The sequence below is a fragment of the Miniopterus natalensis genome, chromosome 2 (assembly GCF_054644295.1).
Source record: "Miniopterus natalensis isolate mMinNat1 chromosome 2, mMinNat1.hap1, whole genome shotgun sequence".
In the NCBI taxonomy this organism is placed as follows: domain Eukaryota; kingdom Metazoa; phylum Chordata; class Mammalia; order Chiroptera; family Miniopteridae; genus Miniopterus; species Miniopterus natalensis.
The window spans coordinates 142,619,280-142,870,630 of NC_142082.1; the positions used below are offsets into that span (position 1 = coordinate 142,619,280).

General features: G+C 47.7%; 9 protein-coding genes, 1 long non-coding RNA gene and 3 pseudogenes across 14 annotated transcripts; 6 read left to right on the top strand and 7 right to left on the bottom strand.

Moving 5' to 3' along the window:
• Positions 1 to 866: 866 nt before the first annotated feature.
• On the top strand, positions 867 to 6,414 carry BCDIN3D (BCDIN3 domain containing RNA methyltransferase). Its single transcript, XM_016201077.2, has 2 exons — positions 867 to 1,126; positions 4,764 to 6,414. Exons 1-2 carry the CDS (start codon positions 893 to 895, stop codon positions 5,400 to 5,402), a joined length of 873 nt encoding a protein of 290 aa, XP_016056563.2. The 5' UTR covers positions 867 to 892; the 3' UTR covers positions 5,403 to 6,414.
• An 11,319-nt stretch (positions 6,415 to 17,733) lies between these two features.
• NCKAP5L (NCK associated protein 5 like) lies at positions 17,734 to 49,352 on the top strand. Of its 2 annotated transcripts, none has more exons than XM_087814679.1 (13): positions 17,734 to 17,819; positions 35,533 to 35,594; positions 36,622 to 36,780; positions 37,518 to 37,586; positions 37,702 to 37,740; positions 38,489 to 38,608; positions 42,241 to 42,354; positions 43,265 to 45,894; positions 46,789 to 46,948; positions 47,211 to 47,292; positions 47,610 to 47,915; positions 48,002 to 48,144; positions 48,462 to 49,352. In XM_087814679.1, the coding sequence occupies exons 3-13, from the start codon at positions 36,670 to 36,672 to the stop codon at positions 48,675 to 48,677; spliced, it is 3,990 nt and encodes a 1,329-aa protein (XP_087670805.1). In that variant the 5' UTR covers positions 17,734 to 17,819; positions 35,533 to 35,594; positions 36,622 to 36,669; the 3' UTR covers positions 48,678 to 49,352. The 2 variants fall into 2 exon arrangements, with proteins under 2 accessions (XP_087670805.1, XP_016056521.2); XM_016201035.2 differs by having other exon boundaries at positions 36,652 to 36,780.
• Positions 33,112 to 34,654, bottom strand: LOC148093861 (male-enhanced antigen 1 pseudogene; annotated as a pseudogene).
• A 21,922-nt stretch (positions 49,353 to 71,274) lies between the features above and the next one.
• Positions 71,275 to 90,854, bottom strand: TMBIM6 (transmembrane BAX inhibitor motif containing 6). Its single transcript, XM_016201257.2, has 10 exons — positions 90,768 to 90,854; positions 80,917 to 81,004; positions 80,405 to 80,513; positions 77,895 to 78,015; positions 76,134 to 76,182; positions 75,930 to 76,027; positions 75,648 to 75,727; positions 75,060 to 75,160; positions 74,377 to 74,452; positions 71,275 to 73,302 (listed from the first exon to the last, which is right to left on the bottom strand). The coding sequence occupies exons 2-10, from the start codon at positions 80,970 to 80,972 to the stop codon at positions 73,279 to 73,281; spliced, it is 714 nt and encodes a 237-aa protein (XP_016056743.1). The 5' UTR covers positions 80,973 to 81,004; positions 90,768 to 90,854; the 3' UTR covers positions 71,275 to 73,278.
• Positions 90,855 to 108,406: 17,552 nt separating this feature from the next.
• FMNL3 (formin like 3) lies at positions 108,407 to 165,222 on the top strand. 2 transcript variants are annotated; one of them, XM_016201253.2, is made up of 27 exons: positions 108,407 to 108,784; positions 137,641 to 137,724; positions 140,295 to 140,375; positions 140,630 to 140,706; positions 143,758 to 143,841; positions 146,520 to 146,672; positions 147,877 to 147,985; positions 148,163 to 148,239; positions 148,558 to 148,651; positions 149,721 to 149,795; positions 150,611 to 150,721; positions 151,035 to 151,184; positions 151,592 to 151,693; positions 152,629 to 152,908; positions 153,559 to 153,627; positions 153,717 to 153,841; positions 154,034 to 154,236; positions 154,969 to 155,203; positions 155,355 to 155,423; positions 155,532 to 155,612; positions 155,713 to 155,842; positions 156,503 to 156,663; positions 156,981 to 157,082; positions 157,430 to 157,522; positions 157,807 to 157,930; positions 158,057 to 158,173; positions 158,859 to 165,222. In XM_016201253.2, exons 1-26 carry the CDS (start codon positions 108,659 to 108,661, stop codon positions 158,146 to 158,148), a joined length of 3,087 nt encoding a protein of 1,028 aa, XP_016056739.1. In that variant the 5' UTR covers positions 108,407 to 108,658; the 3' UTR covers positions 158,149 to 158,173; positions 158,859 to 165,222. The 2 variants fall into 2 exon arrangements, with proteins under 2 accessions (XP_016056739.1, XP_016056740.1); XM_016201254.2 differs by having other exon boundaries at positions 151,038 to 151,184.
• Positions 160,037 to 174,418, bottom strand: PRPF40B (pre-mRNA processing factor 40B). The gene is made up of 25 exons (XM_087814680.1): positions 174,177 to 174,418; positions 173,276 to 173,419; positions 172,901 to 172,966; positions 172,214 to 172,241; positions 171,963 to 171,988; positions 171,718 to 171,828; positions 171,309 to 171,429; positions 171,201 to 171,225; positions 170,764 to 170,973; positions 170,396 to 170,525; positions 170,250 to 170,314; positions 169,566 to 169,730; positions 169,356 to 169,464; positions 168,860 to 169,010; positions 168,010 to 168,143; positions 167,238 to 167,352; positions 167,000 to 167,091; positions 162,657 to 162,773; positions 162,296 to 162,433; positions 161,995 to 162,090; positions 161,656 to 161,742; positions 161,268 to 161,445; positions 160,945 to 161,006; positions 160,690 to 160,833; positions 160,037 to 160,590 (listed from the first exon to the last, which is right to left on the bottom strand). Exons 1-25 carry the CDS (start codon positions 174,192 to 174,194, stop codon positions 160,498 to 160,500), a joined length of 2,625 nt encoding a protein of 874 aa, XP_087670806.1. The 5' UTR covers positions 174,195 to 174,418; the 3' UTR covers positions 160,037 to 160,497.
• On the bottom strand, positions 163,080 to 163,198 carry LOC148093862 (5S ribosomal RNA; annotated as a pseudogene).
• LOC107528257 (uncharacterized) lies at positions 168,074 to 178,745 on the top strand. Of its 2 annotated transcripts, none has more exons than XR_015714064.1 (4): positions 168,074 to 168,722; positions 169,374 to 169,486; positions 171,113 to 171,183; positions 178,269 to 178,745. It is a non-coding gene; the product is annotated as an uncharacterized LOC107528257 (long non-coding RNA). The 2 variants fall into 2 exon arrangements; XR_001602345.2 differs by having other exon boundaries at positions 169,374 to 169,449.
• Positions 178,746 to 185,947: 7,202 nt separating this feature from the next.
• LOC107528256 (NADH dehydrogenase [ubiquinone] 1 beta subcomplex subunit 3) lies at positions 185,948 to 186,407 on the bottom strand. Its single transcript, XM_087813924.1, has one exon. The coding sequence runs from the start codon at positions 186,376 to 186,378 to the stop codon at positions 186,088 to 186,090; it is 291 nt and encodes a 96-aa protein (XP_087670050.1). The 5' UTR covers positions 186,379 to 186,407; the 3' UTR covers positions 185,948 to 186,087.
• A 2,588-nt stretch (positions 186,408 to 188,995) lies between these two features.
• On the bottom strand, positions 188,996 to 191,254 carry LOC107528112 (jupiter microtubule associated homolog 2 pseudogene; annotated as a pseudogene).
• Positions 191,255 to 197,475: 6,221 nt separating this feature from the next.
• On the top strand, positions 197,476 to 212,581 carry FAM186B (family with sequence similarity 186 member B). Its single transcript, XM_016201256.2, has 8 exons — positions 197,476 to 197,571; positions 198,403 to 198,628; positions 201,927 to 202,109; positions 204,227 to 205,877; positions 206,349 to 206,541; positions 208,010 to 208,188; positions 208,906 to 209,091; positions 212,261 to 212,581. Exons 1-8 carry the CDS (start codon positions 197,476 to 197,478, stop codon positions 212,403 to 212,405), a joined length of 2,859 nt encoding a protein of 952 aa, XP_016056742.2. The 3' UTR covers positions 212,406 to 212,581.
• Positions 212,582 to 223,642: 11,061 nt separating this feature from the next.
• On the top strand, positions 223,643 to 232,844 carry MCRS1 (microspherule protein 1). 2 transcript variants are annotated; one of them, XM_016201250.2, is made up of 15 exons: positions 223,643 to 223,731; positions 224,932 to 225,051; positions 225,571 to 225,709; positions 226,074 to 226,212; positions 226,855 to 227,013; positions 227,160 to 227,269; positions 228,136 to 228,244; positions 228,537 to 228,675; positions 230,776 to 230,851; positions 231,179 to 231,207; positions 231,325 to 231,417; positions 231,600 to 231,682; positions 231,860 to 231,947; positions 232,181 to 232,308; positions 232,430 to 232,844. In XM_016201250.2, exons 2-15 carry the CDS (start codon positions 225,042 to 225,044, stop codon positions 232,514 to 232,516), a joined length of 1,389 nt encoding a protein of 462 aa, XP_016056736.2. In that variant the 5' UTR covers positions 223,643 to 223,731; positions 224,932 to 225,041; the 3' UTR covers positions 232,517 to 232,844. The 2 variants fall into 2 exon arrangements, with proteins under 2 accessions (XP_016056736.2, XP_016056737.2); XM_016201251.2 differs by lacking the exon at positions 223,643 to 223,731 and adding an exon at positions 224,358 to 224,446.
• A 96-nt stretch (positions 232,845 to 232,940) lies between these two features.
• Positions 232,941 to 248,556, bottom strand: KCNH3 (potassium voltage-gated channel subfamily H member 3). Its single transcript, XM_087813925.1, has 14 exons — positions 248,375 to 248,556; positions 247,524 to 247,658; positions 246,466 to 246,599; positions 245,777 to 246,020; positions 245,263 to 245,420; positions 244,972 to 245,179; positions 240,991 to 241,263; positions 240,480 to 240,679; positions 239,923 to 240,172; positions 236,473 to 236,690; positions 235,395 to 235,726; positions 234,659 to 234,765; positions 233,924 to 234,066; positions 232,941 to 233,824 (listed from the first exon to the last, which is right to left on the bottom strand). The coding sequence occupies exons 1-14, from the start codon at positions 248,502 to 248,504 to the stop codon at positions 233,234 to 233,236; spliced, it is 3,123 nt and encodes a 1,040-aa protein (XP_087670051.1). The 5' UTR covers positions 248,505 to 248,556; the 3' UTR covers positions 232,941 to 233,233.
• Positions 248,557 to 251,351: the final 2,795 nt, after the last annotated feature.

Genomic DNA, 251,351 nt, shown 5'->3' on the forward strand with positions numbered 1-251,351 from the left:
TGAGCATCTTTGGCCCAAGCATTATGATAGTAGGCATAGGAGATTCAAGATCTGAATAACATGTTTGCATGCACACCCTCTACAGCGAAACCGCCTAGGTTCAAATCCCGGTACTACCATTTCTAATTGTGTTACCTTGGGCTAGTGACTAACTTCCTTGTGCCCCAAAGTCCTTATCTACATAAAAGGGACAGTATTTATCCCTGACAGTTGGTGTGAAGATTAAGTTTAATACATGTAAAGAGCTTAGAAAAGTGTCTGACACCTGGTAAGCACTCTTAAGTGCTGGCTCTTAAGGCTTAGTCCTTACCTCTGGAGAGGGTCACAGTCTGCACTTGCTCTGTCCACCTGTCCCACCTGGCAGGCAGGGCCACTTGGGTCTTTTGACACCTCAAGTGACACATGGCTCCTGGCCACCCTTTCCTGACAACACGGGATAAACCGAATGCTGATTCCTGTGTCATAGTTTCACTGTGTGACCCTGGACACGTAATTTCTACTCTCTGGGTCTCACTTTATACATTTGTAAAGGAAGGAAGTTAGACCAAAATCGATTTACAAGATCCCAACGAACTCCTCGTTCCAGACAGTCCAAGTTGATGCTCGCTTCGGCAGCACATATACAGATAATCCAAGTTGAAACTATGTCGGCTTGGGGAAGTCACAACCACTCTGCTCGTTTCCTCACCTGTAAAATGGGGTAATACTACTAACCACCTCCCAGGTTAGGCGAGGCCTCTGTAACTTAAACCAAACGCCCGGTCAGCGCTCGCCCAGTGGGCGCCGCCCTCATACCCACGCGCCTTTGCCATTCAGCGCAGGCGCACTGGCGCCGCGGCCGCAGGTTCCCGACTTCCGGTTCCGCCGGGACAGAGACGCCGGACTGAGGCTAATGGCGGCGTCCACCGAACAGAACACCGGAGGCGTAGAAGAGGCCGCGGTGAAAGAGGGACCGCGAGTTCTGGAACCCGGCGCCGCCCCGTTCGGAAATTTCCCTCATTATTCCCGCTTCCACTCTCCAGAGGAACGGCTCCGCCTCCTGCCTCCGGAGCTGCTTAGCCGGCTCTTCCCTCAGGGTCCCGAGACGAAGCCGATTCTGGGGCTAGACGTGGGGTGTAACTCCGGGGTGAGTGAGAGGGGAGGGATCGGAGGTCAGGGAGTCCAGCGGTTGGCTGCCTCCATGTCCACTGGGGCTCTGGCCTGGGCGTAGCATCACACCTTTCCCAAAATTCGTTTAAAGGCGTAGCGTTGATGGACTCCGTGCTGCTACTATAGCTGCCCTTCAGGGTCCCGGCACCGTCTGTCTTAGGACTCTTGTGACGGAATTTTACTCAACTACGTGCGGAATTCCCGAGTCCCCGCCTCCGCGTTAGCCACCCCTAGGCCAAACCTTGGGTGGGAAGGGCCACCGTATCTGGGCTTCTGGCGCTTGCCTCATGTCCAGCGTGGCTGGCGACATGGCCGGGGAGCGGGGAGGGGGCGTGGGGTTGGGATTGGTTTACTGGAAGAGATGAGCCAGGGAACAGAATCGTGCCTGGAATTAAGATTCGTGTGCCATTCGGTGCAGGACGGGCCCAGGAGTCAGGCTGATATTTCAGCAATGAGTTTACTGAGTACGCTGTAGAGGATTGAGAAGCAGAAACACAGCATCCTACTGGAGGAAGGCATTGCCACGTTTTATTATCGAAAAGTATAATGGTTATAGTTAAACCACATGCAAAATAGCGAAATGTCTCTCTGACACCAAATGCTTCAAAAGTTAATGCCCTCGTTCTACCTCCAGGAGCAGGAGAGGGTGGGGAGAATTTTATTGTGTTGCTGGGCATCCTCAGAAGAGATTTTGGTGGAGGGTTGAAGGCTATAGAGACACAGCTGATAAAGGGGAGGGGGCACTTGAATATAGACTCAAAGGTAGAATGAGCAAATGGGTGGGTGTCAGGAAGCCCCCTGCAAACATTTCTGCACTATAATGATGTAGGAAGTCAGATGGGGAAAGCAATGGAAAAGAGACTAGGTTTAAGGCTTAGGAAACCACAGATTTTAAAGTTGGCAGGGGTGTATATATACACAGTAGAGGCAGTTAACAAGGGCAGTAGTTCCCAACCTGGTTGTACATTTAGGGAGCAAGTCTTTACTCACCCTAAATCATCCTTTTCCTCTCTGCACAGTGGCAACTACTATTTATAATTTCTTGGGTATGCATACTATATGTATACAAGCATTTATGTATGTATAAATATCTTCCCTCTTTTAGTTTTACAAATAGTAGACACTATTTTGCACCTTGCTTTTTTTGCTTTTTTATTGAATTTATTGGGGTGACATTGGTTAATCAGGTTTTATAGGATTCAGGTGTACAGTTCTATAATACATCATCTGTATATTGTATTGCACCTGGCTTTTCATTTAATAATTTGAAGGTCATTTATGTCACATCATTCTTTTAAGTAGCTTCATAATATTTTATTGTACAGATGTGCCATAATTTATGGGGTGCTTTGTTTAAATTTTAAAAATTCCTAGGCCCCATTCTAGACCTACTGAATTAGGATCTTGGGATATTAAGCCCTGAGTCTGTATTTTCTTTTTTAAACTTCCAAGGGACTCTAGGGCTGAGGAATTGAGGATGGAGAGGATGAAGAGATATGGTGGAGGAGGGACTGGTGTGACAAAATGGCTGGTCAAACATGGGGCACACCCAAGATCAGATAGGAGGAGGGAGACAGCAAAGAAGTAAATAGATAGTAAGGAAATTAAGCGGCATAGTGTACAACCTTCCTACTCAAAGTGTGGTCCTCGATCTACAGCATTGGCATGACTTGGAAGCTTATTAGAAATAATCTCAGCCCCCACCCCAGTTTGCTAAATCAGCCTTTATTTTAACAAGATCTCTAGGTGATATGTATGCCCATTGAAGAGTGAGTAGCCTGGTGTAGAAGAAAGAACTGAATGTAGCCTAACTCTTGCTGTGTACTAACCATGTGACATTGGACAAGTAGTCTCTAGCCTCTAAGCCATAGTTTTTAAAATACAGTTGTTTTGGTGAACTATACCACACATAGCGAAAAGTGCATAAAACATAAATCTACACTTATGAATTATTATAAAGCAGATGATTTTATGACTACTTTCTAGATCAGGAATAAAACATTTTCAGTAGCCCACAAGTCCCCTATATGCCTTTTCCTGTTCATAAACGGCGCCCCTTCCACCAAGAAGTAAGAACTAGCCTGACTTTTATTATTGTTTCTTTATAGTTCACTATTTTGATATCCCTAAACAATGAAGTTTAATTTTATCCATTTTTGAACTTCATATAAATGGAAGCTTATATATTTTCTTTTATGTCTTGCTCTTTTACTCAGCATTATAAATTTGTGAAAGTCATTCATACTGCTGCACTTCGCTGAATTCCTTCATTTTTAGCTGCTATTTAGTACTCCATCTTAATTACTACATCACATTTATTTATCCATGCCACTATTATAGAACATCTGGGTTGTTTCCAGCCACATTTCTTCACCTGCACAAAAGGCATAAATATTTCCTCACAGGATTGTTGAAAAGAGCAAATGAAGTAGTGAATAGGACAATGCCTTGGGAAAGATGTATAGAAGAACACAAGTTTGAGTTAGTAATAGTGGTTACAGAAGTCAAAGTTAGAGAAAGAGATAGTGACTTAAGAGTCAAAAAGTGCTAAGATGGTGAGAATCAGATCATTGAAGAAGGAGGTCAGCAGTGACTTGGGAGTGATGGGTGCAGAAGCAGAATAAGTCTCAGAGGGGGTGGTGAGGCATAGGATAGGTAGTAAAATTGAAGCTGTAGAATGAAGGCTGGGTGAGGACTTTTTGGAATGTATTTTCATAACCACCTGTCTGAGAAGCAGGTTTTTATAAGATGGTGCTTGCTCTATTCCTCACCTTCCTGGTAAGAACACTGGTGATGCCCCTGGAACCCTTCCCTCCTTACTGGAGCCTGAGATACCCAAAGAAAAAAACAAAAAGATAGCGAGTTTACCAGCATATTAAGCTGGAAAATACTGTTCTAGTTCCTTTCCTGCATCTCTTGGGCTGTAACTTTCAACCATACAACCCAATCTGCCATCAGAATCAGGAGAGCAAAGCTAGAAATGTTTCATTACAGCCTGTTACCCCTGGAGGGCGCTGAGAGCCTGCTTTGTGGAAAACTGTCCACCTTCCTTAGGTTATAGTTTTGGAGTCTCACATCCTCTAAAGCCAGGAGTAGGTGGCAGTGTAAGATAAGAGGCTAAAATAAAAATAAGAAAGAACTTTCGGCCTGGCAAGGTGTGGCTCAGCAGTTGAGCATTGACCTAGGATCCAGGAGATCGCTGTTCGATTCCTGGTCAGGGCACATGCCCGGGTTGCAGGCTCGATCCCCAGTGTGGGGCTTGCAGAAGGCAGCCGATTAATGACTCTCTCATCATTGATGTTTCTATCTCTCTCTCCCTCTCCCTTCCTCTCTCTGAAATCAATAAGGATATATTAAAAACAAACAAACAAACAAAAAACTCTTGGACACGGACAAGTATGGTGATTGTAGGGGTTGGGGAGGTGGAGGTGGAAGAAGGTATGTATACGGGGGATAAATGGTGATGGGGAAAAAATAAAGATAAAATAAAAAAGATAAGGGGATAGACATCTGTAATACTGTAAACAAATTTTTAAAAAGAGGATAAGAGATAAGCTTCTCTTCTATTCACTGGTTGAAAGCTGCAGTGACAAAGCTCTTTTGGATTCCTCTAGGATCTAAGTGTGGCTCTGTACAAACACTTCCTTTTCCTACGTGATGGGGAGACCTACTCAGATGCCTCAAGAGAACTCCGTCTCCTCTGCTGTGACATAGATCCAGTCCTGGTGGAGCGAGCTGAAAAAGAATGCCCATTTCCTGATGCCTTGACTTTTATTACCCTGGACTTCATGAATCAAAGGAGCCGGAAAGTTCTCTTGAGCTCTTTCTTAAGCCAATTCGGACGCTCGGTTTTTGACATTGGCTTCTGCATGTCAATAACCATGTGGATTCATCTGAACCATGGGGACCAGGGCCTGTGGGAGTTCCTGGCTCACCTCTCCTCCCTCTGCCACTACCTCCTTGTGGAGCCACAGCCCTGGAAATGTTACCGGGCAGCTGCAAGGCGTCTTCGAAAGCTGGGCCTCCATGATTTTGACCACTTCCACTCCCTTGCCATCCGAGGTGATATGGCCAATCAGATTGTGCAGATCTTGACCCAGGACCATGGCATGGAATTAGTATGCTGCTTTGGTAACACCAGCTGGGACCGTAGCCTTCTGCTCTTCAGGGCAAAACAAACCACAGAGACTCATCCAATCCCTGAATCACTGATAGAAGGAAAAGAAAGGAACAAGTTAAGATTCGGGAGATAGTGAGATGAGAGGGGGAGAAGACCAGGAAAGAGATATTGAAAGGGTTCTCTTCTGAGAATTAAGTTCATTCTCCTTAATTCCTTAACAGTCCACTTCAAAACCTGGCAGAAGCTTTTGGCAAAATGTCCCAGATGCAACTGAAAAAAAAATCAATATCTGTTCCCCATTGTTTGGGATGATCCTGAAGGAGAATGCATCTGTGGAGCAATGACCTGAGCTGTCTGGATTGAGATGGCCTAGAGAAAGTGATCCTGTTTCTGGGATATGGAAGGAGCTGCTTTTGGTGGTTATTTAGAAAAGACCAGGCTAGCCTTAGGATGTGTCATTTCCCTGGGCCCCTTGAATCTGATCTGGCTTCTTCAGGATTTAATTCATCATGCCTTTGGGCAAAACCTCACTATACTGTCTGAAAAAAGAATCACTGGCCTGGCTGAAGGTGAGGGTTAGTAGGAAAAACATCTTATCTTTCCAGGGCAAATCAAGTCTCTAACATGACCAGGCTCAGCACAGCAGTTACAGATACTAGGCAAGATGCATTGGCTGACATTTAAAAGATTTAAATTATTGGGGGGGTGGGGGAGTAAACAGAAGGAGACTTGACTTTGGGTGGTGAACATACAATATGTAGATGATGTATTACAGAATTGTACACCTGAAACCTAAATAATTAACCAATGTCACCCCAATAAATTCAATAATAAATATATAAATAAAAGATTTAAATTATGGACCCAAAATCCAACTGGTATAAATGAAATGAATGAAGTGGGATTATATATAATGTATATAATTGTATATAATAAAAGTGACGAGTATGGTTGAGAATGCCCTGTGAATCTGGGGTAGATAAGAAACTTCTGCTTTTACCCACTCTATCCAGGAAGGCTTCAGCTCAAGAAAAAAACCTCACCTAAGCTCAGAACAGAAAACAAGCCAGTGAATAAATTAATTCAGGACTTTTTGTTCAGCATCCTCTGCCAAAGCTCACCAGTATGGAGATGGGAGACACACACTAGTATGGGGGTGGGAATGTATGTGGAGAAGCATACATAAAACGTAGTCTATAATTGGATGAGTGCTGTGGGATAGTGTTGCTGATGCCTGTTAGGTTTTGATTTTTTTTTTTTTTTAATATATCGATTACAGAGGAAAAGAGAGGGAGAGAGAGAGATAGAAACATCAATGATGAGAGTCATTGATTTGCTGCCTCCTGCACGCCCCCAGCTGGGGATCGAGCCCGCAACCCGGGCATGTGCCCTGACCGGAAATCGAACCCTGATCACCTGGATCCTAGGTTGATGCTCAACCTCTGAGCCATGCCCGGCTGGGCAGGTTTTGATTTTTAAAACACCAATCAGTTGAATCCAAGGGAAAGTGGAAGATGGAGAAAGATGTTTGGTGAAGAGAAGATGGAAAAACAAAACATACCTAGGTAAGAAGGGAGATTGAGTTGATGAGCTTCAAAATCCCTAAGATCCTATTATTTTCTGAATTTAAGTTATAGAAGAAGGAGCAGGGAACAAGAGTCTGGACCATCAATTTCATGTTGCACCTCTTAACGGAGAAGTTACATTAAAGCTCCTGCTAAGGAATTTGAACTGTATGCATGGGAGAGCAGAAACCACTGCTGCCCTGCACAAAAGAGGGTGGGACTAAAACCTTCATTTAGAAAAAACAATTTTTCTATTTTGTGCTGGTTAATTGTGTTGGTTGGTGCCATTTCAAATCTCAATTAGATTCCAGTACTATTTTTCAGTCTTTATATTGCTGCTCCTGATCACTTTTATGCTAGTGACTCAGACTTTTACACTTCTACCCTTCTACCGGCTCTTGACTCTGCCCTGCTCCATTAATCTAAGCAAGTATCTTAACTACCAACTAATGTCATTCTTATTTGCTGTTGACAGGAAGTCTTTTCTTGCCCTCAGTCTTGAACTTCATCTTGCCTCCTTTTCACTTCTAAACCTACCCAGTGATCACCAAGTAATCTCTTCCTAAGTTCTTGATCCCAGCCTCTACTACTTCTCCCAAATTTTGCTTTATGGAGGATCCCTTTGGTGTCTCCTTGGCTTCATAAACTCCTTCCTGTGCACCTACCAGCATGTTCAATTCTCTCTCATCTTCAAAACCACCGATTTTTCCTGTGTCCTATCTTTTCCTCAAGCTTATGCAGTCTTTCCTTCCATATCTCCACCACCAAATGTGAGCAAATTCTTTGAAACAGTAGACCCCACAGCCTCTGCTCCCCAACTTCCCATTCATTAGTAACCTCCTGAATACCAAATCTGTGCCTCTTTTCAATCTTCCTCCTGGGCAGTGGCACCAGTCAACACTATTGACCCTTCTTGAACCTTTTGCTCTCCCTTGGTTTCTCCACCATACTTTCTTCCCTTTATTCTCTTCCTAGCTCTTAGTTTCTCACTACCCCATAAGCATTGGTTCAACTTTTAATTTGCATAAGTTACCTGGTAAGTCCTGGATTCATCTCCAAAAACAGTGATGGGACTTAGGAATGTTTGTTTTTTTGTATTTTATTGTGGTACAATATACATAACATTTTAACCTTTATATATATATTTTTATATATTTTAGATTATACATATTATATGTAATATATCAATTATATATTAATTGATTTTTAGGATGAAAGAGAGAAAGAGAGACAAACATTGATGTGAGAGCAGAACATCAATTGGCTGCCACCTGCACACCCCCTCTGGGAACCCAGGCATGTGCCCTGACTGGCAGTCAAACCAGCAACCTCTCGGTGTGCAGGGTGGTGCCCAGTCAACTAAGCCACACCTGCCAGGGCTCATTTCAACCATACTTAAGTGCACAATTCCATGGCATTAAATATATTCACAATGAGGAATATATATATATATATATTTTAGTAAGCATCCCAGATGATTCTGATGTAAGCAGGCATAGACCACACTTAGGGTTTCATTCAGTCCTCTTCTACATGTTTTTCCTGGGGCGAGTTCCTCCACTCCCATGCCTTTAACAACCACCTATATACTAATATCCCCTAAATATATTGGTAGCCCCACCTCCACAGTTCCAGATGAATGTCCTGTTTTGTAGTCATATCCCTCAGATATTAGACATTGCAAATTCAACATCCCAGATACAAACTCATTACCCTCATTCTAAACCTACTCATATCTCAATGGTGACATCCTCCCATTGCTCAAGCTACAAACCTCAGTTGACTATCTTCGCTTAATACTCCCCACATTGAAATAGTCACGAAGTGCAACAAATTCTGCCAATAATGTAAGTCCCATTTATTGCATCCAGGTGGCTGGCACCTAGCATGGGTTCCTGTCATCTACCTTCCAATCCATTCTCTGTCCTGCTGCTAGTGTTCTCTTTCTCTTAAAAACCTTCAGTGACCTAGAGTCTTGTCCTTTTTCAGTGCCTAAACCTATGTTGTTTAATACAGTAGGTGCTTGCTATTTAAGTACAACGAAATAAAATTTAAAATTCAGTTCCTCAGTCAAGTAGCCACATTTCAGGTGTTCAGTAGCCACATGTGACTAGTGATTACCCTATTAGCACAAATATAGAACATTCCCATTGTTGCAGAAAGTTTTGTTGGACAGTGCTGGTCTTCAAGGCCTTAATTATTTATGGTTTACAAGATCAAAACTGAATATAAAAATCTGGAAGTAATTCATATAGAATGATTAAGATTTAATGAGTAGTGCCCAGCTGACATGGCTCAGCAGTTGAGCATTGATCTATGATCCAGGAGATCAAGGTTCGATCCCCAGTCAGGGCACATGCCCAGGTTGGGAGCTCAATCACCCAGTAGGGGGCATGCAGGAGGCAGCTGATCAATGACTCATTATGATGTTTCTGTCTCTCTCCCTCTCCCTTCCTCTCTCTGAAATCAATAGAGATATTAAAAATAATAAGTATTTTATCAGATTCCTTCTTTATACCCAGCATGCTTTTAGCTGCTGAGGGGGTAGGGAAAAATAGATTAATCAAGCCTAGACTTCCAAAGGTTAGATTTGATTCAGCAAATATATTAACGTTGTGGAGAAAGGAAGAGGCTCATCCAAGATAGCATATGATCATGTGAGCTTCAGAGAAGGAGAATTTTCTGTGGGCTACAATAAGCATGGAAGACTTTCTGAAGGATATGAGATTTGAGCTGTCCCTGAAAGGAATATAGCTTGTTGCGTGACAGAGAAGAGGGGAAGCAGCATGCCCTGTTGCCTGGAGAAAGGACCCTCTTGGCAAGGGTACACAGGAACGGGTGTTTTGTACTTGAAAAATAGACAGGACTGAGTGGTCTAGAATGGAGATGTCATTCTGGGCAGACATGAGAAATACTAGTGGTCTTGGACATTTAAGTAAATCCTGGATGGAATATTTAAAAGTAAAAAGAAAACCATAAACATACTAGAGAAAAAAGGTAATTTTTTAAAATTGGAGTACTTTCTAAGCATAACAAAGAACCCAAAATATCAATAAATTTGACCACATAAGGCAATGAAAAAAATCTAATAAAGTCACAGAAAGAATGTGGGGGAAATAGGTATTCTAGTGTCCTGTTAGTGGGAATGTAAATTAGGATGACCATTTTGGAAGGTAATTTGTCAATATTTATCAAAATGTGTACTGCATACCCAGGAATCCCATTGCTAGGAATTTGTCTTGTGAATATACTCACATAAGTATGCAAGGATGTGTATACAACATTATCCATTACAGTCAGTGGACAAAAATGAAAAGCTAGAAGCAACCTAAACGCCCATCAGTAGGAAACAAAAAGTATGGTACAACCATTAATGGATTACTATGCAATCATTTAAAAGAACAAAATAGACCTATATATGCTAATATAGAAAGGTCTCCAAGATATTTCAAGAGCAAGAAGTAAGGTGCAGAACAGTGTGAGTGGTAAGATACCACTTTTGTACCTATTAAAAAGAATATACACATAGATGATAAAGTAAATTTGAAAGCAAAAAATCAAAGAATAGCAGATAAGCATATTTAGTCATATCAAAACATCAGCCAAAAGGTTAAAAAGTGGCTCATTGCTGGGAGTGGGAAATGAAGCAAATAAGTGCTTCTGTATTATTTGATATTTTTTAGCCTTATGCACACAATGCTTTTTAAAAGTAACATTTAAAATAATTTTTTAAATTAAGCAGTATCTTTCTAAATTCTCACTCCCCCTCCCATTACCCTACCTACCTGTCTAACCTTTACCTCACAGCATAGCCTAAATTATTGAAAGACTTTTAAATACTTCTTGTGTCCATTCCTTATATATCTTTCTCAACCCTTCAAAATCTGGTTTTGCTAATAACCAGTGACATGTGGCTGAAGTCAGTGGGTACATCTCAGTCCTGATCCAGCTTGACATCAGCAATATCAGGGAACTTTTTGATTCTTTTTTCTTTTCTTCTTTTTTAATCTCTTGGGCTCTGGTGGCAACACTCAGACAGTTTTCTTCCTCTGTCTGTGGAGACCCCTCTCCAATGTTGCTGTTCCTTGGGGTTCTGTTCCAATCCCTCTTCTCTCTTTGCATGATCTCCTCTACTCCATGGCTTCAGTTACCACCTATGTTCTGATGACCCACAAACCTCTTACCTGTAGTCCAGATCTCCCCTGAGCTGCAGAATTATTTATCCAACAGCATTATACATCAGTGCTTCCCAACCCTTCCACATCATAGCAGCCCAGCATAACTGAGACTACTGTCAGAGGGAGCCTATGCTGCCCTCAGAGTTGAGAAGATCAATATACAACACATCTGTAACCTCTTCCTGAGGCACAACAGTTGGGAAGCTCTCACCTCTTGCGGATAGACATTTCCACTTGGATGTCCCAGGCATTTCAATGTCAGCATGTTTGAAAGTGAGTATATCATCTCCCAAACCTGCTCTTCCTCTCGGGTTATAGTTTTTTAAGAGTTTAACATTTACAATCAATGAATGCACAAATAAGGGGAACAGCTGATTGATGTTTCACTATCTCCACCCCCCCCACCTTCCTCTCTCTCTCTAAAATCAATTAATAAAAAAAAGTTTAGCATTTATTATAATCCTATTCCTCGATGAAACCTCTGGTGTTTTTTATTTCAGTGAGTGGCCCTACCATCTGCAAGTTACCCAGTGTTGGCTTAGCTCTCTGTTTCCCTCCACTTCCAATCCCAAGACCTTCTCACTTCTCTACTGTTTATTATTATTTTATTATTTTATTAGCAATTTTAATTTATTATGCTTTAAAAGAGGAAGGGATGTCCGCTCAATAATAAAAACTGTGAGCAATATTCTAGAGGAGTCACAGGAAGTCAAAATGATGAGTTGCAAACAAGGCACCACAAACTTAAAGAGAAAGTGTTTTTAAGTAGGGATAGAATGAAGATATGGTTTAGCCAATTTTAACTTACGAAGTAAAGTCCCTGTAGTATTAGAAGGTGGTTCAAATAATCTAGAAATCACTGAAAGAATCATTTGAACTATGAGAATAATAAATGTCAAGGTTTTGAGGAAAAGATACCTTTAGGAACTTTTTACAATGTTTTATTCCAATAGGAATTAGCTTCTTTCTTTTTTAAAATATGTCTTTATTGATTTCAGAGAGAGGAAGGGAGAGGGAGAGAGAGAAATAGAAACATCAATGATGAGAGAGGCATCAATCACCTGCCTCCTGCACACCCCCTACTGGGGATCAAGCCTGCAGCCCATGACTGGGAATCAAACCGCAGTCTCCTGGATTATAGGTCGATGCTCAACCACTGAGCCATGCCGGCCTGGCAGGAATTAACTTCTTTTCATCTTGATGAAGTTCCTCCAACCTCTCTCTGGGTTTCTCCTGTAATGGGAACTCTGGGTCTTTTTTTCCAGTTTCCAGTTATGTTCCTCATTTCCACCTGAGGTCTCATCATAATTGGCCTTTATGTCCAAATATTTCCATCAACATTCTGTTCAGAATGACTTGGGTATTCTCTAAGATTAAGGCTTTCTCTATAGCTCCCCTATTTTCTTTCTGAGCTCTCACCAGAACCGCCCTTAACTGTCCATTCATGGCAATGTAGACTTCTTCTAGCATGAAATTCAGAAATTTTCCAGCTTCTACCCATTATCCAGTTCCAAAGCCACTCCCACATTTTTAGACATTTGTTAAAGCAGCACTCCACTTCTTAGTACCAGTTTCTGTCTGAGTCCACTCAGCCTGCTATAATAAAGTACAATGTACTGGGTGGCTTACAAGTATTTCTCACAGTTCTGGAGGCTGAGAAGGCCAAGATCAAGACACCAGCATGGTTGCATTCTAGAGAGAGCCCTCTTCGTGGTTCACAGCCAGCATGTTCTTGCTGTGTCCTCACATGGTGAAAGAGCTGCTTTCTTTCTTTTTTTTGTTTTGTTAATCCTCACCCAAGGATATTTTTCCCATTGATTTTTAGAGAGAGTAGGCGGGAGGGAGAGGAGGAGAGAGCGAGAAACTTCAATTAGTTGCCTCCTTCACACACCCTGACCAGGGCCAGGGATTAAAACTGCAACCAGGTATGTGCCCTTGACCAGGAATCAAACCGGAGACCCTTTGGTGCACGGGCTGATGCTCTAACCACTGAAGTTTTTTCCTGTTTATCACTACTATCACTTTCCTAGTCCAGAGCATATTTCTCCTTTTCCCCCTCAATTACCATAAAAACATTCTGTCTGGCCTCCCTGACTTCAATCTTACTCTCTCTATTCTCCGCACTGCAACCACAGTGATTTTCCTAAAATGGAATTCTGGTTATGCCACCTCCTGCTTAAAACCATTCAACCACTCCATCGCTCTTAGGATGAAGTGTGATCTTCTACTGCTTGCTTTTCCAATCTCATTACTTACCACACCTCACATGTTATCTAGTGCAAAGTGCCTAGCATATAGTATAGACTCAGTAAGAATCTCTGATTGATGAAAATGAGGGAAAAGGGGTTCAAAGAAGGACCTGAGCAGATCCATCATATCTGTGCCAGGTAAGTTTCAAAGCACATACTGGCAATGCTGTCAGAACCCAAGGAACTTAATTGTCCCACGTAGAATCAAATAGCACTAACAAAGGTCTATTTCTATTCAATAAATGACCAAACATTTACTTATACCACCTCCTTTCTTCCTCTTATTGAGCAGGAAAGACATCAAGAACACACTCAGAGTCAATCCAACCTGGAGAATAGACAGATAATTTAAATGTTTTGAGAGACCAGTTACCAGCCTGACCACCTCAAGAATTCTAAATTGGGCCCTAGCCAGTTTGGCTCAGTGGTTAGAGTGTGAGCCTGCAGACTGAAGGGTCCTGGGTTTGATTCTGGCCAAGGGCACATACCTCAGTTGCAGGCTCGATCCCTGGCCCCGGTCAGGGCACATGCAGGAGGCAACCAATAGATGTGTGTGTGTCTCTCTCATGTCAATGTTTCTCTTTCTCTCCCTCTCTCTCCCTCCATCTCCCTCTCTCTCTCTCTCTTCCTTCCACTCTCTCTGAAAAGCAATGGAAAAAATATCCTCAAGTGAGGATTAAAAAAAAAGACTTTGGGGTGAGTTTATCAACCAATGTAATACAGTGGCCAAAGGGCTACAATGCCAAACTGAGGAAAGAAGATGCTCCGACACTGAATTAATGACCATATAGTATTGAAGCAGAGGATCCCAAAGAACTGATGTGAGGGGTGAAGGGGGTGGGTCTCTGAGATGCCATCTACCAGTCAGTCATCAGCACTGTATGCACAGTTGGACCACACCACCAAACTGGTTTGTTTCCAACAGCTTGCAGCAACTAGAGACCTACAAAGCCTAGCTTGTTTTGTAACACAGACAATTCAAATAAAGAACAATATATGAACAACAACAAAAAGAAAATATGTGATCAGTGGTATATAACAGTGCAAAACCAACTTTGGAACTTATGTATATTTTTAATAATTTTCTTTTAGCCCTCACCTGAGGATATTTTTTCCATTGCTTTTCATAGAGAGTGGGAGGGAGGGAGGGAGGGAGAGAGAGAGAAACATGGATCGGTTGCCTCCTGGATATGACTTGTGGGGATCGAGTCTGCAACGGAGGTACGTGCCCTTGGCTGGAACGAAACCTGGGACCCTTCAGTCCGTGGGCCAACACTCTAACCACTGAGCCAAACCGGCTAGACAATTTTTAATAATTTAAGTGAATAAAACCATTGAGAATGAAAGTGTTTTAAGCCTCATCAAATACAGAAAGTGATTATAGAGCAGTGTTAGCTCTCCTTCTTTCACCTCCTGTCGGTGAAGATGAAGGTTTGTGAAGCATAGAGAATCTGTCAAAATCTGAAGACCTGAACTTTCAAGTGTGCAAGAGCTTTTTAAGTAAGGCGATACTTGCTCTGACAAGTGCAGATGTTCTGGCTGTGTTTACTAAACAACAGTAAACATCTGAATGAAAAGTAAAAAGTCATTTAGATGGTCTGCTTGCTTTCCAAAATTTAGTTATTTGGAAACATCCAAAAATAATCAGAAATGCCTGGCAGACTCTTAAGGTTTATCTACCCCATGGCTTTGGAATGCAACAGATACATGGAGTTTTATGGGATATTTAAGCCTTTTGAGAAAAGAATCGTGTCTAATTTTTATTGTAAACCAAGGACTCTCCCACAGATCCCTATTCAACAAATGTTGGATGACTGAATGAATAAGAATTAATTAATGCTGCAGGATTCCAAAGGTGCTACTGTCTATCATCAAGAAATAAGGTGCACCCTGGCCAGTTTGGCTCAGTGGTTAGAACGCTGGCCTGCGGACTGAAGGGTCCCAGGTTCAATTCCAGCGAAGGGCATGCATCTCTGTTGCAGGCTTGACCCCCTGCCCCAGTTGGGGTGCGTGCAGGAGGCAACCAATCAGTGTGTCTCTCTCACATCGATGTGTTTCTCTCCCCCGCCCTCTCTCTTTCTCTCTCTCCCTTTCCACTCTCTCTGAAAAGTAATGGAAAAAATATTTTCAGGTGAGGATTTAAAAAACAAAAGACATAAAGTGAGCCCTGGCCAGTGTGGCTTGGTTGGGTGTCATCCCACGCACCAAAATGTTGCTGGTTCAATTCCCAGTCAGGGCACATACCTGGGTTGCTCGCTGATTCCGGAGTGGTGGGGGTGTGGGCGTGCAGGAAGCAACCAATCGATGTTTCTTTCTCCCTCTCCCTTCCTCTCTCAAAAAAAAAATCAATAAAAACATTTTTTTAAAAGAAAATTTAAAAAAGAAGTAAGATGAGAGAAATGAAAACATGTTCACAAAAATATTTGAAAAAGAATGTTTATAGCACCCTTATTCATAATAGCCCAAACCTGAAATACCCAAATATCCATCAGCTGGAGAATGAGTAAACAAATTGTGATGTAATTCATACAATGGACCATTATTCAGCAATAAAAAGGAAGACACTACACATAGCTGGATCTCAAAAACATCACTGTGCTAAAGAATATAGTTGCAGCCCTGGCTGGTGCGGCTCAGTTGGCTGAGCATCGTCCCATGCACTGAAAGGTCACTGGTTCGATTCCCAGTCAGGGCACATACCCAGGTTTCGGGCTGTCACGTCCAGGAGGCAACTGATCAATGTTTTGCTCTCTCTCCCTTCCTCTTTCTCTAAAATCGATAAAAATATATTTAAATATATATAGTTGCAAAAGAGTATAGGTACTGTATGATTCCACTTATACAATATCCAAGAACAGATAAAACTATAGTGATAGAATTCAGGAAGTTGAAGTGGGTGGATGGTAGTCAGTGCAGGGTAATCAACTATAAAGGACCATGAGGGAACATTCTGGAGTAATGGTTCAGTACCTTATTTGGGGAGTTATTTAGATGTATATTATTGTTGAAATTCACCAAACAGAACATCTAAGATCTGTATATTTAATTGTATGTTAAGGATAAATCAATAAAAAAATTTTAAAGCAAAGGTGAAAGAGCAGATGTGGGTAACCATCATGACATACTTTAGGCTCCAATAATAACTGTCCTCAGGCATTCGAAAAAGTCAAGCTACCTCTTATGCTCAGGAATCCACAATGACGTATCACCTGTGTTGTCAAATCCATGTCTGGGTTCTGATCTCTATACAAAACCTCCTCCATGAACTTCTCCCACTTCCCACCCTACCATTTCCCGCATAGGTAATTTGCTCTTTCCTATCTGAGTCTCCTTATGTCCTTACCCTGAATGGATCTTACTCAATTTTTTTCTCTGCCCTTCAAATCCCATTTTAAATTAAGGAGCCTCCTTCACAGAGGAACTCTTGATTAATCCTAGCCAGTCTGAGCACCCTATGTTACTTCAGCTTTTATGTTCCTTTATTTGACTAATAATATGATGCTTTAATACATCCCGCAACAGAAGCAATTTTAATAAAATGGACAGTGTGGCTAGGGATCCCTTTTTATTTCCTTGCAGAACCCAGTTCAGAACCTGCATTTCCGGGCCAGTCAGTTCAAGGCAGATTATGAAGACTACATGGTCTCCAGCCGAGGGCAAATAAAAGTTTATACAAGGACCAGTAACAATGGGATTGAAGGGAGCTCTGAGGCCCTCAAGGGCCTATATGGGCAGCTTGCTTTTCCTCTTTTAAGCACACAGTTAGTTCAACAGGGAAGGAACTCATCCCCACTGAGCTAGCAAGTGACTGAGAACAAGGGTTAGGCTTTTTCCGCTCAGCCTTCCCTCCTCCTAAACCAGGGAGGAAAGGGGCCAGCACAGCTCTGAGAGGAGTGGAATCTGTTCCCAGGGCCCAATTTTCTGTATTACTGGGAGGACCCCATCCCGAAGGAATAAAACAGAGGCGGGAGTATTAAGGGCCAAGGAAACACTCAAGCCTCTTCCCTTAGATTTACTCCTAACACGTATTCAGGAAGGCAAATTACAAACACCGACGCTCACAACCACATATACACGTGCACGCCCAGCCCCACAGAGGCAGAGGCGCATGCCTGTGGGTCCGCGCGCACCCACTTAGTTTTCTATGCTATAGGTGCCCCCCATTTCACCCCACCTCGGCCCAGCCCGGCGTCCCGTACCCTGGCACTGAGGTTTTACCAGGCCGACCCAACCCAGCCTGGGGAGAGCGTTTCTCTATTGGGGGAGGGGCAGCCTTCCTTCTCGGGCGGAAGCAGCGCGCGCCGGCTGGGCAGACTTAGCTCTCGTCCTGGGAACATCTGGAGGAGCTGGGCGGGGCATGTATCCAGAGTGAATGCAGATTGGCTGTGCGGGAGGCGGGAGGCGGGATCTGGGAGAGGGGCGGAGCTCCCTGGCCCCTTTAAAGCCTTGACATCAAGAGGCGGCCCCAGCACCCCCTTTCTCTGCCCCTCGCCCCCTATCCGTGGCCATGGACCCGGCGTACCCGGCCTGCCCTGGCCCAGCTCAGCACCTGATTTCGGTGAGTTCTAGCCTACTTGGGGTTTAAAAAGCTGCAAGTGGTGGGTGGGGTCTGTAAGCCCGGGCCGGGGGTGAGGGGTGTGAAGGGTACGGCTCTCGTGGCAGCCTTGGTTCCGAGGGGGAGGCGCGGCTTCCTGGCGGGACCTCGCTGTCTGCCCCTCCCTCTTGCTGCACTGTCCCGCGGGGGTCGGGCTAGGACTCTGTCCACCCCCACCCCAACCCCTCCCGCCCCCCGCGCCATCCTCGCGCACACTCCGTGGCCCCGGAAGGGAAACTTTCAGGAGAGGGGGATGTTCCGGGGGCCGGTCTCCCTCCTTCTTTGAAAGCACTGACCTTGCCCCAGCTGCGCACCCCACCCCACCCGCATCCCACTGTCCGAGTGCCGCTTCGCGGTTCCCGGCTGCTGCGGTGGGGGAGGCTCTTCCCAAAGCGCAGGCGCGGAGATGAGTCCCTGGCTCCTCTGCGCTGAGCAGTTCCTGTGGCCTGGGGCGGCAGGGCGTGGAGGAGGTGGGGAGAGGCGGAGAGATCAGGGCCTGGGGGAACGACCCTTCGTGGCTTTGAGGGGATGCGGATAGGAGGAGGGCAGCCCGGCGGCCTGAACACTGAAGAGAGGCTGAGGGAGGGAGAAGGGCTGGGCAGGGAATGGGGCCAGCGCAGCAGCGCCTGCAGAAATGACTCCGGGTCCTGGCTGCGGTGCCAGAAGAATGCCGAGAATTTATTTGTCCCCGACACTCCCCTGACCTAACCTGAGCAGGAAAGTGGCTGTCCGAACCCCAGCCCCCATCTCCTTATCCGTTCCCACCTGGGCACAGGGTAAGGATACAGCCCTGGCACTGCCCCAAGGGCATAGAGGACCCTCACCTCCCCTAGGCCTGGTTTTCCAGGTGTGTCAGCGCTATCCACCCAGCCTGTCCAGCTGCTACTTTTTAGTGCTTGCCTTCCTAAGACCAGGGGTCTTAGGCTCATGAATTCCCTCCCTGGCTGTAAAGGCAATTCCTCTTATTCTCACCCTACTTCTGCTCTTTGTTTCCCATGGGTCCTCCTGCCTAAGCACAATTGTCTGCTAGAGGTAGTGATTAGAAGCAGGTGCTTGGGACAGAGATGGTCCTGAGGGATGGTAAAGAGGGGGGGTCAATGTCTAACCATTCTGTGGTCAGTACTTTTGGGGATAATGGACCTAGCCCAGTTGCCTTGGTGCAGACCCTCTCTTGCAAGACATTGAGACCCCTTGTCTGGCAAGAAGGGAGACACTAAATTCACTTTCATGTTGGCCCCTTGTCTCTCTAAGAACAACCTGGGTTATTGTACTTCCTACCTCAGAGAAACACAAGTATTCCTATCTAGGGAGATTCCCACATAGTTCAACTTTGTTTTCAAAGTCTATGGTCTGTTCCTTAGGTGGCATCTGCCCACATGCATGAGGTGGCTTGGGCCCTCCATCTTTCTCCAGCTCAGGCCTTTGGGAAAGAGTGAACCTGGAGAGGCAGGTGGCCTGTGCTGCAGGGAAGAAGGCTCTTCCACAATACGCAGGTGGAAACCAATATGCTTGAAGACCAAACTATTGTCACTGTAGACTGAGTCAGAATCTCTGGTCCCTGTGCTTCCTAGCTTGCTGTGTGACCTTGGCCAAGACAGTTTGCCTCTCTGGGCCGGTTTACCTCATCTGTAAAATTCAGCAGTTGGACTAGAAAGCTCTAACATTCCCTTCCACTTTTGACACTGTATGGTTCCACTGATAGTGAATCTGGGGGGAGAAAGGTCCTCTGGCAGGGTGGCTGTTTGGAGAGGTAGGTGTTTAGGTGATGTGGTTCTAAATCTCATGGTTACTTGGGATTAGAACCTTGGGTGGAGGGGAGTAGACTACCTTTTCCTGCCTAAGAATAGCCCTTGTTCTGCTCACCCCTGGTGCCTTGGGCTGCGAGCTTCTGCTGGGTGGGGTTTGGCCCACCCATCAAGGCCTCTGGTGAGACATCCTGGTGGGCCAGTCTTTGAGTTGGGCTTATGGGGAGGGGTTGAGAAAGGAGGAGGCAGCCAAAGGCCAGCACGGTAAGCAGATTCCCAGGAGACAGTATGCATCTCAGCTGTTGGGACTTGTTTCAGGATCTGGGCCAGAGAGCACAGCACACTCATCTGCCCTCTTATGGGAAGAGAACAAGGAGGGCCCACTGTTATTGACCATTCCACTCCCTGCCCTGCTCACCTCACCTCTGCACTCATACCCCCAACTCCCAGGCAAGGGGCTAAGGAATCTCCCCTGCTGCCCTCACCCAGCCCAGCCAGCCTCCCAGGCCCTGCCATACCAGCCCAGCAGCTGCCAAGAGGCTGCCCCTACCCCACCTTTCCCAGCCTCCTTCCCTCTGGGGTTAGGGCTTTCTTGGGAGTCAGGCTCCCCAGGTTGGGACTTGCTCTGTAGCTCAGGAGCCAAAGGCCTTCACGTTCTCCTTGTTTGTTTTCATCCTTGGTTTCCCAGGTGCTGAGTGAGATGTTGAAGGAGAGGTAGTAGTTAGAGAGGCCATGGGATTGGTTGGATGTGGGGCGCATTCCCCTGCATTGTTCTTCCCTCTGCTAGCCTCCCTGGGCTCTCCTGCCCATGGGAGTGAAGCTGCAGCAGGAGGTATTTAGGTTAGACCCCGAGGAAACCTTTCTCACTACTAGGAGCCCCTGGAAGGGAGAATGGAAGCTCCCAGGGAGGTCATTTTCCCAGAAAGTGGGTGGTTGGGGTCCCTGTCAGAGTGAAGGATGCAGCTGTTGCTAGGCAGAGGCTGCTGTTCCCTCTTGGGGTGCGGCTGACGCTGGTGAGCCAGAGACCTCTTTAGAAACAGAAGGAGAAAGGACCCTTGTATGGTAGCTGAAGTGGAGCCCCAGGCCCTCTTAGCCCTGGGTCACCAGAACTGCATCTCTCAGAACAAATGCTCCTTCTCACCCCTGCTTCCCCAGACTCCTCCTACAATTCACCACCACCACTGTCTGCAGTGACAATCCTCACCCTAACCTGGCAGGCTCCTCCAGCCCCAGTCTAGCTGCACTAAAGGACTGATTGGATTTTCTACACTCAGAGTATGGGATTTCTGATTGGACATGCAAATTTGTGTAAATTAAGCTGGTATTTTCCACCACATCAAAACAACATAGAATCATAGGCTGGAAGGAATCCTAGAGACAGTCTAGTCCAATGCCCTTATGTTAAAAATGGGGAAACTAGAGTCGAGAGGGGAAAGTGATTCATACAGTGATGAGTGACAGGCAGGGCTCCTGACTCTGGTCAAGTGTTTTCCATAGTACCATTCTTTTCTCGTGCGTGAGGTGTGACTGAATTTAAAGCAACAAGGGCAATTCTTGAAGATGAGATTATAGAGAGCTGGGCCCTAGGAGCAGCAGAGTATTATCTCAGGAAACTTCTAGGGGTTCTGGTCAGCTGTCTAATATGTGAAAGTAAAACAACTTCAAATCCCTTCGAACAACACACTTAATACTTTTCCCTAGGCCCTGCCCTGGAAGGTTAGAAGACAAGGTCATTGGTTGCTTGGCCCTTATGGTTTCCCAGGAGCTGAGATTGCATCTGTTCCTAGCATCTCTTGATGGACCAGGCACATATAGGCTGTGGATAGATCTATACAGTCAGTGTCTTTACCCCCTTAGATTCTCATTTGAGCCTCTGCTGCTTCCCTCCATGGCTACCACAGGAAAAGATTGTTGGTGTTCTGTGACTCCTTGCCCACCCTCCCCTGCCCTCTTGGAGGGCACAGGCCAGCTGGGCCTTCTCTGCAGTTTCCTGCAGCATGATCAGCCCAAACAGACCTTGCTGTAGGAAGGATCTCATATTTTAAGATCAATGCCAAAGATGGAAGGGGGCTGCAGAGATGGGCTTGGGTTCACAAGAAGCTGTCTCCCCACTTCTTGATGGATTCCTAATCTGATCCACCCAGCCAGCTGCAAGATGCCCCCGTTCCCACTTTATGGACTGTGCCTGTGGCATGGGGTTGTTTGGAGGGCTAAGCCCTCACTTGCCCTATGGTTTCTGTTCATGTTGAAGAGATGGCAGAGATGCTCAAAGCAGCCGTCCAGCTGCTTTGCAGAACTTTGGGAGAGTGGGTGTATGGGCTCAAGATCAGAGGCCCCCGTTCCCAGCTAAAACTACCACCAAGCCCCGGGGAGGGGGCAAGGGATACATATCTGGGGTCTTTCTTCACCTCCCCAAATCCAGATCTGGCTAACTCTGGAAGGAGTGCCCGTATCATCAGTATTCTCTCAAAATACAACAGATATAGAGCTGGCACCTTCATTTCTTTACTGCCCAGTGGCCCTGGTTCTTAGCTCTGTGTGAGGGGAAATCCTCCCTGGGCCTCAGTTTCCCAGCATGTGCTGATGGATTAATAACACATCATCACTGGGGTGTGGCACCTGCTCGATAATTACCGTTTTCCTAGCTCTGGGAGTTACACAGATGAAAGAGGACTGAGGAGACCAGGCTGTTATTAAGGTGAATTATCATTGCTATTATTACTGATTTCTAAAAATCCAGCAGCCACTGAGAAGAGCCCAGTCAGACACAGCTCCCTGAGTCTTATGCTGGTCCTTAAGCTCTGGGAATTCTCCAGTCCTCAATAAGCTTTAAAAAAAAAAAAAATATATAGATATTTTTAAAAGAGAGACAATTCCATTCTGCTGGTTATGCTCTACCTGCAGGGCTTGGTTGATGGGTGCTGCTTGGGGTATTGGCCTGCAGTTCTCAAATTGTCTCTCCCTGCAGACCCTCTGGGGAGAGGAATAATGAGACTTTTCCTAGACCTGACTGTGAGGGTCCCTGGAACTCCTAGGGTGTGGCCCTGGGGTTCTCAGCAGCTGTAGTTCCCAGGGACTGATTCACTTCACACATACACCAGCTAGCTTGATGTGGGGGCTGTAATTGGCCCTTTTGTGTGAGGATCTGTTGAGACACACTCAGAACCTGCCCGCAACAGCCCCAGGCCTGTCCAGGAGTCACTTACCCCGCTTTACCCCCACCTGCCCCAAACTCTCACCTTGCCCAGCCTCCCACCTCTGCCTCTACCCTTGGCCAGACCCTATTAGCTTCTTTCCCAAGAATCTAGAATGAACTCATATCCAGGCTGAAGAGGTCCCGATGAGCTTGTGAATAGCTTGGTGCTACCATGCCAAGCCATAGACTGGGGGTGGGAGGGCCTCTCTCCTAGCCCAAGGAGAAATTTCTGGGAAGAAAGGGAATGGAGACATTGGCGTCCCTTGGACAGAGCTCCTCGTCCCTTCTTGTTCCAGGGGCCTGGTTCATACTTCCTAGTAGGAGAAGAGAGTAGATGGCCCCAGCTGGGAGGGGTTTTAGAAATCACCTTGTCACATGGTTATTCCTTCTAACATTTTTTAAAACTTTTTAAAAATGTGTTTTTATTGATTTTTAGAGGGAGAGAGGAAGGGCAAGGGAGAGAGAAACATCAATGGTTAATGAGAGAGAGCCATCCATTGGCTGTCTCCTGCACGCCCCCTACTGGGATTGAGCCTGAAACCCAGGCATGTGCCTTGATCTGACCTGGAATCGAACCGGCGACCTCTCGGTGCATGGGACAACAGCCAACTGAGCCACACCTGCCAGGGCCCTTCTAACATTTTTTAAAGTTATATATTTTATTTTCTCACTAGATTTTTATTTTTACCTAGTCTAAAAATCAGATACAAAAAGCCATACATTGAGAAATCTTGCTCACATCTCCACTCCCTTCTCCCTCCATAGGTAATCACTTATTAGTTTCTTAAATATCCCTCAAGAGTTTCTTTACACAAAAACAAGTACAAATATGTATTCTTTTTTTCCCCCCTTACCCAAAAGATAGCATATAGCATACACTGTCACCTTACCTGTTAGCAATATCTGGTTGTGCATAGATTTCTTCTAGCACCTGTCAGTTTCTGACCTTTACCACTCACCTGAGGGTCCCCCAGTCGACCCTAGGCCATAAGCAATGTTCATCTTCGTAAAAGCCCGCATTAATTGATTAATTAAACAGTTATAGAATTTCAGCTCTGATGAGGGCTGCAAAGAAAGGACATATACTGTAAGAGTAATCACAGCTGGCCCACCTTGGGGGTGGGGGTTGTGGAGTAGGGCAGGAGTCTGGAGGCAGGACTGCAGATATACCATGTGACCTGGAGAGCTGGGTTTCTCAACCTGACTTCAGTGTTTTCTCCCCCCCACCGCAAGTCTGTGCCCTTTGAATTTTATTGTGTCCAAGACATGAAACCCCCTTCTCCACCAGATGGTGTTGATAATGCCTCCTCCCCACCCCCACCCCAGCTTTCTCTTTCCCCAGCCCTGGGCCTTCAGCTCCTGAAGCTCGAGCTTTCCTTTCCACTGCAGGCTGAGGGGAAGTTGGGGGGTGTTTGCTTCTTACTTCCTCTGTAGACAGCACCTCACTTCCTGTCCCTGGCACTAGAAGAAGGCTAAAGCTCTTGGCTTTGCTGTCCCTTCCTCTCCACCACCCCGCCCCCTGCTTTCCTGGGAAGCCTGTAAGCCCTGTAGGAGGAAGGCAACATCAAAGCCAATGGCTTCTCCCAGAAGGCCCTGCTGAGTGCCTTACTCCCAGCCCCCTACCCCCCACAAGGGGACCTGTCTTTTCAGCCGCAATTCCTTTCCAGACATGATCTCATCCTTTTCTTCTATGCCCTGCAGGGAGAGAGGAATCAGAGCTCACCCCATTTTACAGGCAGGAAAACTGAGTCCTAGAGGGTTTCTAGGCTTCAGCTGGGGTCATGCAGTATGGCCAAGCCAAAACTGGAATCCAGGAAGCCTGTTCCTTTTTGTGGGCACAAACAAGCAGAGCCCTGCGGAGGCTTGAGGGTAAACTAGAGCTACTTTCTTCCCCCAGAACAGAGCTAGCAGCTTCAGAGGTCACCTCTGGGCTCTGGCCAAATGGTGCCCTGGAGCTTCCTAGACACACAAGGTGCTTAGCCAGCCACAGCCTGTTCCCTTTGAAGAAAGAAACCAGAATATGAAGCTTGAGGGAGTGAGCACTGGGGGCTGGGCATGCGGGCTTGGGGGACATATGCCCAGCTTTCCTGGGCCTGCAGGTACAGCCTGAGAGCCCACAGGCTGTGCATCCTCCCAAGCCCTTTTTCTCTTGGATCTGAGAGACATAGCTGACGTTTCATAGCCAGTTCTGCGATTGCCTCCAGGAGCCTCTCTGCCTTGGGTCCTCCTGTGGGACTCAGTTTATGTCTCTGGTTACGCCCAGGATGTTGAAAAGATGCTGACTCTCCTATTCAATCAGAGGATGAGAGGAGTTGTAACTGGCATGAGCCAGGGGACCAGGAAACACTCACCTTCAAATGCCCTTCGATCCAGCTACACCGAGTCGTTCTGTTTCCTTATACACCCAGAGATTTCTGCCTCCTTATTTCTGTTTATGCCCTTCCTTCTGCCTGGAATGACCCCCTTCCCTTTTCCTTGTACCTAAATCCTACCGCATCTGTAAAGGCTCAGTTTCCTTGGTGCCTCAAATTCTGAAAAACTCTTCCAGCTTCAGCTTAACATTTCTCTCCTGATTTTTAAAGTTCTCCAGACTCCTCATGTGGAACTTCCTTCATAGTACAGCTATTTACCCTGCATGGCCTATGTTCCCTACGGACTGAAAGCGTCAAGAAGTCTAAGAGCTGACTCATCTCTGAACTGCCCCCTAGTACCCAGCATATGCCTCATACTAATTGATCATTCCAGAAATATCTCTAGATTGAATAAATCAGTCCCGTTTGCCAGAGGGAGTCACTGAGGCCTGAGAGCAGGTTGAGAGCTTGGAAAAGGTCATATCAATATCAAGGACAAATCTGAAAATGTCCCTTGTTCACTTTTCAGTGTGGTTTGTCAATAAGCCCTCAGAGCCATGTGGGTGGAGATAGTTGGGGGTCTTTTGGGGAACCCAGTGAGCCCATTGTACATTCTCATTTGTCCCTTCTTTCTGGTCTTTTTCTGTCTGGAGTGAAAGAGATCATCAGGGCCTCACTGACAGGAGTAGTATACTAAAAGAGAGCATGGGGGCGTCAGGGCTCCTTCTCAGGGAATCCTTCTAACAGTATGGCAAGTCCCTCCTTCCTCACAGGGAGTACTAGAGAACAGGATATATTACAGTTTTGTTTTGCTTCATTTTGTTTTTGATTTTAAGAGAGGAAGGGAGGGGGAGAGAGACAGAGATTTGTTGTTCCACTTATTTATGCATTCATTGGTTGATTCTTGTATGTGCCCTGATCAGGGATCAAACCCATAACCTTGATGTATCAGAGTGATGCTCCCACAAACTGAGCTACCCGGCCAGGGCCACATTACAGTTTGAAATACTGACCTGCAGGAGGCACTTTAAGAAGAAAAATCAATGTGGGCTGTATCAGTCCAGTTCAGCTTTTCAGAAAAATTATTCTGGGGCTAGACCGGACTAGGGCAGGGCTGTGGTCTGGACTCAACACAGTAGGAGGTCATGGGAAGATTTGAAGTGGGAGGGACACAATCAGATTTAGAAAGAAAATTGCTCTGGTAGAGCTCCTTGGAAAAGCGATTGTGGCAGGGGAAAGTACAAGATAAGCCTGGAACATCTTATGGTGCCAAAAAGTAAGCAAATGATAAAAAATAAATAAGTTTTTTAAGTGGAGGTGTGTTGAAAGGACATAGGAGCTAACCTGAAAGAATTCTCATTGGCCAAAGCTGAAATTTAAGGAATGAAATAAGTGATGATAACATTGGCTTATAATCCAAAGAATAAAATAAATATCCATGAGCCCATACTAATAAGATATGTAATTAAGTAAATAAATGGGAGTGAAGGGGCGGCTGTCCCTTACAGAAAACTTCCAATTAATAAATGTACAAGGAATGAGGGAAATCAAAATTATCATTAGAACACCATAGCAAGGTAAAATCCACTGAAAATTTAAGCAGAATCAGGATATTGGCATGCTCACAAAGTATTGTCCCCAAAATATTAATTACAAAAGGAAAAATAGTAATTTTACAGTAGACACCTCCTAACCAAGTGATCAAAGTTAACATCACCAATAATAAGCCATTTCAACATCATGTATAATCCCTGATATAATGCACTGAGAAGGGCGCATCTCCCCTATGGTATTCTTTTCAAACATCCATAACCCTAATCTAATTGGAGAAACCCAAGTTAAGGAACATTCTCCAAAATACTGACCAGTTCCTTTCCAAAGTGTCATGGTCATAAAAGATGGAACTGTCACGATTTGTTGGAGACTAAGAAGACATGGTGATGTAGTACCATGCGGGATCCTGGATGGGGTGTTGGGGTAGAACATCAGTGGGAAAACTGGTAAGATCTGAATAAAGTCTGTGGTTTTATTTTTAAAAATTGTTCTGCTAAAGAAAGATGTAGAACAGTGAGAACATGCTGCCATATCTGCTTAAAAAGATAAAACACACACAAATAGCACACATAGAAGTAGCTGTAGAAGATGGTAGACAAGGGGAAAGTCATCCAGGAAGAAGGGCAAAAACAACCTATGAATGGGAGAAAATATTTGCAAATCATATATATGATAAGGGACTTGTATTAAAAATATAGAAAGAATTCTTACAACTCCATAAAAAAAAGACACATAACCCAGTTTAAAAATGGGCAAAGGATCTGAATAGCCATTTCCCCAGTAAACATACAAATGGCCAATATGCTCATGAACAGATGCTCCGTATCAGGGGAATAGAAATCCAAACCATGATGAGATGTCACTTCCCACTTACTAGAGTGACTAGAATCAGAAAGTCAGACAGTAACAAGTGATGAGGAAGTGGGGAAAGTGGGACCTTCATATACTGCTGGTGGGATTGTAAAATGATGTGTCCACTTTGGAATACAGTTCGACAATTCCTCAAAAAGTTAAACCTAAAGTTACCATACGACCCAGCAATTCCACTCCTAGGTGCATATTCAGGAGAAGTGAAAACACACATCCACACAAAAACTTGTACGTGAAAGCTCAAAGCAGCGTTACCAGTAGTAGTCAAAAAGCCGAAACAGTCCAAATGGGTAAACAAATTGTGGCATATTCATATAATGGGATATCATTCAACCACGAAAGGGAGTGACATGAAAGGAGTCAGTCACAAAAGACCCCTTATTTTATGATTCCATTCATATGAAATGTCCAGAATAGGGAACTCTATAGACAGAAACCAGATTAGTGCCTGCCCCGGGTTGGGGGTGAGAGGATACTAACTAAAGCATAATGAAAATGTTCTAAAATTGACTGGTTATGATAGCACGTACCTGTGCATATACTGAACCACTGAATTGTTCACTTTAAATGGGTTAGTGTATGGGGTGTGAACTGTGTCTCAAAGATTAGAGAGCAAAAACCCCAGGAAGAAGTGGCCACCAGAGGCACTTGTGCCTGAGAAGGCAATGGGGACTGAAAAATATTGTTTGGGTTTAGCATTGTGGCAGTTACTGCTGAAGCTGGACCAGGCTGAGGAAGGAGTGAGAAGGGAGGATGGGTTTGTTTGGGTTTTTTTGGTTTTTATTTGAGAAATTTGGCTGTGAGAGACAGAAGAGGGCAGAATCTGGAGAAATGTCAGGGGAACATTTTTAAGATGAAAGACACCTGAGAGGTTTAAAAGTGGGTGGGAAAGACCCCTTCAGGAGGTAGATACTGAAGACACAAGTGGAATGGGGCTGGGGCAGGAAGGATGCCTTGCCTGGGAAGAGGGCAGCCCCTCTGCTGTAACAGGAGGAGATGCGGAGATTTTGATGACACAGGGAAGGCGGTGGCAGGAGAATTGAGGGGTTTCCCCTCTGCTGGCTTTCATCCTTTAGGGAAACAAGAGGTGATAGGCTAGAAGTTTGAGGAGAGTGGAGAGGGTGTGAAACAGTTGTGTTAGAACAAGAGAGCATCTCTAACAGTAAGCCTTGGTAGGAGTGCCAGGCAGGACTGACCATCTGGCTGTCATGGCTTCCCTTTGGTGAGTGAGAGAGAAATAGTGGGAGTAAAAGCTTGGGGACAGGAGTGCATATCAATTCCTGTCCCTACCCCCAGCCTCTGTGAAAAGAAACATTGACCTAGAATGTTAAAGTCAAGGAATCTTCTAGATTCCAGGGATCTTCTAGAACTGCACTGTTCAGCACACAATAGCCACCGACTGCATGTGTCTGTCAACATTTAAAATCCAGCCCGGCCGGGCGTGGCTCAGCGGTTGAACATCGACCTAGGATCCAGGTGATTGGGGTTCGATTCCCGGTCAGGGCACATGCCTGAGTTGCGGACTCGATCCCCAGTCGGGGGCCTGCAGGAGTCAGCTAATCAATGACTCTCTCATCATTGACGTTTCTATCTCTCTCTCCCTCTCCTTTCCTCTCTCTGAAATCAATAAAGATATATTTAAAAAAAACCAAAAAACATCTAAAATCCAGTTCCAGGGTGGGTGGGGAGAGATTAACCAAAGAATTTATATGCATATATGCATAACCCATTGACACAGACAATAGTAGGGTGAAGGCCTGGGGGGAGGGACACAGGTTGGAGGGGATCAATGGAGGGGAAAGGGGGACATTTGTAATACTTTCAGCAATAAAGATAATTTTTTTTAAAAAAAGTCCAGTTCCATCCTGGCCAGGTGGCTCAGTTGGTTGTGGCGTCATCTGTACACCAGAAGGTGCTGGGTTCGATCCCCGGTCGGGGCACATACGGGAGGCAGCCAATGTTTCTCTCTCACATTGATGTTTCTCTTTCTCTCTCTCTCTCTCTCTCTCTATTCCCTTCCTCTCTCTAAAAATCAATCAAAAAAACTTTTTTACTAAAATTCATTTCCTGAATAGGACTAGCCACATTTCAAATCCTTAATAGCCACATGTGATTAGTGGTTACCATATTGGACAGCACAGAATAAATATTTTCATCACAAACTGGACAACACTGAAAAGTAATTCTCAAACTATGTGGCCTGAGGACCCCCTACACCAGCGATTTTCAACATCTTTCATCTCATGGCGCACACAAACAAATTACTAAAATTCTGCGGCACACCAAAAATGTTTTTGCTGATCTGACAAAAAATATTAGGTATAATTTTGATTTATTCACACTGGAAGGCTACTGTTGTGCTGGCTGTTGTCATTTTTTTATTTGACAATCTAAGGGAAAAGAGATCAGTGCCTCTGACTAAATAATAGTCAGGTATTGCATGTTTTAAAAATTCTTGTGACACACTGGTTGAAAATCACTGCTCTCTACTCTTAAAAATTAACATGTTTAATAAAAATAATTATATATTTTCCAAAACAAATAAATAGTAAAAAGAATGGCATTGTTCTTCATCTTTGCAAACTTGCCATGTCTGACTTAATAGAAGTCAGCTGGATTCTCAATATCTGCTTCTGTATTCAGTCTTTTGTGATATCACATATCACATGGTCTCTGGAAAATGCTACTCTGTACTTATAAGAGAAAGAGTAAAAGAGGCAAGTAATGTCTTCATAGTATTATAAAAATAGTTTTGGCCCTGTGGACTCCTTGAAAGGGCTTCAGGGTCCCTGGACCATACTTTGAGAGCCACTGTTCTAGAGAAACCTCTACTTGGCATGAAGGAACTTGTCCCCAAGAGACCGTGATTTGCCTAAAGTCACACAGCAAGTAAATTGTGGTGTTAGGACTAGACTAAATCTGCTGCCTTCTGGACTGAGGCTTTTTCCAGTACCCTCAGCTGGGCTGGGATAGGCCCCACTGGGCTTTTGGGAGTGGGGCCTGGGCTTCTTGGCTGCAGAGCCCCTGGCATGTAGCCCTATAAATAAACCCATTGTGTCTGTGTCAGAGCCCCCACACTCCCCCCACCCCCAGCAGCTGCTTTTTTGTCGTGTTGGCTTATGTTGTGGACAGGGAACGTGAGGGATCCTGGGGAGGAGAGATAAGTCTTTGGGCTCCTAACATAACTGCCTGTCCTCCTGCCCTGCCTGGAAGGGCAGGTGACTGATCCCACTATCAGTTCAAAGAACCCACATCATAGTATGGAGGTTCTTGGAGTGGCTGTGAAGAGGAAGTTAGAGGGGGGATTCAGGGGGCCCCTTCCCCATGGACACATGCCTCTCAGAAGAGCTGTTGTGTCTTAGGGCCAGTTAAGAGGAGGGAAGGAAATTCTTGTCTGCCCTCTTTCTCTGAGAGGAGGGGAGGCCAGTTGGAATTCTTAGGGCTAAAAGATGCTTTGGGCCAGAGGTTAAGGTAGCCACTTTCAGGCCAGCAGTGCCCTGGGGCCTCTGTCCTTATATCCCTCCCCACACCCCAAGGCAGCCCTGGGCTGCTCCTGTCTGGGAAGGAGTGTTTGCTGTAGGTGCAGAAGTTGCTGTTTACAAGTGGACTCTTGGGTGTGACAGAGATTCCAGAAAGCAGCTGGGGGATGGGGGGAGCAGAGGGGGAAACCGTTGGTGTTACGGATGATTCTGTTATTAAAGTGAGCTTCTCCATCTCTGCCTTCCTGCAGCTGCCCACCCCTCCCCCACCTTCTGGTCCCTGGCTTCTCTCCCTAGAGGACTCTGGGAGAACAGCTGGTGAGTTAGGGGCCCACCAGGGCCCCAAGGCCTTGGCGAAGGGCCCAGCTTAGGGAGCTTGGAGGACAGGCTTGCTGCCACCTCTCAGGCCCCTTCCTCCCAGGCCTGGACTTGAGTGCAGCCTGTGCCCTGGCAGGGGAGGGAGTGGGAGCTGCAGACCCAATTCCTTTGATCTGGCTGCTGGAAAGGCTAGGATAGATCTCTTTTGAGGCCCTGGAAGCCCCCGTCCCCCTCTTGGCTTTAAAGGGGCAGTGAGTACTAGGCCCATGAATGACTCGGCTGAAGAGATAGTGGTCACCCAGATTCATTCTGTGATTGGGCTGAACCAGCCACGTCCCCAGGCCACGAACAACCTACCCCCGCCAAAGCAGCGGTTCCCCCTTTTCTGTCCCTGGCTGCTTGAAAACTGCCTCCCTCCCCCCAAGGACTGGCCAGAGAGGCTTTGCTCTTCCTCCTTTCTCTCCCTCCTCTCCCTCCTCTCAGCGCTGAGGTCACCGCCCTCTGAATCAGGCCTTTGTGGGAGGCGGGGCTGCCCGTTGGTTGGCAGTTCTGGCGGGAGAAGCCAACATTCAAGTTAGAGCTTCCACACCCTGCAGCTTCTTCCCTGCACAGCCCTCGCTGACCTCATGTGTTCCAGACCCAGCATCCAACATCCAGGATGCATTGTGGGGCCACCAGAGGAATGTTTGAGACCAGGGCCATCCTGAAAAACCCAGGCTGGGGGTTTTCCCAGGCCTCAGTCAGGCTGAACACAGGAGCCGTGAGTAGTTGTGGGCCTGGGGGAAGAAGGAGGGTGCTTGGCCCCCAGACCCCCAGTGACACTCAGCAGGGACAGCTACTGGGAAAACCAATTGGGTTGGGTTTTTCCTCTTATGAGATTTAGTCCGAAAACCCAGGCCGTGAAGGGCCTAATTAGGCTGATTGGAGCCAGAGGTGGCAGTATCTCTGAATCTTAATATTCCCCAGAGGAGTATAAAGATGCAGGAAGTTTTCCTAACACCATAGAAATCTTGAACTCAAATTCTGGTCTGACTCAGCATGCTCCCCTCCCCACCACCGAGTTCAAATGCGGGCCTCTTCCCTGTGACCTTTAACAACCCTGACCAAAGCTTCTTGTGCTCTCCTTGTGGCCCTGCAGACACAGAGAAGGTCCCTGATCCTGAGTTGGCCAGACCACCTCGGCCCAGGACAGCAAACATCTCCCCCAAAGCGTGGCTGAGTCACAGCCTGCCTGCAGCCGCCATTTCCGGAGCCTCTCCTAGTCCCAGCCAGGGATACAGAGACACACGTGGCAGAGCTGTTGCTTTGGGTGGTTTATCTCTTAGAGGGTCTCCCCCAAGTCACAGTGGGACTCAGACCTCCCTGCACTGAGACCCACAGGGGCTCAGATTGGAGGGTGGCATGGTTGGCTCTGGAGGGTATGTTGGGTCCCTGCCCTCCTTGACACACATAAAACCACATGCACGTCACCTACAGCCAGGGTCTCGAGTCTGACCTGTATGCTTTTATTTTTGTGTTTATTTATTTATTGGCTGTGTATATAGGGTGCTTTATTCTCCAAAGGGGTACATGCTAAGGTGGGTTGGGCTTAGGCCAATGTCCCCATATGTGCAGAACTGAATACAGTGGTTCTCTAAGGAGTGTGATTTGCCTTCATGTGGAAAGGGAGATGGGCATTACAGCCAGGGATGCGCTCAGTCCTGTGCTGGTTCCAGTCTGGACTGCAGGGAGATAAGGCAGCTCTCAAGGTGGTCGCTTCCGGGCAGGGGATGGCTGCAGGGCTTGGAGAGCCTTCTGAGCCACATCTTCCCCTGGGCGCCTGATATCTCCCAGCCCAGGCAGGAACCCTGGTGCAGGCAGGCTTACCCAGCCATTGTCCTTTTCACCAGCTCTACCTGTTCTGGGTCCACGGGAGCAGAGCTGTGGTTGCTCAAGGCTGTAGCTCCCTCATCTTCACCCTCGCTCTCTCCTGGTGGGTCTGGCAAATGAAGCCCCAGGGCCTGGATCCGATCCTGGATGTCCACAACGACAAATTCTCCATCCCCCACTGGTTCCAGCTCCACCACCTCTGGTTCAGGATCTTGGTTCAGGGGCTGGTAGGAGTAGCCAGCTGGGCCTGTACCAGTTCGCTCCTGCTCTTCCTTAGGCTGCTCTGCTCCAATCCCCAGTGCCTTCTGTAGGGCCCTGGTGTGGCCTAGTTCCTCCGTCTGATTGGAGAAGGTACACTCAGGGCCCCTGGCGTCCACCCCTAGTACTGCTGCTGCTCAGGGCAGGGGCCGCGCAGAGCCTGAGGCCAAACCCTATTTTTTTTTTTTTTTTTTTAGGAAAACATATTCTCCTAAACCACCTTCACCCTTAGTTTGGTTTTTGTTGTGTAAAGAACACAAGACTTGGGCTTTCCACAGTGTGGGCTTTGTTTTTTCCTGGCCCCTGGGCACTACCCTGTTCATCCCACTCCTGTCCTTCACCCTCCCAACTTTTTTCCTCACACTTCCCAGCACTTCTGCCCCCGCCCCAACCCCTCTATTCCTTGGGAATGTCCACCGGGGAAATAAATGGGGAGGGGATTGAGGGAAAACTAGTGATCCGTGGGTGCAGGCCTCTCCTAGAGCAGGGGGACCTCCAAAGGGAGCCAGTGGATGTCGGCCCAGAGATGTGTTGTGAGGTGGGTGGAACTGGCCCAGTGTGTGGAGGTAACGCAAGGCCCTTTTAGGTTTTAACCCCTATTTGTGCATGTGGGAAGTATTTCTTGAAATTTTTTTCCAGGCCTGTTCATTTCTAAATATATCAAACATGATAATGTTATAGGCAAATGAAGTTATACTAGGTACATTTTTATGATGTTAAAATAACAAAGGACTTTAGATTTTGGTAGAGTTAAAAATAAAACAGTTTTTCCTTTTCTTCTCATTTTCAGGAGCCCCTTCCCACTGTCATACATACACTCGCTCAGGAAGAAACGTTCTCCCATTTGCTGTTACTCCTCTTTCTAGGGTGCCAGGCAGAGAAGAGGGAAGGCTGGCTGGCTCTGGGACTAGAGAGCTGGCAGAAAGACGGTTGGAGAGGGGGAGCCCCCTGAGGGCAGGACAGAATGGGCAGCACTCTCAGATCTTCAGTTGGCCCTAAGTGGACACCCCAGGCTGAGGATCCTATAACTCAGGGTCTGCCTACCAGAGACTAGACCCGAAGTGGGGGAATGTCGGAGCAGGTTCCATTGCAGGGCTTTATACTGTGCCTGCGTCAGGATGTGATAATATGAAAGCTTCCAGTTACTGAGTTCGTGCATGACACTCTACATACATTATTTCATTTCATCCGCCAACAACCCTTTCTATATAGCATTCTTATCCCCATTATATAGGTGAGGAAACGGATCTTGTAGAGTCAGGATTCTCACCCAGGTCTGTTTAACAGCAGTGTTCCAAGAGCCCCGGGAAAGTACGGTGCTTACTGATTATAAGGAACTTACAGTACAACTTGCATACAGAGAGGCTGAGTAGGGGTGGGGTGAAATCCAGGCCTGTCCAGCGCGCTTGGCGAACCAGCCATATGATTTGGGCTGCATCTTTTGCCTCTGGAGGCTGCTTCCTCCCCAGGCTGGTGCTCCCCTTACAAGGTTGGTAGGGGAATCAGATGGGATGATGCATGAGAAAGTGCCGGCGCACAGGATATATTCAGTGCATGGAAGTGTAACTTCTGCTCCTTATCTCAAATATAGCTGTTGATAATAGCATTTAGTTCCTTTTGTGGTGACAAGGATTAAAGAAGACTTAGATTGTGAAAGGGCCATAAAGCACCATGTGTTACTGTTCATTTCCATCTGGTATCTGAGTGTTTTCTGGCTGAGAGGTGGGACCTTTGCACTGGCTCTTCCTCTACCCAGAATGCTTTTTCCATCCCAGGGTTTCATCTGGACTTCACTCAGGTCTCTGCTTAATTGTCACCTCTCAGTACCTTACCAGGACCCAGCATATGCTCCTTGGTTTATCTGTGTATGATCTGCCTCCCCCAGTAGAATGGAAGCTTCATGATGGAAGGACTTTCGATGGCTTGTTCATCCCTGTGGCTCAGCACCTAGCACACAGCAAAAGCCCAGTAAATGCTTGTGGAATAAGTGGCTGACATTCTCTCCCTCTGACATTCTCTCCCTCTGTTTCTTCACAGACAAGGTGACCATTCTGACTGTTAGAGTGAGTGTGCCAGCCTGGCTGCGGGGGCAGAGACAGGTGAGGGGCCCTGGGGCCTGTGGGTGCTGGTGATGGGGACTGGAGGAGGAAGGTTGGGGTGGGAGAGGCGCCCCCTGTGCCCCACCGAGAGAGCATTCAGATGCCCGGTTGATGAGCTGCTGCAGCCCTCTCTTCCTTGGTCCAAAAGTGCTAGCTTCTTTTGTGGGGGCTTCAATGGGGCAGGGAAGCAAGTAGTCGGTTGTGGACTGGAGCCTCCACCCTTTTACATTAGGAAGGGTTTCCCATCTACTGGAAATTTCCACAATTTGTGCAGAAGAAGGAAATGAGCACTTTCCTCTGGCAGAGAAATTGAAACTCAAATGGAAGATGAAGCCTCGTCAGTACAACCAGTAGCCATGGCGACAGTGTGGCAAGGCGGGGTATCACACATACAGTTCAGGTCAGAAGCCTGGCTGAGTTGTATTCAGGCAGTGACAGACTAGCCTGTTTAGTGACCAGTCAGTCTCTTACATGCCAAGTATCCCACCAGGAAGTATAAGCCTGGGCGGTGAAGTGAACAGTGTCCCTGCCCCCGTGGAATTGACAGTCTGGGAGGGATAGTTACAGAACCTGACTGGACTTGGATTGGGAGCCCTGAAGAATGAATAGGAAAGAGCTGGCCAAATGGAGAGGCAGGGAAAGGGTTCGAGCCCCTGCAGAGGACCAGCATGCACCAAGAGGCTGGTCCACTGGGCCTCGTGGGAGCAGGGATCCTTGGAGGCAGGCAGGCCACCTCTCAGTGTCCCCAGGAGAATATAGTGTGCCAGTTGGTGGCCAGTCTTAGCAGAGAATTCAGATTCCTCAGCTCCAGTGTCTATGTGACCTATGCGAGGGCGAGTGTGATTATAGAGGTTTATAAAACAATGGGTTTTTGTTCTTAAGATGGGAAGAGTGTCTTTGTTCCATGACCAGGAGAAACTTAGCCTGACTGAATTGTTACAGTGTCCGTGGCAAGTCGGTCACAGTGAGCTACACTCAGAATACTGACAATTTGCATCTTTGACCTCCTCCCTGGGCCCCGGAGTAGCCTGCCCGGCCTTCTCTCACTTGTTCCCAGGACCTGATATCAGAGGCCATGGACCAGCCGGCTGGGAGTCCTGAAAACCCGAGGCCAGGAGAGGGTGGTGATGGCAACATGGAGCTGGGTACCTGCCAGGAGCTCCTGCACCGATTGCGGGAGCTAGAGGTAGGGCATGGGGCAGGGTGAGGGCATCAGAGCTACCTTTTCCTCCGAGCTTGGTGTGGGTGTTTTTGGGTGCAGTGGCCCGTCCTCTCAGTCCCCTTTGCCAGGCTGGTGCGGAGATGAACATTTCTTAGCAGAGGTCCTCTGAGAAGCCCTCTCCCTGCTCTTGGCTCTCCAGGCTAGGTGCCAGCTCAGAGACAGGAGGCATGCACAGGGGCAGGGCTGTCCTAACCCCTAAATGTCTCCCTTCTTTACCCCGCTTCTCCCCACTTTCATGGCCCTACTGGCTCTAGGAAAGGGGTGGACACAGAGGCCATAGGAAAAGGGGTTAGATGACCTAGAACTCAGGAGCTGAGGGACAAGGATATGAATCCTTGAGCAAAGGTCCTTCTTCACATTCTTAAGGCCCTGCTTTCCTCCCTCCAGCCTCTTCTGCCCTCTCCCTGGGAAAATAAGGGTTACTATTGGCACCTCCCACCTTAGGTTTTCCTGGCCACTGTCTCCCTAGCCCCTCCAGCCTCACTGACTGATGTTGAGGTAAAGAAAAACAGACATCTGAGCTCTGCCTTCTGAATGCCCTCAGACTGTCTCTATAGGCCTCCCCATGGTAGGATCCAACCAGAACCAAGAGCTGGGCAGGGATATAATTAGTAGACTGCTTGCCTCCCCTTCCCCAAAAGGAATTTGCCCTGAGGGAAAGATGATCTCATAGCCTCCTTTTTGCCCCCTTCCTCCTGCAGGCAGAGAACTCGGCACTTGCCCAAGCCAACGAAAACCAGCGGGAGACCTATGAGCGCTGTCTGGACGAGGTCTGGGGGGTCTGCAGTGGGACTGATGCTAGGGAGAGTTGGGGGGCATAGCTTGTCTCCACCAAACAAAGGCTGGGTTGGCTGACAGCTCTGCCTTGGGGCTTTCTATCCCCAGGTTGCCAACCATGTGGTACAGGCACTGCTGAACCAAAAGGTAAGTGGCCATGGGAGACGTTCTCTCACCCCCAAGTCTGGCGAGGCCCTGGATACCACAGGGGAGGTCCTTCCTGGGGACCCCTGAACCTTCTCAGCTAAGTCTTTGACAGGGGCTAGAGGAGGGGGCTTGATGGAAATGTCCTATTGGCCCAATGATGCCCCCCCCCACTCCCCCACCCCTTGCTTCCTCACCTCAGACAGGTCTGTACTATTTTACCTGGAGGCAGGGGTGGGATAGGTGAGGACAGATCTCTGAGTTATGGTAACTTTGATTTGGGCTTGAATCCTTCCCTTATCCTGGCCCAGCTGGTTTCTCCAGATTATAATGGCCCTAAAAGCAATGTTGATGTTGTGAGCATTAGGTGGCATCTAAATATTTGCTCAAGCACTGTGGGTAACTTCTTGACATATGGTCCACTCTGACCCCTAGATCTTCTGCCTTGTCTGGACCCTTCTTTGTTGTGTGGTTTCTAAGAGGCGGGGGGTTGGCTCCAGGATTGTCGAAGGTACCAATGGGAATGGGATTTACCTCCCACCAGGGGTGGCTAACTTTAGAGAATTTACCATCCCCTGAAGATTTAATAGCTAAAACATAGGCAGGCTCAGCTCCCTCAGAGGAGGAAGTTGCTGGAGAAGGGCATGCCTGGGAGGAGTGCCCACTGCTCTGATAAAGGGGACTGTGTGTACTTCACCCCCCCACCCCACCCACCCCCGCCATCATCTCCTTCTTTTCCTGGTGGTGGCAGGACCTTCGGGAGGAGTGCATCAAGCTGAAGAAGAGAGTGTTTGACCTCGAACGGCAGAACCAGATGCTGAGCTCGCTGTTTCAGCAGAAACTCCAGCTCACAGCAGGCTCCCTCCCTCAGGTGGGCATATGCCATTCTCCTTCCCTTGTCATATCTGTTTCCTACCTCCCCAGCCCCATCATTATCACCACCCTCTTTTCTCCCAACACCTACAGGAGCACGCTGTCCAGCTCTCCCCTCCATTCCAGGGGCAGTCCATCTAGGGAAGGCCCACCTAGCCTGATAGATCTGAGCCTTAGATAGGGTGTAAAAACTCCCTGAGTCCCCTCAACTGGGCTGCTCAACCTTGTAGGTGCTCTCTTCCCAACTGGATGGGATCCCTTCTTGTTGACAGAGAAGGTTCTTGCTGGCTCTCACCCTGCTTGGAGAAATGGGTGGAGGCTGAAAATGTAATTATTCATCCTCCCAAGGGGCCCCTTTGGCCACTGCATTGCCTCTTCCTGGCCAGGGGCAGGGGTGGGACTGGGTGGAAGGCACCCAGTGCTTGGCGTCACAGAGAGGTCAGGAAAGGCACTTGACCGGATAACTCTGTGTGTGCGTATGTTGCATGCAGGGTGGGGCAAAAATAGGTTTACAGTTGACTCAAGCATGGTCACAGACCCTGGTCCCTGCTTCTAGCCTTGACACCTGCCTTACCCAGGATAAGCAGGAGCCTACTAGGGGTGAATCCTGTGCCCATTTGGTGTTACTCTGTCAGGAAGCCTCAAGGATGGGGTGAGACATGGGGGTGGGAGGGTCAGGAGCAGCTCCAGGTACCTGAGGTGAACAGCAGGTTCTGAAGTCAGCCGGCGCACCCCTCACTCCACCTCTGACCTTGACAAGGAGAGAAATACCTTCTGTGTGTGTATCTGTCTGATACAAACCTGGCAGCTCTTGGCTTTCAGTCCCTGAGCAGGAGGCCCTCAGCTCCCTGAGAAGCCTGACCCCTGGGAGAGGAAGCCTGTCGTCACCATGGCCTGTTTAGAGCCCCCACCTACCAGGCTGGTGCAGAGCTGGGTGAATCAGTGGCATGGACTGCAGCTCCCCCTGCCCTGGGTCTTGCCCAGCTACAGGGTTCATCCTGGAATTCCAAGAGGCCTAATGACACTGGCCCATCTCACCCCATCCATACCCATCTCAGTAACTGGTGATAAAAGAAGTATAGATCATCCTTAAATAATTTCTTTTTTATTTAAATGATTCTGGGAGCCCGGTCGGGTGTGCTTAGCGGTTGAGCATCAACCTAGGATCCAGGAGATCACGGTTCGATTCCCAATCAGGGCACATGCCCCAGTTGCAGGCTCGCAGCCGATCAGTGATGACTTTCTCATCATTGATGTTTCAACTCTCTCTCTCCCTCTCCTTTCCTCTCTCTGAAATCAATAAAGATATATTTTAAAAATTAAATAAGTAAATAAATTGGGGAAGCTTTCCCTAGATAGATAGATAGATAGATAGATAGATAGATAGATAGATAGATAGATAGATGATAGATAGATAGATAGATAGATAAATAAATAAATAAATAAATAAATAAATAAATAAATAAATAAATAAATAAATGATTCTGGGATTTAAATTTGGGATTTTTAGGGTTTGGGGCAATAGATTTATCTTCCCCAGAGGTAACATGATAAAATGGAAAGAGCATGGACCTTGGCCTCAGATAAGCTTGGGTTGGATCCCTAACTTAGCTAATCCTTAGCTGTGTAACCTTGGGCAAATTAATAATCTTACAAACCACAGCCTTTCCTTATAGACAGGAATAAGAGCACCTATATTGCATGTTGTCATGAGGATTAAATGAGATAATATATAGTGCTTGGCCCATAGTACACAGTCAATATTTGGCAGCAGGTATTTATCATTATTAATGTTATTTCCAAGTTGTGCTTTGCTAGGATGAAAGCCCCATTGAGATGCTAATTAAGCTCTTACTGTGAGTATGCCTTTGCCAACACATATGGAACTGGACAGAGCTGGCCTGTGCAGAGTGAAAGCAACCCCTAAAGGCTGGGGCTGCGGAAGCTAATGCAGATTTACGGACAGCAGTAGTACAAAGCCGAGTGTGACGGTACCGTCCAAGAGCCAGAAGGGAGGAGGCCATCAGAGACAGGCTGGGGAGGGTTCCCTTAATGAGGTGACTTTGGACCTGGGCCTTGATGGATGGGAGATTTAAAGAGTGCAATAGGGATTAGAGAAAAGGGATTCCCTGTGGAGGGAACAGGGCAAGGAAGCCTAGGGAGCAGCAAGCTGTTCAGCATGGCTGGAACAAAGGGTGTGTGAAGGAGCAGCAAGTGAGACGGAGCTGGAGACGGCATTGGGAAAGACCAGGCAGGCAGGCAGGCCTAGAATGCTCGCAGAGTTCAGACTTGTCTTTAGTGGGCAGGCACAGGAGGCTTTGAGCACAATGCTTTAGAAAAAAAAGGGAAAGATGCTTTAGGTGGTCTTTTACATCAGAGGTTGAAAACCCACTCAGGTCACAGAGACTGAAATGCTGAGCAGTCCCAGCCAGAGGTGTGAGGATCTGGGCTGAAAGAGCGGGTGCAGGTGGCCAGAGGGGAGGCAGAGAGATGATGCCGAGATGGGATTTGAAAGCAATGGAGGGCCCGGCCGGGCATGGCTCAGTGGTTGAGCATCGACCTAGGATCTAGGTGATCACAGTTTGATTCCTGGTCAGGGCACATGCCTGGGTTGCGGGCTCTATCCCCAGTCAGGGGCTTGCAGGAGGCAGCCGATCAATTACTCTCATCATTGATGTTTCTCTTTCTCTCTCCCTCTCCCTTCCTCTCTCTGAAATCAATAAAGATACATATTTTTTAAAATAATAATAAATAAATGAAAGCAATGGAGGGCCCTATGGTTTTTCTCAGTGGTTAGAGCGTCCACCCACAGACTGAAAGGTCCTGTGTTCAATTCCAGCCAAGGGCAAGTACCTGGGTTGCAGGCTCGATCCCCAGCCCCCATGGGAGGCAACCAATCAATGTGTCTCTCTCGCGTCAATGTTTCTCTCTCTCTTTCTCCCTACCCCTTCCACTCTCTCTGAAAAGCAAAGGAAAAAATATTGAGGATTAAAAAAAAAAAAAAAGCTATGGAGAACAAGAGACAGGGAGGAATTAAAGCTGACTGGTATCTAGTTGAAATGCCTAAGCTAAGGAAGTGACATTCTCAGGGACTGAGAGAGAAGTGACCCATGATTAAATACTACTTTTGTATTCCTCAGAGTACAAGTTTCACATGAGACCAGCTAGGGGAGGCAGAAGTGATAACTCCCACCACCATCCCTTTTCTGGGACCCAGTAATAAGGTGCCTCTTCCCTTAGTGTCAGCTGTGATGCTGAGCTCACAGGCAGTCAGAACAAGAAGGGGTTTTGCTGCTTACTCTCTCCCTAATCGGGAGGAGGCCCCAAAGTAAAGCATAGGAGTCTGGAGCTGCCCTTGGCCCAGGAGCCCCCTACCCCTTTCTGCAAAGCCCCCAGCCTGGTCCCACCTTTCTGCCACCTGGGTGTACACTTCTTCCATCTGCCTGTTCCTTGGTCTCCCAAGGCTCCTCTGACCAGGTGGTGGGGACAGTGGTGAAAGCGTACCTTGAGTGGACCAGGAGATGTCCCTGAAGGAGCAAATTTTTCCTGCCCTGGGATGGGAAGGCCTAGTTCGTGAGGAAGTAGGGACCTGGGACAGAGCACCTGTGCTAACTCTGCCTCTCCCTGTAGATCCCACTCACCTCACTCCAGCCGCCATCCGAGCCACCAGCTTCCCCCTCCCTGAGCTCCGCCGAGGGACCGGCTACCTCGCTGCCTCTGGGGCGTTGTGCTGGGCAGAGAGAGGTAGGAGGGCTGGGCACAATGGTCTGTGGCTCTGCAGGCTATGGGTTTATCAGTTGCCACCATTGCTGTTTCCTAATGAGTCCCAGGGGGAGGCTGGGTCCTGGTGCACAGATTCTTGTCCAGACTGGGTATGAGCCCTCAGTTGTCACCTCATACCAAGAAAAGCAGATCCACCCCAACCACTGGCCTTGCAAGAAAATGTGTTAATACTGTGGTAAGAGTCATAGCTTCCTCTGGGCCAGGCACTGTGCTGAGCCCCTGGATCTCTTCTGTCTTCTTTTATGAGGTTAAATATAATTAGCATCCATTGTACAGATGATATAATGAAGTTTAGCGAATCAGTAACTTGCCAAAGGCCATATAACTAGTTAAGTAGTAGATTGGTACTTGAACCTACAGTCTGGCCCCAGAACCCATGTAGTTAACCACTGTGTCAGACTGGACTGGGCACTGGAAGGGCTTCCCATAGAGTCATTCCCAACCCCCTTCTCCTTGGAGAGCAGGTCAGCAGGCCTCTGTCTGACCTAAGAAGGCCTGAGCTTGCTGCAGTGACTGACTTAGGACTTGGTCACATCACATCCCCTTCTCGAGTCTCTGTGTTCTTTCTAGGGCCTGAAAAATGAACAGCCCTGCCGACCCAAACAGCAGAGAGAAGTGGTGGGAAAGCGGGGCTGGGATAACCAGGAAGGGAAATGGGGTGCCCACCCAACCCCAGTCATGCCAGGAAAAACAGTGGGACTAATCAGGGCTCATGTCCCTTAAGGAAAATGAGCCATCATGTCCCAGGAGATGTCAGTTCCTTTTGGGGACATAGTCAAAACCAGACCCGTGTTGCTCCTGCCATACTCAGTTATGCGCAGTTCAGGTCCTGAGTATGCATGCGGTCTCCTCATGCTATTTCTCCCCCAAGGTGTGTTGGGAGCAGCAGCTGCGGCCAGGAGGCCCAGGACCCCCAGCCGCCCCACCCCCAGCGCTGGACGCCCTATCCCCATTCCTTCGAAAGAAAGCCCAGATCCTGGAGGTGCTGAGAGCCCTGGAAGAGACTGACCCCTTGCTTCTCTGCTCACCTGCCACCCCCTGGCGGCCTCCAAGTGAGGGTCCTGGCTCCCCAGAGCCTATCAATGGCGAGCTGTGTGGCCCACCTCAGCCTGAACCCTCACCTTGGGCCCCCTACCTGCTACTAGGCCCTGGTAGCCTGGGAGGACTGCTACACTGGGAACACTTCTTGGGGAACCCTGGGGAGGAAGAGGGTGTTGGGCAGCCCTGGGGCCCTAGTAGGGGCTCCCCCCAGGCCCAAGGTGCCATCTCTGGCCCACCCTGTGTCCCAGGCAGCAGCTCCTCCTCCTCTTCTGATGAGGCAGGTGACCCCAATGAGGCACCCAGCCCTGACACCCTGTTCGGGGCCCTGGCTCACAAACAGTTGAACCTGGGCCAGCTCCTTGAGGACACAGAGTCTTACCTACAGGCCTTCCTGGCTGGGGCTGCAGGCTCATTCAACGGGGACCACCCAGGTCCCGGACAGCTGTCCTCCCCAGACCAGCGACCCCCACAGTTATCCAAGTCCAAAGGCCTCCCCAAGTCAGCTTGGGGTGGGGGTACCCCAGAGGTTCACAGGCCAGGCTTTGGTGCTACCTCAGAGGGCCAGGAGCCCCTCCCCTTCCTCAGCATGTTCATTGGTGCAGGGGATGCCCCCCTGGGCCCGCGACCTGGCCATCCCCTCTCCTCATCTCAGGTGAAAAGCAAGCTCCAAATTGGCCCCCCTTCTCCTGGGGAAGCCCAGGGACCCCTTCTGCCCTCTCCAGCCAGAGGTCTCAAGTTCCTAAAGCTGCCTCCAGCCTCAGAAAAGCTCCCCAGCCCAGGAGGCCCCCAGCTAAGCCCTCAGCTCCCCAGGAACTCCCGAATCCCTTGCAGGAACAGTGGCTCAGATGGCAGCCCCTCCCCACTGCTGGCCCGAAAAGGCCTGGGTGGAGGAGAGCTGTCTCCAGAAGGGGCACAGGGCCTGCTCACCAGCCCTTCACCCTGCACCACAACCCCGGACTCTGCACAGCTCCGACCTCCCCAGCCAGCTTTGTCCACCACGCTGTCCCCTGGATCAGTGGTATCTCCCTGCTATGAGAATATCCTGGACCTTTCCCGGAGCACCTTCAGGGGGCCTTCTCCAGAGCCACCTCCATCCCCATTGCAGGTGCCCACCTACCCACAACTAACTCTAGAGGTGCAACAGGCCCCTGAGGTCCTCAGAAGTCCTGGGGCCCCCCTTAGCCCTTGCCTCCCAGAATCCTGCCCTTATGGAAGCCCCCAGGAGAAAAGTTTGGATAAGGCAGGCCTGGAGTCTCCCCATCCTGGACGCAGGACCCCAGGCAGCTCAGCCAAGAAGCCCAGCCAGGGGGCAGGACGGCGACCTGGAGATCCTGGCTATACACCTCTGCGGGACAGACTGGCAGCCCTGGGGAAACTGAAGACTGGCTCTGAGGGGCCCCAGGGCCCAGAGAAGAATGGGGTGCCAGTCAGGCCTGGCACCGAGAAGGCTCGGGGAGCAGGGAGGTCAGGGGAGACTCCTGGAGACATGGCACTCTCCATCTCCAGGCCCCCTGAGCAGCCAGAAGCCAAGGGGGCCCTGCGGGGGGCAGTGGCCTTGGGCACAAGCAGCCTGAAGCAGCAGGAACCTGGGCTCCTGGGGGACCCTGGGGCCCGAGTCTACTCCTCCCACTCCATGGGGGCTCGGGTGGACCTGGAGCCTGTCTCACCAAGGAGCTGCCTCACCAAAGTGGAGCTGGCCAAGAGCCGGCTGGCAGGGGCCCTGTGCCCCCAGGTACCCCGCACTCCTGCCAAAGTGCCAACCTCAGCCCCCAGCCTGAGCAAGCCCAATAAGAGCCCCCACGGCAGCCCGACAAAGCTACCTTCCAAGTCACCTACCAAGGTGGTGCCCCGACCTGTGGTCCCGCCAGCCACCAAGGAGCCCCCCAAGCCTGACAAGGGGAAGGGCCCACCTTGGACAGACTGTGGTGGCACCACGGCCCAGCCCACACCCTCAGCACCAGGCCCCACTGACCCAAGCCAGGGCCCTGAGGGGCGTGCCCCACACTCGGCCATTGAGGAGAAGGTGATGAAGGGCATCCAGGAGAATGTACTGCGGCTCCAGGGCCAGGAGCGGGCACCAGGCACCGAGGCCAAGCACCGTAACACTAGCAGCATTGCCAGCTGGTTTGGCCTTAAGAAGAGCAAGCTGCCAGCGCTGAACCGCCGCACAGAGGCCACCAAGAGCAAGGAAGGGGCCAGCGGGGGCTCCCCACTGCGGAAGGAGGTCAAGGTGGAATCGCGGAAGCTGGAGGCAGAGAGCCTCAACATCTCCAAGCTGATGGCCAAGGCGGAGGATTTGCGCCGGGCGCTGGAGGAGGAGAAGGCCTACCTGAGCAGCAGGGCCCGGCCGCGGCCCGGGGCACCGGCACCAGGGCCCAGTGCAGGGCTGGGGCAGGTCCAGGGCCAGCTGGCTGGCATGTACCAGGGTGCAGACACCTTCATGCAGCAGCTGCTCAACAGGTGAGAGCCTGGGACCGGTCAGCAGGTGCTTGGTGACTGGGGGCACTTATCTCTCCATGGGCACATCAGAGACTTGCTAGGACTTCCTGGCCTGGGAGCTTGGGCTTCACAGAGGTCAAAGGGGGTCAGAGGTCAAGCAGAATGCCATCAAAGTATCTGGGGGTTAGTGGCCTGACCAAGAGGAAAGATGAGGGGTTTGTTCCCTGGCTCCCTGCCTTTCCACGTCTCTGGCTCTCTGACATCAGACTTGCTGAGATCCAGCTTCTCATTTGGGAAGAGGGAACTGCCCACTTTCCTCGATGTCTCTGGTGTCAGGTGAGGCAGCCTACTGTGTCTGCACACAGCAGTCAAGGGGATGCTAGTTCTAGACCATGGCCTGATGAAGGTCTCACTCGGGTTTCCCATCCTATAGAACAAGGAGGGTCTCCTTCCCATCATGCCCTTTGGCATCTGCCACAGACCGGGCAATGGGAGCTGTGGTTTACAGAAGGGGCCACCCCATCTTGGGGTTGCTCTCTGTGGGCTAGGTTAAGGCAGAATGTCCGCAGGAATTGGGCCCCAGGAAGGTGTGATTTGGACAGCAAGTGCACCTCAGATTCAGCCAGGGCGGATAGAGTGTTGTGAGTGGGCCAGGATGTGACCGGGCCTGCCAACATTGTTGAATGGTCCCTAGGCTTGACTCTGGATAGCTTTAGGCGAGTTCTCCCATCTATCCCGCCCCTGCTATTTCTCTGGGGTTTTCCCTAGGGTTTCTGCCTGTTCCCAGTGTCAGAAGGGGGTGCTGGGGCAGCCACCAGGGATATGTCCCCTTCCCCAGGGAGAGGGGGTGCCTCACTAGGCCCACACCATACTTGGGAGCAAGGCCTCCCTCATCTCCTGCACTGCTGCCCCTAGGGTGGATGGCAAGGAGCTGCCACCCAAGAGCTGGAGGGAGCCCAAACCCGAGTATGGTGACTTCCAGCCAGTGTCCTCTGACCCCAAGAACCCCTGGCCAGCCTCTGGGCCCCGAAATGGCCTGGTTGGCCCTCTTCAGAGCTGCGGAAAACCTGGAAAAGTAAGTTCTTGGGGCAGGGGCTGGATGGAGGGCTGGTCCCTTGGTTCTGCCAGATCTCTTACCCCTCGAGGGCTCCCCTCCCTGAGGCCAGAAGCTGCTGGATGCACTTCTGGTGGGGGGGGGGGGGGCTGTAGGGGGAGCTGGGAAGGGGAAACGCCTTTTGGTACTCTCAGATCCATAATCCAGGGGTCCTAATGATGAGGCTTGGAGAGGGGTTTGGGGTAGGGGAAGAATGGGCTCAGAAGTCTCCTGTTTCCCACAGCCAAGCATGGAGCCAGGAAGGCGAGAAGAGATGCCCTCAGAGGATAGCCTGACCGAGCCAGTGCCCACCTCACACTTCACAGGTCAGCAGGGTGAAGGGCCAAGGATGGGACTTTACTCCTTCCTGTCACTGCATCAGGTGCCAGGCCCTGAGTGCCATCTTTGTGCCAATCACCAGGTGGGGACTCAGGCTGCACAGAAATATCACTTCCTGCCCTCGGGGTACCTGCCACGCTTCCCCAAAGCTAGGGGAGGTGGGACAGGGTAAGCAGAGAAAACTGAGCCTGTTGATCCTGTAGGGGCCTGGACCGGTATGTTGGGGCAGGAAGCTGGGAGAAGAAGGCAGAGTGAATGAGCTACCTACAGCCTCACATTCGTGACTTACCCTTCCCTCCCCCAGCCTGTGGCTCCTTGACTCGAACCCTGGACAGTGGCATTGGGACCTTCCCACCCCCAGACCATGGCAGCAGTGGGACCCCCAGCAAGAATCCTCCCAAGACCAAACCACGGCTGGAGCCCCCACCCGGGGGTCCCCCAGCTCGGCCGCCTCCCCTTACCAAAGTCCCTCGCCGTGCCCACACACTGGAGCGTGAGGTGCCCGGCATAGAGGAGCTGCTGGTGAGTGGGCGGCACCCCAGCATGCCGGCCTTCCCCGCACTGCTCACTGCTGCTCCGGGCCACCAGGGCCATCAGACCTGTCCTGACGGTGAGTGTCCGTGCAGGTGGGTGGCTGTCCTTGGGACTCCGCCCACCACTACCACTGCTACCTACTTTGCCCTTTTCACCACATAGATCCCTGTGAAGACCCTGGACCTCCCCCTCCTGTCCAGCTGGCCAAAAACTGGACCTTTCCCAACGCCAGGGCAGCTGGTGGCTCCACTGACCCTTTCCTGTGCCCACCCCGACAATTGGAGGGGCTGCCCAGGACCCCCATGGTGAGCATAGCTGAAGGGGAAAGGGAATAGGACTGGAGGGCAGAAGGATAAAAGGGGGAGACCAGTTTTTCCCATGAGGTACAGCCGTCCCAGGGGAGGATTGAAGGAACAGCTCCTTGGATGTCCCTCTGGGCAGCCCACCCACCTCCCTTCTTATACCCCTCTGTGGAAAGGGTTTCTCTCCCTCTACAGAACCTCGGTAGGACTGTGCTCAGTCATGCCTCCGGCCTGCTTCCTCTTGGTGCAGAGCCCAGGGCCTTTCAGGCAGGGCCAGGAGGTGAGAGGAGCTTCCTCCTAAGCTTCCCTCCCTTTCCCAGGCCCTGCCTGTGGACCGAAAGCGGAGCCTGGAGCCCAGCCGCCCAACCGCTACAACGCCCCAGGGCCCTGCATTTGGGGGTAGCCGCACTCCCAGCACATCGGACATGGGTGAGGAAGGCAGAGTGGCCAGTGGGGGCCCCCCAGGGCTGGAGACCTCAGAGTCTCTCAGCGACTCGCTCTACGACTCCCTCTCCTCCTGCGGGAGTCAGGGCTGAGGAGCTGCACGGCGGCCCCTCTCAGACCACAGACTGGACCGGCTCTCCTTGGGCCCTGCCCCCTCCAGGCCAGTGGGGCTCCTCCCTGAAGGGACCAAGGGGGCAGATAGATAAGAAGGTGAAGGGGGTCCCTGGCACTCCCCACTGCCCACCGCTGCTGTGGAGGAGATGACCACTCTCAGCTCAGGGAGAGACCCCACCTTTGGTCCCTCCTCTCACCCAGAGTAAGGCTCTTCCTCCGAGGGACTGGGTTTCCAGGTCGCTGTCCCAGCCCTAGCTCCTACTTCAGGCTGAGCCATCTTGTGGTGCTGGGCTTCCTGCCCGCCAGCTGTGCCATCTCCGCCCGACCCGGCTGCTCCCTGCCCGAGCCCCCACGGGGCCACCAGAGGCCCTGCGCTGGTGGAGTTTGGAGGCGAGGGGTCAAGTTGCCTTCTCTCTCATCTGCCCTGATCCTCCTTGCTATCTGGATGGTGCTGCCCTCCCCTGCCCTATGTCTTTGGAGTCTATTTGTCTGTCTTTTTTGTTGTTTTTTTATATTAAAGCACCTGGCCCACTCCCCACCCCCATCCCGCACTGCGGTTAATTTATCTGTCCTTATACATGCGGCTGCTCTGCTTCCAGCCTCTGCTTCTGCGGTATCCCTAATAAAACGTGGAGGCCTCTCTGTTCCCCCTACTCAGCTTGTTCTGTGGGAGGACACAGGGATGGACAGGTGGGTGGAGAGTGTGTGGGAACCAGGGTGATGGGGTGAGGGTGAGACTCTGTCCCAGGCACCCTTGTAAAGCAACCCCCCTACCAAGAGAGCTGGCTGGGGTCTCCTCAGAAGGTAACTAAGGATTGGGGGGTTGGGGTTTGCTTAAGCCTGGAATGGTGCCTGGGTTGGGGAGATTGCCCTGGCCCAGGCTTGGGCAGGGCAGAAGGCAAGCTGCCCCTTGAGGAGGGTCACCATGGGCATGCATTTAAGCCCCTGTACATATCACATGGGGTGGGACCCTCAAACTCTGGGCTTCAGGGGTTAGAGGATAAGCAGAGTTAAGTGTCTACAGCCTCCTGTGGCCATGAAGGGAGGCACAACTGGATCTGAAACTGTTGCCACCCTATAATTTCTCCTCAGATTTTGGGCTTTCCCCAGATCATGCCCCTATTCTACCTCATTTCAACCAGAAGTCCCCCTGGCTCTCAAATTCTCACTTTAGGAAGGGGAGGCCAGAAATGAGGCTGTGCAGAAGGGTATAGACTTCCAGGAGTTATTTCAGACTCCACATGGAATGAGAAGGCCAGGGAGTGGTTGTGCCCCTCCAGCCCTTGGATTTCCTGTTGGGCATGGAGCTGGGCAATGATCGGAAGGTGAACCAGGTGGCACGCAGCTCATCTCATGTTGGCCAGCCTCCTGCCCACCTGGGGTGCAAGGTGAGATACTCTTCCAGAGTGCCTTTCTGACATAGTCTACACTTGCTGCCTCCCTGTGGCATACAGTCTGGAGGCCACCTGGGCAGTGTGCACACTCAGTACCCATGGCCTTGTGGCTGGGACTCCAGATTGTTCCTCATGGGCATGGGCACCCTGTAGTAGACACGTAGTGTATTGGCACCACAAATTTGTTGAGCTAAGGTCAGGGAATAGTGCTGGGCACATTCACAACTCAGTTATACTGTGGACGCTGTCCTGGGCTCTGGCTAGCCCAAGGAAGATTGGGAGTAGGGAGGATGTCAGCATCTCCTTTTATACTAATTCCTTCCAGCAGTGTCTCTCCAGCCCCCAAATGCTCCAGAGAGTAGTAAAAGAACTTCCCATTAGAACAAACACCTACCATATTGCTAGCTTCTTGATCCCTAACCCCCACACAGCCCTGCTGGAGGAAGCACCATCATCCTCATTTCACAGATGAAGACTTCAAGGCTAAGAAACATTCAGTGGTTGTCCAAGGCTGAGAAGTGATGGAGCCTGGAGGGAGTGGTTTCTTTTTGGGTGTGTATTTTTGCTTTCTTCTCCCTGGACTTTAATCTCCTGTTCCTTTTCTGACCTATGGATCCCTCCTGATGTGCAGGGGTTCAGAGCAATGGACTGGAAGTCAAGAGTCTTAGCCCGAGTCTAGTTTTCTGGGGAGAGTTGCATTCCTTCTCCAGGCCTTGTTTTTCTTACCTACAGAGGATTAGGAGGTTGGACCAGACCAGCTGGTCCCATCAGCCAGACTTTCCCCTTAGCTCTCTGCTCTTCCTACCCCCTGCCTCAATCTGGCCTCTCCCTCCTGTTTCCCTTAGTTAATATCATCACTGAAGAAATTAACAAGAGTTAGAGAAGCCTCAAGTCAAGTGTCTTGGTTTTCTTTAAATATCAGAATCCCACCCTGGCTGGTGTGGCTCAGTTGGTTGGAGCATCATCCTGTGGACCAGAAGGTGGCAGGTTTGGTTCCTGGTCAGGGCACATGTGGGAGGCAATCTCTCACATGTCAATGTTTCCCTCCCTCCCTCCTCCCTCCCTCCTCCATCTCTTCCTTCCTCTCTCTCCCAAATCAATAAAAACATATCCTAGGGTGAGGATTTAAAAATATATATTTTAAAAAATCAGAATCCCAATTTCTTCCACCTTCTACTTCCAAGTTCCTACCCCACTGTGCCTTCCGCATTTATGGGTGTAAATGTGATATTACCAAGCTGCAAATCTCTGCTTCCTGCCAGGCAGGCTCAAAGAAGTCTGCCTCCTCCTAAGTTACTATTTCTTGGTTTTCAAGCCCTTTGCTCTATTGGAACCTGATGGATTACCTCATTGCCTTGTTAGAACAGAACTGTTTGCCTGCAGGCTATTTATTCCATTCCTTTCGGGGAAGGAGCTTGGCATGGTGAGTTTGACTCCACTCCACCTCTTACAAGCTGAGACCAATGGGTCCATCCATGTTTGGGTCACCAGGGTCTGGTCAGTCTGCTGCTGCCAGGCTGTTCTCCAGTGTTTGCAAATGCAAGGGGTCACTTTGGTCCCTGGGGCAGTGTGGGCTGTCAGTCACCAAAGCAGGGTAGCATCAGCCACACCTGGAGCCAGCCCTTCCCCACCAACCATTTCAGGGTGGGCAGCTCCGTTCCTAAATCCTGCATCACGCGGCCAAGGGGCGCTGGGCCCAGGCAAGCCATCCCACAGCCCGCTTAACTGTGCGTGCCCTCTGCGCAGACCAGATATTCCACCTGAAGCAATTCTGTGGAGGGGGACACGTGGGTGAGTTAAAGGCACTCCTGGGAAACTGATTTCTCCTTGTACTTCAGGGAAAGGTTTGACTGAAAGGCCACTTGATGCTCACCAGGGCAGAACACTTCGTATCTCAGTTTGCAGCATCTCCTTGCAGGATTAAGGTAACCTCACTGTTTTCTCCATGAACAATGGGTGAATGTTCGCCAGACCATTCAAAGGAAACCAAAACCGCCAGACCCCCGCCCCTTCATTCAAGGCATCAGCAAGACTATGAAAAGGTTTCAGGCTCCACTTCGCTGGGAATCCTGTGTTTTGTAGGAATGTCCCAGAAAGTTAACCGAGGTTTCCTCAGGACTGCCAGTGTTTTTTATTTTCTTTACTCTTTCCTAGATTTTCTACAAATAGTGGTTTGTTTTCTTTTTAAAAAAATATTTTTTAATTGATTTTTAGAGAGAGGGGGAGAGAGAGAGGGAAACATCCATGTGGGAGCAAAACATCAATTGATTGGCTGCCGCCTGCACGCCGCGCCCCACTGGGGATTGAGCCCACAACCGGGCATGTGCCCTGACCAAGAATGGAACCAGCAACCTTTCCATGCAAGGGATGATGCCCGACCAACTGAGCCACAACAGCCAGGGCTGTTTTGTTTTTATCGATAAAAAAGTTTTAAGAAAATAATCATGCTCTGCAGAAAATTCTAGATATATACCCCCAACTCCTATGTGAATTAATTCAAGCATATAAATAAATTTTTTTAAAGGCATGTGAATTTTTTTTTCTGATTCTTCTATTGTTTTTCTCTAGATTTAGCTCTTTAGGCATGAGAATTTGAAGTAAATACAGCTGAGCATTTCTATGATACTGGAATGGGGAAGAACTTTTTTTTTAAGTTAAAAACATTTTTTAAATTAAAATAATTACACTTTTTTTATGATTATTAAAGTCTGGCTGATGGGACCAGCAAATTATAAAAGTGCATGTTCATGGTTGTTGTTTTTTTAAGGTAATTGAAATTTATACAAGGAAGAGGGAAGAGTCTTTTTCATACTCCAACTACCATCCTCACTCCTCAGACAAAACCTGAGTTGATTGGTAATCCTTTCAAATCATCTTTTTAAATACACACACAGCATGTTTATATTGCCCTTTTATTAGACAATGAGATTATTCTATAGTTACTGATTTGCTGCTTCTTTCAGCACTTACTATGTCTTGGAGATCTTTCCAAAGCCCATGAATCTCCGTGATTATGCACCATCTTCCATTGTACGGATGTGCCGTGTTTATTTCTTGTGCCATCACAAAATGCTGCAGTGGACTGCAAACGTGTCTTTGGCCACTTGTGTATTTCCATAAGACAAATTCCTATAAATGAATTGCTGGATCATATATTATGCTTAATTTAAATGTTTTATAGATATTAACAAGTTGCACTTCATCAACAATGTACAAGAGAAACTATCTTTCACATCATTGAGCATTATCGAATTTTTTATTCTTAGCCAATTTGGTTGGAGTAAGTAATCAGTAGAGTTTGTAGCCCAATGTAGGGACTTCACTTTTACTCAGAGTGAAATGGGGAGCCATTAGAGAGTGATAAGAATGAACTATAGAGGGCAAGTGTGGAAACAAACCAGTAAGGAGCCCCCTTAGGTAACTTTAGTGAGAGATAGTAGTGACTTGTTCCAGGGTGGAGACACTATAGACAAGATTTGCTCATGTAATGGGCACAAGGAAAGGAAAAGAGTCAAGGACAACTCCAAGGTGTTTGGAGCCACTGGTAGGAAGAAGTTGCCATTAACTGATATTGGGGAGACTGTGGCTAGAGCAGACTTGGGGGAGGGGCAATCAGGAGTTAAGTGTTGGACATATTAAACTTGGGATGTCTATTGGACAACATCCAGTGGAAAATATGCAGTAAAGTAAGCAGTTGGTTATAGAAGTCCAGAGTTCAGAAAAGAAACCTGGGCTGGCGGTATAAATTATAGTAAGTCATCAGCATATGAATGTCATTTGAAGTCAGGGGACTGGATGAGACCACCAAGGGAGTAAGAAGAGAAAAGGTCTTAACCCTGGGACACTCCATTTCTTTAGAGGTCAGACAACTGAGGAGAAAACAGCACAGGAGACTGAAAAGATGGTATCAAGAGACTGTGAGGTCCTGGAATATAAGCGAAGAAAACATTTCTGGAAATATTAATCAGTCAAATCTGCTGATGTGTCTGGCAAGATAAGGATTGGTTTTGAGTTTAGCAACACAGAGATCATTGGTGACCTTTGCAAGAGCACTGATGGAAATGGAAGCTAATTGGAGTGGTTCAAGAGCAAATGGGAAAGGATGGACTGGAGTATAGATGACTCTTCTAAGGAGTAGGGAGAAGAGAGCAGGAGAGGGAAGTGGGGTCTAGTAATGAGGTTTTTAATATTTTTAAGTCTTATTTTTGAAACTATCAAGTTTACATAAATGTTTCAAGTATAATACAAATAACTTTTTTTCCCTCCTAAACTATTTGAGAGTAAGTTGCAACTTGATAATCCATCACCCCAGTACTTCAGTGTTTATTTCCTACAAACAAGGGCATTCTCTTAAATATCCCCAGTACCAGCATCAAAATCAGAAATTAATATATAACTACAACCTAATCCTCAGACTGCTTTCCAGTTTCAACAGTTGTCCAAATAATGTCCTTTATTATCCAGTTTGAAGTCACACTTTGCATCTAGTTGTCATATTTCTTTAGTCTCCTTCAGTCTGGAACAATTCCTCAAATTGTCCTTACTTTTATGACCTTGACACTTTTAAACTTTACAGGCCATGATTTCTATTTGTCTCATTACTAAGGATGTTCATCTTCATTACTTAAACTGGTGTTTGCTAGGCTTCTCTGCTATGCATTTACTATTTTCCCCTTTGTAATTAATAAGAATATAGTGGGGAGGTGTTTGAAACTATACAAATATTTTATTTTCATCAAACTGTTGAAGGCGGCAGGAATGGCACCAGGTGTTAAACCTGTAGGGTCAAACCAGACCTGGGTTCAGCAACCTCGGTACTAGAGTTCTGGCTAGGAACGAATTCAAAGCCAAGACTCAAACTACCAGAGAACATTTATTTATAAAATCACAGAAATAGAAGAAATAATTCATAGAAGAAATGGGCTTAGGAAACAAGTTATGGAGGCAAAGGAAAGATCCTTGGAGCTTAGAAGTGAGGAAGGAAGTTGGGGGAGAGGGAGGAGGCAGAGAAAGGTGTGAGCATGCTCCTGGAAGGGAGATCAGAGAACTAGATAGGTCCTCTGTCCTAAGGGTTTTAAGGGTGGTGATTTTAGGGGAGGTCTCAGGGGACGATTCAATAGAATATTCAGCAGTTTTCCAGGTGTGTCCTTTCAGGGTCTAGGTCTCCACTGATTGATTGGTCGGCACCAGGGCAGGAAGTCATTATTCAATGCAGCCAGTTCTAAGGTCAGCAGTTGGGTGGCTTGTCTGGTTTTGCTGCTTTTCTGGGCCTGGAGCTGAAATACAACTGAGGCCTAGATGTTACCTCTAGAGAGGAAAGGTCAGGAGGTCCAAACTGCTTGTCCAGCTGAGTGCCAGTGGAGGAAAGGTCATCCTGGGGGCAAGGTCCCACCCTACAATTGTCCCTTGCTAGGCATCTAGGGTTTTCTACCCTGGTGACCTTTTGTACCTGGTCCATCATCCTTGCTCTGTTGATGCCTGTCTAATTGCCATCCATAAAACCTTCTATTTGTTCACTTATTTCTATCAGTATGGACTCCTGATCTTCTATTTTATTCAATGGTTTATAATCTGTTACTATCATTATTTACTTTGATGCTCAAATTGTCCATGATTTGACTAGTAGGAACCCCTTCAAGGTAGCTTCTGTCTTTTTTTTTAAGAAATTGATTTAATCAAGGGGTGAAATCCTCAGTTAGGGGAACCTCACTCAGCCTTTGGTGGAGGCTTCTGTCTTTTTGATAAATCGTGTCATTCTTTGAGGACATACTTCCTGGAATAACATGCTTGAGATTCATCTTGGACTTGCCCCAGCCCAGCCTGGGAGTCAGCCATTATCCCAAAGACCCCTGGTATCTTTTAGTGGGAAATGGTATTTAAAAACGAGGATCTGGAGACTGGGTATGCTCATTCCTATTGGGGTGTTACTGTTCCCAGGCCCTAAAAGAAAGTTTGTTTTTTCCTAACCCTCACCTGAGGATATGCTTTTTTTGTAAAATCCTCACCAGAAGATATTTTTTCCATTGCTTTTCAGAGAGAGAGAGAGAGAGAGATCAAATGGTTGCCTTCCTCATGCGCCCCATCAGGGGCCAGGATCAAGCCTGCAACCGAAGGACAAGCCCTTGGCCAGAATCAAACCCGGGACCTTCAGTCCACAGACCGATTCTCCAACCACTCAGCCAAACTGGCTAAGGCAGGATATGCTTTTTTTATATGATTTGAGCCCTGGCTAGTTTAGCTCAGTGGTTAGAGTGTCGGCCTGCAGACTGAAGGGTCCCAGATTCGATGTTTCTCTCACTCTCTCTCTCTCGCTTCCAATCTCTCTGAAAAGCAATGGGAAAAATATCCTCAGGTGAGGATTAAAAATAATAATAAAAATATATAAATAAATAAATGATTTGAGGGAGAGAGAGAAAGAGAAACATCGATTGGTTACCTCCCACTTGTGCCCTGACCAGGAATCGAACCCACCACCTTTTGGTGTATGGGACGGTGCTCCAACCAACTGAGCCACACCAGCTGGGGCTAAAGTGTTTTCTTATACTTATGGGAATGTTACAATAGAGAAAGTTTGATGATGCAGGAGAGAGAGAATTGTTGGGAGGGGAGCAGGGAAGGGAGTTGTTGGGCTCTAGTACACAAGTGGCCTTAAGTAGCATCCATAGGTACAGGAAGGAGGAAGGCACAAGGCAGGTAGTTGGGTGTTGATGGTGGTGTATACTTATAGAAGTATTCTTCTGATTGCTTTTATTTTCTCAAGGAAATAATCGAGGTCATCAGCTAAGAAGGATGGGAAAAAGAGGTGGTGGGGGTTTGAGAAGAGAGGAGATAGTCTGAACTGTCATCCAGGAGCTCCAAAGGGTGAATAGACTAGGGAATGTAGGAGGAATGCCAAGCAGCATGGGGTCCACTGGAGGTGATTAAAAATTTAAAGTGAGACTTAACATGAATATGTTGGGGTGGGGGTGGGGGCTGGGGGTTCCTGCTACCTTAGGTACAGAATGGGCAGCCAATTTACCAAGTGAGTGATGCTAAAGAGGGAGAGAGAGACAAGGAATTAAAGGTGTATGCAAGGGAGTGTCTCTGTTAATTGGCTGTGGGCTTTTCCTTGGATCCAGAAGGAAGAGAACAATAGAGAGAGAGAGGCACAAAGGAGGTAGGGTCAGTAGGTTGTGGGTCCTGGTGGGATCAAAGGAATTTTGGAGCTAGAGTACTAGTGGGAATGAGTTGGAAAGATGTTGGAAAGAATTGTGCTGGTCAGAGGGTGGGATGCATGAAGCTGATACTATGGGAGGTGTTATGGGTTGAATTGTGTCCCTCTCCCCACCCCCAAAATGTTGACGTCCTCACCCCAGTACCTCAGAATGTGACCTTATTGGGAAATAGGGTCCTTACAAAGGTAATCAAGTTAAAATAGGTCATTTGGGTGGGCCTTGATCCAATATGACTGGTGTCCTTATGAAAGCAGACGTGCACACAGGGAGAGCGCCATGTGAAGATGAAGGCAGAGATTGAGGTGACGCATCTACAAGCCAGGGAATGCCAAGGATTGCCAGCAAACCACCAGAAGTTGGGGAAGAGGCCTTGAACAGATTCTCCCTCACAGCTCTCAGAAGGAACATACCCTGCAGACAGCTTGATCTTAGACCCCTAGCCTCCAGAACTGTGAGACAATAAATGTCTGCTGTTTACACCTCCCAGTGTGTGGTACTTGGTTAAGGCAGCCCTGGGACACTAATACAGAGTGTTGCAGTTATTGGTAATGACAAGGACCAAGGAATGACCATGAATGGCTCAGACAGGGTAGAGGACAAGGTCATTGGAGAAGAGATCGTGGACCTGAGAGACCAGGGCATTGAGAAGATCATCTGGATGGATTTTGAAGTCTCCAAGAATTAGGGCAGAATTCGTTTCAAAGGGAATGAAATGAGGCAAGAGCCAAACCCTGCGAGAGGAAGGGACCAGGGACTGATAGATGAGTGGAAAAGGGAAGCGGAGAGGGTAGGATAGTCTGTCAACATGAGACTTGAAGCTGAAGGCCTTTAGGGAAGAACTGCCTGAAAGCAGCAGGAGGGAACGAGGTGGGGAAATGAGCCTGGCAGGGCTGCTTGGGCTCACTAAGAAGTGAGAGAAAGGGGGGCCTTGGGGACTGGGTCAGGGAGTCAGCCCAGGACAAGCTGCCGCTGCCCATTGCTCCCTGCTCTGGGATCTCTTAGAGTTTAGGAGACGCGCGCCTGTGGGGGAAGAAGAGGGAAAGGGAAAGGGAAAGGCGAGGGCGTGCTCCTGGGAGGGAGAGTGCACTGGGACATTCATTTTGAGGGGTTTTAAAGACTGGGAGCTTTAGGGGACGTGTTAGGGGAGGATCTCAATAGAATATTCATCAGGTTTATGCTGATGTGCCAAAATGAGATTTATTCCCTTGACTTCATCTGTCTTTGGGTGTGGTCGGCAAATGGCACTAAGTGGATTTCTGCTATCTGTCTCCCCGAGTACAGTGATTTAACCAGCTGTCTCAGTTTCCCTATTCTGCTTCTCCTGGCTTACTAACCTGTTTCTATCAAACGGCAATGTGGGCAGCTGCGAAATAAAATATGGTGGCCACGTTTATCAACTTTTCCCAGAGGGACTCTTTCCCCTGTAGCCCTTTGTACCATGTGGATGAGGAAAGTGTGGAGATGTGGAATGGTCACTGCAAATACGGGAAAGGGACCAGGCTCGGGACAAGTCAAGGATTTTCAAAGGGGGCTGGAGCCCAGGGGAGGCTGAAGAGCGGGCGTGTCCAGGGGGTGGCACCAATCCTCGGGGAAATGGATTTTTGCAGTTGCTGTTTCTTCTCTTAGGAGGGTGTAGAGGCCTGGTTCTAGGACCAGAGAGGGAAGCTTGTGGGATTAGTGGGAGGATGGGCTTTGCTGATGAGGAAGTTGAGGTGGCTGGTGAGATCATCCACCATAGGCTCCAGCTTGAGCAATGATAGTAATGATAATATAAGAGCAAAGACACAGCATTTACAGTGTGCCAGGCACTGTTCTAAGTGCTTATGCTATCCCCATTTTAATATGAGAGAGTGAGGCTCAGAGAGCTTAAGTAAGTTGCTGAATATTAAAGCTTGCCCGAGGAAGAGCTGTGACTCAAACCCAGGCGGTTCAGCTCCAGATTCTGCGGAGGTGATGCTAGGAGAGTATTAAAAGGAGCAGGATAAAGTCTAGACTTCCACATCGGATGCAGCTGGCTGAAATGAGGCAGCGGTGAAAGTCACTGGAGGGGTGAAGACCAAGGAAGCCGGGAGCTGGGTGATGGAGGGTCATCCACAGGACCACTGAAGTATCCCAAAGGATGTGAACATGGAGGGAGAGGACGACTGGAGACAGGTCTCTGATAAATACAGAGAACGATTCCTGCAGGAGAGTGAGAAGGTGGGGCCGAGTCTGGGCAGAGGGCAGCTGGGGTCCAAAGCAGCAGAAGCCATCAAGAAGGCAGGTTTCTGCCCAGCCGGTGTAACTCAGTTGTTGAGCATTCAACCTATGAACCAGGAGGTCACAGTTCAATTCCCGGTCAGGGCACATGCCCGGGGTTCAGGCTCAATCCCAGTAGGGGGTGTGCAGGAGGCAGCCGATCAATGACTCTCTCTCATCATTGATGTTTCTATCTGTCCCTCTCCCTTCCTGTCTCTAAAATAAAAAACATATTTTTTTAAAAAAAAGAAATTGGGTTTTTGTCGTTGGCTCCTGTAGAAGCCAACGAAGTAGCACTGGGGGCCTTCTCTAAGGCAGGAACACTCCAAGGAATTATTTAAAAATCTCAAATTTAAGTTTGCCGCATACGTTCTTTGTTTATGATTCTTTAAAATAATAAAAAATTATTTTCTACAGGACAGTTGGAAAAGATATTGCCACCTGGTGGCGCAATAACAGCAGCGCCCATTCAGAGGTTTGCAGGCTTGAACTGCCACCCTGTGGTGAGAAGAGGAAATACAGGGTGCCCTCCCCCATTTGAGACCAACACACAGAATCCTGGCTAACATCTCTCCACACCCACACGTGTTGCGCAAAGTACAGAAAACATGAGTATGTGGACTTGGATGGACATAAACTCTTCCCTGTCCATATCTGTTTCCCCTGGAACCAACCCAGCCTCCCAGCTCAGCGTCGCAGTGGGCACTGTTCCTACAGCCAGTCCCAAGGCAGGCAGCATTGGCAAGGGAGCAGGGCCCTGGGTCTGGTTTGCCTCTCTCTACCCCACCCAAGTCACTCTGCTGGGAACCTCCCTCCCCACACTGAGCCTCCCCTTTCATTCTTTCATTTCCTCATCCACTCACTCTGTTGCGTATACAACAAACATTCCTTGGGCACCTAGTAGATGTGAAGCATTGAGCTAGATAAATACCCAGTAGTACAAATGCTGGGTTTATGGCTAATATACATTTAATTTTATAAGAAACTACCAACTGGCTTTTTCAGGTTGTACCATTTTGTTTTACCGCTGGCAACGTATGAGGGATCCAGTCACTCCACATTCTCACCACTACTTGGTGTTGTCACTATTTAAAAAAAAAAAATTTAAGCTATTTTAATAGATGCAAAGTGATATTTCATTGTTCCTTTAATTTGCAGTTGCTTAATATCTAATCATGTTTAACATCTTTTCGTGTGCTTATTTGCCATTTGTGTATCCTCTTTGGTGAAGTGTCTAAGGAGCTGTCTCACTTTTACAGTCATCTACTTAATGCCCCCTTCCCTCCCCCCCCCCCCCCCCAGCTTCAGATTCATGTGCAAACTCCTCCTGGTGTCTGCATGAAAGTCCCCCCACTACCGTATTCTCAACATGTCCAAAGCCAAAACTACCATTCCACTCCTAGTCGTGGGCCTCCCCAGTGGAAGAACTAACAGAGGTTTTACTATACCCTGTTCTAAGTGCTTTATATATTTTAACTTAATCCTCACGATAGTATTATGAGGTAAGTACTGTTTTTATCTCTACTTTACACATGGGAAAATGAGGCACAGAGAGGTCAAGTAACTTACTCAAGGTTGCACAGCTAACAAGTGGCTGGTAGGAACCACCCAGACTCTTGAGAGTCACCCACTCTTGAGTCTTCTGTCTTTCTCACTTCCTCATATCTGTTCAATCACTAAGGCCTGGACATTTTGCCTCCTGAATATATTATTCCATTGTCTTTCCTCCTATCCTTATAACTACTGCTGTGTTTCAGACAGTCTTTTCTCTTGCCTGGACCATTGTATCTTTTTTTTGTTTTGTTAATACTCATCTGAGGATATTTTTTTCCATTGTTTTCCAGAGAGAGTGGGAGGGAGGAAAGGAGGGGAAGAGAGAGAGTGAGAGAGAGAGAAACATCAATGTGAGAGAGACACATCAACTGGATGCTACTGACTGCCTCTGCACATGCCCCAACCAGGGGCAGGGAGCGAGCCTGCAACCCAGGTATGTGCCCTTGACCAGAATCGAACTCACGACCCTTTGGTGCATGGGCTTATACACTAACCACTGAGCCACACTAGCCAGGGCTGCTGGGTAGAGTAATCCTGGTTGTATATCCTTGCTTTTCATCACTTTGAATATTTCTTGCCAATTCCTTCTGGCCTACAAAGATTCTCTTGAGAATTCAGCTGAAAGGCTTATGGGAGCTCCCCTGTAGGTAACTAACTGCTTTCTCTTGTTGCTTTTAAGATTCTTTCTTTGTCTTTAAACTTTTGCATTCTAATTATGATGTGTCTTAATGTGGGCCTCTTTTGGTTCATCTTGTCTGGTACTCTCTTTGCTTCCTGGATTTGTATGTCTATTTCCTTCACTGGGTTATGAAAGTTTTCCATCATTATTTTTTTTAATAGGTTTTCAATTTCTTGGTCTCTCTCTTCTCCTTCTGGCATCCCTGAGATGCAAATGTTGGTACATTGGAAGTTGTCCCAGAGGTTCCTTACACTATCCTCTTTTTTTTTGTATTCTTTTCTCTTTTTGCTGTTCTGATTTCTTCCTTATATTCCAAATAGCTATTTTTTTTTTAATTTTTAAATTTATCTTTATTGTTGAGAGTATTACAGGTATACCATTTTCCCCCGCAACTGACCCCCTCCACTTTGCTCCCACCCCGTCCCCAGGCCTTCACCCTGTTATTGACTGTGTCCATGGGTTATGCATATATGCATATAACTTCTTTGGTTAATCTCTTCCCACCCTCCACCCCCTTCCCTCTTTCCTCTGAAATATGATCGTCTGTTGCATGTGTCAATGTCTCTGGATCTATTTAGTTCATCAGATTCTTTTGTTCATTAGCTTCTTCTTAAAGAAGACCCTTCAACATTTCCTGTAGTGCTGGTCTGGTGGTGGTGAACTCCTTTAGCTTTTTCTTATCTGTCAAGCTCTTTATTTGACCTTCAGTTCTACATGATAGCTTTGCTGGGTAGAGCAGTCTTGGTTGTAGTTCCATGTTTTTTGTCACTTTGAATATTTCTTGCCGCTCCCTTCTGGTCTGCAAAGTTTCTGTTGAGAAATCAGCTGACAGTTGTATGGGTGCTCCCTTGTAGGTAACTAACTGCATTTCTCTTGCTGCTTTTAAGATTCTTTCTTTGTCTTTAACCTTTGGCATTTTAATTATGATATGTCTTGCCGTGGGCCTCTTTGGGTTCCTCTTATTTGGGACCCTCTGTGCTTCCTGGACTTGTAAGTTGATTTCTTTCCCCAGGTAGGGGAAGTTTTCTGTAATTATTTTTTCAAATAGGTTTTCAATTCCTTGGTCTCTTTCAGCCTCTTCTGGCACCCCAATAATATGAATGTTGGGCCTCTTGAAGTTGACCCAGAGGCTCCTTATACTATTTTCATATTTCTGGACTCTTTTTTCTTTTTGCTCTTTTGGTTGGGTGTTTTTTGTTTCCTCATGTTCCAAATTGCTGATTTGATTCTCAGCGTCCTCTACTCTACTGTTGATTCCATGTAAATTATTCTTCATTTCAGTTCGTGTAGCCTTCATTTCAAATTGGTACTTTATTGTTATCGATTTTCTCAGTTATTTCCCTAACCATCTGCTTAAACATCCTTATAACCATTATTCTGAACTCTCTATCTGTTAGCTTGCTTGGATCTATTTCATTTCATTCCTCTTCTAGAGATTTCTTCTGTTCTTTCCTTTGTGACATGTTTCTTTGCCTCCGCATTTTGGCTGCTTCTAGGTGTTTGTTTCTATGTATTAGATAGAGCTGCTATGTCTCCTGGAATATGTAGAGTGGCTTTGTGTAGTAGGTGTCCTGTAGGGTCCAGTGGCTCAGCTTCCCCAGTCACCTGAGCTGGGCCTTCTAGGTGCTCCCCTGTGTGGGCTGTGTGCACTGTCCTGTTGTACTTGAGCCTTGGTTGCTGTTGGCTTCCCTGGGAGGAACTGACCCCCAGGCCAATCAGCTGTGAGGACCAGCTGCAACTACAGCCAAAAAGCTGCTGTGCTGGAGACACCCCTATGGAGCAGGATTTACTTCAGTAGAGCTTTGGTTCACCAAGTGCACCCCTTGAGTGTGTCACTCGTGGATGTGGTAGGGTTGTGATCCAGCGTGGTCGAGTCTGACCACCGGGTGCACTGTCTCTGAGGCTTCCTGGGAGGTGCAAAGTGAGCCTGTGCCAGTGCCTTGCCCAAGGCCACCCAGCATGAGCTACACGGCAAACCATAGTTGGCTGCTACTTGTGCTGGGCATGGAGGTGTCCAGGAGACCTATGAGCCAATGCAGGCTGCCGCTAGTGCCAGGCCTGGGGCCACTTATCAAGCTGTATGGGGCCCGCTGCTGCTTGTTTGGGAGATTTTAGGAAAGTCCTAAGCGTGAGGCTTGAGAGGCCACTTGCACAGAAAAGCCCCTGGAAATGGCCTGGATGAGCTGCAGGTGGGGAGGGGCGGGGCCTCCGGGAATCACAGGGCGGGGCGAATGGGTAGAGTCAGGTGCTGGCGATTCAAATATGGCGCCTGCCTGCCGGCTGTGTGGGGGAGGATTCACCAAAGGAGCCATGGCCTCTGCAGCTCTTCTGCCTGGGAGGAAGCTGCCCCTGCCACCTCTCACCCTGATTTCAGGCAGGTTAGTTCCTCCCCGAGTGTCCCAGGTCCTTTCAGGCTGCTGCCCGGCGCTGGGCTCAGAGGGAGCGTCCGAGTGAGTCCGTGCCGGGCCCTTTAGAGGAGCTGCTGGGGCTCCCGCAGCCTCCGCGACCCTCAGGGACAGTCCCCGCTGGTTTCACAGCCCGGAGTTATGGGGACGTCTCTTCCCGGCCTGGAGCCCTGGGCTGAGGGCCTGCTGTGTGGCTGGGACCCCTCACTCCTCCGGGAAAACTCCACCACCGAGATTCCCTCCCGGGTTTCAACCGTGGCACCGGGTGTGGGCCCGCGGCCGCGTCTCCAGGATTCAGCCCCATCCGCCTGCGTCTCCGCCCCTCCTCCCGGTCTCGGTGCTTCTTCAGGTCCCTGGTTGTGGGGCTTCTGTTCAGCCAGATCTCAGGAGGCTCTGAGTGACGGTGGTTCTTTATTTTAGTTGTAATTTTGATGTGGTTGCGGGAGGCGGCGGGTGCAGCTGCTACCTACGAGCCATCTTGTTTCTCCCCCAAATAGCTATTTTGGTTCTTGACTTCGTCTACTCTACTGTTAATTCCCTGTAAATTATTCTTCATTTCAGTTAATATGTCCTTCATTTCTGACTGGTTCTTTTTTATGGTTTTCATATTCTTTTTTATGCTGTTGAAATTCTAAGTTCATCTACTCTTCCCAAGTTCATTGAGCAGCCTTATAACCAGTGTTTTGAACTCTGGATCTAGTAGATTGTTTGTCTCCATTTTGCTTAGTTCTTTTTCTGGAGTTTTGCTCTGTTTTTCATTGGGACATGTTTCTTTGTCTCCTCATTTTGGCAGCCTCCCTGTGTTTGTTTCTATGTATTAGGAGCTGCTATATCTTCCAGGCTTAGTAGAGTGGCCTAATGTAGTAGGTGTTCTGTAGGCACAGCCTCCCCATTCACCTGAAGTGGGCACTCCAAGCGTGCCCCCCACCTCCCATTGGCATGTCAGTGGGAGGGATTTACCTTAAGGCCCTTTGGCTGCAAGGACTGGCTGTGACCACTGTGGAGGATCAGCTGTGCAGGGGCCCAACCCACAGAGAAGGACTTACTTCAGTGGGGCTATGGTGCCCACTACTGAGTCCACCCCTTGAGTGTACTGCTTGTAGAGGTAATTGGGTAGTACTTCTACATGGTCTAAAGTTGTCCACTGGGTGTGCTGGCTCTGGGCCTCCCAGGAGGTACAGGTCAAGGTCAGCCACTGCCTGTGTTCTGCCGAGGGCCACCTGGCATGAGCTACAAAGCAACCTGCAGATGGCTGCTACTTGTGCTGGGCTTGGAGGTGCCCAGGAGAGTTGGAGCTGCAAACCAAGGCTGGCCACCACTAGTGCTGGGCCTGGGGCCACTTAGCGAGACATACAGGGCATACTAAGGCCAGATGCTACTTGTTTGAGAGATTTTAGGAAAGTCTGAAGCATCAGCCAAGACAGGCCATTTGTATGGAAAAGCTACTGGAAACAGCTTGGGTGGGCCTGTAAGTTGATGGAGTGGGCTGAACAATGTGAGCCAGGTTGATGGAGATTCGGGGCACCTGCCTGCTGGTTCTGTGGGGGAAGGGCTCAGAAAAGGAACAATGGCCTCTGCCAACACTTCTGTCTAGGAGAAAGCTGCCTCCAGCTCTCACCCTAATGCCAGACACTTCAGCTTCTCTCGGTATGTTCCTGGTGCCTTTTGAGCTGCTGCCCCCGTGCTGGGACTCAGAGGGAGTGAGTCCAAGTAAATCTGTGGGGCCCTTTAAAGTGGACTGCCTGGGACTCCAGTAGCCCTCCATCTCACTCAGCCACAGTCCCCTCTGGTTTTTATAGCCAGAAGTTATGGGAACTTCTCTTCCCAGCACTGGAATCCTGAGCTGGGGGGCCTAGTGTGGGGCTTGGACCCCTCACTTCTCAGGGAGGACCTTCATAGCAGAGATATCCCTCTTGATTTTTCCACCACATGGGACCAACCTATTCTGTGTCTCTACCCCTCCTACCAGTCTCGATATGGCTTCTTCTTTATATCCTTAGTTATAGAACATTCATTCAGCTAGATTTTAGGTGGTTCTGAATGAAGGTTGTCCTGTAGTTTAGTTTTTAATCTTCACTTGAAGATATGTTTTTACTAATTTTGAGAGAGAGAGAGAGAGAGCCAGAAACATTGATGTGAGAGAGACATCGATTAGTTGCCTCCCATAAGCACCCTGACCAGATATTGAACCTGCAAACTAGGTATGTGCCCTGGCCAGGAATTGAACCTGCAACCATTTTGATATATGAGACGATGCTCCAACCAACTGAGCCATCTGGCCAGGGCTTAGTTGTATCTTTTATGTGGCTGTGGGAGGATGCAAGTCCCACATTTATTTATGCCACCATCTTGACTGGAAGCAAGAAAATTTCAATCATACAAAAAAGTAGAGAGAATAATATAATGACTTTGTCCATTGTCTAGTTACAATCAATATACACTCATGACCATTCACTTCATCTGCATCCTCCACTCTTCGCACCCACCCAACTGCATTATTTTGAAGCAAATTTCAGCATATTAATGCATCTGTAAATATTTTATCTGTAAATATGCATCTCTAAAAGATAACTTTTAAAGAACATAACCACAAGAGCATGATTAGCATTATGCATTAGCCATATTTTTTTAAATCAACTATCTAGTCAGTGTTTGTATTAGGTATCTATTGCTGTGTAACTTAGTGGTTTAACACAACAATGAACATTTATTGTGCCTCAGAGTTTCTGTGGGTGAGAACTCAAGAGCATTTCAGGTAGGCGGTTCTGGCTCAGTCTCATGAGATCGCAGTCACCTGAAAGGTTGATCTACTTTCCAGGTGGCTCATTTTACACTAGCTGGCAAGTCAGTGCTGGCTTTTGGGGGAGCGGGGAGCTCAGGTCCTCTCTGCAAGGGCTCTCCACAGGGCAGCTTGAAGGGCTTTAGAACCTGTGCCTGGTTCCCCCCAGAGCAAGTGAACCAAGGAGCCTAGGAGGAAGTTGCAATGCTCTTTTTATGACTGACCTAGCTTCATAAGTCACACACACAGTATTTCTTGCCAGCCTGCTTCACTGTGAGAGGGTGTGAATACCAGGAGGCTGGGATCTTTGGGGCCTATCCTGGAGAATGGCTACCACAGATTCAAATTGCCCCAGATCTCTCTCCAGTTTGTTTGTTTGTTTGAATTAGGATCCAAACAAGGTGTACATCATTGCATTTTGTTGCTATAGCTCACTCATAAGTCTGAAACTCTGGATTCCCTCCCCTCTTTCAGTTTTGTTATTTTTTTGCCTTTTTTAATTTTTATTTTAAGAAACCAAGTTGTTTGTCCTTAGAATTTTACTGGATTTTGGATCTTGCTACTTGCATCCTTGTGATGTGTGTGATGTGATTTAACATTGTTCTTGGATATCTATCTTTCCTGTAAACTGGTACTTAGGTCTAGAACTTAAAACATCATTGGTGCCCAGCCAGGCATGGCTCAGAGGTTGAGCATTGACCTAGGATCCAGGAGATAGTTCAATTCCTGGTCAGGGCACATGCCCAGGTTGCAGGCTCTATCCCCAGTCAGGGGCATGCAGGAGTGAGCCAATCAATGACTCTCTCATCATTGATGTTTCTCTCTCTCTCCCTCTCCCTCCCTCTCTCTGAAATCAATAAAGATATATATATTTTTTTAAAAGTCATTGGTAATGTTTACTTCCATCCAGAGGCACATGTCGGGTTGTCTGTTTTTTCTTTATTGATGAGAGCGAGAGAGAGAGAGAGGGAGAGAGGGAGGGAGGGAGGGAGGGAGGGAGGGAGGGAGGGAGGGAGGGAGGGAGGGAGGGAGATTGTTGTTCCACTTACTTATGGGTTCATTGGTTGATTCTTGTATGTGCCCTTACCAGAGAGCAAACCTGCAACCTTGGTGTATCCAGACGATGCTTGATGCTCTAACCAACTGATCTACTGGGCCAAGGCTAAAGGCTGTCTCTTTGTGTGTGTGTGTGTGTGTGTGTGTATGTATACACACACACATATATGATTTTTTAGAGAGGGGGAGAGAAACATTGGTGTGAGAGCAGAACAATAATCAGCGGCCTCCTGCATGCCCCCTACTGGGGATCAAGCCCTCAACCTGGGCATGTGCCCTTACAGGGAACCAAACGGGACCTTCTGGTGTATGGAATGACGTTCAACCAACTAAGCCACCGCTGCGGGCACAGGTTGTCTCTCTTAATATGATGTTGGTGGCTATTGATTACCATTGCCTACCTTCATTATTTCATCAGAGGTTTACAAAATAAGTGATATATCCTGTAATTCCTTCATATATCAGCTGGACTATTTCTTTAGAAAAAAACTTTCACTTACACTACTTTTTGATTACCCTCAGTACAGTTAATACAGAAAAGGATAAATGCTTCTTTCCCTTTATTAACAAGTATTTAGAAAGGACTGGTTTCTAGCATCCTCCAAAGGTGACCAGTAAGATATTTTTAAAATATCATAAATTTTAAAATATTTTATTTCAATCCATTGCACTTATAATTCTTATCAGGGCTGAAACAATCCCATCTCTAGTCAGTAAGAGCCTCTTTAGCTTAGCCTCTGAGTCCTTGTGAATTATACTAGCCAGCTTTGATAGCTTCTTTGCTTTCTGAAGTAACAGGTTCCAGGTTCACCTTGTACATTTCCTGCACAGACCTTTAAGCACTACTTATCCAAGGAGCTCTGGTTCCTTTTATCGAGTAATGAGAAAGACCACAATTGGGGCATTAAGAGTATAACTGGCCTGGCCGGGCGTGGCTCAGTGGTTGAGCATCGACCTAGGATCCAGGAGATCGGGGTTCGATTCCTGGTCAGGGCACACGCCCGGGTTGCGGGTTAGACAGCCGATCAATGACTCTCTCATCATTGATGTTTCTCTCTCTGCCCCCCTCCTTTCCACTCTCTGAAATCAATGAAGATATGTTTAAAAAAAAGTATAACTGCCTTTCAGTCTGCTCCTTCCCCAAGTTATTTTCATCACATGAAATGTGAAAATGCAAATCTGACCTCTCCCTCCCTCAGAGCCCTTCTATACTTTCTGTTACCCTCAGCACAAAGCCAGCTCCTTAGCACGGAATACAGGCTCATCTTATTTTATTGAGCTTCAGAGAAGTTTCTTTTCTTTTTTCTTTTTTAACAGTTTGAAGGCAAGACACTCCATCAGCAAAAGGATTACAACTCACTTTATTGTGATACTTGCTTTATTGCAGTAGTCTGGAAAAACACCCATAACATCTCCAAAGTATGCCTGTACCAGGTCCTCAGCTTACCCCGCCCCCTCCCATTTCCTACAAGTCTTCTCAAACTTTACAACCCAGCCAAACCTAGCTTTTTACCACTACAAGCACTCCCCATCATGAATCGTGCCCCTGTGCCTTTTCTCATATTAATCCCTTGGCCTGGAAATATCCATCCCCACCATTGTTTCTTTACCTCATTACCTGTTTCACTGACTCAGTCTTTGAGATTTAGCTTTACTTAGCTCGGGTGTCACCTCCAAAACACTTTTCCCTGAACCACCAGGTCCACGGTTGTGTCAGGGCCCACTGCTTGCTTGTGTAGACACATACACCTGCCTGTAGTTTTGCGTTCGGCTGTAACTGTTTACTGTCTTCATCCCCAGCATAGAGATGCCCCCATCTGATAACCTGCTTAGGCAGGACTGTCTCTTCACCCAGCATACACAGTCCTGGTCCTTCCACTTCTGCACCAGTGACTTCCTCTCTAGTTCAGGCCTGCAGGTTTGCTAGGCATGAAATGAGCTGTGTTACCCAATTCTATTTGTAATTGGTAGGCTCATTGGGTAAAAGACTAAAAGGTTACAAAGAGTGTGGGTGGGGAGATTTTGCTCAAACCGCCTCACATTTCCCACTCCAAGCCAGCTGGCAGAATGAAGGTCAGGATGGAAAGGATGACACTGGTCCAGGGGGCACTAACCACAGTGTGGACTACATAGGGCAACAGTGAAGAGCTGGGGCTCGAGACAGTGCACCTGGGTTCTTTCTAGACATAGATTTGCTGCTGCCTGCTGGTGTAACTTTGGAAGCTATTGATCATATGTAGTAAATACACCACCTTCTTAGGTTATTGGGAATATTAAAACCTCTAAAGCACTTTGCACAGTGCTTAACAGATTGTCAGCACTGTTGTGCCTTGTGTCTTACTCCCCCACCCAAAATAGAAGGCAGAACAAGGATAAAATTGGGTTTTAAAGAATCTGAGACTGGCCCTGGAAGGTCTGCTCAGTTAGAGCATCATCCCGATACACCAAGGTTGAGGGTTCAATCCCTGGCCAGGGTACATACAAGAAGCAACCAATGAATGCACAAATAAGTGGAAGAACAAACCAATGTTCCTCTTTCTAAAAAAAGTGAATACAATAAAAAGAATCTGAGACTGATGTTTTTTAGTCAGCGAGAGAAGAGTGAGAAAAGATGCTTTAGGCACCCTTTCTAAGCTGGGGAAAGAAATGGCCCTCCTTAGCTGGGAAGGGGGTATGTGGGGTTGAAAGAGGTCAACTGGGAGTAACCTGGATGAACCAGTCAGTTAACAGTTAAATCTAACAGGAAGCTCTGTGGCTACAATGAACATGACAACCAGGAGGCAAACATGCCAAATGGAATAACCAGACTGTAATGCAAACTTTGGTTTGTAATCTTATATCAGAACTGTAAGGACAAGGATGTTTTTCACTGATTCCTGGCACTAGAATAAAGCCTGGCCACAATGGTGACCAAAGTACTTGCAGGATGAGGGCATTATGTGTGCCCTTTTCCCATTATACACCCCCAAGTTCCAAGGCTTGGCTCTACACTGGAACCAGCTACACATACTGCTACCACAAACCACCTACAGGCTGGGAAGGGAGAGGAACAGAGAAAGGCCTGGGCTCCGTACTGCACAGAGAAAATTCTCAAACTCTGGCAAGCTGGGGCTACGGAAGTGGTGCCTAAATAGGGGACCCTGTTTCTTTCTATTCCACCTGGAGTAAAAAATCTTGTCCCACTCAGCTCTCATTTGTAAGTCTCCCAAGCCCATGTTCAGCTGCAGCCTTGAATTTAAAACATGTTAACATCAGGAAAGGTTAAGGAATTCTCTTTATTATTTTTTTTTACAAATTAAGACTATGTAGATTTCATATATTTCTGATCAAAAACACCTTTGTCTTCACAGTATGAGTTAGAGAATGCAGCCTGAGCTGAAAACCAAGGAACTAGAAAAGAAAGTGATAATTACAGTGATTACTGTTTTAAAAACCTGTTAGACATTTTCTTTAAAAGTAGTTTTTTTATATCTTGTCATTCTTGGCACTGTTTCTAAAGAAAACTCCTTTATCCCAAGCAAAAAAAGCGTAAGAGATGGAGTTTGGCTTCAAGAGATGTAACTCAGACCTAGCAGAGAATCAACAAATTTATGGAGTTGCTATTGGGGTTAAATGGAAAGGAAGTTCCCTTTAGTAAGTTCTCAAGCCAGAGGCTGGAGGCAGCAGCTCAATGATAACGTGGCATCCTCCATGGAAGCCAGCCACTCTGGGTGGCATGCCACCCCAGGAATACACACAGCCTGGGAACAAAGCTTTTCATTGGATGGCTCAGGGATATGTACACTGCAGTACCCACTGGGTCAAACTGTGTACTGGGTGTGAACGAGCACAGCCAAAAATGGTGTCCTCCTGGCAACGAGCTTTCGACGCTCAGTCCCTTACACTGAAGCCCTGTGAGCAGCGAGAACCACAAATGCTCCCAAGGCCCGCCCATCTGTGCCAGCTGACTGTGCAGCCCACAGGGAAGGAGCTGGTGATGCCCATCCACACTGCTCTCCCTCCACTTGCAACCACAAGGTTGCAGGGAATCAGATGTCTTGCAGGTTTGGTGACATGGGTCCTGCAAGGAACACTGCAGACTTATGGGAACAGGTGTACAGCCAAAAACTAAAATGCGTGTGGTAAAATAAACATTTATCTCTGCCCCAAATTTCTGGCTTGATGCTACCTAAGATCAGGTGGGAGATTACCAGATGAGAGATAACAAAAATGCACCAAAGGACTGTTATGAATGCTGCCTCCCAAGTCATCAACCCTGTTCCGCTGATCTGAACAAAGAACCACACACTCAGTATTTTGTCCCAAACAAGTCCTTATCTAGGTTTGTCTGCAGGATTAGTTACAATTACCCCCAAGGGCTCAACCATTCCCCTTTCCCTATCCTTCCTCTCCTGGGATCTTTAATCACAGCCACCTGGTAGAGGCCACTCAGTAACTAAGGTGATAACTAATTAAAACCAAAATAAAGGCCAGGGGAAATTTGGGGATTCTAGGCTCTACCTTGCCATACATAATCAGCCTTTTCATAAGTGCCTGACAAGAATTAGTCTTTCTTTGGGCTGAATCCTCCAACCCCAGGGATGGAAAGCAGACAGATTCCCTGAGGGTCAGACAAGGAATGGAAAAGGGAACATACACAGACCCACATTCCTTTTGTGATAGCAAGGCAGAAAGTGTGTTTGCCAGACCAGCAGCGACTTGGGCAGCTCAGAAGAGGCAAAGCATCCACCAGAGGAGGCTCTTCATTTTCTTTGTAGGGGTTGACAGAAGCTCAGATATAATGAGCCCGAGTAACAAGAGGACCAGCAAACTTCTTTCCAAAGGAAAACACACTGCCCAGTCCCATAGGAACTGTGCACCAACCAAACAGTGCTGAGGAAGGAAGGGCCGAGGTGGCTCTACCACACAGTTCAGATCCACTTGGTACAGCTCAGCGGGAAAGCAGACTTCTGGAGTTGTCTCCCTCTGCGGGCCCCACTCCTCACCAGGTGGACTTGCTGCCTAAGCGGAGGAAGAAACTAGGGATGGGAATGACAGAAAAGGGAGTGGGGAAGAACTCCAGGAATATGAAGCCAAACTCCAAACTATATTCTGCTAGTCAGTTTTTTGATCAAAAATTTCAAAATAGAGAAAACCACAAAGTACAAAAGCTTTTCTGATGCTTTTCATTATCACAGAACACTCCACCTGTAATGTGTGCAGAGAGAAAATGAGGGGCGGAGGGAGAGGAAGCCAAACTGGGAAAGGCTAGATGGTCATTTCACTTCTTCTCTTTCTTCTTGTCCTGGGAATGGAGAAAAATTACCCAATTAACTTTTGACAATAGACATTCAAACTAAAACTCTTAAGTGAGCCAATACCTGGCTGCCTTTGGTTAGGGACTAGAAGAGATAGGACAATAAAAAGGAATGAGAATCACTCCTTTAGCACGGCAGGTGGTCCACTGATGGTCCCCAAGTTACTGAACATCCAGGTTGGCCGAGACTAAACTTCAAGCAATTGAGCCTACTCCCACCCCAAGAGTACCTAGGTGGGCTGCCTAACCACTCTTGGCTACTCACAACCACTACAGCTCAGATCCCAAACAGAGAAGGCTGCAGTCTTCCCTAAAAAAACTAAACAAGATGTCAAGACCACCAACTTCCCATTAAGGCCTGAGAAGGAAGCATAAATCAACATTCAGAAATATTCTAGTCTAGGGAACTCTTCGGTGAATCTTAGGTGGGAGCCCAGTGTAGTGAACAAATGAAAGATGTGTTGCTTTGACTAAAACTGGGATACTTGTTTGGTGCTCAGTCCAACTGTGGCACAGACCAGAGAACCACCAAACCCTAGTCACCTGCTTCCAACATCACTGCACTGTGTCTTGTTCCATAGTACGGACTGTAAGAAAAGCTTGTGGTTTCATTGATCCCCTGCTGCTGGAGTAGACTATGTTTGACACTAACAGTATACAGAATGCTTCTCTGGGAAAAAATTAAGACCAACAAATGGATAAATTGGTCTACTTCTGAAATATATTTACAAAAGCTGGTTGCCAATATTATACAAATCCTCTAGAATATCCTTTTCTGAGTCATAACCATCTTTACAGCCTTTACATTTTTCGTATAGTAGACTGCTGCCGCTGAAACTCTTTCCCTTTGATACTAGGGATAAGTTTTTTTTTTAAAAAAGGAGTGTTTTTACTTGTTCCCTTTTCTCCATTAACTAAAGGCTTCAGGCTTACTTCTTACTCAATGGCCTGCCTTATGTAACCCTGGACCTACAGAGTGTGTAATTAAGTTTTCAAATTTGAAGTACACGCAGATGCTGAGCTCAAGAGCTAGTCTCATCTTTGGGTAGTGGGCTGACTAACCTTCTCATTCATAGCCAGGATCAACATGAGTTTTCTGAAGAGAGTAACGAAATCTAAGAAGAGGTCAACGCAGTGCCTGAAAGAGAACCAGATCACAAATTGCACTTCTTACTTTCCTTTACACAAAGATGCAAAACACAAACCCCCATCGCATGAGTCCCTTCCACCACCAACTAAGAAAGTAAAACTGTGTCTGAAACCCTTTCAACTCAATGAAGCCATGTCACATAGAAAAAAGAGAAATTCAGGCCTAACTCTGAGCCCTGTCCACTAACTTTGAGAAGATTGTATCATGAAAAAATACATGTATTTAAAAAATTATATGTATATCTTCTCATTATTAAAGATTTAAAGAATACAAAAGTATACAGAATAACAGGTGAAAGGTACCTTTCCTTCTCCTCTGCCTAGAGGTAACCACTATGAAAAGTATGGATCTATAAATACATATTCAATTTTTAAAAATCTGATATTTTTCAGAAATTGAGAGAAACTATGCTATTTGGTGCATAGTTCCAAAACCATGGGCATCCTCCCACATACACCCCCAAAGCTTGGCCAGTGCCACCTGGTCTTCTCTTGTAGAGAGAAAGGTGGGTCAGGCAAAGAACTGTCCCTAGGATTTGGAATGGAGTAGTATGCCTCACCCTTCATTCTTGTTAAAGACCAGTTTTCACACTCACCAGATATAATCCTTATCTCCATTTTCAGCCTTTTCGATAATGAGTTGAGTATCAAAAAGGACAAAGCCACACATGACCACCAGCCCCAAATACAGGTTTGCCTAACAAAAGAATGAGATGAGGTTACCATCTGGTAGACACCATAGAGAAAAAAAGCCATACTTCTTTCTGGCTCTCAGCCACTTGAAAGTACATCAAATGCAAACCCTACTGACATTAAAATTTATGGGCACTGAAGTCTATGACGACAAAGACCACATAACTTCCCTCAGTATAATTCTGCACTAATTATTTTTGGTCACTGGAAGTGATTCAATCATTTTAACAAGGAGCTCCTGCTGCTTGACTGGCCTTAGACAAATGATCTCTGAGCAAACCGAGTCTTCTCCTTAGCAATGTGCAACCCGTTTAATCTGAACTTTTACCACAGAAGGCTCCATCCTAGGAAGGTTAGTGGGGAGGCTTCAAGAGCACTGCCCAACACAGGTGAGCATTCTGGAGGATTCTTGATCTATCTTGCTTTGGGGATAAGCAAGAAAAAGAAGTGTGAGGCAAATAGCTACTGGAAAGTTATATGCAAAGTCTCACCTGGAAAAGCCAAATGGATCCAAAGAAAAGATTCCCCAGGGAAGACAAGACCATCAGGCTCAAGGCTGACATCAAGATACCTATAAGAGACGACAGAAAGCCATTCTGAGAAGCCAAAGTAAAGTAAAGCAATCCTGCTAAAGCCATTCCTTACATTCCCCACCAAATGAAGGCTTTCTACTTCAAACCAATAGGCACAAGAAGTAGGGGGTGGGGAAATAGTCCTAGCAAGAATCCTAGCTAGAGTGGAGACATTTTCCCTGTTTTCCAGTCCATACTTACCTCCCAAAAAGAGGTAACTACGGCGCCTGGCATAGAGTGCACTCAGGGTGAAGCAGGTGAAGATCATTGCTGTGCCCATGAAGGCAGTGGGAAGGATGCTGTTAAGGAAAAGACAATCAGGTTGAGGGCTACAGGAATACAGTCTATATTTAGAAGGTACATTCATAAAGGTAGAAAGACATAAGACACTACTAAAATGGTTACCTGGGATTGATGGCAATGCAAAACTCCAGAGCAGGGCCCAGGCCAACCCCTAGAAAACAAAAAACCCCAGAACACATTACTACCATCACTTGAAGAGGACCCTTGTCCCAAAGCCTATCATTTATAGCACAGGCTTGCTCATGCTCCTAAAAAAAACCAGACAAAACATGTGGACTAAAGTAATTCAATCTCTCCATTCCCCTTGTTTTCAAGAGAATTTAAACTTGACTAAGTTATTTATATAGAGCTGCAAAATTGTCCTCTTAGCTGAAAATTGTTGATGACCCCCAGGAGGAACAGAGATTAGGAAAAATGAAACAGACATGTCAAACATTTCTAAGATAAATCACTGAGGCTGCAAAACTCTGAAGAGGAAGGATGTGAGCCTGTAATGTGGGCCAGATCAGGAATTAGATTAGGAAAAAAGGATTAAGAGTAAAGCAGAGCCTTATAACCAGCAACCTTTAGTCATGAGCACTGACTCCTTTTGTAGCAAAAAAGGTCAGACCAGTTCTGCAGGTGGACATGTGCCAACAGGAGGGCAGAGCAGCAGCCTGTTCTGGCTCTAACATTTCCTCTACTTTGGCTACTCTCCTTTCTTTTTCTGAGTCCACTCCTTATTGCTTTCAAAAACTAGTTTTCCCTGATCTAAAAATCTTAATCTCTAAATCTTTACCTGTCTACAATTTCAGTATGGTATAGATTAGACTCACTCAGAATAAGTTGTACTAACTCAAATGCTGCTTTGCAAGTATTTTTATTGTGTAGCTTTAGTCCGGTTTCCCTTAATGATAATTCTAGAAGTGCTGTGCTTTTAATTCTTTTCTTGAGAATCAGCAAAGGGTCCTATGTAATGGATCTCAATGTATGGCTTTAATTAATTGTAAGGATCAGGACAGATGTCTCTATGATAGTTGCCAGTGTGAGTCCAACTAAGTCAGATTCTTGGGCCTTGTTTAGTCCCATATCTACCATTAACAAGTTATATTACCTAAGCTCTTAAACCTCATTCATTCAAGGACACAAATGCTTGTTTTTGTTTTATTTTTGTTTTTTAATCTTCACCTGAGGATATTTTTCCCATTGCTTTTCAGAGAGTGTGTGGGGGGGAGAGAGAAACATTGATGTGAGAGAGCCATGATTGGTTGCCTCCCGCACGTGCCCTGACTGGAGCCAGGGATCGAGCTTGCAACCAAAGTATGTGACCTTGACTGGAATTGAGCCCAAGGCCCTTCAGTCCACGGGCCAGTGCTCTAACACTGAGCCAAACCGGCTAGTGCACAAATGTTTATTTTTGAAAAGTAGACATCACGGTCACTAGTCACAAAGACCTTACCCTCTAAATGGGGAAGCAAGAGCCACCTATATGAAATAAGAAAGCAGCACAGGGCAAAATACATTCAAAATATAAGATTGTATAGCCCCAGCTAGTTTTGTTCGGTGGTTAGAGCATCGGTCAATGGACTGAAGGGTCCTTGGTTTGATTCCGGCAAAGGGCATGTACCTCAGTTGCAGGCTCAATCCTGGCCCCGGTCAGGGTGCATGTGTGAGGCAACCAATTGATGCCCCCCCACCCCAATCTCTGAAAAGCAATGGAAAAAACATCGAGTGAGGATTAAAAAAAAAAAAATTGGATAATAAGTGTGATTCAGCTGGGGTGAATCACAATAAATACAAATCTCGGACTCTAGTCTAAAGAGATACTAAAAAATACGTCTCCCTCCCCCCACCCCTCAAAATTAGACCAATCCCTTAACATACCTGTAAGGAAAGCAAATCCAGCAAGAAGTCCCAGTCTTTTTTGCTCAGTTTCATGGCTATGAGGTATTGTCATCAGCCAAATCATCAACCCCAGGGAGCCCAGAGCAGAGAGCAGGCCAGCCTGTCAGATCCAGAGTCATAAGTGAATACTTGAAAGTATCGAATTATTTTGCAGGAGACTATTAGATTCAAATATTCACCTGAACTTCCTAGTATTTGCTTCTAACCTGGAAGCAGTGGAAAAGGCAGTGGGGGCTGAAGAGAAAAATCAGAGCCTTAAAGGACAGGGTTAGGAACATGGTAAATGTTGGAGGCTCTTCTGGCCTGGGTATTCCATCAACCACAACTATCCTAGATGAACTATGGGTCTTGCCCAAGAAATAGGAAATGAACCAAAGTGATAAGTACTGGAAGCACACTCCAATCTGTAGAACAAGTAGAAGTGACCCCTTTTTGATCACTTTAAAACACACACAAATACATATATACATATGAAGACTGACAGAGAGTGCTACAGACAGAATGTTTGTGCCCCTTATCCCAAATTCATGTTTAAATTCGAATCCCCAATATGATGGCATTTAGAGGTAGGGTCTATGGAAGGTGATTAGGTCATAAGGATGGAGCCTTCACGAAGGGGTTTAAGCAACCTTATAAAAGGGAACCCAGAGAGCTCCTTGTTCCTTCCGCCATGTGGGCCCTCACCACACAACAAATCTGTTGGTGTTTTGATCTTGGAATTCCCAGCTTTGAAAACTATAAGAACTATTTCTGGTTTAAGCCACCCAGTCTATGATATTCTGTTACAGCAGCCTGAAAGGACTGAGACAGAGGGTATGTATCAAAAAAATACCAAAACATTAAGAGTATGTAGTTATTTCTGGGTTATGGGATTATAGAGTTTTATATTCACTTATCACTAGTCTGTTATTTGAATTCTCTACAATGAACATGCCTCAGTTTTTTAAGAAAGAAAAAAAAAAAATTCTTTTTTTTACAAAACCAGTGGGAAAAAGAGATAGGCATTTGAAAAGAGAGAAATCATTAAGGATGTATATAAGCGCTAAAGTTTCTTTCTTCCTTTAAAGGTATACTCAATTGTTGTTTTCCACTACAGTTATGTTCTATCAAGTCACTATGAGCAATGAATTAGTGAGTGCTGAACAACTGCTCCTACACGAAATAAAACATTAGGTTCTTATGAGTCCCCCATCACAACATTTTCATAAACTGATCAATATACAACCTTGTTTTATGTGTGTTTTCTGTTTAAAAGCACTTAGATATATATTGTCGGTTCATTAACACTGAGCTCAGACACAGCACTATAACTCATGCTGGAACAAAGCTTATCTAACACATATTTTCTCCAAAGGTACATGGCAGTCTTCTCTGCCAATTAAGAGCACTAAGAGCACTTTAGCACTGTGCTTGGAGCCATTTTAAACAGCAAAATTCTCAACAAAAAGCACAAAAATGCAAAAAGAAATGTCACACTAAACAGACTGTAAAAAGGACTATTGTTTACAGTTTGAGAGCTTGAAATAAGGCGGTGTGTTGCCTTGTTCAACCTTAGCTGGAACATGGGTCTGATGGGCAACTCAAACTTTGCTGCTCTGGGTATGACTACAAATGTCTACAAAAGTACTGACTTTAGGGTTACAAATAAATTTTAGCAAGTAGGCATATTTGGAAATATGAAATCTACAAATAATGAGGATGATTTTATTTTACATTATTTAAAAGAACCACTCTTGCCTAAAAGGTAGAATGCTTTTGTCTAAACTCAAGGGATCAAAGTCCTATTCTGAGTATCTAGACTAATTTTTCACACACCCCTGCAAGGAAATGCCTGAGCATAGGGACAGTTCTCAGCAGTGCCAATACCAACATACGTACATCCGTGAACTTACACAAAAAAGGACACTCTCAAAGGAACAAGTCTTGGCTAGTGAGAACTTCAAACTTACTGATTACTCCTCAACTGTCCCCCTTCTATTCCAGCTGACCAAACCCAAATTCTCCCTCAACAAAGGAAAATGAGTTACTTAAGGGTTTCACTCAGCCATGCAGATAAATAAAATGGGTCAAATCCTTAAGGTCTCAACCCTGCCCCTCCTAATAATCAGTCACACAATCAGTGTCTTGTGCCTAAGTGCTCCACAGTCACTAAGGCAAGAGAGAGAAAGGCTACTGTAGGGAAGAGTCCCAGCAAGCACATCATGCCTCTACTCTCCCAGCAGGCACGTCATGCCTCTACTCAGTGGGCAGGGATCTTGAATATCAACAATACATCGTTCAGTGCCAGGGTAAGACACTCCAAAGCTAAACATTTCAGTATTTAGAGAAGGCAGAGTTGCCAGAAAATTTAAATGGCTCTACATGTCCTGATTTACAGACTGGCTTTGCCTGAGTTCAGATGCCAAACTACTGAAAAGGATGGAGGAGGGGCACATGCGTGTACCACCCTGCTGAGCTAGTTCCTTCCAATTATAATTTGTTGATCTTACCTGAATAAAATGAGTGACCACGTGGACATAGGCCCCCGCAGCTGCCACAAACATACAGAGCGCAAAACTGGCATAGACCTTCTTCAGGTGCTGCTGTGTTGAAGGAGTTCTAGGAAAGAATGTTAATAACAGCCATCACTCTGGGACCAATCCAATCTCATCCCTAACCTAAGAATCATTTCCTTCTCTTCTTCCCAGGGAATATGTGAAAGTTATATTACAATTAAAAAAAGGAATGTTTTGAAAATACCATTAACTAAAAGAGAATCTTAAAAGCTGGGGAAGAGCCAAAACCCCAAAATTATGAATAATCAGTACTGAAACTAGACTAACTAAATGGCTTTCCAGTGACCACACAGCAGTCCTTAGAATCTGGATGCTTATCATATCCTCAGGATTCTAGTAAAGTGTCTGTTAGTTTACATATACAAAAGTTAATAAACTAGGAAAAAGAAAAACCAGACATAAAAGGAAAAGCAAAAAGAAACTGTATTCAAGGTCAAAACACTCACATATGGGAAAATTTTAAGAGCGCATCAAAGTTGATCTTCCGATCAAATATGTTCATGATGTCAGAGTCTGCGGGACACAGCCTCCGCTCTGTAGAATAAAGAATAAAAGAAAGGTTATTTTAAAGGTACAAATACAAACAAAATGACAACTTTCTTATAAAAAACAGCAACATAAAAGTTTGGAAAAACAGAAGTTACTTAAAGTTCAACTATGCTAACACAACCATTTTAATTTTTATATATTTCCTTCCCGAATACATTTGCAACCATAATCAACCATTTTATTAACTTATTCATTAAAAATTTTTTCCATCACTATTTATCCCCCCAAAATCAACCATTTTAAAGGGGAGAGAGGAAACAAACTCATCTTCCTTTCCCCAAAGTATTTCATTACTAGAATTTTATTTCTATTCTTTCAGAAGGTGATTTGCCCCTTTAAAAGGCTGTTTCTTTGAGAAATTCTCAATTAGCAAACTAGTTAAAGCCACCTAGTCACTGGAACATAAAGTAATTTTATGTCATTGTTTCAAGAAGCTCCAGAATTCTCTCAGCAAAGGTATAGAACCTCAGAGATTTAAAAAAACACACACACAAACTATAAAGGTCTGCACTAGAACTTGAGTTTTAAAAATATACATGCAGAAGCTTTCTATCTAATGCATTTTAAAATTGAACTAAAAAAGGGATTCACAATTTTAAAAAGAGGAAAGTTCCTACTCCATGAAAAGAAACTTGTGCAAAAAAAGCATGTTTTTTTAAACATAATTTCAAACCTTTCCTACAAAAGAGTTGGTATAGTACAAGGAATTCCTGTATTCTCTTCACCCAGACTAAATGGCACTGTTTCACCATGTTTGCTTATCCTCTCTATACTACGGCAATACACAGACTTAAAAATATTTTCTTGCCATGCAAACACAATGCCCTTTTACCTCTAAATACTTCAGTGTGTATATCCTAAAAGCGATGATCAAAACCAGAAAATTAACACTGATACAATTCTATTATATGATCTACAGACACCTTATTCAGATTTTGCCAACTGTGCCAGAGGGCATTTTTATTGATTGATTTTATGGGGGGGGGGCAGGGAGAAAGGAGGGGAGAGAGATCGATTTGCTCTTCCACTTATTTATGCATTCATTGGTTGCTTCTTATATGTGCCCTGACCAGAGATCAAACCCACAACCTTGGCATATCAGGACATAGCTCTAACCAACTGAGCTGCCAAGGACCCCAAAGGGCATTTCCCCCCCCACACTAAAACTATACCCAAGTCCCATTACACATCAATACCATAAAGTTGGCTCTTAAGCTCTGTTCCCTCCCCTATCTCACATGCAATCTTAAATAAACATGCTCAATCTATAGAACTAAAAATCTAATCAACCGTTTTCATCTTTCCTAAATATAAATCTTCCAGATTCTTATTAGACCCAGAATGAATGCCCCATCTCTTTCAAATTTGCCAAAAAAGGGGGGGGGGAGGACTAAAACACAAAAGGTAAGCTGCTTGAAAGACAGGCCGACTTCTCACACCCATTCTAATCAGCACTCAACCCGATACTCAGCAAAATTCATCTGGGCAATAAAAGTTACAATCAGCTAAGCAATTTCCTGAGGAATCCTGGGCCAGTGGAGAGATGCCATTCTTAAAAGTTCAAAAGCATCATTATTACCACTTGTTTCCTGAGGCTCTCACAAATGAAACAATTAAAATGGCGGGCTTGCTTTCTGATTTCCTTTCCTTTCTCACCATCCCTACTCACCTCAGTTCTTTTGTTAGTTATGTTCTTAAGGATGGATACAGTGAGAAGCTGCAGAACCTACTAACTCTGCTGCTCTCATCTCTAAATCTCAGGGCTCCAGGTCCTCTTGATCTAGATGGTGCAATTATTGCAGGCTGTTGCACTGCCAGCCACAGCCTTCCATAACCATGATGAACCCTCTAGAGAGCACACTTACAGGATGGCAGAATCCAGCACCTGGAAAGTGTCTTTGTTTAAGGCTTCCATTAACACTCCTAATGACATCCCTAGACAGAACTTGCAACAGTACTGAAGCAACCTTCCGAGCCAAGTTTCTTAGTAGCATTCACAACAATGCTAAAGCACCTCTTGCTTCCAATTTCAAGAGTTAAAAAAAGGAGGGGGTGAGGTAAATACTCAAATACCCAGGGGACTGCTAGCCAGAAAGGGGCAATATCCTGTAACCAGACCCCACTGAGTGGAAACTTAGGAGGGGAGAATAGCAGAAACTCCTCTGTCCCAGTTCACTCTCTGACATTTCCCAGGGGGTACTGACTGCCTCTTTCCAGAGCTCTCTTACAAGTGCTGATGGAAAATCAAAACCATCAAAGGTTGTGAGGGTAAGGAGGGAGGTGCCAAATAGGAGTTTCTCCATGATTTAGTAGTGGCCTGTGGTTTAAAACCATAAAAAATAATATATAAAAAATAAAACCAGTTTCCAATATTACTACCTATTCTAACACTTAAGGGAAAACTGTAACTACCAAATTTTCTAGATGCAAAGATACACAGGAACTTTAATAACTTTGGGGGGGGGGGGATAATGCAATACTGTATAGAAATTTAAGATGAAATTATGTGCCCTGGCCGGTGTGGCTCAGTTGATCGAGGGTCATCCCATACACGAAGAGGATGCGGGTTCAATTCCCAGTCAAGCCATGTATGATAGGCAGTCAGTCAATGTTTCTCTCCCTTTCTCTCTCTGAAATCAATAAAATGTATCTGAGGGTGAGAATTATAGGGAAGGAAAAAAAAAAAAAAAAAAGATGACATGGCCCTAGACATGGTTTGGCTCAGTGGTTAAGAGTATCAGCCCTCGGTATAAAGGGTCCCAGGTTCGATTCCAGCTAAGGGTATATACCTCGTTTGCAGGCTCCATCCCTGGCCCCGGTCAGGGCACGTGCAGGAGGCAACCAATCCAAGTGTCTCTCTCACATCAATGTTTCTCTCTCTCTCTCTTCCTTCCTCTCTCTCTAGAAAGCAATGGAAAAAATATCCTCGAGTGAGGATTTAAAAAAAAAAAAATGACATGATGTACATATTACATATTTTCCAAAATGTTAAAATATGAAGGGAAAAAGTTGGTCTTAGAATCAAGGAAATATGATAATTTGCTCTACATCTGCACCATCCAGATAAGAACTAAGGTGCAGATAAGTAATGAGTTAGAAAACTGTTCTTACAAGTTTTGCCAGATAGCCTAAACTTATCAAGGTTTCTATCTTAACTTCAACTAGCTATGCTCAGAAGCTGTACAGAAAAGATATCTATATTTCAATGGTCAATAAGCAAACTCAGCAAAACAAGATTAAACTGCACTCATAACTCAAAAATAACATCTCCCATTCCAAAAATATTCTTAGTCCCAGACTCAGCTCTTAACAGAGCTTGAGTATTCCAAACCATTTACTAGGTAACTCAGCTAACATGCAGTTACATGAAAATCTTTGTTTAAAAAAGAAAGTGTTAAAATGGTAAAATTTGTTTTATTTTACCATAATAAAGAAAAAAAGTACATTAGATTGCTCAAAAATTCTTTAATACAGCAGTCCCAACACACATCTAAGCCCATTACAAAACTGACACCAGCATTGGTCTGCCTTACCCTGAATCCCAACTTGTATAGAAATCTAGAAACTGGATCCTCTCTTCCACTACTCAGTTCTATATTCAACTAATTATAAAAAAAGGAGGTGGGATTATTTACACAGAATACAACAAGGACAGTGCCTCCTGGACTCATGGGAAATTTGCCTGTACTGCATTTGTACACGACTAATAAATGTTAATCATAACCAAATTCCTTTAATTTGGTCCAGAGCCTCATTTTAAGCCTTCATCCTTAGGAGAGCAGGAATCCCAAATTTGTCAGAATCTGTCAAAATGTGTCATGCATATACTGCTAAAACTGTTGGAAGTGTCACTATTCAGTGCCTCTTCTGCCAGAGGCACCCAAAAAGCAAAACAAAAAACTCAGTGTGTAGTTTTACCAAGAAAGAAAAACTTAAGTAAAAACAGTTTTGAGTTAGGTATTCTGTGATCCATTTTTGCTTGGGGAGGGAAGAGCAGCAGGGCAAGGCAGGAGGAGATATTCTTTTTTTTGCCCCACAAGCAAAGAATATACTGCTTATTAAAACAAAGCAAGGAAAACAAAGGGCTTTTCCCTTCAAAATCCCTCCTATTGAACACAGCTTTAATCAAGAAATGAAACACAAATGCAAGAAATATGTACAGGTAGCAAAAGTGTATATTCACCAACCCATCTAACTTGGTCTATTAAACCCTGAAGGAAGAATAGTCTTCAGATATAAAAGATAAGTCTTTAATTAATAATGCTACCCTACTGCAATTCTGAGCATTGACAACTATGAAGAGACACACATTCTTATCAATGAACATCTATGTCTAGTTAAATCCATTGTTCTTGATATCTTCTTTACCCTTGTCCTAAAATGAAAAGATTATTATTAAGTGCCAGGCCTTAAAAAAGTTCCCTGCCTTGGCTGAGTAGCTCAGTTGGTTAGAGCATCGCCCTTATACACCAAGGTTTCAGGTTTGATCCCCAGTTAGGGCACATACCAGAATCAACCAATGAATGCATAAATAAGTAGAACAACAAATCTCTCTCTCTCACACTCACTCAAATCAATAAATTAAAAAATTCTCTGCAATCTATCCCAACACTTATTAAGTGCAGTGCACATGAATAAAACATGGCCCAAAGCTATGCAAAACAGAAGCAATCATGCATTTAGTATGCATTTAAAAAAATATCCTTGCCTTTGAAAAATAAAAGCCTGCTGACTGCTGGAGCCAGAACAGTAGCTGCCTCAGTCTATACAATTTAACATTAAACCAGCAAGTCAAAGAAACATTGTTCACACAGTTAAACACTGAGTTTGTGAATTATGGTTCTTCGTTCTGTTGTAATTTGATCATCTTAAATTCTGTTCCCACACATTTAGAAGCGACCAAGTTGATACTTAAAAGAGAAAATAAAAAATCCCATGTGGTTAAATTTTTTAAAAAGGAGGCGGGACTGTCTGTAATTTTTCAGTAGTTCTTCCTATTGATTTTCAGAATCTGTATAACCATGTCCTTAACATAGTGGTGAAAAGCATGACCTGCTGTATTCGAATCCTGGCTGTTCTTTCCTTAGCTGTATGACATGCAACAAATTTCTGGCACTTAACCTTATCGTGCTTCAGTTTCCTCATTTGTAAAAGAGTAATATACAATATTACCTACCTCATAGGGTTGAGGATTAAGTGAGATAATACAAATAAAGTGCTTAGATTAGTGCTTCATACATAAGACTGGCTCAATGTGTTAACCATTATTGTTACTAATGTTAATACTCATGACTCTCAAGTCCTCAGTGTATGCTTATCCCTTTTAAAAATTTAGTTTTAGCCCAGCCGGGCGTGGCTCAGCGGTTGAGCGTCGACCTAGGATCCAGGCGATTGGGGCTCGATTCCCAGTCAGGGCGCATGCCCAGGTTGCGGGCTCGATCCCCAGTTTGGGGCGTGTAGGAGGCAGCTGATCAATGACTCTCTTATCATTGATGTTTCTATCTCTCCCTCTCCCTCTCTTTTCCTCTCTCTGAAATCAATAAAGATATATTAAAAAAAAAAAAATTTCGTTTCAGAAGACATTTATCACAGGCCTAATTTACATATGCCCTATAAATCATTTTTTAAAAAATTATTCAACCATTAACTCACAGCTAGCTATATCCTGAAGACTTAATATTTACCCAAATTAGAAATTAAATGGGCAGGGGGAAGGGGGGGGTCTTAAGAAAATTATAAACTGGAATTTAAAGAAACTTGACAAATCTTATTACTAGTTAAAATGACTTTTTTAAAATCCTCACCCGAGGATATTTTTTCCATTGCTTTTCAGAGAGAGTGGAAGGGAGGGAAAGAAACATCGATGTGAAAGAGATACATCAACTGGTTGCCTCCCGCACTCATCCCAGCACCTGCAACAGAGGTATGTGCCCTTGGCCACTATTGAACCCAGGACCGTTCAGTCCACAGGCCAACGCTCTAACCACTGAGAAAACCAGCCAGGGATAAAATGACTTCCCTTTAAATGCCATACCCCTCTTCTGGCACATTTACACCATACCTCCTGTCCCACAGGGTCACAGGCATTTTGAGAGCCTAATAACCACTAAGTGGTAATCTGATGTGGCAGGGATTTTGAGGAAGTAAATGGTCATTAGCTTGATGCTTTCCTTGCCACCCCTAGGAAGTTGGCCTATTCAGTTTAAGAAATTCCACTTCAACTAGGATTGGGCTTTGATTTTGATCTGAACCATACACGTCCCAGTCCCTGCTCCCCTTAATTTGGGCCAAAATCTCTGGATTAGCTAATACTGAATTCTGCCTCTCTAGGGGACTGCCTCCGAACCAATCCAGTACCTCGAGATGGAATGTCCATTGCCTTCAATACATTATTTTTCATTCCAAATTTTGACACTACTGAATCACTCTCTATATAACCACAACTGTCTGACAGACACCGAATCATAAGCAGCCCCCAATGTCCTAAACACATAATCACCTTCCAGTATAAACCAGCAATCCCTCCCCAGTTAACACCATATTTAGTCCAAATGAAAACAGGCATAAATTAGAATAGCACATCCACTCCATCCTCACCCTTGAAGCTCTCTTTTCATGTGTTTTGGATTCCAGTTAATTGTACCAAAACTTCTCACACATTTGGTTTTAAGCACCTTCAGACCAAAGCTTGCGTACGAATCAGCTTGCTAGCCAGCCCCCACACTTAAGCGCAACGAGGAGTCTCCAAGTAAACTTAGATCCCATTATCTGATCAAGAGTGTTATGACCTCAAATCAACATTCCCCAGCTGGCTCAGAGGGAGACTTACCTCTAATGGTCACTCAAGTCCTAAAAGCCAACTTCTACTGTGTTTCTCTCCTTAGTTTAAACATTGTCTTTGGGAGGGGAAGGGTGGGGCTTGGCAGCTGAGCATGGACCTAAGACCCAGAAGATCGAGGTTTGATTCCCAGTCAGGGCACATACCCAGGTTGCGGGCTCGATCCCCAGTCAGGGGCATGCAGGAGGCAGCTGATCAATGACTACTCTCTCATCACTGATGTTTCTCTCTCTCTTTCTCCCTTCCTCTCTCTGAAATCAATAAAGATTTTTTGATCCTCACTTGAGGATATTTTATGTATTTTTTCTTTAAAGACTATCTTTGGAAAAAAATATGCATTAAAACTACTCCATGAAATATTTTAGAAACTCTGGGGGTTAACAAAACAGCTGAGTGGAAGACACTTCTACCAGCTTCTACAGCCAAGTTAAAGTAGCAAAGGATAATTTAGAAGATTGAGCATCAAGAGAATAATGAGTGTTTTCCCAGAGGAGATTAACACTCTTGGGGTAGTTTATGAAATAAAGTGAAACTCTTCAGGTCAGCAGTAGGACCTTCTATAATAATACCACTGACTACATTCATATAAAATTTTACAATTTGCAAAATGTTTTTATATACATTATCCCCTTTGATCTTCACACCAATACCTGAGGGAAGGGCAAGAATGATTAGTCCACTTTAAAGATTAAAAAGAAAGTTCAAAAAGGCAGTGTAATAGTGGCACAAGCACTGGATTTGGAGTCACGAGTCCTGCCATTTTCTACCACATAACTTTGGGAAAATCATTTTACCTGAGGTCCTCTAAACTTTCTCATCTGCAAGATAAGGATAATTAATACCTGCTTTACCAAGTTTATTGAATGACAATAAGAAAATTTGTGTGAAATAATTGTAAAGTGCTATACAGACAGTAGTATCGTATTAACCACCATCATAAAGTTACAATACATAAATAGTAGAGCCAGATCCAGGTTAGGGGTCCTCTGACCTCTAAAGTTTGGTACTCTTTCTACTAGTACACCCTACAGTAGAAGAGCAAGTGTTCATTATGGCAGTTCCAGCCATAAATCAAGAGAAATCTTTTTTTTAAATTAACATATGCTGATTCCTATGACACTTTTCTGTACTTTTTAGCATTTCTACAATAAGCATGAACTATACCCATAGCAAAAAGTATATCTAGAGCCCGGCCAGGCGTGGCTCAGTGGCTGAGCGTCTACCTAGGATCCACCAGATCATGGTTCGATTCCGGGTCAGGGCACATGCCTGGGTTGCGGGCTCCCCCCAGTCGGGGGCGCGCAGGAAGCAGCCGATGATCAGTGACTCTCTCTTATCATTGATGTTTCTCTCTATCTCTCTCCCTCTCCCTGCCTCTCTCTGAAATCAATAAAAATATTTCTTTAAAAAGTATATGTAGAAATGCTGACTTATATGGGTTAATTTTATCTTTCCTATTCTTAAGGAGAGTAAGACTTTAGTCAGATCAATAGTAGAGAAGGGAAAAAAGTGGGTACTAAGCCATGTTTCCACAACAAGATGAATAATTTAAGAAGGAAACTCTGAATCTAAATTACAGATTGCATTTCTCAAGAATTCATTCTGTCCCCACTGAAGGAAAATGTCAGAGAACCTAAATGTCAACATAGTACTTAAGCCAGAGTAAAAAATATCCGACAGAGGAATAAGAAATCATCAACGACAGTGCATCTAATAATTATAGAAATAAGTGTTCGCAGAAGCCAGAAGAAACGTGGTTGTGAGACTGGAAAAATCTGTCTTGAACTGAATTCTTAAACTACACATTCTACCAAAAGATAAAACAGAAACAAATATCAATAAGTAACTAGAAAAGCCCATTCTCCGCTAACCTTTAACCTTAAAATCTTTGTGTTTCAGGCACAGTCAGCTCTTCTACTGGGTTACACATTCACAAGTTAACTATTGCTAGAACAGAGTCTCAAGTTCAGAGAGGTTTCTGTTCTTCTTTGGGGTGGGCAATCAACCTGCGTTGGCACAGGGTAGCAACTCCACCACACTTAATACACAAAAATACCACAGCCTACTTATGACCACAGCTCCAGCAAGCAGGTCCCAGAAAAAACAACTACGCCCGACACCGCCCTTCCTAATCGGACTTTGAGAAAGACGCCCACAAGGCTCTGGACTGAAGAAAGCCAGGCCACCTCACCTGTCCGAAGGTAACCAATCAGACCAGAGCGCCGCTGCCCTGCGGGGCTGGGAAGCCAAGCCAAGCCCCGGTCTCTCCACACCCCCCGCTTCGGCTGTTGGCTTGCACGTAACTAAGGAGCCTCGCGTGTCACAGCAGTGTGACATCACCCGCCCCGCCGTGACAGGGCAGCCAGCCTGACCAGGCCCGTCTCGAGACCCGGCGCCTGCCTCTCACCCAGAGGCGCCGAGTCAGAGGGCCCGCTGGCCCGCAGCAGAGCAGCGAGCGGTCGGGAGGGCGGGGGTCACTAACCCGCGAGGTTTTGCTTTCATTCCCCTCGGAAGGAAGGGGTGGGGAACGTGCCCTAAATTCCAGATGGGCCTGGGCCAGGGGGCCCCTGCGTATACTCTACGGGGAGGAAGGAGAAGGACGAAGGCTGGGAGGAAGGAGGAAAGGGAAGCTAAAAAGGGGCCTTCGCTGGCGCTCCCACGCAGAGTGGGAGGCTGACCGCCCCCGCCCCTCCCCCGCTCCTGTATAGTTGCGCAAGCGCGGTACCAGTTCCTCCCTTCCCTTCCCGGCCCAGCTTTCCGGAGTCCAGTCGCAGAGCAAGGGCCTTTTCTCACAGGGTGCAGTCTGTCCGAAAACGGACACCACTCCCATCGTCCTTGAGACAACAGCTGCTGGACCTCCCCCCTTCCGTTCTTCACCCCCGGCTAGCGCAATCCTAGTTTCACACGTACCTTCTTACCCGCCTCTCTGGAGCCCACAAAGCTCTCTTAACACCGGATACGCTTCTGACTCTCCCAGGGTGCGCTTCAGACTCTTTACCCCGAGTCCGCCCCTTCAAGGAAGCCCCGCCCCCAAGCTCCTTTTAGAACCAGTCCTCATTGGCCGTTGGCTGCACTTCTGCCACTTCTTTGGCCGTACACGCAAGAACTTCAGCCGCTTACTTCAGAGCCATTCGTTAATGTCCTTGTCAATCAAATCTCTGGCACCAATCGGCGTCGTAGACAAGGTCTCATCCTTCTTCCCGCCTACAGTAAGGAAGGAAGCAAGTCCAAAGCCACCTCTAGTGGAGAAAGTGAAGAAGGGCAGGCCCCACCCAAGACACCGACTTCGCAAATAATAGATATCCCCACGACGCGTGATGGGGTGGCGCTGCAAAGTCCCGGGATTCTAGGGTTAGACTTGTTATGGAATATTAAAGAGGGAAAGAGATTTAAAAAACATAGAGAAAAGCTCTCTCGCCCTGGCTGGTGTGGCTTAGTTGGTTGAGTGGCATCCCATGCCCTAAGAGGTCACCGGTTCAAGGTCAGGGCACGTGCCCCGGGTTGCTGGCTCCATCCGGGTAGCGGGTGTGCAGGAGGCAGCCGATCAATGTTTCACTCTCACGTCAATGTTTCTCTCTCTCCCTCTCCCTTCCTCTCACTCTAAAATCAATAATAACATATTTTTTAAAAGAAAAGAAAAGCACTCTCACGGGAGCCAATTTGCAATGAATCTAGTGGAGCTTAAGCTTCAGAGCATCTTTGAATCCACCAGCTTAATAAAATGGTTCTTTTATGCCATCAACTTCGGAGTCTCATAGGTAACTGAAACACAGTTCTTCCTACAAACCAATAAGAGACCAAAATCAACATAAAAATGGTCAAAGGGTATAAACAAGCAAGTCACTAAGAGAAAACCCAAATGGCCAATAAACATATTTTTTAAATTCTCACTAGTAATTAGAAAAATGCAAACTGAAACAATGGTATAACATTTCACACAAGACTGACAAAACCAAAAAGTTGACAACTCCAGTATTGGTAAGTGGAAAAACAGGAAATCATACACTATTGATCTAATGGAAAACTAGCATAAACACTTTGGATAGCAATTTGATGAGATCTAGCAAAGTTGAACATACCCTTATAACTTATCGGTATGTATTTTAATTCATACGTATGAAGATAAATGCCTAAGGTTGTTCATTGCAGCATTTTTTTAAATTAAAAATTAGAAAGATGGTATATCTATACCATGCATTCTCAACATCAGCAGTATCATCCCTAAAGGGGTGAAAATTGGTTCTAAGAGGTGCCAAAAATCTAGATGTGGTTTGTGGTAGTGACCCTCCAAAACTCAATCCTATCCAACAAAAACCTTATTCCTTAGTTTTTAATTTCTCTTGTTGGGAGAAATTAAAATTGTGATTCATTTAAGAACTTGTAATTAATTAAATTTTTTCCTTGAAGGAGATAATAAAAGAAAGGTTGAAAAGCAGATTTATACAATGAAAAACCATATAGTTGCTAGAACAAATTTAATAAATTTACATGTATCAATATGGGACACATCTTGAACACAATGTGAATGAAAACAAATTACATATTGTTACATGCAATATGATGCAACTGATGTAAATACAAAGCAACACCCGGAACAATAATATATATTATCAATATATGCATAGGAAAGGTTTTTATTTTTATTTTTAAATATATCTTTATTGATTTCAGAGAGAGGAAAAGAGAGGGAGAGAGACAGAAACATCAATGATGAGAGAGTCATTGATCGAGCCCGCAACCTGGGCATGTGCCCTGACCAGGAATCGAACCCCGATCGCCTGGATCCCAGGTCGACGCTCAACCGCTGAGCCATGCCCGGCCGGGCCATAGCAAAGGTTTTTAAAAACTTGTGAGACAGGTCAGTAAGCTATGACAAGTGGTATAGGGAAGCTGAGACAGCAGAACAAACTGGCAGAGCAATTTATAACAGATACAGAAGGTCGCCTCCCTAGAGATAACATCCAGGCCTCAGTTGTATTTCAGCTCCAGACCTAGAAAAGCAGCAAAAACAGGTGGGCAACACCAGGACCAGCTGCAATGAATGACGACTCACTGCCCCGACACTGACCAATCAGTGGAGACCAGGACCTTGAAGGAGCACACCTAGGAAACTGATGAATATTCTACTGAAACCCTCCCCTGAGACCTCCTCTAAGATTCCCACCTGCAAGAGAGAAAAAAGGCCTCAAGACAAAGGACCTGCCTGGCCAGTTTGGCTCAATGGTTGAGTGTCCACCTGGAGGTCACAGTTTGATTCCAGTCAAGGCACAGGCCAAGGCTTGATCCCCAGTAGGGGGCCTGCAGTGACTGTCTCTCAACATTGATGTTTGTCTCTCTCCCTCCCTCTCCTTTCCTCTCTCTGAAATCAATAAAAACATATTAAAAAAAAAAAAAAAAAAAAGGACCCAGCCCACACTCTCCCTCTGGGGAACAGCCTCTGCCATTCCCTTTCTCCTCTTCTTCCTCCACTTCTTCCCCCATAGGCATGCATCTCCTAAACTGTAAGGGACCCCGCAAGACTTGTAACCAGGCGAGCAATGGGCAACTGTAGCTCGTCTCAGGCTAATCCTCTGAACCTGTCCCCAAGGCCCCCTTTTCTCTGGCTTCCCAGCAAGCTGAGGCAGCCCAGCCTAGGCTCTCCTGTTGCTTCCTCTATGCTAGGCCCTTTCTTGTTTTACTGTCCCCAGCTTTAATAAATGTTCCCTCATATTCACCTGGACTCATGTAGTGAAATCTTTCCTGAGTGATGTCAAGAACCCACACACTGCCCGGCCGGCATGGCTCAGCAGTTGAGCATCCACATATGATCCGGGAGATCGTGGCTCAATTCCTGGTCAGGGCACATGCCCAGGTTGTGGGTTCTATCCCCAGTGGGCAGCGCTGCAGGAGGCAGCCAATCAATGACCCTCTCATCATTATTTCTATCTCTCTCTCTCCTTCCCCCTTCCTCTCTCTGAAATCAATAAAAATATAAAAAAGAAAAAAGAACCCACACACTACCAGCCGGCCCTAGGCAGACCCGCTTAGGGCCACGTCCCCTTTCTGGCAACACTTGGATTGTATAAATGTTAGATTCATGATAATAGATGCCTCTGAGGAGGATGGGAGGGGAAATGAGATTAGGGAAAGGAAGTGTCAACATATTTATAATGTCCTATTTTTATGAGAAATTATCTGCCCGGCTGGGTGTGGCTTAGGGGTTGAGCGTCGACCTAGGATCCAGGCGATCGGGGTTCAGTTCCCGGTCAGGGCACATGCCCGGGTTGCGGGCTGCAGCCGATCAATGACTCTCTCATCATTGATGTTTCTATCTCTCTCTCTCCCTCTCCTTTCCTCTCTCTGAAATCAATAAAGATATATTTTTTTAAAAAGAAAAGAAAAAGAAATTATCTAAAGCAAAAGTTATGATCTCTTAAAATTTGTTATTTCTAAGCAATGGGCACTGGGGGCATTTATTATTATTCTCTCTGCTTTTCTGTCCCCCCCCAAAAAAAAAACTTTTAAAATTGAAACAAAATAAAAATTTTAATATTTCAAAAGTTTCTATTTGTTTTTGGTATGTGTTAAATTCTTCTGTATGAGTGGGTCTGTGTCCATGAAATACAATTTAGGAAGATAGAGTATGAATGGGTGAGGCAAGCAGTGTTTGCTTATAAAACAGATTTTAAACACACACACGCATGCACACATACATACATACATACACACAAACACTGCCTGCCTCCTGGCCCTAAAGATATTTGAGTTTACCTAGCCCAGAAACCCTTTGCTCTCAGGACCCTACAGACCTTTCCCCTTTCTCCTCTCTAGTCCCCAATCCAGGGGAGGGAATTTCTTCTTAGTGTGGTGAAGGTTCTTCTCCTTTCTCGTGCCCTTGAATACTTTGCCAAGGAAGTAAAATGCTTGGCAGGCATTTATTTGTTCACCCACCCTACCTTATTTGCCATATTTTCCCCCGAGGCAATAAGCATAAAGCCAATTAACTGCTTGATGGGGGGAAATAGAGGAAAAACAAAGTAGAGTGTCTTAGATTGTGATTTAAGGCAGCCAGCCATAGCTGCCAGGTTTGGAGTGCCTGCTGTGTGATAGGCACTGTACTCTCTAGATCCTTTTATAATCTTGTGAAATTTAAACTCACAAGATTTTTGCCTGGCCGGGCGTGGCTCAGCAGTTGAGCGTCTACCTGGGATCCAGGCGATCGGGGTTCGATTCCCGGTCAGGGCACATGCCCAGGGCATGGGCTCGATCAGTGACTCTCTCATCATTGATGTTTCTGTCTCTCTCCCTCTCCTTTCCTCTCTCTGAAATCAATAAAGATATATTTTAAAAATAAAAATTAAAAAATAAACTCACAAGAATTTAGAATAGGAACTTAAGGGTAGATAGTGATATGAACAAATAAAGACAAATTTGTCTCTCCATGCCCCCTTCTTTATTTGTCCATATCACTGTCTACTTTAAATTTCACTTTTCTACCCACTAATACCAAGCTAAATTATATATAAGCTGCCTTCCAGGAGAGCCTGGAACTTGGTTTTCAGAAAGCAGAGAAATACTCTTAGGAAATGGCTCAAGGAAATTGTTCCTATATAGGATAGTAATGGCTATCACCCAGTCAACTCTGAAAATCCTCAGCAGGTATGTATCCAACCTAAAGTTAGGAGACCACATGTAGGGAGACCAACCATCCATTTGCCTGAATCTGAGGGATTTTCCCAGAGGTGGGACTTTCAGTGCTAAAACCTGGACAGGCAAACCAGGATGATTGCTAGCCCTAAACCTGGGACAGAGTGAAGGTTGTAGGGTGGAGACCTAGGTAGGGAAGATGGCAGAAGTGAAAGCTAAGTGGCTTCCATCCACAGAAATGAATTTGAAGGACAATTTTGTTGAGTTTCCAATTTCAAAGGGTATGGATGTACCTAATAACCAAAAAGCAAAACTAGAAGACCTTAGGAAGATCTCTTAAGCTTTGTTAACTTCTTCATATTTGTAATTTATTATCCTTTGTTTCTTATTAGTGAGCAGAAGTAAAACCCTTGTGATTATAGGTTATTTTAATTTTCTTTTTGCTTTTCTTTTCATAATAATTCTAGTTAACATGTATCATGCACTGCTTCTTATATGCTAGAGAATGTTTAAGATGCTTTAAATGTATTAACTAATTTAATTTTTGCAATTAGCCTGGATGGCAGGAACAATTATTCCATTTAAGATGAGGAAACTATGGTTCCATTCCTGGTCAGGCAGGGCACATGCCCGGGTTGTGGGCAGCTGATCAATGACTCATCATTCATGTTTCTATCTCTCTCTCTTCCTCTCCCTTCCTCTCTCTGAAATCAATAAAGACATTAAAAAAAAAAAAAAAAAAGATGAGGGAACTAAGGCTTAGTTTGCTCAATGTCACAGAGCTTGAATTTGAGCTCTGGATACCTCATTCTTAAGCCCATATTCTTGTTAAGCTATACTGTCTCTTGAAACAGAGGGTTTTTATGACTTTGATTACATTTACCTTTAAATCCTAGTTCTAGAAATCATATATATATAGATATATAGATACATATATATCTATATATCCCTCAGAGACCTAGCCTTTTCCCTGGATAATCAGCAACCCCCCCAGGCAGCAGAAGATAGTAGCCCCGACTTGACTAATAGTCACATGGTCTGAACCTCTGGCAGTCTAAAGATAGCATCTTGACTTAAGTTATGTTTCAGATCCTGAGCCCTAAGAGGGAACAACCCCCTGGCTACCTTCCTATAAGACTGGACACAGGGCCCAGCCAGGCGTGGCTCAGTGGTTGAGCATTGACCTAGGATCTAGGAGATTGTGGTTCGATTCCTCGGGTTGCAGGCTCTATCCCCAGTTGAGGCCTGCAGGAGGCAGCTGATCAATGACGACTCTCTCATCATTGATGTTTCTATCCCTGTCCCTTTCTCCCTGTGAAGTCAATAAAGATATAGCAAAACAAAAACCAAAAAAATGCTCTTCTTTTCCTAAAGGCTTTGATATATCTTTTTTCCTTGCCTTACTATGATGGTTTTAAAATTGGTCCACAAATTCTCTGAGACTCCTCCCTTTGAGAGTTGGTGCCTAATTCTCCTCCCCTTAAGTGTGAGCTGGACTTAATGACTTGCTTTTGATAAGTAGAATAAAATGGAAGTGATGGAAACCAGGGAGACTAGGTCAGAAAAAGCACTGCAGCTTCCTCCCTGCTCTCCCTCTTGGATCACTCATGGCCAGCTGCCATGTCAGGGGGATGCTCAAGCAGTCCTGTGGAAAGGCCCAGGTGGTGAGGAACTGAGGCCTTTTGTCAACACCTAGCAAGGAACAGAGGCATCCTGCCAACAGCCATGTGAGTGAGGCATCTTCAAAGCAGCCAAGCCTTCAGACAATGCCTGGAGCCCCAGCCAATAGCTTTATTGCAACCTCATAAGAGACCCTGAGCAGAAGTACCCAGCTAAGCCTCTCCCAGATGCCTGACTCTAAGAAACTATAAGGTAATGTTTTTGTTGTTGTTATTGCTATTTCAAGCCTCAAAGTTTTGGGGTAATATGTGAAGCAGAAATATATAACTAATACTCTCACTCAGTTTCTTTTTCTGACTCCAGCTGATAATGTGACAAAACTTAAGAGTTTCACAGCTTGAGCACATTAGGGAGCTAACCATCAGAATAGAAAGGGGAACTAAATGACAAAGATATTTCATGGAAAAACTAGGCACATGACTGGATTAGTGTTTTAAAACAAGCATTCTAGCTGATTTGTGGCAAATGGATTGTGAGAGAACTGGAGTAGCATGGGAGAAAGGAGGTAAGCTATTAGAATAGGACAAGTGAGAGAGACCGAGGGCTTGGACTAGAATGGTAACTTGTGAGGATGGAGAAAGTAAATGGACACGTCTACCCTATGGGGAAGTTTTGTGTTCTGTGTATGGGGAAGACTGGGGGAGGGAAAAACAACCTGGCTTCTGTCTGCAATTGCTTTCTTCGGGGCACCAATGCCTTCTAACTGCTTAATCCAAAAAGCCAACGGCCTTTTTCTAATCTTCCTCCTCCTCGATATTACCTCCTTTGGCTTGGCTGGCAGGGCACTACCTGGCTTTCCTTCACCCTCTTGTACTGTCCCATCTCTGCCTTTCCTCCTGATCCCTTCATATCTAGTAAGAGCAACAAGTCTCTCCTTTACTCAGAGTTAAAACTTGGAGTTATTCTCCACTCTTCTTTCTCTTTTCTTTCTTCAGCATGTATTTGTAAAGTCCCTAATATGCACCAGATTCTATGTTAAACATTAGAGATACATTTGTGCAAAAAAGCATGGCCCCAGCTCGATGGAGTTTTCACTCCAGTGAGGAAGGCAGACATCAAACAATCACATAAGTGAATATATACAAATAGCATATGGTTTATCTTTCCTCTTCAACCTGCTTTAATTTTAAAATAACTTTATTTAAGTATAATTGGCATATAATAAACTGCAATATAAAAGTATACAATTTCATGAGTTTTGACATGAAACCATCGCCATAATGAATATATCCATTATCCCCTCAGGCGTCCTCATGCCCTCTTATAATCTCTCCCACCCTCACCCTCTCCAGTCCCTAGGCAACCATGGACCTGAGTTCCTTCAGTTTGAGTTTTCTTGAATTTTATGTAAGTGGAAACATACAGTATGAACTCTCTTTTTTTTGTTTGTTTGACTTTTTTACTCAACATAAATTTGAGATTCATTCATTGTTGCAGTATCATAGGGATGACCATAATTTGTTTATTCATGCACCTGGTGATGAACTTTGGGATTGTTTCCAGTTCTTTTTTTTTTTTTTTTTTTAATATATCTTTATTGATTTCAGAGAGAGGAAAGGAGAGGGATAGAGAGATAGAAACATCAATGATGAGAGAGTCATTGATCGGCTGCAGCCCACAACCTGGGCATGTGCCCTAACCAGGAATCGAACCCCGATCGCCTGGATCCTAGGTCGACGCTCAACCACTGAGCCACGCCCGGCTGGGCTGTTTCCAGTTCTTCACTGTTATAAATAAAGTACTAAGAACATTTGTGTACAAGTCTTTGTGTACCCATATGTTTCCTTTTCTTTGGGGTAAATATCTAGGAGTAGAATGACTGAATCATATGGTAGGTATATGTTTCACTTTTAATGAAACTGCCAAACTGTTTTCCAAAGTGATTGTAGCTTTACACTCCCACCCACAGTACATGAGAGGTCATTTCTCCACGTCCTCACCAACACCCAGCCCAGACTCTTTTGTTGTAGGTGTGTAGTGGTATCTCACTGCGGTCTTAATTTGCAATTCCCTAATGACTAATGACATTGAATATCTTTTCATGTGTTTATTTGTCATCCATATATCTTCTTTGGTGAATTCTCTGTTCAAATATTTTGCCTATTTTTTAAATTGAGTTGCTTGTTTTCTTATTATTGACTTTTGAGAGTTATTCACATGTCTGGATACTGTTAGGTATATTATTTGCAATATTTTCTCCTAGCTGGTAGCTTGTTTTCAGTTCTCTTAATGTCTTTCAAAGAGTATTAGTTTTTAATTTTGATGAAGTTCAATACATCAATTTGTTTTTTTAAAGAACTGTGCTTTTGGAATCATAGCTAAGAAACTTTGCCTCACCCAGGTCACAGGAAAGGGCAAACTGTAGCCTGAAGGAGTAGACTAATGGGAGCAAGACCAAAGACTGAACCAGCCACCTGGGCACTGAGCAAGGGGGGTGGGGAAGGAGGAAGAGACACAGTAGCAGATGATAAGACACTGGGTAGATTTCAGACAGGCAGAGTGGTAGATATGGTTAATTAGCATTCAGCACAGATTCTCATCTCCTTCAAGTGTGCTTTTCTATACTGCAGAGGCTGGAAAGCTAAGGATTATATTTCTCAGAATATCTTGCAGCCAGTCAGATGTACTCGGATGAGATTTAGAAAGTGGAAGTGAGACAAAGGCCATTCTACACTACTTTCACTATTTCTCCAGACGAGCAAGGTCATGAAGATATGACATATTTTTACAGTGGTGATCCAGTGGTGTCTCTAGCTTTGCAAATATTGAGAGGTGGTTGCATCAGAATGTAGCAGTAGCAATGTCCTGATCATAGTTTCCAGATCCCTGGATCAGAGTTGTAGCTGCTTGCTCTTAAACCCAGTCATCAGTGGAGACCTCCAGGCTCCCTCCTTGATTGTGGCAGAGGTAGCAGCTTCCCTGGCAGAGCATGTTCTGGAAGTCATTCCTGGAGTTTCAGCCCAGAGTAGGCCCCTCTAGACTTTTCAGTTGATTTTGTAAGCCCTTATGTCCTTGTATCCTTGAACTTCTTGGAAGAGTTTTTGTTTCCTGCATTGACCCTGAGTGGTAAGAGCAGTCAGATTGTATCTGAAAAGAATGATAAAGAATAAAAGGACTCCCATTGTGTGGGAAGGATATGACAATGTATGAAGTCATTCATTTGTTTAATGAGCATGTAACAGACGTGAAGTGGGTGTTATTGCTAGATACAGGAATATCAACTTGCCCTGAAGGAGCTTACCCAATCTGATGATGTTATGGTGTGATGATAAAGATATTTGGGACTCTGTGCTCACAGACATGTTCTCAATCAAATTTGGAGAAGTCATGAAAGAGGTGACGGGTGAGCTTTTTTTTTTTTTTTTTTTAATGAATGAGTAGGAATTAGTCAGCAAAGAGGAAGGGGAAAAATCATTCTATTTGTAATAGGGTAAATTGTTAAGAAAAACTTTTAAATATCTGTGTACACACTCCCCCCCCCCGCACATTCTCAGGAAAGTAAAGTAAAAAGGAGGTATGTGTCTCTAACGACCTTAGAGAAGGGAGCTAGGGATAGTGTAGGAGCTTCCTGGGTAGGGAGGTCGTAGATGGAGGCAGGAGTTTAATGGTGTTTTGAATAAGAAGATGGAAGCAGTTGACCTAAGAGAGATTCTGGGCTTCCCTAGACACTAAGGATAAGGCATCCTCAAGCTGGCCTCAACTTTTCAGTCTTCTTTATTCCCGCATTTCTCATAAGAGAATCGGCACATAGCCTTGGACATACTATTTAACTTCTTTTAGTCTGTTTACTCATCTCTATAATGAGGATAATGATAATGCCTCCCTCCTACAGTATAAAGCTCAAATCAGATAATGGCTGCAAAAAAAAGTTGTAAATTATAAAGCACTACAAAAATATTAGTCACTATTATCTAATAGGTCTTGTTGATTCTATCTCAGATGTATATTTCTGTTATAGACTGAATTGTGTCTTTTTCAAATTCGTATGCTGAAGCCCTAGCACCCAATGTGACTGTGTTTGGTGCCAGGTCCTTTAAGAAGGTAATTAAGGATAAAGGAAGTCTTAATGTGGGGCCATAATCTGATAGGACTGATGGCCTTATAATAAGAGGGAGAGACACTACGACCCTCTCTCTCTGGCTGTGCACAAAGGAAAAGCCACGTGAGGGCACAGAGAGAAGAGCTCTCACCAGAAACCAACCCTGATGGCACCTTGATTTTGGACTTCTAGACTCCAGGAAAGCAAGAAAATAAATTTCTGTTGTTTAAGACACCCGGTCTGTGGTATTTTATTATGGCAGCTCTAGCAGACTAATGTAATCATTCCCTCCAACTTTACTTCTTTTTATCCTCTCTGCCCTGATTTGGTTCAGGCCCTTGTTTCTCCATATCATCTCTGCAGACCTCTCTGTATTCTCAAATGCTGCTAAAGGAATCTTTCCAACTGTGTAGGACACAGAACTATTTACTATATAAAAGGCCAACTTCTCAGCTGAGCATGAGATGCCTCTTGAACTTGATTTGACCTGCCCTTCTAGCGTTGTTCCCTGTCCTTCCACTACACATTCTATACTTCAGCCTTACTGGAATTCTTAACATTGCTCGGATATTCTGTGCTCTTTCACGGTTCTCCATTTTGGCCTGTGCTGTTCCTCCTACCAAAATGCCATTTCCCCTTCCTGATTGTCCCTCCTTCCATCGCCTTCTCATCTCACTGTCTCACTTGTTCCCCTGGCACATCTATTCATCTTTCAGCCCTGGCTCAGGTGTCATCTGTCTCCTGAGGCTTTCGTTGACGGCTGCATCTTTGGTTCTCTCAGCAGCACTTTGTACACCCCTCTGTTACAACACTTACCACATATTTTGTAAACATTATTTTGAGAGTCTTTCCTACTAGATTGTGAGCACCTGAAAAAAAGATACCGATTCATCGCTGAATCTTCATTTGTACTCGAAACAAAGGAGGTACTGGATACATATGTCTTAAACAAACAAACAAAAACCCCGCAGTCCAGACAAGACATACACAAAAAATTAAGCAATAACAGGCAGTAGAGAAAACATGAGTTATGTATCTGGGTATCCTCTATGGCACCTAGCACAGTGTCTGCATGTAATAGACTCTCAGTAAATGTTGTTTAATTAAGTTTTAAATTAAAAGTAGAGAAAATAAGAGTCATAATCATTTAAATTTGGGAGAACTCCAGAATGGGGCTTAAAAGCTGGTACCCATGGCCCTAGCTGGTTTTTCTCAGTGGCTAGAGCATCAGCTCTCAGACTGTGGGGTCCCAGGTTCAATTCCATCCAAGGGCACAAACCTCGGTTGCAGGCTCGATTCTGGCCCCAGTCAGGACCGGTTCGGGGGGCAACCAATCAATGTGTCTCTCTCACATCGATGTTCCTCTCTCCCTTTCTCTCTCTCTCCCCACCTTCCACTCTCTCTAAAAAACAATGGAAAAATATCTTCAGATGAGGATTAAAAAAAAAAAAAGCTGGTACCCCTGAATATAACACCAATGATCCCATCTGGTGCCTTCAAACTTAGTCCACACTCCTCCATTTCTCTATCTTGCCTCCCTGGCTTCATACTGTGAGCTCTTTTAAAGTCAAGGGATCTCTTATTCATCTCTATATTTTGCATTCCTTATCCATCTGGCAAAGTATCTAGCCAGATGCTTTGCACATGATAGGCATCCAATAAGTGTTTGTTGCATTTTGTTAAAAACTAGATTATGCTGAACCCAGATGGCATTTGAATAGGCTGTGTAGAAAAAAACCAGAAATCCAAATCAGGGACACAGCAAAAGTGTATTCATTTCCCAGTACTGCACTAACAAATTACCACAAACTTGGTGGTTTAAAACAACGCAGATTTCTTGCGCGGCCGGGCGTGGCTCAGCCATTGAGCGTCGACTTAGGATCCAGGCGATCGGGGTTCGATTCCCGGTCAGGGCACCTGCTCGTGTTGTGGGCTGCAGCCGATCAATGACTCTCTCATCATTGATGTTTCCATCTCCCTCTCTCCCTCTCCTTTCCTCTCTCTGAAATCAATAAAGATATATTTTAAAAAAAAATTAATAAAACAATGCAGATTTCTTACCTTACAGTTCTACAGGTTAAAGTTCTGAGAATAGGCCTTACAGGGCTAAAATGAAAATGTTAAGGTTAGAGGTCTAAAATTGGCCTTACTGGGCTAAAATGAAAGTGTAAGCAGGGCTGTGTTCCTTCCAGAGGCTCTAGGGGAGAATTTGTTTCCTTGCTTTTTCCACTTTCTAGAGGATGCTGCTTGGCCCTACATTACTCTGACCTTTGCATCTGTAGCCACATCTTCTCTCATTCTGACCATTCTCCCTCCCTCCTATAAGAACCCTCATGATTACATTGAGCCCACCTGGATGACCCAGGATACTCTTCCCATCACATCTGCAAAGTTCCTTTTGCCATATAAAATAACATGCTCACAGGTTCTGGGGGTTAGGACAAGGGCACTCTGGAGAGCCATTATTCTGTCTACCCCAAGGCACAAAGCTGAAGACATAAGGATGCACAATGGATGTTTAGAGATGGACTTTTTCAGCTGAAGCAAAATGTTCATAGAATATTGGAGCCAGATAAGATAGGAAAAGTAGATTAAAGAGGCACTGGGGTTTAGAGATGATGCAGACCCCTGAACACCAGATCAAGTGTGGGCTTCATCCCTTATAAAGTAAGGAAGCTTTGAAGATGGATAAGCAAAGAGTTAATGATGAAAGCAGTAATCTACCAGACTCCAGAGGACGCTACAGTATGTAAATCTGGTGGTCAAACAAAATGAAAAACAAAAGGTTTGGGACAAGAGACCACACAAGGGTAAATACACTGCTGTTTACTGTCTTATCAAAGCTCTTTCTCTCTGCTAGATGTTCCTTGAGCATCCATAATAAGTGACTGATGAATTATTTCTCCTCATGAGTTTCCATTTTTTGCCTAGTAGAAGTCTTTGGTTGTGTTATAGAGCCTCTGCCCTAGAAGAGTCTGCTACAGCAGTTGGGAAAGTGTGTGTTTGGGTGGAGTAGTAGGAAAAGAGAGGTTAAGATGTGAGTTGGTTGGTTTATCCAACTAATTGGAAGAGGCTGAGCTTCTTGGAAGAGAGTTTCAAATGATCTGGGATGGTAAGGACTCCACTTTTTGGTTGTAAACAATAAAAGTAGACAAAAAAGTAGAATTTACCAGCTTTAAAAACATCAGAATGCTGATGATTTCCAAATTGATATTGCCAGCTTGGTTTTCCAGTCTCATATATATCCAATTACCTAGTGGCTACCTCTACTTGGATGGCCAATCAGCAAATCAAACTCAACATAGCCAAAACTCTGTTCCCAATTTTCTCTTTCCATCTCTCCTTCACCAAATCTACTCTTCCCACAGTCTTTCTCAATTTCAAGTAATGAGAACTCCACCCTCACAGTTGCTCAGGTAAAATACTTTGAGGTTTTCTTTCATTCACCTTCCACATCCAATTGGTCAAGGAATTCTATTGGCTGTACTTTCAAATCAATCAAGAATCCAACCACTCCGGGGCTTCTAGCCCAAGATGGTGATGTAGTAAGACCCTGAGTACCTCCTCTCATGAACACATTGAATTTGCACTGACAGACAGAGCAATTACCCTTGAAGAAGAACTGAGGGCTGATTGAACAGCTTCAGTACAACAAATGAGAGAGAGACCACACAGAAATGGTAGGAGAGCCGGGGGCCCTCCAGCCCAACTTAAGGCCTTGGAACCTGGAGGGATCACTGAAGGGGCACAGGGAAAAAACAGTGGTTTAAAGGACACCTAGTCTCTATAGGAGGGAAATCCATTTACTAACCCTAGAGCATCTGTCAAGGAGGAGGAGAGCTGTGGGAAGTTTCTCCCAATCTGAGCATCAAAATAAGTAATGATAGTAATGGATTATAGTCCATTGAATAAAATCAGAATCATGAATCCATTTTAGCAGAAGTAAATAAATAAGGGAGACAGGAAGTTCTTTATGGTAAAATGTTAACTAATAAATGCAGAAGAAATGATAGAATTTAAAAACTACTAATTGAGCCCTGGCCAGTGTGGCTCAGTTGCTTGGAGCATTGTCCGGTAAGATTCTTGGTCAGAGCACATACTCAGGTTGTGGGTTTGATCTGACCGATGTGTGTGTCTCTCTCCCCCCCTGCCCAGTCTCTCTCCCCTTCCTCTCTCTGAGATCAATAAAAATATCTTTTTTTTAAAAAAAACCACTATTTGACAATCACAATAATTTGATTCAGGCAAAAGCCATTAATGTTCTATAAGGAACAGGATATACACATAGCTTCAGATAATCTCCCCACAGGTTAGTTATTAACTACAAAGGGGAAAATAGTAACTAAGCAGAGAAACTTGGAGGACATGTCCAGGATGTGGTGATCAAAATTAACATCATCAACATGAGAACAACTCACAATTGCCTGTCACCTGGTAGGATCAATGAGAAGAAGATGGCATCACTTCTGGGGTTTTCCTGCCACCTATGCATAACCTGAATCTAATGAAATATCAGCCAAGTCCAAATCAAGGGACATTCTACAAAATAAATGACTCCATCTCTTCAAAATGTTAAAGTTGAGAATAAAGAAAAAAGGAGTAAAACTGATCTAGATGAAGAAAGACTGAAGAGACATGACCACTGAAATGCAACAGGTGATCCTTGATTAGATCCTGGACCTGAAAAATTCTTACTACAGAGACAAACAGGACAATGGATGAAATCTGAATAAAGTCTGTGGGTTGGATAACAGTGTTTTATCAATGTTAATTTCCTGATTTTGACACATCTACATTGTGGTTATGTATAGAGAATGTTCTTGATTTTAAGAAATACACGTGGAAGTATTTAGAGGTTAAAGAAAAAGAATATAAGCATTTCTCTCTGCCTGTACAGTTACTATCCTGCTCCAAACCACCATCATCTTTCACCTGTATTATTTTAATAGTCTACTAACTGGTATCCCTGCCCATACCTCTCTTGAGTTTGTTTTCAATGCAAGAGTCAGAATGATTGTTTGAAACATAAGTTCTCTGCTCAAAATCCTCCAATGGCTACCTAATCTATTTATAGAAAAGTCAAAGTCCTTACAATATCCTACAATGCCCTGCACAATATGGCTTCTGGTTACCTTTCTGACCTCATCTGTTACTACTCTTTCCCTTGCTCATTACACTCCAGCCACACTGGCCTCCTTGCTGTTCCTCTAACACATCAGGCATAGTATACTCTTGGCCATTCCCTCTGTCTGGGTCATTCTTCCCCAGGTATCCACATGGCTTACTCCTTCACTTCAGATTTTTACCCAAATGCTATCTTATTAGTGAGACCTTCTCTGATTGTCCTATTTAAAATTTCAAACTCCTCTTACCCCCTTTCAGTTTTTATTTTTATTAACACAGATCACTAACATCTGTACATTTTACTTATTTATTGCCCACTTCTCCTCCTACCCAGAATGAAAATTCCAAGGGGGCAAGATGTATGCGGGCTTTTGTTGTTGTCGTTGTTTATTTATTTCTAATATATCTTTACTGATTTCAGAGGAAGAGAGGGAGAGAGAGACAGAAACATCAATGATGAAAGAGTCGCCATTGATCAGCTGCCTCCTGCACGCCCCCAACTGGGGATGGAGCCCGCAATCTGGGCATGTGCCCTGACTGGGAATCAAACTGTGATCTCCTGGATCCTAGGTCAATGCTCAACCACTGAACTACATCCGGCCAAACATGTATGCGTTTTTTATTCACAGATGTATCTTCAATGCCTAAAACAGTATTTGACATATAATTAGCTTTTCAGTAAATATTTGTTTTTTAAAAAATATCTTTATAGATTTCAGAAAGAGGAAGGGACACAGAGAGAAACGTCAATGATGAGAGTCATTGATCGGCTGTCTCCTGCATGCCCCCTACTGGGGATCAAGCCTGAAACCAGGGCATGTGCCCTGACTGGGAATAGAACTGCAATCTCCTGGATCATAGGTGGATGCTCAACTGCTGAGCCATGCCAGCTGGGCTCAGTAAATATTTGTTGAATAAATAAATGAAAAGTCCAGGTGATGACTTCAGGCATGGTTCTATTTAGATTCTCAGTATGTTACTAGAACTCCGTCTTTATCTCTTAGCTTTGCTTTCCTCTGCATTGGCTTCATTCTCAAGCAGGCTCGAGGTATGGTGGATGATGGCATGAGGGCCAGCAGCTCCAGATTTACATTCTAGCAATTCAGCAGCCTTAATGGAAAGAGAGTGCCTCTTTCCTGATTGCTCCAGTGAAAGCCTTAGAAATGAGTCATGTTCGGCGTTTGGGTCAAGTGCCAATCTCTAAAACAATCTCTGAAGATAGAGGAAGAAAATCCTGTGACTGGCCAGGTCTGGGTCATGGGGCCCCCTGGAATTGGGGTAAAGTTCAGGTCTACATGGACTGAGAATAGGAGAGAGGTGGTTCCCTAAAAGCAAATGGGGTGCTATTACTTGAGGAAAAGGGATAGCGGCTAGGCTGGCAGAAACAACAGATGTCCAGCACATACATCATCAATGATGACCCACCAGCAGACCTAGTCTAGAACAGCATTCTCCTCTTGCCCCTCCATTTTCACATCCAGCAGATGTACCTCTGAACTTTGGTCAGGTTCTCTCTTCCTAAATGCCTTTCACCTGTTTCTGTCAGTGTCTTCCTCATCCCTCAGTGCCAGGTTCGAATATGATCTCCCTGATAAAGACTTCTGACAGATGTGTTCTCTCTCCCTCTTCTGAGCATCCTAGTTATTCCACTTCCCTTGTAGTTATCTTTTCACACTTTGCCCTATATTTTGCTTATTTGTATACCTTGTAAGCTCCTTGTGGAAAAGGGCCGGGGTCCATTTCCCAACTGTCCAAACTGAAACCTCACACCCTCCGCAATTGCAGTGATTAGATGGGCACCAGGGCCGCCAGGGCGCGCTAGGCGCCAGGCGCGAGGCCGCCGGGGGCGGGAGGCGCTGTGATTGGCAGGAGCGGTCGTCAATCGGGCGCAGGCGGGAGCGGGGCGGGAGGAGGGGCCTGCATGAATGGGGCGCGCGGCGAGAGGGCTCCAGTCGGCGCTCGCGGGGGAAGAGTCGGGACAGGGAGTGGGTGGGAGGAAGCGGAGGGGGGTGGGCGGGGGAGGAAGGGAAAGAGCGCGGGGGGCGGGGAGGGGCAGAGCCGGGTTGGTGCGCGGAGAGAGGCGAGGCGCGGGTGTGAGCTAGAGCCGTGGCGGCCGCGCCGGTAGCTTGAGTGCCGCTGTCCGCTGCGCGGCCTCCGCCCTCGCCGCGGGCCGTCGCCTGCGGGACCCCGAGAAGCCCCCGGCGCTCACGACCGGGCCCAGGAGTCAGGACTGGGAATCGGCGCTGAGAGAGGAGCCGGGACCGAGCAGCCGAGCCCAAGGCTCCCGGGAGTGGAGGTGGGGGGCTGAGGCCCCCAAGGGGGCCCCGCGGCGATGGGCAACCTGGAGAGCGCCGATGGGGGTCCGGGCGAACCGCCCTCTGTCTCGCTTCTGCCGCCGCCCGGCAAGATGCCGATGCCTGAGCCCTGTGAGCTGGAAGAGAGGTTCGCCCTGGTGCTGGTGAGAGCGGAGCCCAGTCCCTTCCCCCTCCTACCGCCCCCCAGGTTCCAGCGCCCGGGGTGGGATTTGGCCGCGGTTCCCCCTCCGGCCCACCCCTTCAGTCAGGGCTTCCGACAGACCCCATCCTCCAGTGCTTTTCTGGGAACCTCTGAGCAGCCGCCGGCCGGCCCCGACAGCCCGTCGGGGACCTCCGACTGAAGTCTCAACCGCTGGACACTTAGGAGGAGGGGTCCCCAGCCCGGGACCGCCCCAAGAGCCAAACTTCTTCCTCCCCCCATCCTTCTGCTGCGCTTCTCACTTCTCCCCCCTTCCCCGACAGTCTCCCCAGGTCCCTAGGAGTCTCATTCCTAAGCCTCGGGCTGGTGAGGGGGAATTCAGAAGCTTGGGGCCGGCCCACTCTTCAGCCTAAGTCAGGGCTCTGACTGGGGAGACCGCCTCTCGCGTTAACATGGAGGCTTTCCAGGGAGTGGGTCCCACTCCCAGCCCCGACCAGATGTTTGGGGGAGGTTATAGGGAATGGGGAGGGGGCTGGCAGATCTTGAAGGAGGTGGAATAAAGAGTGATGCCATTCTACTTATTTAGAGAACGGCCTGCAGGCATCCTGTAAAGTTATTGTGGATTTGCCTAAAAGGGCTGAACATGTGGATAAGCCATTTCACTAGTGTATTTTTCCAATTGAAACAATACACAAACCGTCCCGCCTACACCCCCCCCCCACACACACACTTTTTATGTTAAGCCCTAGTGGCTGATTTTGTATTCTTTGCCTGTGTTTCTTTTTAGTCTTTCTGTAGGTTCCCAAATGATCTGCATAGATGAGTTTTTAGAGCTCACTTTGGGATTTTCTTTTGGTATGGGAATTGTACGTTGATGCTGGTGGCTCAGTGGATAGAGAGAATCTGAGCTGGTATCACTGGGATGGAGCAAGAAATATGTCAGAGCGAGAAATGAAGTTTTGGAGAAAGTGAACTAGGTGATGGGATATTTGCTAACAGAGGTAAAATAAAAGACTTGGGGAAATAGTTCTCAGTTCCTCAAATAACTCTCTAAGAGGCAGTGTTAATGCTGCTGTTATTGTTGGTATGGCCTGAAGGGCTGACTTTGCCTTTGCCCATGAGGAGGGATAAGTTGTGGACTTAGCAGCCTTATTGGATTTCATGTGCCTTGGAATAGGGAGATTAGATCTGTTGGCATCTGTTGGAGCTGTCTGGAGATCCTGGTCTCTCTGATGTGGAGAGCCTGACATCGGTCCACTGGCACCACAGCCAGATCAGAGAGCGTCCACGAGGTTCCAGGGGGAAGCAGTGTTACTGGCACCTCTCTGCACCTCTCTGCCCACCAACTTTGTGGAGGGCCAAAGGGATCTGGGCCATATATCCTGTGGCCCTCTGCATTTCCCCTAACCTCCTCAGGGGGATGGGGTGAGTCAGTGATTACTAATGTGCTGTGACCATCTCAGAGGCTTGAGGAGAGCCTGGGACTTGGTGCCCTTGAGAACAAGAGCTCAACTGTTGGGAAAAACAGTGGGAGGGAATCTGCACTCCAGTGGGGGTGTGAAAACCCCCAGTGAGCTGGCATGAGGTAGCCTCAGAAATAGAAGAGAGAGAAAGAGGTGGACTGGGTGCGGGGGCTGCCTTAGGTAGGGGCTGCCAGGCCGTTTGTTGTGTGAGCTCAGAACCAAAGTCAGTCATGCCCTCATGGGAGCTTGGTTGATAAATTTGTTTAGTTGGCAAGTTGATGGCTTAGTATCCATGAAATGCACGTGATTACTAGCCAGAGTACCCGGAGAGCCCAGGTTAAGCAGGGGACTGGACCACCCACTTGCAAGCCTTCCTTTCTGTATAAAGTTTTGATTTGTTTTCTTGTGGCTTTTGTTTTGGTCTTGTTTCTGTGTGCCTGAGCTGCTGCTGATAGGGGGTTGGAACAGGGCAGGCCGGGGCTAGTTAGCTGTCTTAAGAGAGAAGGGGATTTTACCTCACTTTTCCAGCACAGGGAAATTGTGCTTTCTTGGGACTTGAGTTCTCTGGGGGCTCTTAAAGATCTCTTTTTCTTTGTTACTGAAACATGCCCTATATGCTATCCTTCAGGAGCAATACTGGCTGTTGGATGTTTGACCCTGGAATAGTCTCAGGTGTATTTCTTGAACAGTCAGGAGGAACAGAGCATAATAGAAAAAGCCAGGACACTATCTTAGCAATTGTCTTAACCATTCTGAGCCTCATCTATAAATTTTATAGATTTACTTATCTGTAAATTGGAGCTAATAATAGCCATACTGATGATGGTATTGTGAGAAATAGGTGGGCTGTGTGTAAGGTGCTTGGCACCCAGTGGGTACTTAATATAGATTAGCTGCTTTTTTGTTTTTTAAACATTTTTTAAAAATATTTTTTTAATTGATTTTGGAGAAGAAGGGAGAGGAATAGAGAGATAGAAACATCAGTTCGCTGCCTCCTGCACTCCCCCTACTAGGGATCAAACCTGCATCCGGAGCATGTGCCCTGACCTAGAATCCAATTGGCCACCTCTTGGTGCATGGACAACGCTCAGCCAACTGAGCCACACTGGCCAGGGCTGCTGCTTTTCTTTCCCAGATTGTCAGTTTCACTATGATTCATTTGCTTTCAGAAAAAGCCAAATAGTATTTGGGGGGTTTGTTAAAGTGACATACTGGTGTCCTGGTTAAGCATCTGGACTTTCAAGTCAAAGGGGGCTCAAATACTGGCTCTCCAGTCTCTAGTTAGAAAAGTGTTTGACCTCAAGCAAGTTACTTCATCTCTTTTCATCCCAGTTTCCTCTTATAAATAGGGATAATAATTGTATTTGCCACATGAGATTGTTATGTGGATTTAATGAAACTGGAAGTCAAGTACTTAGCAGAGCCTGCATCTACTATATGCTCAGTAAATAGTAGTTTTAAATATGTAGTTCTTAGCAGTGACTCAGATCTGAGACCACTTGTATTCCCAAAATGGGATTTTAGTTTAGAAATCTGATGAAGCCAGTCTCAGGATATGTCTGCTGCTGTCAGATGGAGGGCCTCCCCAGTCCTAGTGTATCTATGGAAACCCCCCTGAAAAGTACCCTGGTTGGGGAAGTTGTATCATTGCTGAGTCAAGACCACAGGCTCTCAGCTTTCTGATGTAGACTCATAATCTGACCCACAGCCTGTCAACTCAGGTTGGAGAGCTCGAGGCCTGAGGCCATGAGGTGATTTGTTCAGGACATTGATCCCAAGAGTCCTAACCCAGTCCAGGGTTTTCTACTGATGTGCTGTAATACTGATCCCCTCATCCCTGGGTGTAGCTGAGGTTCCAGATTGGTCCCATCTGGCTTCCACCATACCCCATGTAGTATACAAATATTATTTTCTAGGTGTGCCACGATATGAAAAAGGTTGCAAGGCTGCTGTTATGCTGTTTCCTTGGGATTCTTCCTTACCCCCCTGTCTGAGCAGCAGTTCCCATTCTGTTGAATATTGAGAAGTTTAGGGATGGGCAGTTATTGGGGCTCCTCTTTATTAATACCAGGATGAGAGCTGATCTCTGTTCTGATAAAGCCCTACTCTGTGTGTTTTGGTACCAACTAGATTACAATCCACTCTTGGTTACTCAGAAGCTAGCATTCTGGCTAGTACAGACCTTTCCTTAGATAGCGAGGGAGGCAGAAGGCTGTAAGGGCATTGAAAGGATAAGAGTCTACCTTTGCTGTGTTTGCACCCTGATTTTTCTCTTTGCTGACTTACTATAGACTTGAAACAGTCTAAAGATTCTGACACCAGAAAAACCCCTGGATATCCCTCAGGAGGAGGCTCTCAGGACATGAGGATGGGGTTGTGTGACAGGGTGTCCCTGCTGTGGTTCCTCCTCTCACATTTTCCTGGTGATGACTGATGACTTGGGGTTTTGCTGTAAGTGTAGCATTGATGTTGGAGCTAAGCCGGTCTGGGTGCTAGTTGTCTAAGAGGCTTTGACAGGCCTTCTTTGATACAGAAAGGGGCTGGGAAAAAGTTGGGTTAAATATCAAGTTCCAAATCACCATGGTGGAAATTTTTTTCCCCAGCCCTGGAGATTTTGGTGAATTAGTTCAGGCTGGAATAGGACTTGGGGGAGGGAAAGGGCCCTTGACAGCAGCTGGTCAGAGGAACTCCTCTTGTACAGAGACCCCAGTGAGAGGACCCTAGGCCACAAGAGGAGCTTCATTCCCTTGATCTTTCCATATGACCCTGCCTTAGACTGGGGGAATTGTGTGTATGTATGTGTGGGGACAGTCTGGTGGAATGGACTCCTTGTCATTTGGGAATGTTTCCATTGCTCAGAAGGAGATCCAGGTTTTGTTTTTTTCCCCTTTTTCTCTTAAAGTAATACTCATTCTCTAAAAACTGTATGGGCAGTTAAAAAGAAGAAAATATTAAGATTTATTTATTTTTTAATTTTTTAAAATATATCTATTTCAGAGAAGGGAGAGGGAGAGAGAGATAGAAACATGAATGATGAGAGAGTCGTCACTGATCGGCTGCCTCCTGCACATCCCCGACCGGGGATCGAACCGTGATCCCCTGGATTCTAGGTCGATGCACAGTAGCTGAGCCACGCCCAGCTGAGCAAGATTGAAGATTTAGATTGAAGAAAAGCATCCATATTTTCTTTAGTTCCTTTACCAAATGGAGCCATTATCCTTTAAAACCTTTAATATTTTTTCTCTACATAGGGTTGTATACAATGTTGTGAGGTGTGTGTGTGTGTGTGTATCCAGTTTGGGGTGTTTTTATTGTTATTTTATTAGTGTTTGTAGGCTAATCATTGTAGACATTTAAAAATGCTTGTACAATGGTCCATCAAATGAATGGACCATAGTTTACTTAACTATCCCCCTATTGTTGGACATTTAGGTTATTTGCTTCTCTTTGCTATCATAAACAATGCTGTGATGAATCTTTTGGTGTATAAAGCCTTTTCAGTATTTAGAGTTTTCCTTAGGATGGAAACCCAAAACTGAACATGCCAAGTTGTAGGATATGTTTTTAAGTTCCTAAATATACATTTCCAAGTGGTTTTCTAAAAAGGCAGTAATGCATGTCAGTGTCCTCAAAGAGAGGGAGGAGGATTGAGAATAACTTTTTTTCTCCTGATTATGAAACTAATACATGTTTAAGCAAATTTGGAAGTTAAAAATATAAAAAAGTACAAAGTATATAGAAGAGTATAAAGAAGAGAATTAAAATCACCTGTAATCTTACTATCGATTAACATTTTGATGTACTTATATATATTCTAACAATTATGATCATACTGTGCATATTGTTTTATAAACTGATTTATTTTGCTATTGTAAGCATTTTCTCATTTGTTTATTCTTCAATATCATAATTTCATGGCTGCATAGTACTCTGTAATATCGTATTTTATCACTGCCTTATATTTCTTTCTTTCTTTTTGCTACTATTGATAACACTGTGATGAATATCCTGTGTGCATCTCTGATTATTTCATTAGGATAAATTACTAGAAGTCAAGTTATTGGGTCAAAGGGCATATGCTTTTTCAAGGCCTTTGAGAAATATGCCTTCTAAAAAGGTTGTACCAGTTGACTTTTCCACTCATAGTGTCAGTATCTTCCTTTCTCTATAAGCTAACAATTACTGGATGATTTAACTTTTTAAAAACTTTTGCCAATTTCATTAATGAGAAATGATATCTTGTTTTACTTTGCATTTCTATCAAATTTCCTCATAGGTATTTGGCTATCTTTTGTTTGTGTCTTTTGCTGTCTTTTGGGAATTTATTATATATGTGTATTTCTATGTAATAAATGTATACATTTTTTACACTTTTTAATTATAAAATATTTCTCACATATTAATATTATAAAATATTTCTCACATACAACTATTATGTAAGATTAAAATAATAATAAAATGGCCACCAGTATATCCACTGTGTGTTCTTGCAGTTGCTTCCTGTCCCTTAAAATTTTGTCTCCCTGCTGTCTTATCTGGGATAGAAAAGCCCTTTTAACTCAGGACTTGCTGGGTCTGTTTCTGTAGCTCGGACAGTCCAGGTGGCAGCCACACCAGTGCTTCATAGCTCTGTCTGTGGGGAAACAACTGCTGCAGCTGGTGAGAACAGGAACTGGTCGTGGTGGAAATAGAACTAATCTTTATTGAAGTGAAAAAAGAAGCCAAGGTGGAGAGGAAATGAGACCACAGATCCTCCCCGGCCCCTGAGGTTGCCTGGGAAGGCTAGCTGGAACCAAGGTCCTATTCTGTGGTCCAAACCTAAGTATCCACCCCAAAACTGACTGTAGTGGCCCAGGGGACAGCAATGCTGCTGCCTGAAGTTTGTTTGTTATCTGGTTGGCCAGGCTGGTCACCTCCATTGTAGGGAAATATTTCTCCTAAGTCTGAGCTGAACTGAAGCAGTGCCAGGGAAAGGCCGGGGGTTCATTCCAGTTCGGAAGTGCACTTTAGAAAAGAGGAAGGACCTTTTTCTTTGAAGATAAGAGAGGGTGCTGTCTCTACACAGCTCCCCCCCACCACTTCTTTCTGGGTACTTTAGGAGCCCCTGTTGGAAAAGCACCAGATGGGACCTTAAGGATTTTAAGATCCATGACGAAGAAAAGTGGATTCCAGAAAAGGTGGACTGGGCGGCTAGAATTCTGAGTTCTCATTTCCAGTCTCTCTCTCACCTCCCTCAGCAGAGCCACATCTTTGTATCTTGTTTTCCTTCCACCTGGGAGAATGAGTCCCCCAAGAAAGATGTGGAGCTATCAGGCCGCCTCTCTGTCCTTGAGATTCTCTGGTCTTTGCCACCCACTCCCCTTTCTGCTTCTTTCTTAATCTTTCAGAATCCTCTTTCCAGATTTTCTTACCCTTTCTGTCTTCTATCACCTCACAACTTTACTAATATGCATTCTCTTTTCAGTTTATAAAGTACTTTGAATTCCTTGAAAGGTGTTCTAAATGTTCAGAACCATAAGGGGCTAACAGAATTTTTTCGTGACAAATTTTGCCAGTAGAGGAACGGTTTAGGCTATTGTATACCCATAATTGTTCAATTCTTGTCCTCATCTCTTTCCCTTGTCCCTTCCCCATCTCCTTTACCACCTTCCCACCTTCACTCAGCATTATCACCAGGGCTGGAGTTGGGCTGGTTGGTGGTCTTGCCTATTGGGTTCCTAAAAGTATTAACAGGGAAGGTATGTATTCTCTTCCCCTACTTGCTCATTTCTACTCACATCTAGACCAGAGAATGTCATAGCCCTCTTCCAATTGCTCAGACCCTCTCTAAGTAAGCTGGGGATGAGCCTGGTGTTTGGGTACTTTAGGGGATGGTTATCCTGTTTTAAGAACTACCTACAGCTTAGAGCAGAGTTAGTTTCTGCTCAGTTTTTACCAGTTTCCATGCAGGGAGCTGGGGAGCCAATCCCTAGATCTTCCCAGTGTTTCCCATGAAACCTTAAAAAAAAAATCCTTTCTGGGTGGACGTAGTTGGTTTGAGACTCTTGCTGGCTCAGTATGGTTTGAAAGACTGTCAGTTTGGAGTCAGAAGACTTGGGTTGTGATCCAGCTTTATAGCCCTCCCACCCCAGCTGAATGACCTTGGGCAAAACCTAGAACTTTTCTGAGCCAATTTCATCCTTTATGAAATGGGTAATGATAATATCTACCTTACAGTGTTTGGACTATGCTTAAAGTAGAAAACGTAGTGAAAATACTTTGTAATCTATAAAGGCTCTACAAATAAATGTTTGTGGCACATATAGTGCCCACAATACCACCTTTGTGCCTTTAAGTTAAGGTGGTTTTCAACTGGGGGAGGCAGTGTCCCAGCAGGGAGTTTGGGAAACGAGTGAGGATGTTTTGTTTATGACACTGACTGGGGGGGTGCTGCTGGTACCTAGTGTCTGAACACCAGGATATTAACCACCCTAAGGTGTTTGGGTCATCCTCACACAATGAAGAATATCCTGTCCACAGCCCTGATAGCTCCCCTGCTGAGAATCCCCTTCTAATCTGTACCTCCATTGTCCAGTGTTTCGGTTGGAGATGAAACTTCAAGAGCAGTAAAAGTGAAGGCAGAGCCATAGTTTTTGGTGCTTTCTTGGTTTTCCCATTTCCTATTACTAGAGGCAGACCTCTTTTTATTACCTCTACCTGTAGGTTTAGTGCCTGATTCCCTGATTCCCTCTGTTCTGTGGGCTTTACCCTAAAACTTATCAAGAAGCAGCTTGGGCCCTGGCAGTGTGGCTCACTTGGTTGGAGCGTCTTCCTGTGCACTAAAGGATTACAGGTTTGATTCCAGGTCAGGGCACATACCCAGGTCGCGTGTTTGACCCCTCGTTGAGGCATGTGTGGGAGGCAACTGATCAATATTTCTCTCTCTCTCTTCCTCTCTCTCTCTAAAAAATAAATAAATAAATAAATTAATAAATAAATAAATAAATAAATAAATAAATAAATAAATAAATAAATAATGGAGAAGCAGCTCGGATATAGTACTTCACTGCTGACATTTGCCTACCCCCTGGCTAGTTCATTGTCACACCAGGTTAAAAGTTCTCGTAGTTTTGGAATATATTTGAGAGATCTTTCAAAAATTCTTCTGAACCTTTTGGGTAACAGACCCTTTTAAAATCTGATTAAACCTGTGGCCCCTAATTCTCCCTCCTAATACATATGTGCTCACACACACACAGTATTTGGTGGGGGAGGGTTTAAAGCCCATTCGTGGATCTGCTAGGGAATCCTTGGCCTTGAGCCTAGCAGAATGGGAAGGTGGTGCTGGATGAGGAGAAGCCACTGCAGGAGCTCCTTGATACAAACCATACTCTTGATATTTTATAAGGAAAAGGAGCCCTGGTTATCAGTTCAGATAAAATGATGCATCTGACTCCCATTCAGGGTGAGAGTCTGGCCCTTGGACATTTTGATTTAAACTTTGATTAAGGACACTTTGTGGTGGCCTCTGTCCCTTTAAGCTACACCCTCAACCTCCAGGAACATCCAGGTAGGGATGACAGGATGTACTTTGACAAGCCAGGAAAACCAGTGGCATTCTTGCAGTGTGGCCCAAAGGTTAGCTTATATCCTGTGTTTGGAGGTACTGCTTGCCTAAGGCTGCAATTTCCTCCCGCAGGCCTAAGGTCTCCAGGACTATCCAGACACTTGGCTTCCCATGCATGGTGTGCCTGAGAGAGGACTGCAAACATCCAGTCTCTGGATGTTACTTCTATGCTTAAATCCTCTTGCTTTCTGCCTTACAAAAGCAAAACAAAAAACAACAAAAAACCCTACACTTTTTTGACTGCTCAGAATATTTCATACTAAAATTTCTGAAGAAAAATTATGATGTTTTGCGAGTCTTTATTATGAATAAAATTTTTTTCAGGACATTGTTATGAGCGTTTTTTTTTTCTGGGTGGAGCCTCCCATCTCATTCTTTTAGGAATGGCTTAGTTTCTTGTCTCCACCCAATGCCTGGATTTAACTTGTATACATTAAGGAAAGAGAATTAACATTTGTTGGGTATGTGCTTCATGCTTTTACATTTAACTTGACAACTCTGTGAGGCAGTTATTTCTGTTTTATAGGCGATGAAACCAGGGCTCAGAAGGGTTAAATAATTTGGAGAAGGTCTCAGCTAAATGTCTCTTAGTCTTTAAGCAAAAGTTTTTGATTAGATATTTTGTTCATGCTAAAAGGACTGCTAGAAATACAACTTCTAAAAGATGCTTAATCCTTGATTTTATATATATAGATTTAAACGTGCAGCCCTAGCCGGTTTTGCTCAGTGGTTAGAGCATTGGTCTGCGGACTGAAGGGTCCTGGGTTCGATTCCATCCAAGGGCATGTACCTTGGTTGCAGGCTCCATCCCTGGCCTTGGTCGGGAAGCAACCAATCAATGTGTCTCTCTCATACCAATGTTCTTCCCTCTCTCTCTCTCTCTCTCTTCCCCCCCTTCTACTCTCTCTGAAAAGCAATGGAAAAAATATCCTTGGCTGAGGATTTTAAAAAAATAATAAAAAACATGCATAGAAAAATTTCTGGAAGGATACAATAAAACTGATAACAGTAGTTACTTCTAGGATACAGGGAGGGAACCATAATGGGAGGAACAAGAGAGTCAAAGGGAATTTAGCTTTATACGGTTTACATTCTCTTTTTACAAGGAGAATGTACTTATGTGTTTAGTTATATTGTTAAAAGTTAAAGAAAAAATTCCTTACCTCACTAGAAATCAAGGAAGTGAATATTTAAGTGATACACTTTTGCCTGGCCACGCGTGGCTCAGTGGTTGAGCGTCGACCTAGGATCCAGGTGATCAGGGTTCGATTCCAGGTCAGGGCACATGCTCGGGTTGCGGGCTCGATCCCCAGTCAGGGGTGTGCAGGAGGCAGCTGATCAGTGACTCTCATCATTGATGTTTCTATCTGTCTCTCCCTCTCCTTTCCTCTCTCTGAAATCAATAAAGATTTTTTTTTTAAAAAAGTTTATAAATGATACACTTTTTATATTAATTATCTCGGTGAAATTTTAAAGATTGACAATGTCCATGGTTGTCATTTTGGTACATTTATACACTATCAATGGTAGGGTAATTTGGTACAGACATTTTAGAAAGCATTTTATAGGGCCTATCAATTTCAAATTTGCATACCCTTTAACTCAGCCATCTCACTTCCAGGAAACTGCCATATAGAACTGTTTACACATGTGCATGAAGGTACATGGAAAGGATCCTCGGAGCCGCATTGTTTAACAGTAAAAAACTGGAAACAACTTGATTGTACATTTCCTGCCCAAATTTATTTCTCTTCCATTCATCTAGTTACAAGGCAAATACTGGGGCTTATCCTTAATATTTCCTTCTCCCTTCCCCCTATCCAGTCTATCAGCAAGGCCTTCCAATTCTATCTCTAAAAATATATCTCAGATTTACCTATTCTCTCTATCTCTACTGCCTCAGTCGAAGGCAATATCAGCTCTTGCTTGTATTACGTCTAACCAGCAGGCCTCCAATTTCCTCCACTGCCCCTTTCTCCATCCTCCCACCCATTCTCCACAAAACAGCCAAATTTTCAAATTTATTGATTTAGAGAGAGAGAGGAAGGGAGAGAGAGAGAGAGAAACATCAATTTGTTGTTCCACTTATTTATGCATTCATTGGTTGCTTCTGGTATGTGCCCTGACTGGAGATCAAACCTGCAACCTTGGCATATTGGGATGATGCCCCAACCAACTGAGCTGCCTGGCCAGGGCAACAGCCAAGTTTAAACTGTAAATCAACTAGCATTATTCCCCTGCTTTGTACTTAAAAAAAAAAAAAGAAAAGAAAAGAGCAAAGTCCTGGCCTTGGCCCTTAGGGACTGCATTATTTGGCTCCTGCTGACCTTTTTAACCTTACTTGCCTTCCTGTTTACCAAGCTCCACATTAGCCTTCTTTCAGTTCAAGACAAACTCCTTTCTCTCTCAGGGCCTTTGCACAAGCTGTTTCCTCTCCTGGAATGCCCTTTGCCTGGATCTTCAAATGGCTTGATCCAGTTTATACATCAGGTCTCAGTTTTTAAAATGCCATCTCTCATAGAGGCCTTCCTCCTCTGTTATTCTCTGTCTTAGTGCCCTATTCATTTCTTTTGTATTACTTCCCATTTAGAAATTATTTGTGTGATTACTTGTCTGTTATCTGTCTCTCCGGACTGTTGACTCCATGAGGATGGAGACTTTATGTATGCTTATCACCATACAGCCAAATACCTGGCACCGGGTAGGCACCCAATAAGTGGTTGTGGCTGATGGGAATCTCCAAGATGTGTATGTGTGTGTGTATAAGTATAATAATCTAAAAAGACAATTCAAAGAAGACTGTATATATTGCCTTACAAAGCCATATGTGTATGTATGTTAATGTATAGAAAAAAGGCCCAGAGGAATCACTACCAAGCTGTTAACCGTGTTGACCTAAGGAGAGGGATGGACAGAGTTGGGAACTGAACAGTGACTCATTTTTTATTCTATAAGCTTTTGAGTTGATTGATTTTTTTTTTAAATGTACTCATGTATTTATTTCTCCTTTAAGGGAGAAGGAGGAATAAAAATAGAGGAGCAGGACTCAACTTTTATTGCAAAAACGAAAGCTCCTCTCTCTCATTCTCTGCACTGAGCCAAAAGAAGAGAAGAAAAGGGAGACAGGCCACCACTGTGGTCAGCAAATGGCCACAGCCCTTTCCCTGCCCTGTGCTGAGCTCGGTACTAGTTCTCAGAGTAAAAAGAATCCTAAGAGATGCTCTTCTGTCCTGAGGCTGTATTTTAAGTTCTTAAATGTAGGCGTGATCTTGGTTCCCCAGACACAGCCAGTCTGTATATTTTTGTCTTCTTTCATTTCCAGGCCAGTGAAAGCTGCCCCTCCAGCCTTAGCAGAGCTGTAGCAGGTGAAGTCGGCAAAGAGAATTATATGAGCTCTGGGCTTCACTGCACCTGAGCTTCTCAGAGTCAGGTCGGTTCAGCAGCCCTGACCCCCATGGAAGCCACATTCTCTAATTTCTTGTCTCCCAGGAATACAGATAGCTAATCATTTTAATAGCTAACATTTATTGAGTGCTAATCTCATGCCAGGCACCATGCAAAGCTCTTTACATGCATTATCTCATTTAATCATCACAACTCTATGAAGTAGTTATTATTATCTCCATTTTATAGGTAAGGACACTGAGGTCCCGGGAGGTTAAATAGCTCATTTAGGATCACACAGGTAGGTGTTGAAGTCTGGATTTGAATCCAAGCACTCTGACTCTAAGGCCCGTATCCTTAACTACAGTCTCCTTCTCTTTCCAGGGTCAGCTCTCTTTGCCCTCGGTGCTGCTTTGGATGGGATTGTGTAGGTTATGGCGGCCTATCAGGGAAGTTCCAGAACAAGTCTTCCCTTGCTAAGAGGTGTGGTAGAAAGATTTGGGCTTTGGAGTCAGCCATACTTGGATTTGAATCCCAGCTGTCCCACTAGGAATTCATTATTTGACAAGTTTTTGTTGTTGTTTGTTATTTTTTTTACTTACTTTGTGCCAGTGATGCCACTGGGTATACAGTGGTGAAAAAAACAAATATCACCTCTGCCTTCCTGGGGAAAGACATTAAACAAATAAATATTTAATGATATGAAAATTTTGATAGTTCCTTGGGAGGCAAAGAATAGATTATTAGGAGAGAGCATAACCAAGGCTCCCCTCTAATTGAAGGCCAGAGACAGAGAGCCTTGGTAGCCTATGAAAAACTTTCTACTTTCATTTCATTTTCCTTCCTTTCTTGATTTATTAAGGAAATAGATCTTGGTGCCTGCTGGATACACAGCACTTTCCTGAGTGCTTTGGAGAACACCAAAGAAATAGAAGACAATGCTCGCTAAGTTGGAGACAGAATATTTATTTTGAACTGTACTTTGAACAACTAGAGAATTAAAATAAGTGTGTGTCCTTAAGGTATCTATGAGGCTCTCTGTGTTCCTCAGTTATTTTATCCATAATATGGGGATACTATTTATTTTACCCAATCACGTGTATTTTAAAGACTAAATGTGATCATAAGGTGATGGGTGTCACACAGCTACCGGCACAGAAGAATTGGAGAGTCAGGGAAGGGTCAGTATGGCATAGGATCCCTAGTCAGGCGGTGCTCTAAGGAGGGCATGGACTTTAAGTCAGGTCTTAAAGGTGACAGTTGTGGATCAGGAGAGAGGAGGCTGTTGTAGGCCAGATCATATGAGAGGGGATTAAAGAGAAATAATGAGCCAGCTGTATGAGGGGCAGCCCAGAGCCCAGCCTGCTGGGATAGAGGAGTCCCATTAGAGACAGAGAGGTGAGCTTGGATGGCCAGTTCACAGAGTTTTGTCTGAAGAGTCTCTGATAGTTAGAAAAGGCCATGGAGGCCTTCCTGCCCACCTTTCAGTGAGGAGTAGAGGTTAGATGGTAAGTGGTTCCTGGCTGTTCATGTGTTGGTTTGTTATGTTGAATCATTGCTTAATCCTTACAGATTAGAAAATCAGAGTAATTTGCTTTAAGTAAAGCTGGATACAAGATAATCCCACAGGTTACCTCTGAACCGCAGAAGTCCAAAAATGTAGAAGCTTCCATTTCTAGTTACCAAGTTTTTGGCTAATTCTTTCCTTTGTCAAATCTATCTTGCCTTCCTTTAGAGTGAAATGTTGTCTTGTACTAAATCATTTGTATGATTAACAACGCCTTGGTCATGGTAGCTGCTCAGTACATCTTATTGCATAGTCATAATGCCCAGTGTTTGTGAGCTACTTTCTACCTGCTAGTGTTTTTATGTACACTGTATTAAGGCAGGGTGTGGGGGAATGGCACCCTCTCCCAGCTAGTAATGCAGCCAGACACCTGGGAGTCACTCTGGGCTACTTCTCTCCCTTCTCCATATGTACTGCCACGGCTTTAGTTGGCCCTCATCACTTGCCTAGTCTGCTGCAATAGACACTTTAGTGGTCTTTCTCCTCCAGTCTTGCAGACCCACCCACCTAACCCATGGTCATAGGTGTATGTGAAGATCTGGGGGAAGGGTTTTCTAGGAAGAGAGAACGACCTTTGCAAGCCTTGGGGTGGAAAAGAACTTTGCACTTTTGAGGAACTGCAGGCATGCCCGATTGGTTGACAAGGATGCTGGAGAGATGTTCGAGAAGGCAAAAAAGAGATGAGCAGGGCCAGGTCATAGGGACCTTCATGGCCTTGGAGTTTGGATATTAATTGTAGGGGGAGTGACCTGATCTGCTTTATAGTTTTAAGAGTTCACTGTGGCTGCTGTGTGGAAAGCCCTGGAATCTGGCTCGCCTCTGGGCAGCATGTTGGCCTGAGTGAGACTGCTCTTCTCACTCAACTCTGCCCAGCAGAGCTGTCACGCCCTCTGCCCTTTCAGGTTTGACTGGTGCTCAGCCCTCAGCCCCATACCCCCACTCAGGCCAGAAAGGGCAGTGCCTCTGCTAGGCTGGCCCCAGTGTTTGGCGTGCCTCCCCGTGGCCTGAGCCTATAATTTGGTGGATTGGCTGGTTACAAAAATAAAAAGTGCGACCTATAACTAAAGCTGAGTGGATTCAGTAAAGAGGGAGCTTTTAATTTGCCGAGGTTCTGGGCTGTATTTAACCGGAGGAGAAACGTGTCTCCTCCCTAGGCTCTGCTCCATTTTCTCCCTTTAGTGCCTGCTCTGGGGTGGGGTCAGGTTTGTGGGCCTGGGGGTTAGCTGTGGGGGGCTTTAGGAAGGTATTTGGAACGGACCTTAGGGTCCAACAACGGGTTTGATGGGACTTTCTGGGAAGTCAGCACTGTTCATCTTGTTTCTTACGTAGCCCACTGGGATGAAAGTAGAGTTTTTAAATGTTTGTATGATCACTTATTTATTCATTCAACAAAATTTTATTGAGTGTTTGCTCTGTATTTTAGACAGTAGGGGTACCATGGTGAACAAAAGAGACAAAGAGACCTGCCCCATAGAGTGCACGTTGTTGGAAAGAATAAACAAATATACAGATATATAATATAATGTTAAGTAGCAGTAAGTGCCATGAAGAGAAAGAAGGTAAGGGGATAGAGAGTAATGGGACAATATTTTAGGTAAAGTGACAAGGCAAATTCTGGGGTTGGGGTATAAGGGAAAAGCAAAATAGTGAAGGGCAGCTAAATAGTGAAGGGCGGCTATATGTGGACTCTGGATCCCAGTTCCTGAGTGTTTCTCCAAGGAAGAAGTTCCCCATGGTGGCACAGCCAGTCTGGGCAGGGCTTGGATCATTGCTCATGTGGGGGCCAGCTGGGTCCTAGCCCCAGGTGGGCCCCAGTCAGAGCCTGTGGTTGCCTCTTCCCTGCTCCACTTGTCAGACTGTCTGCAGGGCTGGGCAGGGTGCTGATTAACTGTAAATAGATACTTATCTTAACAGGGCTCCTCAAGCCTGATTCTCTCAAGATTTCCTGAAGTCACTCTGTGTGTTCTTGGCTAGAGGAGGGATAAGAAGTCTGGCTTTGGAAACTGCGAGGAGCTCAGGGATTCCTCTGCCTGTCACCAGGTGCTCAGCGAGGTTTTTGCAAGAGCTTTGGGGCTCAGTGGATTTGGATTAGAATCCTGGCTCTGCCATTTATTAGCACTGTGACCTTGAGCCAGTTCCTTAACCCTTGAGCCTCAGTTTCTCTATCTGTATAATCAGGACAGTACTACTTAGGTTCTAGGGATTTTGTGAGGATTAAATAACATTAAAGGATCCAGGGCAATGCCTAGCAGAAATATTCTAAAACCATTAACTTCTTGAAGTCAGGGATCTGGTATTAAGGGGTCCCATGAGAATATTTAAGAAATATGAGTTATTGTTGATGGATAGAGACTGGTTTTGTGTACCTCAAAGTTGTGAAATCACTAAATTGCACACCAACATTAGTCACCTTTTCATCCTACTCAATAATGTTGGCTTTGTCATGACCTCTCCACAGGCCTTAGGACCTTCAGGAACCAGCGTAACTCTTTACCTGCCTTTAGCACATTTCATCTCCAGTACAGCCATGGAAGGGTCGGACTTTAAGAGCCTTCTGCACTCGGGTATTTACCAAGGCCAGCACAGCCAGCACAGGCCTGCCGAGGCTGAGTGCTGTGTTCCTGGGATTGTATTGAACTCGTGGTGGGGCCTCTGTTATGTGGGCTCATTTGCAGATTGAAGACCACACACTTCCCTCCCCTCAATGCCAACTTTAGAGTGAGGCCCAGACAATGTTCTCGAATGGATGGATGAGAGATAGCTAACCAGGAAAGAGCATCTTTGTATGAACCTTCTGTGTCCAGAGTATGCTTGGGCCCCTTACTTTGGACAGACTTCTTGTTTGTGGTTGTGGTATTTTGTTTTTACTTGCCTCTCAGCAGAATCAGCATCACATAAGCACTCATTATCCCTGGGCCCTGGCAGTCAGGGCCCTTGGTGAATCCCTTGTAAAGTGCTCATGTCTGCACATTATTTTCTGATGCATCTGGCATGAGTTCCAGATTGATGGTCCAATAAGCAGCTATTAGTTGCTCCCTCTGTGCTGGCTAATTACTGCTGGCATTCTGAGTGACTAAGGAGTTGAAAATCTTGTGCATTTATGGGGCAACAGATCCTGGTGAGCTCCCAAAGCATTTATCTGTCATTTCCCCAGAATGTCCTTGTTAAAAGTTATGCACATAAACTCAGGAGTTGAGGGGTAGCCAGCTAGAGAGTGGGGGCACCTGGCTTCTTAGTTGATTCCCTCCGAAAACTAAAGAAACCACTTAGTACTTGTTGCCAGCAAATGCCCAAGAAAATGTGAAGATGGTATCATAACATTATAAAAGCAGTGCCAGCTGCCTCTGATTGTCTTAGACGAGAAACAGTGAGCTTACCCCGGCTTATTCTATGGCAGAGCAGGTGGAGATTCACATCAGTACCCTGGTAGTGTGGAGGGCCTCTGAGGCAGCGAACTGAGAATGGTTCAGGTGTCATCTTCCTGCCTGCAGACAGAAAGGGACACGATACAGCCCTCAGAGACTCACCGAGTGGAGTCTGGTGTTCGTTCACTCAACAAGCATTTATTGAACATTTAGAGAATTAAGTGCCGGAGAAGTAAAGATGACTAAGACAGTGTCTGCCCCAGGAGTTCAGCCTAGAGGGGGAGACAAGCATATTAAACATATAATTGCAATATATGGCTTGGGAAGTGCAGTGGTACAGATATGCGGGAGCATCAGGGGAAGAGGGGAGAGGTGGAGCCAGGGGAATACTGCCTGTAAGGAGGAAATTTCTCTTGGCTACAGGGATAATAAGGAGTTGGAGACGTGTGGGAGAGAAAGCATTGCAGGTAGAGGGGCCAGCATGGGCAGGGGAAACAGCATGGTGTATTCAGAGAATCGTCAGGCAGCTGCTTGGGCTGTTGGAGTGGGAGGTGTAAGGCAGAGAATGGTGAGAGCGAAGGCTGAAGTATAAGGAGGGCTTTGAATGCCATGTGGAAGGGACTGTACTTCTTGTTTTCTGTAGGAGAAAGGTGTGGTCAGATTTTGAGTTGTGGGCAGATTGGTGTGGCAGCTGTGGGAGCGAATCAGAATTGGAGATGGGCAGCCGAATGGGAGGCCTGGTAGTTTGGTGACAATGATGGGAGCCTAAACCAGGGTTGGTTTGCGTGGTGGAGATGATGGAACAGAGTCAATAAATACTTTCAAAGGTTAAATTTTGAGAACTTGATGACTGATTACATTTGACATTCAGAAGGTAGAGATGAGGGGAAAGGGTGAATTTAAGGATGACATCCAGATTTCTAGTGTGCTAGATGAATTAGATGGAGGTGCCGTTGGTTAAGAGAATACAGGAGAGCCCTGGCTGGGTGGCTCTGTTGGAGTGTCATCCTGTACATGGAAAGTTTGTGGGTTCAGTTCCCAATCAATGCACATACCCAGGTTGTGGGTTCATTCCCTGGTCCGGGTGGGTATGGAAAGCAACTGGTCAATGTTTCTCACATTGATGTTTCTCTCCCCCCCCCCCCCCCTTGCCTCTCTTTCTGAAATCAATAAGAACATATTCTCGGGTAAGGACTATAAAAAAAGAGAGAGAGAATACAAGAAAAAAAATAATGTAGAAGGGAAAGTGATGAGGCCAGTTGGGGACATGTGAGACTGCAGAGCCTGTGGAAGTCTGGGTGAAAGCTCTAATGGGTGGTTGGATATTTAAAGCTAAAGCTCAAAGGAGAAGTCTGAGATGGAAACATATTTGAGAGTCATCGATGTCTACTGGTCAATTAAAATTTGGGCCTGAAACATTCTCATGCCTTTCTCTATATTCCCATAGATTGCATAGTCCTTCAATGACTGGCAGGGACAGCTCCCAGGGCTTATGTCACAAGGAGAGAAGCAGAGTTGTTGAGTTAGTTGAGGGGGCCAAAACCAGAGGTTTGTGGCAGAATCAGACCTCAGGTTTGCAGACCACAGGAAGTCAGGAGTCGATGAGGGATATGAGATAAAGTGGAACATGAGTGAAAGTTCAGCAAAATCTCCTCCAAAAGGTCAGAGGAGTTGTCCCAGATCACTCAGCAGCGAACTATAGTCAGTGACTCAATTCTGTCTCCCTGATTCTGGTCCCAGCTTTTTTGTGAATCCCCTGGGTGACTGTTGGTGTCTCAGTCTTATCTTTCAAAGGGGCATGTGTGCAATTGCTGTAACCTAGAGAAATAAACATATAAATATATTTAAACTACACTGTTGTATTTTAAAGAACTCTGAAATTGCGTTTTGCCTATGTGCTTAGGAGCTAACTCGAGTAAGCTGCAACTCCTGGAGCAGCTCCTTCCAGTTACCATTCACAGAGCCCTTCTCCTGTGCCAGGCACCATGCACAATCCTTCCATTCATTCATCCCTTCGCTTATTTCTTATAAGAGGTAGATATTATAATCCACATTTTATAGATGAAGAGACAGGTTCAAAGGAGTTTAATAATTTTCCTACTATCTTATGAAAAGTACCAGGATTTAAATCTATATCATCCCCGATTCTAAAGCCCATGCTTTTATCTATAGCATTCTGAATGTTTGAAATGCCATTCAGATATGAGGGCATTGTCACCATGTGGTATCCAAGAGGGCAATTCCCTTGTCCCTTTGCTCAGCATGATTACCCTCTTATTCTGAAAGAGAAGCCTTAAACTTCAGGTGTCCGGCCCACATACTTCATTGAGCTGGTTCCACCCCAGTTGGGCTGGACAGGGAAGCACTGTTTAATAATCAACCAAAGCCAGTCAGACAAATCCTGGTGGACCTCCCCAAGTTAGAAATGGAGATTTTTTTTCTTTGTAAAGAGATGCCAGGACATGGTAGAAAAAGCCCTGTCCTGGCAAAGGTTATGTTGGAGGCCACATATCTGAGTTTGAATCTGGGTTTTGCCACTTTCTGTGTAACCTCGAGCCAGTTGGTCCAAATTCTTAATTCTCTCCCCAGTTAAACAGGCATAATAACATTTACCTCTAGTGGTTATTGAGAGTAGTAAGTGAGATCATGTGAGAAAAGTGCCAGTAATGTTTTTCTCCCCCTCCATGGCCCTGAGTGAACATGGCACTTGTTCATTCCAGACGTTGTGAGAAGCAGAGAAGGTGCAGGGTGTCTTTGGGTCATGAGGCGGGAATTCTCGGAAGGCTAACTCCAAAGAGGTGTTTTCTGCTAGCTGGACAGTCAGATGAGATGTAAAAAAGCTAGGACACTCAAAGATGGAGGTGGGGTGTGACCTCTGTTGTCAAGCTCTGGCTTTAAAGACGGGGTGGGGACAGTGTTGGGAGGATGGCCCATGGACCAAGAGCAGAGTGGGGTCATTATGACTCCTCCCTAAAGAGGACAGGAGCACTGAGGCTGAGGATGGACCCCCATTTGGGAGCAATTGAAAAGGCAAAGAGAGACAGAGGACTTGTAGTGCCTTTCTCCAGCTGATATGAAATATGATAGATGTGTGCCCATACTGGGCCTCAGTTTACCCTTCCATAAAGCAGGAGTCGTGCCCCTCCCACATGTAATCTGGAAGTAGGGAGTCATTAAATTTTATGGTTTGATAATAAGCTCCTGGACTTATAATGAGACTCCTGGAACTCCAGACTGGGTCTGTAGCTGGTGCACTCGGCGAGAAGGAGTGCTGCCCCCAGGCAGCCTCTCTTCTCCATGAACACAGTATCTATTAACTTCTGCTGTGTGCCAGGCATCCTTGTCTGGGAACAAGTGTGTTCAAGACAAAGTCCGTGCCCTCATGGAGTTTACAGTCTAGTTTGGGAAACAATACAGAATGTGAAAGGTGAATAACAATATGAGAGAGGAGTGACTCTTCCTTGTGATCTTGTACTTAAAGGAGCTAGCACAGTGCCTTACCCAGAGTAGATGTTTATAAGCTGTAGCTTCCTTTTCTTCATAAATATACAGGTTACCACAAGGAAAAACAGATCTTCCAGTGGGCACAACATGAGATACATCGAAAACACTAGTGTTGGGACTAGTGTTGGAGGGATGATCAAATATGATTGCCAATAGGAGGGAAGGGCAGTAACCCCCCCGAAGTTCAGAAGAAGGAGCAGGTAAGGTCTAGGTTGTTTGGGGGAGGTTTCATGAGGAAGGTTGATTGTATTGGTCCTGAAGGATGTGTACAATTTCGCAAAGCCCAGAGTTTGTTCTTGTATTATTATTTATTAATTATTGTATTATTTCCCGTATGAACTGTGGGCCTACTTTTACCACATCCTGTATACTTAAAAATATAATTGTACCCCTCTTTTATCCAGATTAAAACATTGTGGCCTTTCTTGGGGGATATATTCTGCCCCTAATAAATAGTTGCTGAAAAAATGGGGGGGAAAAGGATATGTACAATTTGAAAAGATACAGAGGAGGGCTGATATAATTTATTGCCTCAAAGAGGATATAAGTTTGTGTGGGAATACAAGCTCAGGCTTTGGGGTTAGACCTGGGTTCAAATCCCAGCTCCACCCCATACTGGCTATGTGACCCTGGGCAAGTTCCCTGGCCTAAGTCCTTGTTTTCTCACCTGTAAAATGGGAATGATCATAGTCCCAACTTCATAGGTTGCTGTGAGAATTAAATGATATAATAATTAATATAGAGCTCTAATCACAGTCCTGTCAATAAATGTCAGCTTTTGTCAGTATTACTATTTTTGTTTTGATAGCATCAGTATTTCTATTCATGCCCCTACTTACCTTAGCTCCTAAGACCCTTTGTCATCTGGCTGTTCCCTGCCTGCTGTAATTTCCTCATATACCCTTTCATTCTATTATCATGAGTCACTTAGCAACTCCTGTACTTTTTATGGTATTTTGTGCTTTCACATATTTGCAAGTGCTGTCTCCTTACATAGAACATCACCATCTTTCCCTCCTTCATTGCCTTTGCCTGACTCCTTCCTGATTGATGTTTAAGATTAAATTCTGTAGCACTTCTTCCAGGAAGCCTTACTTCACTCCTCTGTCCATTTAGATGTTGCCTTCCCAGGATCCCACAGTGCCTGCCATGTGCACCTGTCTACACTCACACTTGGTTTGCTTGTCTACCTTGCCCTCTGGATATAAAATTCTTGAATGTAGGGATCCTGCCCTATTTATTTTTATATCCCCAGATCCTAGCTTAGTGCTTGGCATATAGTTTTTTTCCAGCCACACCGGTGAGGCAAGCTGTTGGATTTTGAGTCAGGTAGCAATAGGTAGGGATTCAGGAGATTAGGAACAGCAGGCCAAGGCATTCAGGTTTTCTTGTGTAAATGATAAAAGAGTCAGAGAAAATTTTTGAACTGAGAAGAAACATAATTTATCTTATGTGCTGGGAAGTTTAGAAATTTCATCTATGGGCAAGTTGGGTGGGGTAGAGGTGCTAGAAGTAGGGATGCCAGCTAGAAGGTTATCCCAGGGATCAGGAGTAAATAGTACAGGCCCATTTAGTGTGACAGTGGGAATAGAAGGGAAGGTATGGATGAGAGACCCTGGGAGGGAGATGTACTGGGTCTCAGTGAGTGATGGGGAGAGAGAGGAAAATGCCCTTTGTAGGATGTAACCCAAGAAATGTGTCCTCTGAGAGGTAGTGCTGCCTATTAGGCAAGAGGGCAGAATATCATGAAAAGGGAGGACCTTGGTTGGCTACAGGGAGAACGTAAGGCTCTGCCCCAAGACTCCTTGGCTTTGCAAAGCCAGCTGCCCCCAGCAGAATAGTTTCCATCCTGCGTAATGGGGGAGTGTGTGGGTCTGGCTAACCGCGAGGAGGGGCTGGGGAGCCAGCAGGCAGATCAAGTTGCTGTGGCAGTAGCTTTTTAGCTGGGCCCTGGGGTCTCAGTTGAGAAGAGCTAACAAGAGTTCTCCGGAGATAATGTGCTTCTTGACTAAGTAGGCCAGAAGGGGGTGTCCTCAGCCAGGGTTGGGGGTGCCAGGTTACTTGCAGAGGTTACCTGATGTCAGGTGTGAAGCTCACAGTGTGGCAGAGGGTAGAGCTGGGGGCTTTGCTGGCACTGGGACTAGCCAACTTCCTTTGCCCCCTGATAATCCAGTGGAGGAGTCCTCTGAGGTGAAGAAGGGGCCTCAGGGACACAGTTGTATTTGGAAGCAGCCACCTCTGTGTTTGATTGATGCTGGCCTTCTAGGACCTCTCCTTCATCCGACTTCACTGGTGTGAGCTGCAGAGCTCAGCCTGAGACATCTGGTGAATCCATCTCTTTTTCCTCCAGGCTGCTCAGGGACTTGGCTCGGAACTGCTCAGCAAGTCATTTCTGGTTATAGAGTCATCAGTGACCACAGAAGCACGTTCTCCAGACAGGGCTCCGAGCCTGTGAAAGCTGGCTTTTCCCTGGCAGCTTGTCCCCAGAGTGATAGCTTCAATTAAACAAAAACAGAAATCCAGATGTAAGTCACTCCAGACACTTAAGTCATGGAGCACCCAGTTTTTTATGTCTTTTGTCATAAGGTACCCCAGCAACTTTCCTGTAAGTCTAACAGGGCAGCTCAGGCCTAGAGCAAAATGTGTGTGTGGCTAGAGTTGTGCTGTACCCGAGCTCCTGTGCATAGGGTGGTAGGTGGAGAGAGATGAGGAGCAGAGGGGGGGGAGTTTGGGGCCTAGTGCCCAGGGAGGTGACTGCTGCCATCCACCCCTTCCTATTCTTGACCTCTCCAGTGTGCAGGGGGCTGGTTGAAGTGTCCACCCGACTCTATCCTGGGGTGTGGTGCCTTTCCCTCCAGCCAAGTGTCATGAACTGTTCCTGTGATTTCCTTTCAGCCGCAGGATATGGTTCTTCTCCCAGAATCTTTCACAGTTGTCTCAGGCTCATTCCAGGCTGTCTGTCCAAGTTATCTTCTCCAAACCTGAGCTCTGAAAAGAAGGATGGGAGAGAGGCAGGCGAGGAGAGCAGTCTTGAGCTTCACCCTCCGGTTTGGCAGCAAAGCCAGGCTCGGCCTTGGTCCATGGAGGCTGCAGTGAGATCTGGCCACCGACCCATTCCGCTTCCTCTCCTGCACTATGCCCGCCAGTCACAGGGCTGGGGAAAAGTGTGGGTGTTTGGAGGGGCTGCTGTGCTTCCCATGTCAGGACCTTTTAATTTTAGCTTTTGGACCTTTGATCAAATTCTCTGATTTTTTTTGTTTCCCTTCGAAAGGATTGTAGTTTTGGCTGGGAGTTAGGAGGAGTTGTGCTGAAACAACGAGATAAACAAACAGTGACGCAGAGTCGGCAGTGTAGGCGATGGGCTGGGCCTGCCTGCCATCTGGGCGGGCTGGGTGGAGGACTCCCGCCCTGCACACTGGCCAGCTGGCTTGTGTTAAAGCACTGGCTGAAAATAACTCATTGTCTGGGAGCTGCTACTGCGGCAGGGCTGGCTGTGGCCGCCAAGGGGGCTGAGGCAGCAGGAGCTGGTACCTCCCACCTCCTTGGGCTCTTGCCCTTTGGGAGTAGTGCCCAGCTGGCCACAGCTGTGCCTACTGCCCAACAGTAGAGACACGTGGAGGGCAGGCTGGGCTACTCCTAACGCTCTGTCCTTTTGGCAGCCAGGGATGGGCCTTTGTGCCCAGTATTGCCCTGGACTCCCAAACTCTGCCCATCTCTGCAACGGGCTGACCTGTGGGTATACGAGAAGACTTGGAGGCAGCTGTGGCCCAGGGCTCAGCAGCATGTGGTGCCCAGGATAGTGCCTCATGTCATCTCTGGGGAAGTTGTAGATTCAGCTTCCCAGGGTTTTATGAGGATTAAATGATAAACATTTTATGTCTTTAATAAAATGATAGACCCCTGTGGGCTGAGCACGGGGGCTGGCGCTACTGCACTTGGGAGAAGTGTCCAGCCAGAGGGGATTTGGTTAAAGGTGATTCTGAGACGGAAAATATTAAGAAACCACCAACTCACATTCTGTATTTGCTCAAAATAAATATCCCCTGCCTGCCTTCCCTAAGGCCTCCAGAATCCCCTTTGCAGGAAAGTTCTAGCTGCCTTTCCCCCTGCCTCTCAGAGGAGCCATGCCATTTTTGTCTCTGTTCCTAAGATTTACCATGATTGACTGGGACCAACAGAAACAGCTGGGAATTTTTTTGGTGGTTCCTATTTCTGTGTATTGGGTTTTCCCCAGGCCTGGCCCAAGGAGACTGACAAGTCAGGGGTGAGTCCCAAAGGACCCACAGCTGAAGGAAACCCCAACCCCACCAGCATTTCCCTCCCCACAATGGGAAGGAAACAAGGAGGGGCTAACTGGCTGGGGGTGCAGGGCAGGAAAGGGAAGGGAACCTCTGCCACCAGAACTGCCTCCCTCCTCCTCAGCCTGGGGGGCAAGGTCAAGTGGAGAGTAGAAGCCTTGCTTCCACAGAACTCAGGAGCGGATTGGCCACTGAGCAGGGCACTCTGCCTGGCCTCAGACTGGCAGTAAACCAGAGGAGCATTGCTGGAGAAGCATCAGATCCACCCCTTTCTCTTTCTTCCCGTTATAGGTTTTATTATTAGACTTCTTGCTGCTTCTCTCTGTTTTAGGACTCAGTCCCAGAATTGCTTTCAGTCTGAGTTCATCTTCCTCTTTTCCTGGCTTCCTGGGGTCTCCCCCTTCATCCCCTAGGATGGTGGTATTTCATTGCCTCCTAGTCTTAGAGGAAACCAGAGAGGGATCAAAGGAGGGTTAAAGGATTCCTCTATCCTCAGTGTTGAGAAGCAGTTGCTGAAGGAGGGACAGACAGTCAGAGAGAGAGAGTGAGAGGGAGAGAGAGAACCCAGAGATAAGAGGGTGGGCCCTTGGAATGTCACCACATTACACAGGCTTTTCGGGAGGAAGGGGAAGGGCACTGTGTTGAACACCCACAGTGTTCCCAACAAATACAGACATAAAATGTTTATCACTTAATCCTCATAAAACCGTGGGAAGTAATGAGATTATCTCTGTTTTATGGATGAGCTCACTGAGGTTCAGCAGCTCTGAAGAGCCCAAGGTTGCTTTGTGCTGACTCCACATCCAGTGCCCTCTGCTCCAGGACAGTGCCTCCTTCCTGTTTGGGAGGGTCTCCGTGAGGAGGGAGCAAGGACTTAGCCTGGCTTTTGCCCTCCGAGAGCCCACAGTCCCCATCAAGGAAACAAACCTTTGACTGAGACCGGAACCTCGTCAGGTTTGGTCCCTGGCTGTCCCCGGAACTCAGGAAGTTGTCCTTCCTCAGGGAAGAGTAACTTCCTCAGGACATTGGAGCCCTGCTAGACTCACGCACGTTGTCAGGTGGATGCACAAGCCCTGACGCCCTTGTCTGGCAGGGAGAGAATTGCCCTGGCTGGGCCCTGGTCCTGCCCCCATGGCAGGTGACTCCCATCCCACAGCCAGTGACCAGTTTCTTGTGAGCGTGCTGGAGGCTGGGGGAATTCCCCTTACCCACTTCTTCCCTTTCACACTTCAGCCCCAAAGGAGCAGGGAAGGCTAGCATCAGGGTCTGGAGAGTGCCACACAGACTGGAGGATGTGGCCTGTGGTCAGAGCTGATTTCTGCTTCCGCCACCTGTTTCCGTACTTTGGGGGCTCACCTCTTCTGAGCACCTAAAATTTAGCCAGGTCCTTGATATGCCTCTTACGTGCTCTCATGCCAGAGTTCCCAAAGGGGGTGACTTTGCTCTGTATTTGAAGCCCCAGGGGCACCGAATGTTTCCGCACCAGTTCACATGCTGGGGAAATGTGAGGCCGCAGCAGCTGGCAGTGGTGGCTGAGGGAGGAAGTTGGTATAGACAGGATATGATTCTGCCAGAGTAGTGCCAGCTGCCCCACTCCCTCCCCAGTGGCTTCTTCTAGGGGAAGCAATAGAAAACTGTATTCATGACATAAATTTGGGATAAACAGGCAGGTGACAGTGATGTGCTTAGGAGGTGCACATAGCCAGAGCCAGGCCTGAGGACAGTTTCTGCTACCATCTCACTTGGGTCAACTGGCAGCAGCCTGGCCCTGGTTCTGGGCCCGCCTTTGACCTTTGCGTCCCTGTGGTAGACTTCTGTCCTTGTCCTGCTATCCACATAGACATGCCGAGATTGGCCCTTAGCAAAGTAGTTCCGGAAAGACCATTCGGGGTTATATCTGTGTCCTCACCCCAGCCATCCATACTACATCAGCAGTGGGGGGGCATTCTGTTGGCCCTTTTCTCCTGGGGAAGTTCAGGCAGATTCCTGGGGCAGCAGAAACCACAGGAGAGAGGTGTGATATGGTGGTGTCTTCCCCTTCTCTCACCTGCCCCACTTCTGTATTCCTAAATTCTACCATTTCTAAATGCTGACCAGGGATCCCAGCCCTACTTTCTTTTTTGAACCATAGTGACCCCATTTCCAGCCAAGATCTGGGTCTATAGCTCAGGCTGGGATGTCTTAACCATAGGTGCCTGTCACAGTATTAGACATTATTGGGGTTTGGAGCCATATGAATAGACAGTCCTTTTGGAGATGGATGAGCATACAGCTGGCTTACTAGTATGTGTGTAGATAAGTGCATAATAGATATGTGTGATGGACATAAATGTTTAAGGATTTTCTTTCAGTTTCCTAGGAAATGAGGGCCCATTTTCAGGATAGTCCTGCTGCGTCTGGAGTAAGGCAGGGCCTGTGACTCCTCCGTGCACATAATTCCTATCCCCAGGGATGAGTAAGTCAGGGAGTGGGCAGAGGTAAACCAAGTGGTCATGCTCGGGTTACCAGGGAGTTAGAGCAGAGCTCAGAGCAGTCGGTAAAGGAGAGAAAGATGAGAGGAAGGCCCTCCAGGTGGCCTGCAGTGTGCTGGGGAAGAGGCTGGATTTGTGGGAAGTCATGCTGGCTATCAGACAGCTATGATACTTCAGATAGGAGATCATATTTGATTCAAGAGTATGGGGGGTGGGCAGGTGGAGTGATCTGCCTTTAGAAGCAAGGGCTGTGGCCTAAAACACAGCCAGACTGGTTAGCAGAGAGACTTGGCTGGGCAGGGGTAAAGGCTGCTGGCCTGGGCATGGCCAGGGCATGCGTGGATGCCTTGGGCTTCACTCACTCACTGCCCTGCACTTATATTTGTTTATTCATTCAGCAAACAGGAGTGAATGAAATGAAATGACGCCTGGTCTGTACCTTCCGTATTCTAGATTAGAATGTCTCAATGAGGGGTCAGGGCACTTTACTGTGTCTTAATAAATTGGGAGGTGTGTGTGTCATAAGTAATTTGCTACTAATATAGTACTAAAGTTTTGTGAGTTATTTCCTAAAATATTCTAAGCAGTTATATTTACGCTAATGTTCTTCTCATGCACTTGTATCCTGATACGGGGCAAAGGGATAGAGTTGTAGCATCTACATGGGCTGTGGGTGGCTCAGGATTCATCCCTGGGTGTGCATGGTGCAGGGAGGCTGCCCATCTCCCAGCCCATGGGGGAAAAGCAGATTGAAAGTTTCTGCTTTAGACTGGTAGCTTTCAAAGTTTTTTGACCTATCCCATATGAAGAAACACATTTTACAGCATGATCTGTGTGTGTGTGTGTGTGTGTGTGTACTTAAACTGTAAAGGAAACGAAAACTTCATTATTTATACTTCCTACTTGCAATGAATTCTGGTATCTTCTATTCTATTTTAATCTGTTCGTTTTCACTTAAAATAAAAATAATCTTGACACACTAAATTGATTTCATGACCTATGGTTTATAAAACATTGTTCAACCAAACAACTGAATATGGAGGGGAGGCAGGAGGTCTGCCAGTCTCTTTGGGCCTTTCTCATTAGCAGTCTAGTGTCAGGGTGAACTGAGGGTCCAGGAGGGAAAGGTATGCGTGGTCTAGTTTTTCTCTCCTCCGGGTGGGGGGACTGGTCGGCCCCAATGACTTGGGTTCTCTCCTCAGAGCTCCATGAACCTGCCCCCTGACAAGGCCCGGCTCCTGCGGCAGTATGACAATGAGAAGAAGTGGGATCTGATCTGTGACCAGGTACGCGGTTTGGGGCAAGGGTCGGGAGTTGGGGGCTGTGTCTTGCACTGCACAAGGCAGCAAGACCAAAGGCATGGACTGCAGCCCTGGAGTCCCTTGAGGAAGCCTGGCCTCGGTCATGCTCACTTCCTATGCCAAGAGAACTGTCCTAACAGACCAGACTAAAGGCTGAGCTCCCCTCCAGCTCCTGCAAAGAGCTGTCTTGATTTCTTCCCAATGGGCAGTAGCCTGAGGAGGTTTGTGCGGGTCGGGGGTGTAGGGTTGGCTGTGGAGGAGTTTGGTAGTTTCCCAGCAGAACTTATTTCTGTATTTCCCCAGGGCAAGGGCTGTGCCTGACAGAGAATAATCCAAAGGACCATTTTTCTCTCTCTGCCCCGGACCTGGCAAATAGCAGGGCTTTTCTCATTATTTACAGGCCTCTATGAATGAGAAGCCCCAGTCCCCTAGGCTCCTGCTCCCAAATCTCAATGTGAGGATCAGAAGCTCAAGCTCTCTCTACATAAATAGTGTTTAGAGCTGGAAGAGAATATAGAGATTATTACTTAGCTCAAAACTAAAAACTAACACCTATGGCCTGGCGCTTTACCCTGCAAACATTTGAAGGTCAAAGTCATGAGTCTGTGAACTCAGGCCCATCTGCAGAGCCAAGAGCATTAGCTTCTACTTCCTTACCTCTTGGGAGGCGTGGAAGCACCTGGCACAGCGTAGGCAGTGTGTTTGCCCAGCACTTTGCCATGAAGCCTTGCATGAACAAATTTATTTATTATTTCTTTCTTTCTTTTTAATCCTCACTCGAGGGTATTTTTTCCATTGCTTTTCAGACAGAGTGGAAGGGGGAGAGAGAGAGAAACACTGATGTGAGGGAGACACATCGATTGATTGCCTCCTGTACGCGTCCCAATTGGCGCGCAGGATCGAACCTGCAAGTGAGTTACATGCCCCTGATGGGAATCAAACCTGAGACCCTTCAGTCTGTGGGCCAATGCTCTAACCACTGAGCCAAACCGGCTAGGGCATATTTATTATTTCTTTTCAAACACTAAACAAAATCATAATAGCTAACATTTATTGAGTGCTTATATGGACCAAGCACTTTACATACACTGAAATATCTCATTTAATCCTCACAAACCCTATGAGGAAGGCACTGCTGTATTTTATAGATGAAGAACTCCAGTTGGTGATGGAGCCAGAGCTCAGGCAGCTGACTCTGTGCTAACCATTAAGCTCCTCTGCTACCCACATCACACTGCTTGACTTAAGGTAGGACCGTGCCTCAGACAGCCTAGTCCAGGTCCCTCCCTCTCCAGTGAAGGCCCATTTCCTTGGATTCTGCATGAAGAGGAGTTGGTGAGCATGGTGAACACTCAATTGAGGTTTGGAGAACAGCAGCCCTTTGGTACTGAGTTTCCTTAATTAATAATCTCTCATTTCTAGGTCACATAATTTCAGCTCATTCTCAAACCTTTCTTTTTTTCCTTTCATTTTGTGTGCTTTTTTAGCTTCCTGGACCCTTTCTGTCTCCCCACTCCTGGCCCCCCAGCTCTCCAGATATCTCAGTTGTGAAGGCTCTTACAGGACCAGAATACCTAAGTTTTCCCTTGGGTCAGATGAGGGGGTTGGGCCAAAATGGGAAGGGCATGGTCCCATGCCCTGTGTGGAAGGAGATCGAGGATGACCTTGCTGAAAGCTGGCTTCAGCATCAAGGTTGCTTTGGATTGTTGGGGTCTGGGGCCTGGCAAGCAGTAGAAAGTGTGTTTGCAGCCCTGAACTTTGTTAATGCTGCAAAACCAGTCCAGTCCTCACTTCTGGGTTCAGAGCTGAGAAAATGAACTCTACAAGACCAGCTCCCCCTCCTTGGCCTTCCTACCCCCATAGATCAGTTGGTCAGGCAGCAAACAACATTTCCCAATTGTATCCTCATTTTGGGTGCTGTTCAGAGCTCTGTAGTCTCCACATCTTTTCAGTAAGCAGCAGGCCCATAAAATAATTTTCTTTTACAGATTTTTTTTTTTTAACTTTTTTATTGAATTCATTGGGGTGACATTGCTTGTTAAATTTATATAGGTTTCAGGTGTACAATTCTATAATACATCATCTGTATATTGTATTGTGTGTTCACCACCCCAAGTAAAATAATTTTTACATAGAAAAATCTCCTGGGCTCAGGGAGCACTCATTGGAATTAGGGAAGATGGCAACAAAGAGAACGTGTCTGAGGATAAGTCAGGATGGGAACTTAGAGTTTGTAGTTTGGGCGATGTTAAACACCTTGCTGACTGGTCACGAGTAACATGTGTTTCTGTGTCCAAATGTTGCTGACCAGTCAAGAGGTAACTCTGATCTGCACTTACATTAATTTAAATAACTATTTAAACACCTTGCTGACCAAAGTAGCTGGCCACATGGGGGAGTTCTGGCTTGAAATAGCTGGTCAACAAGCTGTTTAAGAGCCAGGTGAAAACTTTAGGAGGCTGGGTCCCCTCACATCGAACATGATGAGTGCTTTCCTTCCTCACACTCTCCTTAGGACTCCAAGTTGTGTGCACACATGTGTGTTTCCCTTACAGGAACGGTTCCAGGTGAAGAACCCTCCCCACACTTACATCCAGAAACTCCAGAGCTTCTTGGACCCTAGTGTAACTCGAAAGGTGAAGTACAAGGCAGGGAGGCCCCATCTTGCTGCCCTTTGTAGTCCTGTGGGAGTTGGGGGCAAACCCTTTGACCTGGGAGTCATATGCTTCTGAGCAGTGGGAGTTGGGTTTCCAGGTTCTGAGGCCATGGGCCTAGAACTTCTGGCTAACGATAGAGGGAAGACTTATCACTGCCTTCCTATATCCCTTCCCTTTGCTTTTGTTTGTACTATGGAGTTGGATTGATCAGTGACAGAAAATTCCGTTTACAGAAGTTCAGGAGGAGAGTGCAGGAGTCAACCAAAGTGCTGAGGGAGCTGGAAATCTCTCTGCGAACCAACCACATTGGGTGAGTCGGATTTGGCCATCAGAGCCTTTTTGCCAGTCCTTCTGAGGATAGTTTGCCTGTTTATCCCCCTGCCAGGAGATAGAGTTGCCCCTTGAATGGCTTTGGTTCCCTAGAGCTTCAAACTGTCTCTTTCTGGCTTTTCTTACCCTCAGCTCTGCCAGCTGCTGACTAGATGCTGCTGGCGAGCTGGGGGCCCCTCCTGGGGTCCTCAGCCTGTGGCTTTGAGAGGAAGACATTCCTGTAGCAGCTGAGACTGGAGTCAGCCTGTGGCCTGGGGCTGGGCCAAGGAAGGTCCAGAGAAGGCTGCGGGTGGGGGAGCATATTGCATTGGGTAGCTGAGACCTAGTTCCTGGACTGTTTTGGTACCCAGAAGATTATTTGCTTGATTTTAAGATAATTTTAAATTGAGCAGAAGTTTCACAAAGTACCAGGAAAGAAGATCTAAGGCAGTTGGGGCCAGGAGGTGAGTGCCTTCTGTATTAACGGACCCAACCCATTGACAGCACCCCTAGGAGCTGTATGAGTCTTTTCAGTCTGATGGGGAACCAGGACTTGCTGAACAGGCAGAGGGCTAATGTGTGAAAGGTACAGTGAAAGATGGCAGTGCTCTCAATTTTATAAAGCCATAATCAGCCAGAATATATATATAGTGAAAGTGAGAGAGAGGGAGAGAAGGAGGGAGGGGGAGAGAGAGAGAGTATGTGTGTGTACACAAAAGACAGTGAGAGACACCTTATAGACAGCAGCAGGCGGGGCTACACTCCTGACCACGGGAGTGAGAACTGACATGAGTGAGAAATCTAGCTCAGGTTGGGGGTTGGGGTCCCTGGGCAGGTGCCAGCCCTAGGGTCCTGGGCTTCCTGAGAGAAGTGCCAAATAGCATCATCTGCCTTCCCCTCCTGTCAGAGGCAGCCACCTACTTGTCTACCCCCAGGCTGAGCCTGCACAGGGCTTTCGTAGAGGCTACCTGTATGTAGCCAGCTGCTGCAGTGGTCACAGAGGAAATGGCACTGGAGAGAACAGGAAAGGGACAGTTCCTGGCCTCTGTAGCTGTGCTCCGTGGCCAGAGTTGGCTTCCATACCGCATCTGTGAACCAGACATTGAAAGCTGACCCACTAAGAAACATAATGAAGCCTCCACCTTTATTTGGTGACTGCTCAGAGAAGGAAAAACTGGCAGAGCCTCCTCAGCTTCCCTGCATGTAAGGGCGAGTGAAGCAAATGGCAGCTCAGAGTACCGCCTACCACCCCACACTCCTCCGCAGGGCCTTTCCCTCCCTGCTTCCTTGCCTCCCTCTCAGGCCCTTCTGTTTCCGTATTAAATCTTGCTGCTTTTCTCCAGAGGGCCACAGTGTGTGACAGTCCCTTCTGCCCTCCCCTGCTACCTTGTGCCTGCCCCTCTGGCCACTGGCCAGGAAGTGGGGCCAGAGCAGCATGGTTCCCAGGCCTGGGGCTTCTTGGCAGTTGGCACACAAGTTAGAGGTCTGGACCTGGTCTTTGGTTCCCAGGGAACAGCTTAGTGTCTGGCATTTTAGGAGCTCCTGTCATCTGAACTGTGGCTTCTCCAGGTAGAGTCATAAGGGAGGGTCAGGATCTTTCCGAGATTTCTAGGCCATAGGAGCCCAGGGAAAGGTAGAGAGAGGAGGATCTGGCTTGGGCACAGCCTGATCTTTGCGGGGCCTGTGGAAGCTGGGTGTGCAGGGCAGCCCAGTGGGAACCCAGACCCTGGAGCAGGGTGAGCTGGGAAGCGGGATTCCAGGGCCTCTGCGTCTCCACCTCTCCCTGCTTTGTATTGGTTTCTCAGCCTTGCCTAAGTGCCCTTTAACCTCTCCTCAAAGTGTCAAGATCCCGAAAATAGCAGAGTAGACTCAGACAGGAAATGAGAAGGGGGTGGGGAGCTGGAGAGCAGACAGACAGGAAACGGGAGGCCTGTCGGCCCCCAGAGAGGAAGCTAACTTCAGGCAGCTCCAGTGTCAGTCAGCCTCAGCGGAGCTGGCTGCCAGATCTCAGCTGGGCTCGGTGCTCCGGCCCAGTCTCTCTGTAGCTAGGGGAGGGGCTGGCAAACATGGCGCTGGTTTCCAGCTGCAGGGGAGAAGCATCCCTGCAGGGCTGTTGAGCACAGCTGGCCTTTAAAGACCCCAGGACATTCTGAGGGGACAGAGAACTCAGTCCAGGTTTCATCCTGAGCTTTCTGTCCCTCTGCTCTAGAATGAGCCTGTCCTGGAACAGTCTTCCTAGGGCACGCTCCGCACTTCCCTTTTGGGGATATCTCGACCCCAAAGGCCTGGAGGCTGAATGGTGGAACTGCCCTGCTCTGCTGTTGTCTTTAGGGAGCCTTGTTGTCTGCCCTCCGCCTCCCTGGCTGAGGGGCCCATCTCCTCAGTCTGGCTCTGAGTGGTCCCAGCCATCCTGGAGTTACTTGAGTTCCTGCTGTTCCCACGTTCTTTTCGCATTTTGCCACACAGAACTCCCACAGATCCCTCTTTGCTCACTACTTCCTAAAATACCTTTCCTTAAACTTGGTGGAGAGCCCCTGGGCTCAATATGCCTCTGTTCCAGAGCTCTCTTTGATCCTTCCTGCCGGTCTTTTGGCTGAGACTCTGGTCAAATTGGGGACCTGCTGGTCTCTGTCAGGTACAGCTCTGTGCAAGGGCTGCAGTAAATGTTCTTGATAACCCCCCAATTCTTCCAACAAACATCTTGCAAAGACAGTGTGGCCAGCCTTGTGCTAGGCACCAGGGACACAGGAAGTGATTGAGCCGGGGCCCTGGCCTTTGAGGAGGGGCCCCTGAAAGCTTGTTTGGCTGATGTGGTATCGGAAAGCCTGGACCTTTCCCCATTCCTGGCTTCCTGGCCTGGGGTGTGGGGGGAGGGTCCAGGCCGGTGACATGGCCATGGGTGGGTCTGCCATGGGTTTGATCTTCAGAATATTCCCGGCCTGGTGCTAAGTCACAGGGGATCCCAGAGGGTATTATTGGATCAGAAGTCCCTCTCCCTTCTCTCCCTCATCCCACTTAAGCAGACTCCTCCACTATGTCTTCTTACCTGCAGATGGGTGCGAGAGTTTCTGAATGATGAAAACAAAGGCCTGGATGTGCTGGTGGATTACCTGTCCTTTGCCCAGTGTTCTGTCATGTGAGTACCAGTGGGACTGGGGCTGGGGACTAGTGAGGAAGGACAGAGGATTTAGTCCCATTCTGATTGAATGAGGAAGGTGAGATTGCAATAGTGAAGATGGGAGCGGGGATCCCAGGCCAGAGGGAAGAGCTGAGAGAGCGGCAGGGGAGTGGATGGCAGCCAGTGAAGAATGCCAGGTGGCTGGAGTAGAAGGTGCTTTTGAGGAGGCAGGAGGAGAGAGACATGGGAAGAAAGCTCAGAATCGGAACCCAAAAGAGCCAGTCTCTGGGCTGGGAGCAGTCCAAGGGAATGTCCTGGCTTCTGGGAGAGATGCCCTGTTAGGGTCCATTTGCTTGTGGAAAGTGGAGTTTTCGAGAAGCTCCTTTGGGTCTCCAGTTGTGAGAGGGTTACTCCAGGTCACCCCAGGAACAGTGAGCATGATCTTTGACCCAGACTGAAAATGAAACATTCAGGAGCCGTTTTTCAAGCAGGTCAGGAGCTTGGAGGCAGCCAGAAATGAATTAACGTAGATGAGCAGGCAGTGTGGGGCAGTGGAAAGAGCGAGCTGCTCTCAGGGAAGACAGAGCTGGGTGTAGGTCTCTGTATTTTACCATCTGTCTGACCTCAGGCAAGTGTGTATCCCCTTACATCAGAGGAGATCCATGGTCCGGGGTCCTAGGACTAGATGATAATGTGTGTAAAGCACTTTGCAGTATTTGGAACATAAGTTTATACTGTGGTAACCACTTTATTAATTGTTAATATTCAAGGTGGTGTGTCCAACCATAATGACCAGAGGACTAACACATTCAAACTTATACTCGAGACTTAAGTTGGCCCCAGGGTGACAAATCACCCAGTTTGCCTGTGACTTTCCCCAGTTTTAGCCATGAAAGTCCCACGTCCTGGGGAATTCCTTAGCCCTGGGACTCAGCCCTAGCCTCTATTTTCACTTTTCTTGCTACTGTCCTTGCCCCCCTGGCTGTTCTCCTTTGTCCAGCAGGTCTTCAGTCTCATCTCCTTAGGGTCTCAAACTAATACCTCTCCTAGGTTTGGCCTCTGTTACCTTTTCCAGGTCATCCCATGTTAAAGCCAAGAGTGGCCCACTCCCCATTCCCATCCCTGCAGAAGTCATGCCTTGTAGTCCTCCTGTCCCTTTAAAAACCACTCTTTTTATAGAAAGAAATGAAAAACATTTGCTGAAGTGATTTTTTAAAAACTCAGAACTTTTAAAGTAAAAAGATGTAGATCATTTTCCCAAATAAGCCTGTCTTGTTTGAAAAGCAAACAAATCCCAGCTGAACCAAAATACACTGGGACCTCAGGACTGTAGTGTCCACAGCACTGCCCCTCACTCTGATTTAAAAGAAAGATTTGGGGTGGGCGTAGGTGTAGGGTGGAAGAGAGTGTGTGTTTGGGAAGGGTTGAGAGGAAAGGGTAAAATAGAGTTTGGGTGAAGGCATTTTTTGTAAACTGCACGTACCAGTGTAGGGAATACTATTAGTGATGGAGAGAAGCCACTGGCAAGCTGTTTCCCTGTCAGCAAGACTCCTCTACTTGAGCCTCATTAAACATCTCCCAATTGCAGGACTCCGAGCCCGCTCCCGCTTCCTTTGAAACACTCAGACATCTGCAGATGTCACTTCCTACTTCAGAAAGTGTCAGCCTCTGTGCCTTTGACCCGGGGGCTGTGCATGTCTGAGCAGAAGGCTCCTTGGGAGAAGAGCCTGTAGGAGATGCTCATTCAGTCCTTAGTGAACTGCAGGGGGAAAGGACAGGAAAGAGGAGTGGGCTTGCTTTTCAGAGGGCATTTATCCAGATCTGGGGATATGTAAGGGAGAAAGCTCCATGGATTCGTGATCTTGAATTGTCCTCCTTGCCCTGGCCACACTCCCCAGCTGCTGAAACATCTGGTCCCAGAAGCAGGAAGTGACAGAGAAACCACCCCATCTCCTGTAAGGCCGAACCAAGGACACCAGTCCACACCCTGGACCCATGTGATTCCTTCCCCCAGGAAGCTGAGGCCCAAGGGGCCTCTATACCAGAAAAACCTAGAAACCCCCTGTAGAACCACAGAAAACCCGGCCATTCAAGCCCAGTGATAGTATAGGACCGTGATTTCCTCCTGAATATAGGAGGCTGTCCCTCTCTGGGCTTGTAAGACCCCTGTTTTTCCCCATTCTGACCTGTCCTCATGATCCCAACCCAGAACCAGTAGGGCTCCTTCAGGACACTCAGGCTCCTTTGGCTGCCACCATTTGCCAAATAGCAAGACCTGTAGCTCGTGTGTTCCCACCACCTCTCCATGGGGCAAATTCTACGTGGGGAGCCACAGCTTCTCTGAAATGTCCCATCTGAGGCTGAGAATGCAGCAAGATTCAGCTTCCCACATCCCTTTGGGCCCATGGGGAGGTCACTCCTCGAGTCACCTGGCCAGTGGGAGGAACACTGGCCTCCGTCAGCATTCCTGTCTCCTCAGATCCCCTCCTGGTTGCTTCCTGTGCCCGCTCTGCCCTTGTGCTGTGTTGTCGGCTCTCCCAACCAGGGTTGGGTCTCTGTTGCCCAATTCCACTTTCTCTTCTGACTGCCCTTGCTTATTGTTGCCCTAGAAGTCTACAGGGCAGGGGTGGGCTTGCCAGGGGTCTTGGCACTGAATTTCTCCTGTGTGTGCGCATGTGTGTCCTTTCCTGCTCCAGGTTTGACTTTGAGGGTCTGGAGAGTGGTGACGATGGTGCATTTGACAAGCTCCGGTCCTGGAGCAGGTCCATCGAGGACCTGCAGCCACCCAGCGCCCTGTCAGCCCCCTTCACCAACAGCCTCGCTCGCTCTGCGCGCCAGTCTGTGCTCCGGTATGTGTGCTCTCGCTGCCCGCCTGCCTTCCCCCAGCCCCAGTCCAGGTCCTGGGTAACAGCGGTGAGTGCTCATGCGCCTCCCTCCACTCTTGCTTCCAGGCTCAGCTCTCTTGCCCTCTGCCTGCCAGTCTGTCTCTGGTCTGTCCTCTCTGTCTCCTTGACTCTGCCCAGCGATCTGTCCTGGGTAAGTACATCGCCCTCAGCTGTGCCCACCCCATCTGGGGTTCCAGCTCTACCCCTCCTCACCCCCTCTCTGGGGACCCCTCCATTCCTCATTCTCACTCTGCCATTCCTCCCAGTCTCTCATGCAGGGCTTGTTCTCACCTAGTTCCCTCAACTTCACCGGGTGATCCAGCTCCAGCCCTCCTGTTTCCCTCTGGCTCTGCACTCTGCCCCATCCGCTGCTCGGAGCTGCCATCCAGCCTGCCCACTGCTCATCTTCCCTTCATGTCTTCTTTAGGCCTTTTCTCTCCAGTGCTCCAAGGTGTTCATTTGTCTGCAGTATCTTAAGAGCTGTCCTGCCCGGAGGCAGGTGGATGGACCTGATGACTTGTCTCAGCCCCTCCTACCTAGGGAGGCTTTCCTTTGTGTCCTGTGGCCCTTTCTGTCGTCTCTCTTTCATGGCCATACTTCTCCTGGTCTCCTTTGGGTTTTGCCCTCTGACACTGCTCATCACTCCAGTCATGCATAAGCAGATACCATTTGTGCTTCCTCTTTCTTCCATGAAACATCACTGGGGGGCTGTGTGTGCAAAGTCAGATGTAGCCCTGGGTGCACCTAAAGCCTCTGGGGCCTGCGCTGCCTTTTCTGAGACATAGAAGTGGGATGGGAGCCAAGTGCTCCTGCCCTAGGGAATGTATGGAAGATGCAGCGACTGGAGGGAGCAGGAAGAAAGACTCAAGTACATCTCCCTGGACCCTCAAAGACAAGGAAGGCCTACATACCTACTGTTGTATTTTGAAGGACCTCTGCGCTTAGGAGGTTTGGGCACTGATTGTACAGCCTGGTTCCTGGGTAGTTCCTGACCAAGGCCTGATCCAGGGAGGTGGAACAGCTGAGTGCCCTGCCCCTGCACCCTCTTTCTCAGGGCTGGTGGTGCAAGGTCCTCTTTCTCCATCTCTGTTGCTGGTGAGGGGCAGCCTGCTGTCTGGGCGATGGTGAGCACTCCTAGACCCTGGGCCAACAGCCACCTCTCCCCCAGGTATAGCACTCTTCCTGGGCGCAGGGCCCTGAAGAACTCCCGCCTGGTGAGCCAGAAGGATGATGTCCACGTGTGCATCCTTTGTCTCAGAGCCATCATGAACTATCAGGTAAGGGGCAGCAGCCCTGGGGGCTCGGCCTCTGCTGCCTCACCTGCCTCACCAGGAAAGCTAGGAGGGCACCAGCTTTAAGAGAGGTTTACTGGTGGGCCTATAGTGAAGGAGTCCAGGATCTGCCTTCCCCACCAACAAGGTCTCCCTTCCCTCTGTCTTTTCCCCTTGCTACAGTACGGATTCAACCTGGTCATGTCCCACCCCCACGCTGTCAATGAGATTGCACTCAGTCTCAACAACAAGAATCCAAGGTAAGCTCCTTCCCTCCCCTTTCCTCCCCATTCTGCACAGAGCTCTGGAGATCTGGGCTCCACCTTTCGCTGGTGTGCGGTGCTGTGTCCTGGGGCAGCGCCCTGGTTTGGGTCCCTCACCTCTGCTGGAGCAGAAGCAGTGTCCCTAGTTTCCCCCGGGTCTGCACAGCTTAGTGAGGGAGCAGGCCTGCCTTCTTTCCCACACCCAACCTCTCCCCTCTCTACTGAGGCTGTCTCCACTCTCTAAAAGGACTCAGTTGAGCTTGTGGTGGCCATGGTGGGGAGCTAGGGTGTTAATCTTCCTTCTTTGCCCTTTAGGACCAAAGCCCTTGTATTGGAGCTCCTAGCAGCTGTGTGTTTGGTGCGGGGAGGTCACGAAATCATTCTTGCCGCCTTCGACAACTTCAAAGAGGTCAGTCTTCTGCATGTGTATGTGTGTTTGGTGGGAGGAGATGGGAGCGAAGTAGGTAAGCAGACTTTCCTGCAATCTCATACATCCCAATGATTTTAACATCCCAGTGCTTATCTAAATGGCCTGCCACCTCCCCCTTTTGTTTTCAACAAAACTAGAACTTCAGTCTTACCAGACTTGGTCCAGGGAAGTTCTTGATTAGCCAGCTAAGGGTGCCCTCAGACAGCTGAGGCTCTAGTCCAGTGCCTCTAGTTCTGGCCATGCATCAGAATGCCTGAAGAGCTTGTTAAGCGAAGACTCTGGGATGCCTGGGTGTCTGTGCTTTAGCAGGCCCCCCAGGTATTCTGAGACAGTAGACCCACTGGTAGAGCACAAGGCCAGATGTCTTTGCAGTGGGAGGAGAAGGCAAGCAAGGATCCTTCTGGGTTGGTGGCTGATACTAGTGAGGGGAAAGGGAGCTTCTGCTTGGAATTTCCCCAACTCTGGGCCTGGCCCTAGAACCCCTGTCTGGATTCCTCGACATCCAGCTGTAGCCACTGGCCCCACCCCTTCCCTCTCCTCTGTGCACTGCTTCCCTAGCATCCATTGTTCAAGCCAGGAAATGGCTCTTCCTCCTTGAAGCCAGAGCTCAGAGGAGTCTTGGGACCCCTCTCAGCACAGGGGCTTTCCTGCATCCTGGCCTCTCTCCTGCATCCCCACTGGGACCTCAGCCCCTGTCTCAGCCAGGGCCCCCAACCTTCCTTCTTCCTCCTTCCTTCAGTAAATTGGCCACAGCAACCCCTGTGTTTCTTGTTGGCCTACTCCCAGGGGATCCTAAAGCTCACACTAAGGCATGGGCTTTATAGAGCTCCCTCAGCAAGTTGGTGGGGGACCAGAAACCAGGGCAGGTTTCAGGTGCCAGGTCCCAGGCTTTCTTCTGTCATGTCCCACATGGCTTATTATAGAGAGAGAGTTGTGGTTAAACTTGGTCTGAATCAGTCCTTTGGCCATAGTGTACCTGGGAGACAGGGTTTGGGGGCTTGGGCTTGGCCTGGGGCAGGTCCTTTCACTGAGAAGTCCGATTGTTCAGGTATGCAAGGAGCTGCACCGCTTTGAGAAGCTGATGGAGTATTTCCGGAATGAGGACAGCAACATTGACTTCATGGTGAGGAACTGGGCCTGGGCCCAGCGGGGCTGTGTGCTCCCTGGGAATAAGGGCCCTGCTGACACTGGATTTTTTTTTTTTTTAAATATACCTTTATTGATTTCAGAGAGAGGAAGGGAGAGGGAGAGAAAGAGAGACACAAACATCAATGATGAGAAAGTTGTCATTGATCGGCTGCCTCCTGCACATCCCGACTGGGGATCGAGCCCGCATTCCAGGCATGTGCCCTGACCAGGAATCGAACCACATCTCCTGGATCCTAGGTCGATGCTGAACCCCTGAGCCACACCTGGCGGTGCTGACAGTGGATTTTGATCTTCTGTGTAGAACCTAGAATGATTTTCTCTCCCCAGTAAATGCTCCTTGTCCCTTGCCCACCCCAGAGAGCTTTTAGAAACTGTAAGACAGTGTCATTTGGTCATCCTGAGTCTGCTTCCTTCCCCCTTTTGGTGGCCTTACTTTCCCTGGTTCTGACCCTCTCTGCACTGTTTTCCCTTTCCCAGCTCTTCCTCCAGCTTCTCTGCCCCTCAGACTAGGGTCTTCAGCTAAAATAGGGATGTCTCAAGAGGTACCTGCTGATGTGCAGAGGAAATCAGAGTGGTAGCTTCATTTACATCTATTTCTCATGTAATTTACTTCTCTTAATACACTAAGAATACTAAGTTTTATATTTTTTAAGTTAAAATGCTCATTTGCTCCCAGAAAGATGCTTTTGATTGTCCACCTGACAATGCTGGTTCTAACAGCCGCCCACCCTCCCTGTCTCTTGGTCTCTCCTGCCTTCTTGTCTGCCCGCTGGGCCGCTTCTTCCCCAGGTGGCCTGCATGCAGTTTATCAACATTGTGGTGCACTCGGTGGAGGACATGAACTTTCGGGTCCACCTGCAGTATGAGTTTACTAAGCTGGGGCTGGAGGAGTTCCTGCAGGTGAGCTGGGCTCGAGTCCTCACAGGGTGAGGAGCTTCGGGGCAAAGGACCAGCTGAGCCATATCAAAGATTTTTCCATTTACAAGAGCCTAGTCACGGATGCTCCTGGAACCCTGCCTGTCTTCTGTGGCATGGGACCCAGACCCTCCCGCAGAGGGCGCCCCAATCAGGCAGCTTCCTGAGGCGAGAATCTGGCATTGGCGCAGAAGGAGCTCCCTGGGTCTTATGCTCCAGGAAGCAGCCACGGAGGGTGATGGGGACTAGGCCTTTCTCAGGAGTCTCCCCCAACTATGACTCCCTCTGCTCTCCCTAGAAGTCAAGGCACACAGAGAGCGAGAAGCTGCAGGTGCAGATCCAGGCGTACCTGGAGAATGTGTTTGATGTGGGGGGTTTGTTGGAGGATGCCGAGACCAAGAACGTGGCCCTGGAGAAGGTGGAGGAGCTGGAGGAGCATGTGTCACACGTAGGTGGTCTGTCCTCCTCTGCTGCCAGAACCAGTGTTGAGGCTGGGCACGGGAGGGGGGCATCAGAGTTCCAGGAATCCTGAGCTGACCCCTTTGCCTCCAGATGGAGCCCAGGGAATCCTTGGGCACCACCAGGCTCTCTAAAGCATGTCCTGACTGAGGTGCTGGACCATCCAGAGATTGGAACACATGGTGACCTTCCAGACGGGGTGTGAGGTGGCCCCCGGCTTGAGGGAGTCTGATGCCTTATACTGTTTCACGTGGTCTCAGACCCTGGGCCCATGGGAGCAATGTAGGGAAGCCGCCAGGCCAAGCTGCCTTGGGGCCCAGTCCTTACTGGGGTTCAGGCTTTGCTGAGTGCTCAGACTTTAGGGCCAGCTCTGAACCTACCCTTCCCATCTTGCAGCTCACAGAGAAGCTTCTGGACCTAGAGAACGAGAACATGATGCGAGTGGCGGAGCTAGAGAAGCAGCTGCTACAGCGGGAAAAGGAACTAGAGAGCATCAAGGTACCGAGTAATGATGGGGAGGGCATCCCTGCGTGCTGCTGGGCGCCAGGGCCTGCAGATCTTTGTTTTTCTTTCCTGAGTCAAGTCCTTGAGAGTCCAGATCTTGATTCGTGACCTTGAGGCAGATACGGTGGGCTGATGATTTTACCCCATTTTTTGGTTGGAGAGGGAAACTGAAGCCTGAGTGGGACAGAAGAAGGTGGGAGTATATGGGGCACCTGCTGGCACCCCTGGGGTCCAGCCCTCCTCTTACCAGCCCATCCTGCTGCTTTTCCTGCCCCTGCATCCCCCAGTGCTTCCCCCAGCCCTGCGTCATGAGCAGGCTCAGAGTAGCCCAGGTCCTCGGGGCTGTCATTAGGAGATCCACCAGCAGCGGCTCCTCATATTTCAGTGTCTTCTCTGTCCCCTAAGCTAACTTTTCGTTAGTTATAAAATCATGCCCCAACCTGTCTTTTCTTCCAAAGGAATACAGTTATACTGGCTCTGTTAAACTCAGTATATATCTGCTGAGCCCCTGCTAAAAGTCTGAAGAGCTACCTGGGGAGTATGGAGGATACAGAGATGGCTAAGGCAGGGTCTTGTCTGTAGGGGGCTCCCAAGTGAGCGAGCACACAAGGCCAAATGAAATGAGAGCGGTGGCGAGCACAGAGGGCCGAGAGCTACATAGCAGGCTGATGGTGGATCGGGAAGAGTTGCACCTTCCTGGTGGATCAGAAGGGGCGCCTTCTACCTGGGCCTGGAGGGACCAGCGAGACTAAGGCTGGAGTGGAGAGGAAGCTGTGCTCCTCATTTCAGCTTCCCCTGGTCCCCACCTGGGTTTTTTGTGCCGCTTCTAGACACCCTCCCAGAGACCCTATAGCTGGGAGACCCTTGAATAGGAAGTCTCACTCCAAGGGCAGTGACTGCTGTGCCTCCAGCCCTTTCTTTTCTGACAGGAGACTTATGAGAACACGAGCCACCAGGTACACACTCTGCGGCGTCTCATTAAAGAGAAGGAGGAGGCCTTCCAGCGCCGATGCCACTTGGAGCCCAATGCCCGAGACCTGGAGTCAGTGGGCAGCGAGGCCCTGGCCCGGGTGGGCCCTGCAGAGTTGAGCACGGGCATGCCACCCTCTGACCTGGACCTCCTGGCTCCCGCCCCGCCCCCCGAGGAGGCCCTCCCTCTGCCGCCTCCACCTGCTCCTCCCTTGCCCCCTCCACCTCCCCCTTTACCAGGTAAGGAGGACCCTAGGAGTCGGGAGGGGCAGCCTCACTGTGGGGCCAGACTAAAACCTATCAGCAGTGCCTTCCTCAGGGAGAAGCTGGGGACCCGGCTGGAAGGGGGTGAAGGCAGGTGGGAGAGCGCTGAGGGGTGGTCTAGAATCTGAGGGAGGTTCAAGTTACTAGGGAAGGGATGTCCAAGGGTGGGCATGGATCTGTTTTAAGGATCATAAAGCTGCTGCTCCTGATTCCTCTGAAGACAGCCAACAGAGGGCTCTGATCAGAGCAAGAGAGAGTGGGGCAGAGACTGCCCCTGGGAGCCGCTTGGGCCAAGTTCATGCAGCCTCCTTCCCCGAGGCTCTTTTTTTTAAAAAATCCTCATCCAAAGATATGTTTAGAGAGAGGGAGAGAGAAACATCGATGTGAGAGAGAAACAGTGACCAGTTGCCTCCCATACGCACCCCAACGGGATCTAACCCGCAACCTAGGTATGTGCTCTGACCAAGAATCGAACCTGAAACCTTTTGGTGTGCAGGACAGCACTCCAACCCAGCCACCCGGCCAGGGCCCGAGAGTCTTAAAGGCCAGGTGGGGGAGACAGAGGGGAGGGGACCTCTGGTGAGTCTCTTAGCCCCTGGGCCACTGTGCCATTCTTCTTCCTCCAGACAAGTGTCCCCCAGCCCCACCTCTCCCTGGTGCTGCTCCCTCTGTGGTGTTGACAGTAGGCCTGTCAGGTGAGTGTCCCCAGGGCTCTGGTTGGGGCTAGTGGGACCAAGGGGGTGTGTCATTGGCCCCTGCCTCACTGATCCTCCTTCCAAATTAGCCATTCGAATCAAGAAGCCTATCAAGACCAAGTTCCGGCTGCCTGTCTTCAACTGGACAGCACTGAAACCCAACCAGATCAGTGGCACTGTCTTTAGCGAACTTGATGATGAGAAGATCTTGGAGGTAGCAGGGCCTGGGGCCCTGAGGGGAAGTTGGGGGTTGGGGAGCAGGTTGCCCTTTTAGCCAGATCTCCTAGTCTTGGGAGAGCCCTCAGATTTCATGATCCTGTGCTGAGCCCATGCTGCTGGGAATGCTGCCAGGGCTTCTCTAGTAGTAAAAGGCCACAGCACTCTCCTTCTTTTCAACTCCTGCCAGGACCTGGACCTGGACAAGTTTGAAGAACTGTTCAAGACAAAAGCCCAAGGCCCTGCCCTTGACCTCATCTGCTCTAAAAACAAGACAGCACAAAAGGCCGCCAGCAAGGTGACCCTGTTGGAAGCTAATCGTGCCAAGAACCTGGCCATCACCCTACGCAAGGCTGGCCGCTCAGCTGAGGAGATCTGCAGGGCCATCCACACGTGAGGCTCCCTCTGATCTGGCCCTGGTCCCAGCCAGTTGGAAACCCACTTCTCCACCTTGGATCCTGGCCTTCCCTGGGTTCCAGGGCATTGGCAGACCTGCCTCACACCCCTCAGTCACCCACTGGCTTGGCCAGAACTTACTATACTGATGCCGTGTACCAGGCATTGTGTGAGATGCTGGGGATTCAACCCAGACCTTCACTCAAGGAACTCCCAGTCTAGTGGGGACAGTCCAGTAACGCGGGGTCATAACCACCAAGGTGATGGAGGTATAGGCAGCTTTGGGAAAACAGGGAGGGCCAGGTTGCTGAGCTGAGTAATCAGAGAAGACTTCCCAGAGGAGGTGATACCTTACCTGTGACCTGAAGGAAGTATATGAAATCCAGTTCAGGTCCTGGAGGGAGAAGTCTGGTGCCCTGGCTTCAATTGGCTATGAAATTGGCTATGACCTTGGTGTAAGGAGAGGAGTAGGAGAGACAGGGTAGAAAGGTGAGCAGAAGTCTTGCAGCCTGGGCTTCCTAAGCCATGCTCAGTTGTGAAGACTTCTCCCTAGGTGCAGAGAGAGGATACTGAAGGGTTTTTAAGCAGGGCATGGAATGTTTCCCTCTGCCTCTGGCTGTGTCCAGCTCACAGACCTCACCCTCAGTCGTCCTAGGAGCTGGAGAATAAAGGGATGACGGATAATGTGGGCAAATGCGAGACCTGAGGGGGTTCCTCCCTCCCACATAGGTACGACCTACAGACACTACCTGTGGACTTCGTGGAGTGCCTGATGCGCTTCCTGCCCACAGAGGCCGAGGTGAAGCTGCTGCGGCAATATGAGCGGGAGCGACAGCCCTTGGAGGAGCTGGCAGCCGAGGACCGCTTCATGCTGCTCTTCAGCAAGGTGGAACGGCTGACCCAGCGAATGGCTGGCATGGCCTTTCTAGGCAACTTCCAGGACAACCTACAGATGCTCACGCCGGTAGGGCCCCCACCCAAATCACAGTCGTGTTCAGCTCCCTCTCCACTGTCCATCTGCTAGTCACTTCCCTGGCCCTGCCGGTCCTCCCAGCCCCTTGCTGACTTGGCCTCAGCCTGGCCTGGGTTACTCAGCTCTTCACCTTGCCTTCCAGCAACTCAATGCCATCATTGCAGCCTCTGCCTCTGTCAAGTCCTCACAGAAGCTGAAGCAGATGTTGGAGGTGAGGAGAGGTTGTAGATGAGGGTGCTGGTGGGGACCAGGGGCTATACAGAGAAGGAAGGAGCTCTCAGCTCTTGGCTTGACCTCCTCCCACGCATCTTCTGGACAGATCATACTTGCACTGGGGAACTACATGAACAGCAGCAAGCGGGGAGCTGTGTATGGCTTCAAGCTGCAGAGTCTGGATCTGGTAAGATGGTGGGGGCGACATGGGGCAGGAAGCCTAAAGGACTGTGGCTGTGGAGCCAGGGGATTCAGTCCTTTCATGTTGCCCCTGCCCTATCTCCCAGCTGCTGGACACCAAGTCCACTGACAGGAAGATGACACTGCTGCATTTCATCGCCTTGACAGTGAAGGAGAAATACCCAGATCTGGCCAACTTTTGGCACGAGCTGCACTTTGTGGAGAAGGCTGCAGCAGGTGAGGGGGCCTGACCTCAAGTTCAGCCCAGGAAAATCCCAGGAAGCTATGAGGAGAGGGAACGCTTTAGTCCCTTTGTTTCTGGATTTTGTTGTCTTCTTTCTGACACTTCAAAGCTTTCTGCTGAGGCCATGGGTAGGGGCCGCCCCGGAGGGAGCCTTCCTGCAGGCACCAGACCCAGCCCAGCCCTTCTCACCTGGGTGCAGTGGGCAGAAGAAGGCAGCAGTGGCTCTTTACTCCCAACCCCTTCACGCTGGCTCCAGAGACAGTGTTTCTCTATGATGTGTCAGAAATGCTTAGAAAAACCATAAAGCCCCTCAGACATAGGTAGCTGTTATTTCTGCCCAACTCGGGAAAACTGGGGCAGGCCTCAGGCAGCTCCATTTTGGAAACTAGCAGTTTCTCTGGCTTGCCTTTCGTTGCTACTTCGCTCTTTGGGGTCATGAGTTCCCAGCCTCCATTCATTTTCCTTGCCCCTGTGAAAGCCTGGCTAGCTTGGTGTGCCCTCCTGTGTCCACCTGGGTGGCTCAAGAAGCAGGAGTGTGAGAACCTGGGTGAGCCCATGCTGAGGGGAAGGGCCAGAGTTTGCTGTAGCCCAGGGCTGGGAGGTGGGCATGTTGGGCTTTGGGCAGGCCTCAGCCTGGGCTCTAATGACCACAGTGTCCCTGGAGAACGTGCTGCTAGATGTGAAGGAGCTGGGCCGTGGCATGGAGCTGATTCGGCGCGAATGCAGTATACACGACAACAGCGTCCTTCGGAACTTCCTCAGCACCAACGAAGGCAAACTGGACAAGCTCCAGCGCGACGCCAAGACGGCCGAGGTGAGCACAGGGTGGAGGCTGGTGGCAGCAACCAGGATTAAGGCACTGTGCCCCTCTAGGTGGGCTTAGTTTTGATTCTTGGAGCAAATAACTTTTATCAAGCGCTGGCCAGCTGGCTTAATGTGGGGGATAGGGGCCGTTGGGGGTGACAGGCAGCTGCCTCTGGCAGTGCACACTCTAGGGAGTTTTGGGAGCCCAGGTTCTTTTCCAGCCGATAGGGGCTGAATGCTGTTTTCTGTGGGCCTCCTGTCCCTGGTGGGGAGGGGGCTTCTCCTTCCTTGCCAGGCTGATGACCCCTTCTGCCCACCCTTCCCCAGGAGGCCTACAATGCAGTTGTGCGATACTTTGGTGAGAGTCCCAAGACCACACCTCCTTCTGTATTCTTCCCAGTATTTGTCCGATTCATTCGTTCTTACAAGGTGAGCAGGAGAGAGACTTACAAAGAAAAATGTCTGAGAGAAAACTGGTGTGGGGCGGGTTGGGCTTCAAGTCTGGGCCTTTTCTGTCTCTTCCTCTGGGTCCTGGGAGGGAGCAGTGGAAGCTGGCCATAGGCCTTAGCTGTGAACTGGTGGGCAGGGTGGGGGCCCAGGCCCTTCCTGTCATTGTTTGGGGCAGGAAGTGCCCCTCCAGAGGGTGGCCACCTGGGGTTGCTGGTCCCACTGCCACCTACTCTCCACCCTCAGTGTCAGCCCTTCCCCTTACAGCCTATGTGTGTCTCACAATCCACCCCCACCCCCCACACACACACTCACACCATGGTTCTTAGGAAGCAGAACAAGAGAATGAAGCCCGCAAGAAGCAGGAGGAGGTAATGCGGGAGAAGCAGCTGGCTCAGGAAGCCAAGAAACTGGATGCCAAGGTGGGTGGGGCCAAGACGGGCCTGGAGGAAACCAGGCAAAGGATTAGGAGGGGGTGGAGCAAATAGAGAGGAGATGGAAAGCTGGAGCCCACGGACCACCCAGAGGGCCTGAGGCTGGCGTCCAAAGGGATGGAAAGAGGGGCTTTGGGAGGAGATTCCCAGGCAAGGACAGGGACAGGGCTGCCATGAACAATCAAGAACATACTTGGACTGCATCTTGGGGCAGGAACTATCCCCATGGTAGGTTAGTGATGACTCCCTTCCCTTCAAATGCTTGGCACTAGACCCCATCCCAGCGGAACAAGTGGCAACAGCAGGAGCTAATTGCCGAGTTGAGGCGACGCCAGGCCAAGGAGCACCGGCCTGTGTATGAAGGGAAAGATGGTACCATTGAGGACATTATCACAGGTGGGGCCTTTCCTCCCTGGGGCCTGGGCACTGGGCCCAGCTCCCAAAACCCAATCATATTTCCTGCGCTCTCCTCCCACCCCACCCCATGGGGCCTGACCACGGTCTCTCTCTCCTGGGCCACAGTGCTGAAGAGTGTCCCTTTCACGGCCCGTACTGCCAAGCGGGGCTCACGCTTCTTCTGCGATGCAGCCCACCATGATGAGTCAAACTGTTAACCCCCAAGGCTGGGGCCCTTGACAGGTATTGGGCACCATAGCTGCCCCTCTGCATGCCTACCTCCCAAGACTACTGCTGGGGTCCACAGGCACCTCCTCCTCTGCATGACCTGGCACCATCCTCTGGCCGCAGCATGGTGATGGGGACACATACTTCCCTTCCTGCATGCTCTGAGAAGCATGGCTTATGCCCTGCATGTGCCCTCAGGGAAGTGGTATCTCCCCACTAATGCCGTCCTAGCTTCTACTAAGACCAAGGGGTAGGGACCAGGCCACTGCCTCTGATGGCTGAGCCTGAGACTCTGTTACTGGGCTTGGGTATCCTTTGTCCTTATTCCCCTCTTAGGACCCCTCCTCATAAGAGCTCTGGCAGTAGCTTCTGCCCAGGCGCGTCAAATGTCCCTTGACCTGTTTCCCAATATCCAATCTGCCAAAGGTCTCTTCCCAGCTTCTGGCTCTTGCTGAGTCTACCTTGTTTCTGCCACTGCCCAGGGGCCTCTAGTCACCCCTACCTGGTCCTATGAAAATGCAGAGATCCAGCCATCTCCCTGACCATCCCCTCTAGTGTTTTTAAGCGTTTTTAAGTTCATCTGACTCATGGCTGGCTCTTCTCTGGCCCTGTCTGGGCTGCTCCTGAAGGGACTATTCCTACAGAGGGTGAGCCTGGCCTGGCTGCCCTGCCCACTCATAGGCCTCTGTTTCCCCCACAGGTCTCCACCACCAGCCTATTGTCATTGGCCACCAAGCCAGGAGTGTGGCCCCACCCAGTGGCCCCCCTCGGGCTCCAGGCCCCCACTGAGACCCTCTAGGAAGCAGAAGCACTTCAACTCTCAGAGTCCTGCAAGTCCAACCATTGGACCTGGAGCCCTGGAATCAGCCAAGGGCCCAGCGGAGGGCCATGCTGCTCCAAACCCAGTGCCCACCCCAGCTCTCAAAGCTGCATCTTGCCTGCCGCCACTGTGGCACTAGGTCTTTCGGGGCCTGGCACGGCCCTGGTGCCTCCAGTACTGCACTTTGCCTCCAAGGTCTTCAACTTCACTTCCTCAAGGGTCACCAAGGGTCAGTTCAGGGCTGGAAAAAACCATTTCCAGCTTTAGCCTACACAGGGGCACCTAGGCCACTATCAGTAAATAGAGCCATAGGGGACAAGAGAAGTGTCCCGGCTTGGGGAGCCCTGGGACCCTGCCAATCTCAGATCATCTTTTACCAGGAGCAAGGCCCTCCTAAGCCTGGGCCCCGCTCTGCTATGCCCTGGTGATAAGGGTAGAGGAGAGATGCTACACTTACTGCCCTTGGCCCTGGCCCTTTGCATTCCAGACTCTGTCTTTGCTGAAGTGGGCAGAGGGGTTTTTCTCTGCTCTAGTCCCAAGACAGCTAGAGAAAGGGTATGCCAACAACACCTTCACCTCCTTCCCTCAGCTAGGTTTTTTTTTGAGGGGGCAGGGGGCATGGTGGTCTTAACTGGCTATATTCTCAGTCCCCTGCCGGTTTCTTAGCCCCTGGAAGGGAATACAGGGGCCCATTCCTTTTTGTACATGTATCATCTCCCTTCTCTCTTGTATATAAACCCTAGATCTTCTTTCTCTCAACAAAGGCTTGAAGCACCAGGCCTGACTCTGTCTCCTCTTTCTGAGTGTGCAAGGCTAGGGTGGCCATTTAGCTTGACATGAGCCACGTGGATAGAAAAGGAGGCTGGGCAGAGCTGCCATCTGCTTGGAGGTGAGCACAGAAACCTGGGGAGGGGAACCAAGCTGGGTGGGCTCCAACCACACAAAGGGAGGCCTGCCTGCCATGAGACACTTGCACCCCCTGCTGGCCATGGTTACACCTGCCCAGTCCCCAGGCCCCCAGTAGCATATGAAGACAAAAGAGCCACTGGCCATGTTATAAATATTATTTATAAAAACAAAACAAAACAAAACACACATACACTGGGTCCCAGGGCTGGAGGACGGAGTGGTGGAGCCCCAGGGCCCTGGGCAGGCAGGAGCAGGCACTGATGCTAGAGGGTAAGGACCCCGCCCTCTGCTACCCAGGCTGTGTCCACCAGCCTGTCACTTCCCTGGAGGCCCCTTCTTGCATTCTATCTACTGGCATCACCCACCCCACATGGCATACACCACCAATTTCGTGTGGGGCTGAGGGCAAGGACTGCACTAGTTGTCCGGGAAGTCGGGGACCCTTGAACACCGCAAGCAACCTTGGGAGGTGCTGGCAATGGTGTGTTGGGAGTGGGATTACTTGAGGAAAAAAGGACAGACCAGACTAAGGAAGGAGTCTGGGGCAGACGGTGAAGGTGACCTAGTAGCCACAGCCTCACACAGACCCAAGGCAGAGCCGCTGATCAGGTCACTGGTGGTCATCCAACTGCTGCAGGAGTGTCCGCCGCCGCCTTTCCAGCTCACCCTCACTCAGCTCACTTTCTGACGTGTCCCAGCCCGTCTGGTGGAGCAAAGGCACAGCTCACCCACAGCCTCCCTGAGAGCCATGGAGGCCTGGACAGAGCGCTGCCTGGGCTGGGACCAGGCACCTGCCTCTCACCTTCTCCTTCTTGATTCCAAAACCTGGGGAGCGGTTAGGGAGCTCTGCCAGCCGGAGCTCCCTGTCCTTGTCCTGTTCTGGTTCTTTCTCATCACTCTCCTTGCCAGTTTTCTCCTCTGGGTCTGTCACACTCTCAGGACTGTTCTGTAAGAGTCCAGAGCCCGCCTCCTCAGTTCCTATGAAGGACAGCCGAGGCAGGTGGAAGAGATCTCACACAATAGCAGGACCTTGGGCAGAAGTTCCTTCTCTACGCACCGACTTGTGTCTTCTCTTTTTAGTTTTCTTTTTTGGTTTCTTGGCTCTCCGAAGGCCATGATCTGGAGATAGAAACCCCCGCTGCTAATTCCATGGGAGGAGGGATCACCCTTTCCTCTGCCACAGTCCATCTGTCTGCTCACTCTTCACAGACAGGGACCTGCCCGAGGAAGTCTCAGTCCAGTTTCCTCCCTTCCAGGATGGGAAGTTCTTCCTACTCTCTGACAGGTGCAGGCCTCCCAATCTACTCTACCCTCAAGGACTAGGCCTCCCCGGGGCCTCCTCTCAGTCTGGGCCAACTTCTCCAGCTCCCAACTGCTTACCTGGTCCAAGGAGAAGGCGGGAGGATGGGGAGCCCCGTCCTCCAAGGGCAGCACCCCCACTTTCAACTGAATCAAGTGAGGAAGAGGGCTCAGAGCCAGATTCGGAGGGGTTCTGCCGCCTCCGCTTAGGGGGCCGGAGAGACGGTGGGGGCAGCTCCTCCTCTTCCGACTCAGAGCCCTGCGTGAATCAGCAGATACATGTCAGCCCAGACATTCCCTGGCCTCCAAAAGCCCCCAAGTCTGGGAATTGGGGGCAAAGGGAGGATCCATGATGAAAGGAATCCTCAAATTTCCCTCAATGAGAGATGACACAGGGCAAAAACAAGAAAAGTTCTTATTTCCCCAAGACAGTCCAGCCTCACCCACATCCCTCTACCTTCCAACTCACTGAGGGCGAGTGGGAACGCTTGCGATGGTGCTTCTTGCCCTTCCTGCCGTGCTTTCGGCCTTTCGTGTGGAGGTGCTGGCATTCGGTCTGGAAGAGGCAAACAGAGGAGTAAGGAAGACACTGGGGTTAGCCTCAGGAAGGACCCTGCAACCTAAAACCTGGTTTTGCCTCATCCTCTGAGGCTTGAGCCTCAGACTTATCCAGGGTACCTAAGACCTCCCCCTCCTTAGTTGTCCAGGGAAAGGAGAACCAGAAGGGGAGTGGTGAGGTCTCTGTGGAGCTGGCCTCAGGAGTTTAAGCACCTGGGACAGATGCAGAGGACCAGAAGCTCTGCCTCACCTCCAGTACCTGCAGGAACTCCCGGAAGAGCCGGATCCGCTCCGACTCCAGGGTGATCTGCTCAAAGGCTGAGTCGCACACAAAGCGCTCACGGACCTTGAACAGGAGAGCACTGCTGATCAGACCAGCCCCGGCACGGCATGGGTGCCGCCATGAGCACAGGGCAGGGCTGGGGCGGAGGAAGGAAGGGAGCCGGAGCTGGCCCCAGCTGTTATGACTGGGGTGGGCCCCCAGTGATGGAGAAGCACCGCTGCCCTCAGGACTGAGGGGGTGGCATGTGGCACCAGGCTGCAGTCCTGACCTCTTCCCAGGCAGTGCCCAGCTCCAGAGCAGGCACGGCCTGCCTCAGCATGCTTCGAAAGGCAGCTTCCCTGCGCCGCAGCCTTCGTGCCTCCTCCTTCTCCCGCTCTCTCTCCCGTGCCTCTGCTTTCTCCAGTAGCTGAGGGCAGAAAGCACACAGAACAGGGTCACCCAGGAGGGTGGGTACCTGGGGCCCACTCAGGCATGCCTTAGGAGGTGGGAAGTTGAGGTCTGGGCTCCTACCATCATCCCCTGAACTGGGATACAGTTATACTGGGGCAGAGTGAGAGGAATGAAATAAAACACAGGGATGAGTTTGAACAGGAGCCCTGGCTACAGCCCCACCCCGCCCAACCCCTCACACTATTGAAGGTCAGCTTGATGTTGCCTGCGTCCAGCGCAGCAGCCCTCTTGTCAAAGCTTATGACGTGGGCGAAGTCCTCAAAGGCTGTGTTCACCTCCACACAGAAGCCCCGGTCCTGTGGGCACAGCAGTGCATAAAGCAGGGGGCACCTCCAGGGCAGGCAGAGGAGTCCAACTACAGGGTGCTCAAGAAGTCCCCCACCCCGAGATCCATAGGACTAGGATGCATTTGGACACCAAGTTGTCCAAGTCCTCACCACCTAATGATTAAGCCCCCATGCCTACCCTTGCTGTCACAGGGAGCTGAAGGGCTGGATCACATAGGACAGAGGGGAGGCAGGTGTGTATATGTGTGTGCCATGTCTTCTGATTGATGTTTGAGTTTCTCAGGATTAGTTCTTTTTCTCTTTTCTTTTTTTAAAAGCCTGTAGCACCTGGTACTCCCAGGTGGTCTCCCATCCAAGTACTAACCAAACCCCACCCTGCTTAGTTTCAGAGATCAAAGGAGATGGGGCATGTTCAGGGTGGTATGGCCACAGACTCACAATTAGTTCTTTGTCCCTGTGGCTTCAAGCTTGGGCCCCTTCTGGACCCACTCTTTGGCTATATTTATTGAGGGCTTACTAAGTACTAGCTACCAAGCTGAGTGCTTCACACATTTAATCCTTATCTATCTAAATTTAAGCATAAATCCTAGTCTAATTTTATGCAGAAAGAGAAACCAAGGTTTAGAGAAACTAGAGCACTTGCCCAAAGTCAAACAGCTAATAAGTACATGGCTGAGCAAGAACTCTACCCTACGTCTTTCTAACACCAAAGTCCATACTTGTAGACACTACACCCACACAGATCACTTGGTCCACGGGAGAAACTGAGACAATCAGGTGTGCAACTCCCAAACATTAAAAACACCTCACACACACACACAAAACACACACCAAAAAAACCCACAAATAACTCACATTCTCAAAGCATCATGGGCCAGGCTCTGTGATTCTCATCTAAGCCTTACAACACCCCAATAAAACAGGGACAGGAAAGTTATCTCACTTGGCCCAAGACAACTTGGTAGAAAGTGGAGCCACTGGAGTTCAAAGTCTGGCTCTTTAGTCAGCTGGGCCACAGGCTCAATTTCCCTGCCTGTCCCTCCATACAGCTCTAACTTGCTCGGCCATACTGCCAATGGCAAAGGCATACTCTTACTTTTTCCAAGAGGGCTTCCTCAACCCACGCTTTCCAGCCCTTCTCAAACATGTCAGTCTCTCTCTTAGGGAATTGAACGCTTCAATCTCACCTCTTCACTGGCTCCTTCCATCAAGCACGCACCTCACTTAATCTGGAACTTCATCTCCACCCTGCTCTCACCTTCCTCAGGTTTAACAACCTGCTTCTTTTCCTTTGTTTCAAAATCCTTACATGTAGCACAAAGGAAAATGAATCAACATTTATGGGCCTACCATAAACAAGACATTATAAATGTTACTGTCACAACCTTGCACATACAATTATCCCCATTTTACAGATGAGGAAACTGAGGCTCAGAGCCACTATATAACTTGCAGAGGTCTCAACCAATAAACAGCCAGGAGTTATCTGACTCTTAAGCCTGTGCTGCACCCACTCTACCCCCTTCATGGACACTGCTCTCCCAAAGGTTGTTCATGTCGTAACAGGGCCCCTTCTCAGTCCTTGCTCATCTGGTCCTCAGCACCTCTGCTGTTCACCTCCTCCCCTCCTGTTTCCCCCCTTTTACTACCTCTCTTGCATGCACTTATTTACTTGAGAAAAGAACTTAGTCTTTCAGTCTACACTGTCCCTAGCAATCTCATTCTCCACCTCTCTCATTTTCAGACCCATACTAGATTGGATATTTCATAGACACTTTAAATTTGGCAGATCCTAAGAAAACTCATTTCTCATGAGCACCTGCCTGTCCCTCTCCCCCATATCTCCCAGGCCCGAATCTTGTGACTTCCAGCTGTTCCCAGTCTGGGGATCTCAGCATTATCCTCTGGGATGAGGCACACCATCACAGTCCGCCTGACTGGTGGATGGCCACAGGGGCTCCTGGGCTTGTCAGCCTTCTGTAGGCAGGATCCCAAAAGGGGGAACAGGAAGAGGAACTGCCTAAAGCAGCTTCTTTCTCCAGAGGTGTGGAGACAGGACACAGCGAGGATAGGCCTTCTGTAGACCTGTCAGTAGTACCAGGCACTCTGTGGCTAAAAGTTAAGCATCCAATAAAATATAGTTCTCCTGGGACAAGTATTTCTACTTTATATGATTATTCTATTTAATATATTGTATTTACTTTATTCCTCCCTGCCCCCAGGTTGTTTTTGAGAATAATTTCCCAAATGGAATTCCTATTTTCTCCAGCCCTCTTCTTCCTGATTAATCCTTAGCAATGGTGCCATCATCCCCTCCCATCTCACTCCTTCCTTTCCCTCAGTGCCCCCCCCCCAAATCTGTCAGTTTTACTTCTGAGTGACTATCCTACTTGTTTTAAACTTTCGCTTTTTTTAACAGCAGAAATTTTATTTTTCCAATAAAAATTTTATGCAGAAACTTGATGTATAAAAAAGCTGCTGTACGTGTAAACAGAGGAAGGAGCATAACCTTCCCCCATCCCCATGCTTGTCCCAAGGCACCTCTGAGGAAACCTAGAGAGTCTCAGACACAGCTGGAACACTATAGCTCTCTCATCTGCCGTCCCTAGTGCCCTGCCTGGGCTCAGTTCCCACCTCGATCACTGTAATAGCCTTCTGACTTATCTCCCTGCTAACCTCCCATACTTCTGACCCAGCCTTGAGAATCCAGGGCTGCTCATACTTTTCTACCACATGGCCCCAAGAGCAGGGCAGTGGTATCAGGGGGAGTCACAAGAAGATGACTCATGCTCAAAATTTATTTGTATTACTTGCCATTACCGCTTTTAGTATCCTGAGACTTCAGGAACTATCCTATTCGTAAGGATACTCAGTCTGAGAAGTACTGCTCTATACTCTCACCAGGGCTTCCCAAGACATCACCTGATCAGATCATTCCTTGGCTCCCAGTACTTACAAGATAAAAATCCAAATTTCTTATTTTAGCATTCAAGGAATTTACACACAGGACCCTACTTCCAAACTGGGACATGTGGTTCCAGAGAAACAGAGGAAGCCACAGGACAATATGATATGTCTTACTTAAGATCAGTAATTTTAGAATATTAAGTTTACATTAAACAGAGAGGCAACATGGTATTCAAATGTAATACCTGCATGAATTTGTAAGGCAAAATACATGTGTGTACAGTAGGGCATTTCTAGCTTTATTCTCAGATCTTTCTCACCTCAGGTACCAAGTTACTCCCCTCAGTAATTAGGTCTACTTTGGTGGAAAACTTACATTTTTCAGATGAGGAAGCTAAGGCTCAGAAAGGTTAAATAATCTGCCAGCGGTGACACAACTAGTAAGTGGTCAAGCTGGACTTTTACCCCAGGCAGTCTGCCTCCAGACATGCTCCTAACAACTATGCCTATTGCCTCCTTAAATGCATTAGAATGTTCTTCACTTCTACAAAGAAGTATATGCTTTCTCTGTTTTCTTCATCAGAAACACAGGGCTCTCTTAGTCCATCACTCAATTTTCCACCTTAGAGAGACATGGATATTCAGAACTATTTCTCTGGTGTAAGATGATGGTAAATGGCTGAACTCACTGCCATGACAGGGAGATGAGGCTAAGGATGCCATTCAAGGAATTTACACTCATGGCCCTACTTCTGAGAGGCAGTGGCATCTCAGCTGGAGTCCACTGAATGCCTGGCAAAACCAAATCCAAACTAGATAATCCAAATTTTCGAAAGAAGCTGAAGATGTGCAATCTCTTGATCTTAAAATGTTAGCAGAAATTCCAAACTTTTCTAAAATACTGCAGACCAGAAAGAACATATCTGTGGGCTTTATGATTAACATGCTTCTTGCTCCTAAAACCCACCATGCCCTGTCCCTGCATCACCTTTGCTCTCGTAGTTCCCTATGCCTGGGACCTCCACCCTCCTCCATCTACTCGTTCTTAAAGGTGCAGTTCAAATGTCAATTCTGATTCTGGTCTCTGTAATAACACTTGTCCCTCTGTATAACAGTTGTCAAGTCTATCTTCTCATTGGGCCATGAGTTCTTACGGGCAGAAATGGTATCTTTTCATTTGTGTCCCCAGTGCACATAAAGGATCACAGTAGATATCTGCTGAACTGAGCTGTAATGCTCCTACAAAACAGGACTTATCAGGGAGTCCTATCTGGGGAACGTGCCCTGTACCCAGCCTGCATCTATCCACAACCCCAGGCCTCCCTCACCTTAAGGATGTCCTTAATGATCTTCTTCTCATCATGGAAACGTGCCTTCAACTCCTCCACATAGAACTTGAACAAGTCCAGAGGGGTGGAGCCTGTGGAGGAGGGAGGGAGGGGGGCCTGGCGGTGGCAGCTTCCCAAGGCCTGGGGGTTGGGTCAAGGACAGGACCCAGGAGTAGGGGTGCAGAGAGGCCGGCAGGGCAGGAAGCCAGGCCAGAGAAAGGGAGCCCGGCTGCCTTACCCGGCTGGCCCAGCATGTTGGCAAAGCGGATATCAGTGCTGACCGCTGGGTACAGTTCCATCCAGGTAGACATAGAGTGCAGCTGCCCTGTCTCATGCAGCTCGTCCAGGAAGGTCTGAGCAAGGAAAGGCCGGTTATAGGGAGAGTGAGACAGGCAGGAAGGCGGAGCCAAAGACTGGGGAGGAAGAGAGGAAATGGCAGGAGAGGCAGGAACAATCCAGATTGAGGAAATGCAGGCCAGGGAGGCAGAGATGAAGAGACACAGATGGGGAGGCAGAGAGCAATACGAAAAGAGAGAATGTAAATACAGAGAGGGCCAGACTAAAACATGACAGTGAGCCAGGCTGAGAGGCAAAGAAACAGAAACTTGCCTGCAGCACAATTTTCCTACGACTTGGTTTCAACTTCCCTGTGTTACAGCTAAGTAACCCCCACTACCAACGCCACCACTGCTATCTCCAACCTGGGAGATGAGCTATGGCTGCCTGGCTCCCCACCAAAGGGAAATAAACAGCCTAGCTGCCAAGCTGTGCCTTTAGAGTGCTCTCTGCTGACAGTTTCTGGGTGGTGCCTACATCTCATCTCCCTAGAGGAGCAAGGCCAAGTTGAGGGGACATAGCATGTGAGACCTGCAAGCATAAAGAAGCCTTGTGGAGGTGTGACAGGGCTGGGCACAGACAAAACAGTGGGCCTGACCCAGGAGGTAGGGCACAGGTGAAGAGGCTATGGTCTGGGGCAGAGTTGAGCTTTGATCAGGGGTCAGCAAAGATACCTGGAAGGCCTCCCGGTTCTTGCGTTGCTGGCGCCGCTCCCGAAGCCGGGCCCTCTCCCGCTCCTCCTCCTCCTCCCTCTCCAAAGCTCGGATGTGCTCCTCAAAGCAGATCAGTGCATCTTCCTTGTCCATGTCTAACCACAGAGAGGATGCTCAGTGGGGACTGCACCAGCGCGACACCCTCTCAGTCCCCCACAGCCCCACTGCTTTGAGGATCTGCCCTTGTAGGTGCTGGGGACAGCCAGGATGGTGGGGCAAGGTGAAGAGAGGGCTCTGTGGGAGGGGGTACTGGAATGGTTGTTCTTGAGGAGGGATCATTAATTGTATGAAAAAAAATCAGCAAGAATTCTGTAAATTTTGTAAATTTAGTTACCAAAGTCATCATGTTTATGAAATCAGTTCTCTGGGGAATCTAAGGTTTCAGTTTATGGAACCATGATCAATCAGGCTGTGATGCAACTTCAGAAGGTGAATTTCTGATATTGCCAGTGATTATAGGCCAACAGCAGCTTATTGTAACACGTGTGACAGTTAATGCCCACAGTACCCTGACAATTTAAGACAAGTGACATCAGCTGTTAACAGTCCTCATCTCCAGGTCTTCTGATTCCTGTTCCAAGCTCTTCCTCCAAGGACACACATCTCCAGGTCAACAGTGGACCCCGAAGGGAGAGGGTGACCTGAGCATTCTGGGATCTCCAGAGTCCAGAGAGGTACAGGGACTGAGTGCTGGGGACTCCTGAATGTCCAGGAGGGCAGGAGGTACAGGGGAGATGTGTGAGAGAGGATATGGGGACCCAGGTCAGTAAAGAAGGGCAAGGGATAGGTGGGAGTGGAGACCTGGGCTTACTCTGAAGCTGATGGTCCTGAGCAAAGCTGGGGTTATCCATGAGGTACTGCTGGGCCTGGGACCATGTGGTTTGGAAGTTGACACTACTCATCCCATCCAGGATGCTCTTCAGGGCCTGGATATTGCGGCGCCGGAGCTGCTTGGCCTGTTCCTGGGGAGGCAGGGCAGGCCAGAAGTACTTAAATGGGCCTGGGCAGAGGATTTGGGGGAAAGGAAGGTAGCTAGGGAACCCTAGGAGGGCCAGACGCAAAGCTTTCATGTCCTCAGAAAGGGGAAGGTTACAGACCAACCCTTCAGAGAGTCCTTCCTGCCCTCCCATGCCCAAGGTTGTAGGCCCAGAGCAGAAATGAAGGAAGGGATGTGCAAGTGCTACACCAGCTTCAGAGTAAGAAGCTGGCACCCCAGGGCATCGGAGAAATTAATGACCACATAAGGACCAAAGATATGGAGTCTGAGATGAGGCTGGGGCTGAAGAATCTAGCCCTGTGACTATTACCTTCTCCTTCTTGGCCAGGAAGAAGAGGACATCATCATAAACCTCTTTTCGATCCCTCTCAGGGACCACAGCCCAGACCTCCAGCTCCCCAAAGGTCTGTTCTGCCCGCCTGTGGAGCACATGGGCTGTGGGTAAGCAGGCAGAGAAGAGAGACCCTGGGCACATGTGTTCTCAGGGTTTCCCAGCCCCGCCCCAGCCCAGGCCCCTGACCGGTAGCGAGTGGTGGAGGTCATGCGTTCATGCTGCTCCAGGAAGTGCTGCAAGGTCTGCTTGGCCTCCTTGGCCCTTAACCGGGCCTCTTCCTTCTCCTCCTTCTCCCGCTGAGCCTTGTAGGCATTGAATGCCTGCTTTTTCTCACTCAGTTTGGGCAAGGCACTGGGGTGGGAATAGAGTCGTCAGCCTGAGTCACCCTGTGGTTCATGGCACACTGGGGGTAGGTCTCCACAGACCTGAGTGAGGGATCCACACATGGGCACAGCAGGCCGCAGGGGCTCCAGGGGACAGGGAAGCAAGAAAGATCTCCGGGATATGGGGAGGGGTGAGAAGTAGTGAGGGGAAGAGACAGGTTCCAGGACACTGATAATACTCGGCCCTTACGCTTTAGGGTGCTCAAATTGCAGTCAGGGATCTGCCGTATCCTGTCCCCTTTCCCCAATTAATTCAAATCAATTCAATTCAACAAGCGTTTATTGAATGTCTCATGTCAGATATCTTTCCCTCCTCCTGGAGGCCCTCTATAGCTTCTCTTTCCCCTGAGCCTTTACCCATCTACCATTCTCCTGACTCTGGCCCCTTGGAGCCCAAGTATCAAGCTGGGGTTTCCCAGGGAGTCCCTGACCCAGCTGCTCTCATAATCAGGGTTTGGAGGGCCTGGCTCCCTCTGCCCAGGCCTACCTGTAACGGGGGTCAGTGACCACCATCTTCATGGCCTGTTCCCATGAGGCATTAGAGGGGACAGCCTGGAATGGAGCAGGTGGGTGTCAGAGTCTGGCCCCCTCCAGCCCCCTCCAGGGCTACCCTGGGAGCACCATCCCCTGCACCTTGTCCCTCAGCAGCTCCTTAAAGGCCTGCTTTGCCTTCTCACGGTTGCTCCAACTGAGGCCAGACCTCTCTGGTTCTGGCTTTGATTCCTCTTCCTCCTGTTGTGGTGGCTGATGCTGTCCAGCAGAACTGGGGGGGGGGGGGGGGGGGGGCAAAGGAGACTCAGCCACAGCACCCCCCAGACCCCATAGGTTTCAATGCCCTGGGGGATCAACAGCAAACCACCCACTTCTTGCTCCCTAGTGCAGCCCTTTTCTGCCTTTCAGAGGTTATGCCCAGATCTCCACACCCTTCCCAAGAGGCCTAACAGAGGTAAAGGGTAGAACCTGGCTGGGAGCATCCAGAATGCTGTGGGGGCAGCCCTCACCTGCAGGGGCCCTCCTCTGGCTGCTGCAGGAACCCCTGCTCCAGGGGCTGGGCAGCATCTGACACATCGCAATCTTCACTCCCACCTGGCTCAGGTTCTAGGAGGCCCATAGGCACTGGGGTAGGGCCAGGAGGCGCAGGGGGGGGGTCAGGCTGAGGCTGAGGAGGCTGTGGCTGTAATGTCTGTGGCTGCTGCTGCTGCTGTTGTTTCCTGTAGGCAAGCCGGAAGGGCAGAGTCCAGGAGTGGGAAAGGATAGAGGTGCTCAGGGGCTGGCAGGACCCTCTATCTTAAGGACTAGGGACAGAGTAGACTACTCAAGAAGACTGAGAGCTGGCTCTTTCTTCCACAGAGCAGGGATCGTGGGATGAGTCCACTCTCACTCCTCAGGTGGCCCCAAGTATGGATGGACAGGTGGACAAGGTAAGCAAGTTACTCACCCTACAGCCTCTTGTTTGACTAGAGCTGCAATGGGAAAAGGTTAACATGGTCACAGGGTAGCAAGGGCTACCCCCCCCAGAACCCCTGCCAAGGCCCACCATCCTCACCCTCCAGGTCATCCAGGTCCTTTGGCCGGGTCCAGCGGGACTCCTTGCTCTGGTTATTATAGTAGTAAGGTTTGCCTGTGTCTGACTTGTATTCTTTCCAAGGACACTGGGACAGCAGCAGCTGTAAGAAGATGGGTCAGAAGACATTAGTGGGCTGGGTATACCCTCCGGCCACAGCTGAAGGAGCTAAGGGGACCCAGTGAGTAGAGGGGACGCAGGAATTTTTAGCTACCACCTGGCCTGGCTCAACATGGGGGAAGGTGGACTTCCTGAGATCCTAAGGAGGTTGGGGTGGTCAGGGACCTTGGGATCAGAGGAACCATGTGTATGGTTTCAGACTCAGGGGAGACCAAGCACTTGGGAGGGTCAGGGCAGCTGAAAGGAAGGGCCAGAAAGCCGCGCTCAGGACCTCCGCCTTGGACTTGAGCACGCTGGGCTTCTCCCACACGGACTGCTTGTCGTCAGCATTGTAGTAGTAGATGCGCCCATCAGGGGCCACATGCTCACTCCATAGGGCCCTCTGGCGGGGGGGGGGCACAGAATGGTGGTCAAGGCCCCTTTCCCAAAGCCTCTTCTCCTCACCCCAAAAACTGAACCACTAGCCGCCCACTTTCAGCCTTTCTACCCAGAAACCCCTGAGCTGGAAGAACTCACCAGAGGGCCTGTCCCAGCCACAGCAGCTAGAAAAGAAGCCAAAGGAAAGATACTAAGTCCTTGTTCCAAGCCCCATCTTATCCCCACCTATTCCTCCCTTACTCCATCCCCAATATATATCCCCTGGTCCCAACAACATCCCCGGCTCCCTGGCATCCCAACAGGCATGATCCAGGGTGGACTCTAGTCCCCTCTCCCTTATACCCCCCAACCTCCGAGCCTGGGGGGGAGCAGGCCCCCAGAAGACTCACAGCTGGCGGTGTCCACACCTGGAGCCGTCTGCCGAAGAAAGAGGAGGGGGAAGGGTTGGGGCCAAGCCCAGTGGCCCCCAGGACCCAGGCCATAGGAGATGGAGAAGCAGACCAGGCCAAGATCCATGTGTCCTGCTCTCAGGGATCTCTGCTACCTAACACGCTTCCCCCACCCTCCGGGGCAATGGCTCTAGGATTCCCGGGGGAATCACACAGCAACTCCTTCGTTTGTTTTCCTCAAGCAAGAGTATTTTTTTGAAACCCATCCCTTCCACAGTGGATGACAAATTCTATATCCTACCCAGACTCTACTACACTGAGCAATGGCACAAGAAGATCCCCAGGTGATGTAGTTTCCTCCAGAGACAAAAAAGATATGAAGGAGACTGTATTTAAGTGTCCACAGGGCTAGCCCTTTGAGGTCAAGCAGTGTCTGGCATGAGTGTGTTCCTTAAAGGAGATGGGCACAGTGGCAAGTAACAACAGACAATGTATATGCCTTTGGGGATGAGTAAAACGAGAAAAGCTGAGTACATAGCTAGAGAGGACTCAAGTGTGGGGAGTGCTGACAGGGACCAGGATGGATCCAATGAGAAGAGAGAAAGAATGGAGGCCATATCCCTGAACTCCAAACCAAACCCACAGTGTTATAGTACAGAGCTGCTTCCTGCTGGCCCCAGTGCTTACCGCTGCGGTGACAGGCACTGCTGGCATCAGCATTCCTGGCATCATGGGAGGTACAATTCCTGGTATCTAGGGATACAAAGACAAAAACCAGCTACTGAGGTAGGGGCAGGCACAGGCTGGGCAACGTCCTAGGAGATTCTGTTGGGGTCATGATCGTCACGTAGGCACCTCCTCAGGCAATCCCCTGAGGGATTTTGGGCTTCCAGCCTAACCTGAGAGTTTTCTCCAGTCACTCAGCAGACAAATCTGCATGGGCCTGTTCCAAAGCTCTCTACCTTCCCTGCCTAGTTTCTGAAATCCAGATCCCCACTCTCATCTCCATCCCCAGATAAACTGACAGGTTTTCTGAGGCTCTGGTACAGAGGAGAGGATTACCTGTGTGAGTGGTGGTGGTGACCCCATTGGCGGTAGCATTGGGGGCATGATGCCAGGTGGCATGGGGGGGATAGCTGGTGGTCTCTGACTCATGGGTGGTAGCCCCATCGGAGGAAAGGGTGGAGGGATTCCTGGAGGGGGCATCTGCAAATGAGGAAAAAAAGAGATACTGAGCAGAGAAGACACTGCCTTGGACCTGGCAGAAAACATCCACTTGTCTCCCACCCAAACCTTCCACCCTGGCTCTGAGGCAATTCCAAGGCTTTAGTCTGAGAAGCACAAAGTATGAAAACTGCCTCCCTCCTCACCACTGAGAAAGACTGGTAACTGGGGGTCCTCTGGGTCTAACAGGCAAGCACACAGCTTCTTGAGAGGTAGGGAAGGGAGAAGGAAAAGAAAAGTATAACCACCACCAGACTGCAGCTGGAAGGTTTCATTTCTTCAGAAACTCTTCCCAAAGAGGCTTCTCAGATGCAGAGCCAGAAGGCATATGTCCATGTACCCAAATCCCTAGTCCCCTGCCTCCCATGCCTTTTTCTCCAACTCAGTTACCACCAGTTGCTAGGCCAGCCTGACCTCTGTGGCATATTTAAAGAATACGGGTAAGGAGTAATGGAAGAGAAAGACAGCCCACCCTGCACTCATTCTACCTGGGTCTTTTCACTTCCACTTCTACCCTAGCCCCAGTGTCCCAGAGACAAAAAGACAAAGGGGAAACTATCAACTTTATGAACAGTGAGCTGAACAGCATCTCCCACCCCAATACCCGAGCAAAACCATCCCTCTTCCAAGGGTAGCCGTAAGGGTTTATTACACAAAAACCGTGCAGCAGTGCTAGGGACTGGGGAGTTAGGGGGTGCAGGCTGGAAAAGCCAAGCCCAGGGAAAGACATAAAACTTACGAAGGGTGGTGGCATCATGGGGGGCCCCGGTGGGAAGGGGGCAGGCGCTGCTGGGGGCCGGGGACCAGAATCGGGAACCGACTGTTGAGGGAGAGAAAAGTCATAGGACCCAGGATGGACAAAGAGATGGGTGTTTGCAGAAGGGAAGCAGAGTGTTGAGGATAAAAAAGGAGCACAAAGTTCAGAGGAAGGGTCTCCAAGACCAACTTCCTGCCCACTCCCAGCTCTGAGCCCTGGGTAGGTCTGCTCTCTCTTCTACCAGCCCAGAGCCAGCTGGCTGAACCCCTTCAATGTCATCTTTATTTTAGAAGTTTCCATTTTGCCAAAGCCACAGAAAAGACGGAGGAGGCTGTACTACCGGCAGACTGGCTCTGCCCAAGGCATTTTATCCACTCTCCTGCCTGTGGACAAGGCTGTGCCTCCCTCAAACCAGTTAAACTACTCATTCACAAAGTATCCAGTTAGGAAGTGGCCTCTTTCCCCATTTCCCCACCTGAATTCACCCAGGTACAGAGATTCGACCCCAAAGCCCTCTAAACACAAATAATAACTAGTTCTTCATAAGTTCTAGTCTCCCTAACTCTCCTCTCTCCACTACCAGCCTCCTCTCCTATCTGACCTCATCTTCAGTCACTCTCTCTCTGACATCTTCCACTCCCAATCACCTCCCTCATCTCTTTCGCTCTACTCCTCCTCCCCTACAGATCCTGAACTCCTCTCCCTGTGGGTGAGGCTCTGAACAGCCTAGATCTCCCCATCCTACACCTAATGGCTGGCCACATTCCATCCTTTAGTTCGCAGTTTAAATATCATTTGCTCTATGAAGCCTTCCTGGCTCTATTTAAAGCACATCCTTCCAATTTATTCTCTATGTGCCCCCCTTTTATGTTTCCCCTTAATAGAGGGTAATAACATTCCATGAGGGCAGGGAGCATATCTGACTTATTGAAAGCTGGATTCCTGGCACCTGCCAGAGTATCTGGCACATAGCGGGCACTCAATAAATATTAAATGGATGAATGACAAGTGAGAGAACAAATATTCTCTATATAGAACCTTCCAATTCTAAATATTCATCCTACAGATAAAGCCCCACATGGCCAAAATGATGTCTATACAAGGTTTCCATTTCAGCATTATTTGAAAAAAGTTTAGAATCAAGCTAACTACCCACCAATAAGGAACTATGAAATTATACACAAACATAAAATGGAATACTATGCAGTCATAAAAAGGAATGAGAAGCTCACTGTCTTGCTATCAAACCACCTCTAATATATATTAACAAGTGGGGGTGGGGGAAGCAAAGCACTGCAAAGTTTTATCACTTGTATAAAAATCAGACACAAAAGATGACACACAGGAAACTGGTGGAAGGGGGACTAAGGTAGAAAGTTTATTACTATATGCCTTTTTGTAACTTTTGAATATGCACCCACATGATTATGTCACACATTCAAGAAAAATTTTTTTAAGTAAACTGAGGTGTTGAGATGCAGCTAAAAGGCCCTGCTGTTCCTCCTCTTTGCCTGAAAGGAGGGGGTGGTGGTGGTAGGGAAGAGGCCCAGGGAAAGGTGATCCAAGAGCCACCTCATTGCTGCCCAATTTTCCTATTTCCCTAATTATCCCTATGTTGAGAACTCTCAGCTTTTAAAATTACTTTCTAATCTCTACTTTTACCAATGTCTGTGCCTCCTCTCTTCCTGCCCATCTTGTCCTAAGGAGAGGAGATAAGCCAAAGTACTCCAACTTGAATCACCTTTCCTCAGTGTTCAACTCCTCTAGCCCTGTATCAGACCTGCTTCTCCCCCTGAAACTTTCCTTAGCATGGAAGTCAGAAACTAATCAATATGGAAAGAAACCCAATTCTTTGTGCCACACTTTCCCACCTCAAGCTGCCTTAGGATCCTCTCTACCCTCCCAGATGCTACGTAACCATCTTCGTGGGTCCTACCAGGCTCCAGCCATTGCCCATGTCAGAGACTACCGCCACCAGTTGTCCAAGATAGAAACATGAGTGTCACTCTCCACACCTCCCTCTTCCTTCTCAATACATCACTGAGAACTGTTAATTTTACCTCCTAAAGATTTCCTGAACCCATCTTCTACTTCTCTCCATTTCCTCCTCCATGCCTACCACCTCTTTCATCTGGTCTCCCACATCCACTCCAACCTGCAGCCATAATGAGCTCATCAAAATGCACCTCAGACCATGTTACTTCCCTGCTTAAAACTCTTTAATGGCTTCCCACTGTTCTTAGGGTAAAGACCAAAATCCCTGCCCAGGCTCTGGGAAGCTGTGATAGATTTGCTCCCCAACTGCCTTGCCAGCCTCACCCATGCTGAGCTCCTGGGTCTGTGCTCCAGTCACACCTTCTCTCAGTTCTCCACCTCAGGCACCCACCTTTTCGTGGGGTAATCTACCCACAATCCCACAGATCTCGACTACATATCCTTCACATCATTTCCTCAGAAAAGTCTTCCTCCCAACCCAGCAGACCCCAGTCAGTACCCTCCTTTACATGCTTGTACACTATGTACCTTTCCCTTCAGCACTTATCCATTGGGATTTTACAGTTATTTTACAATTCTGATTTACTATTATGTAGCATTAACAAAAAAAACAATGCTGCCAATTAAATCATGCTACTCCATTGATTTTAAGATGCATCTTGACTTAAGAAATGTTAGATTGTGAGTCTTAGAATCAATGAAATATCTATTTGCTGCCTCCACTAGGCTGAAAACTCTAAGGGACAGACTTTATCTGTTTTTGCTCACCCCGATATCCTATCCCCATTGAATTTTCCTCACTACCTGCTATTGAAACACAGTAGGTGCTAAAAAATATCTGTAGACTTAATGACTGAATGATCTTGACAGTCCCACAAAACAAAGCCTAGTACTTATTCAGGGAACACAAGATATCAGAGATGGGGAAAGGACTCTTGCAACCACCCAAGGTAGCCCCCTTTTTTCAGATGAGAAAACTAAGGAAGCTTAATGAGTCCAAGGTCCTACTGCTAGTTAGGGACAGAGCCAGGACTGGATCTCATCTGCCTTCTAGCCCTACTCCCTTAAAAGCACAGTCCTTGCCATAGGAAGTAGGTCTGTTTTTTCACTCCAGCATATCCCCTGAAACCCATGTAGTTAAATCAGCAAGGATCCAACATTTTCTTGCTTGATTATCAGTGATGGGTCTCTATTGTCCACCCTACAAAATCTGTCATCTAACATTCAGTCTTTCAACAAGGCCCATGCCATAACTCTTCTTTGCTCCTCCTGACTCAATGGCTTCTCTCCTCTTTGCACACAAATTACTCCAAGTGTATCTTTTATTCCACTTTGTCTCTCACTTTGTTGAAGATGATCCAGTATTCACCTCCTTCAGGTTACCTTTATGACTATCCTTCACACATACACACTTCTATCTCCCTGAGTCCCCTCATGATAAATGCTGCATTACTTTGCACCAAGCGACATGCAACTCTGTGGATGTTTGTTGGGTGTTTCATGTGGGACTACCTCTCTTCCTATTTGGGTGGGGATTTCCCTACATTCAAGATTGGGTTTTCTTCTTTTTAAGCCTCCTCTGAGTATCTAGTCAGGGCCCAGCACACAAAGTGCTGTGATAAAATGCAGAGTCATCCTTAACCTTATTAGACTTTTGCACACTGGAATATCCTAAAATAGGAGTGTGTGTGTGTGTGTGTGTGTGTGTGCACACGCACGCACACACAGGTGCCTAGGTACCTTTGTATAAATTCTCTGGGTAAAGACTGACTCTGATGAGACAGAGAGGCAGCTTGGCAGAGATCTATGTGGCTGTGAAAAGGGAACTGGAATGAAATATTGGCTTGGAAAAACCTAAACAATGAAAAACTAAGTGTATATGACCATCTTTAACTTGGAATGTAGACCCCTGGCAAGGATCCAGACAATGGCCTATTTTTGGACAGAGGAGAGAGCAATGGAATGAGCATAAATTTCTACGGAACTTCCAAAGCCTTCCCTTTCCTAAGCCTCCCCTGTGCGATGTGTATACTTACTTTCTTTGCTCAGACACCCCTTCCCCTATTTCGTTTGCTGCAGTGCCTGTACAACTTTGGATCTCATTACAAATGAGTGCGAATCTGAAGTAACTCGTGCGAGAAAGATATAGAAAAGGGGGCTGAAAGAAAAGCAGCTCCTGTGTCTTCCTTGGAACAAAAACATATTTGTGGGCTGGGGAAGGATGATGAAGAGACAACTGATCGCCTGATCACCATGTGTTCACCTAGACCAGTGGAACCCCCCAAGATGCAATCAATTCTTCTCAGCCTCCACATATAAGGGGCATCTCAGAACTGAAGATTCAAGAAGAAAGAACAAAAGGAAAAAGGGACAAGAATGGAGAAAGAGAATGCAAAGAAGGAATAATAACAGCTAATAGCTAATATTTATTGAGTGCTTATTATGAGCCAGATACCATGACAAATATTTAATCCTCACAACCATCTCAGAGGTCATTAACCCCATTTTTATAAAGAAACTGAGGTTCAAAGAGATTAAATGACAGAGGCAGGTTTGGAATCCAAGCAGACTGACCCCAAAGCCTCGGTTTTCAAATACTTCAAAAAGCTTCCTCCCAGCAAGGATGGTGCCGGATGGTGCCACAGGTATTTCTTACATTCAAATTCGTTCTGTTTTCTTTTTAAATTGAATTTATTAGGATGACATTGGTTAATAAAATTATATAGGTTTCAGGTATCATTCTGCTTTCTTTCCCAATTTTCACACAATTCTGAAATCCTCAGACAGCTAGGTGATCCCAAGGTTGACCTGGTCTGACTCACTCCCTGAAGAGATTTGTGTTGGTAAATGATGTCTGAAAGGCACATCTCTCAGAAAGAGGTAGTCATCACCAAAAAGAAAAGTATCACAGAGGCTGAGACCAGCTGATTATCCTGTGGTCGATCCACATACTGCCCTTACTCAGTTGCCCCAAACAGCAAGAGCCCTCCCTCCCTGTTTTCAAGATCATCCTAGTCCCCACTCTCCTGTACCAGCCTTTTTATTCCTCCTGATTGCAAAGATACTGTTTTACTAGAATAAATCTTCCATTGCTTCTCTCTGATCCTGCCATCTTATTCTCCCTCTGAAGAACAGAATGCTACTTCTGGTCTTCATCTTTACTGGGTTAGGTCCCAGCCTCCTCCTCCTCTTCTTAAAGAGTTCTTCCATCCCTCCAACAGCATTTGAGAAGCCCGGGGCAGCCTGTCCCAGCCTTGCAGGCTTTGCGCCTACCATCCCCCACATCCCTGGGGGTTTTCTGCAGCCCCAGCTGAAGGCCTGCCTCCATCTTCATCCTTTCTTTTGCTTGCCCACATCCTAGAACCCATTGTCCTGAAATCTCTCCTAAAGAACCACTCCATTTTGGAGCTGGAAGAGATTTGAGCTACCATTCTTAAGCATTTCCCTTTTTTCAGTCGATAGAAATCTGAGGCCCAAAAAAAGGTAGTGACTTGCCCAAGGTCACACAGAGTTGTTACACAGTTTGTTCATGGCAGAGCCAGGGTTGGGACCAAGGGGCCTCTGCTCTCCTATTTCTTGGACTATCCAGCACTGGGAGGGGGCTGGAAGCCTCTCTTTCCTCAGAAGACAAGGAAAGGAAATGAAAGAGGGTCTCCAAGAGGTCTGAAGGGGCATACGCGGCTTCCAAAGGGAACAAGCACTGAGTCTGGGGGAGGGGCATGTCGCACGCCAAATATCCCAGGAGGAGAAACTGTGGCTCCCAGCTCTTCCCTTGTCCTGCAGTTTCCACATCTCCTGTTCCCTCTCTTCTTTCCGAACCATTTTCCACAAACCCACCCCTCACTTCTTCCCTTTCTCCTCCTCACCCAGTCACGCAACTCTCGTTCTCCTCAACACCCCCCTCCCGCCATCCTCCATCATGGCCTTTCCCACCCCTTCTCCCCAAATCCCCGACCCCCTCCCCCTCCCGGGCTCCTCTCCCTAATCCCTCAAGCTCCTCGACTTCCCCCGGGGTCCCGCGTATCCCCCACAGCCTCCCCGACCCAAGGCCCCGGCCCGGGCCGCGGGGGGCGCTGTGGAACCTCCCCGGGTCCCTCCACCCCCGCGCGAGGACGTTACCATGCCAGAGCCTCGGAGCAGCTGAGCCGGCTGGGCCCACCCGCTAGTAAAAGCCTCTCTGATTGGCCAGGCCACAGCCGGGAAGGCGGGGCCAGTAGGGGGTCGCACCCCTTGGTGGCCGGGGCTCCGGTCGCTCCGGTCGACCAGCCCGGCCCTGCACCGGCCCGGAGCGCCCAAGCTCGGCCCCGCCCCCCGGCGCGGAGAGTCAGGCCCCACCCCCGCGCCGGGTCCAGGACCCGCCCACTGGAGGGCGGGCGGCACCTGCTGGGCGCTCTGACTGACCGCCCCGGCCCGGACGCCAGGCTGCACAAAGCCGCCAGAGCTCTGGGTCCCCGGCCTTCACCGCGCGCGCCCGCAGCTCTTCGGCCTTCCCGCGCTTCCCACCAGCCACCCCCAGACCTCGGCCAGCCGTTCTCAGCCTTCGCAGCTCGGCTGGAGGGACGGTCGGAGCGGCTAGATCCCGTGCTCTCTCAGGACCAGAGCCTGAACCGAAGTTTTTATTCCGAATATGAGTATCTTTGCACTTAACAAAGCATGTTTTTATTCGACGCGTAGTTTTTTGTTTTATGTTTTTTATCCTCACCCGAGGATGAGGGAGAGATCAACAGACTGGTTGCCTCCCGAACGCGTCCCGACCGGGGAGGGTATGGAGCGGAGGCACGTGCCCTGCAGCCCGCGGGCCCACGCTCTAACCGCTGAGCCAAACCGGCTGGGGCGGGACCCAATCCTTTATAGGAATTAGTGTAAGATAAATACTGTGTTGTGCAGATAAGGGAATTATAACCCAAAGCTATTTAATAAATGTGCTGAAGGTGGCAGGGCTAGTAACTGACAGGGCTTCAGGAATACAGGTGCAGAAAGGGATCAAACACCTTCCCTCCAAAGCCTGGGTAAAGATGCTTCCTTTTTCCATCAACACCTAGTTGGGCCTGTACTCTGCCTGGCATTGTGCTAGGTGCTAGAAATATAAAAAACTCTGAACTGGGTATCTGCCTGCAGGGAGCTCAGAGTCTAGGAGGGGAGGGGTAGAAAAACAACCAACACGAAGTAGATGTCTTAAATTAGAGGTTATAGATGGAAGGAAAGGAAGAGGGATTCATTGTGGTTTTCCTCACAATACCTAGATAGCCTCACATGAGGGCATAGTCCTGTGGTTTTCAAACTTAATTATTGAGACCTCTAGGCATAGCAGAAGTGGTTCAGAGGTTCCACAGATTTTATTATTTTATTTTTAAAGCTTTTCTTTTTTCTATGAAGTATTTCCTAGAATACATAGACACCGATTTTAGAAAGTCAAATACTTGTACAAGATTTGTTATAAGCAGAACCCTTTCTCCATTTTCAGCTATTTTAAGCTGTTTCTTTTTGGAATTTACCTTCATATCTCCGGCCCTCCTCCAACTTCATCCCTCCCTACAGGGTGAGGAGTCTAAGGAGATGTGCTCATCCAAAGACCACTTATGCCCTTATATGCCATATCCTTAATACCTAGGACCCTACAATTCCCTGCCCACCTTGCTTGATGGGCTTGTACCAGCTTCTTCCTTGCATCTGTCCTTCCCAGGGAAACTGTGCTGATGGTGTGGGCATCCCTAGGCCTGAAGGTAGCCAAGGACAGCTCTTTACAGCAAGAGGTGTGAGCACAAGCTGGGGTGTCCACAGGACCCTGCCTGAGGTTCTCTCAAGGCAGGACAGAGGCAAAAAAAGAAAGGAAGGGGGTCAGGCAAGAGCCAAGCGCTGGAGCCTGCTATTTTCTAGTGTGGAACTCTAGGATTCCAAAAATTCTAATTAAGAACCTGGCCTTCCAGGTCCTTATGAAGATATATTTGTAATTGAGGAGTTTAGAAGGTATTTTATTATTATTTTTAAATTTATCTTTATTGTTGAAAGTATTGCAGGTGTCCTATTTTTTCCGCTGTTGACCCCCTCCACGTCAGTCCCACCTCCACCCCAGGCCTTCACCCCATTATTGTCTGTGTCAGTGGGTAATGCATATAACTTCTTTGGTTAATCTCTTCCCTTCCCTCACCCCTCTTCCCTTTTCCCTCTTCCCTCTTCTCTCTGAGGTATGACAGTCTATTGCATGCTTCAATGTCTCTGGGTCTATTTTCTTTGTCAGTTTCTTTTGTTCATTAGCTTCTTCTTAAAGAAGACCCTTCAACATTTCATGTAGTACTGGTTTGGTAGTGATGAATTCCTTTAGCTTTTTCTTAACTGTGAAGCTCTTTATCTGACCTTCAGTTCTAAATGATAGTTTTGCTGGGTAGAGTAACCTTGGTTGTAGGTCCTTGCTTTTCATCACTTTGAATATTTCTTGCCATTCCCTTCTGGCCTACAAGGTTTCTGTTGAGAAATCAGCTGACAGTCGTATGGGTGCTCCCTTGTAGGTAACTAACTGCTTTTCTCTTGCTGCTTTTAAGATTCTCTCTTTGTCTTTAACCTTTGGCATTTTAATTATGATGCGTCTTGCTGCGGGCCTTTTTGGGTTCCTCTTGTTTGGAACTCTCTGTGCTTCTTGGACTTGTACATCTATTTCTTTCACCAGGAATGGGAAGTTTTTTGTCATTTTTTCAAATAGGTTTTCAATTTCTTGCTCTCTTTCTTCTCCTTATGGTACCCACATAATGTGAATGTTGGGCCTCTTGAAGTTGTCCCAGAGACTCCTTACACTATCTTCATATTTCTGGAGTCTTTTTTCTTTTTGCTCTTTTGATTGGGTGTTTTTTGCTTCCTCATATTCCGAATTGCTGATTTGATTCTCGACATCCTCTACTCTACTGTTGATTTCTGTAAACTATTCTTCCTTTCAGTTAGTGTAGCCTTCATTTCTGACTGGTTCTTTATTATGTCATTGCTGATCTCACTAGTTTCTTTAATAGCCTTACTAAGATCCTTGAGCATCCTTATAACCATTGTTTTGAACTCTGTACCTAGTAGCTTACTTGGCTCCATTTCATTTAGTTCTTTTTCTGGAGATTTCTTCTGTTCTTTCCTTTGTGACATGTTTCTTTGCCTTGGCATTTTTGCTGCTTCCTGGTGTTTGTTTCTATGTATTAGGTAGAGCTGCTATGTCTCCTGGAATTGGTAGAGTGGCTTTGTGTAATAGGTGTCCTGCAGGGCCCAGAGGCTCAGTCTCCCCAGTCACCTGAGCTGGACCTTCTAGGTGCTCCCCTATGTGTGCTGTGTGCACTGTCCTATTGTAGTTGAGCCTTGGTTGCTGTTGGTGTCCCTGGGAGGAATTGACCCCCAGGCCAATCGACTGTAAGGACCAGCTGCAACTACTGCCAAACAGATGCTATGCTGGAGACATCCCTATGTAACAGTATTTACTTCAGTGGAGCTTTGGTGTTCATTGAGTTGGCCCCTTGAGTCATTTATGGATGTGGTAGGGTTGTAATCCAGCATGGTTGAAGCTCACCACTGGGTGCCCTGTTTCTGGGACCTCCCTGGAAGTGCAAAGTCAGCCTCTGCCTGTGCCCTGCCTAGGATCACCCAGCATGAGCTACACAGTAGTCTGTAGATGGCTGCTATTTGTGCTGGTCTTGGAGGTGCCCAGGAGAGGCCAAGCTATGAACCAATGCAGGTATGGGGCACACTGAGGCCAGCTGCTGCTTGTTTGAGAGAGTTTAGGAAAATCCTAAGCCTGAGGCAAGAGAGGCCACGTGCATAGAAAAGCCACTGGAAATGTTTTGGATGAATTTGCAAGTAGGGAGGGGTGAGGTCTCCAGGAATCACCAGGGCAGGTGAAAGGTGTGAGTCAGGTTGATAGGTGGAGATTCAGAAAAGGCGCCTGACTGCCAGTTCTGTTGGGGGAGGGATCGTCAAAGGAGCAATGGCCTCTGCCAGCTCTTCTGTCTGTGAGAAGCTGCTCCTCCAGCTCTTTTCCTGATTCCAGGCAAGTTAGTTCCTCCCTGAATGTCCAGGTTCCTTTCAAGCTGCTGCCCAGCGCTGGGACTCAGAGGAAGTGCGTCTGAGTAAGTCCCTGTGTGGGCCCTTTAAGAGGAGCTGCTGGGACTCCCGCAGCCTCCATGTCACTCAGCCAAAATCCCCATTAGTTATTATAGCCTGAAGTTCTGGACTTCTCTCCCTCGCACTGGAACCCTGGGCTGGGGGCCCTGATGTGAGGCTGGGACCCCTTGCTCCTCCGGGAAACCTCTGCCACTAAGGTATTCCTCCAGGTTTTAAACTGCGGCAACTTGGTGTGGGACCATGGCTGCATTTCCGCAATTCCGCCTAATTCTGCCCCATGTCTGCACCCCTTTAACTGGTCTCAATGTGCTTCTTTAGTTCCCTAGTTATAGGACTTCTGTTAAGCTAGATTTCAGGAATTTCTGAATGATGGTTGTTCTGTATTTTAGTTGTAATTTTGATGTGATTGTGGGAGGAGGTGGGTACTGCTGTTCCCTATGCCACCATCTTGTTGTCTCTCGAAGGTATACTATTTAACAGCTTGTTGGTTTAATTTATAACATTAAAATATTTAGTACATGAGTCTCCGTTGTAGTTTTGCCCTAGCTCCCACAAATAATAGGGGTAGATTTGAGGATTTTTCCCCTTCCTCTCTCCCCACCACTTATACCTCATTCCCATCTCCCTTCTGCCAAATTTAATTTGATAATTTTTGGTAGTTCAATTTTTAGTTCTTATAACACTATGACTATATATTCCATTCAGAGTTGAGCTGTGTAGAAAACTTTGATTATTCTTTCTTTCCTGCACAATTTTTTATTTTTCCTGGAATGAATAATTATCTTATGAGGTTTTTTCCCCATTTGTTTAGTTGTCTATATATTTATCACAAAATCTTCCTTAAAATCTTCTCCAAGTTGTCTAAATCTCTTCTCAGAATATCTGGATATGGCAGATATTCTATCAACTTTGCCTTCTTGAAGACATCTCTGCCAGAGCCCTGGCCTGCTCCAACCTGAGGGTTCATCCTCTATCTTTGTTGAACATCTGGCATCCTGGTATCTTCTCTCTCATCCTCCTGAGCATTTTCTTTGCCTCTCTCCTTAGTTGGATCTTTTATTTGCCATATTCCATGTCTTTCTCTTTCTTGATTTATTTCCTCTTTTTGGAAGAGACCATCTTCCAGAAGCTTCCTGAGACAGGAAGTGATTATATTGTTTGGAAACTTTGCATGTTTGATATGGCCATTATTCTACTCTGACACTGAATTGATTGTTTAGCTGGGAATTGACTTTCTTGGTAATAATGAAGGCATTGCAACATTACCTTACTAGTTTTCATCACTCCTCTCAAGGTGAAGCCTTTTAATCCTTATCTTTTGTAAGTGTCTTTCTCCCCCTCTCTGAACGTCTTCTTGTCTCCAGTGTTCTGAAATGGCAATGATATGTCTTGGTGAGATGCTGTTTGTTGTGCTGGACATTCAGTGCCCCTCACTTCTGGGGAATAATCTTCAATCATCCCATTGGTGAGTTCTTCCTTTCCATTTTCTCTGTTGTTTCTTTTTTTGGAACTTCTATAATTCAGATGATGGATCTGCTGGACTGGTCCTTCTAGTTTCTTATTTTTTTCTCCTACTTTCCATTCTTTTACTTTGTTTTCTTGGATATTTCCTCAATTTTATCTTTCCATTCTTCTACTGAGAAATCTTCTGTGTTTTTCTTTTCTTTTTTGACTGTCACATGTATTCTTTATTAAATCTTACTAGTATTCTTTAAGGGACAAACACACAGATGAGTAGGCTACAGTGAAGAAATCATCTTATTTTTAAAAGTCATTTACGAAGCCACTAAAATACTTCCAGGTATTATCTTCAGTGATGCTTCTTATCTTTACTCTGGGACTCCAAGTAATATTCAGCCCCTACAGCCACCACAAATGCGGCAAATCCCCATTTGAATCCTTTTAATAATGCACCGACAAAGGAAATATTGTTTGCAAAGCCACCCATGTATCTCCAAGCTTCATTGTAGCCCCATGGATCCCTTAGCCCTCGTGCAGCCAGCTTCTCCTGTACAGTTTCTAATGGTGTCCCTTCTACCTTCCATTTTTTATAATCTGGAAGTTCCATTTTACTATGACCATGTTCATGTCCATGAGCCATGTCTGACAGCAATCTGACCTCTCAGGATATTCAATAGTCATCATCAGAGAGATGCAAATTAAAACCATAATGAGGTATCACTTCACACCTGTCAGAATGGCTACCATCAACAAATCGACAAACGACATGTGTTGGCGAGGGTGTGGAGAAAGGGGAACCCTAGTACACTGCTGGTGGGAATGCAGATTGGTGCAGCCACTATGGAAAAAAGTATGGAGTTTCCTCAAAAATTAGAAATGGAGCTGCCTTTTGACCCAGTGATTCTACTCCTAGGAATGTAGCCTAAGAATCCTGAAACATTAATCAGAAAGAATATATGTACCCCGATGTTCACAGCAGCACAGTTTACAATAGCTAAGATCTGGAAACAGCCCAAGTGCCCATCAGTAGATGAGTGGACAAAAAAGCTGTGGGACATTTACACCATGGAATACTACACAGCTGTAAAGAAGAAGAATCTCGTACCCTTTGGGACAGTATGGATGGACCTAGAGAAAATTATGCTAAGTGAAATAAACCAGGCAGCAAAAGACAAACATCACATGATCTCGCTTATACGTGGAATCTAAAGAACTTAATAAACTGATGAACAGAATAGATTCAATGACATGGAAGCGTAGATGTTACTGATGAATGTCAGAGGGATGGAGGAGGGCGGGTGGGTGGAGGGAGAGAGAGTAACCAAAGAATTTTATGCATATATGCACAACCCAAGGACACGGACAATGGTGGGGAGAGGGACTGGGGAGAGGGATGGGACAGAGTGGAATGGGTCATTGGGGAGAAAAAGGGACATCTGTAATATTTTAAACAAAAATAAAATTTAAAAAAAATATATATATATATATTTTTTTCCAACCCTCCAGCCAGAGCCCTCTTCTGAGTTTTTCCATATTTTACAGATTTTATTACTTTCACCTTATTTTTATTCTCTGAATATTCATTTTACAGCATTTCGTTTTGTTTCAGAGTTGCAATAGCTTATCTTATCTCTGAAGCTATTGTAATTTTGTTTAAGTTTTCTTTTTGCCTAATCTCTGTTTTCTCTAAACGTTTTTTTCTGTTGTTTTGTTCTCTTTCATATTAGATTTTTTTCTTGAAGGTCTTATAATCTTTGGTTGTCTGTTCACATTTAAGGATGGATTACCAAAAAGCTGATTGGAAGTGTTTTGCTCTTTGGGTTCATAAACATGATGGGACTTACTGGCCACAGCTTCACAGCAGGGAACCTCTACTGTCAGCATCTTAGGACTTCCTTCTTGGGGTGGTAAGCCATCTAGTACAATCAATTCCTTTTTGCCATATGGTTGCCCCATTGGTGCCTTAGGATCTCTCTTTCTCTAGTCTAAGTCAGTAACCACTCATCCACATGCTTTCCAGCTTCTTAAAGTATTTGGCTCTTGTCTCCTCTCCTGTTTCCCTGTCCTTGTGGATCTCTGCCTTAAAAAAATCCCTTTGCTCTAGTTTTAGTGTATTTTTAGTGCAGCAAAATTAGATACATGTGTTCAATCTACCATTTTTACCTAGAAACTTTAAATATATTTTAACTTTTTAAAAAGAATTTAAATAACCCAATTATGTATCTGGATAGAGTTTTAGTCTTACAGAAGTCAGTGGGCTTTGCAAATAAAGGAACTGTCCACATCACTGGTGAAGAGCTAAGGCTGAGACTTAGGGATGAGAGAAAAAAAGAAACAATTTACAAGCAAAACCAGTCTATGAAGAGACCAAGACCAGTCCCTTATGAGTGAAAGGCAGATCGCCACAGAGGATTGGGGTACAAAATCTCTCCATAAAGCATAAGACTGAGAATAACTTTTTGTTTTTGGTCGACAGTTGTTGAGGAAAAGCAATCAAGATGTTTCAAGAAAAGACTGCAGCCCAGCCAGTGTGGCTCAGGGCTTGAGTGTCAACCCATGAACCTGGAGGTCATGGTTCTATTCCCAGTCAGGGCACATGACCAAGTTTCAGTCTCTATCCCCAGTAGGGGAGACGTGCAGGAGGCAGCCAATTGATGATTCTCGCTCATCATTGATGTTTCTATCTCTCTTTCCCTCTCCCTTCCTCTCTCTGAAATCAATAAAAACTTATTTAAAAAGAAAGAAAAAACTGCAGAATACACTGTGCCTGAGTGCAAAGGAGGCCTCGGGTTTTAGCAGCAATAGTCCCAAGAATGGAGACTAGTGTTTTGGCAAGTTATTTTTGGCTTTCTTTCAAAGGCTTTAAACTCTGTTACTGTGTTAAGTGATTCCTAGGTATCCAATTGATTGGCAGATCACCCATGCAACAAGGACAGGGAAGATCCCACTTCATCAGGCTCTCCTATAGCCTGCACCAGCTCCCCATCCAGCCCATCTGAGAGTCCCTCTCACATCCAAAATTACAAATGAGTGCTCACCAAGGAGTCATATTTTTTCCCCATGAAGATATATCTCTCTGCAGTCTAGAAGGCGAGGTCTTCTTCATCTCTCATGGTGGCAATAGAGCCTGAGCAGTGGCTTCAGATACACAACAGACCCTCTCCCCACCCCTGTTCCTTTGGGCTGAAGGAAACTATAATATTTGTAATTCTATCCCTCGAGTTTCTTGTCTGGCTATAGGAGAAGCAATAGCTTCTCTAGCAGAAGGAGATGTTGGACTTGCCTCCAGGTAGGTTCAGGACTTTGTTGTGAGATCAAGGCCATGGGCCCAACCTGGGCTCATGGCTGTCTATCATGGGGGTGGGCTGAGGCTCTGGGAGAGGTCTGCTTCTCTTGGGCTGCCTTTCTCACCAGCTCTTCTCTGGGCAAGGTGCTCGTTGAGGCTTTAAGGTCCAATTTTGATCTCCACACAAGAGCACGTGATCCTTGGGTTTGTTTGGGTGTGCCAAGGGTAAAGTAGTCTTCACTGGGGACCCAAAAATGTCACTGGTCTTCCTACTAGGTGGGTTCAGCTCTGTTGAGTGTGCACAAGCATTGATTCCTTAAAAATACCACTTCCTTCCCTCCTTGAGGGTTGGTCCTCTTAGGCATGTACTGAGGTCCTTAAGTTTGTCCAAAAATATCTGATGCCATCCTGTCGGGTGGGCTTGAAGGAACAACTTCTGGACTTCTGAAAAGGTCACTCAATGTTCCTCCTGGGGGCTCTATGGGCCCAAAGCCAGTTGGATGCCCTTGCTCTCCAGAATATGGAACATTTCACCCACCATTTGGCACCTGGTTGCCTGTATTTTAACTTTTAAAAACAATAGTTTAAAAATATATACAGTCAAATGTCCTATATATAAAAGTTTGAGGTTCATCATAAAAGACTTGTTGACATGGAATGACTTTAGAACACAGAGATGTCATGAAGTTGAACATATATAAATATTCTAATAAGATATTTCTTTTACCTGTTTTAAATAGTAAGGTTGTACAAAAGGCTTTGCTTGGAAAGGGAGTTGACTGCGTTTTTTAAAAAACATTTACAAACATCTCTCCTGAGCTAGTGATCGCTTAATTGTGGCCCTTGCACTATGGTGAAGGTGTTGCTATCGGCCACAGAGCTGCATGGGAAAGGAGCTTGGACGAGGGAGCATCCCAGCCTCAAGGGAAAAGGGAATGAAAGTAGAGACTTGCCACCAAAAAGAGAGAAAGGGTTATTTCCTTACACCCTCCAATACCCTCCTAACTTCCAGCCCCTTGCACTATCTACCCACAATCCCACCACATCTTAGGCATTATAAAACATTACATTTTAAAAAATCAGCTTTATTGAGGTGTAATTTACATACAATAAAATTCACCAATTTTAAGTGTACAATACAGTGAATTTTCACAAATGTATATAGTCATATAACCACCACCATAATCATGAAATAAAACATTTCCTTCACTCAGAAACCTCCTTTGGCCCTAACTGGCTTGGCTCAGTGGATAGAGCATTGGCCTGAGGACTGAAGGGTCCCGGGTTCAATTCCTGCCAAAGGCATGTACCTTGCTTGCAGGCTTGATCTGCCAGGAGGCAACCAACCGATATGTCTCTCTCACATCAAGTGATCTCCCTCTGTCTTTCTCTCCCTTCCACTCTCTTTGAAAAGCAATGGAAAAATATCCTCACGTGAGGATTAAAAACAAAAACAGTAAAAAAAGAAACTTCCTCTGTGCCCTTTTGCAGTCAGTCTCTTCCTGTTCATCTGGCTCCTGGCATTTACTGATCTGCTTTGTGTCATAGCTAGCCTTTCCGGAATTCCAGGTAAGTGGAGTCACAGATTGTAGTAGTTTGTGTCTGGCTTCTTTCACATAGCAGACTGCTTTGGAGACTATCCATGTTGTTGCATGTATCAGTAGGTCATTCCTTTTTACTGTGAAGTAGTATATTTCATTGCATGGACATAATACCATTTGTTTATCCATTTGCCAGTTGGTGGAATTTAGGTTGTTTGCTGGTTTGTGCTATAACAAATAGAGCTGCTTATGAATGTTTGTGGATAGCTCTTTGTATGGACATATGTTTTCATTACTTAGGAGTGGGATTACCGGGTTGTATGGAAATGTATATTTAACTTTTTAAAAAACTGCCAAACTGCCCTGGCAGGTGTGGCTCAGTGGCTAGAGCATCAGTTTGCACACCTAAGTCATGGGTTCAATTCCTGGTCAAGGGCACGTACCTGGTTGCAGGTTCGATCCCCATCCCGCCTGGGCACATGTGGGAGGCAACCAATCCACATTGATGTTTCTTTTTCTCTCCTCGGGTGATGATTAAAATAAAAAATAAATAAAAATTAAAACCTGCCAAACTATTTTCCAAAGTGGATGTACCATTTTAGATTCTCACCAGTAATATGTGAGGGGTTCACTTTACCATCCTGCTCCGCAGCACTTAATATTGTCACACTTCTTATTGTCTGACTCATCCTTGTCAGACTTGGCACCTTGTTGTGGTTTTAACTTGCATTTCCCTAACAACTAATGATGTTGATAATCTTTTCATGTGTTTATTTACCATTTGTATATCTTCTTTAGTGATGTGTCTATTCAAATCGTCTACCCATTTAAAAAAAACAGATTATTTTTCTTCTTGTTATTGAGTTGTAATGGTTCTGTATATATTCTGGATACAAGTCCTTTATCAAACATGTGTTTTGCAAATATTTTTTTTCCAGTCAGAGGCTTCTATTTCCTTTCATTTTATGTCTATGTTTGTGAGGAATATTGGGGTTTTTTCCTTATAGTATTTTCATCTGGCTTGGGTAGCAAGGTAATGCTAACCTCATAAAATGATTTGAGAAGTGCTTCCTACCATTCAATTTTCTGGGAGGGTTTATATAAAATTGTATTATTTTTTTCCTTAAATGCTTCGCAAAATTCACCAATTAAGCCATCTGGTGCTGGAGTTTTCTTAGAGGAAAGGTTTTTAATTACCAATCCAGTTTCTTTAGTAGATACAGGGCTTTTCAGGTTTTCTCTTCTTTATTGTGTGTTTCGAGGAATTTGTTCATTTCATCCAGTTTACCAACTTTTTTGACAGAGTCTTTCCATACTACTCACTTATTATTTCCACTGTAGAGTTCATATTGATGTCCCCTCTTTCATTACCAATGTTGATAATTTGTGTCTTCTCTTTCTTTCCTGGTAAAATCTGGCTAGAGTTTATAAATTTTTTTCAAAGTACCATTTCTGATTGCATTGATTTTCTCTATTTTTTTTTGCTTTCTGTTTTATTGATTTCTACTGTTAGTCTTATTATTTCCTTCTGCTTACTTTGAGTTTCTCTGTTCTTCCTTTTCTAGTTTCTTTCTTTAAGCACTGCTTTAGCAGCATCTCACAAATTTTGTTTTCATTTTCACTCCGTTCAAATTATTTCATAATCTTTCTTATTATGTATTCTTTGACTCACGGATTATATAGACGTGTGGACAAAAAGGGGCCACATACTAGACCCGACAAGCTCAGGGAAGGTCTGCACGGTGGCCTTGCAAACTCGGAGACCTAAAATAACCACAAAGGATGGTCTGAAATGAAAACTTTCTACACATAAGCAGTTTATGGATGGTAGTCATGCCCTAAGGCAGTATTTTTCCCTAACAAAGGTTAATTTTCATCTTAACTAAGCCTGTCAGTTGTCTTTTGCATCTGAGATAACATCCTGATTAACACATGTTTTTGCAAAACAAAGTAATTTCCGGGACCTCAATGCACCGGAGCCGAGAGCATGAATCCTCTCATTGTTATTGATATCTTGTAAACTGTGAACTATCCTGTACCCACCTATGTAAAAGAAGTATGTTTCTATCCTTTTACTTTTTTGTCCAATCCCAGAGGTTTCCCTCACCCCCTTGGCTTCCTCCCACCTCCCTAATCTATCACCAAAGGATTTCATGTAACCCAGTTGTGTCTTCTCCTTTGATTGTAATCTACAAAGCAGGGTGCAAAACTGCCATTCTCCGGAGCATTATTCCAATTTGTTGAGATTTTGGCTCCAATAAACTCACAAAAAAATTCTTCACATGTTTGAATGTTTCTTACGTTAATTGACGTACATTTAATTTACAAATATTTGGGAATGTTCTAGATATTTCTCAATTATTGATTTATAGTTTAATTCCACTGTGGTCAAAGAACATATTTTGTATGATTCTAATCTTTTTAAGTTTATGGGTATTTGTTTTACAGCCCAGATTATTGTTCCTTATGTATTTGGAAATAACGTGTCCTGTTATTTTTGAGTGAAGTGTTCTATAATTGTCAATTGAATTGTGTTGGTTGACAGTGGTTGTCAAGACTTCTGTATCGCTACTTGTTTTACTTCTACCCAATTCCTGTACGAGAAGTATTGATATCTCTATAATTGTGGGTTTATCCTGAAGTGTAGCACTCCCATCTTAGCACTCCTATTTTCTACCCTTACAACCGCTACTTTGAAGATAAGAGCAACAAAATTTGGTAGAAACAATGACCTCTTCCCCTCCCCTGGCTCTTTGTAAACTTCGTAAAAGATTTCCGCCCATAAAAATTCCAGGGAATAGTTAAGCAGGAAGGGTAATTAACGCTTATCTTAGTTTCTGTATACCGCTTCGCTGGTCCCCCACCTGCCCCCCTTAGCCAAATAGAATGTGGTTTTTGCCTTTATATTCTCCCTGTAAAGACTCTTCGGGGCTGCGAGTTTGTTCAGGGCAGGAGCCCGCTCACAGTCACCGGCTAATAAATCTCCAAACGGTCAATTTGGTCTCTGTGTGAATTAATCCCGCGAAAGCCGGGTATAACAATCCATTTCTCCGTTCACTTGTTTTTTGCTTCACGTATTTTGAAGCTATGTTATTAGGGTCATACACGTATAGGATTATGTCCTCTTTATTAATTGACACCTTTATTGATATGGGAAGTCCCTCCCTTTTGATGTTTGCTAATATCTCTAGTTATTAATATAGCCCCTCAAGTATTCTTTTTGTGGTAGGATGTTAGACAGACATGAGCAGAGCAAGGATGATGGGCCAGGTACAGAAGGCTCCAGGTGCCTAGCAAAGGGCAATTGTAGGGCTGGACCTCCCCTCTAGGGTGACCTTTCCTCCCCTAGCATATCCCTGGTCAGGTGGTTTGGACCCCCTGACTTTTCCTCTCTAGATATAACATCTAGGCCTCAGTTACATTTCAGCTTCAGGCCCAGAAAAGCAACAAAACCAGACCAGCGACTCCATGGCTGACCTCAGGACCAGCTGAATTGGATAATGACCTGCTGCCCTGGTGCCGACCAATCAATCAGTGGCGACATAGACCCTGAAAGGACACACCTGGAAAGCTGCTGAATGTTCTATTGAGATCTTCCTCTGGGACCTCCCCTAAAATCTCCACCCTTAGGATGGAGGACCCAGTGTGCTCTCCCCCCCAGGAGCGCACCCCAACCTTTCCCTCTCCCTCTCCCTTTCCCATTCCCCTCCTCCTCTCCCCAGGCACATTACCTTTAGCTTCTCACTCCCAAGCTCCAAGGGCCCTTCCTTTAACTCCATAACTTGTTTCTTCAGCCCATTTCTTCTACAAATTACTTCTTCTGCCTCTGTGATTTTATAAGTAAATGTTCCCTTATAGTTTGAGTCTCGACTCTGAATTCTCTCCTAGCCAGAACTCAAGTACTAAGGTTGTGGAACCCAGGTCTGGTCTGATCCCTCTGGTCCCACTGGTCTAAAGCCTCATGCCCTCCCTGCTGCTACAACATGTTGATTAGTATGAGCATGGTTTCTGTCTTTCCATTCTTTTTCTTTGTGGACAAAAGGGGCCACAAAGCTAACCTGACAAGCTCAGGGAAGGCCTGCGTGGTGGCCTTGTAAACTCAGAGACCTAAAGTAACCACGAAGGATGGTCTGCAATTAAAACTTTTTAACTAGCCCTAGCAGGTTTGGCTCAGTGGTTAGAGCGTCAGCCCTCGGACTGAAGGGTCCCAGGTTCGATTCCAGCCAGGGGCACATTCCTCAGTTGCAGGCTCAATCCCCAGGCCCGGTTGGGGCACCTGTGGGAGGCAACCAATCGATGTGTCTCTCTCACATTGATGTCTGTCTGTCTGTCTCTCTCCCCCTTCCACTTTCTCTGAAAAGCAATGAAAAAAATCCTTGGCTAAGGATAAAGAAACACCCCAAAAAACCTTTTTAACTAAAAGCAGTTTATGTCCACCCAGCGGGCGTAGCTCAGCGGTTGAGCATCGACCTAGGATCCAGGAGATCTTGGTTCGATTCCAGGCCAGGGCACATGCCCGAGTTGTGGGCTCGATCCCCAGGAAGGGGCCGTGCAGGAGGCAGCCGATCAATGACTCTCATCATTGATGTTTCTCTCCTTCCTCTCTCTGAAATCAATAAAATATATTTAAAAATAAATAAATAAATAAAAGCCATTTATATCCTAGGCTAGAATCTTCCCTGACAAAAGTCAGTCTTTATCTTAACTAAGCTTGTCTATTGTCTTTTGCATCTGAGATAACATACCTTTGGAATGTCAAGGTAACTCCCCTTTTTTCCAGATCCTTCAAAGCACAACCAATACACTAGGGCGGAGACCATAAATCCTCTCATTGTTACTGTTATCATGTTAATTGTTGATGGTTAACTGTCCTATACCCACCTAGGTAAAAGGTGTATGTGTCTATCATTTTACTTTTCATCCAATCTCAGAGGTTTCCCTGCTTTGCTCTCTCCTACCTCCCTAGTCTATTGCCAGTGAATTTCATGGAACCCACTGGCATCTTCTCTGTCAATTGTATAATAAAGTCAGGTATAAAACTGCCATTCTCTGGAGCATTATCTCAATGCGTTGAGATTTTGCTTCGAGCAATTGTTGACAGTTTGGCTCAAATAAACTCACAAAAAATTCTCTATAGATTTCAATGTTTCTTACCTTGACATCTTTTAACCCATAGGTATCTTTTTATTTAAAATGTGTTTCTTGTAGACAGCAGATAGTTGAGTCTTGGGTTTTAATTGAATCTTACAATCTTTAACTTTTAATTGGATGTTTAAGTCATTTATATATAATTTAATTATCAATACGTTGGGTTTAAAAGAAGAAAGGAAGAGAGTGGGAAAGGAAAAAGGGGGAAAAAGGAGAGGACCCTAGATTGGGAGTCAGGAAACCAGGTTGAAGTCCTGATTGTATCTACTAGCTCTGTAACTTTAGGTAAATCTAACTCCTCTGAGCTGTAGCTGCCTCACACGTTTGTAAGGGTGAATAAGTTATTTATAAACTACAACATGGTCTGAAATTGTAAGGATTAAAGGACCATCAAGTGCCAGACGTATAGACAGGTATCCATAAACCAGGGTAATGTGAGCACCTCAGAGACAGATCTCACTTGTTTCTATATTTCCAGCACCTAGTTCCATGCCTAGCACATAGACTGTTACCAGTAAGTGTTTATGGAGTGAATGAATCAATGAAATAAGTAACTTTGAGTAAGTGAATGAATGATGGTATGTGGAAGACAGGGGGGTGTCAGATGACAAGTTATTAAGTGCCTATGGCACTACTAAGAACTGTACTTACTCTAATGATTTTTTAAAAAATATATCTTTATTGACTTCAGAGAGAGAGGAAGGGAGAGGGAGAGAGAAACATCAATGATGAGAAAGTCGTCATTGATTGGCGGCCTGCAGCCCGGGCATGTGCCCTGACCGGGAATCGAACCTCAATCTCCTGGATCCTAGGTCGATGCTCAACCACTGAGCCACGCCCGGCTGGCCTGTATTTACTTTAATTACTTATCTCTTAAATGGGAATACTTTTCAGTAGCATGGAAGAATAATTTTTATGTATATGTATTTGTACTTACATATTCATTCATTCAACAAGTGTTTATTAAGTGCCTACTATGTGCCAGGCACAGTTCTAGATCCTGGGCATACTACAATGTTCATTTTAACCATTTGTTTTCAAAAGGCCTCTTGTGGCATGGAAAGATGGAACAGACTGAGGAATCTCAGAGAGAAGTGGGTGGGGGGCTGGGGTCGTCAGGAAGAGATTAACCGAAGAACTTATATGCATAGATGCATTGCCCAGATAATAGGGTGGTGAAGGCCTGGGGTTGGGCTGAATCTGGGTGGAGGGGGGCAATATGGGGAAGAAAAGGGGGGACATCTGTAATATTCCCAGCTATAAAGATTTTTTTTAAAAAAGGCCTCTTGCAATGAGGTTCACCTTCAGTAAGTGAAAGTGCTGATTGAACCCTGATCCCTGGTGCAAATGCAAACATATTCCCATTAGTTATTGACTGGCTACAAGTTTTTTGAAGTCCTCTTTGGGAAAAGAACTTTTTCTCATTGCTTTTTCCTATTTTTAGCCATTAACACTTAGTTTGGGAGCAAAACATTTAATGATTTTTTAAAAGCAACAGGTGAAGTTAATGTATATTAGGTAACAGCTAAGTAATCAAGCAGGTAGATGACAGGGAGTCATTCTTCCAATCAAACTGATGATGTCACTGGAGAAAAGAAGGTCCGTTGGAACCTGGTGTCTGGCAGTTACTGGGAGCTGTGGCTAGAAATAGGGTACTCAGGAGCTCCCCCAGAGCCCTTAACTCCAAAGTAGCCAACATTACGCATCCAGGCTTGTGACCTAGAGACACAGAATATCTTTGTGACTGACAAAGTGGTCCAAAATGGAGAAAGACGAGGCCCCACAGTTGGTGACTCCTGCATCGGTGAAAGCCATCATCTCAAGGATTGAGGCTGCCCAGCTAACTCGGGCGCAGGAGGTAACCGCGGAGATGAGGAAGTTACCCTTCTGTTGGAGTCTGATGTGGCAGTTGGGGACTGATCCCAGATTTGGGCAAGATTCCAGGTCTGGGCCCTTGGGGTCCTGGGATCCTTGGCAAGCTGAGTTTGCAGACAGATTAGTGCAAAACATCCACCTCTTAGACTTGGCCTCTGCAGGGCAGGCCACAATCAAACCACCCCCCTGAGGCAGGGCTGGGCCCAGGAAGGGAACAGCCCGTGGAAACCCCAGGATAGTAGTGAGACCAGAGGTGTGGGACCTAGCAAGGCAAGGGGAGGGGCCCGGAGTTCATAATTGGGGTCTGTTCCTGGCGACCTGTCAGAATCCCCCAAGTTAAGCCCTAGAAGCTCACAGTGAAATGGCCAAAGGCTGCAATCACCCTACTCGTGAGCCTTTAGTGCATTTTTTATGGGAGCCTCTGATCCTGAGAGTTTCTTGGGGCCTAATTTTTCCCGTCTGTTATCTCTGGATCCTTGTGAGGAGAGATGTCCAGACATCCCCAGCAAATTCTGAAATTCTGAAGAAATGTTTGTTGTGGATTTTTAGTATTCTCTCCCTGACCTGCCCTTAATTAAAACGACATAGTAAGAGCTTCTTATTTTATGTGCCAGGTACTGTCCTAAGTGCTTTACAAATTCATTTAATATTTACAAAAACCCTGTGACATAGGTACTCTAATGGTCTCCACTTTACAAATAAGAAAACAGAGGCCCCAAGAGGTTAAATGAGTTGCCTAAGATCATACCAGGACATGGCATCTGGCTCCCGAGTTCACACCTCTAAACACTACAATCTTCGGTTTTCCATATAGGATATTTCGTCCCAGCTCGCCGACATCTTGGACAATGTCAATTGTGTCATCAACCGCTTCCAGGAAGAATTGGGATATGATTTAAAAGAAAAGGCAAAATCTCACCAGATGCAGCAAAAGGGCAAGAACAGATTCATCTTGTTGGAGAAAATCGCCTCCTTCTCCAAAGATTCTAAGACTAAAGAGAAACACTTATACGAAATTCTCCACTGGCTGGGTGACTGGGGTGAGCTTGCGGCGGGCGCCTTCCAGCTTGCTCAGCCTCTTCCTCTCCTCTGTCCCGTTCCCTGGGAGGGGACTGCGGGGTGGCGGTGCAGAGGACATAATGCAGTGCCTCTCCAGTGAAACATCCTCCCACTCATGTCACAACACCTCACCTTCACTCCCCAGAGGGGCAAACACGTGATCGTCAAAAGGTAACATTAGCTGCCATATATGATGAAGCCTAAGTCACGGGTCCATTATATCACCTTATTTTTTTAGCAAGATGGAAACTAAGTTCAAACCCACCCTAGCTATTTTATTTTTAAATTTTCCACCTTTAGTGAAAGCTAACTGACAAATAACATTGTGTAAATTTAAAGTGTACAGTGATATATGTTGCGATATGATTATCACAATAAAGTCACTTAACACATCCATCATCTCACATAGTTACCTTTTTTTAATATGAGAACATTTAAGATCTACTCTCTTGGCAAATTTCAAGTATAAAATACAATGTTGTTAACTATAGTTACCATGCTGTACATTAGACCCCCAGAACTTATTTCTCTTATAACTGAAAGTTTGTACCCCTTGACCAACATCTCCCCATTTACCCCGACTTCCCAGCCCCTGGTAACCACCAATCTACTCTTTCTTTCTGAGTTCAACTTTTTAGATTCCACACATAAGGGAGATCATACAGTATTGTCTTTCTCTAACTTATTTCACTTAGCCTAATACCCCCAAGGTCCATCCATGTTGTAGCAAATGGCAAGATTTCCTTCTTTATGACTAATATTTCATTGTATATACCACATTAAATTTATTTTTATTTATTTATTTATTTTTTTAAATATATCTTTATTGATTTCAGAGAGAGGAAAGGAGAGGGAGAGAGAGATAGAAACATCACTGCTGAGAGAGTCATTGATCGGCTGCCTCCTGCACGGCCCCGACTGGGGATCGAGCCCGCAACCCGGGCATGTGCCGCAACCAGGAATTGAACCTTGATCTCCTGGATCCTAGGCCGATGCACAACCACTGAGCCATGCCCGGCTGGGCTATTTTTAATTTTTTGAGGAAACTTCATACTGTTTTCCAAAATGGTTGTACCAATTTACATTCTCACCAACACTGCACAAGGGTTCCCTTTTCTCCACATCCTCACCAACACTTACTTCTTATTTTTTTCATAATAACCATCTTAACAGGTATGAGGTAACATTTCATTGTGGTTTTTATTTGTATTTCTCTGTTGACTAGTGATGTTGAACATCTTTTCATGTACTTTTGGCCATTTGTATATCTTCTTTAGAAAAATGTCTATTCAGATCTTTTGCCCATTTTTAAATTGGATTTTTTTTTGTTTTGTTATTGAGTTGTATGAGTTCCTTATATATTTTGGGCATTAACCCCTTATTAGACAAATGGTTTGCAAATATTTTCTCCCACTCTGCAGGTTGCCTTTTCATTTTGTTGATCATTTCTTTTACGGCAGAAATTTTTTAGTTTGATGTAGTCCCACTTGTTTATTTTTGTTTTTGTTGCCTTTGATTTTGGTGTCATATACAAAATATCATTGCCAAGACCAATATTAAGCAACTTTTTCCCTAGGCTTTCCTCTAGGAGTTTTATGGTTTCAGGTCTTACATTTAAGTCTTTAATCCATTTCGAGTTAATTTTTGTGAGTGGTATGATAGGGGCCCAATTTCATTCATTCTTTTGCATGTGAATGTCTAGGTTTCCCAGTACCACTTATTGAAGAGACTGTCCTCTACCAGTGTGTATCCTCGGCTCCCCTGTCAAATATTAGATGACCATGTGTGTATCGGGTTATTTCTGGGCTCTTGATTCTTCCATTGGTCTATGTGTCTGTTTTGATGTCAGTACCATCCTGTTTTCGATTACTATAGCCTTGTAATATAGTTTGGAATCAGGTAGTATGATGTTTTGTTTTTCTTTTTTAAAAAATATTTTTATTGACTTTTAGAGAGAGAGGAAGGGAGAGAAAGAAGCATCAACGTGAGAGTGTAACATCAATCGGCTGCCTCCTGCATGCCCCTTATTGGGGATCGAGGCCACAACCTGGGCATATGCCCTGACTGGGAATCGAACCAGCAACCTCTGGTGCATGGGATGACACCCAACCAACCGAGCCACACTGGGCAGGGCTGATGTTTTGTTTTTCTTTCTCAGGATTGCTTTGGCTGTTTGGGGACTTTTGTGGTTCTATGTAAATTTTAGAATTGTTTTTTCTATTTCTGCAAAAAATGCCGTTCATATTGCATTGAATCTATAGCTGGTTTTGGGTAGTATGGACACTTTAACAATATTAATTTTTCCAATTCATGAACATGAGGCATCTTTCCATGTATATGTGTCTTCTTCAGTTTCTTTCATCCAGTGTCTTACAGTTCTCAGTGCAGAGATCCTTCACCTCCCGGTTAAATTTATTCCTTAGTATTTATTGTTTTTGATGCTACTGTAAGTGGGATTGTTTTATTTCTTTTTCAGACAGTTCATTGTTAGTGTATAGAAATGCAACTGATCTTTGTAAGTTGATTTTGTATTCTGCGACTTTACTGAATTTGTTTATTAGTTCTAACAGTGTTTTTGGTGGTACACATTAGCTCTTTTATACAGGAGCCCAAGGGTGTCATTCACAGTACTAAGTGGCCCTTACCGCATGGGCAGTGGGCCAAACAGCACTGATGCCAGCTGTAAGAAACCAGCATAGCCACCTGGGTGTGGGCCAGGTGCTGCCCCCACCACCAGAGTTATCCCATCGTGAGAGCTCAGTCTGCCGTGAAGGGCGGTAGATGCTGCAGCGCTGGAGGGAGCCACGTGGCACAGGGATGTGCCCCACCCCCCTCACACTGCCCTGCTCAGGGGAGCTCTCAGTTCAGTGGCTCTTCAGCTGCCCCCAAGAACTCAGCAGGACTGTTGAATTCAGATCATTGATTTAATTGTCCGGATCCTGGACTAGGCAATATGGGGGTAGAGCAACAACAAGACAGGCACATCCCTGGCCTTATAGTACAACAATACTGTTTAATGTCTATTACGTATTTTCTACATGGCAGGCCTCACATTGATCATTTCACATGTATTGTTTCATTTAATATCCGCCCAATCCTTTTACAGGCAAGGATACTGAAGCTCAGGGGAGTAAGCGACATGCCCAACATCACACAGCTAGTAAGAGGGAAACCGATTTGACTTCAAAGCCTACTCTTGTCACCCCTGTGCAATAGGGCTGCTTGGGGCTCCCTAGAAGACGGATTGTTCTCAGCCTAAACCTCCCACTCCCTCTCCAGGTGACAGTCTGACCTACGAGATCAGGAACAGGAAGAGTGAGAAGGAGGAGGAAGCCCTGGACGAATGGATTGAGGTGATGGAGAAGGTGTTACCTCTCTCCCTCATCACCACCAAAGGAGGCATCGAGTCGCTCATTTCCCTTTGCTCCACTCTCATTGAAGGACAAAAGAAAAGGGCACAAGGTGGGTACCAGGCGTATAGGGGAGAGGGCTTGGGGGGTGGATACCAGCTCAGAGGAGAAGTCACATACCACGGTCCATGGTGGTCTTTCTGACTCAGATAAAACAAAAGCTTTATCTGAGACGCATGGGCAGTGGGGAGGGGTTGGGATACTAAACTTAAGCTGAGCACTGAGCGGTTCTGAGCTGTCCCTCAGGGTTAGAGGAGGAGTGATGTGGAGACATCACCTATTGGTGCTCCCTGCAGCTGTGGCCTCATGCAGTTCTGGGGAACAAAGCCAGAAAGGCTGAAGTTTATAGCTAGAACCTGAGGTACATCCTTTTTTTACTCCAAAACCAGCCACAGAGCCAAAAGTCTGGTGCAACTCAACCAAAGGTGTCAGAACCTCCTTAATTGAGGCTGCTCCAGATGTCGTCAGTCAACAAGGTACAACCTTGACATTGTACTCCTATCAGCACTAGAAGGGGACTGAGATTATCTCACTCCTACATTTTGTAGAGAACATTGAAGCTCAAGGAAGAGAAGGGACCACAAAGAAAGCTTGTGGCAAAACCAGGCTCCACACCTGGGTTTTCTGGCTTCTTAATCTTACTCAAGAGCATGGGTTGCAGAGTCACACAGGCCTGACTTTGAATCCCATGTGCCACTTTCTCGCTGTGTGATTTCGGCAACTAACTTCATCTTTCTGAACCTCACTTTTCCATTATACGAAATTAGGAGGACACTGCCCACTTGTAGGGTTCCCCTTGGTACAGACATCTGGCACTATACTTAGAACATGCTCAGGGCTTAATAAACAATAGCTCACATTAGCATTTACCATTGACTTTCCTGGGCCAGGTTACTTATCATCAAACAAGGTCCACGTTTAGGGGAGGGAGGAAGCAGGGAAAGGTGGATGCGAAGGAGACAATCTCTTCTACAATCCTAACCGTATTATTTCTCCAAATATAGTTATTTGTATACTTGACTTATTTCCTTGCTGGTTTATAAACTCCTAGAGGGCAAAGCTGTGTCTTACTCATTTCTTTTTAGGGATTAGTTACTGAGTACTTACTAGGTATCTGGTACTGTGCTTGGCACTAACCATGCTTTAAATTAAATGCTACGAATTAGATGTTATGATTATCCCCATTTTTCAGAAATGGAGGCACTGAAAAGTTAGGAAACTTGCCCAAACCAAGTGGTAAGGATGGGATTCAAGACCAAGTTATCTGATTCCAGAATCCAGGCTCTGAACCATGAGGCCATATGGCCTCTCTGACAGTATTAGCTTGATGCTAGCTTGATTTCAGTGTCATTTAATTTCCATATATCCATCATCCAAAGTTAGCCAATGTTTTTTTGTGTGCCAGTGATGTTCGCTGAATGGGCAAATAAATGGATGCTCCCAGATAATCACTCTAGCAACCCCACATGTGGTACATCCAAGGGAATATGACTATGACCATGACTCAGCCCTGAAGAGCTGACGTCTATGAATGGTTTTAATCACAGAGCGCACAATCTGTGTTTATGTATATTTTCCTGGGGGGAAGGTCTCCTGCTTTCATCAGAGTATTAAAGGAGTTTGTAAACCTCCCCCCCCCCCCCAAATGGAAAAAGACAGTCATTAAAACAAACAGGTATGTGAACAGTTACAGGACCATGTGATAAATTTTCTACAAAGTTCAGTGATAACAAGAAAGGGAAATAAAACTTCCAAGGTGATCTGGAGTCTAAATGCCAGGCAGGCTTCCAGAGTTTGGATAGTTGGAGAACACAGGTATTGAGGCTGAAAAGTAGCATGATTAGAAAAACAACTTTACTCCAGGGAAATATGGAAGATCAGGAGTACTTTGAATTGAGTTGAACTGAATTGAATAGTTTCAAGCCCCTCTGGGTCCTGCAGGTGCTATGGAGCTGGCAGGCCCTGACAGGTAAGCCCTCAGCAAGCTCTGAGCCTGGCAGAGATCCCTCCTGACAACATCTCCCCTGGCCTCACATATAGCCCCAGCTCCTTTCTTGCCAAAGCTCTAGTCAGGTTGGGTGGGAATGTGGCCAGGCAGCATCTGGAGAAGCAGTACAATTCTTGGGACCCATGGGAGCTTATTGCCTTTGTTCTCTCTACTTCTTCTAGTATCCAAACACACATTCTGGCAAGGCTGGCAGGAACAAAGCCTGCAAAAGTCTACATCCTACCCCCAGCCACTGAGCCCAGAGCAGATGCTCCAGGACAAGAATACTACTTGCACGAGGGTTTCTGAGGTGAGGTCCATGCTGCAGGAACTCCTCGAGTCCACCATGTTCAGCCAGGGGGAGGTCAGGGCCATCAGGTACATGTCTGCAGTGGTGGAGAACCTCAACAAGGCCTTGAACCTCCAGCACAATGAGAACAGGAGCCTGGAGACCAAATATAGGCAACTGAAAATAGAGATGACCAAAGAACTCAGCTGCCAGAGGCTCTACTTTCAGCAATCCCTCCAAGTCCTTGAGAATAAGAGGGATGCCCTACTAAGGCAGGTAGAAACTCTAGGGGGAAAGTACCATGACCTTCTCCTGATAAAGCATGCCTTAGAGTTTCAGCTGAAGAAGGCCCAGACTGTTAGAGGTCAAGCCAACTCCCTGGACCCCCCTAAGAAAGAGACTCTCCCAAAGAAAGAAGCAGCCACGGAGGAAACCCAACAGGAGCCCAAGAAGGAGGAGCAGTTGTTTTCACCACTTTCCCCAGGTCCCATGGCCACAGCTGGGGACAGTGGTGCTAGGTCTTCTACATGTCAGCCACTTTCCACCATGACCATGCATCGGAGGATCGCAGATGTATACAGCAGCAGGGACACTGAAAGTCTTCAGCTTATGTTGCCATCCTCAGTGGATCACAAATTTCCTAAGAAATGGGAAATACCAATGGCAGAGAGCCCAGGCCACGAAGTCTTAGATCAGAAGGACTTCTTCCCGGAAGCAGCCCAAGAGAAAGGAGGACTCCAAATTAAGTCCCATTTTAGGGAGCAGCTGTCTCCAGAGAGCTCCAGGACGGTGGCCTTGGAGAGCAAGCGGGAGCATTGGGAAGAGGAACTCAGCTGGGAGAGGCGGAGGCAGCAGTGGCTGGAGGAGGAGGAGCTGTGGCTGCAGCGGCAGAAGAAGTGGGCCCTGCTGGAGCAGGAGCACCAGGAGAAGATGCGCCAGTGGGAGCTGGAGGAAGGAGCAAAGGAGCAGCAGCAGAGACTGGTCCCGCCGGAAAAGGGGGACGGGGGCCCGCGGACGGAGCCGGGGCAGCCAGGCAAGGATGAGGAGAGGAAGATCTTTGTGACCACCAGTCGATGGAGGGACTTGGAGAAGGCATCACTGGTACCTCCCCCAAGCCGCACCCAATCTGCTCACCAAGGCAGGAGGCCACGCTTGCCCAGGTCCCCTAATACTCAGCAGCCCACTCCAGGGCAGCGGAGTGCCAAGAGTTCAACCGAGTTAACCCAGAAACCATGGACCCGCCGGGTTCCCACAAAGCCCAAGAAATCAGCCGCCGTTCCTGTCACAGGGGCATTCATTCGAAAGGTGACCCAGCCCCCTTTGCATATATCCCCGGTAACTCTGAAGGGGAAGGAGTACCACATGGACGTGGAGGCCCAGAGGAAGAACCTGCAGCTCCTAAGTGAGGATGCGGAGCTGGGGCTGCCCAGCTACCTGCGCAGCAAGGCTCTGGAGCTCACCACCACCACCATGGAGCTGACCATGCTCAAGCTGCAGAACCTGTGCCATAAATATATCCTCTACAGATGCTTCCAGAGCCTCCGGTAGGTCCTCCCTGGCACTCATCTGGCACCTACCCACACCCACTGTGGTGTGCTGGCACAGCCAAAACTCAAGGGAAACGGAGGAGCATCGGGTAAGGGGGATGGGGAAAGGTCCCCGAGGCTTGGGCAACCCTGAAGGAGGGAGGTAGGGTACTTACAAATTGTTCCCCCTGCAGTGGGCTACTTCTCTAAGCCCAGTTCCTTCTTTCTTCCTCTCTTCCTTCCCCCCCATCCATAACCCACTTATATGCTCCATCATTTCTTTCTTTCCAGCCTCCCTTTCTATTTCCATACAGCCCAAGCCTCCTCACCTGACACTGCCTCCAACTTCTCTGCTCCTCCCCAGCTCTCACCAACCTCCGCTTCTCTTCTTGCTCCCAGGAATTACAAATGCGAAGTCATCTCTGCTTAACAGACTTAGGGGGGAAAGCAGGCCCCTTCATCTACTAAATGACTTCCCTTTCTCCCCAGACAAGAAGTGATTAACCACGTACAAGACATGCGAGAAACTGGGGCAACCTACAAGGCCCAGAGCCTCTACATTTTCCTGGAGAACATCGACCACCTGCAGAACCTCCGCCTGCAGGCCTGTATGGACAGGCAGAAGGACCTGGAGGAGAAGCGCCGAGAGTGCCTGAGCAGCATGGTGACCATGTTCCCCAAGGTGGCTCTCCTGCCTGGTGACCTTCTCCAGGGTCCACATAGACAGTAGGGATGGGGCCAGGAAATGAGTCAGCAGGAATGTGGGGTGTGACTGGAGGCAAGAGGGGCAGATGGTAAATAACAGGTTTAAGCTTCACCAGGAAGACGTAAAGGCAGGAGCGGCCTGAGTGCAAGGAAGGGCAGCTTTCCAATCTCCGTATATGGGGAGAGCAATAGAGAGGGACTTTCAAAAACTACAGGAGACTCTTCTGGAGGGGGGCGGTAGCTGGACCCCACAGTCCCAACTTTGCACTGAGGTTCTCCCTCCCCTGTGGATCTCTGCCCTGCTCCTGTAAGTACTTCAGGCCTGGTCACAGCTATCTTTACACTCACACTGGGGATTGGCTTTGCTTCTCTCTGGGGATAGCTCCGCTGCTTTCTAGATGACAGGCCTCCCTTTTGTGTAGCACCTCCTCCAGTCACTTCCGGACAAAGGGTGCCTGGGAGATGAAATCACTGAGACCGTGGTTGTCTGAAAACATCTTTACTTAATATCTACCCTCATTCTTAATTGACAGTGTGCCTGGATATGGAAGTCTAGGTTAGAATTCATTTTCCCTCACGATTTTGAAGACACTGCTCATTGCCTTCTAGGTTTTGGCGTTGCTATTCAGAGTCCAAAATCATTTTGAGTCCCAGCCTTTGGGTTTGACCCATTTTTGCCAACTGCTGGCTTCAGTTTCTTTTACCCCTTCCCCTTTACTGGGGGCAGCTGACTTGGTCCCCAGGGGGCTAGCCTGTGCCTTGGAGAGATTGGAAAGTCCCACAGGAGTGTCTCAAAATCTGCTGGGATCTCCCCTAGGATTGGGTCAGGGGTAAGCCTAGTCCTGAACAGAAGTGGCCTAAGTCTGGGGGAGGCAGTGTGGCGAGGGACTCTGTGTAAGTGCCAGCAGCAGGCAGTTGGAAGAGCTTTGGCCATGGAGGTTATCTCCCGACTCAGTTTCTTATCGTCGTATACTAGCCCTGATCATTTCCTGTGTCCTAACTTGCTAAATTGGCTTTGAGGTTGAGAAGGAAAGGGACCATATGACTTCTTTTGGTGGTTATGAGGGTTCCCCCAGCTCCTTGCCTGAGTGGAGGCTGGACGAAAAGATACCTGGAGCATTCCAGGCACAGCCTGACCCCATGTCATTAACCCTGCAAGTGCCTCAGGAATTCCAGCTGCTCCTTGCTTCTTTGTTTTTTTCCTTGCTGTCTTACCCATTGTTCAGGTTCTCTACAGCAAAGGAGATAACAAGAACTAATCTAGCAAATAAGACTTCAAGGAATTTATAGGAAATTTGATACCCTGGGGTCCCAGGGGTTTCTAATTGGAGGAATTCCCTGGGTCTCACCCTCTCTGCTCAGCCCTGAGTTAGGCAATGCCTCCTCCTGCCCTAGAGAGGGCATGACTCCCTGTCGCCCTGATGCCTCTCTGCTGGTTCCTTTAGCTCAAGCTGGAGTGGAACATTCACTTGCACACCCCTGTGGTCACCTCCCCGAAGTCAAGGAAAAGCAAGCCGCCCTCATCCTTACTTCGGCGTGTCCACTCCAGCAGCCCCTTCTGCAAGCAGCCCCCAGAGCGTCTTCCATCTGAGCACCAGGAACGTGTGCCCCTAAGGACAGCGCGGTAGGTGCAGGGAAGCCAAGGGCACCGCCAGCTGAATGGGTGGGAAGGCAGGGAGTAGGGGTGGCCAGACTGGAGAGGCTGGCAGCTCCTTGAGGGCGCAGACAGGCAAGGCTCACCCCATGAGTTGCAAGGCACCTGTTTTCTCAGCTGCCCTGCTCAGCTCTGGCCAATGGCTCAGATGGGTGTGTGTGTGTGTGAGTGTGCGCGCGCATGCGTGGTAGTATGTGGGTGTCAGGGGCAAGCCTAACCAAATATGTTTCAAACTATGCAATGGAAAGATTCTGAGGACCCACAGCTGAGAATTTACAACCATTTCTACCCTGAGCATTGGTCCAGCACTTGCCATTGGTTTGTCCCTATAAACAAGCCTGATCATTCCCACTGTGTGACCCTCCAGACTCAAAAAGAGACACTGTGAGACTCTGGGCAGCCAAAAAGACCCACATCTACACCTACCCTAGTATGGGTTTCAGCTCCAGGAAATGTGGGGGGGGTGAGGGGGTGGGGCGTGGCTCTTCCAGCCACTCCTCAGCCAAAGGAGCCCCAGGGAAGTGAGACTTAGAGTTAAGGGGAAGAGAGGTGACAACTATTTAAGAAAGGAAGAAAACAGTATGTTGAGCTTTGTGGCCCTGGAGAGCTTGTTGCTTCTCAATCTTTCTCTCTGTATGTCTCTTTGTCTCTTTTTTACAGTTTCCACCCCCACCCCTCCACCCCCAGCCAACGGAGGAGCCAGATGGAGGCTGTTTGGAAGACTGATGTGGCCTCCTCCAGTCACGCAATAGAAAAGAAGACCCCTGCCATTCTGTCCTGGGACCAGCTCGGGGGGTGCCCAGATATTCCCCGGCTGTTGGCATTGGATGTGCATTCCTCCTACCATAAAAGCTTGATGTCCCTCAAGACCTGGTAAGGTGCAAGGCTGGGTGGTTAATCTGGATACAGGAAGATCTGCCCATTAAGGGTAGGGGACAGAGTACACAATGTCTCTGTCCAGTGACCCAAGACGTCTCTTTCCAAACATTAATAACGACCTCATTTATTATGCCGCATCAGACAGGGCTATGCTTGCCTGCCTCATCAGCCATCAGCCTGGGTCCCCACGCCAATACCAATCTAGTTTTCTCAAAGGACTTTCCGTGGTGTCTCAGAAGATCACTACAGAAGTCTCTCCTTGTTTCCTGGGCTTCCCATGAATTGCTCAAGAGGCATATCTCGTCCTAGGTCTGGGGGTTGTTTTCAAAGAGAGCCAGGTGAAGAATGGATAGATGAGGGAGACCAAGAATCATGTGATAAACCGGAGACTTGGGCCTGTGCCTGTCTTTGGCATTGTCATTTCCTTAAGACCTTCAAAAACTGTCCCTGGGAAGAGCAGCTGAGGGGAAGGAGGCAGTGGGCCAACAATCAGCTTTTCTGGTTAGGAAGGCTCAACTCTCCTTTGCCTCTCTTGGCTTTAAGATGTCACTATTGAAGATTCAAGGCTCTTTCAAGCAGCCTTTCTAAATTTTTTTTATTGATTGATTGATTTTAGAGAGAGAGGAAGGGAGAGGGAGAGCAGAAGAGGGGGAGAGAGAGGGAGAGAAATCAATTTGTTGTTCCACTTATTTCTGCATTCATTGGTTGAATCTTGTTTGGGCCCTGATTGGGGTTCTAACCTGCAACCTTGGTGTATCCGGACAACACTCTGACTACCCGGCCAGGGCTCACACAGCCTTTCTAGATGACCAATCCCAGCTGCCTCCTGTGGCCCTGGCCCTGCCCCAATTAAAGATCTTTGACAGGGCCCCAGCCAGATGTCTCAGTTGGTTGGAGTGTTGTCCCACACACCAAAAAACGTGGGTTCGATACCCAGTCAGGGCATGTATGGCAGGCAACCAACTTATGTTTCTCACATTGATGTTTTTATTGCCCTTCCTCTCTCTCTAAAAGTCAATAAACATATCCTCAGGTGAGGATTAAAACACACACACATACACACACCAAAAGATCTTTGACAGGGAGTGAGCACTGTTGCCTGACAGTCTAGCCCTGACCAAAACCAGCAGCTGTAAGACGCTGGTGCTGCTGCCATCCTCCAGACAGGGACCTAGGTGAGACGCAGGGTATCATGGCAGCTTCAGAAGAAGCTGGTCCACAGCTAGGCTTCCACTCTGAAGTGGGCCTGAGCCCCAACTGGACATTAGCATTATAGCTCACCCAGTAGAGATACAGTTTCTGGAGTCTGCAAGGGGTGTGTGTGTGTGTGTGTGTGTGTGTGTGTGATTGTTATTGTGAGTTGATTTGGATATAGCACACATGATTGAGAACAACCAAAACGACACTGTGGCAGAATGAAGTAACCCAGAGGTCAAATGGGGCCCCATCACCCTGAGATTTGGTTAAACTTGCCCAGGGCACCCCCATGTTGGTGTCTCAGGATCCTGCATTCCTTCTCTTCTCCCTCTGTATGCCTGTCAGTGCCTGGGCTCTACTTGGCATCTGTTTGGATTGGAAGCCCCAACCCCTTTGTTCTTCCCACACACATAAATATTTGCACATAAATATCAAGGGTATTTACTCCATTTGACCCCAAGCATTTCATGATGTTAGCAACTTTTGGAAAATTTAAGCGGGGGATGTGGTAAGGGATTCACAGTAAACAGCACCAAATAGCAGCCTCTTTTCTCCCCCCTCTCTTCAGTATAAAGTGCAGAATTCAAAAACTCCTTCCTGTCTCATGCAGAGCTGTTCCTCCCACACCCAGGCCTCCCCTGGGATCTCAGCTTCAGGCTTAAGCACTTATCAAAATATTGTTCCTAGCAAAGACAGCTTCCCCTTTCTAGGGGAATTTAAGTGCATTCAATTTTCTCCCCCCTTTTCCAACTCTATACAAGTTTATTCACCTTATCTCACTACCAGGTGTGGAGGCAAAGCCCTGCTTCTTCTGTCTTCTTTATCCACAGCCAGGTTGGCACCACCTACCTGCATGTCAGGCTGGTCCTCAACGTTTCAGTGTAGGGGCTCCCAGAGTTGTCTGGGGATCCTGTTATTGTGGTATGAGGATCTGCCACTCTTTAACAAAAGTTCCATGCGACTGCCCAGCTACTGCTGCTTCGGGGTGTGGTTATGCTGCTTTGTGAGTACTCTGTGTGTGTGCCCCTCTGGATTTACACTCTGCTTCCACTCCCAAAAGTGCACCTTCTCTTTGGCCACGTGCCCCAGGCCCACCATGAATCCTCAAGTCCACCTGCTGTGTGGTTCCAGGTCACTCACCTCTTGGTAGTCCTGCTGACCTCACCAGCTCCCTGGCTGTGCTGTCCAGTTCACAGCACCATCTGGTTTCATAAGTAGGACCACTGACCTCATGCTGACTACCCCATTTTCCTAATCTGCCTGGCATCGACAGCCTCTCATCTCAGGCCTGCTGAGTTGTCCTCTCAGCCTGTGGGGAAGGGCTATTCATCTTCCCTCTGTAATTTGGGACACTAGGAAGACCATTGCCCTAAAAAACCAGCAGACCCCTCCTTCAAGATCTTTTCCTGCTTTGCTTCACAGCGTCTCCCCTGGGCTCTATCTGACAGGTAAGATAGCTATGTGTCTGTACACACCAAATGCTGTCTGCCATTGGAGAAGAATCTTAACCTTCACTCTGACTGCCCTCCCTTGCTCAGGGCCTATTCCTGCACAGCTAAAGTTCACAGTGGTTCCTGCGTGTGCACTGAGATGCAGCGCGTGCAAACTCACACAGATGTTCAACATGCTGCAGACAGAGGAGAGGGCTTTAAGTTGGTTCCTGGGAAGGAGATTAGATGGCTATGGAGATGGGTAGGAGGAAGCAGGGAAACGTGAGGGGAGAGAAGAAGGAAGTATTCTGTGATATGAGACAAGGGGCAGACTCGGGAGAAGAGAAGCAGAGCCCCTGGGATGGGGCAGAAATGTGTGTTAAGCAGTTTCATGTGCAGGCCAGGTCTGGGCCCAGCCCTGTACTGGTCTCCCAGAGAAGACCTGGGAAGCTCTTGGGTGGGTTGGGTGGGCGCATTCACATCTTGAGGCCTTGCCTCTGCTGCTCCCCTACCTGTAACTATATTAACTCTTTCAGTGTCTCGGTGACCCAAAGAAAGGAACACCAGGAGTCCTCAGATGAGTCTGCTGTACTTGTTCATAAAAAGTCAAGTGAGTCGCTCCCTGGAACCCTAGACAGCCAGAAGGATCGAGACAATCACAGTCCCCACTCCATCCCTTAGCCAGTGATTCTCAAATTTTAGGGTGACTAAAATCACATGGGAACTTGTTCCAAATTCAGGTTCCCAGCTGGTGTTTTTCAACAAACACCAGGGGTGTTGCTAAATAGTCCTAGAACTTTGAGAAATGCTACTTTCCTCCTTCACTCCCTAAACTGTATATTTTTAATAAAATAGAGGTATGCTTATTTTAAAATTTTTCTGTCTCATTGCTGAAACCCACATCTTCCCAACTGTTTTTTGGAACCAGGTCCATGACCACCTGGCCACTGACCTGGACACCAATCGGAGAAGATTCCCGATTCTCTCTTTCCTTAGGGAGCCAAGAGGCCAAGACGGCCATGATTAGTGCCTGGCAAGGAATAGGGGTTGGAATTCTTGAATTAAATAAGTAATTGAAATACTGATGATTAGAATGAAAGCACAGAGGAGAAAAACAAAAGGAAATATTGTGTACAGTCAGAGTCAAGTGTCACTGTGTGGGAGGCAAAGGTGAGTAACTCTCAGGAGTGATGGCAAAAGTGACAGAAATGGAGACATGGAGGTTCCAAATCTAGATGGTGTGGGCTAAGGAGGCCATTTCTGGCAATTGTCTTTCATTTCAGTCAAGACACTACTTTCCTCAGTTCATTCAGCTAAAAAGTACTGTCCCACCCTCTCTGTTCCTAGCACACAGCCATCTGTCTCATCTCTCACCTGCCTCCACCTCCCTCTCCTCTCCACTCACCCAGCCAGACCCCGCTCAGGGACCAGGCATAATAACATGTTAACTGGGAAGTGACTCTGTCCTTAGAGAACCTGTAATCCTGCAATCCTGCCCATCTTTGCTTCCAGTTTAAGGTTGAGAGTCTGGAAGGAAGGAAAGGATGTGGGATGTGAACCACTGGCTCTTGGATGATGTTGGAGTAGGGTTTGATTTCTGAGCCACAACTTAACATACTGCAAGGAAAGCCTGGTGGGGAGGAAGGTGAGAGGCATTCCTGATGCGGGTCACACGGGACAGCTGTGGCAGCAAAGGGCCCTTTCTAGCCTTTCAGTTCCTAGGCTTATTCTTTTTTGGAGGCCTCACACCAATTATATTCAACATTAAAACACCCTCATATTCAATATATTTCTTTAAATAATTTGAAAGGATTTTTGTAACTCTGCTTTGGAAACTAAGCGGCTATGAGTAAGTGTTTTTAATATGTAGTTTGGCTATGACTTTTCAACAATCATCATGCATAGAGATGAAATCTAACAAGTTTTATAAATGTAATGAGACTATTTTGAATATTAAATTTGACTGGCAATACTATATTTTATAAACATTTAATTATATATACATATTTTTTACATTTTTTTTGTATTTTAAAACTAATAACTTTTTTTTTTAATCAGGAACATTTTTTTTATGTTTCATATGCTCTTGGAACTGTGCTTAAGTAGCCTAGTGGCTACTCTTGCTCTGGTGATAGAGAACTTTGACTTTCTGCATGTCCTCTAGCAACTCTCTCTCAAGCAAGCAGAGTAGTTGATAGATTCTTCTTCTGCTTTGCTAACAATTCATCTCCTTAAAGGTAAAGAAGGCCTAGATGGGCCAAGCTATGAAGCCAAGAGGGTTGAAAACCAAGGAGATACATAGATATATAGGGTGCTTTTCTAGCAATGAAGTTCTTTGATTCTATACACATGCCTCATTTTTTTTTTTCCAGAGCAAAGTTTATATATTTGGTCAAACAAGGTATGTCTCCATCCTCAAAAAAATCTCAGGAAAGCCAAGGCATGGAAAGAAATATTTTTTGGCATAGTTCTTCAAGCCAGATTTGGGGTTGGCTATATCTCTGCTTCTCTGGGAGCCTCCAGGATGAGAAACTAACACTAGTGTGGAAGGGGACATGAGGAAAAGGTCTACTTTAGCTCTTGCTGTGATCTTCAAGGAGGCACAGATGAAGTGGGAGGAACCAAAACCTTTTGTAAACAGTCCAGACAAAGAGGCACGGGGAAGAAATCCATATGGAGTCTGGCGTGTCCCATGTACTGGGGAGGCCAACTTGAAAAAATCAAGAAAAGGATGAGCATGACTCCATGAATGGAGGAGTCATCTCGAAAAGAGAATATGAGCATGACTAAGATGTAACTGTCAATTGGGGACTTTGAAATGGCTTCATTTAATACATTAAAGGATCTAATCTAGTGCAAAAGGTGGACAATATGTGTGAACTAATGGGGAAATTTGAGCAGAGAGTAGGAAATTGTTAAAAGAAATGGAAAAATTGATATACTAGAAGTGAAAACCTTAGTATCATGGATGAAGTTCTTGAACAGTTTTATCAGCAAACTGGACAAAAGCAGAGGGAAAAATCCATGACTTTAAACTAGGTCAATAGAAATTAATCAAACTATAATACAAAGAGTAAAAGCAAACAAACAATCAGGCAAACCAAAAACTAAGCAAAATGTATGTGACAATGACAAATGATCTAACACATGTGTAATTGAAGTCTCAGAAGGAAAAGGGAGAGAGAATGGGGCAGAAGAAATATCTAGAGATAATCACTGAGAATTTCCCAAATTAATGAAAGACAACAAACTACTGATCCAAGAACCTCAGAGAACCTCAAATAGGATAAACACAAAGAAAAACACACCTAAGCATATCATAGTCAAAGTGCTGAAACCAAAGATAAGAGAATATCTTGAAAGTAGCCAGAAAGAAAAAAAAAATTACATAGAAATAAGTAACAAAGCACTCTCCTCATTGGAAACTGTGCCAGCCAGATGGTTACTAAGGCCCATCTGTATCTCTTCCTTATAAGTCCACAATATAACCCATGAGCATTCCAGGATATTCCCGTTTGGGGCTGATATTAGCTTAGACGGGTTTCTGTTACCTGCAAAAACAATTGGCTAGAGCTGAGCAGTGGCTCATCTGAGCAGTTTCCTACAGGGAATGTGTTCTAGTTCTCCATAGTGCCCAGCTCTCCCTCTCATGCCATACCCAACCCCTCCTCTCTTTACACATACTAACCCTGAGCTGCATCACCCTCAAAGATTATTTATTGGCTGTGAGTTGGGAGGAAACAGAATAGGTGGAGGCTAGATATACTAGTAAACTGGCCTAAATGTTCCTCAAGGTAGGCCCTGTGATCTGTTGCCCCAAATTCTTTCCCCACAGGTGACTATCCCAGAACAACTGAAGCCTGAATCCAGCTGGCATATCTATCAGGGTTCTGCGAAGAGATGGTAATTGCCATTGGTGGCAATGTCTGTGAGGGAACGCAGTTGTCAATAATTCAGAGTTGCCATGAGGTCGAGAAGATTTAGATTTCCTCTACCACAATCCCTGTCCTAAGAGTCCTATGTAGGTCTCTATGTCACCTCACTTTCTGGAAGAGTTCCTTCACTGCAGGAGCCACAAGGGGGCAGCAAAGTGCTTTTTAAAGAGATTGAACTGGCCTGGATAGGGAGAGGGGCTGAATTAAAAGCATGGGAAAGAGGGACACAACTGAAGCTGGGTAGGGTTTGTCTGAGAAGGTGCTTGGCTGAGTGTGGAAAGCAAGTATGACAATGGTAGGGGAAAGAGACAGGATTCCTGGCCCATCCTTGGACATCTGGATCCTGCAGACAATTCTTGGTAGCCAGAGTCTTCTCTCCCTCAGCTTAGGGCCACTTCCTCCTCACTTGACCACCCACTCCCAGAGGGTCCTCTGCTCTGCAGGTCAGAAAGCTGTGCTTGCAAATGATTCTCCAGGTAACTGTTTTTTAGGAACTCCACCAAGGGGCTCTTCCTGTAGACTTTCTCAAGCATGTATCATGTCCTCATTCATTCATTCATTGGTTCAACAAGTATCTATCGGGCACCTAACACCACGGTTCTAGACGTTAGTGATACAGTATTGATGAAAATAGGTGTGTATTTTTTAAGTGCTTTCATGGAACTTACATTCTATAGGGGAGAAACAGACAATAAACAAAAAATTAGTAAAATACACAGTATGTCAATTGGTAAAAGATGCCATGTAGGGTCACAAATTTCAAAAGAGGGGTAAGGTTCCACAATGTAGGGGTTACAATGAAAATAGGTCATGTCAGGCTTCAGCGAGGTGACATCTGAGTGAAGACTTGAAGGAGGTGAGGAAGCAAACCATGGGGTAAGAGCATTCCAGGCAGAGAGAATGGCCTGAAGGGGGAGCATGACTGACACATTCAAGGAATAGCGAAGTTTCCAGTGTGGCTGCTGTGGGGTGAGTGAGCAGAAGAAGAGAAGGAATGATGCAGGAGAAGTGACTGGGGTGGGGGTGGGGGGCAGTAGGAGACATTTTTACTCTGAATAAAATGGGAACCACTGCAAAATTTTGAGCAAAGATGTGACATACTCTGACCTACGCTTTAAGAGCATTGCTCTGGCTACAGTGATGAGAATAGACCGAAGGCTGGGAGAAGGAAGCAGAGACAAGTTGGAAGTGATTACAATTCCCATCTCATTCAGGAGAGCTTAATAAATGAGCTCAAATGCTATGCCCCTCACCCCCCACACACACCATGAAGCCTCTCCTAATCCTCCCTAAGACCCCCGTTCTCTTGGGGGCTCTCTCCATCTTCTCTGTTCTTGCATTTCTTCCAGCACTGGTCAATATTGCCTTTGTTCTGGGATTACTGATGGGCTGTCCTCAGCCCCACCAGACTTCAGATTCTTTAAGAGTAGAAGCCCAGTTACATTCCAGTTATTTGCCCAGTTGTAGCTGCCCCAGCACAGAGGGCTGTGCACAAAGTAGAAACCAAGTCAGACTTTTCCCTAAGGAATTAGTGATCCCATCCCTCCTTAGTTGACTTGACTTACTCTTGCCTCTGAGGCTTCTTCCAAGCCATGTTTCTGCCTGGAGAGCCACATCTCTTTGAGTTAAACACTTACCCACCACGACAGCCCTAATTTAGTCTGTTAGCAGCGCTTCACAGTCCTCTGCAGATCCATGTTTACACACATGGCTTGTCATTGGCCTGCACAGGCGGCCTGTCAGAGCTGGCAGAACGCACATACAAAACATTGTTTGCCAAAGCTAGTGGCCTTTCTAGAGCCTCCCAAGAGCAAATTAAATGAGTAATTATTTATTAAGTCTTTAAACATTTATTGAGCACTTGCTGTGTTGCTATGCTCTGCACTAGGGAGTGAGGGTATAAAAGTGAGTAAAACAAACTTCCAAGGAACTTACTGCCAACATAGCATACAGCCCATATGCAAAGCATTGGAGTGGTAACAAAATAAATAGAACTAGGTCCTTGTACTCCCAGGACTTACCATCCACCCATCCATCCATCCCTCATCTAGCAAGTACTTACTCAGTGCACTTACTAAATACTAGATGTATAAAGGTGACATTGAGATACAATCCCTTTTCACACTGCAGTGTGGAGATCGGTAGCAAACAGTGAGAAGCCGGCATATGTAACACAGTACAGGGCAAGTGATGTCATACAGGTGCAAAGTAAAATGGAGAATGGGGAAGGAGGTGTCCATGGCAGTGAGGGCCTGGTAAAACCTTCAGGACTAAGTGGGACTCCAACAGAATGTTGAAGAACTGCCATGGGTGGCAGGGAAGGGGGGACCCAGGGGACCCAGGAAATAGAGCACTACAAGCACAGACCATATTATGGACCAGAAAGTGGTCAGTATGGCTGTGGTTCAATGGGTAAAAACCAGGGGTTGTGGGAGCTAAGCGGGGCTGGGACTGTTTGGATGAGCTTGAAGGCCAAGCTGAGGACTTTCCTCTGTACGCAGTGGAGAGCCACTGATGATTTTCAAGGAGAGGAGTGGTAATACCAGATCTATGCTTTAGAGACAGCTTTGGCAATGTGGAGATGCTAGAGAGTGGATGCAGGGAGATCAATTAGAGGAGCAATAATGAAGGTGTGGCCTGGCCGGTGTCGTTCAGTAGGTCGAGCGTCATCCCATGCACCAAGAGGCCGCCGGTTGATTCGCGGTCAGGACTTACGCCTGGTTTGCGGGCTCAAATCCCAGTGCGGGGCATATTGGAGGCAGCCATTTGATGTTTCTCTCTCATAGATGTTTCTCCCTCTCCCTTCCTCTCTAAAATCAATAAAAAAACCACACAAATAAAAATAATGAAGGTGTGAACTAAAGTAGTGTAAAGAACCAGCTATGACTGGATTCGTGCCCTTATTTGTTCACAGACATATCTATTATGTGCAAAATCTTGTGTTGATTGAAGGTAGGGATGGAGCAGACAACAAAGAAAAATAAACCCAACTTATGTCCTCAAGGATTTTATAATCAAGTGAGAGACACAGGCCACTAAAACGCTACCATATTCTTCCCCTTGACTTCTGTGATACTTAGGTTTCCCTCCTATGTGCCCCTTGTGCTTCTCTGGCTCCTGTAAGAGCCCATTACCTTCTTCCTGTGTACTCCAGGGGTCTCTCCAGTGCCTGGATTCTCGCCTTTCCTCCTGCCACGGAATATCCCAGCATGACTTCATTCTCCCTACTGCTTTGAGAATCAGCTATATGATGATGATTCCCTAATTCCAATCTCTCCCCAAAGTCATCGACTTGTATATCTGAACACCCAACTGAACCTGTTGCCCACTGGTACCTTCAACTCAATTCATCTGAATAAAACTCATCTTTCTTTTCACCCAAACTGGCTTCCCCACCTGTGCTTCCTATCTCAGTGCATTAACCGTCACTCTCCTTCTACTGCCAAAGCTGGAAACCAGGGTATCATCAGTGCCTCATCTCTTGCACCCCTATATCTAATCTATCACCAAGCCCTATCCAGTTTATATCTTATGTATCTTCGCCTTGGTGACTAGCCTAATTTAGTCTACTGACTGATCACCCTGTCTCTAGTTTTACTCTTTCATCCATACTTCATACTAGGCCAAAGAGATCTTTCTAAATCCTGACCTCACAACACACCCTGCTTAAAAACTCTTTAATGGTTTCTTCATGAGTTTAATCATAACCTATAAAGATTTTTGTGACAGCTCTTTAGCCTGGCTGTATGATATTCCATTGTATGGAGGGACTGTAATTTATTTAACTAGTCTTCTAATAATAGATATCTGAATTGTTTGTAAACTTTTGCTACTTTAAGCAATGCGATAGTTGATAACTTTGTATAGTTTATTATGCATGTGTACAAGTACACTGGATCAAAAATTATATGCATTTGTAACTTTGACAAGTATTGACAATTCATAGTTATACCAATAATATCTAAGAGGGCCTATGTCCCCACAACCATGCCAGGAGTCTATTGTCAAACATTTGGATTTTTTGCCAATCTATAAGTGAAAAATGGTATCTAAATGTAGTTTTAATTTTCTTGTGAGGTTGAGTATCTAAGAGCCATTTGTCTTTCCTTTTATGCTAACCATCCCATTTTCGTATTGGATTTTTGTTTTCATATTGATTTGAAGGGATTTTGTATATATGAAGCAAATTAGTCCCTTTGTCTATGATATGAATTGCAAATATTTCCCCGTTTGCCATTTGTCATTGTTTATGGTGTTTTTGCTCTGCAGAAATGATAGATTTTTATGTTGACAGAATGTCTTTTTTTATGCTTTGGGAAATTTTATGCTATTCTGAAAAATACTTTCTTCACTACATTATAAATTTATGTCTTTACTCTTTTAAATTTATTTAAACACAATTGATTCATATGGATTTATGTTAGTGTAAGGGCTAAAGCAGAGATACCACATTATTTTTTTCAGGTGGCTATACAATTGTCTCAATACCACTTGTATAATTCCTTTCCCTACTGATAGACAATGTCATCTTTATCATACACTAACATTTTAAATGTCCTGGGTCTATTTCTGGACTCTTGTTCTCCTGAACAAGTTGCCTATGCATGCACCAGTGTCCCCTGAATTTTACTATTTTAATTATTGTAGCTTTTAATAGTTTAATATCTGGTAGAGCTATTCTCCTCTCATTAACTTTTTTCCCCAGAATGTTCATGGCTATTCCTGATGCAAAAACTTCCACATGAACATTATATTCAGGTTATGTAGTGTTAGTATTTTTATTAGATTGTGTTAAATTTATAGATTAATTTATGGAGAGCTGACATCTTTATTACAGCAAGTCTTTCTACCCCAAAATAGAGTATTCCTTTCCATTTATTCAAGCCTCCTTTTGTGTCCTATGATATACAGCATTTTAGTTTTAGGTACCTAGATCTAGCATATTTATTAAGATTATCCTTAGTTTACTTTGTTGCTGTTATCATAAATGACAATTTTATTCCTCTGTACTTTCTAATTGGCTGTTGTTCATTGGCTTTTTGTATATTAATTTGTGTCCACTCTGCTGAAGTCTTATTTATATTATTTTTTCAGTTGATGTCCTTGGATTTTTCAGGTTGGCTCTCATATCACAAATAATACTTCTTTTCCAGCTTTTATATCCCATTCTTTCTTCTGTAATTAAGTAAGCAAGTACTTCCAAAGCAATGTGAAATAAAAATAGTCACAGGGGTCATCCTTGTGGAATACCTAACTTTAATGGGAATAGTTTAGGTTTCCTCATTAAGTGTGATTCTGGCTTTTGGGCCGAGATATGTAAATTTATTCTTTTGAATCCTCACCCAAGGATATGTCTTTTTATTCATTTGAGAGAGGAAGGGAGAGAGAAACATCAATTGGCTGTCTCCCATATGGGCCCCCAACCAGTGATCAAACCCACAACCTAGGCATGTGCCCTGACTAGGAATTGAACCTGCAACCTTTTGGTGTACAGGACAATGCTCCAACCAACCAAGCCACACAGCCAGGGCGAGATGTGTGAATTTTATCATGTTAATGAAGTTGAATATTTCATAAAGTCTGTGATTCTCTAACCTAGGGATTGATATTTCAGAGGGTTTCAGTCTGTGTATGAGACTCTCCCTTTGCAGATGGTTTCTCCTCCTGTAGAGAAAAAAAGCGTACAGATGTCAAGTAGAGTATTATGTTGATTTAAATTGCATTGTGAGCACAAAGATAACTTTGCACTGGTCAACAGTTTTATTAAACATGACTTCCTATAGTTGAGCCAACTGCAGATAGATTGTGTGTCCTCTGCCTGGGTGCCCAGAAGATAAGAGGGGACCTAGTCCTACTCTAGTGGACAGGAGGGGGGAAAGGCCTAGACTCAAAGTCCGGGTCCTTAACTCTGACCACCTTGCAGATGTTGAGGCCCAAGCCTAAGAACAGTACCAACAGCTAATAGTTTTTGAAAACGTGCTATATACTACCCACTTGTGTAGGTAATTTACTCCTCAGAGCCATCCTATCAAGTGAATACTATTATTTCTCCACAGATGATGAAACTGAGGCAAAAAAAGGTAACTTACTCAAGGTCACAAGCTGCTAGGTGATAGTGCTGAGGTTTAAAATCAGGCAGTTTGACTCCAGAGCCAGTCTTCTTAACCACTTTCTAATCCTTCAGAAGGAGGAGCCTGAGGCCCTGAGCAGATGGGCAAAGATCTGGAAGAAACCATGAATGGGCCTTCATTGCAAGCCACATCTATCTCAGGCAAATCGTGCCAGACTACGAAAGACTACTCTGGAACCAGGGCCGGTTAACTGGAAGCTGGATGACTGGTCCCTTGCTAGCTTTTCTTTTTATCCACACTCTTCTTTCTTTTTGTTCCTTTGCTGGCTCCTCCTCTACCTTACCTTAAACATTAGAATGTCCCAGGCACTGGTCATGGACCTTCATTATTCTGTATTTATACTTTCTCTCTAGACACTGGCATCCAGAATTTCATGATAATTTCCTAACGTGTATCTGCAGTCCAGGCCTCTTCCCCGACAGGATTAGGGTGTCCACCTCTCTATACAACACCTCCACTGAGATGCCTCAAAGGCATCTCAGACTTAACATGTCTAAACAGAACTCTTTGTTTATGCCCCACACAAACATGCTTCTCCCATAGACTTGTTTTCAGTAAGTTTGTTAACATACTTACTCAACAAATATTTAAAGCCTTGGCTGGGTAGCTCAGTTGGTTAGAGTGTTGTCTCAATGTCTCTCTCTCTCTCTCTCTCTCTCCCTCCCTTCCTCCCTCCCTCCCTCCCTCCCTTCCTCACTCTCAAATCAATAATTAAATTTAAAAAAACCCCACACACTCAAATTTTTATTAAGCACCTACTATAGCAGTGAACAAAACAGACAAAAAAACCCTGCTCTCATAGAGCTTACATTCCACTGCTGAGGGACATACAATAAACAGAAAAAAATAAGTAAAATACATCATACATTAAAGGATAATAAGGGCTAAGGAGAAAAACAAGCATGGAAGGGGTAAAGAGCGCAGGGAATATGGACTAATTTTTAAAAGGGCAAGTGAGAGGAGCAGGATACGAAGTCAGAGAGGTAATTGGGACTAGACCATGAGTTTTTATTCCAAGGAAGATGGAGGATTTTGAACAGAGGTTTGACATGAGTGGATTTCCATTTTAATAGGAATATCCTAACAGCTGTGAAGAAATGGAAAGAGTGATAGTAATCCACTTTCACAGCACAGTCTTTCTGGTTTCCCAGGACAGCCCTTACACCCCCAACTTTTCCTGTAGGCCTGTTCTCCCATCCCAAGTCTCCCTCTAGGGCACTCCCCTCCGAAGGTGTTTCCATTGGTCTTCTCTCTTACCACCCGGGACCCACAAAGCCTCCAGCAGTCCAGGTGGGATTGGGCTGACCTGACCCCCTGGGCACCGCTCCTTCTCCCAGCGCCTCTACCTTCTAGGAAGGCGGCCCACCCGTCCCATAGACATCAACCTCCCTGCCCCTTTTGTACCCCATCTCTCTGGGAGCTCCTCATCATCTCCCTGTCATGTGCCTAGCACAGGGCCTGACAGCACAGTTTCTCTAAAACCTCTGGTCGAATCAAACAATGTATAACTGGTCCTGGAAAACTATCAAGGACGACTACTTTTCGTGCGAATTCGTAAACCCAAACCCAATCCGCGCGCGGCCCGCGCGCTTTCCAGGATCACCCCATCTCGCCCCGCTTGGTTTCGCCTCTCTGCTTATCCCGCCCCAAGTCTCGTCTCTCCCTTTAGTCGCTCCCCTCAATCGGTAACCACTCTGGCGCCTATAATCCCTGATGTTTCCCTTTTGGGAGAATCTTTGATTTCACCTGTTAGCAAAATAGCGACACCTCCGCAGCCATGGCCACGCCCCCTTCACGCCTGTGCTCTGGACGAACCGGAAGGGATTGTTCAGCCGGTGGTTCGTAGGCCCGGAAGTAGACGTACCTCACGGAAACTGGGTTTGGCCCTGCGGCTGCTGCCGTCGCCGCGGAGAAATTGTTGGAGCTGGCAGCCTAGGAATGGTGAGACCTCGCGGTTCGCCTCTGAGGGTTGTGAGCGGAGTTGAGGGTCAAATGGAATTTCCCAGAGTGCCTCCAGGGACGACCCCCCTTCCCCCCAGGTTTAGGGCCCCGCCCCGGTAGCGCCCCGAAAATCTGCGCATGCGTGGGCCGCACCCGGCCAGAATCAGGTCCGAGACGTTACGCATGCGCAAAGGTGGCTTGCTGAAGGTGGGGTGAGAATTGGCCCCGGAATTGTACCCCATTTCCCCGCCATCAGCCAAGGGAACTTAAACCAAGGATGCGAGACCGTCGGGGTTCTCTCGGTGTTTTGCTTTTGAGTTTCATCACCACTCTTATCCCGAGCCCCTGAAACAGACCTGGCCTAATACCCACGTTGTGCACTCGAGGGAGAATGAACCGAGGGCCGGGGAAGGAAGGAGGCGCAGACCCTGCCTCAGTCGGCCCGTGGAATCGGGGTTCTTCGCCCTCTCCCCAGGTGTCAAGATTCCCAGCCGTATTCCGTGGGGCTGCGCGAGTAGCACACCTGGGGACAGGGCCGGAACGCTGCGCGAAGAGCAGCCCTGGGCAGAAGGAGCGGGACCCGCAATCGGCGCGCGCCCCGGAGTCCCCAGTAACCTGAGTTCTGCGGAGTTTAGGAGGCCCCTCCCCCCCAGCCGCCTCCCGGGTGACGGTTGATATTCGGGCAGTTTCCAAACCGTTTTTTAATTTCCTCGAGGTACCACCCACCAAATTTTCAGCTAAAGATGCAAAGGGCGGGGGTGGGGGGTGGGGGCGTGGAGAGATGGACTGGTTGGAATTCTATCCTTTTCCCTTCTTTGGCCTGAGAGGGAAAGGGGTGGTGCTGTTGAGCTGAGTGGCCAGCTGATGAAAAAGCGAGCCAAGAACCTCTTGTTTCCTGCTAATTTATATCAAGGCCATTAACCTAGGGGCTATAGTAGAATTAGTGGGGTCCGTGAACCCCCTAAATAGTATGTGTTTGTACATTTTTCTGGAGCCCATAGCTTTTATACTCTCAAAGATGTCAGTGGCTTTCAAAAGGCCACTGATGTATCAGAGTCATATTGGCGAAATAGAGGCTTGTGTCTTTCTTCTTGTGTCTTCCCTAGCTTATGGGACCCTGGGGGACCTGTTGCAGTATAAGGAGGTGAGGCTGGCCAGCTGGAATCCTGAGCCTCAGGGAACCTCATTTCTCCTTTGCAGAATCTCCTCTCAGCCTCTAAGCTCACCCAGTCAGAATCCTTGGATGAGCCTGTGGGACCCTTCCTCCTAGCCCTGTGGTTTGGAACCGGTGGCTTTGGGACTGGAAGAGGATGGACAAAGGTAGTATGAGGCCGGGCCAGCTCCCCAAACATTTGAGCACCAAGCATCTGCTGATTCCACTCCGTGCCTGGCATGTGTGTCTTTCCATCCTGGCTGGGCATTGCCACCTCCCCCTGGGCCAGCACCACTCACATACCTCTCAGCAGAGGCCACAATTGACTGACTTGCTGTTTAGGTGCACGCTTTGGCATGGCTTCATTTTGATAGCAGAGGGAGCAGTTATACCCAGAGCCTAGTGTGTCGGCATTACCAGGCTCACCTGAGCACCATGTGGTGCACAACATGACACATGGCACCGGGAGAACTGCCCAGCATGGAAAGTGTGGGCCAAGTGTGGGCCAGGTCTGAGCCCAGGTGGGATCTAGATGGCTAAGGAATTCCCACCTTAAAACCTCAAGTGTCAAGGAAGCAGGGGAGGGGCTGAGAGGGCTGGCAGAGTACAGGGAGGGCTGAGAAGGCCTATGAACAGAGGCTCAGGGTTCTGCTAGGCACTTAAGTTCATTACTTCTCTTTTTCTAGATTCTCAGGGGCTGCTAGATTCATCCCTGATGGCATCAGGCACTGCCAGCCGCTCAGAAGATGAAGAGTCACTGGCAGGGCAGAAGCGAGCCTCCTCACAGGCCTTGGGCACCATCCCTAAACGGAGAAGCTCCTCCAGGTAGTAAGGATTCGGAAGGCCAGGGACTGAGCAGGGGCATTAGGTACTGCATGCCTTTGCCCCAGTTGGGATGACTACCTGAGACCCTTAGGGGCCTAACGGTTGGCAGAGCCTTGTGTTTTTCTGTCTGTACTAAATCCTTGACTGAGGGCAAGGGAGTGAGATCTTAGATCTTTGACGTGAAGTCTTTGTGGTGCAATATCCTTTGCCTCAGAGGGGTGGGGCACAGCAGTTCCATGCCCCATCCACTGAGCTGGAGCAGTTAGCACCCTGTTGGGAACCTGCTCTGTTCTGGAGGTGTGGTGTGTGTAAGTGGTTGTTGGGGAGGGGGCAAGGATTGCTCACTGGGTAGGACTTTCCATAGGTTTATCAAGAGGAAGAAGTTTGATGATGAACTGGTGGAGAGCAGCCTGGCCAAGTCCTCTACCCGGGCGAAGGGAGCCAGTGGGGTGGAACCAGGGCGCTGTTCTGGGAGTGAACCCTCCTCTAGTGAGAAGAAGAAGGTGAGGGGTTGGGAGATGGGGCGGGGGGAGAATATGGGGTCCAGGGCCACAACCTGTCATCTGGCAAGAGTTTCCCCACAACCTGTCAACTGGCAAGAGTTTCCCCACAACCTGTCAACTGGCAAGAATTCTTCAGAAGATGCTATGAGAGAACCAAACTGCTCCAGCCCCAGCCTCAAATGCCTCCCTCCTAGGAGCCTATCTCTTCCTTCTCCCTCTTTCTTGCTCCACTCCCCACCCTTCAGTGCATCCTGTATCACATTCTGTGTGGGAGGCATGGAGCGTGCATCTATTCTGGGAGCAGACAGCCTGTTCCCAGCATTGCTGGGTGTAAAAATAACCCCCAGGTGGCATTGCTCTGGCCCCAAACACTGAACCAGCAAGAGTATTTTCCTGGTATCCTCTCCACCCACCCTCCACTCTGGGGTTGGGGGTGCCACCAGCAAAGAGAAGACCCCATATGGTCAAGGATTATGTAGAAGTGCTCTGGTGGGAGTGGGTGTTAGAAAACTGAGCTCCCTGCAGTGCTGATTATTGTTGAGTGGGGCTGAGGCTCTCACACGGTGTGTAAAACTCTAGGCCCGACGACCCAGCTGCCCTGATGCTGGCTTTTAGCTCACTGTTTTCCTGCCCTCTGCCCAGGTATCCAAGGCCCCCAGCACTCCTGTGCCTCCCAGCCCAGCCCCCACCCCTGGACTCACCAAGCGTGTGAAGAAGAGCAAACAGCCACTTCAGGTGACCAAGGATCTGGGCCGCTGGAAGCCTGCAGATGACCTCCTGCTCATCAATGCTGTGTTACAGGTAGTGCTTCCCACCATAGTTTTCGTGTTCCTCTTCCCCCCAGCCTCCAGTTTTCCCCCAACTAGTCCAGCATTGCCCTGTGGGTGGCAAGGGAAGGGTTTCTTTCCAGCGCTAAGGCTGAAGCAAACCTCTCTGGGGCCTTGCAGACCAATGACCTGACATCCGTCCACCTGGGTGTGAAGTTCAGCTGCCGCTTCACTCTTCGGGAAGTCCAGGAGCGCTGGTACGCCCTGCTCTACGATCCTGTCATCTCCAAGTGAGTGGGGCTGGTTCCAGCAGTGGAGAAGTACCAGAATTTGGCCCCTGGATCAAGCAATTATATAAGAGCCCAAGGAGGGGGTCTGGGAGGCAGGGCTCCTGGCTTCAGAGGGCTTCACAGGGAAGCTTCCTGTTGCCAAACCTGCTAGCTTTGGCTTGATACCAGAAGCAAGGGGATCTGGAAGCCAAGGAAGTAGCATAGGAGAAAACACCCCTATGAGTGCCAGGAGCCCTGGTTCCACCACTGTATGCATTGTTGTTTGAGGTAAGTCACCTCCCAACCTTTCCACACAGACCTCTCACAATTCCTTCCAGCTCCAGCACCCCCAGTTCCAAATAAACCTGTGCACACATGCACCGCACATTCTTCCTCCTCAGTCACTTCATTTAACGTCATCCAAATTTGGTGGGATGCTTAATACCTATCTTCTACTCCACAGCCCCTGGCACCACTTAAGCATTAGCCATGGTTCTGATACACCAGGAAATGGGCAGAGCTCAGCGTGGGAAAGAGGAAGTGCTGGGCAGTGGCTAATGGGTGGCAGCTTTGACCAAGGACAAAGGTCTTGGGGAGAGAGCCTCAGCTGGACTTAGGCTCTTCCTTGGGACTGTCCTCTAGGGGCCTTTGCCTTTGAATCTCTTCACAGTGTTGAACACAGGGACTTATTTCCTGAGTTGCCTGTTCATGCTTTGGACAAACCCATGAGACCACAGGTGCCATGCTAAGCCTTAGACTCTTCCTATTGAGGGCCTGGCCTCTTGTCCTGCATCTCAAAGACCTGCAGGCTTTGGGGAAAATAGGAACTAAGATTGCTTCACATCTTCCCTTTAACCCTGCCCTGACCTTATCTCCTCCCTGCCTAGGCTCGCCTGCCAGGCCATGAGGCAGCTGCACCCAGAGGCCATTGCCGCCATCCAGAGCAAGGCCCTGTTTAGCAAGGCTGAGGAACAGCTGCTAAGCAAAGTGGGATCGGTAAGGATGAGGGCTAGTAAGGTCGATGAAGGGGCTGGGCAAGGTGGGAGTTGGACTAACTGGAAAACTGATGTGGAGAGACTCCACTGCCTGGAAACATGCCCATGCAGATCCACACCCTTGTGGATGGGGTACTTGGGAAGAGCCAAGCCTGGCTCCCTGGGCAGCCATAGCTGTTGCTTCTTCCAGCTGCTGGTGGGAATGGGAATGGGAAGACAGTGAGGCTGGGGTGGTAAGGGAGAGGCAGGAGTGAGAAAACCTAAGTGCCTAGAGCATGCTTCTTGCCCTCCAGACCAGCCAGCCCACCTTGGAGACCTTCCAGGACCTGCTGCACAGACACCCTGATGCCTTCTACCTGGCCCGTACTGCCAAGTCTCTGCAGGCCCACTGGCAGCTCATGAAGCAGTATTACTTGCTGGAGGACCAGACAGGTAACTGGCCCCAGGAGCTGGCAAAGTGGGTATGCATGTGTGAGTGTGATGTGTTCTGGGCACGGCTGTCCTCAAGTGCCCTACAATAAATCCCTCAGTGGCCCCCAGTGTCTGGTTCACTTCTCTTTGTAGCAGAACCACTTCCTTCTAGAGGGGGACAGTAGTTGGAATGGTCTTCAGCTCCATGGTAAAGGTAGCCAGAATTGCCTGGAATCCTGGGCAAAATGTCTAAATGGCAGAGTTGTCTATCACTCCTGGTTGTTTGCTTTTTGGCATTTTATAATTACGTAAATAATATGTTAATATAGCCTTCATGAATAACATTCAAGTATGAGCAAAATATGAACATCCTCCTCACTGCTCACCCTTCCCCATTTCCCACGCAAGAGATGATGCCCTTCCCTCTCCACCCTCCTCTCCTTGCCTCTCCTCCCAATAGTCAGTGCTATCAGGCTGCCTTCAGGCCATTCAGAACTCCCCACTGGGACTTCACACCCTATTTGTCCTTCTGTCCTAAGGGCCAGGACAGTCCCTGCTTCATCTCTTCCCAACAAAACTTTCACTCTTCTAGTGACAGATCAGGAAACACTTCAGTTAGATTTGAGATTCAGGGTCAGACTTTAATAATATAGCACAAGCTGTTCTTTCTTCTTACACGTTACTGCCCGTTGCCTTCTACATTTTTTTTTCACGTTGGGAAAAGGAAGTTTTGGCCATGCTCTTCACTTTACATTCTGGGTCCTGCAGGTCTGCTTTTTAAAGATGTTCCTACTAGAGGATTTTAGGAAATCTTGTCAGGGAGAGGCCTTATCTTTCTTTTCTAAGGATCTCTGAGTTTAGTGCCTAGCAGGCAGCCTACTTTATTCCTGCAGCATCCAAATCTCTGCTGCTTTTTGGGCTCAGATATCACTGAATTCACACAGAGAGAACGGATACTGGGTAAAGTTTATTTTTGCTACTGTGGCTAGCTCCTTTGTCACTATTTTGAAAGTTATTTTGTGTAAATTTATTTGTTAAAGGTATAATTTTTATCTCCAAGAGTTCTTATGTGGGTATTTGATTTTTTCTTTTCTATTTAGAGCTAGGAGTCCCTAGGAACAGGGAGTGTGCACTGCTTAGCTGTTAAGTCAGTGGAATATTAGGTTGGTGGGATTTCAGGCAGCTGTGGTGGGGGAGGCGCTTGGTGGCAGTGACCATCCCAAAACTGTCTTCCCATACAGTCTGACCTAAGGAGGCAGGTGCGGTGGTGGAGGGAATATTTGGTAGGCAGTGTGGACACCTCAGTGTTGTCAAACTCCTCAGCCAACAGTTTCACAGCCACTAACTAGTGGGAGCTGCTACTGAGCAGACACTTGCAATCGTGGGAACAGCCCAGTCCCTTTCACATTTTGACTAGAAAAAAACTAGGAAACTTTGATGAAACAATATTTATCCTGAACATATCTGATGAACTCTGATATTAATTATCCTGTTTCCATCTCATTTTTGGAAAAAATGAAGCTAACTTCATGACCCATTAACACATTATGACCCACAGTTTGAAAAACACTGGTTAAGGTGGGGTAGCTCCCGTTAGTACATCCTTTCTAAGTGAGCATGTGCCTCTTAGCCCCTCGCTGAGGGTGGCAGAAAATGTGCAGAAAATTGTGGTGCTTTGGGTTTTGGGGTTTGGAATCAGGAAAGCAGGGCTTGAATTTTGGCTCTGTCCTAGAGTCACATAGTTGAACCTTCCCTCCTGTGTCCATTTCCTCATCTGTAAAATGGAACTAATATCAGTGCCTTCCCTACTTAGTTCAAGGCTGTGTGAGAGCCCTTCACACACCAAGAAGCGCACATAAAAGGTCAAACTTAATTCCCTTCCCTTTGCTGAACCACCTCGGCCCTCCGTTAACCCCAGGCATGCTTTGTGCCAAATTAGTGAGCAGCCTAATCTGGCTTCCACTCCGTTACCTGTATTGGATTAACTTCCATTCATTTCAGCACAAAGCTGATCCCACAGTCTCAGTCTTTACAGTGTGTCCCCTTAATTCAGTTTTCTGCTCAGCAGCTTGAGGTTGAGTAGCAGCATCGGCGCTGACCCTCCTTCCGTCCTTTGTTCAGTGCAGCCGCTGCCTAAGGGGGACCAAGTGCTAAACTTCTCTGATGCAGAAGACCTGATTGATGACAGTAAGCTCAAGTGAGTGGTTGGGCCCACAGGCACCGGGTTACCCAGCCCTACCTCTCCTGCTGCAGAGAAGAGAATCCAGCCCAGTTTCAGCCTTAAGCTCCTGCTGTAGCTATTGGCACCTGGTTTTCTTCCTGAACCCCGCACATCCCCAGAGCGCCTTACCCCCACCCCCACCCCACCCTCGGGAAGGAGGCTAGGGGGAGGCCAGAGAAGCAGCCTGCTGCGCCACTCAGCTAAGGGGCTGAGGGAGGTCCTAATGAGCCAAGGAGCACCTGATGGTGATGGCAGGTGAGCTGGAAGTGGAACTTCATTCATCCTTCTCTTCTCATTTCCTAGGGACATGCGAGATGAGGTCCTGGAACATGGTGAGTGTGCCTGGTGGGGACAGTGAGGGGGTAGAAGCTCCTGCTGGAACAGAAAGGACCAGTACAAGGTACTGGTGACTTTGGCATGTCCCTCCTTACCACCTCAACTCACCCCAGAGCTGACAGTGGCTGACCGGCGCCAGAAGCGAGAGATTCGGCAGCTGGAACAGGAACTGCATAAGTGGCAGGTGCTAGTAGATAGCATAACAGGTGAGGAGGCCAGGGGACTGGGGGGGGCACACTTCAACTCTCTTCACCCCACCCTGGGCACCTGTGGTTGCCTGGTTGGGTGCACCCTCTTTTCCCTCTGTAGACCTTGCCCTTGCTCCCTGCCTTCCACTCTATAGCCCTAAAGGGTGGGCTGTCCCCCATAAGAGCTGCTCCTCCCCCAGGCATGAGCTCTCCAGACTTCGACAACCAGACGCTGGCAGTGCTGCGGGGCCGCATGGTGCGGTACCTGATGCGCTCAAGAGAGGTAAGGCAGGCCCAGCCCTGTCCCATTCCCTTTCCCCCTTTCTAAGTTTCCCTCCTCCGTCAGTCTTCCCCTCACTGTCCTTCCTGTGTCTGGTCCCTGATTTCTCATCTTTCCTGGCCTGTGTGGACTCCTCCCCCAATGTTCAGCTGCCAGCCCTCACCAGCCCCATTTCCCCAGATCACCCTGGGGAGGGCCACCAAGGATAACCAGATTGACGTGGACCTGTCTCTGGAGGGTCCAGCCTGGAAGATCTCTCGGAAGCAAGGTACCAGCAGGAAGCAGTGTGAGGATGTCCCTCCCAGCTTCTTGCTGCCCTCTCCAGCCCTGGGGCTTGGTCTCCGTGGAAACTCACGGATGAGCTGACATTTCAAGATCTCTAACGTGGGAGTCCTGGGTGCCTTCTAGCCCACCCCAGGAGTCAGAGAGGGTACACGGGGGTTCTTTGGGCTCTTTTCTGGCCTTCCCCATCACATCCTCTTTTTCTTCTCTGTTCCATAGGTGTTATCAAGCTGAAAAACAATGGCGACTTCTTTATTGCCAATGAGGGTCGGCGGCCCATCTACATTGATGGACGACCCGTGCTGTGTGGCTCCAAATGGCGCCTCAGCAACAACTCTGTGGTGGAGGTGAGCTGGGAGGAAGGTGTAGAGGCCACAGTGAGATCTCCCTGGGGTGTGGTGAGCCAGTATGTGGGCTTGGCTCCCAGTCCCATCTCTGTCCTCAGCCTCCCTTCTCTCTTGCTCATAGATTGCCAGCCTGCGATTCGTCTTCCTCATCAACCAGGACCTCATTGCTCTTATTCGGGCTGAGGCTGCCAAGATCACGCCACAGTGAGGAGTGATGGGAGGACCCATGGGCTCTCTGGCCTCAGTTTCACCTGCCATTCCAGCCTCCCTGGAGCTGAACTCAGGCTCCTGGAAAACCAGAGTAGGCAGTGGGAGACCAAACTGACAGCCCATTGATCTGAGCCTCTGCGGGGGACGGGGCTGGTCCTCAGGAAGCCCCTAGAGGCTGGGACCCTGCAGCTTCCTTAGACACAGAGCCCTTCCCCTTCTCCCTGCAGACCACCCTTCCCCCCCCCCCGATTCCTAACCCGTGTCCAGCTGATTAGCTTCAGACTTTTCCTTTATTATTTTTCTTTTGTAAATAAAAAGCACTGAGTTCCAAAGTAGTTTCTTTTATTATTACTTTTTAATATAAAAAATGTGGGAACAGCTGAGGCAGGGGCACATGCAGGGGATGGCAGAACCCCTCCTTGGCCTCAGGCCTCTGTCCCCCAGCCTGCAGAGGGAGACAAGGAGGTCAGAAAAGCAGGCTGAGGAGGGGGCCCATAAGAAGGGCCAGATTACTAGCCTGGGGTCTGTCCCTGAGGCTCCATCCTACTGTCCATGAGATCCCAGGGCCAGGCCTTCCTTGGCTCTCAGGCTCCCTTCCCTGAGCCAGCAGGCAACCTGGAGTCTCTGGGGGTGGCTGCCGCCCTCCTCTACCTCGAGGTTGGGCAAAGCAGCAGATGGCAGCATGTCTGGCAACACTGAGTTCTGGTGCTGGCAGTCAGACCCCTGTGCCTTCTTCCTGGGTCCACTGGACCGTGCCAGAGCCATGGCAGCCAATAAGCACCATCTCCAGGCTGTGGGGTTCCCAAGGCAAGGCCAGGCCCCCTGACCCTGGTGGGGGCTCTCCAGTGCTGGCAGCCTCAGCCTGGCTCACAGGCTCCACGGGCCCAGTCCTAGCCCCTTCAGGAGGCTGTGAGCCAGGGCTGCTAGGCTCAGGACAGAGTTCTGAGCCTGGTAGCTCTGAGTCAGAGGTGGAGGTCCAGAAAGCTGTTGTTTGAGGCCAGGGGGAGCTCTGAGATGCTGGGGGACCCCAGGGCCAGGGTGCCACAAGAGGAGGGGGCCCTGGACGAGGGTGGGGCCAGGTCCCACTCAAGACAGAGTCAGCTGGGGGCTGCAGACAGTAGGAAGATGCCCCAGTGTCCACACACAGAGGCTGCAGGAGTCCAGAGGTGCTGGCTGGGCATTGCCCCTCTCTGGATGCCTGAGGGCAGGGGCCCTCTCCATGGGGCGCCAGGAGGAGCTGCACTGCCTGGCGCAGGGACTGCAGTCCCTCCCGCATCTGCAGCACCTGCTCAGACAGCTCCATCACCTTTGGGGAGGGAAGAGGGTGAGGTCAGAGTTGAGTCAGGACCTTACACAATAGCAGGGCCCCTCCCCCCACCCTGCCTCCACTTTGCCCCTGACCCACCGCCTGCCGAAGCTTGTCCAGCGTGTCTGTGTTACTTGCCTCACTGGGTCCGAGAGGGACGGTCAGCAAGCTGTTCTCTGTGGACCGTAAGATGAGGTTACTAGCCAGGGCTGATAAAAGGAGGTAGCTCAGGGTCCAGGCCTCTGCCCCAATTAACACAGACCACATTGGCCTGGCAGGAAGGGCCACTTTAGGCCTTGCCCAAGTTGCTGAATTCTGCCCAAACTTCCGGGGGGCCTTGGACACTGCCCTGTGCTTTCCACCTGGGGAAGCTGCTTTCTGTGCCTGTCTCTTGTTCTGTCCTCCAGGGACATGGACACTCCTGGGAGCTCATTACCTGGTCCACTCCCAGGGCTGCCTGGCATGGCTGGGCCCGTTTTCAACTTTGCCTCCTCAGCCCTCTATCCTCCCAGTGAGCCAAACCATGCGTAAGTCTTAGCAACATTATCTTACTTGACATGCACAACAACCATTTTACAGACTGGAAGCTGGGATGAGAACCAAGGTGACACTGCTAGAGAGCTGACAGCACAGATCCAAACCCCCATATAGGAGCTGCAGCTACCCTCCAACACCAAGGTGCTGGTCTTAACCACCAAACTCCCTGCCCATACCATGCAGGTGAGTGAGGGCAAAAGGGTTTCCAGGCAACATCTGCATCCTGTTGGTTTCTCAGAGGTTCACAGAGCAAAGGGACTGCCCTGCCAACCTCCCCCAGTCACCGGGCCCCAGTACCTGGTCCTGGGGAGGGGCTGCTGCTACATTCCGGGACAGACTGTCCCATGCGGAAAGAGAATTTGGGTTGGTCAGAGCCACAGCCGTCCTCAATGCCATCTACTACCCTGTGGACACAGGCACCAGGACAATAAATCGACAGGCAGCCACTGTAGTGTTTCCTGGGACAAGATGCCCCAATGTCTTCGTATAGGAGCTGCAGGACCCTGGAGCTGGGACAGGGGGCTTGGGACCCCAAAAGAAAGATAACATGAGAGGTCCCTTCCCCTGGGACAAGAGTGGGAACCTTTTTCTGCCAAGAGTCATTTGGATATTTAGAACATTTGTGGGCCATACAAAATTATCAACTTAAAAATTACCTATGAAAAAAGCTCCTAGATTTATTGAATTTCGAGTCCCTCCTGCAGTTGTCTTGGCAGGGCCAGACCAAATGATTTCACATTCCCTACCCCTGCCCTAGGAGATTGTAGTTTCACTGGGGATCCAAGATTGAGAGACATGAAACAGCAAGAAAGTTCCAAGCTGAGTTCTCAATGGTGGGGTATGGGAGCTCCAGTAGCATGCAGTATTTATATGAATGGTGGGGTGGGGGCAGCAGGAAGGTGGAGGAGTCAAGGAAGGCTTCCTGGAAGAGGCTGGGAGGGATTAGGATGGAAGGATGGGTACCCAGGGCAGGGGTGTGACTGGCTGGGCACCATCATCTCTGTGAAAGAGTAGCGGCCCAGGGTCTGCTCACCTGGGGCTCAGATCTGGCGGCACATTCCATGACACGGGGGGCAGCTGCAGCCCCTCTAAACTCCGAGGGTGTGCAGAGGGGCCAGCCTCAGCCTGCAAAGCTCCTGTCTTCCCTGGCCGCCCTCTGCCACCTAGACGGGACCGGGGTGCGGTTCTATGCGGGGATAGCAGCTTGGCGGCAGAGGAGGAGGAGGTGCAGCCTGGGGACAGCAGGGGGCTGGAGGGTTCATCAGCTGGGGCTGGTGAGGCTGCAGGGCCCTGCTCCCCATCTGTCTCCTTTTCCTCCAGTGTGGACATGAGGGTGTTGTCGCCACTCAGGGAACTGGTGTCAGCCTGGGGACAGTGGGGGACAGGGAACTGGCATAGATAAGCCCTTACTGCGCTCTACTCATCTCCCCCACCCTGGCCTCATCTCCTAGAAGACAGGAGCCATTTCTGTTAAACAGGGTGCCCAGTATATCCCACCCTGCTGAGGAAGGAGCTCAGTTGGGGGAGGGAAGGGCTGCTTTTCTGCTGCCACCAGATCACTAAGCCCCTCAAAATTCTAGCCAAGTGTAGCTTGGTACCTTAGGCTAACTGAACTACCCAAGAGAACACAGTACTAAAAACTGGTTTGGAATTTGTGACATGTCAGGAAAATTCAAAAGCCCCTCAGAGCAGTTTTATTTCACTGTGAAGAGCTCAGCAGGACTTCCTTCAGAGGTGGCCTGGTAGGCTGTGAGTAGCCCTACCCACCCTGCCCACCCTGCCCTGTGGGTGCCATCCCTCATCTTCGGCCTAGTCTCCTTTTCTGGTTCCAGTGGACTTGGCCGCCCTCCCCTAAGACCTTGTTCTGGAGGCCAGGCTGTCTCAGGTGGGCTAGGGAGAACTGGGAAGGGTGGCTGAGCATGGCTGAGCTGGGCTCTAAAGGACAGAATGTGAGTGTGAAGGGGCAGGGAGAGTGTAGACCCCCTATTGTGTGAGGGGTGCTCATCCAGGCCATGTACTCACACAGCACCTCCAAAGACCCTAGCCTCTGCCCACCTCACTAGGCTCCCTGGCACTCCAGCCTCTTCCATGCACATACCCAGCACCCTCACCTCCGTAGGGCCTCCGCCAGCACCCAGGTTGTAGCTGAGCTCCCCTCGGAGGCCCTGGCTGAAGCGCGGGGCAAACTCAGGGTACAATGCCAGGCTTTCGTGCAGCCCAGCCAGCTGCAGACACTGCAGGACACAGTATGTCAGTCCTTTCACATCGGCATTGGCCTTGACCACCTGCTCACGCCGGGGCAGCTCACAGCCAATCAGATCACCCTTCCCTGGGGAGAGGAAGCAGAAGTCAGTGAGTCTGCCCCTCAGCCACTCCAGAGGGAAGTCAAGAGAGGCTGCTGAGTTTTCCTCCTGGACTGAGGAGTTTCCAGCTGGACCCTCACTGTGGGGCCTGAAGGCCAGGGCAGAGAGGAGCACAGGGGCCAGGCCCTGGCAGAACACTGTGACCCAGATGTTTCAGCACACTAGGGATCAAAGCCACTGTGCTGAAACGCATCCAAATTTGACCTCTGAGGCTGCCAAGCTGTCACCAATTCTAGTGGCTCCTGGCCTGCCTGGGGATTCAGCATCCTCGGGGCAATTTAAAACAATCAGACTCCCAGACCCCATCCCTACCTACAGAATTAGAGTATCTATGGGAGACTCCACAATCCAATGGTTTTCCAGCCTCACAGGTGATTTGGGTGTAGCTTATCCAGGAAGGGTGTGAAACCAGCAGGTTAGTGCCCCATGTGGCACAGTGAAAATGTCAGGCGGCCTTGTACTTCACACTTAGAGCCCTGGGGCCTTGTCTTTACAATAGATCCTATATTGAACTGATCTTACCAGCAGGTGTCAATGAAGGGTTTTCCCACCACCCGCTGACTCTGCCACCTGGCTGACAGTAGTTGCACATCTGCATTCCCAGCTCAGAAATGTTAAATGATGTGGGGAAATGTGTCTTAGAATCAATGAAATATAGTGTCTCCGATCAGGCACGTGGTGAGGATTAAGTTAGTAAAGTGCCTGACACATAGGCCACCAATCAAAACTCATTTCCTTTCCTACCCTGCAGACAAGAGTCCCCTGTAGATTCTTCCAACAGGGATGGTATGCCATCAGGATTGGGCGGTGAGCACTCACTGCCCTCACAAGCCAGTTCAACCCACAGCCAGGCAGTTCACAAGATCAGAAAGCATTTCCTTAAAGAAGAAGGTGGATCACTGCCACCTGCGCTGTGGGCTGCCTCATGCTGCCGGCAGAACTCTAAACGTTCATGGACTTTTGCTCACACTTAAGACTAGAATGCATCACTGTTAAATCTTATTTTCTTGGTTTCAGGCCATCCTGGTTCCTTTTGAGAGCTGTTTGGATCTCAATGTGATCATCTGATGAATGAGCTCTCTCTCCTTGTATGTGTCATCTGGAAACAGGATAAGTGTTTATTTCTTGTCTTCATCCAAGAGGTCAGATAAAAATGAGAAACAGGACATGACCAAGGACAGCGTTCCATGCCACTCTGGTCCCTGAGACCACCCTCCAGGCTGGCATCTCAGCCAGACCCTCCAGCTCAGTTCATCAAGCGCAGTAAGATCCTCCTGGAGCCAGAGCCCAACCCACCTCTCTTCTGCTTGCCTTCTTCCTCCCCCACAAGTGAGTTTGCACATGCTTAGCTGTTAGTTCACACACAGAGGGAGGGACCAGAATCGACATTGCTAGATGCATGGTGAGCCTTAGCTGCCAGGAGCAGGTGGGAGGCACTGGATGTTCAACTAAAAAAGCAGTTGGGAGGTGGGATGAAGGCAAAACAGCAAACCAGGTCATGGGCAACCGGGCACTCTCCGGGCACCCATAGCCACCAAGTCAACAGAGGAAACAGTTCATTCAGAACCTAGGACAGACCAAAGGTGACATAAGTCCCGGCGCTGGGGACATTCTGGAGGCAAAGGCTCAGGGTGAAGGCGGTGGCCATTCTTGTGGTTCCGTCTTAATTCTGAATGTGGCTATTCTAAGATCTGGTGCCTGGCATCAGTGAAGACATACTCTTGTAGGACTCGTGCCAGCTCCCAGCCACACTGCTTCCTCGCTGCAAGCTGAAGCCATCTGTTTAATAATCCACTCGACAATCTTGCTTTGGGATGTCCAGTCTGCAATTGTCAAAATCTGTCTTTTCGCCCTTCAGAATTTCTCCAGTTCTCTGCAAGTTCTCAAGGACTGACAGACATATGTGAGTGGCCATTAACTCTGTTTGCTCAGAATCCTGGCACAAACTGCAGCTGGCCCAGAAGTCAAACTCATGAATGACACGAGGTGAAGGTTGTAGTAGCCTCTGGCCTCTCTCAGTTCCAAGACCCCCCTGATGGTATTTCTTTCTCCTGTTTCCTATCAGAACATCCACCTGCTCAAAGGAGAGAGGATGGACACACAGTAGCTGCTGGGCATCTGGTCACCCTGGTTCTCCAGATTACTACACACCTCAGTTGCTCTAGGCATCATTTGTCCCCACAGAAAGTCTACAAGTGCTTGGCTGCCTAAGTATTAGGCTGTGGTTGGGGTGCCACCTCCTTTCTATCCACTCCTGTCCTGTGTGCAAGGCCCTTGATTACCCATGCAGATCACAGGCCCTCTGGGGTCACTGCTGACAGCCTCCAACAGTCGGGTGCCATGCAGCCCATTTCCTGGATGCTCAAATGTGCTGTACATCCTGAAACAAAGCCTTTTCTTTGGTGCAGAGTCTCTACAGAGCAGAGTGCCTGCAAACACAGTGTAGGAAGCCTGAGGTTTAAAGTTGGGCAGACTAGCTCTAACCCCAGCCTGCCAGTTCATTAACCTCTGGGAACTTTCGCCTCCTTCCATGTAAAACAGGAATAACAACACTTCCTCCCCCTGGGTTTTGAAGGTTGCTGGAGATGAAGCTCCCCTGCTAAGACCCTGGCGTCAGCACTATTATGATGCTGATTCCATAACTGCAATCTCTTCCATGTCTAGGGAATGGATCCTTCATCTTCACCTCTTTCTTTTGCCAAGAAAAGAGTATACACGCTGAGTCTAAGCTCTGCTATCACCTGCAAGGCCCTGGGCTTGCTCTGTCATCTGCCCTGGGAAAGTAGCATCTCCCCTCTCCATGGCCCAATGGTTGTGGGAGCCCTGCAAGGAAAACTTCCATTCCTCACTTTTCCAGCCCTGCCTGAACACTCTTCAGCACTTAAATCCTCAGCATTTGAATTTCCTCCTTGGCAGGAAGTGCTGATCTGCCTCCCACTCCATCCCCCATAGACTAAGACTGGTCCTCCACTCACTCTGGCCACCAACACCCTCGAAATTGTTTCCACCTCCTTGTGTTGCCACCTTATGGTCACTAGGTCCACTCTGAGCTTTGCCCAGTGCTCCTTGGCTGCTCCTGGGTCCATCCTGGCTGGTTCTCTCCAGGTGGTCTTGCCTGGGTCCCCTCTCTGGATTTTCTGCAGATGGGGCCATCTGCCTCCCACAAGCCCCTGGGCCCTCTCTCCCACCCTCACAAACCTAGGATGGCAAGCACGGTGCCACCCTTGAGCACCTCCATGGAGCCGGAGCAGACGAAGTAGAGGGCCTGGAGAGCGTCGCCTTGGTGGATGAGGTACTCGCCGGGCGTGCAGAAGGCAGGCCTCAGGGCCAGGGACAGCGCCCGAAGGCAGCCTCGGCTCGCCGCCTCAAACAGAGGCAGCTGCAGGACCTCCTTGTGCAGGTGCATGGCAATGTCTGCTCGAAGCTCATCAGGGAGACTCTGCAGCAGCTGCAGGTGGGGAGCAGGAGTGGGATTTGGGGTGGCAGAAAGGGAGGCAGCCTCCAGCCAGCCCCACAGGGCTGCCTCCCTTTCAACCACTTTAGCCCCTCCATGAGCAGCCCAGCTTTCCTCCTCCAGACCTAACAGGAGTGGAGAGGGGCCTCCGAACCTTCCTGGCTGCCCTCTGTTCCATGCTGCTGTTCCCCCAGCAGAGAGCGGAGGCAGGAAACCAGGATTCTGCATTCCTTGCGTCCCAACCCACTTGCACACCCCTTGAGGGAGCAAGGGCTAGAAGGGCCAGCCCTGGAGGCCTCACCTCTGTGGTGTCGATACCATTGTTCACGGCCCAGGTTGCCTGGAAGTACTCGAGCATGCGCTGCTTGAGGGGCTTGGGGATGCGGTGGATGCGGATGTAGTCACGCAGGTCGCGGGTGCGGCTGTGGTACAGAAAGCGGCGGGCGTACATGCGCTGGATGATGGCCGTCACGTTCCCAAACACCACCGCGTGCATCAGGGCTGGGGAGGGTGGCGAGAGGGGGTCACTTCCAGGACTGGCTTGGCCCAGCCTGGCTGACACCATGCTGGATACATCTGTCCTATGACCCTACCCCCTCTACCCTCCCCAGGCTCCTGGGCAAGGCATAAGGGCTGGTGGGTGGCATGGAGGCCTGCAGCCGGGTGGGCTCTCCTGGCCTTGGCCTCAAGTTCCTTGGGCTCCCTAAAGCAGAAGAACTTCTGGGAAAAACCTTGGAACCCTGGAAGGTGGAAAGGGAGGGGCCCCTGGGGCCAAAAGTCTGGGAGTGGTCCCAGAGATTGGCAGGCCTCACCACCGATGAGCATGGTGCAGATGGAGAAGATCTTCTCTGTGTCTGTGTTAGCAGACACGTTGCCGAAGCCCACGCTGGTGAGGCTGCTGAGTGCGAAGTAGAGGGAGGTGATGTAGGCACTGCGTAGTGACGGGCCACCAAGGAGCTCCAGCCCCGTCCTGTTGACCTCACTGCTACAGTTGTCATTCTGGCCAGAGCTGTTGGCTGCAGCTGGGCTCTGGCCTACCAGGTAGTAGGGGGTCTCCAGTCGGCGGGCCAGCTCCTGCAGCCAGCCTGGGAAGGGAGCAAGTGGGCCTGAGTCAGCAGGACAGCACCGCCAGGCTGTGGGTTCAGGTATGCCTGCTGGTACCCCCAGGGTGGGGGACATGTGCATGCAGATCTACCCCCATGGCTTCCCTCCAGCCTTCCTCCTCTGCCGGCCCAGTACTCCCCTCTCCATTCCCTCAGCCCTGGGCAAGACAAACACGTGATGACAAGGCTGAGGTTGCCATCTCCCCAGCTGGTGTCTATTGGTGCTGAGGATGGAGCAAGGAGCACTGTGCCCTCTTCCCCACAGCTGGCACTATTCCCAGACAATCGTCTCCAGGGCTGGATGGGTGAGGCCACCTCTTCTGCCTTGTCCACCCAGACGCCTCTTGCTCTTTCTTTGAACTTGCCTGCTCCAGAAAGCTGCTTCCCATTCAGCCTCATCCCTCCCCACAAGCGCACACACCACTCAACCTCACATACATTTTCTCAAGCACAGTGACATGGATATGCACATAAACACTATCAAGGCTACACAGCGCTCTGCACAGTCAGGAGGACAAGGACACACACGTGTGAGCATGTTCACACATGCTAGGCCACACAGAAAAACCCATGCACACTTGGGAGATAGGCAAGGCTACACAGGTGTTTGCACACTGGTGCCCAGGTTGAGGAGGGGACATACTGGCATGGACATACACACACACAGGTGAGGACACTCGAAGACCACAGAGAGGCAGGCACCTGTGCACATGCAGAGGCCTTCAGCCCACATGCAGACAGGCCAGCCTGGGCTGCTGGGTGGAGGCCAAAGATCATCCCAATCTCCCCATCAACTCCACATTCTCTGGGCTCCCCTTGGCAGGAGATGGGAACAGTCAGACCTATGTCTTCACATGCAATCTGCCCCTCCCACCTCAACACACCCTAGGCCTCCTGCTCCACACTCTCCTCAACACCTTACGCATGTTGCCCCCCACAATCCCGACTCCCCTCCTCTCACCCACCCACCCATTTATTCATGCAACCTGATGCACAGAAGCCAGGAGCTGGGGGACCCACAGGAGCTTACTGCAGAGTAGAAGCTACATCTCAGTTACACAGGCCCAAGTGCCACATGACGGAGCTCAAACCAACATGCTATGGAGTAGGGCCAGAAGTATAGATGTCTCCTCTTCCTGGAACAGGAGACATTTATACTTCATCTTAGAGGATGGATAGAGTTTTGATACAAAGAAACTGAGGTGGGGAGGTCATTCCTGATCTAGGGAAAGGCATGAGACAAACCTCAAGATGGAGACAAGGAGAGACAAGCTGCTCGTCTTAGCTAGAATGGGGGTTCACACTGGGGCATCAAATTCCAGGCCAAGGAACTTGGGGGTTTGTGATAAGGCATGAGCCAAGATGAGGATTCCTCCTTCTGTTACTTAGGTGTTCTGTGAGAATGCAGGGCAGTATGTAAAACTTTTCAGTTATTAGTTGGGTCTCTGAAGTGAAGCCAGTTGCTACGCGAGGAGGGTGGGGGGCTGGGAGGGCAAGAAGCAGGAGCATGAGGGGAGCTGGCAAAGGTGCCTTTCCTCTCTGTCTTGGCCTGGGGCCTTCATGTGGGCTGGGTCAGGCCAGCAGAGGCTGTTCTGGAGGCTGGTGACTTTCATACTGTGAATTGATTCCCTCAGTACTTACTTAGCACAGTCTTGAAAATCCAGTCCATGTCCACTGGGCTCATGGGAATCTGACTGGGGCAGGAACTCTATGTCCATACCATGGACTGTGAAACAGGGGAACCAAGACAAGGAAGCCAAGGGAAGGTGCCTCCTACAGACAGAGCCAGGCCAGCAGGGGGTGCCACTCTTCCCCTAGGGACATCCTTCCAGGCCTGGAATTTGGGAGGTCTGGGTGTGACTCTAACTCAGGTTGGGGGTAGTTTCCCTGGAAAAAAAAGGGGGAGATGATGACCTGAAGAACTTGGAAACTCCCCAGATGTGAACTAGTACCAGCCCCAAATAAAACAAAATTACTCTGGAACTTAGGGTTAAAGGGTACAAGAATTGCCATGTATAGCTGCAAAATAATTAGCCAGCTCCCCACATCCTCATGCTCTCCATGAGGGGCTCGCTCAGAGCCCTCTGGGAGCCAAAGGTGTTCCTAACATCAACTCTGCACACCCTGTGAAGTGGCCAGGACAAAGGAGCACATGGACTAAGACCCAGGGTGTCTGGGTCCCCTTTGGGAATGGAGGGGCTGACCCAGGAATTTGGTATCTTAGCCCACTTTGGGGTCAGGGCTTTGTGTCACCATTATCCATCTCCTGGTTCGCTGGGTAGGCGTCTGAGCCCAGAGCAGCTTTCACCACAGCTCCCCTCTGGGAAGGGCAGGCACCAAGGAGCTGACACTGCCGGAGTGTCTGTGTGCTCGGCAACTGGAGAGGCTGGGAAATATCTAGGCGGCCCTCTGGATTACACACCGGTCTCTGTGGGCTTGGTGAAGGAGAGAGAATTCACAGAAGCCCCCTCATCCCTGGGAACTGATCAGAGCAGGTTTCTGAGGCCAAGCTGGATCCCACCACGGAGTGGACAGTCATGACAGGCTGTCTGAGCAGCTGGTCTCTTGCCCACTCACTGGAAACAGAAGCTAAAGGCCAGCTACCGGGAAGTTACCAGAGGGCTGGAGGACATGGGAGGAAGACCAGTGTGTTGAATTTTGGAGCTGCAAGTATGGAAGTTAGAAATGACTGCGACAGAATGGTTTGGAGTTAGAAAAAAAAACGGAAGTTGAGATCCATGTATTGGTACCAGTGGAATTGCAAGGAGCACAAGGTGAGAGGGTGGAAGAGATCTGAGGAAAGCTCGGACCTGAGAGGGGCTGGAGCAGGAAGAGGCCCAGCCTAGGGCAGAGAGGCAGAACATTTCAAAAGAGTATGGTCGGCAGGGCCAGGTGCTACAGGGACTTCAAGGGGGTGAGGGTCTGCTCCCAGAAGGTCACTGTGGCCTGGCTGGGTGACATTTTGGGTGATTTTTTGGGATGAGAGGTGGAGGTGGAAGCCCTCCTAGCAGGAGTTAAGATGTGAGTGGGAGGTAAGCAGAGGGAGGGTTTGTGAAAGTGGAGGTGAAATGAAGGAGAGTGAAGACACTGGTGGGATGCAGAAAAAGACCGCGTTTTAGGCTGGAGGAGGGCTGAGAAGCAGCGGAGGGAGATGCAGCCTGAAGGTGACAAGAGTTGGAAAGAAGGCTTAGGAGCTGAGGTATTGGGAGACAAGCTTCAGGGAAGGTGGCAGGAAAGTGCCAGACATCAGAGGAACCCTGGCTCCCTGCTCAGCCCTCCCAGCTGGGCAGGGTCTTAAAGAATGTGATAAAAATTTGGCCACGAGGTCATTATGGGTGAATAAGACTCCTCCAGGCAGACCACCAGGCTTTCTCCACAACGCCCAGCTGCTGGAAAACAGGCCTACTGTGAGGTGATGGCTCTGTCACACTCACACCTGCACACACATACCACCCCCACATTCTTCTCACAAACACTCATCTACTTGCACACATGTTGCTGTGACACACACACAAGCACACACACATGCAGACTAGTATACATCTCTGACACCTCACACCAGCTCACAAAAATGCCCTGACAGAGACACATGCACTCACACTTCCCTGACACACGTATACTCGAGTAGACACACTCCCGGGCACATATCTATGCACACTCGAACACCCTCTCCCACCCAGCCTCCAGTACCGATCTCTGGCAACTCAGATGCGCTGCTCTCAATCTCCTGCTGGCCAATGTAGAACCAGACACAGGCCACCCAGTGGGCGAGCAGGGCGAACACAGCCATGAGCAGGGTCAGCACCACAGCGCTGTACTGCGAGTAGCGGTCCAGCCGTGGGAGCAGGCGCAGCAGCCGCAGCAGCCGCACAGTCTTCAGCAAGTGGGCCCCGAAGTACTGAGGTGGGGAGGGAGGGAGGTCACCTCTGGGCCAGCCCCCACTGTCCTGCCCCACAGCCCACCCTGCCCAGCAACACTGACCACGTTGACCTTGAAGGCTTGTAGCAGGTCAAAGGGCAGGGCTGCGATGACATCCAGCAGGAACCAGGTGGTAACATAGTGAAGGCAAATGGACTTGGGGGCAAATACCACCTGGCCAGACTTGGACACGAACGTGGTTCGGAAATTCAGCACGATGTCTGTGGAATGTCCGGGTGAGAGTTGGATCAGGGTAGGGAAGAGCCACTCCTTACTGGGCACCAGCTCAGTATGTGACACTATCCTGGGCCCTTCCTTGACCTGCAGTAACTCTAAAAGATGAACACTGCTATGCCTACTTGATGGAGAAAGAAACTGAGGGTTGGAGAGGTTATGATCGGCTCAAGGTCACATAACTCACTAATGGCAGAGACACATTTGGAACCCAGGTCTGATTTCAAAGCCCACAGGTCACAAACAGGAGGGGGGCAAGGGGCACTGGAGCCATGCAGACTATCCCCACCAAAGTCTGAGGGGCACCTGGCATGAAGTTGGGTAGGAAGCAGAGGGCACCTACCAAGAATGAAGAGGACCTCCACTGCCAGGTCGCAGACGCTGGGGGGGCCACGGGCGGCACTGGGCTCCCGGGCTGTGCTCACACACACACTGTAGGGCACAGTGACAGCCACATAGAGGGTAGCGAGCAGGATGAAGCCGTCCCAAGTGGCCCTCAGTGCCCCACAGTGCAGCAGGATGAATGGTGACTTCCGAATGGCGGCAACTTTGTACTCAGGCAAGTTTGGCTTCTCCCCAAACACCTTCTGAGTGAGGCAGGGCAGGTCCAGGCAGGATGACAGGAAATTGGTACAGGCTGAGTTTGGATAGGGTCCAGGACAGGCATCCATCTTAGTTCCCTCTCTGCATTCTCAAAGCAACCTCTGATGTAGGCATTAGAGTCCTCACGTTATAGATCAGAAGATTGGGGATTAGGGAGGTCAAGTGACTTAGCTAAGGTTACACAGCTGCTTAGGGAAGGAGCCAGGAATGAGTCAGGGCCCATCTGACCCCAGGGCCAAGACTCTCCTCTATATCTTTGATGGATCAGGTATATGACAGTCCCTCCCTCAGTCACAACCCCAAAGCACTGGTGGGACCTGTGTTGCCCCCTGGACACTCTCTATGTGGTTGGCTTAGTTCCCCCTTCCATCTCCTCAGCCTGCCCCTACCCCGTCCCAACCCCCAGGCACACCCTAGTGCTCAGTCCACCTTATTGAGCTTGTGCTTGCCCTTGGGTTGCTTCTGCAGGTGCCCAGACAGGTGATAGAGCACAGCCCGGCTCCGCCGCCGGTTGGCATTGAAGCCCTTGGCTCCTGACCGGCCATATCGGCGCCGGCCACGACCTGCAAAAGAAGAGGGGCCCATGAGGATGATGGGGGAATGGTCTTGGGTGTATGATACTAGCTGCTGGTCTATGAACAGGTCTAGCTCATTGACTAGCCTGTTTAGAGTTGGAGGCTCTGGCATTCCTCACTCCCTAGGATCACTTGCACCCCCAGCAAAGGGCAATCCTACTGGTGCTTACAGACACTACTCCCAGTGCCTGCTTGAAGGAGAAGGTTTGGACCAAGGCAAGGCAGGAGAGGATCTCCACAAGGAAAGGCCTGGGAACAGAGGGAAGAGGTGGTTCCTGGGGGGAGGGGGGCAGTGCAGAGCAAGCGGAAGACCATCAGGCAGAGTTGCAGAAGCTCAGAGGAGCCCAGGGTCCAGGTGCAAGAATCACCACGGACTTACATTGTAGAGAGGCTGACCTAGGGCTGGGAGTGGGGGGTTGGGGAATGGAGAGTACCCAACATCCCAAGTGGCAAGGAGGCCTTGGAGCAGGTTTGGATGACAGCTTGGTGAGCTGTCTAAGGGCCTCCCACAGCCCTGAAAGGATACGAGAGGGGCAAGACTCAAAGAACTTAAAAAGAGGGCTTTGGCCAGGGTTCCCCAGTCAGGCTTGTGTGGGGGAAAAGACACTGGGCTGGGGGTGGTGCTCAGCCTCACTAATTGGTCAGAAAATGGAACTTCACAGGCACTAGTGGAGTTTTCTTTGCTTTCAGTTTCTTAGTAAAGTTAACTTCACAACTCCAACTGTATAGCCACCAGTCTATTTGGAAACAGGCTTTCCATACCTGAGCATGTGCAAGGAGAGCAGCACAGGCCTCTCAGCCCCAGAGCGGGAGTCAATGAGTGCAAATGGGTGGGGGCACCCAGGAGTTCAGGCCTGAGGTAACCAACACCCCAGCCATAGCAGTTAAATCAATGGCCCCACAGGCACCTACCTGTCTCCTTCCATTTGTCAGGGCCCCCTCGGTTCTTGGAGTCACTGATGTCCTTGTGAGAAACCAGGAAGAGAGCCACCTCCCCTTTCTCATTCTTGATGGGTATCACATCCAGCAGACACCAGAATGGGAGCCCTAGGCACAAAGACAGACTCAGCCCAACTCCCCCCCACCTTTTTTAAAAAAAATATATCTTTATTGATTTCAGAGAAAGGAAGTGAGAGGGAGAGAGAGAGATAGAAACATCAGTAATGAGAGAATCATTGATCGGCTGCCTCCTGAAAGCCCCCCACCAGGGATCAAGCCCTGGCATGAGCTCGGGCATGTGCCCTGACCAGGAATCAAACCGCGATCTCCTGGATCCTCAGTCAATGCTCAACAGCTGAGCCACGCCTGGCCAGGCCAAGCTCCCATTCTTTACCCTGCTGAAGGCAACAGAGGCTCCACTAACACCCATGGCCAAGACACAAGCAGTATACTGGGAGGGGAGCAGCAGCCCGCTCCAATTTAGACAGGTCTTGATGGAACAGAGGTGGAAAGCAAACGAGAGGAGGGATGACTGTCAGATATGTGTGATCACAGATCTGTCCTACTGACACTGGGCTATTTTCCTGCTGGGGTGGGGAACCCAAAAGTGGGAAACTGAGTGGAGGCTAAGGATGGGGTGAGGATAGAAGAGAGGAGGGCCAGGGATGGGGATGGGGAGGTGGAAGAGGAGGTGGGTATGTGGGAAGCTGGGATGAGGTGGGGAGATGGAGAATATGAGAATGGAAAGGAGGTACAAATAATGGGGTGGGTGCCAGGCTGGGGGAAACTGAAGAGGTGGGTGGGCTGGCCAGGTGGCCCCTCACCACTCTTCCGGTAAAGGATCAGCTCTGCCTTGAATTCCTTGTGCTCATCCAGGGCTTTGCGGATTTGTTGGCGGACGAGCTCACTGGTGTCTGGCCCATAGAGGAAGGAGCAGGCACAGCCCCGCTGCATGACTTCAGCCCGGGAGAAACCCGTGAGGTCACAGAAGCCATCAGAGCAGTAGACCACAGGGAAGAGCCCGGCCACCTGGGCGTTGCCCAGCACGAAGTTACTGTCTGCAAGAGAGCATCTCTCAGAGGAAGCGTGGGATAGAGGCTCAGGGTCCACCACCCCTTCTTTCCATCAAATGTGGACTTTATAAAATCCAGGAATTGTGTGTGTTGGGGGTGTGAACAGGGTAAGGGCAGGAGCTGTTTCTGAACAGCAATGAGTGTGTCACCTGGGTCAGTGTCCCACTCCTAGCAGTGTGTGTATGAGTGCATTTGAGAATCAGCACGTGTGAACACTGAGGTTGGTGAATGGGTAATGGGTAGGTTTGGGGATGCCCAAAGTGTGTCACCTGGGTCAGTGCCCCACTCCTAGCAGTGTGTGTATGAGTGCATTTGAGAATCAGCACGTGTGAACACTGAGGTTGGCAGCTTGGGGTAATGGGTAGGTTTGGGGATGCCCAAAGGAGGACCAAACCACCAGCTGTAGGCCAGCCTCAGCCCCACCCCTACCTCTGGTCAGGCTCACTCATCAGCTAGGCACTCAATTTGGCTGTGTGGCTTCTCTCACTGGGACTCACCTGGACTGAGAAGTGAGGGGCCACCTGGCTACCATCCATTCATTCTGTGTTCTCTGGTTGAGCCCCAGCTGAGTGCCCTGGCTCAGGAATTAGTGAATGTGATCGAGAATGAGCATGTAAGGATGGTAACTGAACATGGAGTCTGGAGCCAGAAATGAATTGGGGAGTGGGGGGTGCTGAATAAGCAGGCTGCAGGAGCCAAGCACACAGCAAAGCAGATGGAGAAGCCTGGGGTGGGGGGTGGTTCCACCCGCTTTCTATCAGGAACTGGAGACCATGGAGGGCGCTAGGTGGAGAGATGGGAAGCCCCACTGGGCGCGAGCGTGAGGGAGAAAGAGGGGGAGGGGCTTTCACGATTTTGCCGGTGCTCAGAGCCTTGGGAACCCACAATCCAGAAGCTCTGGTCGCCTTCTCCAAACTTCCCCAGTCTTGTTGGTAGTCTCCAAACCTACCCTTATGGGGCTAGCAGACTCAGTGGGTTTAGGCTGGGGGTTTAGGCGGTCAGGTGAGCTTGGCCATACAGTGCGCTCCTGAGTCCCACCTACCCTATCTACGTTTGCAAACCTCTTTTCTAAATCTGTTTTTTGAGCCCTTCCGGCTGTGCTCTAGCACCAAGCCCCCCTCACCCCCTACCCCTCCAGTTCGAAGGTAGTTGATGGGATAGCACCAGACTCAGTGACGGGATGGATAAGACTGACTAGGTTGGGGTTCGTGCCCCAGCTAACAGACGGCAGGCCATGCCCCAAACCCGGGGACTTCTAGCCGTTTTGCCTGGCCTGTGGCAGTGTTGATTTTAAACCTTTAGGGGCGATGGCGTCTGGAAAGAGGCAGTGGTCTCAGCTAATAGCGGGAGCGGGGGTGGGGGGGTGGGGGGGTGGGGCAGGGGGCGGTTAGGAAGGTGAGCACAGAGGGCGGCAGGCCGAGATGTGGGGTGCAGCACCCGCGGAATCCCTGGCAAGGGACGGCTCGTTCAGGAGCCAGTGGGGTGAGGGTCGGACTCACGCGTGCCGTCGAAGCGCGTGGCGATGGTGTCCAGAAAGGTGTTCTGCGGCGCCAGGAGTCCCCGCATGGCCGGCATCTTAGGCGGCCGTGGCCGCCCGCCCCATCCCTCCGGGGCGCGGGGACTCAGGGCCGGGGGAGGGCGCCCAGCTCGGCCACCCCCCGCCGGGCCCCGCGCCCCCTAGCGCAGCCGTCGGGGGACAGTGCCCACCCCGGGCTCGCAGGCCCCGCCGGCCGCCCGCGCGCGAGGGGACGTCCCTGCCGTCGGGGCCCGGAGCATGGCGCGCAGCCCCTCTCGCTCTGGCCGCCCACGAATCCCGGGCTCCGGGCTCAGCGACCGCTGCGCACTCGGCACCTTCCGCTCGCCACGGCGGCGACCGTGGCTCCCGTTTCAGCTGCAGTTCGGCTCCCGCAAGGGCTTGGCTGAGTGCCGGGTCCCCGCAGCTCTCTCCGTCTGTCGGGGAGAAGCGGCAGCTTCCCTCCCTCCCTCGGGCTCCCGCCGCCTGCACCGGGGTAACCATGGAGACCGGGCACACCCAGGCAGGGCCGCCTCCTTAAAGGGACAGACTCCAGCCGAGGGAACCCCCACCCGTCGGGACCTCGGTGAGCGCCCCGGAGGTTGCCGCCCTCCTACCCCCGCCACCCGGCCCACTCTTAGCCGCCCCGTCCGCCCCTCGGAGAGCGACAGGGGAGCGCGCGGTCTGGCTGAGGCTACTCAGTGGCAGGGAAGAGGCGTCTTTCTCAGCGATAGAGACCTGAGGAGAGGCGCGGGGAGGGGGAGGGGGAGGGGGAGGGGGCGGTAGAGGATGCTTTCCCTGAGGAAACTGTAATTGGAAAGGGGCCTGGGCAACCAGCGGAGGAGGTGAAGGCCGGGTAGCTGGCGGAGGTTGGGACCCCTAGATGGATTCCAACTGTACAGGGGAAGTCTAAAAGGCGATTTGGAGGTGGATGGTCTGAGCACAGCTTCTGGGCTTGCAAGCTTTCTCAGCCTCAACTTGACCCCTGGAAAATGGATCTCGCCGCTGCAGCCAGGAGCTGTCGGGAAACTGGAGGGTGGGAAGCCCTTGAAAAAAGATTCAAATGCTCCCGGTGTGTGTCCCGGGAGTGGAAAGAGTGTATGTGTGCGGGGATCGGGGGAGCCTAGACCCTTTGTCTTGTCCCCTATATGTCTACTTTCATCACCTGTTTCTCCCAGACTGCGTTAAAGGGTCAGGTTGCAAATAGCGGGGACA

Bases quoted from the DNA above. Each gene is read 5' to 3' on its own strand.
- BCDIN3D (XM_016201077.2), top strand. From the start codon at position 893: ATGGCGGCGTCCACCGAACAGAACACCGGAGGCGTAGAAGAGGCCGCG. The intron at 1,127-4,763 runs GTGAGTGAGAGG...GGATTCCTCTAG, and splicing joins ACGTGGGGTGTAACTCCGGG to GATCTAAGTGTGGCTCTGTA.
- NCKAP5L (XM_087814679.1), top strand. From the start codon at position 36,670: ATGGACCAGCCGGCTGGGAGTCCTGAAAACCCGAGGCCAGGAGAGGGT. The intron at 37,587-37,701 runs GTCTGGGGGGTC...TTCTATCCCCAG, and splicing joins ATGAGCGCTGTCTGGACGAG to GTTGCCAACCATGTGGTACA. The intron at 45,895-46,788 runs GTGAGAGCCTGG...TGCTGCCCCTAG, and splicing joins ATGCAGCAGCTGCTCAACAG to GGTGGATGGCAAGGAGCTGC.
- TMBIM6 (XM_016201257.2), bottom strand. From the start codon at position 80,972: ATGAACATATTTGATCGGAAGATCAACTTTGATGCGCTCTTAAAATTT. The intron at 75,728-75,929 runs GTAAGTATGGAC...CGTCTCTTATAG, and splicing joins TAGTTACCTCTTTTTGGGAG to GTATCTTGATGTCAGCCTTG. The intron at 73,303-74,376 runs GTTAGTCAGCCC...CTCCATTCCCAG, and splicing joins TCCTGGCTATGAATGAGAAG to GACAAGAAGAAAGAGAAGAA.
- FMNL3 (XM_016201253.2), top strand. From the start codon at position 108,659: ATGGGCAACCTGGAGAGCGCCGATGGGGGTCCGGGCGAACCGCCCTCT. The intron at 137,725-140,294 runs GTACGCGGTTTG...TTTCCCTTACAG, and splicing joins GGGATCTGATCTGTGACCAG to GAACGGTTCCAGGTGAAGAA. The intron at 143,842-146,519 runs GTGAGTACCAGT...TTCCTGCTCCAG, and splicing joins TTTGCCCAGTGTTCTGTCAT to GTTTGACTTTGAGGGTCTGG.
- PRPF40B (XM_087814680.1), bottom strand. The intron at 171,226-171,308 runs GTGAGGATGGTG...TTCCCATTGCAG, and splicing joins GGACCTGGATGACCTGGAGG to CTCTAGTCAAACAAGAGGCT. The intron at 160,834-160,944 runs GTGCGTAGAGAA...GGACTCTTACAG, and splicing joins AAAAGAGAAGACACAAGTCG to AACAGTCCTGAGAGTGTGAC.
- LOC107528256 (XM_087813924.1), bottom strand. From the start codon at position 186,378: ATGGCTCATGGACATGAACATGGTCATAGTAAAATGGAACTTCCAGAT.
- FAM186B (XM_016201256.2), top strand. From the start codon at position 197,476: ATGGAGAAAGACGAGGCCCCACAGTTGGTGACTCCTGCATCGGTGAAA. The intron at 197,572-198,402 runs GTAACCGCGGAG...TTTTCCATATAG, and splicing joins AGCTAACTCGGGCGCAGGAG to GATATTTCGTCCCAGCTCGC. The intron at 206,542-208,009 runs GTGGCTCTCCTG...TGGTTCCTTTAG, and splicing joins TGGTGACCATGTTCCCCAAG to CTCAAGCTGGAGTGGAACAT.
- MCRS1 (XM_016201250.2), top strand. The intron at 225,710-226,073 runs GTAGTAAGGATT...GACTTTCCATAG, and splicing joins AAACGGAGAAGCTCCTCCAG to GTTTATCAAGAGGAAGAAGT. The intron at 227,014-227,159 runs GTAGTGCTTCCC...GGGGCCTTGCAG, and splicing joins TCATCAATGCTGTGTTACAG to ACCAATGACCTGACATCCGT.
- KCNH3 (XM_087813925.1), bottom strand. From the start codon at position 248,504: ATGCAGCGGGGCTGTGCCTGCTCCTTCCTCTATGGGCCAGACACCAGT. The intron at 234,067-234,658 runs GTACTGGGGCCC...TAATTGGGGCAG, and splicing joins CAGCCCCTCCCCAGGACCAG to AGGCCTGGACCCTGAGCTAC. The intron at 233,825-233,923 runs GTGGGTCAGGGG...CCCTCCCCAAAG, and splicing joins TGGACAAGCTTCGGCAGGCG to GTGATGGAGCTGTCTGAGCA.